The sequence below is a fragment of the Anopheles coluzzii genome, chromosome 3 (genome assembly GCF_943734685.1).
Source record: "Anopheles coluzzii chromosome 3, AcolN3, whole genome shotgun sequence".
Lineage (NCBI taxonomy): Eukaryota > Metazoa > Arthropoda > Insecta > Diptera > Culicidae > Anopheles > Anopheles coluzzii.
This window is the reverse complement of record NC_064671.1, coordinates 15,172,837-15,448,774: the sequence shown is the minus strand read 5'-3', so window position 1 is coordinate 15,448,774 and position 275,938 is coordinate 15,172,837. Positions and strand designations below refer to the sequence as shown.

Below are 275,938 nucleotides of genomic sequence, written 5' to 3'. Positions count from 1 at the left end.
AATAATGCCTACCTTGCCCGCCAAGCTTTGCTACGGTTACACTTGCGCACAAACACACACACGCGCGGGGACCAAAATGGACAAGCGTAAAAGGCATCGAACCGTGAAAACTTCTTGCCCGTGGTGGTGCTGCTACTGCCCCAAGCTCCACCGATCCGGTCCTGGGAGTGCGGTAAGCCGGTCTCACTAGATCGAGGGATTAAAATGCTGGGGACCCCGGGAGCTAGTCGAAAATCTACTGTATCGCAGGATTGAATTACGTGTCTGGCCAGCCCTGCCATTGTCGCTTGGTTAGTGGCGTTGCAACCCGGACGGGGGTGATACGATAGTCTGTCAAACTGTGGTACTATGGGATGCTTGAAGCTGCTTGATGTACTAAATTATGTGAAAATGATTGGATAGATCAGTAAATTAATAATATGTTAAAAATACTAGAAAATATTGCAAAAAACTAGTACAGACATTCAAACTTGAAAAGAAGGAAAAATGTAAATTGAAAATGATAAATATTAATTAAGTAAATATAATATTTAAAATACCATATAATATTTATTAATAGCTAAAAAATATCTAAAAAAAAGTAAACCACGTAACATACTAACAAGATGAAGATAAAACTAACAAGATGAATATGCTCGATAAAACAAGTAAGCATTAAAAAAATGAATTAAAATCTTATACGAATAAATAATGTAGTAGAAAGAATTTAAACTAAATTAAGAATGATTATAGAAACTAACTGTTAAAAAAGAGTAATAAATATAACAATAAAAAACACAATTCAACTAACACCGGCAAAGAAAACCCGATAAATCATCAATCAATCACACCAAACAAAGCAACCGAAAGAAACGTAACGCTGCTCACTTCCTAGTGTGGCAAAATCTTACCACACCACACCGTGTGCCGTGGCCACCACACTTTTGTCCACCCGAAACCGCGCCGTCCGTCCAACAGTTCCAACCTGTCACGCGTCATGCGATTTTATTTCTTTTGAGCTCTTTCGCCTCTGTGCCGTTCGTAGCGCGTCATGCGTAATCCAATTAGCGTTTTCGGAAGTGGCCTATTCCGGAATTCCAAAACCAAGCACCTGCGAGTTGAGCTGGGAGATGGGTTCGGTGGTAGACAACAGCAACCAACAAACTAACAAAAAAAACGCAACCTCTCGCCCAACAAATTTGTATTCAACAGCTAGGTCGTTTGATTTTGTAGCAATTTGTGTGCGTATTGTTGTGGATGGAGGAGAAACCATTCCAGCATGGAAATGTGTATGGGGCCACCCCACCATCACTTATGGATCTGTGGGGTTGAATGGAGCATTTTTAAATCGAGTTTTGAAGTTTCAGACACACCGAAAAGGCTTCGTTAGGTCTCTCACTTCCCAGAGCGGAGGGGTTTGAAATTGGATCCAAATTAATAAACGATCTTCAACAAACCGCATATGGATAATTTTTTCTCGAAGCCTCTCGATCAGAAAGGAGAAGGGAAGGCGAAGAAGGTTGAATGCGCTTTTTATTGTTTTTTTTTCCGATCGGTTTGAGATAATTAACTGCATTCGGTGAATCGAGATCTATTAAAACACACAAATCACCTCCCATTCGCAGCGCCAAATCGAAAGGGAAACGCTTATTTAACGCTTTGATGATCGTCGAAACAAAAAAAAACATAAACAAAGCTTAGGAATCTGCATCACCTTCTTCCTCATCCGCGTTTCTCTTTCCATTCCCTTTCAAACTGAGCTCCGTTTCTGTGATCTTCGTTGGCCCTTGAAATAAGTTCTTATGTTTTGTTTGATTGTTGATGTTTTTTTTTTTTGCATCAACAAGGTGATCTTATTACTTCCCCTCCCCAAGAGTACTTACTAAAGCACCCATCCTAGCAAAGCCGATTGAAATCGGATCCGAGCCCTAATGTCTCTCCCCGCTCGTAATCGTACCCTTAATCGAAGTTTGTAAAAAATACGTACCTCACCAACATTAACTTCGACGGGGCAGCCTGTACGATAAAGAAGAAATAAAACCGAAACATAAAACGTACTCCCAGCAAACAAACAAACTCAACCCAAACCTGAACTAAAGCCTCGAACCTCGTTCTGTTGACGATGACCTCCACAAATCATCCAGCCTACCAGCGAGCTAACCCTCCGCACACCGCCACCATCATCACCTTCCGATGATCTTCTCTAATCTTATTAAAGGTTTCAAACTTCATCGGGTCGATCGATCGGATGGTTTGGGATTTCGATTTTCGATTACGGATGCGATTTCGTTTGCGTCGATTCTACGAAACGCCGCTCGCGCTGTGGCGGCATGCAAACACACCACCCCGCAAGGTCGCAATGCAAATGCAAACGATATGCGATCGCCCCAGCCACCATCCATTCATTATGACATCATCCTTGGGTTAGGGAAGTATGGAGGGGGGGGGACGATAGTTAAGAGATTCCCAAAAAGCCCTCATCTAAGGGGGTTTGCGTATCATGAGAACTAAGGGGCGCGATGGCTTGGGATGTCTGTTTTTGTGCTTGTTTTTTTTTACTGTGGTTTCTTGGTTTCGCTTCATCAGACAGGAAAAACAAATCAAATTCTTTGAAATTTCGGCTCGAGCGCAATAAGATTGGGTAAGATATTGGGCTTTGTGTTTTTCGCAAACCATCGAGGGGATGCAAGAAGGTTGCTCAATCAAGAGTGGATGAGCTTGAAGGCATGGGATAGGGTTGTATTTCATCGGCAGAAATGCAAAAATGTTTACTGATTTTTAACCTTCAAATTGAGTTATTGGTGATCAGATCGATTTACTTATTTATCAAATTTTTAATTTTGTTTAAACGATTTTCTATATAGGGTTTCTTGTGATTTTCTGTTTGCTGCTCAAAGATAAAAAAAATGCCTTCCATTTTTTTATATTTTGGCTACCGTTTCATGTATTTTTAATATTTTTTCATCGACCAATAAATCATGGACCAAATAAAAAAATAATAACAATCACTAATTAGCACGATCTATTCCAAAATATTTTATTTTATACAGTATTTTTGTTACAAACATTTAAAATAGCTTGGAAGACCTTGTTACTTAAAGATGCAAAATACTGCTTTACATTTAAATATTTACTTAAGTTGGCAGAATGACTTAATTATGAGAAATGATTTATTTACGTAGATTTGAATAGTTGTTTAATTAGTTAGCTAGTTGTTTTGTTTCCATTTTTAAACTCCATTATTTATGTACAATAGTTTGAAGTCTTATGTAATGGGTACGAAACTATATTCTATTTTTATTAAAGTTTGTAGTTCTACTATATAGTTTATAATTTATATGTAAAAGCAATCTTGGCTGTTGGAACTAAATAGATATCTAAGGAGAGCAGAGTTTAAGAATAGTTAGGTTAGTGGAAAAAACTTACAGGGTTTACCAGTCCAATAAACTTGAATAAACTATAAACTGTTCACTTGTTCATAAAAAAATGTCGTTTTGAATAGACACCACTGTCAACAACTTGATCACACGTCAGATGGTGTAAGCTACTCTCTTCAATTTAATAACACAATTGTCGTCTTCGATTGCACAACGGTCAGATTCGGCACGGTTTCTTGTGGTTGTTGAGACGTAGAGAATAGACGTAAAAATGTACTTGTCTGTGCAAAAAGAGCTTGATAAACAAGTGCGAATTGTCACGCAAAAATCAGCACAAGACAACGTCTCTCTACATCTTTTTGCACGATCAAACTTAAATTGTCTTCAAAAAACAGACTTAGAAATATGTTTGCTTTATTAAACCTTATGACAATATATCACAAAAGATGGTCTCCCATAACCAATATAGGCTTCGTTTAACGATCAATGACTTAGTTGGTTTACTACATAGCACGACGGTCAATTCTGAATATGGGGGGGGGGGGGGGGGGGGGGGGATAATATGTTTCAAAGGGCTACATTACAACAAATTGCAATAAACTAACATCATTTCAATTCCTTTTTGGATGTCAGATTATCACTCTGAATGAGTCAAAAAATGATAAATCAACTAAATTTCATTGCTACTATCACTTCATTGCAACTTTGAAAACTATTAAACATCGTACAGATAGTTGTTTGGCTTAGCAAAGCCACTCACGTTTATTATTTGTCCATTTTACTCCTTTTTAAACCACACACCGAACAAAAACTAAATTATTATGTTATCAATTTGCAAGACAATTGGATGTTATTAACGAGACGCGAAAAACTAATTACCGCTTAAACTCTCGCACACATTGACTCATCCAGTCGGCAAATACGCATTAACACGTCATAGTGCTAGTCACCCTTCGCAAAACACACAAAAGGGCTTAAAAGCTCTGCCAGTCCATCATAATCGCCCTGCCGCTTATTAAAGTTTCCTGCACAACAAGCAACATCATTATGAACCGAATATTGAATTTAAACTTCAGCACGGTAATTAAATCATCAGCTAATAAATAGTCACATTTCGCAAAACTTTTCCACCCCAAAATGGAAGATAATTTTGTCACACGCAAATGGGAAAACTTTCCACACTGCCGAACGTTTCAGCGCGCGATCATTAAGGAATAATTTGAACCATTCCCAACCAACCCATCGTCAACCGTGGTCTATCCTGACGCGTTCCGAGAGCTTGATGGTAGTGCAGTTTCCTTTTGCGAAATTAACTACTTTTCGGGAAAAGCCTTCCGAGCGGCTAAATGGTGTGCAAAAATGGTGCAAAGCAATTAAAGCGAAAAAGGCTAGCCGTACCGGGCAGCCTTGCCCTTAATTTCTAACAAACAAACCACACTGCGGGCGGGCGGGCGAAAATAGACCACCACAAAACCGAAAGCTATTTTCTGTTTTCCTCTTATTCTTGTTTCCTACCTCTTCTGCTGAACTCCTTCAATTTTGCAGGAAACTGGAAACAAATTCCTTACACCATTCAACGCTACACATTCCCGCCACGGGAGAGGAATGGAAAGCTTTCGCTTTTAACGAGACGATCGTTCGCGGTGCACCTTTAAGCGCAGCGGAAAAAAACGTCACAAGATACTTCCCACCACCGGCCGGGAGCGCGTGCTGCGCGGATGCAGTAAATATAATTATGACGATGCAAATAATGGTCCAGTGCTTATAACCGCAGAATTGCACGCAAACTAACCATGAGCATTGACCGCGATTTCGCGTTTTGCACGCTGGCAAATGTGGTGGTGACGCGTGTGGTAAGCTTCTGTGGGCTTCCGTTCCTACACCATCGAGGCTGGCTGGCTGGCTGGCACCCCATAGATGGTTGCCGGCACAGTATCATCTTTCACGAGCACCAGTGTCTTTCGCCCGGCTTTGGGGGATTGGGGTCCTGGCTGGTATATTATTCCTCCCACATCGTCCGGTCGGTTTGCGGGATGGACGAGAATGCGCTTTTTGTTGCTTTCGCCACCATGCACCAACCTGTCTCGGGTGTTGCGTTACACGTCTGTCAAGTGCAGCTTATGGCAGTGAGCAGAAGTAATGTAGCGCGAACGATGTTTTGAAAATGCATCCAATTTTCTTTGCTTCTCGGGACGACGTTTTTGTTTCTACGAAGATTGTTGATTGAAAAGGTGTTTTTGTTACACGATATGTTATTGTTTTGTGTACAGTGATGGTGAAATGGAAGCACGGTATACCAAATTTAATCCCATTAGTATTCTGAAGCAAAAGGTAAACAATCCCATTTGATTGACGGTAGGTGAGACGAGCTAGAGAATCCTGGTAGTATTCTTTTGTCTCGAGTAATGACCTACGTATTCAAATTGGTATCATACAAGTTAAAGAATATTTTCTTTAATTTATATGAAAGCTGTGAATTTCTTTTTTAAAGATGTTGTTGGTGTTTTTTCTTATACAATACCTTTTTTGTATTTTTGTTTCTCGTCTTTATTTACATGACAAAGTCAGTTCTTCTAATTGCTTTCTTTTTCAAATTTCTTTATGTTTAGAAACATTTATGCTCATTTATGTTTATTATTTTATGTAATTGTTTATCAGTAAAAACAATTTAATTTAAAAATACTACATTTTTCCTTGGGATAAGAGAGTTTTAAATATTATTTCAAAATAAATTAGACAAAAAATGATAAATAAATTATTTTAGCGTGTATAATGATCCCCTTTTACGTCGAAAATGACCAAAATCAGTTTAAAGGGGTCGTTATACAAGGGTCCTTATCCTTTCGAATAAAACCTGAGTCATTACATTCGGTAACTAACAAAGATTTTCTAATGTATGGGTATCCACAAAGATAATAGTAGAAATAATGCAAGGAGTACTTCCAAACAAATGTGTAAGGAAAAATAAAGAGGTTTGGAAACTCAGGAAACAATTGATCTAACTGGTTCTTTATATTGATTATCCAAGTTCATAAAAAATAAACTCTTTAAGCATAAGGTCAAACACTTAAGCATAGCAAATATCTAAAGAAAACGAAGGTATCTGCTACACAGTCAGTCCTCTCTGGACAGTACATCTGAGGCTTGAACCCATGACGGGTATTTTACCATCATTAACCCAAAGTCTTTGAAGGCTAAAAAGGTCTATTAGGATATTTGTAAACGAGCTAGTGGAGCAATTAAGATTAAAACATACATAGGACAAGTTAAAATGTCGAGACAAAGATAACAAAGCTACATTACACTGTCTTTCGAGTCAGTTTCTAGTGGAAACAGCATTGTTCAACAATCGTTGGAGGTTTTTTTTAACAGCCCAGCTGTCACAAATAAGGAGAGCTGTTGAAAAACATCTTGCAAGTTTTGAATAATGCTGTTTACATTGAAAACTGAGTCGGAAAACAGTTAAAGCTATAGTGTTACCTCTTAAAGCCAATACCCAACAAAATGTTAATGTCCTGCTGTCCCACTACTACTTATTTCAGGCCTTAAGTTGTACATATCATTAAATATCAACAAAACAAAATCGGAAATATATTAGGTTAAAAAAATTACGAATATTTGCTGAAAATGATGCTAGTAGTTCTTCAACAAAACAGTAAGCGTCAATTTAAAGATATAATAAAATTTCTAATTTGGATACAGAGGTTTACTGTTTGGGATTAGTTTTCATTCTGTTATTTGGATCGTTTAGCAAAACTTAAATTATTTTATTTTTCTAAAATTAGTATTATTTGAAATTTTTTAACATTTTTAATTTAACATTTGTATCTACTAAAAGATTTAACAAAATAAACAAATGACTCACTACGAACGCACGCCTCCTGCTATGGCTGCCGCACGATAAAAATGGAATGCAATCAAGCTCGCACCATTTAAAAATAGCGCCTCCTGCACCAGCCAGCCAATAACATTAATAGATCTATAAAACAACCCCAAGCACCCTAGGATCCATTCGACACTTTGCTGCTGGTGGAAGTCATGTGCTTGTGTGTCCCGCTTCGCCCAACTCCCAACTACCAACTCGATACTCCAGATTGGCGTTGCACTCCTGGCTGCACTGTGCTGCACTGTCACTGGGATGTTTATTTTGCGGTGATAATAACGTCCGATTACGGTGCGGTTTTGCTTCGTGCGCGGTTGTACGCGGTCGTACGGAAACGGGAAGCTAATCGCCCGCCCGTGTTTACATGACCCAGTTTCAAGCTTGATCGAACAGTCCCCGCCCTATGCGCTTCTCGCACTGTGGAGGAGAGCTGCTAATGCTGCGATGCGTTTAGATTGTTCGAATGAGGATGAGCTCGTGCCGGCAGTCCTTGTCCATGATGAACAAAAGTGGTAGCTGTTGGTAGCATGTAGCATCAAACGAAAACTAGCATTTGCTGTTGTCTAATTCAAACGCTCGATACTCGATCCCAACGGGGCCCCATCGGTGGACCCGTCCAAAACACATTAGCTGTCGTGCAGCAGTGAGGCGTTAGGCCAACGACTGCTACACGTTGATATACGCCCGCCCAACCAGGTCCAGGGCACCACACTGGAGCAATTCATTCACCGCGGAAATGGATGTAAACTTTACACCCTCGTAAAACACACGTACACACTAAACGAGCATTGAACATGGCACACGGCTGACTCATCTGGACGAGCTGCATGTAGCGATTGCGGACGAGAGAAAACACGTGGCAAACATAAACATAAAAAAGCCGCAGCAACAACGGCAACCAACGAAAAAAAAACATATCGACTCTACAGCAATACCACCCAACCAACACACAGCGCGAATCGTTCCTTCCGCCTTCCACAAAGCGTTGCTTTCATCTGGTTTGCCCCGAGCATATCGAATGCCTTACAAGACCATAACGCAAAGACGAAAAAACGAAACAACTAGCCACACCGCGGATGCAAATGGCAATCTTACACATCCTCACAACAGTTAGCTTTTTTTTTTTTGTCCACCACCCTTGCACCACCCCTTTTCCATAAAATTTAAGTAAAATGATGAGTAAGCAAGTTATTTTTTTTTTTGTTTGTTGTGGTTTTGCTCTTTCACTGTTTGAAACATCACTTTTGTGTCAAACAATTTTACGCATTTGCCGAATGGTTGGTTCGGTGTTTTGTTACCCTCGGTGGCTTTTGTTTGGTTGGTTTGAATGATTTTTTCTTTCCTCTGTCGTTGGTGTTTTTCTATCACCAAACAAAGGGGAATTTTGAAGGGCAGTAAGGAAAATAGTCTCTTTTCTTTCGCTTTAAAGGTTCATTGCACTGGGTAGCTAGCTTGTATGCAGATTTTTCATCAGTAGCTGAAGTGATTGTCCCGTTTTTTTTTTTGTTTGTTCATGTTAATATCATTTATTGCTTGCTAAAATCTGTTTATTATTTATTATTTTTTCTGTTTCAATTGTTCGGTTACCTATTGTTTCTATGATAATTTCGTACGGTAATAGAAAATATGAGTATCATTTCAAATATAATTGGGCTATGTGCATTAATGTAACGCCTACAAAAAGGTCCATGGCTAACATGGTAGGCAATAGGTAGTTAAAGCTTTTTGCCAATTCATCAGGCATCCAGAGCTTAACGGTCATTACTATTTGGGCTAGTAAACTAATTATCTTTTTTGTAACCTACCTTGCTAGGATAAAATATTTGTCCAGTTACTATTCAAATTTTCAATCTTCATATTCAGCAAGGACCTTGAAGTAAACGTCAGAACACGGACATCGCGTTGAAGCCCTTTGCCAACAATGGAAACTATGTTTGAGTCATTGACAAATGCCTTCATAAAAGGAAGGAATTATATTAGCCTGTGCATCATGAAGACAGTATCACGATGTTTGTTTTTAGGACCAGCATCAGTATTAACATCAGAATCAACAACACAACTAAATCCATGCTAGAGATACTGCCTCAGACTAAACCAGTAATCATGGTAGGGATAGATAAAAGGTCAAGCGTGGATTGCAAAGCGAGCGTTGTGTTCGTTTGATTATGGATAAATTAACAGTAAAGTTTCAGGCATTGATTCCCAAGAACGAATGTTCCTAAAAGGTATAAAGGCCGGGCTACATTGACCGTACTCCGTAGTGTAATTTTGATTTTCACTAGCGCATCTGGCGGCGACTGGTGGAAGCTTTTTTTGGTCATCGTGGGAATGATCATGCCGGATCTCAAAAATAAGTTGTTTTTTCATCGTTTTTTGATGCGAAAACGGCTGAAATACTTGCACAACATATTTATCTATCAATTGCATAGCTTTTCCAGTCCAGTTTAAGTAAAAAACATGGAAAAATAACATATTTTCTGAAGCGGCTACAATTTGTTTGGCAAAATGTTTCAGTCAGCCGCCGCCAGATGCGCTAGTGAAAATCGAAATTACGCTATGGAGTACGATCAATGTAGCCCGGCCTTAACATGTTGAAAACAGACTCGTTTGTTCAACATCACATTATTTCAAGATATAAATGGACTCATCCAACAAGATGATCCGATGACGTTCTCAATTTTCAATGGGTTTTGCTTGTAGTTTGTCTTTTAAATGTTTGCACCATTTTTTAATGGAGTTTTTTCTTGCCTTTTTCAATAAAACCATATTATCCAAAATAGGAGACATCTTCAAAGTGTATTATTTACGTAAAATTCATGTAGGAGATATCTTCAAACAATATTTAGGCATGGTTGGACCACTTCAGAATGTTCCTTAGTCCTCTTATGCAAGATTATAATCTGGCAATGAAGAAAACCTAAAATTTTCCACAACATGCTTAAGTTAAACTGCTTAGGACAAATTATCTGCCAACTTATCATGCACATGATATCAAAATTAAATTTTATCGTTAAAGCTAAGATTTTGATCAATGTGTATCTTTAAGTCAGCTCTGCGGTGAATTCTGATTTTAAATTAACAATCCTTACACTTATCCTTCTAAGTTTTACCAAAAAATGCTAATTTCAAGACCACCCCTAACCAGATAACGAATGAATGGCTGTCAAAAAGCCCTTGTTCGCACTTCATACCAAATTAACAACGCCTATGCAAAATAGAATAAATATTCCAATGAGCTTAGCTAGGTACTGGTGTATGAAGAGTAATTAACATCGGGTCGTACTTTTTGGCCCGTACAGCGGTTGTCGTTTTTCGTCACGCTGGGTTTAGCGCTAATGTTTCGCTGATCCTTTAAGCTGCCGTGAAAAGCTTCGCACATCGTTACTCACATTTCACGTTCGGGAAGTGCGAAAGAAAAACAAAAACCTCCAAACAAACTGCAGCAAATCTCTTTTAAGCCTGCCTAATCACTTGATTGCATATAATACCGCACCAGCACCACGGGTTGCCTCGAGAATCTGCATATGAACCCACACACTCACACACAACTGCTCCTCCAAAACACCTGACCTCGTGCACGCGGGAAAAGTCACACGGCGGGACACCACGTGCAGCGTGTATCGCTGTGTTTGCCACAAATCTCCTTTCGCTTCATTTTCCATCACCCACAAACCTTTTGGGACACAAATCGGATTACGGTGCTTTGTTTCGCGTGTCGATGTGCAAAAGCGCGGGAACTGTCATTGAAGCGACAGCATCGAAGAGGAGGGCAAAAAAACAGCACAAAATTCCAATGCCTACTTCCAATGTTTCAATGCTTCGGGTTTGCCGCGGGACGGGACAAGCTACCCGTGCATCGGGTGCATTGGGTGCATCGAATGCAGTTAAGGTTTGCAAATCCCACCACAAAACGTTACATGCACCCGTGTCGATGCCGGACCGTTCCGGTTTGCTCTGTACAACACGTGGTTTGGTGGTATGCTAATTAAAATGCCTTTGGTTGTTGTTGTTTTTTTGCTGTGTGTTTGCTGCTGCTGTCGTGTGTGTTACAACCTTTTTTCCCCTGAAACTGAGCCCTTTATCCGCTTTGAGAGTTACATTCGTGTTGGTTTGGGTGAGCAAAAAAGCGACATGCAACATTGTATTTAAATATTCGTGGTCAAGTTGTGTTTTAGGTTTTGTTTATTATTTGACATTTTTTGCTGAAAATACCCAGTATTAGTGTTCCTGGCTTTTCATTAATTTAATTTAGTTTTTTGTATCGTGTTCTACTTATTACTTTATTCATTTATGTTGTTTGTTTTTGTTTGTTTTTGTTTGTTAATTTATCATCAAAAATTTTATTTATTTGGTATTCTTTTAATAATAATTCAATTTTTATTACTTTAACAAATGTTTAAGACATTTAAACCATACAATTATTTACTATAAAGTATTTTATTAACTGATTACAATATACATAAATGATGTGAAAGTGTTGTATTTCAAAAAACGTCTCAATTTGCTAAAAATCTCATTTAAAGCGTTCCATTCAACCTGGTCAAACGCCGCCGTCCGTGTCTCATTGTGTCACCTGCCATGCGGAAACACTTCCTGTTAAGTCCTTGTTCACGCCAAAGCCCGCCAAAGTTCATCGAAACCCACGTGCCCCCTCCTGTTCTTGCGCACAACACTCCTATCCCAACCGTGCACCGCGAAAAAGGCATAAAGTATCGTTTTACCGGTGACCGAACGGACCCGATCCCATCCCTTCAACCGGACCGGAAAAGAACAGCTGCCACCTGCCTGCACTGCACGGAGAGGGCGCGGAGAGGCATTAAAATGGAATTAGTGCGTAATTATTTGCATGAGCCACCGTTGTCGCCGTTGCCGCACGGAAAGTTGCACCGATTTACTGGCCAGCATTTCATTGTCTTCTCTCCTCTCTCTCTTGGTTTGGTTGTGCTTGTTCGCATACTTTACACTGCGTACGTACGTAAGGATTCCCCGTTGGATGATTGGTGGGGTCGGCGAATGGGGGGGGGGGGGGGGGCAGTTTGGAGGCCAACGGTCACAACAGATTTTAATTAATCCGCTGTCGTCGGGCTGCAGCAGTGTGGAGGCGCCAAGCAGCGTGTCCAGCGGGTGGGCACCGGCTTTTCCGGAACACTGCAGCGGCCCAGCTAGCTAGGGTTCGTTCCGGTCGGTGCGGTTGGGTAACTTTTCTTCGGCGCCCAAGCCGAAGTAGCTTCGGGCACTAATTACTTCTTATGCACTTGTTGCGAAAGCCGGGGTTCGGGTCGGGGTTTTGGGGGTTTTGGAGGTGGGTAAGATTATTTTTGATAGTTCTATCGGGTGGCTGAAATCTTGCGGCGACTTCGGCACGGTCTGCTCACGGTTCATTTGCACAGCGGGATGGTGGGGGAGGAGTTGTGCTAAGATACATTACGAAGATTGGGATAATGAGGTTTTAGAAGTTAGCGTACGCTCAAAACAAAAACAGAATATGAAAACATATTTTCCAAAGCTTTATCATACCTCCCGAAAGCTAAGTCAAGCCTAAACAGACCTTTATATCCAATCACAAAATGTCTCATATAAAATTTTACATATTATTTGATGCTTATAAAGTTTGAAGTATTAAAGCTATAAATTTTAATTCCACAGAATTCAATTTATAGCTTCATTTTCAGGGAATCAACAACCGTTGTCGGTCAAGATCTTCGCCTATACCAGTGACTTACAGATTACCCATAGCAGAATAGTCAGTCCTACGCATATGAGCAAGGTCTATTTGAGGCTTGAACCCATGACGGGCATGTTGTTAAGTCGTACGAGTTGACAACTGTACTACGGGACCGGCCCCAAACTGGTTTTGTGTGTATGAATATATATATATATATATATATATATATATATATATATATATATATATATATATATATATATATATATATATATATATATATACAAAGGGAGAAAACCGCGCAAAATAAGTCTATTGCGATAAAAAAAAACACCCATGAGCGAAGATTTATAGAGAATATAGAAAAACTAAGTTTTTGTTGCCCCCTGAGTGTTTAGCTTACAAATTCACTTTGTTCTATTATTTGTTGGCTAAAGCGCCAGTTTCTAACAGTGTTTTTAAACTAGATACATAGCTTCAGCTGCGCTTAGTTTATAAATAAAACCTTAATGTTTTATTTTACTTCTTTACAATAATATTTACAATAATACTGAATGTGATAAAAATTTAATTCTATGAAAAAGCTGCTATCAAACCACTATCATATCGCCGAAAACATAAAAATAAGACCAAATAAATACATGAATTTTATGATGACAACAATGTGCCAGTTTACTATGACATGAACTGAACAGTTTCGTAGAAAGCTCAACCACTGTCTATGCACATTTGGTCCCGCTGTGTGTTTAATTATGTTCGCCAACATTCACAGCATGCAATTCTTGAGATTGTCATTATTGTAACTCTAAATCATTACAAGATATGCACTTCTTCGTTCTAATAGCTGGTCTAATCAAGGTGGCAACGTTGCGTTTAAGATCAAAATAAAGTATGTGTTGTATGTTTGATGGGAATAAAACTTAGGTATAAGTGGAAGAGTGCTTTTAATATATCACTCTCCATCATGCAATCTCTTCAGCTCTATTTCCTGTATTAGATAATCGATTAGAAAACCATTAAGCTACTTTTCAACTAAAACTCACTGTTCAGAAAAGACTCCAAAACAGGAAAAGCTTTCCTGACACTTCTCCTTAGATTGGAGCTGAGTACTTGGAAGCGTGTTGGGGTAAGAACTATTTAATTCCCTCATAATCCATTCTTTCCCGACCACACAATGCTGGTAGTGAGGAAAAGCTCACTTTCGTTTTACCAACCTTAGTCGCGCTGCTGTAAAATACAAATGGCAAACTCTCGCCGGTTGCGATTATCTGCGAGCGCTAAAGCGCGCTATGCTGAACGATACAAATACCCTTCATTTGTATTATTGTCCACAGCTTCACTGACAGTACTAAAAGGCAGCAATAAAAACACGGTATACAATCCGCCCCGAGCAAATGCAAACGAAACGTACAAAGACACCCTTTGAGGATGGGAAAACACAGCGAAAAGACGAGTGGAGTAACGCATTGCGATAATGGTGACAACAATATCCTCCGGAATGTCCTCATTTTTTTCCATCATCTTAGTCCTCTTATTCGTCATCCCCACGTTCCTCCCCGCCGGCATGACTCGTAGCAACGCCACGGGAGGATAATTCTTCATCACCACAGCCAGGAATACACTGCAGCTCAATGAAACTATCCGCAACTTAATTAATCTCAGCTTAATCATCTCCCCGTTCAGGCAAGCTTAAGCGTCCGCACCGTTCAGTGTTTCGTGCTGGAAAAACGGGTGAAGAAGTGGAAGAATTCATGTCAACCTAGTGGAAAAGGCTCAGCAGACGGAATAGACAGGCGTACCCGGCTTTTTTGCAACAGTGATGATGGTTTCATCGCAACGGGTTTCGGGACAGCGAGTAGGGGCCACCCAGTGTCGTGGCCCAAAACCGTCGGTTGGGTTGCAGCTCAGGATCACGTTTTTGTTCGATGATTCATTATGCAACGGCCGGGCGGGTAAATAGCACCATTTCTCGGAAGGTCCCGGGATGAGTTGTTGTGTGTACCTTCGTGTTCGTTACTGTTGATGCGAACAATCGTTTGTGGCTTTTGTTTAAGATGAGAGGGAAGTCGGTTTAGCCTTGAAGGTGCACGAGCCACCGGAAGTGATGTGATCATTAAAGTTGATGAGTAAGAGTATAACATCGAAACAGGAGTTTAGTAGGAAACTCGATAACAGCTACTAGAGGCATTACAGTAGTCAATTAACCGATAGAATTGACGTACATGACAATTGAATACATAGATCGTTTCATTTCTCATATTTTTGTAATTACACATTGAATGTTACGTTACATACATTAGCACGTACCAATGCCATCAATTGCTGCTTAGTCATCCGACCAAGATGTTAGCAGTATTAGTAACATCGGTTAGTAAGGTGTAGACCACTGCATTCGTCACCGGACGGAGACTATAAACGCCTTGAGTTTGTTCCGATAAGTAGATATGCTGATTGCGGTAGTTCAATGACTATCAGTAATGTATCGCATCTCACATACATGGACTGTCATTGGCACAGCATCAACAACACTGTTGTTCTTCCGATAAATCTGATTCCTACCTATCTTCATAGGCTTGTCTAGTGAGTGATTGCGTGTAATATAACGCTTAGAAATCATACCTTGATAGAGAAGTATCAAGATACGAGTATGTAAAGGTAAATTTTTAAACACTGTCTGATGTACAGCTCAAACTAATGACTAATTTTTCAATCAAGTAATCAAGCGGGTCGATCAAGCGAATTTGTCATCTGCTTCATTTTGCTTAATACTGCTGAAGTATTATACTTAAAATATTAAAAATAAAATAAGTTGATCAAAAAGTCGATATTCAGTATTTTCATAAAATACGTAGAAAAAAAATGTGATAGAAGAATAATGATTGATGTTCATAGTAAGTAATACAATAAAAGAAATGTAGATGCATAATATGACAAATGTAGATGCACAAAGATATTATAATATAACATACATGAAGAATTGAAGAAAACAAGGACCAAACGTTTAACAAATAAAGCAATGTAAACGTACAAAGAAGTCTATCAACAACTTAACAGTTACAAAAGTAAAAGAATGAATATGTAATTAGCAAACACACAAAAACTAAACGAAAAGAATTGTAGAATCTGATAAAACATTAATTAAAAGAAAAAAATCAACAGTTACTATTGGGTTGGAAACAGAAAAAAAGAAAAAATTAAAAAAATGAAAGAAAGATGCTTTGATCATTGCAAAAAGTGAGAATGTTAATATAAAATGTCACATGCAAAACATGAAAATAAAAACCAAACCAAAACAAGCGATAAAACTCTCATCGGTATACTACGCCATATTTGTCACGTTCCCGTGGGAATGCTACAAAAAAATGGTTAAAATGAATTGCTAAGCGAACCCCTTTTGCATGTCACCAGAAATGCAATCAGCATGGTGAAATGCATCTGTGTCAACAATTTGGGTGCAGCTGGATGTGTGCAATAATTCACAATAATAACGTCCGCGCATTTCCGCGTCAGCGACGATACATCCACCCGTCTCGCACGCAAAATTCATCTAATTTGACACACAAACCGTACGGCTCGTTTCACTCTGAATTGTGATACATTGGGTGCCGCATAGTGCGGAGCATAATTAGAGAACGCCAAACGCTCCCAACCCACACAACGCAGCAACATTCATCTCCATTCAACCCCGGAATATCAACCGAAATCCGGGAAGACGGAGTGGTTTCAATTAACAATGCCGTTGTCGGTCTGGGTCCGAGGCCACAATCACGCAACATAAACAACATATCAGTGGTGTTTAATATACGGCCAAACCCCAATCCAATGCCCTTGGCCCGCCATGGCCCACCGCTTATCAGACTGCTACTGCCGCTGGTCGTGGTGTATCGCACGATAAGGATGCCAATTGCTGCGCCGAGCGTTGCTGTCATCGAACTACACACACCCACAGACCCACACAGGAAGATGGACCGCCGTGTGGGCCGCCGTGTGGCTTCGCCGTAATACATTGCGACAATATTTGCCTACGGTTAAAAGGTGCGTTCGGTGGGGTGTAGGACGACATCGGACACCGACCAGCGTACCGATGATGTTTGTCATGTTTGTGTTGCTCCCGATTGCTGATGATGATGATGATGGTGGTGGTGGGGATGTGGATGATGAAGTTGATAACGAAACCAGGCACCGATGTGTGCTTACACCGCCAAGCTAAGGCGGTAACACTGAAACCGAGAATCAATATTTGCCAAGGTGCACACACCCCTTCCCGGACGGGTTGCCTTTTGCAAAAGCGGATCTATTTGCACAGCTTACACCTTTCTTACGAGTTTTGGGCCACGGACCCGGTTAATAGCGGGTACGTCGGGTAGCGTACGCCGCACGATTGCAAAACTTACCGCACCATCCAAAAACGTGCTAAAGACCGTCTGTGTTCGTTTGACAAAGGTTAACATTCTTTTATGCTTTTTTTTCTTCTTAAAAGTGTCAGTCAGGGGTAACGTTGGTAGATTAAAGATCCTTTGAGAATTATCATGGACAATATTGTTCATAGCTGTCAAAAGGGGAAGGGTTTCTGTTATTAACTTACAAGTCATTAACGGGTAAACATACTGTTGATGGTTATTGTACCAACAGTGAGTATATTGTTCTAAAAAATTTACTTAGGGCAATAAATAGAATAAAATCATATATTTTATTTATTATTGATTGACGCTACTAATGTCCACCAAGCTACAAAGTTTGTGTTTTTTTTAAACTACCATGAACTAACGTGTGTTAATCACACAATCATCATGTTTAAGCACCATCTTCTCAATATTTGGGATTTTTTACAATAGTACCATAATAAGTAAAATAAACATACTTGGCCTTATAGTGAGGATATAGTCATAAAATTTGCTGAAACGTGTAAAATTTACTGTTGTCGTTGAACAATTAGTAGATTGAATCAGGATTTGTTTGTTCTTTGGTGTTGTTTTCAGTAATGTTAGTCATTTTAACAGAATTAATATTAATTCTTTATGATAAAATGACTGCACAGCCTAATTTAATAATTAAATCTACAAAAATGTACATTTTTGGCGATTGAGATATATAGTTTATACATTCTACATTTTATCAACAATCTTCGCTAATCATATCAAACAAGCTTCCAAAAACCAATTGCAATCATTTTGATATATATTTGTATATTTTTATATTTATAAATGAATTGAAGGACGTCATAAGCCGACTCGATAGATATAGAAGTTTCACAGATTTACATTTACAATTATTTAGTTTAACTTATTTGACTACCACCATTAAATAAACGCAATACGGCAACTGCATGTACGATATCATCAAAATAAAACATAATTATTTCATTCATTCTTTCCAATGCCTTCCACCAAGGCCTTAGATTAGTGACGGATAGTTTTTGAAACGTTTTTATTGAAAAAATATGTTAAATTTAAGTCAACGAATAAAAAAAACACTATCAAATTCCAAACTCCAAAGTTTTGATAACGAACAGAGTGACAGAATTAAGTCATGCCAACAACGATTAAAAAAGCGTTATGACACTGAACAAGGCAAGCCGTAAGCTACGACTAATAAAGATGTTTTAAATGATCGGTTTGTATTTTTGGAATTGTATAATTTTGAATGGTTTGGAAATGTTTGATTTCAGTTTAACTTTAGTCTTAAGTTTGCCTCCTGCGGTTAATTCAATTTTAAAATTGTACAAAAACTATAGGTTGCTCACCTTTTCCATTTCAATTAGCGCAATGAAGGTGAACACCATTTCCAAAGCTCGTGCTGTCATGTAAACAATCCAAAACGTTCAAACCATCTAAATCTAATCGCAATCAACTCAACAATCCAACATGAAGCACGATTTAAAGTGTCTCCCCCCCCCCCCCCCCCTGTCCAAATTCAATCCAATTGTTTCCAACCAGCTCAAGAGCTAGTGACGACGAGTGACCGACTGAACGGGCAGATTTATTCGTGGCGCCATCCCACTGCGAAGCGAGCATCGGATACCTTAGTAACACCTCGAGCACAAAATAACACGCAACGCGAGAAAACAAACAACATTAACTCCTGTCCAAAAAGTCACTGGACAAACGTTTACACTGGCTAAACAACCGTAAATTACATCGTGCATATTGAACGAAAAACGCCCAAAACGTGTATCTCTCACCCACTATCTTGGTCTCTGTCTGTCTCTCTTTCACTATGTGCCAACTTCAAATCGATAAAGATTCCAGCTCACTGGAGAGACACTGGCTCCAATGGTTTCGTGCAATTTCATCAAATTGGGAGGGTCAGAGCTTTGCAAAAGCTTTTGTCAGAGCTCCCGACAGGAGCAAACTCTTGACACGAAAGCTTAACGATTCTTCCATCCGCTTCCATACGACCATTCTTGATTCCTTAAGACTCTCCCTTTTCCTTCAGCACCAGAAATCCGATTCCCTCCAGCAGAATATAGCATTTTTCTGACAAATTCACGATAGATTATGATTTTGATGTACCATTCACTGGGCTGCTGTATTGCGGCTCTGCCCTTCCAACCTGGCTTGGGTCTACAATTCTCATTGGATTATGATTTGGAAGAAATATCCTGCCAAGTTCATTATTTTGTTGCCGGCTCCGTTTCCATCTCCGCTTATCTTCCTGATTGTCCTTTACTGCTTGTTTATTCATCCATACTTTTGAATGGGTTTTTTTTTCTTCTGAAATTGATACCGCTATAATTGGGGTGAACGGTGAGGAGTGGTGAAGGTAAAGTGCACTTGGGCACTCGGGGAAGAAGTGAAATAGATTTGGCAAACAGCTCTATTGAGCGGCGGCTGTTTTATTTTATGATTTTTATGTTTTCCATTCTTTTCCTCCAACGTTGTTCTACGCCGCGTGTGTGTGTCTGTGCGAAAGTACAAACGAAATTGAATTTCATTTATTTATCCACAAGCCACCGATTTCCCGGTCCACCTGACATTCCTCACCACCTTAGCGCCAATTTATTCCGATCAATTTAGCGGGAACACCGAGCAAAAACGAAGCGAATACGAAATGTGTTGGAAAAATGATTGTTTTTTTCTCCGAAATTTCAGCACACAATTTTTAACACAACACAAAGTTTCTCACTAACAATCCGTATTCGATAGCAAGGGAAAGCTTCAACAGTATTCTGTCCTTCATTTAGACTTTAGACTGCTCGATCCGATCCAATTGTCTACCTTCTTAAAGGGGCTTAGGAAGTTCTTTTGCGGTACTTCATTGATACTGGACTATAAGCGAGAGCTAAAGCTTCATCATCTTCCCGACGGATCGGGAGAACCTTCCTCTCATTGGTCCCTCCCATTGGCACCTTTATACGGTTGAAGTTTTCCTCGCGTTCGCCGACCGGTTCACCACGTTCGCCGTTCCCGTATCATCTTTCAAACTTTTGCCAAGGATTATGCCTCAGAAGCAGCAAGTGTTGTCCTTGGCCGCTTAGCACCAATGCGCTACGATCATCTTCTGCGGGTATAGCTGGAGAATTTCCCTCCCGCAGCTCACTGGCAAGAAGAAAAAAGGATTAACTGAAGGACATTGGCACAAGCAACTTCATTAAATAGGTAAGAGTAACCAGTGGCACACACACAAAAAAACCCTCAAACGGATTATACTTTCCACCCCAGTGAAAGCACAGGGATATTTGAATAATTTCAATCTGTATGTATCGTCAACGGTACGGCACTTCTCGGAAGCACCGGGTTTCAAGTTCAAAAGCGCACAGTTCGGTGGTCCCAATCGATACCGATTTGTTTATGATTACCTACGGCGAATGGCCGAAGGTTTTTCTTTCTTTAGTGGCGTGATTTATGTCGGGGGTTTTCTTTTGCCTACTTTCGGGCGCATAGCGACGAACGAACGACCGGTTTCACCGTGACAGTTTGTCTACTGTTGCTTACACTTTCCCTGCCTATCTTTCTACAAAGTATGCCGAGCAGGGAGGAGGAAACACGGAAACGAAGTTGAAAATATGTTTTCCATTCTTGGGCCCATGGGAAACTTCAAACTTTGACGAAAAAAGAAAATAAGGCTGACTTTGTAGAATCGTCGTTTGCTGACTATTAAAGCAGCAGCAAGTTGCACTTGTAAAAGTGCCAATAAATTCCGGTTCCCTTCGTTCTCTTCTTCGCCCACAGCCCTGGGCGGCGTTGCGCTGCCAAAGAGCGCAATGCAAAGCGATAGTTTATGAACGCCCAGCCAGCGCAAATTATGCGTTGTGAAATATGCAATCGAGACTTTTATCCTGTTCCGAAAATCGTTCGAAACTATGGCACGGCTATCTGATAAGGAGAATCGCAACACACACACACACACAAGCGTGATGTGCATTCGAGAAAATTCGAACGAATTGCAAACGAGCATACAGAGTAAAGCACATTCTCGCCCAAAACGAAAGGGAAAGGGTGCAAAACATAAACCACGCTGTGACGGAACGTTCGTACGAGAGTAGTACAAAAGAAAAAAAGAAATGGATTTTTGGTTCACTCAAACTCGGTTATTGGACGGAAAATAATGGTTTCTTTCTTTGCAGGTTGGGTGGAAAGGCTGATTGGAATTGCAATTGCACAGGATAGCATAATAACATAAATTTAAACGTTTCAAAGGAATACATGATATGGTTGCAAGACCCCAGTTCGGAAACGCATATATGGAGCAGAAGCTTTTGCTAGCTGTGTGCACACTTTTAGCAAAGGTGAAAAATAACACCAGCTTCCTGCCATTCTGCCGAACACGATTGGCATTTTTGGTGATGATGGAAAATGGACCCCTCAAAGGATGGTTGAACTGCTTTACTGCTTTCCAGAATGTGTAAAAAGGGAATGCAAATGAATATCACACTTCTGCTGCATATCGTTTCGAATCGTAAGAAAGGATTGGCTTTTGAAATTTCGATCATGTTTCATAGTAATTTTAGCTGTACATACATCATACTCGTGATGAATTTTGAAAGAATAAATGACAAAAGAGCTGTCCACTCTTGCTGTAATGTGAAAAGGACTCCAATAACAATTCATTTTTGTTGTGTCATATTGAAAGTGTAGCACATCGTTTAAAATGTATTTTCAACCTTCGTAAGCTTTTAGTGAGCTTTTAAAAAACGAATTTTGTACGAAAGCTTCCTTTTCGGAATAATTCTATTTTAAATGTAGGGGGCAGGTTGGTAAAGACGGACACATTGAGGCAAATGTTAAAAAATCTAGGAATATGTAAATATAACGAACATGAATATGTGGTGCAGTTTTGAGATGTAAGACGAACACCTGATATGGGAAAGGTGAACAAAAGAAAACGTTGGAAAATTAAGAGATTTAAGATATTTTAACGTATCCGATTGCTTCCCACGTCCTGGTACGCACATAAACCAGTTCTAGGCCAATTGCAACGACGGTTCACATTGAGCCGTGAATTTAGGAATTGTAAGCGCTACTTCTAACACATCCTATAATGTAGAATCTATAGCATTATTGAAATACCGGGCACTAACAGCTGACGTAGTTCAGCATATAGAAGCACAGTTTTCCTTTAAGGACTCCACAGGACTTTCCTATAAGAAATTACTCAAGTCCACGACACAAGCAAGTTAGGAGAACCATTAACCTTCTGGAAATTATTCACCTGGTCAAAATTCAAATTTGTTATCTGTGTAGTCTCATAGAATCTGTTATCTATTCCTTTATGATGTTTTGTTGATTAAAATAGTCCAAGTCGTGTCCAGTCCAAGATATTGGATTTCGTGAAGTGCATCATCAGCGTAGTGCGTGAAACAGCACAATGTACAGCTCCAGTTGCTGGATGGTTTATGTCTTCCAATTACCCTTACTTAAGATATTTGATGATTTAAAGTTCTCAAATGTGTTGTTTTACTTTTAGTTGGGATGCTACATTGTTGAGTTATTCAATAATTACTTTTATCATGTATTTATGAGAAGTGTCTATCTTACCCGCAGCGTCCGTCTTTATCTTCCTTCCCCTACCTGATTTACACCGTCAGGGCAACCATAAAAAGTTCATATTTGTCTGACTTAACCAAAAATAGTCAGTGGTGGATCGAGCAAAACGAGGCGCGCTTGAATACAACATATGCGACATATTTTTAGCCTTATCATTCTAGTCACTAACTTATTAATTCTTCAATTTGGTCTCTATTCTATGACCTCATGAGAGACTCATCTCGGCTTAATACCGTAACTGATCCTATTGCTTTTTAAAGCTATAGATTTAATTCACCATTGAACTGAAATATAGTTGCAGTACCCTGCAGTTAGACGTCCTCATATTTTCCCCAATCTTCTGGCTTTGAGGCTTTCTAGTTCATTATTAACCTTTATTTCATTTAATTTTAAGTTCATATCAGTGGCGGATCAAGGGTATCAGGGGCCCTAGGCGGAACGACGAGTTGAGGCCCTCTGTAAATGGTAAATGTTGTTGGGGGGGGGGGGGGGGGGGGGGGGGGGTGTAGCGGCACTAAAGTTGCTGTTGGGAGATTGAACAGTAAATTTGAAATGCCGTCGACCATCAGTCGCAAACTCTTCAATTTTTGCTGACGGGGGGGGGGGGGGGGTGCAAATGATTCAGCGGGGCCCCTTCGATCATCAGTCGCAAACTCTTAAATTTTTGCTGACGGGGGGCCATCCTTCCGGGGGCCCTTGTCGCTTGTACTCTGTCCATACGGCATACTATAGAATGGCGATCTACGGGGCCCCTAAATCGGCGGGGCCCCAGGCGACCGCCTAGTCCGCCTACCGTTAGATCCGCCGCTGGTTCATATATATCGTGGAGCTTCTTATTACCTATGCTATCCAGTGCCAAAGTTAACTGCAAATGGGACACGTTCCTTTACTCTACCGAACGGCCATTAAGCTTGCAAATAATGGAGAATATGGTCCTGAAATTGGGAAATTATAATTATTAGTGAAAAGTGTTAGTCAATGGGATGTATCGGTGCTTGTTGTGCGATGTATGTGTTGTTTAACGGACTGTTTACATATCTATTTTATCTGTTTTGCAAGACATTCATGACAAGAAAACAAATAGAAAAAAAAAGTTTATTAGGCTCTCTTCTGCAACAAAAATAAATATAAGAAGATCTAAACTTTGAAAACGAAGGTTGAATGCAATAAAATCCAACGTTCAATTACCATTGCTCTAAGTGCATTTGTTTATATTGTTCAATGTGTTGTATAGTCGAACTGCAGAAAGGATAAACAATGCATGTATCTTTTAATTACATCCATTTGTGCACAATTTGCACCAAAAAAACAACAACTACAACGCATCGTCCAATTGTTCAATTAAATATTAATCATTTCAGTGAATCAATTGATCAAAGCGCACCACAATTTGGCTACAATTTTGCAATAATACATACCGCAACAACACATTCAACCGAATGGTAACGGCAAAAGCATGGTCTATCATTTATTATGTTTTATTGAGGTAATTAAATGCTCGTTAGATTGTGTACGCTGTCCGACCGGCAAATTCTACCAGCTACGCAAGCTACATCCTAAGCTGTATCGTTTGTGGGAATCATAATTCGATTATCGCACGATAAACCATTTGTCTGCATTAATTGGTTCCAATCGCGTTCCCCGTATCGGAAAAACAACCTGGCACTAAAACGGGGACACCTTTTCACACTACCGAATACATCCTTTCAGGAATAGTTTAAAATGAAACTCATCTTTGGATTCTCAAACTTGTTTGTGTGGCTTATCGAAGTGTCCTTAAAATTTAAAACTGATCATAAAAAGTTAAGTTGCCCAACGATCATCGTTTGTGTTTTGAAGCAAAAGTTTGTCCAGCTACCGAACAACCGTCAGCTAAATCCGATTACCTTTTCGGGAGCGCGACGGATGGGAAGAGCTTTGCTTGCCTGTTTGCAAGCAAGCTGTCTCACTGCTAATTCTCTAACGATCGGTTCCCCAGGACGCAAGGGACGAGTTTTCTCTTTTCGTGAGTGTGTAAACATCGCATGAGGAACAAATAACAATCGACTGAACGGTCATCTCAACACAGTTGGCAGGAGATGGGTTGATGTTGCTAAAGCTATCGACATGTGAAATTTGAAAAAGTTTGCCCAACAAAGGGCAGTTGTTAGCTGGGAATAGTTTTAATTACAACAAACAGTCCCTTTTCCTAGCAAACTACTACTACTACAACTACTACTACCGCTGACGATGGCATTGTGTAGCCATTAGAACGGTTCTAGGATAAAGTTTTTGCAAACCATTGCAGACCATGCTAAAACCTGGTGTTCTCAGTCATTGCTGTTCCGGGTTTTGCAAGCGAGCGAGCGATTACGATGGATGTTGAGATTTTGAGCTTTTCTTTTGTTCTCTACTTTGGGGCTTTTGCTAGCTTCGCATATATCACGTACAGATATACGTTTAATTTACTTTCCATTTAGCAATAGATGACTTAGTGTTTGCTTCGTTTAAGCATACCAAATTTTTGTAAATTCCTATTGTATTGTTATGTTTGAAGAATCTGTACTAATTATATTACATATTTTGTATGATTCAACTGCTTCAACGAAGCAATTACAATACCAGTGTACCATGAAGGCTCCTTCACTTCCACAAGATACAATAATCTAGAGCTGTACCGGTCTTTCATAGGATTAGTGTACAGGATTTTTACAACGAATTTCAGAATATGAATTTCTACAAATGAATTATTTGATTCAGAGATGTTCATTAAACCAGAAAAATCCTTAAGTACCAGGCAGTCGAATAATCAGTCCATGCTGGGAGGGGACTGGATATCGCCGAAGTAGAGGCATGCAATTCAACCGTAGTGGCACAGCATCGCTGAACCGTAACAAACATCGACAGCAGTTGTCAAGCGGAACATCAAAATGGCAACCTGACATATGCTACGAAGACACCTCCCTAAATATTCCAACTTCGGTATCGTAAACAGGCTTATCCTGTCAATGATTTGACAGCTGCGATGTAGCAAAATCCTAGGTCACAAAATACATGGACGCAAGATTCCTGGTCGCATTGATTTACACGCAAAAATTCGAGCGTTTGGTGACTAAACCAAACGTCTATTATCTAAGTAGAATGAATTTAATCCAAGGTACTCACGCATTTTTCTGTTAAACTATTAAAGGCTTGTAATACCCTTCAAAGCCATCAATAATCAGTGCATTGGATTTTGTTGTAAAATAAAGCTATCTACTAGAAACGATTTTGTGAACCGTGTAGAAATTACAAAACTTGCATGGGCGTGATCATGAGGCTGATCATCCTTCATACAGGTCTATAGTTCTTAGTTGCCATTGATAATGAGCTTATTTAGCGGTCTAAGAGAATATCGATATTAAAATGAGTGGTGGGAAGCTAAAAATAACAGTTTATCCTCAGGGTTAGGGTTCCTTAACTATGTATTAGGTTCCTTTGGTTCCTTAACTATGTATGAAGCAATATCAAACAACGACAGGATTAAGGTCCTTAACTATGTATGTAGCAATACCAAACATTAAGGTTCTGATAAGCAAACGTTGTTGAGATTTTTATGTCACTTTTATTTAATCGAATCAGTTTTGAACCATTATTCACCAAATTGATAAGTCTCTAATGGAAATTTAAAATGATTTTTACTAGCCGTACTGTTAACACTTCTTGTGCTAACGATTTGTATCATTCTCAAGGTATTTCCCCCTTGTTGTTTGGCCTTATTCCGGGCATACTCGGTTGTATGATTATAATAATTATTCTATTACTTGCTTAGTGACGATGTTCTTGATGTTGTTGATACAGTGATCTTCGTGTATGGAAATCGTTTGATTTCTGGTGTGTTTTGTCTTTCGTAGCGATGGATGGTTGTTCAGGTCCATTGTTGCGACTTTGGTGTTGGCCTCCTTCGAGGGCTAAGGTGTTATGATTAAGCAGGTACAACAGTAACGCGTCGAATTTATTATAAGAATATTCAATATTATAATGATAGAAGTTAGCTCATTTTATTCCAGAGTACAGTACAAATCTTTTCTCGATCCTATCAATCAGCATCAATGTATTCTGAAATTATAACTTTTCGTCCACTCTTTCCATATTCAATGATAACATTGATAAAAATCATGTCTCCATCTACTGTTTTGTAACCATGCAATGAACAATATCGTTCATGTAATCCACCCGTACTGCCTTTTTTCCAATGTACCTACACCCCAGTACGCCTTTCACTGCGTACAAACCAGCATTAATTATTCTTAGAAAAACATACCCGATCACCTTTCATCGACGAAGAAGAAGAACAACAACAAAAACACAGGGTTAATCAAAACACGAGATAGAGGCATTCGCATTCGCTTGCAACCTGCGGCCAGAACGCCACAATCAGAATGATAATTAATTATCAACCCGCGCGGAAAAACGCGACCCGACCGCGAAGCACACAGAACCGCCTGGAACAACAGGAATAAACCCAACATAAGCAATAACAAAAAAAAAATCCGTGGCCCATCATTTTCCCGGTGGCGCGGAAAAACGTGACCGAAACGACCGATTTACGTAACGTATCCGGGCGAGCCGAGGATGATGTTCGATGGGGAAGTGTTGGTGTTGTTTCTTGTTTTGTGGTCCGTTTTTTAATGGTCTCAGTTAACCTTTCTGCCGCCGATTTGGTGCGGACTTTTTCGAGGAAGAATCGGATTTTCTCTCGAAGCAATGGGGTAGGGAGAGACAGGGAAACAGGGAGAGAGCAGGAAAGGGCAGGGAAAGAAGAGATCAGCACCTTTTGCGGTGTAATGTAGGCTAATGAATTCCATGAGTTATACGGCCAGGTACCAGGCCTCGTGTTGCCGTCGCAGCCCGTAGCGCAAGGTCAATCTCCGGCGGTACCTTTTGACCTTTTTTATGCATGTCTTTGGTGGTTGTTTTGCAGGTTTAAATATGTTTTTCAATGTGTGCTTCTTTCTTTTTTTTGTTTCTGTCAGTTCTTGAATCTCTTTCTTTGTCTCCCCTTTTCTTAGCATTTCTTTCTATTTTAATTTCAACTCAGGGTGAAAAGAAAACCAAAGCGTGTAGAAAACCAAAGCGTGTACGTTTTTTTAGGTGTCTTTCTTTTTTCTTCTTTTTGGTGTAAAAATACAACACAACCCAACAAAAAGCTTGTTGGCAAAAGCAATTTCATGGCGTTCGCGTACGTAAAGCATGGTTTTATGCTTATTAAGCTCACCGCTGCCCAACGGGCCGGCATTGTTGTTTGCGTGAGCTTATCATTCATTCATTCATTCAACAAGTGCGATTTGTAGGTTAGAAGAGAATAATAGTATCATCGAAAAACATGGAACGAGGAAAGAACACAAGCTCGTTCGTACCAATGTCGGGAGTAACTTTGGGGGCTAAAACGATTAATTTATTTACAAAAAAAGTGCTTCAGGCACAAGTAGTTACACACCGTTCCCAAAAGGCATGAGCTTTCTATGCTTATTCTATGGGTTTTATGCGCACCATTCGAAACACTTAGCATGTCGTGCGAGAAGGATTTTATTTGATGGATCGGGAAACATCGTTGAAAACATGGCCAGTGGCATAATTTTATGCAGTGGCGCCTTCATCTTGGGAAAATTAATACTTGACAGCTGTGTCACTCGGTGCGTAGATGGTTTGTTAGTCACATTATAAAAATGTGGAAAATATTACTCATTACCAAAACAATGAGCTAATTTGAAATGATTATCTAGCGTTTTAATACAAGCAACTTTTAACTTCCAATGTACGTACAACAATTAACTTCACTAAACTCAGCAAAACTGCAAAAGTTGATCAAGAAGCACACAATTCCTTCTAAAATAATTCTTAATGTTTAAGCCAATTTCTACACTTTTTGCCCAAATTCTCAATCAAAATCTTTTATTGAGAAAATTAACACGAAAAAGGTTCGGCATGACGTTGTTTCTAGGCAATATTCATAGAGGATGCTAAAAAAAACATTGAATTCAATGGAGCATAACCCGCCTTTCTTGTATGGAACTTGTGTATTTGACCTAGTGAGATCTTTAATCTATTGATCTATTTTATTTAATTATTTTTTAACTTAACTAGTTGATTTAGATCTTTTTTAAGGCTACATCATATAATTTCCGGCGTAAATAATATCTCCTTGAGTACGTGAGTATTTGAAGAAACGTAACTCCCAGCTTAAATCCAAGGAGCATATCACCAGTAACTAACCCTATACCAATAATTGTGATAAAACATATTCTGACCCCATACTCAAGCTGGAACTTCTTGAACTGGTATGAGCAGTCCTGGAACTTATCATCACTCCGTATTGAGCCTCGAACGTATCCCGAGCCCACACCGATACTGAAACTTATCTCGAACCGATATCGGTCGTGAAACTACTCTTGAACCCAGACAGGACAGCATACCGCTCCTGGAACTTAAAAAGAACCCATACTTATGCTGGAACTGATCCCCAATTCATATCGTTCCTGTAACTGATGCTGAACTTATTCCAATTCTGTGATCTTTCTGTGTGTATTCACAGCAGAATGGTCAGCAACGCCTGCAACGACTAAAAATAGTCATAATCGTCCATTTTCGCATTATTTCTGAGGAAACAAAACCTTCAGCTTTCATGCAGCCGGCACAAAATATGTCAAGTTGTATCGTGTTCTGAATGTGTTCCAAAATTCTGAAGAATTAAATTGCATGCTAGTTTTGTGGACTTAACCTTCCACGACTTCTACATATATCTTCAGAAAGTAGCGAAAAATGTGTTCCCCCATTGGACAGATTTATCTGAAAATCATATCAGCATTGTTTCATATTCTCAGAAAGTACCAATTGGAACGTTTCTAATGAGAAGCATTTCATTGTGTAATATGAATTACGAGTTAGCATGACATTTGATCTGAGCAAATGAGCTTAAGTTTATTTTTTAGAACAAAGAAACCGTTATCGACGTAAGCTGAAATGAAATTATCCCTTTTTCACGATTAAAGTAAATACGTGGAAAAGATTTCCTGGTAAGACTGATCATCAGATAATAACAAATATATTTGCCTTGTCCTCAAACTCGTTTAATATCACAATCTGAGCTCATGTTTTTAAGGAGAATTCAATGAAAATATAGTTAAGAATTGGATGAAATTTAATACTGGCATTCGTTTGTCGTAGTATTGATGGTTCGTTATTAATGTGTCTATGATATGTACGAACATTATTCGTTTGTGTATGCCCTTCAATGTTTTAAAGTTAATTTGCCATGAAGTTAAAGCCATGAATAAACCATTCTATTCATAAAACTGTTTGAAGCAGCAAACTTTTCACACAATCTAGCTGAGAGGATTACATAGAGATCCATTTCAACACCACTTTCCCGCTATAAATTCCCTTAAAAAATGTTGCCCTAATCCATTCACATTGTATATGTGTGTTATGAAGTGCACCTCTTTTACGTAGTAAACTCCCCCAAAAACGTTTCAAACCTTTGGTCACTTCATTTCGTTTGCCTCTCATTTGCAGCAACTGCCTTTTCCGCGGAAGCTCTCGTCGAGGGATTAAACTGCATCCCGAAACTCCCCAAAACCCCCTAAATCCCATTCCGCTTCTATGGCCTATGGGTCAGGTTTAAATGAATGATTGCATTTCGCGCCAAAACGCATCCATACATTGTGCTCCACAGTGCTTCACTGGTGTCGATGGGAAATGTTGCAGTGTACATTGCAATTGACTTGCCTTGCAGGTCCGTTTTCGGCACTAGAAAAATGAACGAAATCGTTACACACTCAGCACAATGCAACACACTGCACCAGTTTTCGCACATTCAAATCATCAACGCAGCACTCAGTGCTTTCACAGCATTCGGATAACTCGTTCCGGTGTAGCGTTTTTTCGAGTTTTGCATTTATCTATGCAATAAATTCAAACACTCACACAGCATCGTTACAACGCAGCACGCAGCCACCGCATAAAGGACGCGCATCCAAAACTGGTGCTGAAGTTGCTGCTCCTTGCCTCCTGGCTGTACAGTTTATTTTCCTCTTGGTTGTTTTTTCTGTGTGCACTGTTTACTTTTTCCCACTCATGGGTTATTTTGTGCTTCAACATAACGATTTAAATAAGCGTCACACGGCTGCTCGACCGTATGAATGGCTCTCAGCTGGATGCAACCACGTTTCCGTGCGCGTACCAAGTGCCTGTTGACCGTGAGCGATGACGAAAGCGATGAAAATGTTATTTTCGGGCTAAACTCATAAACTTTGCCGTGTTCAAGGGCAATCCTGTTTGTGTGTTTTATGTTATTGGTGTAACCTTTTCACACACCAAAAGGACACACACACATATTAAATGATGGTGGGAATGATTTTTGCACAATCAAAACACTCGTACAGGCCGGCACTAACGGAGGGTTTCAAATCGATTTTCATTTTATTATGAATGTTTATATTATACTATTTTTTTGGAGATGTTTAGTTATAATTAAACATGATTGGGCTAATGTCGTAGTAATTGTACATGAATTGTAATTGTTCTATAGAGAGAAAATATGTAACGCGAAAATCATATAAAAGCATTAATTCCAAGAAAAATGAGCATAACTGATTACGAAAATTAAAACATTAAATTGAATCAAATCACAAAATCTAAAAACATAAGATATCAAAATACGAAGAAAACTGGTGAAACGATATGAAAATAAAACTAAAATTAATCATAAGTAAACAGAAAAAGGAATAAACGAAACTGAAAGGAAAATGATATCATGCAAATGAAGTAAATTAATCAACAACAAAAAACTAAACTTAAACATTAATAAAAGGGCAAAAACTAAATAATAATATTGATAATAGTAAAAAAAGCTAAAAAGCAAAGAAAAAATATGGTGACCAAAAAGTCACAAAAACAAATTGTGATAAAGATAACCATAACATAACCTAAAATACACAGTCAGACCATTCAATACAGACTTTGTTATCGTTTGAGACAAAAGGCTATCACTTGCGATCCATTATAATGAACAATAAAATCTCAAACAAGAAAAGAAAGAATAAAAATGAAAATCTATCAAAAAGCAAAAAAATAAAATCAGTTCAAATTTATGCAAAGGAAAAAAAACAAGAAAACAATAGCAAAAAGTAGAAATACATACGAAGGTGAAGAAATAATGTTAAATTAAATACAAAGATCAAAAAACATTTCAAAAAGTGTAAAACAACAAGCAGCAGAAAACAATTGATAGGAATGTAAAATGTTTAATAAATGAAAGAGGAGTAGAACTCACACAATATTCTAATATGATAACATAACGAAATTAACCCAAAAAGGGGTAAAATGCACACTCACTCAAATCGAGTAAGCAACGTTATGAATTAAATTAAAAATGCACAACAACGAGCAAATTGCTCACGCAACTATAAATAAATCCATTTCCATTTAGCAGATTTATCTTCAGCCTCATTTCGTATGCCGCATCCGCAAGTCGTCGCGTGCCTTTCCGCCCCACCAAACTCACTTGGCACTGTGTGGCATGTGTCAAAAACACATGGTCTTGGCGCTGCTGCTGCTGCTGCGTCCTTCATTAAAATGTAAGGATGTCTGTAGTGCCGAAAGCCAACAAACACATATATATCCGTTGGTGCGCTGAGTATGCCCTCGGCAGTGAATTAGGGCTCCTGTGCGGTTAAGGATAGGAATAGGAACATAAAGACTCATACACACAGACACAAAAGCGGGTGTCCTCTCAGCCGCGACTTCTTACGGATGAACTTGAACGTTTTCCCTCCGCTTGCACACGCATCGTTTAAAGTATGGCACAGGGAAAACGATCACATTTCAAAAGTCGAAGAAGATATGCACATAGTTGGGGTGCTTTGTTGCTCTTCCGCTTTCCTTCGTTCGTTCGCTCATTCGTTCGAGTTGTTTGAGCTTTGTACAAGCTGCTCACGTACCACGTGCCACACGTGTGTTTTCATACTCCATAAGGCAACCATAAACGCCGTGAACGAGCAGGATTGAAGCAGAAACGGGGTCCTGTTGTGGATGTGGTTTATCACCTTCAGTTGGCCGGCGTCTGCTTCACTACTATCAGGCTCTGGCCAGCCGAATCCGTTTGTGGAGAAATTGTGGGCCGATAATTTTTATCCCAGCTGGTCCCGGACCCAACTCTCCTTGCTCACTCGCTCGTGTTAAGGTCCTTCGCTTTTCATTTCCTTTCTGTCGAGCCCTTTGCTTGCACCCTTCCCTTGTGCGTACGGTTTGGATCGACGGTGCGTTACCTTTCTAGGACCCCTATTTTACACCCGCCTTGCGCCGCACCATCTGACGGCCCGCAGAGCACAGAGTAGAACAGCAAGCACCGATACGCACCTTTGCTCGTATGTTTTACATTACCTTCCTGCCCACCCTGGAGTGTATAAATTGTGACGCGTGTCGTCTGGTGTTTGCCGCCGTCCCGCCGTCTGTCCTGCTCCAGGTGTGATCGGTCTTGCACGGGATTTCTTGGTACAACTGTCTCACTTTTTTGTTGTTGTTGTGCCAATTCCTTTGCTACGGTTCGTTTACGTTCGTTTGACGCGTGCCACGTGGGGCGGCGGGCTTGGCGTAAGTGAGGCCTGCCTCGCCTGAGTGAATACGCATCACGTTGGAGGGCAAAATAAAAGCAAAAGCTAGTAAAAAGCTCGTGACTTTTGGAGTGTGTGTGTGTGTGGGGGGTGGTGTGAAGCGATAAATCAAAAGCATTCGTGAAAAGTGAGGAAAATGAATAGGAAATTTGCCACATTTCGCCAGGTAACACGATAGCGCGATTGATATGACCGCTGCGTGACAGTGGAAGCGAATGAAACATTGCGTTCCATTATGCACGAGAGGCGATATTAATTCGAACCGGTTGACAAATGGAATCAAATCTCGGATGAATTCTGCACCGTTTTGGGAGGGAATGTGATTCCATTTTTTTCCGCGATGAGATCTGTTTTGGTTGGGTAGTATTTTATTTTATTCATGTTGTATTATTGTCCTATATCATAAAACACAGAATGTAATCAATTAATGTTTATACTATTTTTATCGTGTATTTTGAAACTTTATGATTTCTAATAAAATGAAGAACATTCACTTTAAAATTTAATTTAATTTCCTGTTTCGACAAAAAAACATTTGCACGGAATACCTAGTAGAAACACCCTTATTTTTTACAGTTCCGCTACTCTACAATAGATGGCGCCACTAAAAATCAGAGCTCGATCTTTGAAAGCAAAGTGTATTTATTATTTTTGTTTGATTTATTGCTTTCTTTCTCCAATACTTTTGTTCACTTTGGCAATATTTGTCGCTGAGTTGATTTCAATCCTTTTTAACGATAGTGTTTACAATTTTTCACAGAGTTTTGTACCTATTTATACATTTTTGGCTGTTATTATAAATATAGTTGATTTTTTCCTGATTTTTAAATTACTCAAAACATCTTTAAAAATTATTAATTTTACCTTTATGAGTCTTACAGAAACAATTTTGCTTTATCTCGCCTTATATTCTATTTCTAAGAAGAAAAGCGAAAAAGAACAAAGTAATTTTTTATTTTATATTCAGAACCTTAACAATCTACAAAACTTGTTTTGCTTGCAATTGCTTGTAATTGCTTGCAAAAAATATAATTTGTACATTTACTATAGTGTCACTTATGTTAATTCTAATTTATTTAAGAATCTTATAGTATAAAACAAAACTATTTCTTAAATTTGCCCTTCATTTTATAATAGATATTTTTGTTACTGCCCTGTTTTAGTAGCACTATTTTGTAATAAATTTTCAATATATTTTTCACTCCTTTTCTCATCTATTTGTATAACTCTTTTGTACCCCTTACTCTTATATTAAACTGATTGCCATTCAACAGCATTATTTATGCACAATTAGATTCAATGATTCAATTGATGCAGTAAAAAACACACACATACACATAAATAAAACAACCATAACATTGGATCATTTTCAAACCGATTGCCCCGTTGTAATAGTGCCGCACAAAGCATCACAAGCACACGGTCATCCAGCGTCACACACAAATCAAATACATTAATGTGTTTCTCTTTTTATGCCTCGTTTTTTATGCCCATTCGCCCGAGGCCCGTAATAATGCGTGTCATCAATTATATGGAAGCGGTGACCACCAGAAATGAAGCCACCGATCACGCCGCACCATTCTCACCCCGTTTCCGCCGCTCCAGCTACCGCGTGCGTGCGAAAACATTGAGTGATTAAGTTTCGATTCGATTATGCAAAGATTTATGGTGACCTCGACCGGCAGCGTGGACGTGTATCAGCGATATCGGGCTCAATATCGCATCATCGGAACGGATCAGATCGCCACGACGTGATGTATGTTTGTATAAAGGGAGGTGGTTAAGCAAATTTAAATCCCACCAACCCAGTCCCAATTGCTTGTTTGTATGGTGTGTGGGATCATTGCAACAACGAGGTGGCCTTACTGGTTGGGTTTTTTTATCATGGTTCCACCAACATTAGCAGCAGCGTGCTAAAAGCTTCTCTTTCAATGGTGTCCCAAAAAACAATCACCATCACCTCATAAACCACATCGCGGGTGTTTCATGTGTACATGTGTCGTCGTTTTTTTTTTAATTTACTTCCACCACTAGCAAAGCGATGACAACGATATACAGAAATATTAATAAAATCGGTACGCATCGGGAGGTCATCCAGTTTTAATTAACTTTTTGGACATCTCCAGGGAATTGTTGTTCAATGTCGCTGTTCCCTCATTTCACTTGGCACAGGTGGATCAGCACAATATGTAGATACATTGTTTTTTATTCTCATTTACCAGGTACCGATGGATGCCAGTCCATGTGCATTCTCAATCGTGTTTGTGCTTTCTTGATTTGATATGTAAATTTATTCGTAAAATTCCTTGTTATTACACGTTGCAGCAAACATGTTGCTTTTATGATAACACTTGAGTAACCAAAGATTTCAATTCCAACTCATAGCAAATAAGGTTGACAATTTTAAGAGTTCGGACTTATTTCAGTACGCTTATTTCTTTTCCATTTTACAGAAATTATTATTTTTATAATTTATTTTGTAATTTACGTTTATAATAGCGGGAAAGCTTGTATAAACCAATATAGAGCATGTATTTCATCACGTAAATGTGTCATGTATGCAAATTTTCGTATTAGATCACTTATTAGTTGGATCAATATTTTACAGAACAATGAGCTAAAAATGTTGTCTAATAGGGTTATCAGTATTGCTCAAATATTGACTTCAAACTATCATACATAGGCAAATCATCAACTCTTCAGTCGTGTATTGAATGTGAGCCAACGAAATGATGACAATTCCGATTTCAATGAAGAGAATTTTTGATAAATGGAGAAATCATAAATTGTGTAGGTTTCTTTTTAAAGTAGTGAAAACAATATTTCTATTGTTAAACAATAAATTCTATCTTATTTTGTTTTATGAGAAACGCCCCTGCCCCATAGATTGAAGGCCTTATTTACTATAGAAATTGATTTTTTTAATTCCAGAAAAAAATTCTAAGTGCTAAATAAAAATTATTCTAAACAACTGCAAACATAGGCCATATAAAAAAATCAATCAATTAAGAAAGCTCGCTAAACAAATTAAAAATATCCCGTTAAGCTTGGTTGAAATATTTCGTTTTAACGTCCAGTTTGAATTCGATTTCACGAAAATGCTTTTCATGTCGTTAATTTTTCAACGGGCGTACTCGGTGAACGTACTCTTGCTTGTACTTTGCAGATGAGACCGCATTTCTCTTGTTCTATTTTCTCACTCACACACACTCTCTCCTTCTATTTGCTTCAGTCCGACGCAAATTGCACATTTCGCGCACATGGTAGAGATGGTAGGTTTTAAAATTGTACATTTAACCCAACAGTTACTAAATTCTGCTTCACTCAATGTTTCCTGCTTAAAAATGTCTCTGTTGTCTTGCGAACGAATACCAATCAAGACAACAGACAGGACAATGCTTACAGCTCGCTTATTACCAACGTCACACGAAGCGTAAACTCAAAAAGTGTACGCTTGATTTTGTATGGGTGAGCGTAAAATTCCTGTCAAAAAACTATAGGATTTTATGGCTGAAATCCAGTTTAAACCAAAATTTACGCCTCGTGTGACGTATAAGGTCGGTTTAGAGATTGGCAAGGACAGGATCAGTTCCAGGTCCAAAAAAGGTCCAGGATCAGCTTCAGGGCCGGTATGGTTTCAGGACTAGCATCAGGACCAGTATGGGTTGAGAATTCAGTTCAAGCACCCAGAGGAATGTGGTATCGGTGTCAAGGTCAGTATGGGTGCAGGATCAGTCTCAGGACTGTTGAAATTCATTTTACTTCCGGTAATGATTCAGAATCTGTCATTCAGAATCAGTAGAGTGCAGATACACCCGGGAATTCAGTTTTTTTAAATACCTCCGAAGTTATATAAAATATAGAGAAGATCTCCCTAACTCTTCCGTGTAGATCATAGCATTTTTAATACTTCTGCATTACACAAGGAGACCATTAATAGAGCAACGAAATGGAATTAGTTTTGATTTGCAAAAGTACTCTGCGAACATGCTCCTTCTTTACATTCAGGTGTGTCAAACACGTGTCCATGGGAGTAGAAGCGCGTTGAATTGGAGATCATTTCGGAAATCATATATCCAGTTAGATTCTTGTTGCATAGCAAAGAACGTTATTTTACTGATTGCATTTTATTCAGGAAGGAAGGCCACACATATTTATTTATATTAAAATACTCTTCCAAGCGGCAAAACTGTGATAAATTCTTTCATATATGATAAAACAATTAACACACCTAAAATACTCTAGATACGAATATGAAACGTCGATATAAAGTCGGGCGCTCGCGTTATCACGTGCTCGAACTCCAGATAGGACAGCTTCCCGTCCCCATCCACGTCCGCCTCCTCGATAACCTTTTCCGCTATCTGCTGGTGCTCCTCCAGCGATAGCTCGTTGCGCGTGAGCGCAGTGATCACGTTCAGCAGATCCGACTGCCCTATAAACCCGTCACGATCGTAATCTGGTTTGGGAGCGAAACAATTAAACAACAGCGTTATAAACTTGCCATCCCGAACTGTCGCACAAAACTGTGCCACCGTCGTTACCGTAAATTTTGAACGCGTAGTACACCTTAATGTCACGCGGCGCCTGCTCACTAAACACGGACAGCAGGTCGAGAAAGTCCTCGAACGTCAGGTTACCGTCGCCGTCGCGCGAAAACGCTTCACACATGCGGCCCTTGAACGGGTTTTCCACCAGCTCGGGCAACCGTTCGATGCGTTCCCGCGGCACCTGTATGGTGGACGCTTGTCCCTCGGTCATTATGACCGGTACCAGGTCCGGGCTGGCCTCGTGGAACCGCTGATGCACGCGCAGTATCTCCTTGCGCGTGAAGAACGTACAGTCCTGATAGTCCTCCAGCTGCTGGTCGGTGAAGGTGACCACTTTGTTACCCATTGTTTGGCCGTAGTGTGTACACCGTCCGAAAGCGCAACAACGACTAAACGGACTCGGTTCATTACCGACACTCTTCGGCGGGGGTTACAGCCATCGATTCACTCCACTCCTTTTGGGGCGGTATATGGAGGAAGCAAGGGGAAACGGGTAAAGATTCTCCCTAATGACTTGTTGCTGGTGTCATCGTTCGCACACCAGGACTAACAATTTATCCTTGTACACAGACACAGACACACTCCGACAGCCTAGCCCACCACATTCCGGGTGGTGCTAGCACTAAAACCGTTGGGTGTGTCCCATTTCTTCCACCTCCCCCAAAGCAACGACTAGAAGAGGCGAAAGGAATTTATCGTCACGCAAAAGGATATCCTTCCCTCACAATGTCCACCCGGTTTCTTCTTCGTGTCAGTGTCTCCCGGGGGCGGTGGTGGCTAGAAGCTCCAAAAGGTTAAACTACCGAAAGGGCGCAGCAAGTAATCGATTGCCAGCCACATGGGTGGTTTGTTTGCCCCATCCTTTTTTGTGTGTGCGTCGCCGCCACATTCCACCACAATGCGCGCACATCGGAAGTCAGATAATTGCTTTGCCATCATTCGCGGTTGGTCATCGTGTTCTGGGTGTAACGATATTTCTTTTTTAAACTGAACTTCTAACTAAAGGCACACCATTTTCGGACAGACGCTCGAGTGCAATGCATCCTGGAAAAAGGATTTTAAGTAATTAATAAAGATTTTCAGCAAATTTATTCTTATTTTTTTCCATAACACATCCACCGTTTGGTGTAGTAGAGTAATGCAACGTGTGAAAAATAGCTCCTATGTATATAAAAACAGATAAGAAGAACAGTGTGTTCACCACACGCATATCCTTCCCTTTCTACAGCACTAACCAGTACGTACTGAATACAGTGTGTGTGTGTTTTTTTTGTGTGTATCGACAGATAAAAAGGTTGTCTTATAGTGGTGCGTCACACGACGTTAAAAAAAACTACACAGTCACAATCTTTCCTTAGAAGTCTTTCAAAAAGTCTCTACTTAAATATTTGGAGAACAATTTAGCTACACATCTCTTTCGTCGAAAACGGAGAAAACAAATGCCATTCTACTGCTACTGGTTCAAGAAATGAGAAAAAAGAATCTACCATCCTACCAGGTTATATAGTCTGGCTAACGCGAAACGCGAAAAGTGATTCGAAAAGTGGGTTTTAATATTAGTAATTTTAGCCCTTTGTAGAAAAAAAATACGAAAAATAACGAAAACCTAGCAATAAATACTGCATACACCAAGAGCGTTCTTGATTGTGTGGTGTGGGTTTATGTTTGTTCACTTCCTCTGCCAGTAAAGAGCTCTGCGCCATCATGAAATGGATTAAATTATTCTCAAAACATGCTTTTTGATGATGTTGCTATAACCTAGTACAATCTTCTTTTTAAAAATAAAGTATACACATAAATTATTTGGTGTCATCCTTTCACCCCTTTTGTGTGTCATTTCACCCTGTTTATGTTTCCCGGCTACAATGCTAAAATAAATAAAGTGTAATAAATAGAGCACGCTGAGTAAACCTATATGATGTTGCACATGTATGTGATGATGCCCGCTGACATATGATGTTCGATTACATTTGCATGCTTTGACACGTGCGTAATTTAAAGGCAAAACATCATTTAAGTAAACTTATTAAAAGCAGCTTAGTTTCCTTTGTTCAGTCGTCATCTTCTGTGTCCGCCTGTGTTTGCGTTCTTTGCTGTTAAATTGTCGGTCCACTGTCAGCAGCGCCTCTTGTTTTAGTGAACAAATTACATTATTATTAGAATTTAATTACACACTTACTTGCTAGCTTTTCAACCATCTTATTTTTTCCTGTACTTGGTTTTGTATTTCATTGTTTTCTACTATTCCTTTCTGCTTTACATTGGTGCATTTAGCTTTCTTTTCCCCTATTATGTGATGATCACTTGCGTTTTTTTTGCGTATTAGTTAGCTACTTTTAATATTTAAATATGCAATTATTTCCTTCAGACACACACACACACGCCCACACTGCTATAAAGAGCAAATTCTTCAGGAAAGTGGTTCCACTCCCGGGTTAGCTTAGTACGTAGGGTATTGGGCAAAAAAGTATTATTGCTTTTTGTCTTGAGGTTCACCATATTGTGTTCTTGTGTGCTTGTGCTGCTGTTAGTTTGGCTACCCATTCCTCTATAGGCATCATATTGTAAATCTTCTTAAAGTCACACACACACACAGACGCACAGATAACTCTGGAGGGACTTCATTAGGATACAAGAGACACAATACAACACACACATATAAATAGACGATTAGATTACTTATCTAACGCCGCAATTTGCTGATAAAGTCTCGGTACGCTACCGCAGACGATGCTAGCTGTTCCACATACTTGGCGTAGTGTTTGTGCGATTTGGGATCGAGATCGGTGATCGTCACGTTGACGATAAACTTCATACCATCGATCGAGACGATGTGATACCGTGCTGCGTCAGTTAGGCTGAAAAGAATGAATAAAATTCGTATTATTATAACGGGAAGATGTGGATTTGTAAACGTTAAACATAAATGAAGCTTAGAATGGTAATGTTTTAGCTGTATATTTGGCAAGTATTTCCTATTTCTTCAAGTCGATCCGTTGTATAAACAATATTAAATTTCAAAACAAATTTAACATAAATCAGGTTAAGGTTCAGTAGCGCAAAACGGAAATCAAACTTCCCATGAAACATAAAACCCCTGAGCCCGCTGAGCAAAAGGTCTCAAAATACCGTGCTGCGAGCTTTAAAAAATTCATACAGTGAGAAACCTAAGCAATCCTAATTTATCCAGCGAATCCATACAACGCAAAGACCACACCAACAACGTACTGAGAGCTCAGGTCAGTGGAAAATAAAAAGTTGATCACCTTTATCCGGTGGCACAGCTATAAAGGATGAAGGTTCTCGCTCTCTTTGCAAAGAGTTTATGATAGACACACACACGCACACACAAAAGACAAGTGGCGATAGAATAGGGCGAAGAAATATCTCAGGAATGTATTCAGGTTCAACACATCCCTAAAAATCCCATATTCCAACACAAAGCCAGACACAATAAAGAGCAAAGCGACGGGATAATTTTTCAAATCCCTAAATTGTCTACCAGGACCTTCAGACAGACCATGGAGCAAAGGTTGCCAGTGCGCAGTGGTGGACCAAAAAAGGGAAAAGAGAAACTTTTTTTATCCATCCGACCCGAACGGGATGGATTGCAACTGTGTGCTAATGTGGAGTCTCATTTTCTCCTTCACCCGCCTTGTGCCGTTTGGTGCATGGTACAAGTAATCTCATCCTTTTCTTCTGCCCCTGCTTCGATGTCACAGGTAGCTATAGTCCCTCCAGACAGACCCGCATGTGCAAACCTAGTCCTGGCAGCCGCAGCGCGCTTCCCATTCACCAAATTTCGACCGACGGTACGACGTAAGAAGAAAAGCTCCTTTTTAAAGGCCTCTACATCCTCGCCAGGGACGGACTCCCTTTGTTCGCGTGTTTCTGTTTGCTCACACAGCGCGTACTCGTATAAAGGCCTGTATTACCTGCTCTCCTCGGCACCGGACAGCCGCCGGAACGTGATCATTATCGAGCAGTCTAGGGCCGTCGCACCGAGCTGATACTGTTCCTCCTCGGACAGGTACTCGGCACAGAAGGAACCGTTCGGCCAGGTGGTGCGACTGCTGCCGCGCCCATCGTACAGTGCGTCCTCCTGGTAGGTGAGATACTTTTCGTACATTTCGTCTATATAGCGGTACGGATCGGATCGCGATTTGTTCAGCTTCGATGGATCGATCGTAGAAATGCTTGACTGCAAGAGAGAGAACCCAGGTGCAAAATAATGCGGAATTAGTAGGAGCAGTTGCAACAAGATATTGGGCATTATATTAGGCATTTGTGGTATACCTTCACTAACAACTGCACGTCTAGGATCTGTCGGAGGGCGCAACTTTGGGGAAGAAACTGCTGATTGACGGGGTTGCAGGCGCGTTCGTGAAGCTGGTTTTTATCCTTCTATAAAAATCAAATAAAACTAATATTATATCCACAAAGTCCAACCTTCCAAACGGGGTGTATCGTACCTTCTTCCGATCCTTCTTGATGCTCAACAGCTTCCGATCGCAATGCTCATCGTTTGTGGTAAAATCTTTCAGCAAAATCTCCTTTATCAGATTCATGAAAATTGTGCTTCTCCTGGTGGGGGAGAAAAAAATAAAACAATAATTACACACACACCCCTCTTGCGAATTGAATCCAATCGATTATAATTAACTCAGTCGGAAAACAAAACACTTACTCATCCTTTGTGCGACCGTCGCGCGGGAACATTTCACGCAGTATCCGATTGAACATGGACTTTTCCCGCTTGTCGTCGTACACGACCTTGCCATTTTTCAGTATTTTAAAGTTGTTCTGCGGCGCACCGATAAGGCCCTTTACGGCTTGCAGAACACGAACGGGTTTACTGTGGAATGTAAGGGATAAAGAGTCGAGTCAGTTACATATATACAGCTAGCTGATTTCTTCGCAGTGTATAAGCGTGTTTCATTGTAAGTTTATTAACTATTCAAGTTCATTTACTAGCAGAGTTCCCTCTGATGTATGACCTGATGACGTCTTTTTGTCAGAGTTTACCACATGTTACGCTTCAACTTCTCGTGTTCTGGTACTATTGTCCTGGTAACGCGTTCTGTCTACGTATTGTCTTTACGGAAATGCGTCAATCTTTAGTTGAGCAAACATTCTTCAAACAAAGTTTATTACTAAATGTCACCAGTGGACATGCCGTTGGAAATCTGACAAACGAGCATTATTTTGTATGCAGACCTTATCACGTCAAAAGACCAAAACCGAACGGACCAAGCTCCTAGACACAACCGGTGGACCGAAAATGGAAACCAACTGTGCAGCAACTTTCCTGCCAGTGCTCCTTGACCTTTATTGCATATCTCGCTGTTAAAGTTTCTCTTTTCTCTCGGTACGATTGCCTTGCCTATCAAAGGACACAAACAAACCAAACAGACCTGAGGAGGTAGCACTGTAAACCCGTAGTAAACCTTGAACAGTAGGGGGGATAAGGGGACTGCTGTTTGGGGCAAACGGTGCAGAAAGTGGCGCAAAAACAATGCACGTGTTGTTGCATCGTAATTGAATGTGCATACATTTTACACAACTCGTCCTTTAGCAGAACCAGAGTTAAGCGGCGGTTATGGCAGGCATTCGCAAGAGGATCCTGCTTCGTACCGTCGTCGTTGCCAAAGTAATAAAATTTCTTTGTTTTACTTCCCAATAAAATTGCGCTGTCATTGCGTACCTCACGGTGGCGGTTTTGCCATAGAAACTGTGCTGTGAGCACAAAAACCAAACAAAATCAAACGAAAGCGACCTGACGAAACGAAACATTTGCATCGCTTCGTTCGCAATCTTCAACTCATGTCCCCCTCTCGCCTCAACCGAGCAATCTCAGCACTCCAACACACCCAACAACCCAAGACACTTTCTTTCCCTCCCATCCTTTCCCCCACCTTATGTGACAAACAACCACGCACATAGCGTCGTGGTACGGTACTGCCGCCGCGCGCGTGTTACTAAAAATATCCCCCAAAAAAGATCATTCAAAATCTTCGAACCTGATCTCCGGGTATGGTTCGCTGAACGGTGGCGTGATTTCCTAGCAAAATCGCTACTTTTCGCCCATCGGCAGCGGTGTGTGCAAACTACACTACAGAAGTGCAATTGCACCGGCCCTGCAGTTAAATGTTGCCCCACGTCGTAACGGTAAAATATTGAATGTTTTGCGCACTAGAGCAGCAGCAGCAGCAGTAGCAGTAGTAGCAGCCGGCGCAGCAGCAAAAAATGAAATTCGAAAGTGCATGGATCACACGCAAAATGCAGTAGAGTGCAGCTGCTGTGTACCCCGGACCGGTTTTGGGGGTCGGCGTGGTGCTTACGGACCGGGATCGGGAGGAAATTAAATCCCTTGCCGCGTTAAAACTGTGCGCGCCACACGACGATCTCGTGGCGTGTGTGACACACACACATCGGATTGATATTCCGGGACTGTGACTGAAGGGAAGGGATATTTTTGGGGGCCAACCCGCCAACGGCAAAGTAATAATTGAAGTTTTATTTATAACGCAATGCGCACGATGCGTGAGGTGCATCGCTGTCGTCGTCGTCGTCGTCGTCTTGTTTGCGCCTCCCGATGCCACAGCCCAAAGGAGTTTGTGTGCCGGGGCCACAAGTCGGTCTCTCCGGTGTGCGCAAATGATGGTTGCGTCGTATGGGAGAGAAATCGGCAGCCCTACATGTGTGTCCCGTGCCCCGTTGCACTGACAATCACAAGGGGGAATGGGTAACCGATGCAAGAACGAACCACGAAACTCCGGAGGACACAGGATGCGGCGTACGAGCCAACCGAGTCATAATTAATGCCTAAAGGTCAGTTGTTTTGCTGCAGGAGGAGTTTCACCAACAACATGCATGGTTGTGTAGCTTGTACCCTCTTGTGGCAGAGATCTTCAATTACCAAAAGAGACACGTTTGAGGACATGAAATTGGCCGGATATCATAGGCGATCTTCTAATTGTAAGTGCTAACATATATGTAACTAATAGTGATGGGCAAAATGGGCCTGCAGCCGGATTTATTCGCATCCAGATGCTTTCCGATTCGTATCCGGATCAATTCCGGAGTTAGCGGGGTGAGGGTTGGGCTAGTTGGTTCTGGAAGAATGTTTAGCCTTTTTAAGGTCTTGGGTAAATTTGATTATCCTTAGTCAATTGTTCATAACAAATAACGTATTACTACACATACTAATTTACATTCATATCTGGATTATCTGCACTATACAGTGTCACTATACATTGTATATTAGTGATGTGCTGTTTGGAGCGCACCCACCACTCCGATCCGACTCCGGCTATTGTTAGTCCAACTTCGGTAAAACCACTGAACCACTAGCTCCGCCCGGTGTCGGAGTTGTTCGGAATCGTCCGGAGTCCTCTGGAGTTGTTCTGAGTCGTCCGGAGTTGTCCGGAGTTGTCCGGAGTCGTCCGGAGTTGACCGGAGTCGTCCGGAGTCGTTCGGAGTTATTCGGAGTCGTCCGGAGTTATCCGGAGTTGTTCTGTGTCGTCTTGAGTCGCCCGGAGTCAACTTTGGTGCTCACGATTTATTGTTAGCTTCCAGAAATTATTTGGATTCAATAATTTATTTGAACTATTCAACAATGTATTGACCATTGCTCGAAATTGCTTGAATTATTAATTGGAAAAATGTTAGCATTATGTCAACCAATTGTTAGAATTTGTAAAAATATGCGGAAATCTGTTAGTAAATCGTAGAACAAATTCAAACTTTTTAAAACAGGAAATAATATCACGAATTTGTCAAAACAATAATCTGGAAAGAACCAGAAAATCATGGAAAACCAATTATACGGTTTTTGCCGGCACGCACAAAAATAATTGAATTTTTGCTTATATATGTAGCTATGAAGAAAGCAATGTTAGCTAGGAGCTAGGGTTGCTTGCAAGCTTGCTTTTTTAGTGTAAGTATTTTGCTCTACGAATTAACTACTATAATAAAACAGATTCAGTAGGAGCCATTTGGATTCGATCAGAGTAGTCCGGATTACATCGAAGTCAAGGGGGTGTGTATTCGTTCGGAGCAGCCAGATTCGAAGCCATATTTATTTCGGAGTCGGAGTGGACCCACGAATTCAATCCGAAGCTCCCATCACTAGTAAAAACTACCACAAATATAACGATTAAAACTTATATTTGTGGTAGTAATCAATAAAATTAGTTTTTCATTTAAAATTAATTTTAAGCTATCTCAACGATGCTGCAAGGGCTTCGTGTCCTCGGCAGTGTTAATATTGTTTCAAATTGCGTTTGTTCAATAAATTAGCTCTTTCAGTGCTATCTTATCTATCTTGCCGTTTTATTTGCAAACAATCAGCAGCCATGTCGCAGCTAATTGGGTTCAAAATTGTATAACATGCACTCCAAAGAATCGTCAATCAACGAGCCGAGCGGTGTTGGTCTGTGCGGGCCATAGTAAAGCCGATAATATTCTACGCAAACGTGTTTGTTTTGCCAAAAAACAAAATAAAACACACCAAATGAAAAAGTGACAACTCGTTTCGGGGGATTTTTTCCCTCTCTTTTTGTACTCTTGCGCTATCATGTTTATGGTTTGTGGTTCGGAAATTACACACTCATCAATATAAATAACACACACCATCCGCGGGTGGGAGGAAGAGGCGCAGGAGACACACTATGACTAATGCCACCTGCCGATACTGTGCCCGTGTGACAGCCCCCCGCCCCTAAAGCGTGCGTTTCTTCTGGTGGCACGTCACAAGGAAAATTTCCGAACCTGCGTCACCACCAAACAACAAACACGCGAGAAACCCAGTGGCCATTAAGCGGTGGTGGGATTTTGTTGTTCAAATTCCGGTGGCAAAAGAGAAGCAAAAAAAGCAAAAAAAGATCTAGATAAACCCCGCCGGCCCCGTACCGAAAACCGGATCATACCGATAATACTGTCGTTCGCCTTGAGCGCGCGCGGCGGCAGTTCGATTCGTAAAATATAATTCTTTGTTTCAGCAGCGCGCTCCCGGCGGGGTTTGGGGTGAACGTTGGTCCTCTTGAACGCGAGAGGATGGGGAAGTTCACATCGCAAATCCCGGTCCCTAACGGTCACCTTTGCCGGAGCTCTGACTGACACTGAGTGACACCCAAGAGGAGCTCGCATTAATCGTGCGGGCACAGGGATTCGCGGCCGTCGATAACCTGTTGCTCGCCGTTCGAAGACTTGACGCGTGAACCTTTCTTGTGACACAAAATGTGTATTTGAAGAAAAGAAATAAAAAAAAAAACATACACACACAAAACAAAAGCAAATCCGCTTCTCGGTGCTGTGTACGCTATCGATCGCTATTTTTGGTCACCGCGATTCTTCGCGTCCGTGCGAAATACAATCCGTAAAGCGGCTCACACGGCGTACAGTGGTGGTTAAGTTCCGAGCAGCGTTTAACAGTTTCAAATAGTTGCAAAAATACCCAGTAAAAGCAGAGCAGAGTGAGGGCAAACGGGGCCGAAAGCCTTGGGATCGTACGACCAACCTTGCCGCAGATGGAAGATTCGTGAAAGAAATGAGATGAAGAGGTAACACGGCCGGGGACAGGGCCCTACTTACCCGGAGTAGAGATCCAGAGGACAGTATTTACTAATCTTGGCTATCGATTTCTTTTGGAGCTGCAAATAAAAGAAAAAAAACGGGAGTGTTAAGGGTGAAGGTGAACCCATAAGGTTACAACCGGCCAGCTGCGATATTACCTTTAAATATTGATGCAAACAGTAACGGCACTTCCGAAGGTCCCCACCACCGTTGGACAGCGGCTCCGGGGGAAGGGGTATGTTAGCACAGAATTCGTACGCCAGCCAGCCCTGCTTCGGTTTGATTTCGACGCAGTACGTCTGGTAGTGGGTGGTGGTTGGTGTGGAAGAGATTTTCGAGTCCTGTGCCGATCGATAGAATGGAAAATAATCAAGAAATATAGCGAAATGAGTTCCAACGTTGACTTAGAGTGCATAATGAATTGACGTCGGTTGTTGGATATTTGAGTAATATGCATTCCTTAAAATTGTGTTTGCTCTGAAGGCTGATACACAGAGTGATTTACACGATCATATTCGTCTGCTGATACTGAGAACTTTCTTTCAACAAACAATCAACTTCAGCTGATACTTCCGAAAAATCAAAATCCAACTCTAATAATATATAATTTTGCCTGAGCACACAAAAGCTATTCCAAGTAACCAAATTAACACAAGCGTACAATTGGCCGTACAGTGCTGACATAAAGTTGTTGTCCTGACTGTTCCCAGAACTCATTTCGAATGGCATCAGTACAATAAGAGGGCACGCTTACGCGTACTCAGATGCAGAGGCTAAAGTTATACCATATAAACGAACCCCAAACCAATGAGATATTTATACATGTACGCTGTCTCTCGGTACGGGAGTGCGCCTCCAAAGGACACTTGAGTTTATCCCAAAATCAATACCATGGCAGCAATACCGCCAGTAAACATAGGTGTAATTCTTGGCTTTCCGGGAAACTGAAGCTTTTCTTTTTGCCGTGTGCTAACCACCCAACATTGAACGCACCTGACTGAGGTCCCGCACACGCGCAGGATACAGCCACTTGGGCAGGAAGGCTACGTCCGGATACAGGATACCGTCTAGCTCCCGTATTTCCTTACCGAGCCTCATCACTGAAATGGAACGCAAAAAAGTTAATTAGATAATTTAAATTTACCGTTTCGAATTTGCTCCAAAACTTCTTACCGGGCCGAAAGCAACGCAACCGTTCGTTGAACGCCTGCAGATTGTACGTATTCAGATGGGCCAGCTTCGGTGCTGGTACGTAGCACGGGGAGAACTGGCTCGCAATGACCTGCGAGTACTTGACAAAGCGGCGCAGATCTACATTGGAGTCAGCTGTGATTTTAGAGAAAACGAAAACACAAACCTTACTCACTGTTTCTTTTCAAATGCATCCCCAAAAACACGGAGGAGAAGACGCTATGCAAGAATGTAGCTGCCTACCTTTACCCTCCCGACATTCGACGGTGGACTTGCGCATCCGCAGCACGTGCTTGTTGTCCGACAGAGAGAGCACAATGTTGGCGTTACCTTCCGCCCGATACATTAGCCGGTTCTCATCGATCCGTTCCAGTATTTCCGGCAGATCGTACCGGATGGTTCTCGTTTCCCGCTCATCATCCAACACACCGGACGCTCGGTGACCAAGCTCTTCGACCAGCTTTTCCTGCCGCCATACCGCCGGCCGTGTCCTTTGGTTTTGCTGCTCGTGCTCATCCTCACCATCATCATCATCATCGTCGTCATCGTAATTATCCTCGTTTGGATCGTCAATCGGTTCGATTCTGCTGCAGCTCCGCAGATACTTATCATCGGACCGCTTTAGCATACTGTCGTAACAGTAGCTACTGTGGCTAGCGTTTATTTTACCCATGGTTGATGTTGGAACAATCAAGCAGACAGAGAGCGAGAGCACAATTGCCGCACACAGGCTTATCCGGAACACTGGTAAATTATCCTTCCTCCAACACTATTGCTTACGCGGGGTTTATTCTGTCTTTTTGGCCGCTTGTAGTATGCTCACTTCTTGCAATACCCTGAGGGGTTTGTAGCTGTCGTTTCACACAACCTCCATCAGCTCAGAAAGTAATGATCGGGCGAGGACTGTTCGGTTCTGCCAGCCGTACCAATGGACGCCCCGATGCCACTGACGAGATTCATGTTTTATTCACTCCACAATCGATGGATATGCACGACGAACCTTCCCTGTTTAGGTTGGCCGTGTTTAACCACCAAACACCGAAAGGGCGGACTGGGCAACGCTGACTGGCCTCTGTCTGTAAAGGCAATGGAAAAAACGGAAACGTGTGGTAAGTGTTTGCGCGTATGAGTGACAGATAGGCGGGACGGTAATAACTTATGGCAAATAATATTCGGGCATCGATGACAAACGGTAGATAACGAACCCCTTTCCTTCTTCTTTAAACACACACTAACACAGGATTCCGTCGTGACCGCTTACCTCCGACGAGGGAAGCAAACATGGGGCGGATGTTCCACAGCTAACTCTGATGCTTGTATTATTACTGCCCTAGGCACTCACCTCATCAGCCTTGCAGGGGCGCCACTCAATGGAACGTGAACAACGTGAGTACGTAATTTCACACCTTATTCATAATGCCGTTTCAATGAAGACTAGATGAGTCAATGAGTGTACATAGTTGATTGGTACACACAAAACAAAACACATGGTCAGCCAGTAAAACAGACCGTGAGTGAAGTGTGATAAAAAGGCTAGGCATTCGAAGCTCCTTTAGAGCCCCCTCCCCAGAACCTGTCTCTGTGTTCTGTACCGGAGCTTTGGGTACGGTTGTTGTTGAAGCTGACTCATTTATCTGACAATCCCACACAGTAACAAAACCTTAAGAGTAGTGGTATTGATCAGAGGGGTGATTCGACGTATGTGTACGGTTTGTCTTATCGGCTGAGACGGTTATTCCAAGGGTAATAAAGATTGCCCCTTCTGGAGGGCGCAGTTCTTTGTAGCTCCATAAAATTCGCACAACGCCAACGACACGTACTCCCCTGTTGTGCTTAATGAATAAGATTACACGCTGGTGCAATTAAAACCTGGAATGGCACTCGAATCTTGGTTGATAGCAGTACGAAAGCTGTAAAGCAAAATGTTTACTAGACGAACCTGTTTCATTTGCTTAGGTAGTTTGCAGACGCTGACAAATATTATTGGGCTTTCCGGTACGGTTGTGTTTGGTTTTGCTGGCTTTTGTTGCAGAGTCATTTAATAAGAGTAACAAATAGAGCTATTGCCGTTGCATTTAACTTTTGATCGAAGAATGTGGCCTCCTATCTACAGCCATGGATTTGATTGGTGTTCTACGGGAATTCTAGGTAACAACATACAGGGAAGCATTTGATCACAGGTACATTAAATTGCCGACAAACCATGGTTATCAGCAATCTGCTGCTATGAAATCTGAGAAACGTTGTAGGTTCAAAAGACAATTTCCATCTCCTACATGTGGAACCAAAACTCATTGGAAATTTAGAGCAAATCATTAATTGTTGATGTAAAAACCACGAAATTAATTATGTTTGCAAGATTAAGATTAAGGTTAGATTAAGATTTCCTGAAATAAAGTATCAGAGCAAACTCAAGATGTTTTATGAAGACAGAATAACCGACTATAGCAGTACAACAGTACAACAAAATGGATATTGTTATTGAGGTTTCTCGCAATGGTTAAAAAATTCTTCATCCTTCTTCTATTGTAACGACAAGCTTTCGAGAGTTATGAAGTATAACGTAGTGAAATAATCAATCCATTAATGAAATACTATAAATTAATACCTAAACAATCGCCCAATTTTCTACTGCTTACTACAGTGGATTGATGTGTACAGTTGATTGATGTGTTCTAATTTTTGCGACGAAAAAGAAGGTATGAGTCCTAAACCGGCACCCTGCACGAATAACAAATAACTGCAAAACAAACATGCCTATCGATCCTCTTGCAATACCTCCCCCCGGATGTTTATAGGTTCTTTTATTGCCATTTATCACGATGATCCACCAAAACAACACTTATCATTCCAGTGTACATTGCACATTGTTTCCTGCAAACTCGTCCCAAAACAGAACCAATGTTTAGAGCACAAACTAAGCACGTATCGCGACCAACATAGAACACCACCCACCCTGTTGTACAACATATGTTCCGATGGCTATCGAAAACTAGTGTCCAGCACGCAACACGCACGCAACTCCCTACCGACTGGATGCTAGTAGTTGCCAGTGCAGCCGTCCTTCGCGGCAGATGATTCTGTTCCGTGCAAACAACATGTGCTACTACCACCTCATCATACTGTGGCTTACCGTGCTGATCTACACTGCAAACGTAGGGAGAGCTTTCTTCAGTAAGAACCTTTTCTTTAACAACTGTCCAATTCTGTTATTAATATACACACACAGAGCATTTGGGTGGTGGAGATCAACAAGTTGCATAAATCGTGTGAAAACCCTAGCAAACGTGCGCCCTTTCCGCTCGATATGTCCAAGGTGCAGATCTACCTGTCCGAGGAGGACAAGCTGGTGTTGAACGGTGAGGTGACGTTCACGCAGGACATCTTTCCACCGTGGGGGGTAGGTAGAAGGTTCTGCTTCTTCCAGCACAGAATAGAGCGCTATCGCAACTCATTTCACGTCAAAACAGATTTCGATCTACACCCACAAATTGGACCACGGCGAATGGACCCCGACGGCGTACACCAAGAGCGCCTTCAATCTGTGTTTGGAGATGCACGCGAGTCACGAAATTTGGTACATCATTACGAAGCAATTGAACAAAACCAACTGTCCTTATCGGAAGGGTGTAAGAACCATTACAAATACCCGAGCTCTTTGTGTGTCATTTGGAACAATCATTTTGCTTTTTTCCTATTTCAGTATGTCGAAAAGTTCGACATGGTTGACATCGGAAGTTTCGGTTTCGATGATGTGCTGCAGGACCTTGTCGGGGATTGGAGAATTTTTGTCGACTTTAGATTGGGTTCGGTACCGCACAAGCTGCAAATTTCCTGTATGATGTATGAAATTTCCATACTAGAACACTGACAAACACACATGAAAAGAAAGAATCTCACCAAAAAGGTGCTTAATTTATCTGTAAAAGTTGGCAGCAATAAGAGTGCTGGTTTGAAATTCCCAAAAGAAAGGCAAAATAAATATTCTAAATTTGTTTGAGAGGTTGTTAGCGGGTTAGCGATGAAGACACCGAGACAGGATCCATTTCTGAGAGCACAAACGAACTGTACCTTGGTCATATCTTCCACACTAATACAATAGTGTTGAAAGGAACGTTCCATCTTGCCCTGAACCACATTTAAACCAAAGGAAAAGTAGAACATCTCATTTTCCTCAAAGACGCACTTTAAACCAATGCCAAATCAAACCCAGCCATGGTCCCTCCATCGAAACGTATTCTAATGACGCGACCACTACTACTGCTGGGTGCGAGAATGCATTGGAACCGATTCCATCTCTTCTCTCGCACTACCTTCATCTGCGACCGCTTTTGTCTGTATCCAGGTCGGGTGGCACAATTAACGGCGTTTAACCACTAATCGTCCGTCTTGCATCCATCGCACCAGCAGCCAGTCCGATTGGACGCTCAAAATGAGTGCGAAAAAACGACCATCACCACCACCACCACCACCACCGTCCAGCATAATGACTAGCCAGTAGCCTCCAAAAAATAGATCTACACCATACGGCACCACCAGACAGCGAACCCGTTGGTTGTTGGGGGGTAAATTTTGCATTCAATATAACATATTTTGTGTTTCTCTTTTTTCTTGTGTTGTCTACATGTGTTCAATATCGCGATGATCATCTGTGGTGGTGGTTAGCGTTGGTTAATTGTTGCGGCAAAAGCTGGCTGAATTTCGCTCGCTTAATAATTGAATTACAATCCTCACGTGGCCCTCAAACCGTTGATCGGTGGTTTTGCGATCGAGAGCTACTGCCGAGCAATCAAGCATTGACGATCGAGTACAACGGGTAAGCGAGTTACAGCAACTACATAGTGTTGGAATACTGGAATACTTTAAAAATATATAAAATTTAAAACATATTTCGTACATTAAACCATTCGATTCATTGAAGAACTGAAATATTTTAAAATTTAACTCACACTACTTCTGAACTGCTCCAACTTCAATTGGTTGTAAACCTTCGAAACAAAAAAAAAACAAAAGCAACGGTCGAACACAAGCAATCACCGCACAAAGGGAGAGCATACTCGCGGTCTATTCACCCAAAACTTTTGTTCCACACACACACAGACATAAACAGCGAGCTGAAGGTGCCGCTTCTAATTGCAAATTGAGATCAATAACGATCATTAAAGCTGTAGCTTGGTCCGCGGCAGTAGTAGTACCGGTGCAGCACCACACTCTACGCCGCGATCTCCAATGTTCCACACAAGTTAGAAACTCATAGCAAATCGAAATACGAGGTGTTTCCCCCCTCTCATTCAAGTAGAGCAGCGTATGAGGCGAAAAAAAAGCTTCCTATGCTTCGAGAGCTTCGAGTGCCGTTCTAGGATGAATTGAGAAGTGAAGCAAAAAACGGCACAGTCGAGTGGGAAAATTTAGGAAAATTGCCCAGTAACCTAACTGCTAAATGAAAATGGCCCTCAAAACCGCGCGGCACGGATCTGATAGGTGGTAGTGGGAAGAAGGAGGAAGCGAGGTGGTAGTAACGTTAGCCTAGCTACGAGTAGAATGGAATGGAAAACTGTTAATGCAATATGACTTTTAATTGGGGCAAAATTAGACACAGTTATATTGCATGGCAATTTGGATTACCTTGGGTTTGTTTGCTCGCGCCTGCGGATGGGGCTGGCGAAAGCTCTTTGTGGTGTATTAAAGCTGTACAAATTTGACTAGAATTAGAATATTACTAGCACTAGACGACTCTAAAATTTGATGAGATAGATAGCATTAGGGCCTCGAAAGCCTCATTATACGTCTACGACGTATAATGCTGAAGAGTCATTGTAATCTACACTTGATTTTAACACGATTTATAATGAAACTCTTCATAAATCTATTCTTCTTCTTCTTTGGCTCAACAACCGATGTCGGTCAAGGCCTGCCTGTACCCATTTGTGGGCTTGGCTTTCAGTGACTAATTGATTTCACCCCCATAGCAGGATAGTCAGTCCTACGTATGGCGGCGCGGTCTATTTGGGGATTGAACCCATGACGGACATGTTGTTAAGTCGTACGAGTTGACGACTGTACTACGAGACCGGCTTCATAAATCTATACTTTTTGATAAACTTAAATCAGAAAATGATCGAGACTTTTTATTGGAGAGTTTCTGATGGTGCAGTTCTTAAATCCCTAAACGCCAGTTAATGCTTGTTTGATTCATAGTAGAACAAAACATCTAAGAGATCATCACGAGTAACTATGAGCATGCATAACTATAACATGCATATTGACTTTAACTATTCATATTGATAAACATAAATCAAATTTATTTAACAAATATTCTCTTCATTCGATTAAGCAAACAAACCAGTGAGAACATTTGTTAAGCGGTGGAGAGAACTTCATGTTGTTCGCTCCAATTCAATATTTTATAAAAGCAAAGAAAGAAATTCTCGTCAAAAAATGTAACTAAATCCAAAATATTAGTGAATTGCTTGGGTCACATTTTCTTCTTTTACTTCCTCTTTGAGTAAACAACCGTCACGGCCATGTCTGCCTTGTAAAGAGCTTATTGGACTAGATTTAAACCAAGTAATCGGATGTAGGCAGTGCTTGTTATGAGGAGAAGTTCCCCATACTAGAGTCCCCGGAGTGGCCACTATGGCTCTTGTTTTAATACAAACCACCCTTATTTTACGGTGATTGTCTTACGATAACTGCTAACATTTCAGCCATAGTTTTGGCCAATCACTTTGTTAGAAATACTCTGTTACGAAAAGAGAGTTGCCTTATCAATGTTTTGTAGTGATCAATAGATCGAAATAAATGGTTATCGTTAACCAATCACACACAAATACGTTGGACGGATAATTCACAGGATCTTCTGCAATAACGCCTACGAAACGGTATCACAGTATCCCGCATTAGGCACGCACCTTAGGTCCCTGCCGTCGTGGATTGACGTCATCGAGCATAAGACAATTAGAACCGGCTTCTGTGTGCAGTACATCCGACTTGCACCACACACCTGTACGTACGCAATCGGTAACAACAATAAGGGCAATGCGGCGACGCGTGCAGCACATATCCACAAACACATCAACGCAGAAGAAGCCTTGAAAGAACTCAATACCACTCGATACCACCCCCTCCCCCATCCCACGCAACACTGGCCGCACGTACGTACACTGACCGTGTAGACTTCATGGCACACGGTGCTTCAATGTCATCAACCGGAGGCACTTCTTCCCGACCCGCGGCGGTTAAACACGATGAGGAAGTTCATGCGTACGCTTCCTGGATTCCCTCTTTCAGCACTCACCTCACACGTTAAGCGTGCAACACACAACGGGTAATAAGAAGTAAACAAAAACACACCGGAAGTGAATCGGAATTGGAAAAGGATTGCCGTGCAATGGGTTAACAACAGCTCACACGCTCGTTAAGTTACTACCAGTTCTCGCACGCACTTTTTGCAACAACATATTAAACTAACCTGCTGCTGCCGTTGCTGCTACTGTTCGTGTTGCTGATGTAAAGAATCGGCACACAACACTTCAAAACTTTGCTTGCTGATTCTTGCTGATTCCGTTGCACCGTGTGACACGTTACATCACTCGGAAACACACTCACCGTAAGGCCAAAGCACGGCCAAGTAGTTAGAACAGCAGCGGCAACTGGATCAACTTTAAAATTGCCTAACGCGCAGGCAGGCAGCAGGTCGAGCGCTAGCCTCCCCTCCACTAGACTAGCTCTAGCCGCATAGTGCAACTGCCAACTGCGATGTATCGAGCTAAACCAAACTGTAAGAACTAACTGCCGCCAACTGCTGCTCTCTCGGGGGTCTCTACGTCAGAGCCGAGTTGCATGTATGAGCCATTTGTTTAACCTTATACAAAGCGGATGATGATCGAACCGGCAGTCCCAAAAAAGGGGACGGTGCAACGTAGGGAGTAGTGCCAACGTGAGATAAAATACAAACACTGGAAAAGTTACAGCTTGCGGAGAAATGCCCCTGAGGCATGGTGCAGAGGTGCTGGTGGTTGGTGGAACAAGGTTGAGAAAACTTGCTCGCTTCTCCATTATCTCTGGATAGCCGCCCTCTGCCAACGGATCGTTTCTACGTCATCGTGCCGCCCCCGCTAGTGGAAAAGCGTCATTCCCAAAACCAACAACTACGTTTACCTGGGCGATTGGCGCCAAGATTTGTCAACGGATGGAAGACCTTGCGGGCCTTACACCATGCCAGAACTCGTCACGGATATCCGTTTCGTCAACCGTTTTACGAACAAAGACTTTCTTTCAGCCGGGTTTTCGTCACCTTCCCCACTGCTCATCTTGTTAAGACGGCATCATTTGGTTTTGTTTTACACGTTTTACTTTTCTCCCCGAATGCGTTAACAGGCGGAGCGCGATTGCTGTACGGGAAGTGTACGTCACTAGCCGGACCGTGATGATCGTTCTACGTCAGCAAGTAGAGGGTGAAGAGAGGGTTCATTGAGATGGGGGGGGGGGGGGGGGGTGCACTTAGCACGGTGCATTAATCGCGTTAGTTTGTGCCAGGATCGAATCGATTTCCTTATCAGACGGAACGTCAATCGTGAAAGCAGACAGGCAGGAATTTCAAATGAGTTTGTCGGCTTATTTTTGCAATGATTAAAGGGGAACACCGGATTAAGAATGTAAATAAATGGATGGTGTATAAGGTAGGTAGTACTAATTCAATTTATTACATACGTTATATGGATTACGTTATACTTCTTGAATGATGCTTTGGCCTACATAGAACTGTTGCTTATTTATTATGAAGTTGCTAACAGCCTTCTAACGATGTATTGCTTCATGACATTTTGATTTATGAATTTAGATAAACTGTTGCTGCTCAAAGAGCCTTAACAAACTAGAAAAGAATTATTATTTTGCTTCAAAAATCGTAATAAAATCCTCTGAATGATAATATCACTTATATGAATTCATCTGTTAGTTACATGATCCTTTGAAATAGTATCAAATTGACTGTTCGGTTCGTTTATGTAATAAAATATACGCTAGGAAATATCAAATAAAACGAAAATGACATAGACTGCCTAAAGAGAGGATTTGGCAATAAAAACCTTTAAGTTACGGGATTTGTTGGCTTGGCTTGGTTGGCCTTCTTGTTACCAGCTTTTGCAGGCTCAATAAGATTTGCCACGGAGGGACGAATCATACGAAGCTTGAACCCACGACGGGCATGTTGTTGACTTGTGTGAGTTGTGTGACCATGGGACCAATGATTTTTGGAGGTTTAGGGACTACAAATTCTGACATCTAAAAGTAAATTCAAAACATGGGGTGTATAGGACATTTAAAGACTATTTATATATTTGTTTTCTTAGCTATGTGTTGTGCCTGCCTTCGATGGAATGCCTCTCCTAGTATCGTAAAAATAGCGAAAATCAAGAGAATATTGCACTTGCAGTTATCATACTACGACCACAGATTAACGACTAGCTTGGAATCTGCCGAAGGGGATCACAGTAGAGATGCAGGGTGCATAATATATGGTAAAAAGCATTTTCCATTGCTTTTATTTCATTTCTTACTCCAACCAGCCGCCAACTGTGAAACAGGGTAATAAAACTAGACATATAATAAAGCAAAAAGCACATTAAAATAAAACCAATTTGAGCCATCTTTATGCGTGAAGAGCCATCAACCTCTGAACGAGCGCAATCAAACTGCTCCAGATGCACCACCGAGATGCGCCAAATGCTATGTGCGTGTGTGTCTGCATCACCTGTGCGACTGCAACACCCCGGAGATTGGGTGCGGTTGTTATGTGCAGAAATTTGAATAGCAAAATATGCATGACACGCTTCACGGCCGCCAAGCATATGTGCCGCCTAATGAGCTAAACATGTACCCAGCATACACAGGTTTTTGTGTGATGGAGTGATGATGATGGTGGCAGCACCAGCAGCATCAGCAGTATGATGCCTATCTTTCGCTGATGCGTTCAATGCTCGTTTCGTGGGGAAAGTTTAGTGGCTCGTTAGAGATGAGTTTCTACCCACCGTGCTGCAGCAAACGGCACGCAGACAATAATACCCAAATCACATTAGCTGCGTTACACACAAACCCACACACACCGTGCCGTAGAAGAGGAACGGTTAAGAATATCCGCAAGTTTGCCCCCCGAAAACCCTGTCCATTTGTGCGCGGGATAACATCAAACGGAGAGTGAGAAGGTGTGGAACAATAACACACCACAACCAAAGAGGGTGGGCAAAGGGGACACGACACGGGCGAAGTAAATCAAACACAAACACACAGTACAGAGCAAAGCTAACATCCCGTGAAGATCGGGCAATAAAATGGTAAAGCTCTTGCCTACCAAACAAAGCCAACCCGAAAGGCGTACGGTGACCACCCTTCTCCCGCTTTGGGGGTGGCTGGGTAGGTGGTGAGCATCCAACAAACGTGGATTAGTGATGCGCCAATTCGCACCAAACAAAGGCCCCAACAAAACTGTAGTGTGGCGCAGTCGCAAGTGCTAGTAGTGGGTCCGGGAGGAACGATCGCACTCTTTGTGGAAATTAACAACCAAAGGGCCGTTGGACCTTTTTATTGAAACGCAAAAGTAACGTATTGATGTAAAACGAATAAAGAACCGAATGAAATGGACCTTCTTGGCGCACGGATTTGTGTAATGAACCGTTTCTCCTGACAGATGGTGAATAATCGTGGAATATTTTAACCGTAGCACACACCAACTAAAGAATACACCCAATAATTATTGAAACAATAGTTGAGGATCACGTTTCATTTGATTGTAGGAGCTCAACTCAGCGTTTCCAATTCTTTAGACTAGAAATGATCATTTAATGCAATTGTGTAATCATTACCATAATATTTTAAAACAAACTGATTTAGTATAATTTTGTTTTACAATTGTCTCAGTTTAAGCAAATCTCAATTGGGAACCGTTTAGCATTATATCACGTTTATTTTGTTAGTCAGGGTAGGACAGGAATCAATTCCTGACTTGAAATAGTTCCGAGCAAAGCTCCAACACCTTAAATTCAGAATCAAATCCAGGACCGATATAGACCCGGTTAACTTGTACCAGCTTTGTGGTAAGTTTCACTACAGTAATGCGTTCTAACAACACAGTTGTTTCGAATACCAAGGTAACTACAGCACCAGTTCAAAGACTGCAAAAAGTTAGCTAACAGTTCCAGTATCGAAATAGATCCGAGACCTGTGTTGTGCTGTGGCAATTTCCTTTCAATCTACTTGGTCTAACATTAACTTCCTCGTCTGTATATATTTGTTTTTTTTTTTTAAAGAAATATCTCTTTTTAAACATTATTATCTTAACGATAGCTTCGTCATCTCAACCTATGCAGGGGTATGAGGTGGGTATCATCATCATCATCAGTTCCAGTACCGTCGTAGGTATTAGTATCCGGAAAGGTTCGGGATCACTTCCAAATCTAGAAAAGGTTTGATATCAGTTATAAAATTGAGATAGTTCCAGGATCAGTTTCAGTACCGGGGACGATTCCAGCGTCAGAGTTGGTACTACTATCAGGATATAGGTTCAAGATCAGTAGTAGTATATCTGGATAGGTTCAGGATTTGTGCCATAATCGTTACAACTTTGGAATCAGCTCTTGCACCGGTTTATGCGCTGGCTGTAGTTAATGGATCATCACAATTCAGGAATACATTCAATGAGTTGGACCGATATGCGTTAAGAATCAGCTCCAACAATAAACCGTAAAAAATCAACAATAATAGGGCTAAGGAACAAAGGGGACCTATGTATGAATATCAAGCTGGTTTTTTAAAGTAAAATTATGAACAATTGGAAAATATGTCCCTTAATTTCATTGCCACAACGAGCGCTAGAAACACTTGGTTGGCGTTAGAAATTACATTAAAATACTTGAAAACAATAACAACAAGACAGTATTGAAATAATATTTTCAAGCAACACATAACAAGAAACATTTTCGATTTCGAAAGACAGAGTTGCACAAAACTAGCTCGATCAGCTAATATGTACATGTGCTTCAATTAAACGGCCAATACACCCTCTCATGTTGCAATCGTAATGTGCAGTGGAATAACAAATTTAAGCCCAGCAAATTACAAAATATGCCATCTACACACCTTTCATAACATTGACCGGTGTCGATCGACATGCGGCCCCGTGATGACAACATGCAACATGTGCTTTCCTAATACAACCGTGTGTGTTTGTGTCCCATACTTTTACGTCAAACGAGCTGCACTAGCTACGTACGTCATCGATTGTCAAGACACATTCGATTGAAAGTCGGTTGTACTATTTTCCGCTTCACCCCTCCCGTCACTCCATGTAACGTTTTTACACACTTCCCCTTTTCCTCCCTTTACAGCAAGATGATAGCACAGCACGCACACACACACGAGGTTGCGTGCAAATGGCACGTGAGTGTAGCAGCCCCAAAGCAGCAGTAGCAGTAGCTGAGGCCATAAATGTCAGTCCGCTTTGGCGAACTAATCGTCGTCGTCATTGCCTTAGGCAGCCATAATAGAGCCAGGCGCATTAGCGATCGCCAAAACGTTAAGCCACCACGCCACACACCATCGAGCGCGTACATCGGCCAGCCAAACGTACTGCCGAGAAACACACAGTACAGTGTGGTGTCCACACATTTATCTCACGTGTTGGACCGGCTTAACCATTCCTCAGTTTGCGAGGCGGGCGCGCGCGGTCAGGACCTGGAGCATGAAGTGAATCAATACTGTCTGGTACCATCATCACACCGTCCCACAGGCAACTGCGCACGAAATGTGACACTAATGCCTGCGGTGTGGCCTTTAAACGACCCTTAGCACACACGCTTCTGGTGGAGGGTTGTTCCCTAATGCTCTCCCGTCACTTACATGCTCACCTACCATGGCTTCCCCACGACGGAACAATGTTCTGAGCGTTCGATGGGTTCAATACACCAACTAATTGTGAACCGGTACCTGTGTGTGCAGGCGTTTGTAACGGAAGCACCAACGAGGGAGGGAGGTTGAAAGTATAAATCTTTCCCGATTGCCTTGCTTCACATTTCAACATCTCGTTTGCTGGCCAGGGCGCATACTGGAAGGCATATTAATTCATTCGTTACATTTCGGTAACTGAACGAACAGAAGCGGAATCAAAGGTTGCGCGAAAGGCTTCCAAAAATAAAGGAAAGCCCCATCCCCATCCACTAGAATGAACCCACCCAGTAGAGTACTGTAACGTACGGTGCAACCAGGAGGCCTTAGAACGTTGTTTGCCAACAGTGCCAACAATAACACCGCTAGGTGCGTTAACCTGTTTGCAACGATTGGTGCGGTTGCGCACGCCGCTGCCTGTGTGGTTCTTATTTTTTCTCGCTATTTTTGGCATGCATGGATTGCATTGCATTGGTTGCGTATTTTTATAAATGTTTATTTTTTTGGTATAAAATAGTTTGCTACTAGCCACTTGGGGTTGTTTTCATTTGCAATGAATTTAAAGGCAATTTAGATAAAATATCAGTACATCAGATCGGGCGCAAGACATTTTCCAACTGTACTATAGATGTAATTAATTGTAATTAAATGATACTACAACGAAAAACTCCACAAGTTGTAATATCTTAAAAAGTACATGTTCAGGTTTATCTTAATATTATGAAAAAGGCACAGCTTCATTGTGTATTAACGATTAACTTTTAAAATTTCTGTTAGTGATCAAATGAAGGTTCATATGATTGGTGAAAATGGACACATAATATCGAACGTAACATGGCATACTAAAAGAAATAATTTGGCAATTAGGTGAGTAACATAATATGACATCTTGGGCTATACATTTTGATGTATATTTTGTGAGGCGATATTTTTCACTCGATCACTGAATAGACCTTAAGCTGTGTTACGCAGTATTCAATAAGATGTATCAAATGAACAATACAAGGAGTTGAATAGCAATGATGTTGAAGTCCTTCTATCCGTAGGGTTAAAACATAAATACACAATTTACGGTACTGAGTTACAGGATCAACGTGTGCCGAGGTGCTTCAGTGCATTACTGTAATTCAAGCATCACTTTTCCTTTACCAACATATCGTTTAGGCATGAATGGAAAGGTTATGTATTACCGTTTCCTTCCTGACATAACGGTCTAAGCTTACAAGGCTTAGATGGTGATACTACAAAGACGTAACCGGATACTCGGTTCTGGGACAACGATGGACAGAATGGAAATATGTTCGGTAATTACAGGAGCCGGCGCATGTACCATTACACCACTCAGCCAAATGTTCCAGGCGCACCAAACGTTATGTGTTATGCCTAAAAAAGTAAGGAACAGGACAAAGTGAGTAGCAATATGGTTCATAATTTTGCAGCTGTAGCATAGCGTTTCATAAATTCATTCAAAATTAGACATTGACGATCATGCCATTAAGTGGACATTAGATATTGTCGGTATTAGGTAAAATAAATAAGATCTAACATTTTTAACATCACGAGTATTTAAAAGTGATATTTTAGAGATATCTTAATATACGAATAAACAACTTTGGTCACGGATTTTGCCATAACACAACCAAAGCAATAGCTGATTTGTCTAAAGGAAGCATGACAATTTTACCCCAAGTTGGATTGGCTATCGTTCAGTTTAGTTATTCCCATGGTCCCTCCTCTCTCCCCTACAGACCGGTGCTTTTATTTTTCAGCAGATTTTTGGACAAACACTCGCCCTCGTTGCATTTCATTACAACGAGCCCATTACACATGGAAAGAACGCTTATTTTTGCATCCGAAAAGGTGGCCCAAAACAGATAAGTTAGACCATATAGCCACCGAACCGAACAAACAGGATATACGCCCATAGCTATTGAGCCATCATCGTCAGCACCATCCACACAAACTGCAACAACCCCTATTCAGGTGATGTATTGTATATGAATGGGTGCTGGAGGGCTGGCTGGCTGGCTGGCTGGCTGGCTGGCTGGCTTGGTTTTACCTTTTTTGCATATTATTGTAAGTGTGCTGAATAGCCGCAGCGCATGCAGATGAGTGATTTTCGATAGCATTCATCAAGAATTAGCATGAAAATTGAAATTCTCTTTAGCACGAATGCAAATCACAACCGGCCCCGCCCGTCTCTCGCAATCCAAAAGGAGAAAAAAGATGTAGGATGTTTCGCAATTCAGATGAGGAGGGCTGGGCTGGTGGGGCTGGCTTGATGAATGCGTTTGGTGCACCGATTATCGATGTTTTCAGCATTGCTTTGGAGAAAGAAAACATCAACATCAAGCACAGCAGTACACGCCATTGTTCTCCGTGAGGTGGAGTTAAAAAAGTATGGAAGAATGTCTAGCGACGATTCAAAGGAATGGGCAGAAATATGAAAAAAGAAGCATTACATGGGAAACTAACAACAAAAATCATTGACACATGAAGGACAATATCAAAATAAATAACTAATAAAACAATGCAAAAGTATTGTAGAAATAAAAGAAATATAACAGAAACAAAACCAACCACAAAACAAGAACAAAAGACACTAAAACATTTAAAAACAAAATAAACAAACAAAAAATTTGCCAAAAGTAAGCCAACACACCGATTATTACCTAACAATTGCACCTAATTTCTCCTGGAGTTAGTAATTGCCATTTCAATGTATTTAATGATGCATCACCAAGTCACCTTTCTCCTAGCCATCTTCCACACAACAAAGTGCTAATGAAAAGAAAGACAATGCACAAACCACAAACCGTAGAAGTTGTTAGCAATGCGACGAGACGCCGTGCTGTTTAAGCGCTGCGCCCAACTTTGGATGATAATTTGAATGTGAACTAATTTCGCAGCCGGTGTGCATTTTCACCATTCTTCACTGCGTGACAGATGTGCCCGCCGCGAGAGTTTAGGTGCATCACCACTGCCAGATGTGGAGGCAGGGGGTTGGGTGGGTGGGAGAATTTGCGACGCTATTGTCAACATATTTGAATTGTGCAAAATTTTGTGCGCTTCACAACTCACCAGATGGCTGGCAGGCATCGGGGCTGCGGCGTTGATGACGATGGGCCGCTCTCCGTTGGCCCGTTGGTTAGCACTAAACCGTGTGTGTAGTCGCTCCCCGGCGGGAGTTCATCGGTACCGGTACGTTGTATGAATAAAATATTGTTTCACAACACAAATGCCAGCAAACCCATCCGCACAGTTCATTAATTCATGTACGCGCTGCTGCTAACTCATTCACCCGCGTAAGCTTTGGTTTGGATGCTTACGCCAATGCCGGGGGGTACAATACCGTCCCGCCATCTTTATTGTGCTGCCCGATGCGCGCGGTACACACGGTTGGAATTGGATTTTTATTCATTTCATTTTCATCTCCCAACGCTGCCAGATGCATTACGCAGCGAACCCCGCCGGAGGAGATGTTCCCCTTCCCCGCCCTTCTTATACTTGCAAATTCTGCATCGCGATGTAGAAATCGGCACCATTTTTTTTTTTTCTCTCCAGAGGCAGAAGGGTCTAAATGGGAGGAGTGTGTGCGCACACAAAACACATTCAAAATATTCTAAAACAACAAAAACGAAGTCACGTTGCTACGCAATAGAATTAGTACACACGTAGTGCTGGTAGAAAACGGAGAAGGGTGTAGGGGGTAGTTGCAGGCCGCCACGCATTTGGCGATCGAACCCCTCGTTCGGCATAGGCCATGGGATAACCTTATACAGATCCCGACAGCCCGTGATGGCATGGGTCGGTATGGACGGACTTCGGAGGCCCTAAGGTTGCAACGACCTTTGTTGCTTTTAATGGAATCGAACGGATTGCACGATACAAACAAATCGCTTCATCGATTTCCATAATACATACAACAATGGTTAAAGTATATTGATATACTGTCAATGGTGATTTTTAATTAGAGGACACATTTATTATTTTTTTATTTAATCTCGTATTTTTTCTAGTTTTTTGTTCGTTTTTATTTGTTTATGCTTATTTATGTTTTACTTAGTTGATTTTTTCTTGTTATTTAAGACATTTGCGTTACTTTCATAAAATAAAATCTAACAACAAAGCATTTTATACTTTTTATAATTCTCGAGTTATCAAATATTGTTCATCTTAAATAACAAAACACTTAATAATCTTTTTACAAAATTATTACTGGACGATAAATTTAATCATTTCAAGAATAAAGATATAAACAAAATCCCATCTATAAATTAAAAAAAGGAAAATTTAATTAACGCAAAGGTAAAATCTTAGAACAAAAAAGGAAAGATAAACATAATTTAAAAAGACCGCAAAACTTACATACCTAACTAACAAAATTAAAAAAATTGTGTACATAAAGAATACTTATAACGAACTAACTGGAATTAAAGAAAGTGTGCTAAAATGAGAACGGATACAGTGAAAAAAAAAAACACATAACAAAAACAACAACACAACAAAGCAATGGAAAGAAAAACAAAACACAAGCAGAAATAGAAAAAAAACGAATGCATAAATAGCAAAGAGACACAAATAGGGGATGACATCCCCGGTTAGGCAATTGTAGTGAAATAAATCAGAAGAAAGAAGACTAGTAAAACAACAAACGGGAACGCAAAGAACAAGGGCTATGAAATAATGCTTCGGGCAGGCAATCGGATTCAAAACACAAATACACACACACACACGCGCGCCTCTCTATAATAGATCGACCATTGTTCAATCGGCTTTTTTTGCCGGTTAATCCCCACGTGTGTGCATGTGTTTCTCTGTGTCTCTCTGTGTGTGTGTTGCAGCCCCAATCGGGGTGTTGTTTTTGAATGCGAAAGCAGAGCGCGACAGGAATACATTAACCTCGCTAAAAGCTGACACACGAATCGCGCGGAATGGTTGAGGTGCGATTGAGCCATCGCAGTGTTTCTATCAACTAGCTGCGAATGTGTGTGTGTCTGTGTTGGTGCACCGATGGAAGGGAAAACCAATAGATGGGCCAGAAGGAAAGAGGAGGGGAGAAGTTTAGAGAGGTAAGGGCAGAAATAAGCCGCCATCAAGCTCCACAGCGCCGCGGGGTGTGCTTTTGGTCTACAGTGCTAGGATCGCGTTTAGCTTTCCGGCCCACTCCAGTTTGCATACACACTGGCACAATCTATCACAACCCCTCCGTTTCTGCTTCAACCCCTATTCCGTCTCTTCTTTTTTGAACGATTTTCTATGGAAAAATAAAGCGACGAATCGTAGGCAAAGCGTTAGAAAGTTCCAACTGGGGCGAAGCGAACTCTTTCACTTTGTCAGCGTCATCAGCGCGGGATCCCAGGCCGCGAGAGTTCACTAAACTGTGCCCTGATCGGCAAGAGCGTTCTGAACACTGGGGGTCCAAGTCATGCCCGTCGAAGTTGCTCTTGGCTAGCTGTAAAAATTAGCTAATGTAAGGCTGACACGTCACGTTCGAAATAAGAACCGTCTCTAACCGCTTCGGAAATTGTTGTAGGGGCTGATGCAACCAAATAACAGTCATGAAATATTACACGTATACTAATGGGGATCCATTAATCAAATAAAGTATAGTTTAGGTTGATATTAGTAACAGTTTAACACTGTCAAACTGTAATGATTTGTTATGTGGACTTCTGAATTGCCATTTACGTACTACAATCCATCGAGAATGCTAATGGTTGGCCGTAATGTCTTATTGGTTTTACAATAAATTTTTCGTGTTTGAAATCATTTAGTTATGATGCTGTTTCTAAAATATACATAATTTGCTCCATCAATTAATTAAAAATACGCCATTTATGCCTAAAATGTGTTGCACGCGAGAGAATACGGCTATACCATACGCGTCATCGACGTGCACCATCTTAGAACAGTTAGTCACGCCTGCTCGACACGCGTTAGAATACCCACATAAGCAGCCAACTCAAGAACAAGTTCAAACTCGTATGGTCAGCTTCCAATTTTAGCTCGAAAGATGATGACGATTTACTGTGATGATGATAGCGACTTTCCGAAAACAGAGAGAGAAAGCGAAAGAGCGCTCTACTGGTCCGAAACTGTTTTTGCAACATTGTAGGCACAACGTCTTGAACAATCTGGCACAACGTCTATCAGAAGGACACCGAAGGAAACGCGCACCAATCAAGTACCATCAGCAGCTAACTACCCCAATCCACCCTCTGGGCGGGCGGCGGAGCTCATCGCAGTTGTTGCATCGGCGTTCTTATCAGTCCGCTCGCGTACATGACCTTTGCTGGAGCAAGCGTCGAGCCACCAGCTCCGGCTTTCTCTTCCACAACAACAGTGGCCAGGACACAGTGAAGCGGATGATGCTGATAAATGCAGCTCACCAGATTTACGACGAGGTCATCATTGGGTGTGTTAGCCTCTGATGTGATTGGCGATGCATCTACGGGTGTGCTCTGCTCCGGGAGTCTGAGAGTTTGATATGCGAGTAAAGTACTGTTCCATGTCCGTTGACTGATGGATAGACATACGGGAATTGATTAAATGTTACTGCATGGTTCTGTAATGAACCGGGAAGATGGAACGTTTTAGTGGAAGTAGTTAAAAGAGATTTATTATTAGCCGGTCAAGACAACGGCCGCAGACATCAGAAGTAATTCATCATTCTTTAAAACATTCCAACACAAGTCGTTGAAAGATTATTATTGCTTCCTGACTCTCAGCCAAGAGATCGCTGCTTTTAAAAATATGTCTCTTCTATCATCGAAACGCACCGCAAATCTTCCGCCAATCTAACCTTCGCACATCTGTTCCGCTCACGATGTTCTATATTGTTAGTGGGCACAAAAAATCAACCAAGAAGTATAGCGCCACGGAAGTAAATCGCTATTCTTCCCAGTTCGCGACCGTTCGGCATTGCCAAGGTGCGCAAAACGGCACACACTGAACCGGTAAAGGCTGCTACGCGAACAGCATACGGTCGCTAGTCACCCTATGCCGCCGAAGGTGTTTTGAGGGGAGTACGATTTTTTTTTCTTGCACAGTCTCCAATACAAACACACGGAACTGAATCAATGGATGACCCGCGCGTTGCTGGTACCGTTAAGTCAAATAATGCCGGCATGTTTGTCTACATCACCACCAGGCTCCCCCTTCTCTCTGCTGCGTGAGTTCGGAACTTCGGAACGCACGAACACACGCGGCCCACTCCGATCGGTACAACAAGCGCACACTCCAAGGTGAAGTGTCAAGCGACCAGGTTCGAGTGTGTCCTCGGGCTGCCTGCCAGTGATACCCTCCCTCCCGCATTATGTTGTCTGTGAACCATGCCACACATACCAACACACTTTGCCGTTCACCTGGGAAAATTAAGCACAAGTTTCATATTTCGCCAATCGTGCAAGCAAAAAAAAAACACCGGTCGCTTCCTCCCTGTGTGTCCTGATGTCCAACATACACACACACACTGCCAGAAAATGTTAGACAGACACACACACATAGACAGAGGAAGAATCAAAACCGGGGATTTATATATTTTTGCAACTTTCAACACCAACCAACCCGCCCCAAACCCGTCGACAGACAAATAGACAAACCGGGACCGGGGCCAGACAGTCAGACAGGCAGACAAACAGCCACAGGAACATCGCGATGCAGGCGAATCAAGAATGAACCCACCAGAGGGAGGAAGGGAAGAAGACACGCGCGATGTAGCGGCAGCGGGAAGGAAGGGGCAGCGCGGTAACTGCATCATGTACTCACGAAATTGCATTCGCAATCCAATTGTGCGCGATTGCCAGGTCCCTCTCTCGATTGGATTTTGCTGCTTTAGGCATAGCAGTGTGCGATTACCCCCCCCCCCCCCCCCCCCCCCCCCCGACCGGGTAGGATGATGAAGGTGGAAAGACACAGGCAGAGAGGCCCTACGTGGCACGATAGAAGGGTAATGGATCGTGCAAAGTTCAGAATTAAAATCAATAAGCTCTATTGAGTTAAGGCCCCCTCCCTCCCGCCAACGACCTACCAGCCCAGCACGCTGGTGCGATGTATTTCTGGCGCTGTTAATCAAGCACAAGCACCGGCCGCTAGATAACTAGCACGGGAGAGTTAGCGTGCCGTAGTAGTAGACCTACGCGGGAGATCTAGAACGATAAAGCACAATAGGCAGATGTGTGTTTTTTTTACGGTAACAGATTAATAGGTTAAATGGGTAGCGGTGCTTGAGGTTTTAAACAGCACTTGTTGGGAACTGGTTCATGGCAGGTTCGGTGTTAAACAGGGTTGTTTAATTAATCTTACATTACGGCAAGAAAGTAATGTTTTTGTATTGTTTTCTAACATCTTTAAAATTGTATGTAAACGTATGTTGAAATTTGCTTCCAAATACAAAGATTAATGTACAAGCTATGACCAAGTTGCCAACCAGTATACTTGGTTTTTGGTTACTCCTCATGGTTCTATTCCACACTTGATGCTACTATCCAACTCTCTTTTATGTTTCCTACTGAATGGTGGGATACTGACACAACATCTTACCAAGCGTAGACGACACTATAGGATTTATCGATTTGCTATATATTGCACCTGTTATCGTCTAGGGATCAGGATATTCTGGAATTCGTATAACGAACTATTACTTTTACAGTCACGTTGTTCCAAGCAAAAGCCTTCCTTTACTAGCTGAATTATTTTGTATCACCTAGAATATGTCGTCTTTAACTAATTAGATGATGATATGTTTTTAGTACAGTATCGAAGTACCGAGGATTACCTTCCTACACCAGTACCAGTCGATCATGTTTGGTTACCGAGCTTTGGTCATATATCACATCCACTGTTGTTATAATATAAAGCGCTTAGTCAGCATTCTTTAGTAGTAACGTATTTTGATTAGTAAAAGAAACAAAAGTGACTAATATATTAGTAATCTTTATTAACCTTACATATGATAGTTTTGTGATAGTAGATTGTAATTTGGGACAACTTTTAACAACTTATTGCAATTTTTATAAAACAAAGTCTTTTCCATGCACAATGCGATATCTACGAGTATTGGACACGTTTTAAGTTGTTGTTCATAAAGTAAAAGAAAATTCCCTCATCTTAATGAATTATCATCAGGTAAAATGCTTCGACAGAATACGCAGTGTTTGAGATAATTAAAGTAATATAAGATAACCGATCATGCTTTCATTTACTTTTGCCTGTATAAAAAAATGGATTGAGTTGTCTATTACTATTTTAGTTCTTTAGTTCTAATATGTTTAAAACGAAGCAGTTGCTGTTAGCCATAAAAAGTTCATCAAACAAGGTTAAACCTTTTACCAATCAGGATGTTTGATTTCAAATGCAATGGTTCGAATTCAGATTTTAACGCACAGTCCTGTCGCCCAGTCCCACACACGATACTATTAGATGACTCTTTTATTCGAAAATGAATGAAAATTGTTATTGCAAAACGGGCAGTTTATATAAACCAAGATGGAGAGATAATCTCGGGCTTTATCATCATCATTTCCTGTGTACTTAAGCCCTACTTAGAGGCTGTGTACCTAAATCAGCGCGTTTCATCTAGCCCGGGCAGAATAGAATTAATGCCGTAACCTCGTTCCGTAAATGTGCAGCAATAGCAGCAGGAACGGATTTTACTGACCAGCGCATGTATGCGCACGGGCTACAACGTAAGGAGGGCGCAAACTATTGCATATGCAATCCTTCCCCGTGGGTGATCACCGCCAGTAAGACACGTATGGGCCTTGCTTTCCTTTCCTGCTGCCACAAACCAGCAAACCACACACACAAATTGTCAGTATCGCAAACGCAAATCTATTTAGCTGGAAAGAGGTTCAGGGAGAAAATAAATCCACCACAAACCATGCAACGGGAACACGGAGGCTTGTGTGGGGTTAAAGCTAGATTTCTGATTAGCTGCCTACGGTCCAGCTCTCGGATGCAAATGTTAAAACAGTACGGCACAGGGTGCATATGCACTCATACGATTTCACTTCTTGTTTTCTTGTACCTCTTGTGCAGTGGCACAATTTGTGTTGGGCTTGGGTATTTTTATTTCACCAGGAAACATTCATTAAAAATGGTCGTAATGTAATTTAATTGAATTTTTGATACTTTAATTGCATCTTTATGATTTTAAGCAATCCAATTTGCAGTATTTAATATCACGAAACCAAAACTTCATTTATACATTTAATGGAAAACTACAAACAAATATTTGTCATGAACCTTTTGTGTAATCCTGCCCCACGAACACAGGATCCGTTGTTCCCCCATTTCAACGATCATTGAACCCCCAAAGAAACGGTTATCCAACTTCCCAAAAAAAGCCCAACTTTTAATTTTTGCGGCCCAAAAAATATCGCTCATTGTAAAGCGCAAGCGATTTGAATAAATTTCATGCAAGAAAGTTTAACGTCCCCTGCCAAACCTTTAGTCCCCCACCAGGCACACCACTCTTGGGAGAAAGTTTTCGATACCTGCACAAGAAGGAGACAGAGGTCCCGGGCAGCAAACTCACTGCAACAGGCTCTTACACAATCGCGAACCTGCTTGAGGTGACAGGAAAGCCACAACAGAGGACACCCTTATCTTGTGGCAACCCTTGTAGAGGACTTCGTTGTCCGAGATGTAGCCCGGCACGGAAACTGTCACTTTATGGTTGACGTGGGGAAGCTCAAAAGGTAAATTTCTTCCAATAAGCGCGATACTCCTGGTACGGTCATCGTACCAATACCCCACACGGTGGCCTTTTCCTATTCTGTTTTATTTACTCCTCTGTATACTCATGCATAAAGGAATTGGTGACATTGTGAGGAGTGGTGGCAGATTGACACATTGGTAAATTGTTGCAAATTATCAGCGTAATTCACACATTCGATCGAGCAGTTGTTGGGACATTACGTCCCCGTAGCTTATTTGTTCACCTTCGTGTGATCGTTGAAATCTGTCACTGCTTGCCACTTCCCCCTTTCTTAAGTGATTCGCATCCGCAGCGCTGTTGTGTCCGCTTGATTACGGTCATCTCCCCACGTTCAGGCGAAAAGGACTACCGATTTGATTCTGCAACTCATCATCCACAGCAACAGCAGAGCTTCATTCGAGCTAAACGAAAGAACACACATCAAAATGTCGGCGGAAGGGTCATACGAACGCGATGGCGAACCGATATGACAACTCATGCAAACGCTTTACCGGCGCTTTACATTGTAAGCGAGGTGGTTTGTGGCGATAAAATTATGAGTTCGCTTTTTTGTTCCGACATGAAAAGCATTTTGTCGGTGGATTTCAATGGTTCTTTTTTAAGGTCTTTTTTTTGCAAGAAAGTACAATGCGTTGAATCGATCAAACTGAACAAGGTCTACGAGGTAGCTGAACTGTGCTAATGGACGGTTCAACATTGCACAACACTCTCAAAGGCAAATTAATTAACAAAACGATGTATAAGCCTCATATGCAAACTTACATACTGGCTGATCATTCACGATAGCCATCATCAAAGCTGTAGAGGAAAACATATGTATACGAAAAAAATATAGAAAATACAAAACCATTGCAATTACAACACCATAAGTATAATAAGAGATGTTTTGCAAAGCATTTTATAGTTGAAAACGTATTAAATACATCAAACTACATCAAGAAATAAATCAAATCAAGTAAATTTCACTGGGAATAGCATAAAATAGTTCAAAATCCTGATACAAGAAATCAGATTCCTGTCGTGATTGAGGACCGATCTGATAGTTTAATGGAAGACAAGGCGTGGGTCAGGTCACTCTTTCGATAATTGGAGGATAAGGGCTTGTTACTGTCCAAATGCATGATGAGTTTAAGTTTCACAGGATCGTAACTCTCTTCAATAACAACCATAAGCGGTCCAGTCCCTGAAGCAAAGTGCATGACTTCCTTTGATTTAGATCAGATTTGTTCCTAAGGGCCTATGAAAGGATCCTTCCATTCGAGATTTCACCTCAATATAGCTATCTTATTCAGACGAGTAGAATATGTTTGGAGTTCATTTGGAGTTCATTTTCTCTAACTAAATCGAGTCGAAATCATAATGGAATACGCATGATCATCATTCTTCAATGCCCAAAACTAAACAAACAAGCGGAACTCACTTGAAAGAAACCGATAATATCAACAGTTTTTAAAGAATCTCCTTCCATAATAAGATTATGCTCTATACCTTGTTTAATACAACTTTCGAGTGAGTGTCGAACAATTCTTAATGACCCTTCACTAAATCTTGTTTGAAACCTCCAGACGTTATATAAATTACAGAAAATCCCCTTTTTGAACAATCTTTTATTGATTGATAGTCCCTAGCGCTGCAAAAATGCAATCGTTTATAGCTTTATGGAGAGGTTAGCAATGCACTATGTAAGGACCGAGACTAGTGATTGTCCCACAACACGACACTACCTCACAAGGGCCTTCAAACACAGCTCCAAAGCGGATGTTAGTGCCTCTGATTGATAAGTAAGCGAGAACGCCAGCAGGTAACGTGTCTACAATACCCTTTGCCACGCATAGTTCCCATAGAAGTGTGAGCGATTGCAATAAAAAACGATATAAAGATCCCATTCAAGATGCATGCTGTTCTTTGCTTCCCCAGTTCAAACAGTCTACCGTTGATGGACGTTCACTGTTCTACAATTATTTGTCTGCGACACAACAAACACACAAACCCAGCATTCTTAACCACGAAAGTTCTCGAAGACGACTGTTTTTCTGGTACATTCACCACAGTCACAGATTTGTCATCCAAACGACCCGGCCGACCGTCTCAATCAACCCACACCAACGAGCCCACCATGCTCTCCGTTACGGTGCTGCACAATTGTTGATGAACGCTAATCAGTTTGTTTATTGATTTGTGTACTCCGTCAACCCGGTGGCCGGCCCCAAGGGGGGAGGTTAATCTTTGTCCAGCCCCGTACTTGCTGCAGCTCTGAAACCGCGAGAAGCGCGAAGGGGACGACGACGACGAACGATCGTACGATGCTTTCTATTTTGTTTGAGCTTGACCCACAAAAAAGAGGTGTTTTGCGCTGGCCCTTATCGTGATCATGCGGAGAGGTATGTACCGTGCCACCGCGAACACCTTCTGGCAGACCTGAAGCGGGTTGGAGGTGGGGGAATAAAGGTGACGAAAGGTGATTTACTTACAGTGCTCTTTGCTCTTTGCAGCGTACTCACGATCACCACCACCACCACCACCTCCATCATCCGCTTAAGTGCTCTTCTTCGTGTCGAAGCGAAATGGATGGAATTGATTTATTGGCTGCAAAACAGGATCCAACGGATTGGCCTCTTAAAACCGGCTCTTGGCGGGTAAGAACAGCGGGATGTTTATGATTTGGCTCGTTGGAGAAATTATTCACCGATACGGAACACCCCGCTTTTCCAAGGTGCTTGAAGCCCCTGTTCAAGCCCTTGCAGCATACACAACACGGAAGCGTCCTTTTCGAGAAAGAAAACCCGCAATAATAACGCGTACCGACACCGCCTCTATGGCGACAAGATTGATGATATCGGTCGGGCGGGTGGGTTTCGCACAGAGCTCTTATTCATCCCACAGGGGGGGAGAGAAAGAGTAAGGGACCTAAACGGGTAAGAGTTCAGCAATCGATCGGCGAATGGCGATCAAAAAGCTTGTGGCGGCAAGAGAAGCTAGGATGGCAACGACCAGCGAAGATCCGGCAGTATTCATCATTGCAATCTAGTTTTCTTTTCCCGACAGCACACACGTCGTCGTCTTGCGGTGGGTAACGTGAGGAGTTAGGGAAATGGGCGTACAACAACAAAAGTACCGATGCAGCTGGCGCAACCCCGTGGGCTAATGGATTCGTTGCATTCGATTGCCATAGAAAGTATGCTGCTGCTGCTGGTGCCGCTGCGGTGGTCGCAACCGAGGCCGCAACATTGAAACATTGAAAGACGGTGCCACAACAGATCGATGGGCGGTGGCCAAAGAGATCGTGAGCAACCATCATCTTAGGGTGTGGGTGGATGTTGCTAGATCTTGTGGCCATGGTCTGGTGCAAGTTTGTATGTTCGGGGTTGTGGGTGTGTGTGTGCGTTTATAGCCGGTGTTTATGCTGACCATGTTCTCAGGTTTCCCGTACGCTAAGCAGAATTTGTTGCGCATCGTAAAACGAGCCAGAGTGAATGCGACGTGAAGCTATTCCACATCGCAAGGGAGCTATAAATCAGTTAACAAACGATGCTCATACAAATGACGATACATTTTAAAGCATAAGAAAACTTATTCTGCATTGTTCGCATGCTAATGGTGATTAGTTTCGTTTGCAGTAATATGCTAATTATTACGGTTGTTATTAGTTAGCAAACGACCTATGGATATTTGTTCGGGATTAAATAGAGGATGTAACTTGGGTTTGTATTCTTCACTATTTCTTGTGTTAGACTTCTTCTATTTGGCGTAACAACGTTCTACGCGGACATGCCGGTCTATGCAGGCTTTCGAGACTTCATTCATTACCACGCTGTCGGATAGTCAATCCTTGCTACGGGGGGACGGTCCATGCTAGGCTTGAACCCATGACGGGCATGTTATTGAGTCGTTCTCGTTGACGACTGTACCACGGGACCGCCCCGTCTTGTGTTAGTATGATGATTAAATCACATTAGATGGTGCGTGGCAGTTCTGGCAATAGATTAGGCACCTGTTTTTTTTTTTTGAATTATTGCAAATAACAAGCACTTAATACAATGATATTCATTCTAGAAGCATTAACGCTTACCCAAAAATGTGATAAAAAACAATCCGAGCAGTTATTATATTTTCAGAGCTCGTCGAACGTGTTTTTTATGGATGGATTAACAGCCATTAGCTGAAATGAGCTACATTCTTAGAACTTCACGCATTTCATCGACACTACGCTTTGATTGAAGTGCCAACTCGCCAAACAATTTCGTTTCACAGCCAAGATCAAAGAAAGGGCAATCAGCAATCAATTAATTAATATTCAGAATCATTGACATGGTTCAACTTTGGATTGTAACTCAAAATGTGTAACACAATCTGTTATTTTGAAGTTTTATGGATTGCAACTATTGTCAGGAATACTAAAATTACTTGCAACTGTCATTTATTTAATTGCTCACTTACATTTTAATTATTTTTCATTTTGACATAACGACCAAACCACGGTCATGGTGAGGACTTGATCATGGTGGTTAATTAAACTTTGTTGTACCACGTAACCGGATATTCGGTCCTTACTACGTAGACGGGAGCCGGATGTGAACCAAACCACATCCGACCTTTACAAGAGCCAATTGAGTGCCCAAAAAATCGTTTCTTATATGTACAATTTATTACTTTCTTTTCTCCTTAGGTTCATGGTGACATTTGAGCACAGAGACATTGAAAGAACATAGTAATAATTTTTAATAATCACCCTTTTGTATTATTTATAGTCTAGCTCTAGTCTAGAATTCTAATTTTAGTACTTATATAAGGCTTTGTGTAAATGATACAATTGTTGGCTGTGTTGGCATTCCGAAATCTCTGTGTAGTATGTGCCCAAAACATTACAGAAATCATTTCCGTACATTTGCCAAGCGCAAAATTAGACTGCCCAAAACGTTGGTGAACAGTTTCGATTATGCGCACATAATTTACCTCCCAATTAAAACTTAATTAATGTAAACGCCCGGGTGTACGCTTACTAGAACCAGTCAAGAAAAAATAACTACCTTTAATGCTCCAAAATGCTTCAACTTTTTACGGCAAGACAAATTGAAACAAAAGTAAACGCACGCACACACCCCGGGGAGAGGAGTAGGAACAGCCAAGAAAAAAAACCAACATACACCGGAGAGCGTTCCCTGTTTACTTCAGTACCGTATGCCGTATACTTACCACACTGCGTAATAACTTTGAAGTTCACTTTAGCCTCCTAACGACGCAATTTATGCCGGTTTTCGCTTCTCGCTGAAAATTTCGCTTCGCTCCCCGGAGGACGCCACACTCCTGTGCCCCCCAGCTTCTGACCGGATCGTTTCCAAGGGAGGGAGTGGGGTGGTGCAGGGTGAATTTTATTTATTCTTCCACCGACCGTGTACACACACACTCACACAGCTCTCCCGGAGACGATGTGGTTCTTATTTTTTACTCCACCGAAACTGATGTGAAATTATAGAACGACTTTTCTTTCGTACCCCGCTTGTTCCATCCGCATGGGCCAGAATCGGAGGTCTCTGGGTTTCTTTTTTCGGGTTTGCGTGTCAGTCACGGCCGGCAGACAACCTGCCAAGCAAGAGAGCATCAGCAGCACCAACACAGAGAGAGAGAGCGAGAGAGCTGAAAGTATACACAAGAAATACCTTCGTCAGTAAAGAATCGGATAGAATGGACAGAATGGATGGATGGATGGATGGATGGATGGATCTGCAGCTGGAATACCAAATTATTGGGACGAGAGAGAGAGAAATTGATGAAAGCTACCAGAACCGACCAGCAAGTCGTGATCAGACCTGTGGTAGGATGTGATGGGCAACAGCTAAGCGCTGGCTAGACGGTACAAAACCAACCATCTTTTAACTTACAGACACACACTAATGGTCCACCATCCCATCAATAACAAAAAAACCTTCAACATACAAACGATACGAATACTACTACAACCATTCGTCTTGTCCCTGTGTGTCCCGGGAAGATGGAATTCACACATCGTCGTCTTCCACCACGACCACGACCACTGCCAGCCCGCGGTGGAAGATTATCTTTCAAAACTTCTGCTTCTTCTGCCAGCGAACCGTAGCCTTTTTGCTGCGAGATGAAAGGAAGCCTTTGTGCAATAAGGGCAAATCTTCGACCTCAGAAACGCTGCCAGCACGAATGCTGGTGGTACGACGGTGGTACACAAGATCACAATCATGCCAGCAGCAGCGACCCGATCTTCGATCTTGAGAAGACAATCTTTCCCGGATCGACGTCACTTGGAAACCTGCCCAGGGTCCAGATTTTCCGAGGCCCTACAAGTGCTCAAAAACATATACAAAGTGATTTATTTGGATGAGGCAAAAAATATGTGGCAGAACGTTCCAGCCGAAACACAGGAGTAATACCTTCTGGGAGTGGAGGAGTAAAAAACAACCTTCTTGAAAGGAAGTGGACCGTACAGACCTACACACATACACACAGCCACCGACAGAGGACAGCAGAGAGTCACGTTTCACCCGTACCAGGTCAGCCTCGGTTCTCAGGCAAGCGGGTACCGAAAGGTACCGATTTAAGCGACAAAAACCAAACCCAAATCCACCACACCACCAAGAACCAGCCACACCAGCGGAAACCGTAAACCGGTGAAATTTGGGCTTCATCATTTGGGTGACGGATATGGTGACGCAAGGCAACCTCGGACGGTTGGTGGCCCGGGTGCGGCTAAATTAAAAAGACACTGAGCAATTGAAACCTCCGGGAGGGCAGGCAAGACGGAAGTCGTTGCAGCAGTGTAAGGGCGAAACAAAACAAGTCGGCGTCGTAAATACATCACACCGACACACACACACACAGACGTACATAATCACATACTTTCCTGGGTCCAAAAATGAAACACAGGATCGTAAAAACGGAACGAACCCAAGAAAAAACTGCAGCAGCAAGTGCAACCGGCAGCAGAAACGCGAACCGTCGAAGCGTGAAACGATGCGCCAGGCCAGATGCACGTCTCGTTGGTCAATAATTAATAACATATGACTTTTGGTAGGATGCAAAACGGGGGCGAAAGCGGGACAAGTTTAAGTTTTAACAAGACCAACAATTGTGAATAAATTACACCAAACAGTTCGTAAAAATGTTAATGGTAAATGGGCATAAATGAGAGCTTCATTTGCACTTGCTGTAGCTGTCGAAGGATATCCACAGAATTCCACAAAGAATGGGAAGAATTTAAAACAGGTTGGACACATATATCTTATAAGCTTATTTGCATAAGTCCGTTAAAGAACTGGCACTGGCAATTATTGTCGGGGAAATTTTTAAACAAGGAACTAGGAACACGGAACTGGGAATTATGAATTAGGATTTCAGAACGCGGAATCAGAAACTCCTAATTCGGAACTCGGAACTCAGAATTCCGAACTTGGAATTCGTATCTCGGAACTAGGAACTCGGATCTCAGAATTCCGAAAGCGGAATTCGGAATTTTCGAAGCTAGGAACTTGAAACTCGAAATTTGGAACCCAGAACTCGGAACTCGGAACTCAGAACTCGGAATTAGGAACTTGGAACTAGACTAGGAACTAGGAACTAGACTAGGAACTAGGAACTTGGTAATCAGAACTCAGAACTCAGAACTAAGAACTCGGAACTCGGAACTCGGAACTCGGAACTCGGAACTCGGAACTCGGAACTCGGAACTACGAATAAGGAATTAGGAATTATGAATTATTAATTATGAATTATGAATGAAATGATATGAAATTATGCGAAACTCATTTTGCGGGAACATTTTTAAACGCGTATGCATACTAAAACGGATACAAAATAATTTACACTTAATTTTAAAGAGGAAATTTTACCATTAAATGAATAATTAAATATTTTTTAAGCATGTCAAAATGTCATTAAACGCGTTTCGACGTAACGATATCTACTTGTAAACTTCTGTCAAAATCACCACTTCTCAAAGCAACGGAATATCGAGCAGAGTTCGGCGAATCTTTTTCGTGCAATTTTTGCCATCCACCGCAGGCTGGATGGCACAAATCTTTGCTTGAAATCTTTTGACAGGCGCAAAGAAAACTGTTTATTTTGATATTCTAACTTATTTTTAGGATCCCTGAGCATGGGAGAACATTCACTTAAAGGTTTTTAGTGATTTCCATACGGTATAAACAAGTGTTAATGGGTATACGTTCATAAAATCGCTGGAAGGATAAAGATTCGCCATCGAACAACCGTTTCGCGGAGAGTTACCTATTAACCTATCAACGAACAGTTCTTCATTTGATACTTGGTTGAGAATTTTATTTCCAGAATAATTCTGGTCTTTTCTCGATATTCGACAAATTACAGCAACGATTGATAAAGAGCAAGGATTTGGAAAGTGCCGTTAAAAATGTGCCCAACGAGTGTAGATTATGTAATATCCTGTAAAGATCACAGCGCCAGCTATATTTTACCCTCACAAAACCATCGAAATGCCCTTTAAGTATGTGCGAACGTTGACCAAACGAGGATAATAATAGTAAATCATTTCTTTCTTTCAATGTGCCATAACGTTAAGCGAACGCTATAATAAAACAGTTCGATCGCGACTATGTAGCACGCTGAAATGCCAAAAAAAAACCCCCAACACACACACACATACAAACTTGGGAAGAATACGTCTCTGGCGAAAGCATTAATGTCCATTTATCAAACCACAAACCCCTGAATTGTTGGACTCTCTCCCGCACACGATTTGCCCATTTCCCATGGCAACTTTTGCAAATGATATACACCACACCATCCGGACCCCATTACAGGGTTCGATTGGAGAGTTTACTTGTACCGTCTCTGCCCAAAAACAAAACTTCACATAAGAAGGGGTTACATTGGAGCGAAGGTTAAGCATTCTTTTCGATTGCACCAGTAATAACGATTCCTTTTATTTTACCGTTCACGGAGCGCTTTTTTTCTTATGACTGTTCCTTCCCGCGCGCGCACACATACACACATAATAAAAACGCTTCTTTTATCTCCGGCTTCCTTCCATTCGGTCCTGCCGTACTACTGCGCATTCTTGCCTCTCCGATTCTTATCCCAAACATGAACAAACCGAACCGAAGAACCTTCTACCCTTCCCTTTTTTGCATACGTTTCGGGAGTGGTTCAATTATGCTGCTGGGAGGGGGGGGGGGCGATGATTGCGAAAACAAAACGGGGCAGCACACTGATAATAACAAACCGCCACGAACCGGAAAATGAAGCGTTTCGTGTGAGGAATGAAGCGGTCTTCTTCTTCTTCTTCGGCGGTTGGGGACTGGCGGTTTGAAGATATCGACAAACTGCACCAAAAACAAAAACAAAAGCAACGATACCGACAAACAAAAGTGTATGTGTTTGTGTGCGTGCGAGAGAAATGGAGCTAACGAAAGGGTTGCAGAAAAGAAATGTTGGGAAAGCAGGAGGAAACGCGTTATGCCATCCGGTTTTTTTTAACATAATCCAAAGGCCGAAGTAAGTAGAACAAGAATGCGGTTTTGCATAAGCAACACATATATTTAACAGTTTTATGTTGGTAGACCGAGACAGCTGACTTCCATATCATTTCAAAGGTTGGTAAAGTTATTTCCTTTTCACATACGTTTAAGTTGTTCGATGTAGAACGAACGCTTCAAAAGAATTAATTATAAAACGGTTTTTAAGTAACAGTTAAATTTCAATAAATAATTAAGTAAAAAAGACGTGCACTGAAAAAGACAATCATGTTCAAGAAAAATCATTAACTTTTTATGAGTTTCTTGTAATGATACTGCTATTACATTAGTTCTGCTAAAATTACATTTGTTTCTTCATAATTTTTAATTATTTTGTTTATTTTTGTCATATTTCCAACTCTTTCGCCATCTTTTGTTTATTTCATATCATTTTTATGAATAGCTAGGTAGTTTATATATTATTATTATTATTACCACTTTTTTTATTTTTCATGTTTAACTTTTTTATTCTTTTATTCAGGAGGAATGGTCCGAGAAGGCCGTATTGCTAAATGAATTTAATGTATAACTAGTTTCATTTTTTTCTTTTTCACTGTTACGATTTATTTTCGATATTATATCATTGATTCGTTTATTTGCATGAGCATTTATATACTTTTTACTATCACCATATTGTTACTAAGTTTTCATTACCTTTTATTAATTGTAGTACAACTTTTCTGAGTGCGATTGCAGCTAGCTGATTTTTCTATCTTTTTTTTTAAATTAATTCACATTGATATTTATAAATTTTTGGTGCGTGCCTTCTAGAATATGGGTTTTTTGTTGTTTTTATCATAATGTTTTCTATATTTATTATCGCTTTGTATCCTGAGATGAGTTCCGCTTGCAACTAATTTCATGTATTCCACCTACGTTAAAAATAGCGCAGTTTCGAATAATTCATATGCAGCAGAAGAAGGTTGACTTGCTTTCTGCTTTGAAACGACCATGCATTATCGCGCTGCTTATAATTGCCCAGGCACTAAGTTTTACGATGTGCCAATATATTACCAACGCATTCTTTACCACCGAGTCCGCAGCTAAACTGCTTAACTTTATGGCTACACTCTCACCCTTGACCAAGTTAGCTGTTGTTGTTGTTGGTGAAACATTTGTCGACCATTTCGCTATTGATCTTTGGTCCCGGGGAACCTTCTCCACCACTCGCACAGCCCCCCTCTTCTCCATCAATGCACCCCGCTACACTGCTATACGCCCATTACCAGAGCAAAACAAATGCAATTTGCGTGCCACCGTCTGGCAGATGCAGCACCGGGCCCCGGTTCCGAAATGAAATGCATACTGCGCAAAAACCAAAACACGCACGCACATCTCAGAGAGCTCGCCCTCGGGCAGTAAACTTTCAACAGCGCGACGCATGACGAAAGCGCAGTCATGTCCTGAGCAATTTGAATGTTTTCTTCGTCACACACCTTTTTTTTTTGGGAACGAGACTTCACACAGTCTTCCATCAGAGCCACCATCCGGGCCGAGGGAAATTGGTCTCATCCGCCGTCCTCCCGTGTGGACATTCGGCACATCAGCGGGAAAGAGTACGAGGGACGACCGAGAGATAACGTACAAACATGTCGCCTTCCCGGCTTATTAGTGCCCGTTTTTTCTTCTTTATTTGCCCGTTTATCTGTTTGCGGTGCAGTTCTGCAGTTCTGCTGCACACGCACTTGCAACCTCACATTTGTATGCGTGCTGCGGACACACTTCGGTATCTTCACAAAAAACGACAAACAAACCAGCAGTGCGCAGCGTACTGGTTAAGTGTGGTGGTGCCAATTTTCTGCCATCCACCAGCGGGAGGGTGCCGATTATTTATTTATGTTTATGCTTTTCGGTTCGCAATTTCTCCACCGCCATTGCACTTTACTGCTGCCATTTTGCTGATAGTTTAAGTGTCGGTCTGGCGCGATGACACAACGGCGTGAGAGTCCGCAGGCGACGAAGAAAAGGCCGATGACCAGACGCCGTCGCCGCGACCACACATCCAAGGGCCTCCTCTCCGAAACCGGGTAGGTTCGACTAAGCAAAACCTTCCTTCTGTATTTCTGTGTATGTGAGTGTGTGTGCTTGCCGTTAGTAGCTCATGATCACGTACTCGTCGCTGCCAGCAGCGCATAATGACCAGTTCTTGCGGTATGCGGTGGTGACTTCGTTTTTTTTTTTGTTGTGCCCCTAAATTAATAAACTTTTGCGTACACGCGCGGCAATCAACCTTCGGGCTGGCTTTTTTTTTGTTTTCGTCGGTTTCACTACTAAAATCCGTTATCCAACGATAAAAAATGAACTTTTTGCGCATGTGATCTTTTTGTTTTCCTCCCCCCTTTTTGCGACGGTAGTTTATCATTAACCACTTCCTTAGCAATGACTTCAGTCACTGCTGGCTGTCCACATACGCGCGCGTGTGAACCCTCTTTGTGTGGACATTATTTTTAGGCCGGAAAGAGAAGATGATGGTCGCGACCTACCACCACCGCTCCAAGCCACGCAGATCGGTCTCCGAGCGGCGATGAGCTAATGATGGTCACGAACAAAGCACAACATCATCACCCTGGCAACGAAAAGTTATCATTCGAGTGCAACGAAGGCGAATACTTCATGGGTCGAGCGAAAACGATCATATTAATTTTCATTTAGTGGATGGATTCGCGAAAGGTAGCTGACCACCTCCATTCCCAAAAAAGGGCGTGCTCCACAATTGCCAATCAGCTGCACCCACTACTACTACTATTACTATTACTGCTGCTGGTAGGTGCAGTTTATGATTAATTTCGTCGTCGTTACAAAATCGTGACGAGTGATTGCTGTGTATGTTTGACATTTTCTACGTTTGCTGCAAACCAGTGGACTGGAGACTGTTCGCCAACTCTTTACGACGTCCATCGCAAAACCTGGGATGGGCGAGGTAAATTTTCAGTGGTTTCAAACAAATGATGTGATTTCGAGCGTAAGTACGTCGTTGAGTCTTCACTAAGGCATAGAAAGATCATTTTAAACATGCTGTAACTAATTTGAAGCAATCAACTGGAAGTTTTTATTCAATATTTCAGAAAGATCGTAGATATAAGTGATCAGCTGTAATAAGGTTTAAAAAAAGTGAAAAATAGTCCAATACAACATTTTTTTCCACAATGTGTCTATATCAGTGTCTTCAGTAAACAAGTAACCAAACAGGCGCTTGGTTAACAATTAACCACACACAGGCGTAAAATAATTATTGATATCTTCAGTAGTGGAGCCAGGAGCCAGTCCTCAGCCAGTAAGCATTGATTATCAAGGATTTATGTAGATTACTATTCCATAATTTCAGTACTAATGTACAAACATGGCGAGGCAAACAGAATGTAAAATACTCTCATTTATAGAACATATTCTTTGCCAGCAATCTTGAAGAAATCATACCCCAATAAATTTCAAGGCAACAACTACACATTGTCTTTACATAACATAAAACCCCCTTCCGAATTGGAAACAAACCAATTATGTAAACTACAGAAAAAAGCCTTTGCAATAACAACAAACCATGCTTCTAAGAACCATTCGAGCCTAAACACTTGCACGCAGTTGTTGATATTGAACCTGCATAACGTAACCTAAGCTGTGTCTACTTAAGCAGCTGAATGTTCCAAGGCAAGGCAGAACATTTCAAACCCCACCCCGTGCGTTTGTTTTCTACTTCTAGTTGCCGAGCGCTGCGTTTTCCAAAACCTTCATTTGAATTTCCAACCGTATAGATAAAAGTTCGACAACAGAACGTGCAGCAGCGCAGCGTCAACGACCGGGCACACCATCATCATCATGCTGGCGAAAACCGACCAAACCAACCCCAGCTAGCCTTCACCGCGGCTTTATGGCCTTCGTGGCCAATAGGCAAGTGTGTTGGTGCGCGTGTGCTTACAGATCTTGGAGTTCGTTTTTGGAGTGATGGAGTTTAGCTGAAATCGACGTAAATGTGACGCTACCACTTGGGAACCTTAACAGCCCCATCATAAGTTCTCCCCACAAGGTGGATAGGAGGACGCAAGGGACATTAAAAGCAGTCGAGATTTGGCGATTTGGCTTTAATGACATTAGGCAAACTGCCTCTGCTGCTGCTGTTGCTGCTTGATGATGATGCTTGTGAGTGTGATTCGTTGACAGAGAGCCGGTTTAAGACGTCCGCCAGCCGTCCCAGCCAGAAGGTTCATCACTATGAGCTTCATTATAGAATCGTTTGCTTTGAAAGTTTTCTCACTCAAAGCCCAACATTCTCTTACCAATAAAAATCGGAAGAAAACTTGTCTCCATTTCGTTTGCTGTCGTGTTGGCTTAAGATCGGTTTCTTCTTTTTATGGATTGTTCGAGAGATGCGACGCTCATATGGTCAGATGCTCTTCAGGAATGTCTGCTGAAGAAGTTGTTTACTCTCTGCGCCCTGCCTGCTTCTCTTGTAAAGTGGTTATTGCTGCAGCCGTTTGTTTGATCGTTCTAGACTAAGGGTGCTCTGTTCTGTTCGGTGAAGACTCGAGAAGACACGACACGCGGCATGATAAGACGTCATAAAACCAACATTCCCGGATTCACCCGTCAGCAGGCTTGTCTGATCGCATCGCGTCACTGCCGGTGCTGTTGTTTTCTTCGCAACAAACTTCACTGAAAGACGAACAAGTAACATTACCCCCCTCAGCACAATAACATAGCAATGTAAAAAGCCACAACAACGAGCAGAAAAAAAACCTACCTTCAAACCCGTGGGATCGTATTTTCTCATCCCCTTGGCAAGCGGCGACAAACGAAACGAGATGCCCCCGTGTCGGGCCCCGCGATGCACGGTCGCTTCATACGAGCTTAATTTATTTAGTTACTCCGTTTTTTTTTGTCTCCCCGCTCTGGCCTCCTTTTTTGCACTACAAGCGCTGTCACTTTATCATTATTTGTGTCACTTCTTTTTATGTTACCACGGGCAGAATGCGAGTATCAGTGTGTGTGTGTGTGTGTGCGATTGATGCAGGCGAAACATAGCAGGCAACTTGAAAATGGCGAACTACACATACCACCGACGACACTACACGCTTCGTAGGCAGATGAACGCCACAACAACCGCAGCGATCGCACAACATTTTGTCCTACAGCATAGGATTGGAGTGAAACGGGTGGCCAGTGGAAGCGAACCCATCATCATGAGACAAAGCACATTCGATCCATGCTGTTGCCAGCTGCCACCACCAACCAACCAACCAACTAACCAGCCAGTATCAAGAGAAAAGAGGATCCGATCATGGTAAACGGCAGAAAAGCAACAAAAACACACACACACACATTGTAGAAGAAGCCTCCCCGCAAACCCGCAGCAAAAAGCAGATCGTAGCGACTTGATTGTAACCAGGCCACAAACCGGAGCAACATATGATGGCAATGTATCCCACACGTGTATGCCCATGCATTTCTCTCCCCCTTTGTTTGGTGCACTTACAACTTGCCCAGTAGTATGGTGGTTTTGTTTTGGTTGAAATGTCTTTCCATTTTTCCTGCTGGCGAACCACGGAGAAGGAGGACACTGCACAAACATGTAAATAGGCCTAGGCCCAATAAAATCTAAACCGATCTCGAACAGCCGAACAACGCAGCTGAATGCCACTTGTAGAACGAGTGTCACCACGAATGAAGGGCATATATGATGGAGTTGCGTGTGGCACTCTACTTGAGCGATCCGCGCCGTTCACAGAAGAGAAATGAGTCCCATTATTGTATTGATGTTCAGCTCCATGTGGTAAGAGTTAACACTGCTTAACCTTGGGTGCGTAAGTCGTAAACGAGTGGCATGGATTAATCGTAGAAACGGTTAGTCTTACATAGCGACATGTCGGGAGATGCAATCAAATTTCAAACATCTTGTAGTAGCGATCATTTCTCAGAAAGTTTTTTGTAATAGATCAACAGAAAGAGAACTTCAAAAACGACAAAGCAAGTGCAATGATATATAACTTTAACTTATGTGGAATGCGCGTTCAGTTTATTTTCAAAACATTGGATCAGGATTTCAAAACATTGATATTGACAAGTACTGGGGACAAGTATTGACCAGAACATATGTTGGAACCAAGAACACAGATAAAGAAAGAAAGTAAATACACAGAAATAGAAAATACAGAAATAGATATTACTCCAGGAACAGCGGCAGTAATTATGACTGAGCCTAGGATATATACAGTAACTAGCACAGAGAGTGAAAATAGGAACAGAAATCAAGTCAGTGATTCAGTCGGATGAAAGCCATATTTTTGCATACACCCCAATGATTCTATGCACTTCTGAGTTCCAATGTCTGGCCCTCTTTCCAGACCTGTTTGTTGCTTTAAATAACTCATTCTCAATCAACAATGAAACAGTGATATAAGAGCATCGTGATTCCAGTGTCACCTCTAAGCCAAGCCAAGCAATAACAAAGTAGCTAGTGATTAGTTATCACTTCTACGTGCATTAACAATGCATTAGCATCGACATTAGCACTGGGATTTTTTATTTTACGATACATTCCCTACTAGAACCAGAGAGCATACTCATGTGCATTGGTTATTTATAAAATCCACTTATATTGTTAAAATCATTCCATAAATATTTATAACAATTGCACAACCAGGCATACAACACTTTAACGCCGTATCTATCAGCTACCGTGTCATTACAGCCCGGGTACACTGGCCGGTAATTAACATTGCAACCACACACTGCACAGCAAATCATAGCCCTTGGTGTACGATGCACCTACATAGTCACACCGAGGTGCAGAGTCTATTGACCAGACATCGATTGTTTCCGAGCTGATTGCTCTATTCGAGTGGCTCAACAATTAAATGAAATTATTCCATCGCCACTCATCATCAGCCCAATCAGATCAACGTCAAACCATCTCCATCCGCACACTCCTGACTGCTCCTCCTGAGGGGACCAGAATACGATCACCATGATTGCTGATTGCGGTCGTCCCGAAGATGACCGGGTGGAGTGTCTACAAGTTGTATAATATTGTCATTTTCTAACCGAAGAAAGATGGATGTAGATTGACCCTTGCGAGGGCACCTTCACTCTCGCCCATTTAGGATCGGACGGTGGTAAGTGAAACACAAATCAGCTTACGTAGCTGACTACGTGTACATACACCCCGCCTTTGTGTGAGAAAGGATGCTTTGTGTAAACATTCACGCTCACACGAATGGTTATTATCAAGCACATCCTCAGGCTCAAAACGTCAGCGAAACGGTCGGACCCCAATAACACGGACCTCGTTGTTTGCGTAAACTTTACCCCAGCCGTGTGACGTGATTAACGAGGATCTTATGCAACGCGAAGCGCCAGATCGGGCCAGTGTAAAAAAAAAACAACTCTCCTTTAAAAGGGCATTTTGTTAATCTCTTCATCAGTGTCACGCAAGCAAAGGGGCCACACCTCCTCCTCCGCCACACACGTACACCATCCGAGCGAAAGCGAAATATATTGCTTATTATTTGATTAAGTGGTCTTTTTTTTCTTTACCCATTTCAGCTGGCGGCCCTGGGAGCGGCGTTTGTACTGAGGCTGGTGTCGTTTTTGCTGTGTGGCAAGGCGACCCAAGATTCATCTCGGGTTCATCTTAACTGCGCATTAAACCTGCGGTACACTCTCGGCGTGGGCGGCTGTCAATGCAAAATTGTTTTAAATTACCGGTGTCATTCGCTCGGCCGCACGGAACACACGGCTCAAATTCTGCGCCACAAAACGTGGCTCCGTTGCTAGAGCGACGCGACCGACCGGAAACTCGCGCGTCACACAACGCTCGTCATATCGTCCGGCCGACGTCAGCGGAGCGGTGTGGCAGGCTTAGATTGCAATCTAATTACACCAAAGTGTCTGGGAGGCATGTGTGGCGCGTGTGTATTGCTGTGTCTGGTGGGAAATGAACCCAACAGTATCGCCGTATCGTATCACACGCTGGGTGGGTGTGTAACAGTAGTCGCAAGTGGAGGAGCGCGTAAAAATCCCCAGGAAGGGGTGAAAAATCCCAGAATCGTAGAATTTACCTGGGGTATACCTTTCCTGGCATCTTCTAAGCTATACAGTTCAAGTGTTGGTTTGTCTGAATTTATGCAACAGAGTGATAAAACTATTCTTTTTTGAGGACGGTCCATTTAAAAGTACTTAATTAAGGTATACGACCATTCAATTTAATTCAATTTGTTTCTTTTGATTTTTGATAGTATCTGCGCACTTCGCATTGAAAGTCACATGTGTTGGACGTAAAACCGTGAATGAAATGTGCTCTCTGCTCGGCGTCCCATATGGAACAAAGCAAAAAACAATGCCTGATAACAGTTTGCCAATCAATAACAGATTTCTTATCACCAGCCAAACCTGCTGACACAGTGAGTAAAATTAGATTACGGCTCGCAAAATGATCACACCACCATCTGGCACCATCACAAAGTAAAGTAAATAAACCTTTGTTATCTTAATACTACGCAAACAGTTTTAAACCAATCATGAATCGACAAATCCATAAGCTAAACGTGTAAAAGACGTAAAACGAACAAAAACAAAATAAAATAAAAATGAAACGTATCAACAAAGAAATGTAAATAATAAACAATAAAAAATAACAGCAAATGCTAAAGATATCGAACAAAGAAAAGGGTGGCACTACAAAAAATAACAAAACATCACAAATCATATCTAATCAACTTATCGCACGAACGAGCCCTAAAAAGGAAGGAAAAGATTACAATCTGGTGAACGGAGGGATGACATATCTCGAACAGGTGACGTAGAAAGGTATCGAACATTCTATCAAGTTCCAGAGCGATCTGATAAAACGTTTCAGATAGTGCAAACAGCACGAAGATTATCAACCAGTCCTGCTACCATTCGCACATTGCGCTTAGCAACAATAGTTGCGCTATCTTTGGACAGCTTTCGAGATTACAGATCATTCCTACTGAGCAACTTGAGCAACTACTGGAACGGTTTGCACTGGATTGCATAAAATAATAGGCAAAAGAGAAGGTATCCCCTCGGTGCCATGCAGTTAGACCGTCGTAGTCGTCCCTATTCCCCCGTAAGTGTCAATCCTGGGTGACATTTTTGCTGCTCCATTCGGTGTGACAGTGAATCAGAGTCCCACCAGCCGATGTCGTGTCCACAGAGCGGGGCGGGAACACAGGAAAACAACGGCCGAGAGTACCGTCAGCCAACCTAATTACACTCCCGTAAGTACGGTAAAAATCGGTACTAACGAACCGTTGAGGGTTTGCCACCCAGACGCACCCTCGGATAGTAGTAATAGTACATGAAGGCTCCTCTCCCCGTTTCTCTCGCTCACACACTCTAGACACCTCGCTCCAGCTGACTCGATTATGTCTCTGCTGTGCTGTGCTTGGCAGACGTGCAGCGAAACCGATTGCCAAACCCGGGCCTCTTCCCCGGGTGAAAGAGCCATTCGAACGGGTTCGCAAGCAAAAAAAATCACAAGCAAGAGCAGAACACACAGACCGGCAGACCCTCCAGGAGAGCAAGTTCCGTTCACCAGCGATGAAGAACAGTTAAAACAGGCCTCTCGCCCGTCCTAACAGTTCTTGGTGTTCCGTGTTCCGCGCCAGGCCTAGACGACACCAGGAGAGGACGACTAGGCGCAATTACCCGCAAACTCCGACACAACCTCTCCCCCGTTCTGAACTGCCACAGACAGTCCCGGGGTACTCTACGGGCAAAACGAAATGTCAAACAATGGATACCGAAAGCCGGCCGGAGAGCGTGTGCTTAGTTGCTGCTGCTGCTGCTCCCATTATGGGTGTTCGCGATGCAGTTGAAGAAAATGGTTGACTGTCTTTCTGTACACATCCAGTGCCCTCTGATTCCCTCCCTCCCGCTCACTCTTCACTGTGACGGGCGCGCATTTTGTTCGCTGACTGGTTTTGTTTCACCAGTCGCCACGGCAATCAACGCGTCAAAGTGAGGTCTGTTGCGAAAATAGGAGGAAAAAGTGCTACGTCTGTGCGAAGCGGAGCGGAAAGGGGAGCTGATGGAGTCAGCGGTTTGCTGCCCTGGATCGCCTTGGACCATTTCGCGGCTAAAGGTTCAACCGGATGGCTCGCCCTCAACTTCAAGCGTCGCCAGTGTGGTGTGTGGTTGGCGTATCAGAACGAGGGGGAGTCATGATTATTAAAGCCTGAACATTGGACTCGTTTTGAATGTATACTATCAACTTTGGAAGTCGCTTGATTTCTGTACAAAGAACTTTTAAATACTTTGACGTGCCTTTAATCAACACAGTCTAAAGTCTGGAAATAAAACATTTAAACACAACATTCAATCAATTGTTTGTGATTGTACCTTGAACTTATTTCTTACTACACGAAAATTTTGACATGATATGGCAAACAAAGCAATATTGTTATGACCTACACAGCAGTTGCCATTTGATGTATGAATTCCAGTAATCTCTGCAGTAACACAACATTTATTAATTATAAGAAGATGATGGGCTAGGCCCGTGGTACAGTCGTTAGACTCAATAACATGCCCGTCATGGGTTCAAGCCTAGAGATAACCGTCTTCCCGTAGCAAGGACTGACTATCCGACTGCGTGATACTAAATAAGTCTCCAATTCGGACGCTCTTCCTAACATGAAAAATTTCATTATTTTCTCCCCGTTATTGTTGTCGTAACTGTTGATTCTTACTTCACATTCTCGTATAGAAAGGTAATAAAAGAAGCCCAGTTTTCATGGCGATTTATAATTCTAGGAAATTGATACATGGTTCACAAAGTAGGAACAGCGGCCGGACTTCGATATGATATTGGTAATAGTGTCTGATTTTGAATACTCGCCACTGTATATAGGCCGGCATGTCCGCGTAGGACATTACGCCAAATAGAAGAAGGTGTTGAGTGCTTTTTGATATCTAGAGCAATAGGCTACAACACCATTGTGATATTATCTGACACAATTATTAAGTGAAGAAGGTTTACAATCAACCAATCTAGTCTTCAAAGAATTCCTTTTCTAACCTAACCTAAGATTAATTAATAAATAATAATAATAATTACTTTTGATGAAAAATGGAGCATAATCTAGAATCATTAGTTGCATTGGCGCCAGCGAAAATGTTATACTTCACGTTAGAAAACTGAAATTATAGCTTGTGTAATTGAACAGATATAAGTAATTTGAATTTGATATTCAATACCAAAAAGACAGATGCTTTCCTCCATATTAGATTTAGAAAAATGTGTGCAAACAAATTTGAAAGTCGCGCAAGTCCCTTCAAACATAGAATATTCTATGTTGCATTCCGTTAAGTGAAGAACTGCATGGTATCATTCATTATACAGGAAAATATCACTACACAACAACGTAAACATCCCTCCATCTGCCCAATTCGAAAGGAATTACACTCCCTTTGGTCCCATCGCCTTGGCCTACGATGCGACGGAATCGGATTAAGCAAACGACCAAGCAATCACCGTACAAGAAAAAGGCACCCCGCGTAGGAATCGGTTTCGTGACCGATAAATTGTGCTTTTTGCCCAGCTCCAACATCCTACCCCCACGGGGCCGCGTCCCCCGTAGATTCTCGTGCACAGTAAAACGAACCACATCTGTTCTGCAAATGGATAGGAGATTGAATGCCCTTACCCTACCCGATGTGCAGTCGAAAGTCCTGCCATGAAAGTAGAGCTGCACAAGCGCGGCACTGCGCATGCAACCACCAAACCAAACCAACCAGCCAGTCTGCAGCGGCACCAAATCAAACCCTTGACTCGGGCCGATCACGGTGTTGCGGCACCATGGCGAAGGCGACAAGAGAAAGGAAAGCCTTAATTTCACCTATTTCAGATTTCGATCGAAATATGTAACTGGGTCCCGTGTCTTTCCCGTGTAGCGTGTCCATCGTGTAGCTTCGCTTCGAAACGCTCTTAAACCCGGTCGGAGTCTCACGGGACGATCAAATAGCGATTGGAGGCATGAATCAATGAGTGGGGGAAGTAAAGGGGACATTATTCCTGCTGCGCTGCTCTGTGTCATTGCTGACTAGCTGTTCCTCCCACAACGATCGTGTGCCTGTGATCGCCAGAACCGAGAAAGAGGAAACCGAACGATCGTCTTCGCAATGGGAATAAAAAAAAGGTTACCAAGGTAAGCATTTATGGGGTCCAAGGGAGCGAAGAAACCTCAGCGTGCAGCAGAAACAGTTTCGTACAAAACGGCCCTACAACGAGCCGTCGCTCGACAACCAAAAGGGGTTTTTGTTTTTGATTTTGTTGCTCATTTTCTTTTCTAGGACAGCATAAAACAGCCTGCGCTCGGTGGAACGTTCGTGTTCCCGTGCTTGCTTGCTGATCCGATCCGGCTCCGATCGGTCACAGAGAATCGTCTGCTCAGGCCTGCTCGATCGTGCGCTGGCGAAACAAAGAAAGGCATCACACCATTATCGCTGGCAGAGAGGTGGGCGACGTGCCTCGGTAGAGGTGGTGCCTTAAACGTTCCAGCGCTGGGAAAAGGGGTAAAAAAAGAGTGACAGATGGTCGAGAGTTGGCTCGTCCGCAGAAGGGCCATCAAGGAGTGGGAGCCCTTGAATCATAAATGCACTGCGTCCTAACGTGTGTGAGTGTTGTCGAGAAGATGCTAGAGAGATGTGTGTGGGTTTGGCCCTTCTTATGCTGGTTTTATGCGCTGCGCTTATGCTACCACAACAACAAGAGAAACCTCTTATTATGCTCAAGAACCATGGCCGAGATGTTGCCGGATGTGTGTATGTGCATGTGCATGTAAACCACGTTCCCTGTCTTTCCCGAAAATCTTTTACGTTTCACATGCATGACGAATCGGATAGGAGAAGGCGTCCTCAAACACAAAGAGTGAGAGAGGGCGAGAGTCCTGTGTGTGAGAGTGTGTCTACGAAACCAATTTCGAAGAACCATTCCGAAACTCTACACCGTCGAGGCTTGATCGTTAGCGTGTCCTCGATTGTACGCATCGCTTTCGTTGCCCTTTTTGCTGACCCTAAATCACTGCCGCCACGCCACAGCGGCATCAAATTCGTGGCGACTAGGAAACACGCCGCCGACAAAGCAAGAGGGCCACAAACCTTAAAAGAAACACAAAGTAGAACTTCAACCTGAACAACAGTCAGAAAATGCACCAGCACCGTTCGGCTCAGGGCCTCCGTGTTGTGCGTCGAGCATTAAATTATATGCACCATGCCCACACACACACACCCATCCAACCTCCAGATCGTAAGAATTACAGTGGAAAGGCATAACCACATCACTCGATTTTAGTTTAGTTTACCTTTTTTTTCGGAGTTTAATTTTATACCAATATCTTCTATTCCACTTGCACCAGAGCACCTTAGTTTTGTGCCCTTCGAGAGGGCTCCACCACACAGTCGTGAGGTATGTGCCTAAAATTAAAACATACACGCTTAGCTGGAAGTCTCTAGTGATCACACACTTGAACTCTCGGGGGGGTTACGAGGGTGGAAGATCTGCTTTTACCGTGATCATGTGCAGTAGGCGGCAGGCACACAGTAGTAGAAGGTGCACACTCGCTTGAGCCCATCAGTCATGACCTAGAGCAAATGTGTTTTTCAAGTAAATATTGGTAGAAACGAGCCGCCAAGCCGGGGAAAAAGGAGGACACAACTCCGGGACCGGGATACACGGTAGCATACACAGGAACAAACATCCCGGAGGAGTCTGCAGCTCATCATTAGTTGGGAAGCCAAATTTAGATACTTCAGTGTTTTGGTGTAGTGTCGGCCATTGAAGGTGCATTAAAAGCCATGGTGCAATTGTTAGAGAGCGCTGTGGCAGGTAGTCTACGGGAGGTTCTTAGAAGTCCTAACAAGAAGGTTAGCACCAAGGTAGAAGATGTATGTAAGGCGAGAAAGAAGCTATGAAGAAATTGGAGTTAAGTAAATGCAACTGTAGACCAATATTCCTGATAAGAGTATAAGGTATACTGTACAGTAAAAGAGGATAAAATTTCAGTTTATTCAGTAAAAGAATATCTTATCTTTACATGGTCTTGCCAGCATGGGCTTTTCTATGCCAAAAATCAAAATGTAATAAAAAATGTAAAGCTTCCAAAACGTGTATCAAAACATGACTCGAATATTTTATCTTTAATGAAAAGTCACATGGTCCTTGCACTACACCAGGAATAAACAAGATTCGGAGTTCAAATGACTACAACAGATTTTATTTTGGAGTTGAATACCAATGCCTTTATGGAATATTTAAGCCTAATAAACCTGGTGGTAAAGAATACGATTGTTTGTTTATATTTTAGGGCTTCATACTTCATATTTCTATTCTTCAAATTATCTTCAATGTAATTCTTAATTACTAATACACTAGTCTGTTTGACGTTATGGTATGGTTTTTTATTCAACATAGTAACCGTCTTTGGTTTAGACCTTAGGATCTATTGGATCATATTTGACAAATTGATAGCTGCTACGTATGATGAAACCGGGGTATAAACCTATTTCGAACAGTAAACCATACCATTAAGTATTAGGTCGCAGCCAGCTCAATGGAAACTAGTTAAAATTATTCCATACCAGCTCTATGTAAGACCGTTGCCCTTCAAAAGCCCTTTTTGTACACATTCTTGAATATATTTCTGGTTTTGCAATCTACATCAACTTCCATTAAACAGGAAATGCATTCATCTCGATGTAAGACCACAAAAAACCGGTAACTAACTAAATCAATTGATAGTCTTCGACTGCCTCACCTTACAGCAGCTTAACCATATGCCCACTGGAAATGCAACTGCACCCGTCTGCTTTCCTCTGTGTAATGTATGTTCTCTTATGTTCCTGCATCGGGCGTGTATATGTGCATCGAGTTGGATACAGTCGATTAAAATCATCCAGAGTGCAATACAAAAAAAAACCAAAACAAAAAAAGAGCCAACTCATTACACCAACACACATACACAAAGGCAACCCGCAACACAGCTGTAAAAAAAGTAGCAGCAGCTGCAAAGGAAACGATTATATTTTCCGGTTCTGGTGTATTTATGTTTTCTTCCACTTTTTGAATTTTCTTCACCCCTGCCCTGTGTGTTCGAGTGGACTGGTGGCTCCAGTTGCACTGGCAACATGGCGACTGAGCCGGTATCCCGGCCTATGTTTTATGTATATGTGTATGCTGTGGTCTCGCATTTCAACGCATTAATGTGTGAGGCTTTTTTTGGTTTATTCGTCTCTCCAACATTTCTTTGATCCTTCTGCCCCCCTCAGCGGACGCTGCACGGTGTATTCTATTTCGTTCCGCCAGTACGGTTTGTTTTGTTTTTCTAATGTTGTGCCCTTTATTCTTTCACCTCCATTTTGATCATATGTTCCTGTTGTGTCAGTGTGTTTGTGTCCGTGCTACTTTTGTGTTTATCGTTACCATCAGCCGCATAGCAAGCTGCTCAGACTATTCGTTTTAGCTATTCAGAATACTCAGCTTGGATGCACTTTCACCTGCATCTTACTTAAAAATTTGGTATAATTGAACGTTAAATAATCCAGATGCTAAATGCAGTTAATTGATATCATAAATAGCCACGTTTTCCCTACAACTCACAGCAACAACAACAGCATCCATTTGCGCAGCAAATACCTTTCGCATGTCGAATGTGCAATTGTGTTGTAACTACGCTGTGCGCAATTGTCCGTTACAAACCCCCGCCGCCGCCCCCCATTACCTAAAATAGTTGCTACATTTTTCCTCAGCTCTCCCTCCCCAACCCACCTTGCTTATGTCCAGGTTGTAACCAGACTACGTGCATGCATCCCGCATCATCCGCCCCGTGTACGCGATCCGCGATTATCACCCGGATCGTGCGACAGCACAATGTATAGAAAGATGGCGATACATTCGATAAGCACATGCGGCCAACCATGCGCCCAGCAAATCGACAACAATGCTATTCCCGGTTGTGCGACCGCCTCATCATCATGGGGGTAGCAGGCGGCACGGCACCGCGGGTCACGTTCACGACCCGTACGTTTGCCGGGCACAGATTATTTGCTTGTACTTGCATTTTTGCATTCTGTGGTGGCGTTGTTACTGCTGCTCTGAGGACACGCCACAAGCGCGCCCATTATCTCGCTGCAATCGGTTGTTAATAAGAGCTTGAGGCTGACGTGAATTTCCACAGGAAGGAGTTTTTTTTATTATAGTTTCTCCCTGATGCCAAATCAGTTTTTGGTTGTTTTATTTTTGCCCTAAGCAGGATAGTGGTGGGTGAACAATTTTCAGAAGTAAAGTCGGAAAATACTCGATAAAGCCACAGTAAAGTTAAGGCACGTAACTTGTTCTCTAATCTCAATGTAGTCCATGAAAAAAAAACATTCTTTGCGTGCTTCTTGGTGTGGGTTATTTTGTCTATTGCTACAAATTCTTGTTTACTTTTCGTCAGTCATTTCCTTTTTCCCAGGTTCTGTTGAGGACTGCTTATGCAAGTTTCTACCATGTAACATTTGAAATTAATGCAAAAAACATTTGAATCCACACAAAAGCAGACGAGAAACGATAACTTTAAAGCGCTTTCATGGGCTCAATATCTTCTAAATCGCCTTTGAAGGAGTCATTCGAAGCGCGGGCGAGACAAAGACATCCGTGACACGATCCTATACCGGTATCTCGAAATATCTTGGCTTCGCGGATGATATCGACATCATCGGCAGGACAACAGCAAAGCTGTGTGAGGCATACACCCGACTCCATCGCCAAGCAGCAAGAATTGGATTGAGTATCAATGCGACGAAGACAAGTTCTGCTATCTTGGGACGGTCGTTACTTCGGACAATGACATCAGCTGCGAGCATTCGGAGAGCATTGTGCAGGGGAATCGTGCTTACTATGGGCTTCACCGACTGCTGAGATCCAGAAGACTTCGAGGCCGCACAAAATATGAGATATATAACGCACATTGATTCGCCGGTGGTCCTCTATTCAAATCGAGCGGAGGATGCAAACGATCTGGGCATGTTTGAGCGACGCATTCTCCGGACTATCTTTTGCGGTGTGTTCGAGCATGAAGGTTGAAGGAGAAGGATGAACCGAAGGTTCGGTGTCGTAGGCTGGTAGGATATGATTGCTGGGGCATGTCATGAGGATGTCGGACTCATGCCCCGCACCAAGAAGGTGCACGACAGCGATCCTCAGTTCGACATAAGGCACAGGGGAGCACAGCGAACTCGATGGCTGGATCAGGTGAAGCGAGACATGTAGGAGATTGGGTGTCTACATAGATGGGAGGCTGCAGCCAGGCACCGAGCATCCTGGAGAATAGTTGATGACCGGGCCATGCCACGACGACGTGTTCCAGCGTGAGCAGACCGTGAGCAGGAGAGAGATTGATGCTTGGCGGCTATAATTATGTCAACACTCCCTACAAACAAGCAACAAGGGTTTTAAAATAGTTGAGAACTACGGTTTAAATGTTATTAAAGTTTTAAGTCTATTTTCATACCGAAAAACGTCGACCAACACAATTTTCGATTTTCAGCATAACTGACGGACATAAATTTCAGTTTTCTAACTTAGAACATCAAGAGACTAGTGATTGTTCTCTCCGAAAGTATCAGGAACTCACAGGGCTTCTCTAGTCAGGTCAACTACTTAAACAAATACCGTAAAATACATTTCAACAACACCAATGGTACCTAACATGTCGTGTGATTGGTTACTTACCTCATCCCTATATTTTAAAGATTGGCTATGAAACATACAAGTTGAGTTCGTTCCCATAGCCACCCTATATTTCTAGCATTCATACATAGCTGCATTCCTACACGAAATGTTACTGATTCATAGTCTAACCAACTACGCGGTAATGGTTACCTATCCAGCAGCAATGTGTGCAGCAGTTTTCCGCCACGAATGCACTCTGACATACTGCTACAGTGCATTAAATGTTATGCAATCTGTTGTGCTTTCTCCACCACCAACACTCCGCTGCCTAGGTAAGTGTCCTTTCCCGCACGATCGTAAATAACCCCCCCTGTGGGGTTCCCATCGGACGCTTTCCATGTCAACGTCCCTTTTGGAAAGTTGACCGCACAACCCAACGTGGAAAGGTCTCAGGCGGCGGCGAAATCAGACGCCCACAACTACACCTCCTAATCGGACATCCCTTACGCTCGCTGTTCGCGATTTCAACGTTTTCAACGATCCGTCCGTTGCGCGATCGTCGAGACCAGACCGATTGGCGATTTTTTGAGTGGCGGAATAATTTCACTTTCCATGCGCAGCCAGCAGAGTAAGTGAAGCATCGTTAGCCAGGCAGCAGCCTTTTTATCGACCATCTGGCACCGGAGTCGAAGCCGGAGCAGCCGCAGAGGTGAGCGCATTCGTGCACCCACCGCAATCAAGTTAATTTATCGAAAACGGTCTGTCTAAACCACACCGAGATCGACTCCACATGCTCCCCTTTTATGCTGCGCGATTATTTATCCTCCCAACTCCTTCCCGCACGGGGGATGGGGGTTCAACGATCAATTGATCACCGCAAATGTTGCGCGGTTTGGGGAGTTGTAGCCTTTTCTTTTCTTTTTGCTTTTTTCGCGGAAACCACGAAAAGCCAGACACTCTTGTTCGGTGCTCAATAGACACACACACACACACACACAAACACGAGGTAAATTAGGAGTGGCGTTTGTTGCAATTGGTGGTGCAAAATTGGACGCTCATTACTACTCGGTAGAAAATCCGATCGCCCGGAGATGGAAGGCAGATGCGGCAAACCGGGTCAGCAGACATACAAAAACATGTGTGGATCTGCTGTTTGTGTGTGTCTGTGTGTGTGTGTGTGTTTGCGTATGTACGTTTTCCGCCGTCCCGAAGGTACAAGCCGCTTTCCGGGAGGCGATAATACTACCACGCACCAGTTTCTCGGGCTCGGACTCAATTCGGGGGTCTGCTCTGGTTCCCTAATCTCGGCTTGGCCCGGTGCGCCGTAATTGTACGTTACGAAACCGTACACCGTGCTGAAAATTTGCACCGCTAGCGCCTAAGTGAACGCATACGAGATGCTGCTGCTGCTGCTGCTGCTGTTTTCGCTAACGGAGCGCAGCATAAGCCGTTTGGAGCGGGTTTGAGATGCGCCCATTGCCGGCCGTAAAGTTACGTTTAGAGAGTACTTTAGCTAAGTTGCGCTTTGTGTTTTACGAAATATAGGTCTGATTATGATGTTAAAGTTCAACTGAAAAGTAACTTTAGTATAACGTTTGTATCATAGAAGCACGTAGAAGCAAAACAACATCAACATTTTCATTGAATCAAAATTATCTAGCTTAATTCATACTTTTTAACACTACTGCACTAGTTGCACAAAAAACTGGTTGCAATTTAATTCCTGTTCCGTTCATTCCTTTAGAAACAAAGATCTAACCGGTTACGAAGCAGCCACAAATCCTTTTTAACATCTTCCGCATGAGAAGAACGCACGAGAACCTAAGGAAACTTAGGACGAATTAGAGAAGGTCCATGGACCAAAGGATTATGTTAAATACCGCCTGAGAGATTTTGCCAATTATTTATTTTAGAACTTCAACATGTCCGTGTTAAGCAACGATGTCTAATTCTTTGAGGGGATGTTCTCCACCACCAATACTCCCGTGCCCTAGGCAGTGTCCTTCCTCGCAGATAGGAGGTTTTTGGGGAATATCCGTACGCCTCAAAAAGTTTGTTTGATTGGTCACGACATTCATAAAATCGTGTCTGCATGGTTTTTGGAACTTCTTGTATATATTATATGTCATATCTTCTTGGATGATCTTACTTTACTGACGCGATCTTTCGAATTCTGCAAACATATTTGAACCTTTCTACATATTGTTCTACCAATTCCTTTATTCTATCTTGAGGATACATGATGAATGTATAGATGCATTATAGATATCCAACTGAAACCAGTATCTATGTAACTAGTAGTGATTTGAACGGATTGTCTGTTGTTATTATCATGACATTATTTACCCCGAGATTCTGAATATGTGCAGTAGTCATATGAATATACAGGTTTCACAGATTAATAAAAGATCAATTCAAGAGATGATTGAATAAGCAACATGATTGAATTTGACTAAATGTAATGTCATAATTGTAAGATTAAGAAACTACAAACGTAATATCATAAAATCCTTGTAAAATAATATATGATGAAAACTTCAAGCGATTGGATGAAACCTTTAAAATTGCATTTCATACCTACGTTGTTTATTAACTAATGACGTAAATGAACATCTGGTTACTCTGTGCACGATGCCACTCACTGCAACGGTTATGTACGGTGACAGAAAAAAATGGAATTGCTTTTCGCTATCACTGCATCACTTCAGTCCTATCTATTACTGTACAATTCATAATCAAATCAAACAAAATGGTCGCAACAAAATATTGACGTACCAGTTTTCTCTATCACTGCTTACTATCAATCACTGACAGCATTTGATTGAGAAGCAAATAATAAACAGTCCAGCTGCCGTTGCATCAAAGCCCTTCAAACGGAATGGTATTACTACTACTACTACGGCGTACAGCGGAGGAGCCCCCAAAAAGTGAAATGAAGAAAAAAAACGGTTTACTCAAACTATCTACCATCGGTCAGTAACCTCTTCTTCTACCCCACTCCATCCGATGCCTCTGCTCTCTATCTAATCTAACTGCACCGTACACAGTTCTCGTACTTTCAAAACTCGAATCGATCGCTGCAACAAATCAACACTGCACTGCAGCACACCCACCGTAGATCTATTTGCCCTTCGAAAGATCACTCACTTCGAGGGAGGGGAGGAGGTGGGGCACAAAGGGTTGCAGCGCTAGGCCGCATTTCTCATTGCTTGTCGCGCGAGATGGGCCGTCGCCGCTCTGTGTGTGTGTGTGTGCGAGCGCGTCTCTAATCTCGAAAGTATCACCCCAATGTCCTCAATACACAATCCGTGAGATGGGCGATCGTGTAAAGCAGCAGAAGCAGCACCCATCCATCCTGCTTACCATTCGCGGTTGCGCTTTGGCTCGAGCAAAATCTTGAGAAAAAGCCAAATCAAACCGCACGCTCCCCCGCCATGAGGCGAATACGGCGGGAGGGGCGGGGTGGTGTGAGAGGTATAAAACGAAGCAAACCCCATGTCTCGCTCGTGCCTTTCGAATCGACGGGGCCACAGACAGGCCAGCGCTGCGTTTGGGTTTCGATACGATCCGAAAACCAACCAAACCGGATTCATTACGATGGCCAACCCATTCACGGTTGGGGAACATGATGGGGGGGGGCTGGGGACCCCCTCCTCCACTGCAATCCTTTCGCCGATCCGAACTGATCCGAAATAGATTGGTTCGAGTGGAGGTAGTCTCAGCCCTATGCCTTCCAACCCCCACCACTCCGCTTCATCTGCTGCCCTGCCTGTTGCAATCTGAGCGCCGGTCACGACGCACTGGAAAAAGGTGAAACGGTGGTGCGATGTCGTCTCACCCAGGTCCCCGGCGCGGTCAAAGCCCGCGCATAGAGAGAAAAAAGGTGTGAACCGTGTTTTCAAACGTTTATTGGCAACGTGCCACCGTACGTGTGTGTGTCTGTTGCAATCTCCCCGTCTAGGGTTTGCCTAATGCCCCGGAGCAATGTATAAGGAAATTTGGGTACCGTTTCGAGTTGAGTTCAACGTTTTGGCGGTCCCCTTCTTTCCTGTTTTTATTACAATCATTTAGTAAAGCAGTGTTTGAAAAGGCGATTTTAAGTTATCACCGTTCCGCTTCTCACTTCACCGCAAAAGGTCAAATACACTTAACAATGGGTCCATGAAAGTATCGATTAGAAGCGAAAAAAGCTCGTCCAATGGCGGGCACTTTTGTCATCCAAAACCGTGCGCTGGTGACCGTGATTTGGTGCCGTGGTCCTCTTTCTCTCGGCCTGTGAAGTGTGACCTCCACTGCCCGCGGCTGGATAGCAAATAATTTGACCACGGGAACGTGATGGACACCGACCTCACCACCGCACAACCAGACCATTCAGCTCTAAATGACGGTGAAGCAATTCGTTTGGCTCGATATGCTTTTAATATACCATATTCAACAATAACGTGACTGGTGCCCCAGAAGTGTCCCTCTTCCCGTATCGAAACAATCGACCATAAAAAATACACACATACACACACAACCAACACAAGGGCAAACTTTGAGTGCTATTGTACCGGGCGGGCGATGAAAGTGATGCAAGTTAGGGGAGGGGTATAATGACGGAATACTAATGACGATAGATTAATCTGCATCATTCTCGATGGAAAGCAAGATATCTGGTAATAGCATGAAATTAATCATAAATAATACAGCAGCGAAATGTGAAGCGACATACATGAAACATCATCGTAGAACAAAACGCGATTGAAACAAGAAGATAATGAGAAGTTTATTAAGGGAGAAGAAAAATAAACAAGGAAACAAAACATAACAGGACCTAACAGGGCCTAATTAGAATTGGGAAGAGGCTATGATTCAATCAAATAAATAAATAAAATCAACTCAATGAAGTTTGAATTTGAATAAAAAAAAGTTTGAATTTAAATTAAAAAAAGAAAGAAGAAAAAATAATTAAGAATGAATCGATTGATTAAACACTACAGCAGAAACAGCAAAGAGAAATAAACGCTATACGTTTGAAGAATAAAAAATCTAACAATAGAACATGAATAAATCATAAATAAAATGAAACTGAAACTTGACTTAATACAAATACAAAATAAAGTGTTAAGACGGCAAAAAAACAGAAAAATATAAAAAAATAAAAGAAACAACAAGGGAGACATATTTTGAGAAGGATATAAATCGTTGCTACTACAAGTGTTAACAATACGGATAGCAAAAAGTCATAATCAACATTAAATAAGTAAAATAAATAAACAAAAAAGAGATAAACAGATCTAGAGTTTTGGATTCACAAATAGAAATGAAACAAAACAAACAAACATCTGCCTAAAAAAGAGAAAAGTATTGAAATATGAAACATCGTTTACACAATGCAATCAAAGAAATCAGAGAATAAAAATGCGGAACAATTGAAGTTCATGTTCATAAAAAAAACTCTTTTAAACAAAAGCTATCATATAAATAAATAAAACAGATGGGATAAAATAATATACTAGTACAAATAACTATGATACGCATTGATTTTCTTATTACAGCAAAACTAACAGAATAAAATACTAAACAATTGCAAGTTTAACAGAAACAAAATTAAAAAAAAAACACTACATTAAACAAAATATAAAACATAGCATTTACCTATCCCGAACCTTGTACACGCATTAATCTTGATAGATGATAATCGCCTTTCTAACAAATGACCTTCTAACTAACAATGCAGAAAGAAAGTTGTACACAATCGGAAAGTTTGGACTGACTTTAGTATGTATTTTTGTTGTTGTTGTTGTTGTTGTTGTTGTACATGCCACTCCACCATCAACATCAACCGGTAGTGTCTAGGGTGTGTCTGGGTGGGTGTTGTAGTAACACGCCCCGGAGCCCCCTTTTCAAATGAGATCAACCCGTTGGCCGCGACACGCCAGACCCTTTCCCAATTGTTTGTGGAAAATCTACAGCATAGAGCCCATGGGGGGGAGGGTTAGAGTACCACACCGAACACACTTTCAACCCACCATCACACGCCGGCCCGGATAATGGCATGCCGTAAGAGAGAGAGAGAGGTGAAAGGCAAAGGAGGCAAAAATCAAACAAAAACAATCAAACCGCCCACAACTAAACGCTCTACCCCTTCCGTCCGTCCGACCAACCCCCTTCTCGGTGGGTCTTGAGAAATGGCAGACGCCAGTCAGAGTCAAGACACAGTCCCCACTCCTCGACTATTTCGATACAATAACAATGGCGCAGCCAACAAACCCCGTTGATCCACAATGAAGAGAAGACACGGGCGGCAGATGATGCTTTCGCCCTTTCCCCGTTCCTGCGCTGTGGACCCAAAAACAATGGGGCAGCCGCGATTCGGAAAGCCGATAGCGCATGACACGGTTCAGCGGCATCGGCACGGAGATGCATAAAGGATGCAAACGAGATGCCGGTGAAACTCGATTTAAATACTGCTCTGCCGTCACACGATCCGCGGTGGTAGGGGGACGCGAGATTAGATCGTTTCGCTTTGCTGTGCTAATAATGGTGCTGCCCAGCAGTCTGTGCAATAGAACACGATGCTCTATTGTGAAGTCATACACACTAGTGGTGGGAGCTCGGAATCTTACCTACTCGATTCCGATTCTCCGAAGCCTATTCCGGAGCCGATTCCGAAGCCTATTCCGGAACCAGTTCCGGAGTCAACTGATTCTGTTTCGAAACCGATTCTGATTTCCGAACCAATTGCGAATCTGGAGTCGATTTTGATTCCAGAACCGATTTTGATTCCAGAACCGATTTCGATTCCGGAGCCGATTCCGGAGCCGATTCCGGAGCCGATTCCGGAGCCGATTCCGGATCCGATTCCAATTATGAAGCCAAATACGATTCTGGAATCGATTCCAGAAATTGATTTCAGACCTACTATCTGGAATCGATTCCAGACAACTTTGAAGCTAGCCGGAATCGATTCTGACAAAATCTTCATTTTTCCCATCACTGATACACACACACCGACTATACACACGTGCCAAACAAACGCGGACGCGGTTGTGATGAAAATGTCAAAGAATTAAACAACGTTACGTTTTTGTGACATTTTTCACTAAGTAAAAAACCCTCAGAACATGAGAGAAAGAGGGGAAGACCGACACGAGCTAAAGAACACAACGACCACAACAGCAAAAAACAACTTTACCCCTACGTATTTCCGCAACTCTTATCATTCTGTGTCATTGATAAGACAACGCACGATGCAATACACTACAGCAACTTGTTTTTGAAGTTTAACATCGACCAAACACACACACACAGCGGAACAAGCGGGCGGGTTTACTAAGAGGGTTCGCTTTTGCCGCTGTCTCCGGCAGCAAACAGACCTACGATAGTACAATGGCGTCTTCAGCACGAAGAAATGGGGAGCTCTCGCTCGGAACATCACGATAGTTGCGGTTTACTTTTCGAATCGGTTTTTTTGTTGTTGCTGCTGCTGTTGCCTGTGTGCTACATACATACTTTTTTTTCGATAAGAGAAAAGAGGTTCGAACGCTTGGCAGACCAAGGAGGCCGCAAACAAAGCAAAACGATCAACTTTTATGCACCATCGTTCCGCGGTTTGCTAGCCCGACCATTTTATGTTGACATTCTAGGCGGAGGTTAAACCCAAAAAGTAAGCATTTTACGCTGTACGAACAATTGGTACAACACTGTTGGGCTCAGACAGTTTTAAAAGAGAAGTGATCTTTTTATTCAATAAAAAAAATCATCATCAGAAAAACAACCGTGGGATGTGGGGACCCTGCGGGATGTGAAAAGATAGAACATCCATTTAAAATGATGCCAGCAGAGCGAAAGCATTAAAAAGTCTTTCTCCAAAAAAGGCACACATATGGGAGAGCATAAAATGGCTACAGCGACTGAGACACACATACACACACACACACACCCATACAGTGATGATGAAGGTTTGTGAGGCGATCGTCGTTTGCCAGAGCATCGTCGTCGCCGGCCGGAGGAAATTGCTCGCTTGATTGAGGAAGTTGATTGATTCCGATGGCAGACAGGGCCCCAGAGCAAGCTGCCTCTTTCGACTCTCGATGACCCTCTGTCTCGCCCCGGTCTCTGTATCGCACATATGCATGGGGCATTTTACGCTGGCAGACACACATATCAGGTCAGCGTGATAAAGTTTGACAGAGCACAAAAAAGAAATACAAACCAAAAAGGTCGTCCCGTTATGTGTGTGTGTGTTGTTCTCAGTCGCCTAATGTGGTTGTGTCTCTCGTTTTAAGGGTGTTCGTGGATGGCAACATCAGCCAGCGTTCCGACATTTTGTGCACTGGAGTATTATTGACTGGCCCTTGCTTTTATTAGCATCACACTTTGGAGATGATGTATTTCTTACCTTGGTGCTGTTGCGTGACTGCGACCGTCTGTTCTTCAACCCTTGTTAGAAAAGAGATTCAATTTCTGGAAAGAAAATTTGGGAATAAATTGAAAAAAAAAATTGATTACTTATCGGCTCGCTAGCACACTTTGGATTGACAAAACATTGAAAAACAGTTAGCTGCGACAGTGTTCAAACAGAAAGCCCCTTAAGTAAAGTCTACGACGTACGCGCGTCACACAGCCCCCCAAACACCTTTTCCAGCCTAAATAAACAGTCCACCACTTAGCGCTGCTGCTAATAAAGCTAAAAATATGGCTTCCATGGCGATGCGGTCGCCCGAAACTGTTAATTCTTCAACCGGTCACTAAGCAATTAACATTCGGCATGACCTCGCGCGCACACCAGTTGCCAGAGCGAAACGTACGAATTGATTAAGGCTGACGAATCTGTTTACATCATTTGGTAGACGTTGACATTCGTTAGCAGAGACACGGAGACACGGTGCCAGAGCATTGAAACAAGCCACGGGTACGTACTAGTGGTGGGCGGGTCGACCCGAACCTACCAGTTTGGAGCCATCCGAACGCGATCCGGAGCGCTCCGGGTCTTAATTTTGGTTGCAGTAGGTTCAGTGGGTTCGCCAAATCATATGTGACTCCGACCCGTGGATGCAACGACTTCAATAGGTTCGTACAAGTTTGGTAGGTTCATACGAGTTCAATAGGTTCATACGAGTTGGATAGGTGCATACGGGTTCAAAAGGATCAGTAGATACAGTAGTGTCAAATGAGTTCAGTAGGTTTGATGGGTGCATAGGAGTTCGGTAGGTGCATTTGCATAGGAGTTCAGTAGGTGCATTTGCATAGGAGTTCAGGAGGTTGGGTTGTTGAACAGGCGGTAAAAGTGATGAATAGAAATGTAAAAAACAATCTATTTTTAATTCGCCGTCTGTCAAACAACTCAACTATAGAGTGCAAACTCCCTAGTTAGCACGCGATCGTACCAGGGAGGTTATACTGTATTACTACTAAACTCGTAGACACTCAACAAATCTATTAAGGCTACTAGACTCGTATGAACCCACTGAACCCATTGAACCTATTGAACCTATTGAACTCGTATGTACCAACCAAACCTACTGAACCTACCGAACTCGTTGCTCCCATGGGTCGGAATCGATTCCAGCCTAGCTGCACCAGACTCACGGTCGATCCGTTATTAGAGTCCTATGACCCATCACTAGTACGTACGAATAGAATTAAATATCCATGACGCTTTTTTGATTTTATTGTTTGTATTGATGATATTTATGAGTTACGAATGTCTGGTAGCTAAATAAAGAAAAAAGAAAACCATAAAAAAGTAAAAATGATAGTTATTATTCTATCTAACTATGTGTATAATATTTAAGAATAGATACGAGTAGAGTATAACAAATACACAAATGACGTAGTGAGTGTTCAAGAAAACAAGATGTAAAAATAATAACAATAATATAATTAAACAGAAAACAGGAACATTACACCGAACAAACCGCAAAAAGAGATATAAACCAAAAGATAGTTCATATTCTTGCATCACTTTCTCTAAAAATGATTTAACTTCTTTATGACCCGTTTAACTTCTTTATAATGACCCGTTTAACTTCTTTAAACTTTGATTAGATCAGTTTGTTCTATAAAGGCCACCACTATTGCGCTATTATACTAGATACACATTAATTAATTACTATGGTCAATATATTTATCACCAAAACTAGAATATATACATAAAATATTACCCTTAACAAAGAAAATGAAAATACATCATTTTAACTAAAACAATAATGTTGATTAATAACAACCAAACAAGTATTGAAAATACAAAGAACTGCCCACTTTCAATTATATTGCACATTTAAAATCAAAACAAAAAATACGACAATATTGACAAAAAAATCATCAAAAATATCAGCAGCCGGATGATGTCATACTTGGGGCGAGAGCGTTTAAAAACCCATCGCCGGATGGTGCGCTGCAAAACCCAAATCCTCCTTTCACGCGGATATGAAATCAATCACTCCTTTCAGTTCACAGCACCACTTTTGTCTCGCTCACTCTCTCACTCTCTCACACACACACTTATCCTTTCACAAAAGTGCCCCTTATATGGTCTAATTGGAGAAACTACGCTAACCACACAGCTTGTGTAGTAAAAAAAGAAGGCTTTTCTATCAGTTTTTGGGAGGTTTGCATTATATTTTCTATAGTTTCGATGCTCTAAAAAGTGTTATGGCAACTTTTCGGGGCTATCTGTAGCATTAGCATAAGTGACCGGTGTGACTGTTCGTTAAATAAATCTCTTACGAACAAAACAACCTAATTTCTCATGAAAAACACGACGAGTACATATCCGAGAGGAGCTAAGCGATTCTTTCCAAGACAACAAACAAAACGCTCAATGATGCAGCGTTCGAAGAATCTCGTCTCCAAACTAATTTGCACGCCCATGCAAATAAGGGAGGTTGGGTGTGTGCCTGCTGTGTTTCATAAACAAAACCCTGACTCTTTCCCTTGGGCAAAAAATAACATCACCAGCAAGCAAAACACAACAATCTTGTAGCTCTTCCTCCATAGTCAGACCATTTTACCCCTTTTCTCCCTGAAGCATGTATTAATCCCTTCCGCCCCAAGGCTTTGCTTTTGTATCCAGCGGTTGTACATGTTTGATTTTCTTGCAATTTTTCTTAACCACCCGGCACTGCAGCGGCAAGTCAAGAGTTCAAGCGACCATGACGGGGAGGGGGCAAGCTGTAGCGCCACCAAAACGTGAAATGTGGTCACACAGTCACTCAGTTCGCTTATTCCAAACCCAAGAGCTGAGGAAGAGTGTAAGAGTGTATTGGTGTGCGCTCGATAGAGGGAAAAGAAAGTAGTAGTCGACGACGACGACCTGAACTCAACCACCCGCAACGACTTCAACTTCAGCTACAGCATCACTTTGATCATCGACGAAGTGCACAACACACCATTGTGCGCCGTTTGTACCGCGTCTTAAGCTTTTTACCAACGTCCTAACCCCTTCTTCCCGATGCTCCCCACGCACTTCGCCGACCAATCCAAACCAAAGTGCACCGCAACCATGGAGAACATACACACAACACGGAACGGAAAACGGACACAAAAACGGACAGGGAAAAAAAACAAACGGTTCGAAGCTTCGTTTCGTTCCGGGAGAAATGGTTCTCCATATGGTAAGAGAGTGCACGTACGTACGTGTGTATGTTTCTGTGTGTGTGTGTGTGTGTGTGTGTGTGTGTGTGTGTGTGTGTGTGTGTGTGTGTGTGTGTGTGTGTGTATTTGCTTAACATATTTACTTTAATGACCATTACGAGTTTCCTGTCATTTGGGCCATCTCTCTCACTCAGGGACAGGCAGCCCTGAGCCGCCGTAAGCCCTTCTTCCTGGTTCGCGCTCGTTGGAAGTGGTGGAAGTGGGAAATAAAGCGACAGCGTCTAGGGTTCACTACTTCCTCCTTCATGATGTCTTACCCCATTTTCTGGGTGGGGGATGGGTGGTGGTTGAATGGAAGAGACGAATGCATTGTTTTCATTTTCCTCCCGTCTCTCTATGTACACACAATTTGCGAGGCTGCTGCTGCGCGAGCGAAAACACATAAGCAAAAGGTTATGCGTCACAGACAGTCTTTTTCTCATATCCCCAGAGTGGTCTGACACGATGAGCGAGTTGCGGATGTGTCCGGGTGGTGGAGCTGCGTCCATGGATCGTGTATGCAAATCGATGCAGTTTCGATCGAGACACACAAGAGAGAGGTTGGAAGTGGTTGTTTTTTAAGAAAGCGAACAATTTAAGGTTTATTGTGGACATTCAATTTAAGGCTGATTGTAGCTGTATTCGTTACATCACTATGAAATTAAATCCTACTGCTATTGTTTTCTTTTAACCACCACAAAAAAACCAAACAAATAGTCCTTACTTTGCTACAATAAACGGAACTCAAGCTTATATGGATATATAATCCCTTATCCATCGGTTACAACCGCAGTCTTTTACAAACCGGTTATGTTATTGCCACCTGAAGATCATATAACCCTCTCAGCCACCCCATCAAGCCATGGCGCTTGGCTAGTCCTCCACCACCGGCCCACGTCATTCACACGGATCATTTCCTATCTATTAGACTGGCAGCAGCCTGGTAGGATCACCTTTCGGGCGAAAACAGAGATGAAAACGGAGATGAAAACAACAAACTGATTGCGAAACCAATCTAAAGGCAACGCGATGACTCATTTTGCGGATTTTTAATAAACACGCACCGCACACACTTCCTGTGTGCAAAGATCGAACGAAAGTGCAGTAGCTTCTCAAAACACCGCACCAACAGACAGCGCCGGTAGATTGAAGCGACTGCTATAACTGCTACTGCTATGGCTTTCAATTACAAACGGACTTACGGAGCTTACGAAGCATGGCGGGGACTCGCCACCCGAGAGCACGCCGCTGCATTAAAAGGCCGCACGGCCTTTTTTTTGGATGAATCATCATCGTGCACACTCCGTGGGCGGATAATGGTTGACTGCCCACGGAGGTGGACTGCGACGAAGGCCATCAAAGACGCAGCTAAAGCGCGGGTGATGGGATAGGTCTACGAGAGCCCAAAAGGTGAACCTGCATAGACCCCAACGTCCATGGGTTTTCAGGTATTCGGCCATGTCCGAATGGAATACATCATTGAGTGTGGTGCCTATTGAAGCGTACCTTTTAGGAGCCGTCGAGGTTTACGACCAAGGCACCATCGTCGGAAACAATTGGAGGGCATTTGCGTACGCGCTTCAAGCTTGAGTTGAAAAGAACTTGCCCTTCTCCAAAAAAAAAAAAAAACAAAAATCCAATGCTCGGTTCTTCACTCAGCAAAGCCTCATCGTTTCTATATATTCAACCTTTTTCACATTTTCACACCTTAGTGTCAAAGCTAACAGTCACATTCCCTGCCACGAGTCAAAGTCCTGAGTAGCCCTAAAAGGAAACAAATGCAAACGGAACACTCCCTTCGTCAGTAGAGAAGAGCTGGCTCGTTCTTCAAACACACACACACACACCAACACTAGAGAACCTTGGTACACAAAACGCTTTCCAGCGTCTGCTCGTAAATTGTTGTGTTCTAAGCACACCTCGAACTTCTCGTAGATAGCACACCACCTCATAGCTTTCGTGAAGTCGCGCCCAAGGAACTCCACTCGTCATACCACTCTCTCCACACCACCGGCTCAGGAAAGCGCTGTGAAAATGGAATGCTACAAGCTCTTCAAGCATAAAGCAAAGCTCCCCTTGCGCCAGTCTTGATGGTTGTTCTATGTCCACCGGTTACGAAGAACCTATCCAGGGTTCTTGCCGTGCAGCCCGAAATGTGCCCATTGGAAAGGGTACGAGCCTCATGCGCGTTGATTTGATCGCTGCACACACTGTTCGCTGTCTAATTTATGGTTTGCACACACACACACACACACACAGGGCACACACACACAGGCACAGTCACAGGAAACGTAGAATACGCGCTAGGCGATTTCTAACTGCTACACCGTTTTTCACTGTGTTTATTGGGGGGAGGAAGCGATTTGTGCTTTGTGCGTCAAACTTCTTCTCTTAGGGAGACGATGAGCAGAGGAAGAACGTAAAATGACTTAGGTTTCGTTCTGGCCACCAAGGTCACTCTGACGTTAGAAGAATGTTGTTAATTTCTACATTAAATCATAGAGCTAGACATAAAGATATGGTGCAATTTGTGAAGTTTTATGTGACAAATGAGTCTTACTGTAAGATGTACTTAAACAAGGCATGGTATGGTTTACATTTATGTCTACGTTGATGAGAAGTTTAGAATCATTCTGATGTCTCTACACAATGTGGCTACAATATATAACAGTTGAAATGAATTCCTTGAGACCTAAGATCGAAAGTTACTGTCTGTGATTACTGTTGTTGTGGATGTATTTCGCCTCTATCTCATCCATTTTGTTTCGGAATCGTACATTTTTGAAAGCCTTTCACAATGTCCGCCTCTAAGGCATGTTTACATCGGTGTCATTAGTTTCTCTTAATCACTTGGTTTGCATAGTTTTATTTAGTTTCTGAATCTAAGATATCCTAAATTCTTAAATTCAAGTCACACATTTGTTACGTTCGATAGCACTGAATTATAAGAATTAGGATTTAAATTTTACGATTGTTATGTCCATTTTCAGCAAAATAAACCCCTAAAATTTGTCAGGAAATCCAAAACCAGGTACGATAGAAGCAACGTTTTACAAACACTATCAAGAAAATCGGGACCTTAGAGGCGAAAATGTATCAACACTGGCAACATGTGGTACCTTAGGTACATGTGGTACATCAACTAATGCACACTCCCAAAAAATGGATGACTTAGAAGTAATATTTAGCTAGTGTAATGCTTCAAACGTCTGTGAGCACTTATACAGAGTTATTATATCTCCGTGTTCTCCTTAATACCTCAAATGTTACCTTATTTGGTGCCTCATTGAAAACTTTAATATTCTGTCGGAATAAAAACTACCATAATGTAATACAAAGCCAACTCAATCCAGCAAGCACAAGAGTGAAGAACAATATGTACAGTTTTACGCAGCGGTGTGTTTGAAAAAGGGAAGACGCATAAAGTACACACACGCACACACCATTATTGATGCACAGTTGGTAACCATTACGTTCGTTTCTTTTGTGTCACACTTGGTTTGTGCCAAACCCCGAAATTCCTACCGCGTGTGAACAATCTAACCCCTTGACCGAACCGGCCGGCTGGCTGATGAGTTAGAGAAGCGGAGAAACAAAAACGGAAACTAACGCTGTTTAGGGGACAACACACAAATGCTGCTGCCATTGAACCAAGTTGTTTCCTGCTGATTTTCTTCCATATGCAAGTACGCACACACATATTCAATATCGTTCCCTATGCGCGAATAATTTGCCAAAAACAGGCACCACAACGGCTTATCACTGTCATTGGGTGCAGGCAGCTGGTCTCTCCTTCGTGCTGCACGCTCTGCGTGGAGGAGGTGCGCGTTTCGTCTACATGGAAAAGAGACCGATCAATCAAGGGAACCTGGTTGCATGTACCAAGCGAACAGGGACGGTGCATTTATGAGGGTGTAATGCAAGACTCACCCGACCCAATCCCTTAACCGACAACAACCGAAGCGCACCCAGACAGGACATCCGGCGGACATTCGACAGGGTGCTTCAATGCACACACACACAGTGGCACAGCTTAAACGTCGCGCCTGATATAACACTCCACCAAGGAGCGTGGTGGAAATCTATTTCTAGGCACCCTTCGAATGCCGAACGCATCGACACCCCTGCTGGAACCATCGAAAAAAAGGTCCTTCCATCCATCCAACGGTTTTCCGAGACCGTGAAGGATCTGGTGAAGGGCCCGCATTACGATCGTATGAATTCGAACGCACACAACTGACGGAGGGTTGTTTAAATTAGCGTTCCCTACTTGCCGGAGGGTTGTTCTGGCGGGTTCTGTACCTTCTTATCGGGCATACGCAACACAAAAACTGGGCATGATGCCCGCATAGCATTCACTATTGGTTGTGTAAGAGAAGTACACGCTTCACAGGTTTCATTTTGATAAATTGAACAAAATGGTAGGTAAAATGGATACAGCACAGGGGATCTGTAACTGGTTTTAGAAATGATCGCCTAAGGATTACAACAATATATATTGAACGGTTACTGTAGTGTAAATGAAATGGTTTACAATAGGATCTTTTGATATAAGCAAACTGAAATTCCTCTCGTCGGATCGTTTTCGACAATCGAATAGACAGACTAAGAAGTCTGAATTTTCCACAGCCTAGGATATCCCAAAGATAATGGTAGATTTTAGCTACTCAACAAAGAAAGAAACACATTCAAGGATTATGAATTTATCTCGCCTAAGAATTGCAAGATTCTGCCATTTTTTCCGGCCCACTTCAACCCACTTGAGAACAGTTTACAATGTTGCCTTTGGCAAACATACGTTAATGCACACGACATCATCTCATCAGGTATTGATGCCAATTACGGCTTCGGGACAAAACAAACCGTTGAAAAACCATGCCACCGCGCCAATTGCTTACAATCGCCATTAATCATCTTTTAATGTACAGCACACACATGGAGCAGTGTACCTCATCAGTACACTTCACTACCTGTGGTTGCTCGTTACTTCAAACACACACCTGCGGTCCCTCTACTTCAACGCAGCATACAGTCTGCTGAGGCTGTACCGAAAACCAAAACTGTCCATTGCCTTATTCTACCGGCGACAAAGCCCAATGATAGTCTCGCACGCCAAACAATTAATCTCAAACACAGTCACACAGAGACCTTCAAAATCTTTGGTGTTGCCATTCCACCGCCTTCATCTACCTCACCAGCCTCACACATTAATGGTGACGATGATGATGATGCAATGACCATCAATAAGCTTCGCGCGACCGCAATTCCATTCTCAATCACTTACTTGAGCGGCGCGCGCGCTGTGTCGCAGCGCGATAAAAGGCGCATACGAGACCGTTCCTCAAGAAGCCATTGTATGCTAGGCACAAGCTTAAAAGCGCAGCAAAACGTACAGTAAACGTACAAGGGCGTGAAGAAATGCATCGTCGTCGTAAGCAAAGAACGTTCCATAAATCATTGCTCGTAGAATGGAGCACAATTTCTTTCTCTTTTCTTCGGTTGATGCACAATTTAAGCAGTCTCAAGCAAAGGGAGTTTAAGGCATATTTGGTGTAGAATGGTGATTGTTTAGATTTTTAAGAATATTTTTCCACCAATAAAGAACATTTTCAGTGTTAAACTTGATTTTTCTGCTCTGGGAATTGAGAAACGGACACAAAAACCCCCAAAACTGATGATGTATCTTCAAACTTCCAACAAATCCTCGACTACACTTCTCGCCAGCGCATTATTCTTCCATCAAATCTGTAACACCGCCATGACGAAATACGCCGCTTTCCCCTTGCGATCGCGCCGCTGATGATGGGAAGGATTTCTACCGTGGTTCCCATGGCCCTGAAGCCCCTTTTTCCACACACACCCTTGCCATCGTATCTCGATGGCGAAAGTGATTCTATATCCCGCGGGAATAAAACGAACCGAAAGGAAGGGGGAAAAAAGTGAAGAACCCATTGAAGGTCTACATGCAGCAGCAGCAGCACCAGCAATGAACGAGTCCTCGCGCTCAGATCCAGCTTTATGTGGCCGTTTGTTGGGCAGTTGTGTCGTATCGTGGAAGGTTCACACGCCCACAACGATGGAATCGTGAGTAAAAGGAACGGGCCCTTGGATGGGAAACGGGAATAAAGAGCTGCGAGTGTACCCAACAGCAGCAAAATGGCTTCTCTTGGTGATGCGTTTTTTTTATTTATTCTGGAGCAAAGTTAACAAAAAATGGGTATTCCTCTTCACACCGAGCAGAGTATTTACATACTACCACGCGCTTGTGACATCGAACCACGCACAACAGAAATATGTGTAAAACATTTTTAATTAATAAAACTGTTCCTTGAACGATGACGACGACGGCCGTAAATTGAAACATGAAGTGAAGCATGAACCCGGCGGGGCCCAAGCACAATGTTCCTAACTCGCGGGCGCTCCCGCTCAGCCACTCGCAGGAAATTGACCATTTCCATTGGCTTCAGAGTCTCTTTTTCCCAGCGGCTGCAATTCAATTGGACACATGCATGACGCATGCATGAACGGTTGATGCAGGGCGTAGCTGCATACGCTGTGTGCCACCAACACGCCAGTGTAATTAACAGACGCGTTCGTTGAAAACGGCTGGAAAATACGCAAACCCAGGAAACGAGAAGCACCGAAATGGCGGCGGGCACAAACGGACGCAGCGGGCAAAGAATTCAATTTCCCCCTCGTTCTGGGCGTAGAGTTTGTGGATTCAATGTGTGCGTGTTTTGTGTGTGTATGTGTATTATTATAGTCCGTTACATTGCAACTTTTGAGCAACTGAAGCCTGACATGCCCGTTTTGGAATTATTAACCATTTTCCTTCTATGATGAAAAACGTTAAATTGGGCACGAAAGAGATCCTCCGTATGTTAATGTTCATGGTACAATGATCATCATTTTGAGTTATCAACTCCATCGTGTCACTACTGAACGACAATTCGAAGCGCAATGCAAAGTAAAATATGCTAAAATTTTGTTGTTTCATCCCAAAAATTAATGTATTCAGGATTACTCGCGAACCAACAATTGAGGGACTTTTATTTCACCAATAAGAAGTAACAAACAAGCCCTTACATTTAGAAAGTACAAGCTGCACCAGGATACGCTCGAAAGGCAAACGGTCCAGCTGCAACATGCTGGAGAAGGTAAAAACAAACTAACGAAAACGAAACCCGCACTTTAATTGTTAACCGTTTTACAATTTCCTTCCCCTGGCGCGCGAGGACCCTTGGGACCCTTGTGTCCTGCAGTGTCCGATCACTTATCCCCTGTCGAAAGCGAACAAAACTCCGTCCTGTAGTAATTGCGCAGTAGTGCCTGACACGGGTGGAAAGTCAAACGAAACCTTTACTTTACCTCGTCAACCAAACAAACGGACCGCGTTAGTCAAGATGCCTACCCCCTGTCCAAACGCGCGACTGCTGCTCCAGGTACTACCACCAACGGGCAGGCAACATAACCAACAATAACATCAGTTATGTCTTTATACAAAATGGGAAAAACATTTTTGATGATGCATATGTGCCCGCCAATCATGGAAAAAGGTCAGTGTGTTTGGTGTGCCTGGGATGGAATTGATATGTGCATTATGTAAATTAGAAATCCCTTTAAGGTCAGGTAGACGGGCTCATCCTTTCTGCCATCCTTGCTGCCCCTCATTACGCGCTTTTCCGTTGCCGTTTGACGAAATTCCGTCCTCCCATTTCTGGCCGGTGGTCTGGTCTTGAAGTCAACATTTCCTTTTTCGTATGCAGCCCTTCCTTACCAGTAGGTCACACGGTTAGGAATTTCAGTGAAATGTCAACGATTTCCGTTAACGGATAGCTTTTGGGTTTAGAGGTTTCACAGGATATGTGAGGGAAAAATATAACTACAAGAAACTGAAAATGGGCTTTTTTTAACTTAAAATTCATTGGAGCATATGCGATCAACCCAGAAAGAAAAATAGCTTTAAATTGATTTTAAATTAATTATCTATTTTTTTACAGTATTCTATATACAGCATCTTATCTTTCGATCTACAAACCTTTGAGGCATCAAATAGTCACAAGTTCTTTACTTATTTGGAAAAATCCACAGCATAACATCAAGCGCTTAATCCTAAGATTTGGGGAAATCAACCATTTTTAAGAACAAACTACAGGACAATTTTAAAGGAACCAGCAAAGCAAGACAGTTCCTACGTTCTTTAGCAAAGGTTTTGAGCCGATCAACTATAATTGTTATGCTTGTAGTCTCACATTTTCGTTTATAAAAAATTGGCAATTTCCGAAAACGAGCATAAGCATTTTGTCATTTATTCATTCATCCAAACGTTCGTCCCTCCAACCAGTTCGTTCGTTCCTTCGTGAATGAGTAGTTTGGAGATATCTGCCTAAGCAATTCAGGATTCAATCGTTTTTTCGTCCTTTCGTTCGTCATTCGTATTTCAATAATTATTTAGTCATTGGTAATCACTAACAAACTGCACTAAAACTGAACGAAATGAAATAAATTTTCGTTATTTTATCCCTAAATCCCACAGGCTATGGGATTTAATGAAGTATGACAACTTATTTTTAAACTGATTTTTCTAAATTTGACTCTAGTTTTCTAGAGATCACAGAAGATCAAAATACCTGATCGGTCAAACCCAGTCCTAGAACGAAACATAATAATCCCTGATCAAGACAAATAATGATCAATTTATAAACGTGTACCAACTCCGAAAATATACCTTAAAACAAAATGTCACACAATGTCACTTTCAGCTGCCGTACGCTTGCACACATTGAGCTAGTTCAAATCCACAATAACCATATTGATATGTCGTCTGCACACACTTACACCGCACACTTAGTGGGCTGTATGTGTCCACTCTATTTCTTGCTGCGCATATGCAATGTTTTTTTGTTTATTTCCTCCGTCTGATTCAAGAGTATTGATAACACACACTCGAACTCGAATTTACTTAAACTCGCGCAAACTGGCGCTGTTGTAACGGTTCGCTTTCTGCGCATTAACGCGATAGAGAGCGAGACAGAGAGTGAGAGCGACATAGATAAGCAAGGGCCACAGACACATCCCTCTGCCCTGTAGCGTACGCATAAGCGACCATCAACAACACCAAGGTGAGGATGATGTTTGCCGTTGAGGTGGTGGATAAGCACATACACGGGTACGAGACCGGGTGAGGCAGCGAGGAAGAAGTGTCAACTTCGCGGCTGTCTCTCGGCACAAACAACAGACGCTCAAGGGTTTTTCGTCAGACCCTGTCGCGCCTGCACGCTTGCCCATGCACGATACCGCAGGGGAGATACGCACAAGGTTGAAGTGCAAACGCATGGGTAAAAGTGGGTCTCTCACTCAGATCGGGATGGTAAATTAATTTTCGCATCGCCTGAGTGTCGGCGTATGTACTTTACAACGGTTTGTTTGATTTTGCTGTGCATTTTTTCCATCGTTCGTTGATATTGTTTTTAGGTCGATACGCTTTACACCCAGCTACTGGAGTTGCGAGGAGCGAATTTATCGGCGTGTGTACAATTAACAATGTGTATTTGTTTTAGATACTAACTGTAATGGGTTGGTGTTGCAAATAAAAAATGACATTAGTTATATAATACTTAAAATTGCTTTTTTAATAGCTTCCAATTACCCTTAGTCACTCATCGTGGAACAGAAAACCTCCAAAATGCGACACAGAAATGAATCATCGGATGAAATTGGAGACACACACACTTCAGTTTTTATTATTTCTTTAAATTTGACGATCATTCCATTTTTGCTCCACATCAGCAATAACCGTTACTGTCACCTGATTCAATTCCCAAACTGTAGCGATCGCCTTGCGCCCCTGCAATACGCAACGCGCATCGTACAACACCGCAGCAAATTGCATTATCAACAGGCTTTTGGGGGGATGGAGCTGCTGACTGGTGGAAACGCCCTTCGTTGTTGTGTATTTGCAAAATGGCGAGGAAACGGGCGGGACAAGACGGAAACTAAGCCAAACTGTCCCTTGAGCGATAAGCGCTGCATCATCATCATCACCCGGTTTGTTGTTTTGTCGCTCACTCGGCTGATCCTTCGGTGACGCAAATTAGAATCTAAAGTGGATTTATTTTCCACTCTTTTTATCAACGCAATGAGCAAAACCAAACAAACCCACCACCACCAGAGAGAACGAGTCCAACGACACTTTTACAATAGTCGACCGCCGGACCGATGCGTGTTATCAGCCCGGGCGTTACGTGTATGTGCGTATTTGCACACCGAAGCTGAAAGACGCAATTAATTTGCGGAAGTACATACTCCAGAACAGCTTAAACTTTAAAGTAAGCTCGATTGTATAGCGGAGCGATCGTGTCATGTTTTTTTTATTAATTTGCGAATGTACGGAAGTACAGTTTATATTTCTATTGCAAGTGGCGTTATACATAGGGGAAACTACCAATATTAACTAATAAATACTAACACAGTAAAAAGACGATCAGCTAACAGATGGAAGAGTAAAATGGAAACGGTAACATGAAAATATTAAAAAATCAACAAAAAGGTGATATCCAGTATAAAATTCTATTCAAAACGATTGGTAAAGATATAATAAAGCATAAATTATCAACGAGTATAAAGTAAATTTGAACAATAGCGTTTTCATTAAGAAAAGAAAAGAAAAATCATTAAGATTAAAATGTCGATTTTTCATGAGTTGATACGGGTGATGACTAACGAAGCGTTAATTTCCCTTTCAATAATAGTATGATGGCAAAACAAATTGAAGCAACTTCATTCAGGAGCGTGCGCGATCAAAGAACGGTACTTCGTAGCGCCCAAAACCGACTCCGTGCGGTAAATTGTGTACGTCGACTAAGCCTATTCCAGCATTTGAATGAAATTGAACATCTTGTTACTATTAGATAATAATCAGTATATTGAAAAAAAATCCGAATTGCCAAATTCCGAATTCCGAAGCTCCAAATGATGCTGAAAATGAAGACCGTGGGAATAGTCGGTACATCGCTGCTTTGGCTTGGCTGGGAGAAGCTGTGTCCCATCGAAATTTTCTAGATCAACATGATGCAAAAGCTCTACTCCAACAATTTTACGAAAATTGAGGAGGAATTGATGAAAATCGAAGGTAGATCTTAAAAACATGCCTACACGCATGTCTTCGTCCACCGTGGCAAAAATTCCGGATAACTGACGGAAGGTAGCTCACAAGGATTATTTAGATTCATTTCTACAACTAAACCTGAATACCTTTCAAAGGATATTGATGGAATGAAATTATCTCACTTCATTTTCAACCAGCTAAAAAAGGTGTCAAACAAGATTTTGAAAAAGTATGACAAATACTGCATCAAAAGCTGAGAATAAACAAAGCCATGTATACATATTATAAAACAGATGTTGTTATTCTTTAAAAATTATAATAAATGTACAAATATCAACACATACATATATGTATGATTTTACCTATTGTAAATTCGTTACAAAGAATTGATCCTCGAAAGTGTGAATGAAACCAGAACTCTCTATTCGCTCAAACGACTCCAACTAAAACTTGATACGCAATACCCACCAGTCAGCCAACTAGCCAGGTGTTTCACTCGATCAATTCCCATTGTAAACATTTACTTATCGCTCCAGCAAACTGACTCAACTGCTATAGGGGGTATGGTATAAAGGGGGTTTAAAAATAGAATTCCAACACTACTATCCCCTTGGTTTTCCAAATCGAAAAAAAAACCCTCTCCCTCAAAGAACAATTCCAATCGATCTAATTGTCGAGTTCCTCCACCAATAACAACAACATCAAAAAGGGAACTTAACACAAAAGTTTCGTTTTCGCTGAAGGTTACTGCAGGCAGCGGACCATGTCCAGCCATTATTGTAACCCTTCCAGGCAAAGAGAAAGAACCAAACAAAAATACAACCCTTACTCGGACCCCATCTCCAACCCCACCCCAAACGGTTGGTTGCAACGATGGCAACCGCTCCCAGGGACTCCCTGCCAAACAAAAACGCCAACCCCCGCGCTCAATGATAAGGAGAGTGAAATTATTTATGCATGTTTCGTTTCGTTAACGAAACACGTAAGTACGACGCGTACAAGCACCACTACCGCGGGAACTCCCTCACCGGTCCGTGCGCGAATACGGTCGTGTTTGGTTGAGCACATTCATGCTAGCATGAGTTTAATTTTGCAATTTTATCTCGTCATGACGTTGTAGTTAGTGTGTCTGTGTGTGAGTTTTGTCTATGTGGTAGAGTTCCTTGCAGCGCCCGGCAGTAGCGCCGCACACAAGCTGAAGAGGAATTCGCGTTTGAAAACAATTCCCTTCCTGCGGTCTCCGCTCATCGTCACTGGCCGCAAGATCGTAGCTTTATTTTTTCGCTCCCCAGCCGGCTTATATACGCCAAAAAGGAAGTCGATAATTTCCTTCTTCGGTAAGTTTTTGCCCATTCCCGATCATCTCCGCACACCGAGACGTGTAGCCGCAAGGTTCTGGGACATTGCACAAGTAGTTTTGTGGAGCAGGTGGTGTTGTTGTGCTGGTGTGTGGTTAGAGTTTTTCGTTTGTTTTTTGCTTTGCATTCTTTTTGCGCTGTTTTACGATTCCCTCTCCGTTTCGGCAGCGATTCCCGCTGCTTCCTATACTCTTTCTGTGCAGAATTTTTCGGTGTTTCGGTCATCATCATCATCATCAAAAAAAAAAAAACAAACCCATTGCCCCGAGAACAGGTTTGGTGGGAAGTCCGTCATCGTTTACAAAATATTTACGGCGCAATAGTTTTGCGATCGAATCTTGCATAAGAAGAAAACAAAACCCTACCCTCACTGCAGAAGACAAGCGGTCCCGGATGGAGCAGCAACGAAACGTTCTGTTGTCGTGCTGGCACCGGCCGGCAGCTGTGATTAAAGTGTGGACCCCAGCAGAGTGGTTTGGAGCTTTTTTGTATATATAAACCCTGTTTGAAATCGTGTCAAAAACAAGATTATATGGAAAATAACTAAAAAAAAAAGTTGTTCCCATTGAGGTGGTCGTCGTTCGTGCGTTTTGCAATCAATTTAACCTATATTTTAACTACCCCGATATTCGGCACATCTAGAACTGTTTGACCAGTTGCACACGATAAGCCTTGTTGATACGAACACGTACGTGCAAACACGCAACGGGGACAAAGTGTTAACAGCTTTTTGTAAATGTTTTTTTTTTACCAAACAAACTTTTTTGAATAAAAAAATATTTAACTATAAAAATAAAAATAATAAAAATATTGGTTATTCAATGATTCAATATTGCACAAACAGTTTGTTTTTAATGTGGTCTTTTTCTGTATTTGAATAAAAACAGAAAAAACACTAAATTCATATTCATTCGTATTCGTAACTGCAACTCAGTCGGCTTAAATGTTGAAATATCTACTTTTTTATTCAAATAACTCACATTCTCGAGCATCTGGATCTTGTAAGTCTTCTTATTTCAAATAATATGATTGTAAATGATAATTTACACCGACTTATTCTTATTTAGTGGGGATCGATTCATCAAGAATAGCTACAAGAGTAGTTCTGATTCCAATCCTAAAACAATTTGTAAAAAAAAATCAACAAAGGGATTAAACAATATGAAGCTTTTCGCAAAACATGGAAATTAAATATTAATAAGGAGAACTCTGAAGCCGGATTTTTTACACGTTGCACTAGCGCCCACAAATTACCGCATCAAAAGCATACAAAATACCGGATCGAAAAAAGGCACGTTTGTAAATAGCTAGATAATAATGAAGACGTAAGAATAGGAGTAAGGTTTAGTTTATAGGATTACCTTAAGGTACAAACAGTCAGAGGGTTTTTTTTCCAATTTTTCCCCAAATTATTACATGTATGTAAAATTATCAACTTAAATGGTAATAAAACAATTCCATAAATTACTCAATTGCTTACTTACTTACTTACTTACTTACGCAACTAAGTTTTAGTGAGACTAACACACCAAGAGAAACGATATCCAAATTACACCGAATAAAAATACGACCGTACAAAGCATTCCTCCCAACAACAACAAAAAAACTGCGCTGCTCCCAATTCAAGGACAAATAGGACAGGTCTGGCCAATAACCTTCCATCTCTATGGAAACCTCTAGATTCGCAATCGAAACGCAGCTGAATAAACCATCTATTGACTCAACGATTCTTCCAAACCAAACACCTTTAAGCCAAACCAAACAACACACACGTCTCATCCTCAGCTCAAACAGTTCCTTCAAAACAACAACCATTTCTCAACAACACACCGTAATACCCAATAATCTGCCAACGGATCGGGGCTCGATGAACGGCAAAAATAAAGATGACACAAAAGGGTAGTTTAATTTTTTCATCAAATGTATGCTGAGTTTTATTATTTCTATGTATAATATACGGTTTTAATTACTTTCAATTGTATTTTTCCAGCATGCTGTGTATTTTCATTAGCATCATCATTATCATTATCATCATCGTCATATTCTTCTTCTTCGTCAGTTTATCATTATCATCATCAGTTATCGCCGTAATCTCTGTACAATTAGTTGCTGTTATTTTTTTATTTCGTTTTCTTTTCCTCTTCTTGCAAATATTATCATCATGCTCATAATCATTTTTATATATATATATTTATATTTATTTATATGCTTATGTTCAATATTTAGGAAATGGGAAGGGGATGGATGATGATGTGGGAGAATAGGATTGTGGGTGTTTTAGTTATGTTTTTTTGTATTTTTTTTCTTCTGTTTTTTCTCCCTTTTATTTTCCATCGCGTATTTATCATGTAATATATATATTTGTATATTTTCATCATTTAGTTTTGCATTTGTTTCTTTTTTTCTTGTTTTTCTTTTGCTTTCCGTTTTCTGGTTTGCATATAGTCGTGTTGTTTTTTTCTTCTTCTTCTCCTTCGTTTATTAATTAAAAAATAAGAAAACTTGTAAATCTAGTAAAATAAGAGCAAATTAATTCCAACGTATAATGATGTTTACCAATCCCATTTGCAGGAGGGGTCGTGTTTTTGTGTTGTTTCTTTTTGTTCTTTTTTTTCATTGTGTATGTGTTTCTTAAAGAAATAAAGTCTTTGCTTAAACTTTCATTGACACAAAAAATCAATTTCTTCCTCGCTGTTCTACCAACGAGCGCGCAACGAGGCTATAGCGTCGATCTTAAACACCATTAGCACGTGTTACAGTATAACTTTTGCAGTAGTAGCAGATGCGCTTTCTTTCCGTAGCTATGAATGATGTTGGTTGCTTTTCAACTTCTGCTTGTTGCCGCAGTACGGTGCGTGGCTTGTACTTTAGGAACGTTTTTATTTTATTCTTAGCAAGCGCGATCAAGAAAGTCGTTCTTTCGTTCGGTTATGAACGGTCGCTCAAACAAAGCGCATTATAAGCACAGTGACTGGCGCATTTATGACACATTTATGCAGATCTTATTGCCAAATAAAAAAGAAAAAATTACGACTTTTACCATTGGTCATATTAAATTAAATTTTAGCATTACCAACAAACGTTATAGCGTCCTTTGTTTCCAAATTATCTTTTCTTCCATTTTAATCGTCATGTTTTTCTATGTTGTGATTCTTTTTCGTAGTTTTTTTTAAATATTTTGTCAGTATGTTTTTTTTCTGTTTTTCTTTTCAATCTTGTCACAATAATTAACGACTTCGATTTATGTATTATGCTGTCCCTAGCCCAGCTATCTCTCCCACCCTTAAAGGGAGACACACACCACATTGTTATTTACAAACATTTTGAAGAATATATCGCCTTTCGCTCTCTCACTATCTCTCTCTCTCTCTTTCTTGCACTTCTCCCTTCTTTCCTCTTTCCACTATCACTGGTACTAGGAATGGGTGGTAATAGTAGATGGTGTATGAAATGTTTGTCTGGGTTGCAGTGTGCTATGGGATTATCATCGTATGTTGGTGCATCATCGTTAACATCATCATCTTCATTATCATCATACCGCAAACATTGTTTGGCGTACTACGACACTTTCAAGTAAGGAGATTTTCTTTTTCAATCGATTCACTGTCTCGTGTATGGATAATAAGCGATGGAGTTTGTTTTCCATCCTTTTGATTTTTGGGGTATTTCGTACAAATTCTTATCAATGCTTTTCAAATCGATTACAGTTATGTTTTATACATCGGATAAAACTCTACAATTTTTGTTTGTATGGGTGTGTTTAATTGTTGAGTGAGTTAAGATTGCAATGGAAAGAAACGGACAAATTTACATGCACTATTCGCTGTTCTTGCAAACATTTTACACATCAAATTCGATTCGTTTTCATGTTCGGTTGCCTTGTTTTTGTTTTGTTTTGGATAGGTTAGGTTTTACATTATTTAACATCGATATAAGAATAGGGTTTGTTACTTTTTTGTTTTCTTTTGCTTCCACGCTCTATCTTGGTACATATCTTTCATTTCATTTGTTTGATTCCATTTTCATTTGTCAATGTTTGTGTTTTCATGTTTTTCAACTTTAGGACAATGTGGTATGTGTGCGTGTGGTATTTTTACCTCTCCCCGCCGTTCAAAATTGTTCCTTTTGTTTACGCTAAATGCAATGTTTTTTTTGTCTTCTTGCTTGCCAATGATAAGGTACAACACGGCGGGGTAGATAGAAAGGTTGAATTTCACATTTAAAAAGACTTTGTCGCGTACAAGGATGCTCTATGTATAAAAAATGTTTGACTTTAAAGTATCTTGTTATCATCAATCTGGGTTTCTGCGTTCTGCTCCTCGTACTCATAACACCTTTGTACTACACCAACAACCGATGATGATCGCTCGGCGACCGGTTGACAAAGTTGATGCATAATTGTGGCAATAGATTTCGAAAACGAATGATTGATTGATTGTAACACCATGAACAATCGAACGAAAAAAGAAAACTTTTTTTGAAAATGGATTACGGGATATACATTAAGTGTGTGTGTGTGTGTGCTGTACAACAATACGCTTTGTTTGTTATGTGGTTTTTGTGAAAGTTTATTCGCCAAAAAGGCAAATAGCAGACTGATCAAGTGTCTTTAACAAACATTCCAAAATTTATGTTTTTTTTTGGTATATTTTATATCAGTTTTACTTGTTTCATTGTTCTCTGCATGATTTTCCAATTTTAGCAGCAAATTCTAACTCACCAAACACAAAGATAAACATGGTTATTAACATTTCCAAAGTATCTTCAGAACAGAACGCTACACACATTACATTTCCGTATATATATAAATGCTCGATCAATTACACACACATACATGAGACTTTTGCTTGTGTGGCGTGGTGGTGATGAACTGAAAGTGAATAGTAGAGTGGACAAAGAGTCTGTAATCTTCTCTTGGTGTAGGTTTTAAACGTAGTACTGTGTTTGTCCATTGTATTCGTTATTAGTTTCGTGTTGATTTGTACAAATTCTCGCCTTACTTGCTTACTCAGTTCTTCCTTGTTTTTTTTGTTTTGTTTTGTTTTTGTTTAACAGCCGTTCGTTTTTGTTTTATAGTTTACATTTGTATGTGTTTGTTTTTTTATTCTTCTCTTTTTTTTTGTTTATTTTGTAGCCGACGATAGTTTTTTTTTTCTAACCACGCGTTCTGGGGTTTTCTTTTTCTACAAAATTCAAAACAATACTGAATGTTTCTGGTCTTAGTTCATTCTACGAGATCAATTTCAAATTGGGCAAACGCTAACACGCGTTCGCGCGCACACACTTCCACACAACAAAAACGTGGCTTGTTCTAACACGTTTCTGGCACGCATATTCGCAAAATATAAATGAAGGTTAGGATAAGTGTCATTTCTTTTAGTTGATTTAAGTTAATCTTTCCAATATAACATTACTTCAACGAAACAAAAAACAAGGTTTTGTAAAAAACAAACAAATAGAAATACATCTATATCGATAGCAAAAGACATCGTAGAGATACATGGTGGTGGGGTACTTTGGGGGACGCATTTATCATCCCCGGATAACTATATGAGTCCTTCCAGTTTGTTGCTTCTTTTGTTATTATTTGGTCATTTTTACAAACATAAATCATCCCAACGAAAACGTGAGAGAATTTTGCCGGTTGTCTCCTGCTCCTTGTTGCAAACATATTACATACTCATGTACACAAACCATTTGTCTCATCTGTGATAATGACAATGAGATGACCTGTTTCTGCTGATCTGTGTGCTGATGGTGATTATCGATTGTGATGTCACATATATACGCGCGCACGTAAGCGGGCCTGTGGCTCTAGATTGGCTCCAAAGTTTGCCCAGTTCAAAATTCAACTAATATACTTGCATTACAACATTCACAGTTTTTTTTTTTCATTCGATCGCCGTTCTAGCGATTTCGTGTATCTTTTTCACCACCTCCTATCGGACACTTCCTCACTTTGTGAATGTATATTTATGCTAATGTTGTTGTTTGTTGTTTTTTTTTACATTTCTATACACATAACTGTACACATAGATAACTTGGGGGAAGGAGGTGACGGGGATTTTAAGTCTTCTGATAATCGAAGAATTATACTTGCAATTCGTCTGCTACATACACAATAAATTTTGCCATTTTTTGTAGTGTTAGTAAACAGTTTAGATCAATTTATCGTTTGTTCGTGTTTTTTTTTACATAAAATTCTGCACCATTCAAATGTTGCTCTCGCTCTCTGCTTAAGCCCCTCAATCGTACAATTGTTGCTTCATTAATAATTTAAATAACAAACTTGCAAAAATATAACACATGCCATCTCTCCTTCTCGTATCGTGTTGTTGTGTCTCCTTGCAAACCAGCGTAAACTGCTACGAATGATTGTGTTTTTCGTTAACCGGTTAAAAGTTTAACAACAATGCGTGCGTGCAGGGAACCTCAGAGCTCGTTAATCTCAACAGTTTTTAGGTTCTCCCTCTTTCTCTCTCTCTCTCTCGCTTTTACTGATTTAATTTGTCAGCAAGAGTCTCAAAACTTGGTGGTTTTAACGTTCTCTTACGTTATCAGCGATGTTGTTTTGTAAAGTGCATTTGTTGCAATGCTGTTCTCCTCCCGTTACACTCTTTCGTATTACAATCACAGTTCTTGTTGCATCGATTTTGTTAGAGTTTTGTGTTTTTCACACCTTCCTTTTCAGCTGTCTCTTTTTCTCTATCTTTTTGTTAACACATTTGGGATTGGCTTTTGCTGCTCTGTTTTTTTCACTTCTTCGTTTGTTTTGTGAATATGTGGCGGCTTGCTCTTGTTGTTCCGATCGTTTATCACTTTCCTTATCTAACTGGTATAAAAAAATATACATCTTTCTATATGAATGTTTGCACCGTTTTGTTGTTTTGTTTCTGTTTAACTCGTTTGTTTAGCTTCTTATATCTTTCTTTGTTTTTAAGGTTAGTCGTTTAGTTGTTTGTAAGGGTTCGCCGCGCCATTTGCTTTGTATCGGTGTGTTGGGTATGTGTGGGTGTTTGCGGTTGTGGTTTTCGTTTCGTTAAAAATTTGTACATTATTCGACTCGACTTTTAACGGCGGCATCATTTGGTGAGTAGCGGCTGTGGACGTGTTGAAGGTTTTCGTTATCGTTTGTGCTGCAATTCATGCATGATGTGTGCAATCGAAAGTTGTCCTTTAACTTGCAATATATAAACGCACTGAAACGTCCAGACATGGGTATTGAAAAACGGATGACCGTAGCCCGGGACCATGAATGAACGGCAATCGTAGTATAGTGCCGTCCATCACTAAACGGCAAGGATAGGGCGTAAAATTTATGTCTCTGGCTGTTTATGAGGCAATGATTTCCAAGTCCATCGCCAACCGCGAGAAGGCGACAGTAGCCCTCTGTTATCCTTACAGCCGCACACGACAGAGCAACAAGACACGCTCGCAAGACGGACGCACGCTGCTGGACGACTTCAAAACCTGTTTCTGTGTCGTGCGCAACCACATATGCTCTCTGCTCTCTCCCCTCCGGGTGGGAATTGTCGGTAAAAGAAAACGCAAACACGACCACGACCAGAGGGGCCAAAAACCGGTTGCTCGAACGCATTCGCAAGCTCGCAACACCCGCGCACTACCCGTGTCCACCGACCGCCTAGTCTTGATGCGGTGTGTGGTGGGCCGACACAAATGATCTCAACATCTTGCCCAAGACTGTCGGCGCAGCGCGCCTTAACCCCCAACGGCTTACTGCGCTCGCAAAACAAAGATGCGTGCCCGATTTGAGGGAGAGTCGAGAAAGAAAACAGGCTTTCCAAGATGCGAATGCGTACAGAAACGGAACGCTCTCCGCACACCATCAACAAAGCAGGGAAGCGGTGAAGATAGAGAGCGGGGACGACGAGTTTGACGAAGCACACTCATCGCCTTACACAAAAACCACAACAACAACACATCGCGATCGCGAACCGGTTGCTGCGGTGTGGTGCAAAAACCACTACGTTGTTTTTCTCCGCCTTCTTCTCCGTTTATTTTTTATTTTTTCTTCAAACCAAATCCACAACCTCCAGAGCCCCGCGCAAAGTGGTTTGGACGGAGAGGGCGATAAAAAAAATTGCCTATCATAAAGTTCGATCGCGTGAGATCGCCCGAGCCCGAACAACAGCCAGCTTAGGCGCAAACAAGCAATGAAAAAAAAAACAGGCTGCTACTGCTGGTCATTCTGGTCCAACGCCGGATGGTGTTGGGCACAAGGTGGAAGCAAAAAATCAAGATATTCTCCAATCTCTTGTGGCTGCCGCTGGTCAGACACAGGAAACTTTCAAAACGGCGCCTAGACGCGCCAATCTCTACGCTACATAAAACAAAACGTGGGATACCACAAACAAGATCTAAATGCATATCGTACCACCTAGGTGTATGACAGAAGGGGCTTACCCATTAGCTCTTGCAGTACAGTAGCAGTTGACAATTGGACACACACACGATTTGCTCGAAAGCATCATAAAATGTTCACTGTGTGTTGTGAAGATATCCAAACTGCCTGGTGGATATTTGGGAAATAAGGCTTCCAGGCGGCTCTTAGACATCAAAACACAGACACAGATGTCTACCAAAGTAGGTCTGAGTCCGCAGTCTACAATGAGAAACATCAGATCTTACATTCAGGTCGTACATTACACAAGAACCTCAAAAAGATATCCAATTAGCCCTTTTGCCACGTTGAATGTATCTCTCTGAGGCCTTAAAAGCTCCCAGGAGCCTCAGAGATTTCATGTAACAACTTCGTGAGAGTTCCAATAAAGGTCCTGGACCTGCGAATAGTTTCAACTACAGATATCAGATTGTAGAGAACTCAGAATGGCAATCTGAGGCCTGTATTTTCCAGGATCTTCTAAAAATTCAATAACATCTTAACTTGAGTCAAAGTCTAAAGCCTGTGTCGAGTCCAAAATTGATAAGATAGATGGTAACACTGGTAGATCTCAATCTCCCATGAGTCTCAAACTCGCCACTAAAATGTTGGACCCAATATTCGATCAGTATCTGCAAAAAATTTACTAAAAACATCCTCTACAAATCCAACTCTCACGCCATATATCTTGCACACTACACACACTTCATGTATTGCAGCCACGTATCGCCACAGTCGCCACACTTTACCACTGTAAATTCTCACCACACACAATATGGCATATTATATCGCGATAGAGTAATGTAAAACATGACCCATTCAGCGCATAGTGTTCTTCTTCACAGCCCCCGCAACACTACACACTACCTATAATTTGTACGTTGGTTTTGTAGTCTTATTGATTTCTGTATTGTTCTGTTTGTTGCTTTTTCTTACATAAAGTATTCTCGACAGGTTAGTGTTTAAAAACGCACGCAAGAACCACTCACACGCGGCAAAAGCAAAGCGCAGCAAAGATTAACGAAACCAAGAGAACGCAATCGGCACAAACTCACTCGAGATAGAGCTGAGTATTGAAGAAGCACGGCGTTAGTGTATACCTTTCTACTTCGTCTTCGGTCTATTTTTGTGCAATAAGCGTATTGAAAACAGAAACCTACTTCACACTTCTATATTCAGTTTTAGAAACAATTGTTTGCAAAAAGTACTATCGATTGAGGCAAGTGATTTTTAACGATTCGTTTGGTTCGCCAATCATATGGAGATCAGTGATGGATCTGAGATGGAGCCAATTCAGTTTCTCTGCACCCGTTGCAGCCTTTCTGTTGCTGCTGTGTGGTCGTCAATTTGCTCTAAAGCGATTTTGTTCGCCGAACAAACAAGGAACTATTTGCTTATTTTCGAAATTGCCGATCTTATTTACCTAGCTCAAAAAGGAATGAGAACAAGGCTGCAATCACAGAGAAACGTCTTAAACTACTCCTCCAAAACCTCCGGCGGACGTGTTTTGCTCCACATGCAACAGCCTTTGTTTTGTAAAGTTTTTTTTTTTTTGCTTAAAAACTTTTATTTGAACGTGTTTCGTTTATCGTTCGATTTTCTCATTGGCACCAAGGGATGTTAAGGGATGATTGGTAATGATTTTTGTGTATTTCTGTGGCCTTTTACATACTATCAATTGTGTTACCACATCATCATGATCATCCACACCAAACTGATGGTGAAGCTTTGCGAGTTCGTACGATACTGGCACTCCTCCTCTTCCTGGCACAGCAAATGCAACACACAGATTATTGCACAGTGCTCTCAAACTTGAGGTTGTCTTCACCCACTGTTGCTACCCTCTATACCCGCGCGCAACGCATATGATTTCTAGAGTGAGAGATTTTCTGCTGTCGTAATTAATATCTATGAATGTGATAGTACCTCTTTTTATACACACCTTACACTAAAAGAGCCATATCCATAATCGTTTGCCTAATGTTGTCTTCTCTCTTCGCTCTTTTCTTTGTTTATGCAGCCGAAAAACTTCCGTGCTATAGACTGTTAATTGAATCGTTTAAAAGGACATAACCGTCAGTTAAAATCGTTTCAACATCTTGTTGGTTTTGTTTCTGTCATTAGATCACAATTGAGATTGGAGAGACGACGACACCCGCGCGCGTTCGATCGTTCCCGTTTTCGTTTCGTAACAAAATCATAAGCACATTTCACGCTATCACCCTGTAGCAATCTGCAGCTTTCCGCAGTCCAGCCTGCAAACAGAATGAGGACTCTTGTTTTTTGAAGTTGTTTTGTTGTTTGCTTTCCCTTGACTTGTTCTGTGGCTTATTACTTTCTTTATCGTGTTTGTTTATATTTAGTTTGTGGTTTTGCCTGGTGGAGAAGAATTGTTGTGGTTTTCTTTGTTTTTGACTTTTTGTTTGTGTTTTCTCGAGTTTTGTGTCTTTTTCGCTCGTCTGCATGTGTATGGATTACTTCAAACGAATTTGAAACTTTGTTTTGTGGTTGCGTGATTTTGGTGATTTGATTTTCCTGTTGTTATCTGTTCCGCTTTGTTTGTATCTCTTTTGTATTTGTTTTCTTACAAAAAAAGCAAATAACTTATGGGTTTAGTTGTGTGCGTGCTTAAAAGCGACTCTCGGGGGTTTGTCTCGTTTTGTTAATATTTTCCCTTTTTTCCATCTATAATCCATAGTGTGTTCCAGCCATTTGTTAAAAAGCCTCTCTCTCTCTATCTCTTGTTCTCTCGCCTTCTCATTTGTACCTGGTTGGTTTTATATAAAAATATTTAGTATCACATTCAAATATATTTCATTAAGCGCTCCATTGATCATATCCCTTGCGTGTGTGTATGTGTGTTTTGTGAAGGAAGCGACAGTATCACACTTAGTCGCACCTTAGACCAACAACAACCAAAAAAGAATAAACAATATATCCCTGTGTTTGTTTTCGATTGTATTACCATTCTTATTTTTCTTTTAGATTGTTTTCTTTTCCTTCTTTTTTCCTACAAAGAGTTACGTTTACTCTAACTTGCCCAGCTTGGTTCCTAGTTTGTTTGATTTGCATTATTAAATCACAACAACTGTTCGATCAGGTGCCTAAATTACTACTCCTCGCTAACTTGTTTCCCCTTTTTGTAAGTCCATAATAATTTAATAATCGACTTTTGGGGAAGAGAGGAAATGTCTTTTTCTTTTATTATTCAACAACCCAATCTTTCCCTATCTTTCTAACCGTTGCTTATTCTTCATGCACATAGTTAAGAAGTTGAGAACATTGTAGGAAGCAATTATCTTGAAAAATTCAAATTCGGCGGTCTTAGAACATAAAATTCATAGCGTTACATGAACGTGTACGTTTATTGCATTCGTTGAAATGGCTTTTCACCACAGATGTAGCATTCGTACCTCCCCACCACCCACCAGAGCACATACGCAATTCCAGTTATAACAAGACTAGAAACAATCCAAGAAATTGGCTAAATAGCAATAGCGAACAGACACGAGGAAGAAGTACAGAGCTTCTTCATTCTGTCTCGAAATCACAGATCGTTAAAAAGTTATTGAATCTTGCTTCATTCTGTGCCCCCCCCCCCCCCTGCCGCACTAACTAGGACTACGGGTGTAGTGGGAGGGTTTTTTTTACTCGACTCCGGTGGCGACTGCACACACGAGCCCCAAAACTGGTCGCATATACATATTGCAAATGAGTAAAGCATACATTTAGAGGTTACTATCCGTGTGCAGAGTCGCGGCAGTAAGATCACAGGAAGATACATTCAAGGCAATCCCTTGGACGTCGATCATGGAGGTGGAATTTTCTATCGAAGTGCCGGCGGTGTGGTGGTAGTTTGATGTAAAAAGCACACACAGAAGACGAAGTATAATAGATGCTTCAGCAAACTGATGAAACAATTATCAGTTTTTGAGGCTTTAGATAAACACTTATTGCAACTTTAACACTTGCTTTCCCCCTTTCAAAAAGGGAATCGAATCATTGACATAGACCGCCTCATTCCCCGATCACCCCCTTTCCCAACAAGCTGGGAAAACAACAGACTTCTGTTTTGCATCAGTAGTGTAGTGTTATATGTACAAAAATGTAAAAAAAAAATCTGCTACAAATATACACACCCACAATAGCAAACCCACACACGCATGGTGCAGGCAAGCGTAGGGCGAGAGCTTACCAAAACGTTCACCATACTAACGGCAGAATTTGTAAATCCTTGGAGGACACCATTGAACAGTCCCTCTCTCTGCTTGTCATCTTTGTTCGTGTCTTTAGGATTATCTATTTCTTCTTTTTTTACACGATGATGGCAGTCACTAAATTAGAGAAACGTTTCTTGTACTACGTTGTTGTTGTTGTTGTTGTTTGTTGTATTCCTCCTTTGAGGAGAGAAGAGTTACACCCCCTCTCATCCGTACTACCACTGTCCAAAGCAAATTGCAACAAGATGCCTCTTTCGAACGCTTTGCGCGAGGATGTTCAGCATTTACTACTTACAGCATTCACGGCAGTTCTTCGTTGGTAATTTTGCAAAAAAAAAAAAACAAATTGCATACAAAATATGTGAAGATTTTTGAAATAAAAAAGGCTGTGTTAAGACAAAAAAAACGTTTGTGAACACACTGGATTCCAAATCTTAATACATGGGATCCAAAGTAAGGAGTGTGATGCACAAAGAATGTCCAATTTGTTGAAAACCACATACATGTGTGGTTGGAAAATTTGATGTCCCTTAATTCCCCCCCAACTCCAACGAATCAAAAGCTCCGAATAGCTTTGAATAAAAAAATAAAATAAACAAAAACCCCTTCACCGCCTTTCCCCGCGAGGGCCTGGGGGCAGCACATAGCGACCAGCCATTTTGAAGAACATCATGATGCGTTCATGTTGTTTGTTGCCATGCATACGGGGAGCAAACCCAGCCAGCATAGATGTGGTGCGAGTGTGTGTGCGTGTGCTAGCTACGCGGCTGTGCGTTCAGTCACGTAGCACACTCTCACATAGCTACTAGCGCACACACATACACACGAGCATAGACGCGAAACCAAACAAAAAAAGGGCTTTCCATGCATGCGATGCCGAGGAAGAGTCGGCAGCAGCATCTAATCTTCATCATTATCATCATCTAGCAGCAGCAGCACACGCTTCTCGCACCCCTAACGACAGTACAGTGGGTGTGTGTGTGTGGCTCTGTGTGTGCTCTATTTAATCAGCAACAACGGTATCATGGCAAGCGATGACAGCAAAGCGAAACCAAAAAAAAAAAAGAATCATAGGGCCTAGATCAATCTAGACACCCTTGTTGTTGCCTGTCTACGTAGTCTACACACAACAGACACACAGACAGTCGCAAAAAGAGGGGTGCCTGTTTTTTGGCAAATTTTCAACCCTCTCTTAAAAACCACAAGCGATTGCAGTGCCTGTGTGTGTGTACGCGCTTTTATTGCGTCGTTGGGCGCACACACCCGCGCGGGGAGGACTCTGTATGCTCACAGTCGCCCTTCGTTTTTCTGTTCGGGAGGGGGAGAGAGTGGAAAACCTTGTTCGCCACTGGAAACAGCACACAGGCCGCCCCCTGCGCCACCAATGCCACCACCCAACCAACACATGGTCTCGCGAGCAAGGGGGGAGGCCACCACGATTTCCAAGCCCTTTGTCTTTTGCTGGGCTATTTTTAAAACGGCCCTCTGTGTCTGTGTGTTGTGTGTGTTGTGCTTTGGAGAAGCCTACGTGACTCACTCAATGCAATGGGTGTATGTGTATGTGTGTGTGTGCAGGTGCGTGTTTGTTGGTGGCGCAGGAGGAATTGGTGTGGGAAATGTGCTCGGGGTGTTGTGCTGATGGCACACGTTGCACACACAAACGCATCATCTGCCTATTGTTGGAAAATGGGAAAAATGCAACTCTACACACACACACATGCAGATGCACAGCAAAATGCGAGAAAATGCGCTGTGTGAAAATTCCATACAAAGGAGGCACACACCGATGCTACACCACTTTCGACTTTGCTTGTGGCTCAGCTGGAGGAATAAAAAGCTGCGGCGTTACACATTTGTTTCTCGCCTCGAAAAGCCTTCATCAAAACTGAACCAGTTTTCCCTTCATTCCTTCTGGGTCCAATTTCTCAATTAGACTAAAATTGCCTCGTGATGTGTATCTCGCTCACTCTCTTCTGAAGTAACTTCAGTTTAACATCATCCCAGAGTTATCGCTTTTGAATTCAATCAAAATATATTTGAATCCCAAGATATTCTCTTCTCAAAAAGGCCCCAAATCGTGAGCATGATAGGCAAGAAATGATCAACGAACGATGCTCGATGATCGCATTACTACCACCAACCGAAGTTGCTGACTAGCTAAGATGACTGGAAAGATGGGATTTGATTGCAACCTTCGGGGCGGTTTCAAGGATCATTAACACTAGGCTCTTTCGTCCTAAAGCGATTTCATATTTGTCCAACAATTTATTTTTCAATTCATTCCTAGGTTCTTCGTGATTAAAAGTATTTCTTAACAATTTTGAACCATTACTGGTAGTGACATTGAAGCAAAAGTAAATGATAGTACAACATAACCAATTCAGTGTACTAAATACGTCAAAATGATCCTCATATGCAAGTTAACTTATTTAAAAAGGTCTAATCAAGTATTTGAAACTGAATGTTCTGACAAATGAATCTTCTGAAGGACGACCTCTAAAGCCAATCAAATTTAGAATTATGCTCCATGACAATTGACAAGCCTTGAACATTATTGAACTTTTGGAAGAATCTCAAAATACTATGGAAGATTCCTATACGAAGATAGGACACGTTAAGCAAAAGAAAACGAACACAAAAACACAACTCCCATTTTTACCATTAGTTCCACGTGTAGCAAATTTGCCTTTTCCCGTCGCATGCATATTTCCTCCAATAAATCCCGCTCCCAAAATTAAGATTAATATGGTTTCGTTTTAACTTTGTTTTTTTTTTTTTCTTTAATAAACAAGCCCCATTTCTTCCTGCTTCTTCCCTGTTCCTTGCACCACACCAAGAGGACAGCACGTGCGGACAACGCTGAGGCGGATAAAGATGGCCACTGAAGCCAGCAGTATTGTGTGGGCCCTGCTGGAAGAGTCGATCGAAGCGGAGGAGAAGAAAAACGAACACGGAACGAAAAAAAAGAGGCGAAAAATCAAGAAAGCGAATGGGGGTGCGCGTACGGCCCCGCAGCTTGAAGTGACGATGATCGAACCTGACACGATGGAGAGGAAAAAAACATAAAACGGATAAGTGGAAAGAAAACAAACAAAAAAGAAGCCTGATTTTTTTAAAGTTTTTTTAATGCAAGTGTAGATGTTATTTTCTTTTCTTCTTTGATTCGAAAATTGTTACAGCAAAATAATTATAAGCAAATATATATATATATATAAAGTAGTGTTCCTTTTTTTCATAGTATGTATACATATATAGTTTTTTTTATAAACAATCGATTCCTTCTCCTCCTTAGCTCCCTTCTGCTTCTTCTTCGCTGCCCTTCGCTTCTTACACCCTAATATGTAGTTCGTCGCCATTTTTCCCTCAATGCCATACCAGCGCTGCTACTGCTGCTGGTGGCTGTTGAATGCGCGCCTTATCACCCCCCTTCTCTACCCTGCTCTTTCTCCTTCCCGACCCCATAGAAACTCCCACCCTCCCTACCTCCTTTCACACACCCCCCACACACAAACACACACTCTTATACTCAAATCGGTTCCCACGAAAATGGGGAAACTCTTTCACAGATAAGGGGACAACAGTAGCAGGCGGTCGGGTCGGGTCGGGTGGGTCTTTCGTGTCGTGTGGGTGGACAATTAGAAGAGGGTGGAAGAAATGGGACCTTACACTTTAAAAAAAAGGAAAAAAAAAACTAAGGAAAACACAAACGTTTAATCTAAACTAATCGTCCCTCTCCTCCTCACTTTCCCGCCCTGGATTCACTCGCTTCTCGCACAGCTTACTCGCTATCAAGGGGGAAAAATCATCATTCGTCTCTCTTCATCATCTCTCTCTCTCTCTATCACATCTATCACTCTTCGATCTCCGCCGCCCACTTGGCTTCTCCTTTTGGCCGTTCGTTGAAAGCGTTTTTCTCCTTTTTTGTTGTTGTTGTATAAAATCGGGAATGCCGCCCATAATGCGATTCCTTCCGAGGCGTTTTTGTACTACAATTTATCATTCTTTTCCGCGGCAGTGGAATTAAAGGACTCCCTCTCTCTCTCTCTCTCTCTCGTACCGCCCAAAAATAGTGACACGCAAATCAGCAAATCGTCAGTTAGTGCGCGACTCACAAAATGATTTTTGTTTCCCATTTTCAAGATGCTGCGAAAGAAGAAACAAGACGTCCTCGTCCTCCTCGCAAGCCAACACAAACAAAAAAGACTCGACAAACAGTGTCTCGCATCGACCGAAAATCACACTAACACCCGGAAAAAAAACATCTTCCACGTACCGACAAAAGGAGAGGGGTTTAGCGGGCGGTTCGGGAAATGCAAAACCCGGATAGGATATATTAAAAGTGTAATACACAAAAGAACAGAAATCTGGCATCAGTTGTTTTGTTTTTGTTTCGTTTGTTTGTTTTTTATACACAAAAATTGCAAATCACTATTACACACACGCTCTCTTACTAAAGTAATTATTTTGGACTGGTTGGTGAGTTTAGGTGTTTGTTTGTTTTGTTCCCCGGGAAAATGGAGGGCCTCCTTCTATGGGCTCCCCTCCTTCCTCCCTCTATCTCTCTATCTCTACTGCTTCACTACGGCACGACACAACTCCGTGTAGCATGTGTCGCCCCACGCGCATGCGAAGTTACTTTAGCTTCTTTTCTTTAATTTAAACAATCTTTTAAAAACTCATACAAACACATATCGCGCGCGAAGAAAAAGGAGTAAAGTACATCAAAAAAAAAAAAGTAGTATCGTTAAACGGGGTGGTTTTGTTGTTGTTTCTGTCTGCTGTGTTTGCTCTTCTTTACAAACTATATTTTATACTTTTGCCGGGTTAGGGCGAGAGTTGGTCTTCACATTCCTCTTCCTTTCTCTCCTTCTCTCTCTCTCTCTCTCTCGTACACATACACATACACCATATGACTTTTGCCTTATACTTTTCAAACGCTCTTACAAATGTAGCTTTCATGCAGTCACGAGCGAATCACACACGCATCATCATCCTCATCATCATAATATTGGGAGGGGGATTTTACATTTTTACGTTTCGTTTCTTGTTGTTTTGTTGCAGTTTTTTTTTGTTTGTAGTTGTTGTTTTCTTTTTCTTCTTTTTTTTCTTTCGTTTTCGCTCACTTGTGTTTTCTTTTGCTTGTACTCTTCTCCTGTTCCTGCTCTTACTCAAAAACTTTTTTCCTCTTTACCAATTCATATTTTCAATTTTTCATTTTTTGTCGCACACTTTTACAAATACACACACCACACCAAGAGTGATGTTTCTTCTTTGTGTGTGTGTGTATATGTTTCTTCATCTTCTTCTTGTTCTGTTATATTGATGACTCGATTTTCTGCACATCTTTCTCTTCCGCTGCCTACTGGTATATTATTCAAGACGGTTTATCTTTCGCACACGCGTATGTGTGTGTGTGTGTGAGTGAGTGTGTGTGTGCATATTTGTTTTGAAATTAATATTGATCACAATTGAAATGCGTCGCACAACACACCACGTCCTTCTTCCTCGCTTTCTCACACACACACACACACGCTCTCTCGCTTCTTCTTCTTCCTCTTCTTATATCCTATTGCTCTCCACACCACTTCAATGCTCTCTCCTTCGACCCCCGCGCAGCAGCAGATGATTGTGATGGATGCGGCGGGGTGGTGTGTAGGGAGGGTGGTAGTGTGACGGGGTCATGTAGTACAGGGGGGGGGGGGGGTAGGAGGGGGGGTGTTTTCTTTTTTGGAGAATAACAACATTAAAAAAAAAAAACAAGGAGGTTAATCACACGCGGCGGGCATCAAAGTAAACGATGTCGAGCGCGCGGCGCTAGTTGCTGAAGATCATCCGTTTCGCTCCCTCTCCCTCTCTCTCTCGCTCTTGCTCCTTCTTCACTCGTCGTCATTTGCACACACACACACAGCTTCCTTCTCTCACAGTGTGTGTGAGTGTGCGTGCGTGCTCGTGCGCCTTCCTCTTCTGGATCACTTGAAGATCGATTGTTCCCAAAACAATGGGTGTATTTTGCACTGTTCGGTTGTACGTCGTCTGTGCGTGTACGTGGTGTGGTGGTGCGGGTTGCTTTGTGTGTCGCTTTCTCTCTTTCTCTTTCTACCACTACTACTACTACAACTATTCGATAAGGTACCCGCGCGTTCACTCATCACACAAAACATGTCGCCTTATTTAAAAAACAATTATATATCATGTAGGAACTCTCTCTCTCTCTCTCTCTCTCTCCCTCTCTCTTCGCTGCTTCCGCTCGTTCATTCCGGATCTTTTCCCTTCTAGCTCTTATCACACGCACGTTACACAGCAGCCCCATTCCAGGATTTTTTACAAACACACACACCCACACACACACACACGGACGCATACGCAACATGCGCTCACACACTACAATACAGACACGCGCATTTTCTTGTTTGATGATGGCAATTTGGGGGAAAAACAGACTTCAACGCCTGCTTCAACGTGGGGTGGTGTTGTCGTCGACTGCTGGAGGTTTGGCGCGTGTGTGTGTGTGCGTTTGGGGCGCTCGTGTGTGTGTGTGTGCATCAATGTGGCTGCATTCACAATTTTCTTCAGTGTACACACACAAACAGAAAGCAACGCACAATGGACTTTTTCTTTGTAAACACACAGGACACACAGACGCACTTTCTTCTTCTTCCTCTTCTTTTGTTTGCTTGCATTTGTACACACAGGTGGGGGTGGTATTATGTAGAGATTGGTGGTAGTTACACTACTTTTGGATCCTGTTGTTCTTCTGCTGCCGCCCCCCTTGTTTGACTCTTCTTGCCTCTCTCTCTCACTCACACAACACGATCGACGCGCACGCAACGCAACAGAAGAGGACACACACGTACGCACAACAAAATACGCACCACCAAAGGGACATACGTACGCGAGAAGAAGAACGGGCAGGATCACACACATATTCATACACACATACAACCACACGTCTTCTAAGGACAGCTTCGGGGTGGTGCTCTCCGATGTTCTTCTTCTTCTTCAGCTTTGCCAGCATTATTAAGCTTCCATATTTTCTTTTTTCCCTCTCTCACCCTCTCTCTCTATCGCAAAATCAATTTACAACTTGAACCACTTTCGGCCCCCGCCATATTACAACAGGGCATACACACACACACACTGTTGATCGATCACATTCCGCCGCGCCCTTCTCCACTGCTGCTGCGTCGGGTCCGAGGGAGAGAGCGCCACTCTTCGGTGTGAGAAAGCGCGAAAGATACGCGCGCCCCGCAGCTCTCCTCCTCCTCCTTCTTTCTGCTCCACACCCGTCGACTGGCTTAACATTGGGTGCGCACCTTGTTGTTGACGAACTGGTTGTCCCAGGGGAAGTACTGCTGGGGCTGGGATGGGTAAAAGTTGTTGCCACCGTGCTGCTGCTGCTGCTGCTGGTGCGGTCCATGGGGATGCTGCTGCTGCTGGTATCTGGCGAGATTTTGCTGGTGGTTGAGGAAACCGCCGGCGGCAGCACCGTACGGTGGGCTCAGCGGTGGGCTGGTCTGTCCGCTGGACGACGAGCTCATGCTGTTGCTGTGGCGCTGCTTCGCATAATGATGCTGCTGATGGTGGTTGTTGTTCGATTGGTTGTTGTTGTGATTGTACTTGTTGTGGTGCTGGTGCTGGTGCTGCTGCTGGTGCGACTTGGTGCTGACGCTGTGCTGCTCCAGGTGGTAGTCGACCATCATGGCACCGCCGCCGCCGCCGCTACCGTTGCCGCTGTCCACCGACGACACGGACAGGTCGAGCCGGCCGACCCGCTCCATGATGAACTCGTCGCACGCCATCCCGCTACTGCTGCCGGTCGAGTCCAGGTCGGACGAGGGGCTGGCCCGGCTCTGGGCCGTATCGTACAGCACGCAGATCGTCCCGTTCTCCCCGATCCGGTACGACACCTCGTCCGGATCGATCCAGATCGTCAGCTCCAGCGGGAGCAGCTTCCGCAGCACGACCGTGTTCAGCCCGACCGCGTGGCCCGCCTTCTCGATGATCGGATCCATCTTGCCGTTGATCCGCAGACAGCGGAAGCCGGAACCCTTGGTCGGCACGTCCGGGTACCAGTGGCACTGGAAATGGCGCGTCAGTATCTGTTCCAGCGAGCCCTTGAAGTGCTGCAGCTGGCTCTCCGACAGCTGGTTCGCCTTCCGAACCCGCAGCAGGTTCATCAGAAAGTCGGCGGCCGAATTCACCTCTATCCTCATGTTCGCACGGTGGTGGTGGTTGGTGGGTGGTGGTGGTGGGATGTCACTGTGTGGATGTTGCTAACGGTACGGCGGTTCGCTCCACAATGTCCTTCAACTGCTGGCGAGTGGTTGCTGCGTTCGTTAACACCTTGTGCGCGTACGGACACGGTGCTGATGCGTACATTCAGAGCTGTGAGCCCGGGCAGAAACGAAACGGGTAGGGGGGTGGTGGCGTTGATTGGGGTGCGCTATTGTGTACGCACACCAACGTCGGACGCGATAGAGCACAATCGACCCTGGTGGTCTGGGGGGGTCTCTCTAACGTGGCACACAACTCGGGCACAACTGTACTAATCCTTGAAGCATACACACACACTTGACGGACACGGGATGTTTTCGTGTGCACGCACACGTCTCGTCTGGTCTTCTGCTGCTTCCAAAAAGCTGCGTTTGTGTAGCTCAAGCCCAGGGCTGAACAAGGGCAACGTGTAGCTGTGTTGGTTACGCCTTTCAGGTATTAGCTGTGTGTGTGGATGTGTGTTTGGGGGATTACAGCGCTTCCTGCTTCGTCAAACACACGTACGCAGCACACACACACGCACACACAAACGCACAACGGGGGTAAATGCTTTCGTCACTAGCTATAACGCACACTCCGGTTCTGTCCGTGTTGGTTACGCACCCAGGGCAGGCGCGCACGCACACAGCTGCAGGCCCGTATCGAAAAGCGCTTGGCAAAGATGGTCGCCGTCGCTCGACGTACAACGCACACACACGCACGCACGCAACTTTTGCACTTTTACGGCGAAAAAGCAATCGAAATGGATTATAACACAAACGCACACAGACTCATTTACGCGCACGTACGTACGCACTTCGATTGTGTACACACGTTTACACAGGGAAATATAAAAGCTGCTGCTGCGGCTGAAGCGGCTCGTTTCTCTGCTTTACTGATGATGATGTTGCAAAAACGAAACGCGCACACACACACACACACGCACGACCGATACACACACAGGTACGGCGAAAAAATAGAAGGGCAAATTTCGCTGTTGCGTACTGTTGTACGTGAGATCCAGGTAGTATTGGTGCGCTTCGCCACTCTCTCTATTGGTTGATTTGCTAACCACACATACACACACACAACATACACGGCGGCAGCTGCGCCTGCTTTGTAACACGTTTTTGCCTGCTTTGATGACGCGCGCGCGGGCTGGAAGGTGGGGGGGCGAGCGAGTGTTGGCAACACGCAGGAACAAGAAAAAAAATCACAAGGTTTCTTTTTTGCTTCGCTTCCTGCTGCAACTTTTCGTCGGTTGCTTTGTTAGACACGATTGAACGGGATTTGCTGGCAAGCTGCTGCTCGGTTTATCGATTACATACAGTCAAGAGTGACAACGTCACGGCGTAGAAAAATAACGTCGTAACAAACACACACAGATAAACGCACGCACGCACGATTTCCGCTTTTTCTTTTCCGCTCGCGCTGGCTCGCTCTCTCTTTGGCGAAGAAAAACCCCTCACCTCGTTTTGGCACACACCGTCCTCGTGTGGTAACCTCGATTGTACAGAGGCCAAAACGGCAGAAGAAGAAGACTGTGGAATGGGCACAATTTCTTCTTCCGTTCACTCCGAGGGGGGGCAGCTGATGATGACGATGTTGGTTTGGGCCTGGGTAGTGGTTGGGAGCAAGTTATGTGTGCGTGTGTTTAGTTGGATAAGAGCACGTTCAACTTTCGAATCACGGGGTTTTCTTCTTCCTCCTCCTTTTCTCTTCACACTCGCTTGCTTGCAGATGGTAGTAACGCTTCTCTATTCCTCTTCTCGCTCTCTCTCTCTAGCACTCCTGCCTTTCACCACTCTTGGCTCTTCTTGCACGACACGTTACCCAAACTGCTCACTCCGTCCTGGCCGATCTCGATTCCACGGAGGTTCAACTTCGAATGCGACGGTCGATGGCAAACGCGCAGCAAGATGGCCCCCAGCCGCATTTGACAGCTGTCGCTTAGGCTGAGGCGGCGCTCTGGCAAACGTCGAGCATGACACACACACACGGAGGAGCGTGTTTGATGTGCCCGTGGACGTTTGTTGTAGCAAAACAGGCGCTTCTACACATGGCGTAATTTAAGCTGAGAAAATAACTGAAAGCCTTTTTTTGACCGCGGTTGATAGCATTTTCAAACGTGAATTCGTAGATAATTTCTAAACGCGGTTAGAATCATATGCCAAAATTGATAAAGTTGCTACATCCGAACACTTACGCAAAAATACAAGAAAAAAAGCCGTATTGGCTCTAAACATAAAATAAAACATTAATCCATCTCCGGACAATAGACATGCAACTGTATTTAAAAAAGGGTTTGAAATTCACTGTGACAAATTACAGTTCCATCGGATGTATGATTTCGTAAAACGACGGAATCAAAATTGTTTAATTCCATCGGATTGTCGCATCCGATTTTATCTTTCAAAATAATTGTGTTGGTTTTAACGTTAAACTATATAATCCCAATAATCCCATTATCAATCGAAATATTGACTTGACAGCCCGCCCGATATACAGTGAACCCTCTCTTATTTGAGAGGCGATGGGACTGTCGAATAAGAGGGGTTTTCAAATTACAGAGGTGGAAAGTGAATGAAAGGTCCATCCAAACAAGAAAGAGACAGAACATTTAGTATGCAGCCTTAACTGTTGCTATAGGAAACTGCGAACAGGATTGCCAATTTGAGCATACATCATTCAATAACCATGGCAACACAATACACAAATAAGAGGGACACAGATTTCAGAGGTTTTCCAAATTAGAGGAACAAAAATGTACTGGAAATCAAGGGACTGTGCAAAATGTTCAAATAAGAGAGGTTTTTCAAATTGGAGAGGTGTCAAATAAGAGAGGGTTCACTGTATTCGCATCGGATGAGGCACTGCCACGGGCCCTAACTTAAAGGTAGAGCAATCAATTGTTCTTTAGCAGATACCATTTAGAAAATCTTCATATAGGAGAGTTTTACCGTTAGACATTATGATAAAAAAACAAAACAGAAATTATAAAAAAAAACATTATGTAATTCAAATTGTAAGGTTATTATAGATGCATACATGACAGCAGCAAAATAGGAGTTTTAGGAAAATGGAAAATTATGGAAAATGAGCTTTATATTACGAGAAGTGGATAGGAACTTCCAATGTTCTTGTTCAAAAAGGGTATCGTAGAGCCCATTTTCTGTCATATGAAGTTTACTTCCAGTAGGAAAGAGTCACAACATTATGAGCATGCAAGAAAAAAAACCTGTATAAAATACGATGCACACACTCAGTTCATTTCAAAATCACATTTCACAAATACCAAGTTCTTAGTGGGTGCTGCAACTTTCGTTGCTTTGCGTAGAAACTAAGTAGTCTTCGGGCAATTTTGTTTCAAGCTGCTCAAGCTATACACTAGCGTTACTTTGACAGGCAGAGAAAATATTTATGTTCAGTCATGTTTAAACATGTTTTAACAGCTGTATGTTCATAACGTTGAAATGTTCAACGATATTAAAGAGTATCATACGGGACCAAGCACATTAACGTTGAAATTAAGTTTTTTTTTTAATTGAAAAACATGTATCTTTTGCCCAAAATCCATGAAACGTGCTTTTTGAACATTAATGAAATTCAAAAAGGCCATACAATATTTCAACATATCAAAATATTTTTAGAAAACACATGGAGCTGTTTAATTTAAATGAATCACGTACTGCAAATTCGCGTATATCGAGTATCGCGTACTGCGGATAAATTCTGTATTTCAATCCGATAAAAAATCGTGCTACGTTAATGCAAAAAGACTCGATACTCTTCTTATCACATTTGGCTTCAGATGAATGGAAAATTTTCACCAAAAATGATTCGTGCTATGTTTTGACAATGCTTATATCATTTTAAAACTCGCTAAAATTTACATATTTTTTCTTATGGAAAAATAGCTGTGGTGAATATATAAAGGTACAAACGCTCAACTTGAGGACATAAACCGGGCTCTGAGCCGACCACACAATCTCCCCACGATTATACGAATAAACGCTCTCTTCTATTTCACCAACCTAAGAGAACAGACGTGAGTAAAACCGCTACAAACTCATCATCCGAAACCCTACTTGGAAAACCCCCCAAATAGCTATGAATAGTACCAATTTCTATTGAAATTTAGCACAATACAAGCAGCATATTCTGCTAATATTTTTTAATGTTTACATGCGGCTTAATTTAAAATAATATGAACAATGCTGTATGAATACTGTGATAAGAGTTTGACATCATTAAATTATCCAAACTTCTCAAAGCGCGGATGACATCGGTTCTCTAGTCACACTATTGAGGACTATTTTGATTTAAAACAAAAATACGTATCAAATTTGTGCATGTGATTTTTTCATAATGAGTGATAAGCTCGGCCATTGGTCGTTAGCTAAGGAAACAAACTAAGCAAACAACTGTTCTCTACCCACATGTATAGCAGCGGTGGCAGGTTAAAGGATCGTGTTCCAGGATCTATTGCGGTTGACAAAAATCTCATCGCTCATCGCAACAGTATTGATTAATAGAGGAAAATTGAAACTATAGCAAACAACTAAATTTTGCAACATGCGTATTTGGTTCAAAATCAGCTGCATGCGTTGGTGATGCTGGCCGTTCCGGAAAATAGATAAAAATCAGCACCGTTTTTAGGTTGTTATTTAACCAGTCACCCAATGAATGAATGATACCAAACATCATTCGGTCTTTGTTTTTTGCAATCTTCAACGGCTATAATGCCGAATATTCATACATAATTTTACAAATCAATCGATAGTAACTTTAGGTAGGTAAATAAATAAAAAAATTAAAAAAAGCTTTTTATTTCGTATGTCCGCACACCATACCCATAGTGCATCGGGCCGTTGTTGAAATGAGTCAGGGGGGTAGGAATGTCAAATAAACAAACAACCATCAATGGTGCATTTTCTCTTTCTAAATGCAAATTACAGGGCAAATATAAAACAAACCGCATTGTTGTAACTGTTTCGCGATAACAATTTAAAGCAATGTTTGTTTTAACTATACCATTAAGTGTTATTTGGCACTCGATAATTTCACTTACAAACAATAAAGCATTTGGTTCGCTAGAAGAACAATTTCGTCAGAAATTTCGTCGTACATTCGGCAGAAACACAAACTTAAAAGTAACAAAAATGTGAAAACCCTTCCAACACCACAACGATGTGGACGTACCAACAGGTTATTTTCCAGAGGGTTCTTTCGCGCTGAACTTTGACAGCTCGGGAAAGAAAATTGGACTGTTTTGGTTGTTTTTTTTTTGGTCACTCGCTCTCTTCACTCCGTTTCATGAAAAGTGGAGGAAAAATGCATCTAGAATGCATTTAAACGGCACACAAACACAATCACCTTTCTCACCATTCGCGTGAACAATATGTACAACACACCCCATGGAGTGTGGTGTATCCAATTAATTTACCATTAGCTACCACATACCACCCATTTGCCTATGGATTTTTTTTGGCCACGAATGGAGCAGCAACAACCGAGCAAGAATTAGGTCGACATTATTTTTCTAGAACGGGCCCACCAAAAAAAAAAACGCTCCCTTCCGCGCCGATTTTCAGGGACACAGTGCTCGTTATTGTCGCCCACAGCAGCACGCGATCGCTTCACGTTGATCACAACACCGCGCAGAAAGGGAAATTTGTTTACCCCTAAAAAGCTAAAGAAAACAAAACACTTACCCGCTGGTAGAAAGCGCATGGAAATGGAAGTTAATTTCCCCACCAGAGAAGAACACGATGGCGGAACGCTACTGCAGCTGGATTGCGCTGCTGTGTACTGTGCAAAACTTCCGTGGCAAATGCATTCACATGACATTGTCAACCGCGCACCATCGCAGCATGCACAGGAGGCAGAAAGGACCCGCGCTGCAGCTCAGATGTTTAGGGAAACCACTTAATCACTCGCGTGCCACAACGCACCAAAAACCGCACCAGAACGAATCTCGCCCCCAAAAGCACCCCCGCCGCGCGACCACTATATTTCCACTCAACAACACTTTGCAAACGCCACCGAAATACACTGCCTCATTACACAATAATCACTCCCGAATTTGGCTGATAAGAAAGAACTGCTGCTGCACCGTCGTCGTAGCCTCCCACATCTTTTCACCCACAGACTCGTCGTATTGCTTCGCCGCCTACTGCGCGCTGCTGCACAACACAGCCCTACCTACGAGACCGTCGTCGCCATTCGGCAGAAGATGGGAAGACGGCACGGAAGAAAATGCAGCTACTACACAGAACTACACAATTTCCACGTTTTTCCCTTTCCTTTCTTTTCGGGACTCCCGTATACTGTGGACTTTCGCCACACCAAACACAAAAAAAACGGCAAAACGGCGACCGCGAACCGCGAAAACTTGTGCGCCCACTCCGGGAGGGTTTGAGTTTTTCCTCTTGTTTTTACCGAAAGCTTCCAAAAAGGCGCTAACACCAGCGATGCACAGCGGGACGCCCAGGCGGGTCATGCGGGTGTGACGGAATCGTGGTTGGCTGCAGTGGACAAATTGCATTACGTTTTTTTTAACTCGAAAATTCAATTCAAAATGACCGTTATGCGCAAACATTAGAAAAAAGTAATTTGTTAACAAAATTATGCTAGCTTTATGTAAATTGGTTATTCAAGTTTGTTTGAAAGCGAATCACACCCGTTCGGTCAATAAATTCAAAATGACAGTTACAAACCATATAAACCATCCGTGGCTGTACGAAGCACCGAAAATTCACTCTTTGCACCCAGAATGCGACTTCCACAAAACCGAAAAGCAGACAAATTTCACGTTGCAGAATAATTCAAGAATAATTTTCCCTTCGTTTATTTGTGTATAGAATCAAATGTAACTGCATTTGTTGTTCAAATTTTCGTTATTAGCACAAGGGTTTTGTTGTGTTATTCCGTTATCTCTCTACGCGTTGTTCTCCTTCCTTACCTTGCTAAAGCCTTTTTTTCCTGGTTCATCATCTTCCACTTTTCCACGTCTCCACAGGTTTCCTATACGTATATGTTATGTATCTTTATGTATATATATAGAGCTTTTTTGTTGTTGTAACTGTACATACCCTAGATGTTCTATTGCTATGCTGTTGCTATCTTCTCTCTCTCTTGTTCCTGAATAATGCCCCCTGAAGAAGCTGGCCGATGCTAGTGGTAGTAGCACCGGTTGCTTTCTAAATACGTATAACTTGGCTGTCTCTGGATGTGCTTGCCCGTTCCTGCTTCCTGCTTCCTGCGCGCCATATGGATTTGTGGAAGAGTTTTGTGTCTATCGTATATCGCCCGGACCCGGAGTTGATCGTACTCACTTTTGCAGGGGCAGAATGGCTGATTGATTTTGCGCTTCGCCCGGTACACTTTGTGGTCCATTGATTGAGCTTTCCTCCTCCTACTCCTCCTCCTCCTCCTTGGCTTGCCTGTCGTGTCTTTCGTACGCACTATAAAACTTAGAGCATAACATCACAATCATTTCGTGCCGTACACAGAAGCCGTTAGTGTTTCTTCATGCACTTTTGTCCGTGCCGTGGATGGATGTAATTAAAAAAAGAAAAGATCTTCTAATCGAAGGAAAACCAGCTTTTTAAAAAGCCAAAAGAAAATCAAAATAAAAAAAACGGATAGCAAAACGGCATAGGAAAAATGAGATTGATCAATTACAACCCAAAAAAACGGACACGTGCGTTCATCTCGATGCGCGCGCGCCCCACGTTTGCTTGCGCAAGCCCGCCCCGATATGTGTCTCTTGCGTATGAGGTGCGTAAACGCACGGGGTAAAGCAAAAATAGGGAGGCGGGGAAACGATGGTAAAAGCGTATCTTCGTAAATCCACGCTAAAACAAAATCGTTTTCGGTTCGGCTTCACATTACTCTCATCATTGGCTGTTCTTCTTCTTCTTCGGCTGCTGTTTTGTTTGCATGGCTACTATATTCTCTAGGGCGGTATAAAAAGGAGGTACCTAATAGATTCTATTGCTTATTAAACCGGGCTTGTTTTTTCGCATAAAATAAATTAAACCTTACTTATTATTATAACATCGCACAACACACATCGCACCTTCGATGCTGCGGGATGTGTTTTGTGTGTGTGAGTGTGTGGGGTGGGGGGTGAGCATTTCGCAACTAAATCCACAATCAAATGGGTTTCCACTTTTTGATTTGCATGAGATGAGTGTGTGTTTTCGATCTCTTTTTTTCGTGGGGTTTTTTTTGTTTTAAAGTGAATAATTTCATTCTAGCCTTTTTTGTTTGCACTTAATACAAATTAAAAATGATTTTCACATGCATTCGCAATTAAACACTATGTTTGTTTTGCTGCTTACATTATCATCATCACACACAAGCGCGCGCATTCCTATTTCATACTCTCTCTCTCTCTCACTCTCTCTCATTCTCTCGCTCGCGCCTTTCACACATTCTTCTAAGTGGTCTTCACGGCTTAGCACCCTAAAATCGAGGCAGATATAGATACACACAATGAGAGTAAACCTAGACCAATTCGGCTACACTAATCCTATAGTAGCTCCTTTTAGGGATTCGCTTGCTCTCTTTCTCTCTCGATCTCTTTCTCTTTTCTCGCTTTCTTATGCGTAATCTTCTAAACATTATCTTAAATTTAAGTGATTTTCACTCCTGTTCACTATACACACATACAGTTGTCTACGACGTGACGACGTGACGACGATGACTTTTTCCACCGATTCCATCTTCGCCTCCTCTTTCGAACTTCCGAGAACTGTACACACCACACTTTACCACGCTTTCGAGCGCGACTGTTCCGATCCGTACAATATATGTATATGCAAAATGGTACACACGTTTTACAGTAACAGTTGCCAAACGTTCCGCTCGATTCGCACTATTTACAATTCTCTCTTTCCCCCACCTTGCGGATGGATGGGTGACCGAAGGGACGAAGGAAACGATGGATCTCGTTCCTATCTCACCAATTCGATGAGTACTGGGGTTTTTTGTTTTGAGGAGCACAAACAAACAACAACGGGGCGCGCTGGTGCAAGGTGTTTAAGTTAATTATTTGCCGCTGGCGGTGGCCTTCGATCGTACTCCGAACGTCGATAGTCGAGATAGTCCGCGGGTGGTACCACTACACCGGGGGCGGCCACCACACCACCACCGGCCCCGGTGGGCATTACCACCGCGACCGGTGGTGCCGTGCCGGACGGGCGCGAAGAGGGAGGATAGCCACCGCCGCCGCCGCCACTGCCCATCGGATAGCGGTAGGAGCTGTCGCTGCCGGGCGGATAGTAGCCCCCGGACGGGGACATACCGTAACCGTGGCCACCGGAATAACCGCCGGAACCGGGTGGAGGGTATCTAGTAAAACAGTGAAAACAATTTTATTATTAAAATGAGTTAAACACAATTAGAATTCAAAATTCAGGGATAGAACGACCCTTTAAGGCTTAAATTAAAATGAGCGATTCGAGTGAAAGTTCATGTGGAATGTGATTTTATAATTTTAGTGTGAATAGTTAAGAAAAGCGTTATCTTATCTATTGATTTGTTCTTTAGAGCGCACCCACGACTCCGATCCCCCTCCGACTATTATTAGTCCGACTCCGACCTTGGCAAAATCTGAGGCACTAGTTCCGCCCAGAGTCGGAGACATCCAGAATCGTCTGGAGTCGTCCAGAGTCGTTCATAGTAGTCCGGAGTCACCCGGAGTCGTTTGGAGACGGAGTCATCCGGAGACTTCCTGAGTCGCCCGGAGTCGTTCGGAGTAGTCCAGAGTCCTCCGAAGTTATTCGGAGTCGGCAGAAGTCGACTGGAGTCGTTTGGAGTCGTTTGGAGTTGTTCTGAGTCGTCTGGGGTCACCCGGAATCGTTTGGAGTCGAAGTCGTCCGGAGTTATCCGGAGTCGTCCGGAGGCGTTCGGAGTCGTCCGGAGTCGTTTGGAGTCGTCCGGAGTCGTCCGAAGTCGTCCGGAGTGGTTCGGAGTCGTTAGAAGTGGCCCAGACTCGTTTGGAGTCGTTTGGAGTTGTTCTGAGTCATCTGGAGTCGCCCGGAATCGTTTCGAATCGTTTGGTGTCGTTTGGAGTCGACCGGAATTTGTGTCGGTCGGAGTCAACAGAAACCGTCCGGTGCAATGTGCTTGTGATCAGGCATTTCATTTCGTTGTGTTTTGTCGACTTCAGACTTCAGACTTCAGACTTCAGATGACTCCGACTCTGAACGATTCCGGGTGATTCCGAACGACTCTGGACGACTTCGAACGACTCTGGACGACTTCGAACGACTCCGAACGACTCCGGATGACTCGTACTCCGAACGACTCCGAACGACTGCGAACGACTCCGAATGATTCCGGATGACTCCGGATGACTCCGGGAGATTCTGGACGATTCCGAACGACTCCGGATATTGCTGCCGGACCTAACTTCCGGAGTCGGTTCCGAAATTATCAGAGTCGTATCGAAGTCGACTCCGGATCTTCGCCAACTTAACGCAACGAATGCAGTCGCGAGACTCAAAGTCTCTATATATTATTAATGACAATTATGATCAATACAATAAAAAAATGAATTAAAAAAATTAAGAAATGTCACCTTCACTCTCACTCAATCACTAAAATTTGACATTTGGAATTGTTTTTGGAAATTTCATACTAATTACAGCGGAACGCCTCATCGGGACTCGACCTCGCCCGGAGGATACTCGAATATCACGAATAATGGTCCCGAGTATGTTGTTTATTACAAATTATTAAAGTATTTTCGAAATTTGTATTCTGTTTTGATAAAACCTGATCAGTTTTTCATCAACTTTGTGTTTGAAAATATTTGAAATGTGGCATGAATTTTAGTCTTTTTTGTTATGACATATTCGTCTGATAACGATTTTTTGAAACATCCTCCTCAGCACGCAACGTTCACACCTTGGTATTGAACTGTCATTTCTCAACAAAACGGATAGGACAGCCGGATAAAAGCTACCCGGATAAACGGAGTCCCACTGTGAGTACTAAAAAACTAAAAAAGAAAAAAAAGGTTTCTTACCTTCGCTTGTCCTTGTAAGCCCGGTCACCCCGGTCACGGTCGCGATCCCTGTCACGGTCCCGATCACGGTCCCGCTCCCGATCCCGATCCCGATCCCGGTCCCGATCGCGCTCACGATCCCGATCGCGATGGTAGCCGCCGGAGGAGGAGGAGTGTCTGCTGCTGCCGTAACCGTCGTACCGGTCCCGTTTATGATCCGGCCCGAAACTACACCGTAAAGCGGGTGACAAAACAAAATAAGTATTTCGAATCTTGCTTTCTTCCTCCCCTCTCGTTGCTGCTACATACCGATGATCACGCCAGGCACCACCATCGGAAGGGTACGGGGCTGGGCTCCGTTCGTCCGGATAGGCGCCGCGCATGCTTTGCGGCGTAGCCGGTGCACTGCCCCTGGACGACGGTGGTACGTTTCGCATGCGGTCCCGCTCCGACCCGTACTCGTCCCACTTCTTGTCCCGATCCCGATGACTGCTGCTGCGCAAACCGAATAGAAAGAGAGTACATTAACACACAGTACATTGTACATTGCTTCCGGGTTTTAAATGGATTTCCTTCGTCCACCACCTACCGACTATCGCCGTGCAGCCGTTTGTACTCTTTGCTATTTTCGTCGTACTCTCCCTCCTCGAGCCGCCGCTTGGAATGCATCGTGGATGAGCTATCGTCCTTCGGGCCACCGGCACTAACAGCATCCGACCCATGATGGCTATTGTCACCACCGACCGCCGACTGCTGCTGCTGCTGGTAGCGTTCCCGCTGCTGCAGCGCCGAATCACTCATAATCGGCCCGCCAATACCGCCACCCGGATGGTGCGAATGGTGATGATGGTGCCGCTTCTTCTCCTTTCGATCGCGCCGCGACCCACCACCCTTGCCCTCGTCCGCACTGTCGCCCGGCGGCGCACCAGCCTCACCGTGCCCGTTGTCCTTCTTCGTGCCAGCTTTCCTGCCCTTCCCACCACTGCTGCCGTCTCCCTTAACGGGCGTTGAGTTTGTGGTGCCACCACCACCACCGCCCGCTTCCCCACCGGACGCGGCCGACCCCTCGGAGCGCTTGAGCGCGTGCTTGTACAGCTTGAACAGCTTGCGCGCATCGAACTCGGTAAACTTCGACACAAAGTACCACAGGTTGCTGCGCCACTCCTTCGCCTTCTCCGGATCGCGGTACTCGGCCAGGCACAGGTTGATCTGGTCGCCGATGCTCAGCAGGCAGGCGCGCGTCTGCCGCAGCTGCTCCTCCTGCGACAGCGACTCGTCCGGGTTGTCCAGCGTCTTCAGCGCCTTCTTCACCGGGCGCATCTTTTCCTTGCACTCGTTGAACACGGTCGGATCGAGATCGCCCAGTATGTTCAGGGCGCACGGTTCATTGTTCGCGGTGAAATGCATCGGCCCGGTGTTTTTGTTCTTCTTGTCCTTCTTTGCATCCTTCTGCCGGTCCTTTTTGGATTTCTTTTTGTCCTTCTTGTCCGGGGCGGGCGCGGTATGATTGGAGGACCCCACCGTCGCATGCTCATCCGCCGCCCGCGACCCGTTCGAATGCTCGTCGTGATGGTTGTGATGATGGTGATGATGGTGATGATGATGATGGTCCGATTCTGACAGTTTTTTAATTTTGCTACCAGTCTTTTTCTCTTCAGTCGAACCGACCACCGCGCCGCCAGCCGCTCCTCCACCCGGAGCAACCGCTCCACCACCACCGAGCGCGGCCGCTCCAGCGCCACTCGCCCCATTGCCACCGGCCACCACACTGCCGCCCATCGTGACATCCTCCCCGGCGGCGACGGCCGCTATCGTGGCCGAAATGGAGCAGCTGAACGACGCATCACCGCCATCGCGCAACGGGCTGCTCACCACGGGGACCGGCGCCATGCCCGCCCCGCCCAGCGCCGACTTCATCTCCTTCGGCTTGCGCTGCTTGCGCGGCTTCGACGGACCGCGCTTCAGCTCGAGCGTCTTGCGCAGCACCTTCAGCAGATACTCGGCGCGCGACTGCAGATGCTTGCCCTGCGGTTTCCGGCTCGCGTCGTTCGACAGTATCTTGTCCGCCAGCCCGAGCGACGGGTCCATCTTCATCGCTTCCCACGACCCAATGCCGAACTGGTAGATGCCGCGCAGCAGCCGCGAATCGTCCTCCCCGCCCCAGTCCACGTCGAAGTTGGGCGGCCGGGTCTTGATGTTCAGCGTCCAGCGGGCCCGCTCGGCCGCATCGCTCGGTATCACCTCGTCCAGCGGCTGCAGCTCCTCCACGCACTGCATCATCGTCTTCACGTTGAACGAGGCGCCCCCGATCTTGCTCGAGTACGCCGCCCGGGCACACTTCTTCTTCGCGTCGGCCCCAGCGGCAGCAGCCGCGCTGCCGCCGCCACCGTGATGCTTCCCGCCCGCTTCCGCCTCCGCGTCTTTCGCTATCTCGCGCATCGTCTGCAGGCAGCGGTCGTGCAGCAGCTGCGCCACGCGCCGCAGATCGGACAGCGGCTTCTCCTGCAGCTCCGCGTCGCACGCGATCGCCTCCAGCCGCTTCAGCGGGGCGGGGAACTTTTTGTAGCTCTTGATCAGCCGCCGCAGCTCGGCGTCAGAGAAGCCGTTAATTTTCTCCTTGTTCGAGGGCCGGCCGCGCGATCGCTTCGCCTTGCCATCCTCGGCCCCGCTCGCACCGTCCGAATCCAGCGCCTCATCGCTGTCCTCGTCGGCCGCTCCCTTTCGCTTCTTGCCACCCCCCTTCCCACCGCCCTTCCGACCATCCGGCTCGCCGCCGTGCTGGCTGTTGCCGCCCGGCTTCACCGCGGGCCGGCGCGGCGGCAGATACAGATCCTTTATCTCCCGGTCGCGCTCCTCCGCCTCCACCAGCTCGCGGTACGACTTTGGAATGATTTCGTCCCAGTCCTTGGTGTCCTGGTCCTGGTCGGCGGCGCCCCCGCCAGGCGCTCCGCCGATCGGTTTCGCCCCCGACACGACCTTGTCCTCGTCAAAATCGAACGTCGTGACGTTGAACGCCGACAGCAGCTCGTCGCCCGGCATGCCGGGCGCCTCGTCGCGCGTCTCCGCCCGCCGCAGTATCTCGTCGATGTCGCACACCAGCTCCTCGTCCCCGTCCTCCTCCTCCTTGAACAGCTCCTCCGCGCCGAACTTGAGGATCGCCGACAGCTCGTCCTTGTTGAACGGGTTGGACGTGTTGCTGCCCCCGTTCTTGTCCAGCACGGTGCGCCCGGTCGTGTCCATCCGCTGGATGACGAGGTGATCGAGCACCATCTTCTGCTTCGCACGCTCCACGATGTTCTCCTCCACCGAGTGGGCCGTCACGAGCCGGTAAATGTTCACCTGGTTCTTCTGCCCGATCCGGTGGGCGCGGGCCTGCGCCTGCAGATCGTTCTGCGGGTTCCAGTCCGAGTCGAAGATGATGACCGTGTCGGCCGTCGCCAGGTTGATGCCCAGCCCGCCCGCACGCGTCGACAGCAGGAAGCAAAAGTCGGTCGAGCCTTCCGCGTTGAAGTGGTCGAGCGCCTGCTTGCGCAGCTCCCCCTTGATGCTGCCGTCCAGCCGCTGGAAGGAGAAGTGGCGCTTCTGCAGGTACTCCGCCAGTATGTCCAGCATGCGCACCATCTGCGAGAAGATCAGCACCCGGTGGCCCGTTTCCTTCAGCCGGCAGAGCAGCTTGTCCAGCAGCACCAGCTTGCCCGAACCCTTCAGCAGCTGCTGCACCACGTCCTGCTGGCTGTTGCGCTGCGTCTCGAACTCGATCGGGCGCGTCAGCGCCGCATGGTTGCAGCACTTCTTCAGCTCGATCACGATGTTCAGAAACGTGCCGACCGAACCCTTCATGCCCTTGCGCAGCGCGTCAAAGTTTTTCGACAGGATCCACTTGTAGTACTGCCGCTGGATCGACGTCATCTCCACGCGCAGTATCTGCTCGACCTTCGCCGGCAGGCTCTTCTCCACGTCCTTCTTCACCCGGCGCAGTATGTACGGTTCCAGCTCCTTGTGCAGCTTGGTGTAGCTCTTGTCGTTCGTCGTGTTGCCGTAGTTGCGCTCGAAGTCGTCCCACGACTCGAACCGTTCCGGCATGATGAAGTGCAGCAGCGCCCACAGCTCCTTGAGCGAGTTTTGCAGCGGCGTGCCGGTGATCAGCAGCCGGTGATTCGTGTCGAACTCCTTCAGCGCCTTGTACAGCAGCGAATCGTCGTTCTTCAGCCGGTGCGCCTCGTCCACCAGCAGCGAGGCCCACCCGATCGAGCCGAGGAACGTTTTGTCCTTCAGCAGTATCTCGTACGTGGTGAGAATCGCGTTGAACTTGAGCTTCTTCGTGCTTTCGTAGCACCACTCGTACTGGCGGATGATCTCGCGCGATTGCACATCGCCCAGGTACGTGACCACGTTCAGCTCCGGCGCCCAGATGCCGAACTCGCGCTGCCAGGCCGGCATCGTGCTGAGCGGCACCACGCACAGGAACGGCCCGTACAGCTGCTGCGACTTGAACAGGTAGTAGAGGAAGCAGATCGTCTGGATCGTCTTGCCGAGCCCCATCTCGTCCGCCAGGATGACCGAGTTGTCCTTGCACCACGTCAGGATGAGCCAGTTCAGCCCGTCCATCTGGTAGTCGCGCAGCTTCAGACCGCGCTCCTCGCCGAGATACTCGGGCTGCTGCTTCAGGTGCTTAAAGTTCGGCCGGTACCGTATCGCCTTGCAGTGCTTCGAGGGCGTCCGGCGCGACTCCTCCCGCTCGTGAAACTCCACGATCTTCTGCTGCCACTTGCGCCGGATCAACCCTGCGTCCTCCCAGGTCGAGTCCGAGTACGGCAGCGACTCCCACTTGCACAGATACTCCAGCCCGCTGTCGCCCTCCTCCGCCTTGTTCGCCTGCGCGATGATGCGCTCCACGTGGTAGTAGCTTTTCAGCAGATCCTGCTGCAGCTCCTGCTGGCACTCGTAGTAGTCGATGTCCTCCGGGCCGGCCTGATACTTGCGCCAGTACTCCAGCTGCTGCTCGCGCTTGATGTAGTTCTCCAGCTTCTTCATGCCCTTCACCTTCTGCTCGCGCAGCGTCTCCTCCGACTCCCAGGTGCAGTGCAGGTACGACCAGCCCGTCCACTTGATCAGAAACTGTTCCTCCTCCTCCTCCTGCTCGCGGCCTACCCCCTCGCCACCGAGCACGTTCGGGTCGCCGTTCTCCTCGATCGCGTACACCGTCGTCACGGCACCGGTCGCACCCCGTCGGCCCTTCCGCCGCCCAATAATGCGCTCGATCGTTTCCGCCTTCTCCTCCTCGGCGGCCAGGGCCGCCGCAGCCTCCTCCGCTTCCTGGTCCACCTCGAGCAGGTCGTCGCTGTCCGTCGGCTCGTCGCCGCTCTCCTCCTTGTAGCTGACGGTGTTGTTCTTCCGGCGCGTCGCGGCTGAGGATCGCTTCCGATCGTCGTCACTGTTGCTGCCGTCGTCCGAGCTGTACGCATTCGATTTCTTCTTCTTCGAGGCCGCTGCCGCGGCTGCCTTCGATTTGGCATTGGATGTGGTGGAACGTTTTTTCGCTGCCGCTGCTGCTGCCGCCGCTGCGCCGGAAGGTTTCCGCCGGTGGCGCTGCTCCCGCGAATCGTCCGAATCTCCATCGCTGCCATCACTTTCGGACGTTTCCGACTTCCATCGATTGTTGGAGCTGCGTGGGGTGAGTGGGGTGTGATGAAGGGAAAGAAAGAGACAAAAAAACAACAACAACATTTTAACCAATTAGCAAACCGAAGGCGAGGCGAAAGTTCGAGGTTACGGATCAAACGCTGCGGCAGACGATGCTGGGGCGTAAGATAAATTTAGATTTACGCATAACAGAGCGCATTGGCGATTCTGCGCATCAAACTGCCCGCGCGTTACGCACCGAAAAATGCAAGAAACTATATGCTTTTTTTCTATTTCACTCGACCTTACATTAATGCGTCTTAGAATTTGCGTCGAGATGAAACATTAAATTTACATTATGATAAATTGCCTTACCTTTTCTTCTTCTTCGCTTTCGATGTGGGCTGGGCGGCGGGTCGTTTCCGGGCTGCGGCCACCGCTTTCTTTCGCGCACTTTTACGCCTCAGCTTGTTGGCCGCGTAATCCTCGTCCTGCGTATTCGGTCCGCGTGGAGGAAAAAAAACAAATTAACCCTAACAAAACACACACAGTAGGCGACATTTGCTACTCACATCGTAGCTGCTTTTCGACGACTGTTGCGCTTCCTCCTCATCCTCATCCTCGTCTTCCTCCTCCTCGTCGTCATCGTCCTCATCCGGGGGCGGCGGAACGGACGGCACCGTTACCCCCGCAGCAAGGCGTTGTTCGGCCTTTGGTGTTGCTGTTCTCGTCCCATTCTCTTCCTCCTCCTCATCCTCGTCCTCATCGTCCTCCTCCTCATCATCATCATCCTCCTCCTCGTCATCGTCGTCATCGCTTTGCTGTCGGCTGGTATTGCTCGGTTTACTTGCACTGTTATCCGAATCGCTGTGGTGATTGACGCCGGATGCATTGTGCCCATCCGGTCCGTTTGTGTGTGCGGGGTCCTCTCCCCCACTCTCCTCCGAATCGCTGCCCGAGTGTGACGAGCTTCGACCCGCAGGCCTACTGTGACTGTTTTGCGCCGATGGGTGCGTATGCGTATGATGGTTAGCGCCAGCGCCTACCCGCTCATTGCCGCCGCCCATCGATGCGTCCTCATCGGAGTCGTTCCGATCGTCGTCGTCCTCCTCCTCCTCTTCCTCATCCTCCCCCTGCTCATCGTGTCGGTTGAGGCTGGATTTGCTGTCGGAAAGTCCATTCTCTGTCCGCGAGTTGCGCAAATCGCTTCCGCTCGAACCGGTGGACGTGTTGTGGGTAGTGGTGGAGGTCGTGCCGCTGGTGTTCCGGCTCAACCCATTGTTGTTGTTGGACGCGTCGTGCTCGTTGTCGCTCGAGCTCGAGCTGGACGAGCCGGAGCCGGATTCGCTCTCGGAGTCGGAGGATGAGCCGCTTTTACTGCCACCGCTGCTGGATTCATTTTCCGAATCACTTTTATCCTCTTTTGTCTGCAAAACATGGGAAAGCAGAGCCGTATAGTATCGCGTTAAATGTTTGTTAGGGATAAAACTGTCTTTTTAGAGGTAAAATCACACAATTAATCCTAAAAAAAGTGTGTACAAACGTGTTCTTAAGTCAATCCGTGTTGCGAAATTGCTGAGCTGATGGCTTTAATAACAATAACATTGAAAAAAAAACATTATCTTTACTCCCAATGTATATTTCGTTTCGTTTTCAGTTTCACTATTGAACCGGCAGCGCTACAAAGCTTTTAAAAATGAGAAATTCTGTTACATTTGAAGGGACCATGGCAGGATGTAACATTGCAACCGTGTTAGTACTTTCCACCGCACATTTAATTAGCAAGCATTTATCACACTACATTCATACAGCATTGCACCACCTCACGATCACTTGAAAAAGCCCAAAAAATGATCAATTTGGCTAGAAAAATCACTTCCAAATCGAGAAATTCAACGCTTGAAGCAAAAATCCTCTTTAAAATCCAGTAAATGCAGTGCTTCTCTTTGAAAATGACCCGATTGAACCGAACAGCGTTAGTTGCACTGCAAAAATCGCCCAAAATCGCCAAAAAAGCTTGTTTTTCGCCAATTTCTTCCACTTTAAAAGCACCAATCCGTCTCACTGCACACATTTTACGACGCAATAACGTGAAAACTAGCATTAAAACACCGAAAAATGGTTAAAACATGGCAGCATTGCAGCAAAAAACTCCACAATCACAGACAAACCCGGTGCGGACGTCCGGGATGGTTCCCGGCAGGCCCGATTCGCGAATCTTCCACACCGCCCTGAAGTGCCGCTTTGTTCACTACACGCCCGGGGGGAGGACAAAGAACACCGATTACGTAATCACGAAAGGTACTGAAAACGGCATTTTACGGGCCACAGCCACCGGGATGTCGCCATACGACCGGGAACCACCGCCGGGCGATGCTTTTCCGCCGGCAAAAATCACCAAAATCGGCCCCAAAAACCGTCTCCCGTCGCTAGGGTCGCGTGATCTAGAACGTTCCACGTGGCGTGTGCCACGGTGACGGGCACACGGAAGGGCACAAATCGCACCCGGGACAGAAAACCTGCCCAGGGACCGGTTCCGGACGCTTGGAAACGGCTTTCGCGTGCAGTTTTACCCTACACGCTTGGGATTTGGGCTTAAATTGCGAAAAAGGGTCCCCTTTCGATTTGGACAAAACGGGGCTCCGCGGACGCGCCGAAACTGGGGCAACCGAATGGACAACGTTCCGGGGTGGAACAGTGGCCAGTTTCGGCGGACGAGCTGCCGGAATGTTCCACCATCTAGGCCAGTGTGAGCCCCAATCCACAGGCTGGAAGCACAAACGCTGCGCCGCTGTCTGCCGGGTGCTGCCGCTGCCACGGCCCGTACGCCACACTCAGCACACCACCGGCCCCCGCACGGGCAGGCAGACACGAGACGCTCGAAACAAAACGGAAAGGACAAAGTATTGCATTAAAACCATCGCACCACAAAACGCCCCACAAAACCGTGCTACACCTTACCTGGCTCATTACGCTTTTTAGCAGTGTTTTCTTCGGCGGTGTAGGGGAAAAATGCTTCTACCATATGGAAATGTTGCTGAGAATGTGCGCGACACCGTGACGAATCGAATGCGACCGTTTCCGGGCCGGAAAGGGTACGTTTGGCCCCTCAAATTGGCGCCACACGCTCGGGCACTGTAGCGAAAATTTTCCACTCAACACTTGGCTGTCGACGCCATTTTCTTTCGCCGTGTGCCCCGGGGTGAAGAAGGTGCTCCAAGGCTGTGTGTGACACTCGCAACGCACGCACACACATACACACACTCTCTGCACACACAAAAAACGGCACGGTTTCCGCAGGAGATACACAGGATAGCGCGAACGTGAGACGAAATCACCGAAAACTAACGCACTGCTGGCACATCGGTGGTTCGCTGCTATTGTTGTTTACCAACGGGAACAAGAGGGGAAGCGCTTGCAAGCCAGTCCAGTCGATCGAATTTTGCACCAGCACCAGTTTTGCTGCAGCTTACTTCGGCGCCATCTTAGAAATTGGTGTTGGTTCCATTCTTTTTTGCTCTCTCCCTCTCACTCTCTCTTTCTCTCTCTTTTTTTCGTGCGGCGCTGACAGTTTGGCTTTCGTTAAATACGCCGAAGCGCGCCACTGAACGATCGTTGGTGAGGGCAGTTGTTTGGCAACACTGGACGGTGGGTGGAAAATTGAAAATTTAAATGAAATGTTGGAAAAACAAATTAATTTTAATATCTCAAAATTTTCAAATAAAACTCCAAGCATTAAAAGTGATTAAAAAGCGAAAAATACAGTCTTTTTCAAAAAATCTAAATCAAAACATCAATTCACCTCGCATACTGGCAGCACTGCTGTCAGAAAACGGTCCAAAATTACCACAGTTGATACGACAGTTGCTTTGTTTAGAACAGTTCGGTTCGGTTGAATTTGGCGGCATTGCGTATGTGTGTGGTGTACCGGCAGCAAACAAAAATCGTTTTTGAGAGCGGTTGAGGGAAAAAAAACAGTGAAAAACACATCAAAACATGGAGAAAATGAAGGCAACCGCCGATAAGAAGCTGGTGGTGATGATATCCAAACTGGACCTGGACCTGGAGATGGTGAAAATGGCTCTGGAGGAGAGCAATCTGTGCAAAAGTGCGATCCAGCTGAGCCGTACACGAAAGTACACGTTCATTCCCTGCAATGGCGTCTGCGGGCGTGAAGCCGGTTGTTTCTTTAATTTACCTTCCTTTTGTTTTTACCACTATTTTAGCTCCAAAGCACCTAAAAAAACCTTCGGAAACATCACCGTGATGAGTGTAGCGGTTGACGAAAATGTGTCTGGAAGTAACAAATTGACGGAACACACAGTCACGGCGGAAATAGTGGAGCTGTTGAAGTCGGTACGGCGCCAGAAGCGACAGGAACAGCAGCACACAATTGTGATGAAATTTAAGGGCAATCGGCAGTTTTTTAGCTCCGTCAGCTGTAGCAAATGCACAGTTGAGAGTGTGTATTAACATTTTCTTTTTGTGTTAATGGAAACAAATATTAACTGCTCGTTTTTATTGCCCTTTCCAGAGGAGTGTAGCGCCATTCCGACCTTCCTGTCCCTGGTACAGCACCATCAGCAGCTGCAGAATGTACCACCGCCGGCGGAAAACGATCCAAACAACAGCGTAACCATAGGCCACACGTCCAAGAAGCGCCTGGTCAACCGGGAGTTGCGCGTGCTGTTGCAACGGCTCGACCTAAACAAACAATTCCTGGCGGTACCGGGAGCTACTGCTGACCCACCTTCACCACCCGTACTGAAAAAGGTCCAGAAGCAGCCCGGTCTCATCACACCGGAACAGGTGGAAAGGGCACGCCAGCTGTCCATGGTACAGCTGATCCGCGACTTCCAAGGCGACAGTGTGGACGAGTTTCTGCGCTTCTGCACCGAACGTATGGCCGGCGCCGATGGCGATGTGTGCGACTCCATCCCGCTGCTCACGATCGAGCAAGCCGACACGGATCTGTGGCACGAGCTGCGCATCGGTCGCATTACCGCGTCCCGCATGCACGAAGCATCCCGCTGCACCATGCTGAATGGTTCGCTGAAGAACAAAGTTATGGGCGTTTCGTCCGGCTTTTCCATGGCCATGAAGCGGGGCACCGATCTCGAGGGGCACGTGCTGGCCGAACTGCGCAAACAGTATCCGGGGTTGCGCGATACGGGCCTGATACTGGACCCGGCCTGCCCGTGGATGGGCGCCTCACCCGACGGTATCTGCGATGAGTTTGTGCTCGAGATCAAGTGCCCGTACACCGAGCGAACGCACGAGTGCTACGTGGATGTGGCGAAGCTGTCACCGAAGTACTTCGCGCAGATACAGCTGCAGATGCACGTTACGCATCGGCCGAAGGCGCTGCTGGCGGTGGCAGCGCTGGATTTTGAAACGACGAGGCGTATTACGCAGATTTGGATCGATTACGACCGGGCGTACGTGGAGGAGGTGATGGAGCAGGCGTACGAGTTTTGGTGCAAGGCTATCTTTAAGGCGCTGCTTAAAAAGCGAAGCAGCAAAAAGTGAGCACTCCGAACGAAGCATAGAATTTGTTGAATGGGGGGTTTGTTTCTAATTTAAATTTAATATGTATTATTATGTGCTTTAAAGGCACGTTGGTAGGCTTTATGTTACGATGAACTATCGCTGTGTTAAGCAGCTGAATTGAATTAGCGAATATTTAATGAATTAATAAACACAGACTCAAGCGTAATTGAAATTATTTTCGATGAAATTAAGTTATAAATATTTAGCATCAGTTCTACAGGACAAGGTCGCCAACATAAAGGACCATTTAGTGAAAGTGTCGGTGATTTGTTTTAAAAAGTTTTTTCAATACTATCCCGTGGTTCAGTCGTCAACTCGAACGACTCAATAACGTGAGCTTCATGGGTTAAAGCCCAGAATGGATCGTCCCCCTCGTAGCAAGAACTGATAACTATCCGGTTGTGTGTGGCATTGAATAAAGTCTCGAGGTCTTTTATAGGCCGTCATGTTCGCATAGGTCGTTTACGCCAAATAAAAGAAGAATAGTGACACAGCGACATTACTCTCAACTCCGAAAAGCACGCTGAACCAAAAGACCACCAAAGCCAATCCAAATGAGGCAAACATTGACGAACCTTTGACCTTTAACCGAACCCGACCAGCCCTGTAACTGATCATTATAACCCACACCGATCCTAGAACCGATCACAAACCCATATCTGTCATGGATACCGGTCCAGGAATTAGCCATAATCACATACCGGACCTGGAACTGGTTCTAAACCCATACCGGGACTGGAATTGATGCTGAATCCATATTCCTGACTCATGCCTGTCCTGGAACTGACCTTGAGCTCATTATCATTATTATTATTATTATTATTATTATTATTATTATTATTATTATTATTATTATTATTATTATTACTACTTATTTACTCCAACGGGCACAGAGGCTTAGTTGAGGATTAGGACAGGAGATTACCGTCCTTGACTTGACTCATACCGAACTTGGAACTGATATTGAACCCCTAGCGGTATTGGAAATGATACTGAACCCATAACGGTCATGGAATAGATCACGAGCTTATACCAGACCTGGAACCGATCTGATCTCATAACTGTCTTGGAACTGATGAGGAACCTATACCGGACCTGGCATAGATCACGAACCTAAAACGATCCTGAAAGTGTGCTTGAACCCATAATGGTCTTGGAACTGATCTGAGCCCATTCCGGCTCTGGAGCAGACCTGTCGGACTTGGGACCGATTGCGTACTTATAACGGATCTGGAACGGATGCTCACCTATACCAGTTGTTTAACCGATCATGAACCGATATTGGTCCTGGAAGTGGTCTGAACCAATACTGGCAATTCAACGAGCCTAGAACCAATCCTGGAACCGATCACAAACTAATATTTGTTAATTCTTAATCCATACCATGGAAGAGATGCTTAATCCATATTGGTCCTGGAGCTGATAGCGAGCCTATCTCGATAACGAGCCTATTCTCGAATCGACCTAAAACTCATACCGAACCCATGACTATCCTTGACCTGATCACAAATTCATAACGGCCCTGGAACTGATCGAGAACTCATATCGATTCTGGAACTGGTCTTGAACCCATGCGGGTAATGAAACTAATACTGAATTCATATCGGACCTGTAATTGATAACAAACTCATACCCGTCCTGGTACTGACGCTGAACCCATAACTGTCCTGGAACTGTTCAGGAGCCTGTTCCGGACATGGAATTGGTCACGAAACCTAAAACGATCCTGGAACTGTACTTGAACTCATATTGGTCTTGGAAATGATTTGAGCTCATTCCGGTTCTGTCGGACCTGGAACCGATTACGTGCTTATACCGGACCTGGAACGAATCATGAGTCCATACCAGTTTTAGCATCGAAATTGACCCTGGAACTGGTTTGAACACATACTGGCCTTTAAAATGACCCAGAACCTACACTGATCCTGGTACTGATAGTGAACTAATACCGGTACTGGAACCGTTCACGTACCCATACCGAACCTGCGATTGATAACGAACCCATACTGATCCTGTAAGTGATCCTTAACCCATACCGTCCCTCAAACAGCTCCCGGTAGTATTCCGGTCTAGGAATTGCAGCAGGACCTGTTTAGGTTTCGGTAGCTTGAAAGAGGTTCGAAAAATAACATTATTATTGAAGAATTTTATTACAACTAAAAATCTTTAGGTTTTTCATATATTTTCTCAAATTTTCCCCTCAACGAAAGGAACCATAATTTAACACGAACATTTCTACTCCTATTAAAGTTAGTTAAGTTTTATTTTACCGAACTAGTATGTCACTCTTACAATCAAACAAATATCATCAATTCACCCACTGACCGCCCGCTCGAGCAGCGCCGCCAACGATATCGGCGTCCAGCTAACGCCCCCATCCGGACTAACGATGCACACGGACCGATCGATGTAGCAGAACAGCTTGCCCACGCGGTACACCTGCTTGCCCAGCTCTCTCCTGCCCGGCATCGGCGCGAAGATGATCCCCCTTTCGGCACACTTCTGCGACACCAGCTCCTTAAACTCGAGCGTTGGCTGCGTGTCTAGCTGCTGCATGTCCATCATCGTCACGGTCGGTGGTTTCGGGGGCGGCGGTATCGATTCCATCACCGGCGGCGAAGAGCTCGGTCCACCCGCACCCGATCCACCCAGCCCGATGGAGCGTTGCATCAGCTCGAGCGCTTTGCGGAAACATTCCTTTATGTTCGGATGGCGCACCACGTCGTCCGTGAACTGAGCCTTCCAGCCCTGGTACCAGCGGGACACCTGGTCGAAGTTGGGCGACTGGTTCAGCCAAATCACGAGCGTTTGGAGCCACTTCGGGAAGAAGTACTTATCGAGCACGGTGGCCATCTGGAGGGGTGAAACAAGCTCGTGCCACTCCCACACCTGGTTGAAGATTTCCAGATCCTGCTGCAGCGGATTGACGATCAGCTCGGTTAGCCGCAGCTCCAGCTTGGGGATAATGTTTTTCGCCAGGAACACCTGCAGATCTTCCTCCGCGAAGACACCCTTCCAGGGGGTAAGCATTGCGCGGGCGGAACGATCCTCCGGATGCCAGCCCTTCAGGGCGCGGGCCAGCTTCTCCCGGATGGCCGGATAGATGTTGCCTTCCATTTTCGGCCCGAGCAGTTCGGTCCACGGGTGTATCCAGCAGTGTATCGGGACGGTGTCGGTGAGCGGGTCCCACTCGATCACCGCCGCCGTAAGCTTTACCAGCACGATCTGCTCGAGCACGTTGTCCAGTATCCAGGCGGGCAGCAGCGGTGCCCACGCATCGAGCAGCGCTATCATTGGCTGGTGTGCGCGCGGGTTCCATTCACTGGCAGCGGACCGGATGCTGGGCACGACGCCGCTCCACACGACGGCCGAGTAGGGATCGAGCAGACTGTTGACGGTGTCGGTGCGCGAGGAGCCGAGGATCGATTTCCAGCGCTTGAAAATGTCCAGATGACGCGTCGGTTCGCTGAACGGTTTCCATTCCCGCAAGCGGCTCGCTAGCAGGGGGGCCACGACACCCGCGGCCAGGTCGGACAGACCAAACTCCTTACACTCCGCCGGATAGTCCGCGTACAGGCGCACAAAGATGCGCTCACACTCTTCCAGCTCGATCGAGCCGCCGGCCGGTTCGACCAGCGCGCGGACCAGCTCGAGCGCTCCGTCCAGCGTGTGCAGGTAGTCCTTCTCCAGCTCGCTGATGCGGATGAGGTTTTGCTTTTCGTGCAGCAACTGTTCCTCGCGATCTTTCGCCTCACACTTTTGCTTGTCGATCGTGATTATGTCCTGTTCGCAGTACTCCACCATCAAGTTAAGGTTGTGCAGCAGCTCGGGCAGAGCGAAGTGGATCGTTTCCTTGGCCGGCGGTGGTTTACCGCCCGCCTGCCCGCCCAACTCGTACAGCTCCTCGTCGGCCACCTTCGCCTGCCCCAGGGCATGGTATCCGCTGAGCACACGCTTTTCCGGCCCCGTCATATCGATTACCGTCACCTGCGCCAGCTTGGACGAGCTCTTGTCGAACGGTGCGTACGTGGCTGTCTTTTTGCCCTTCTCGATCACATCCTCGACGGATTTGAAGAAGTAGCGCGATTTGCTCTGCTTACCACCCTCCTTACGCCACTGGCGCGTTTCCTCCTCCTTGCCACCGGCAGCCGGCAGCGCCTTTGTGTCGTCCTGCTTTTGCTTCTGTTTCGCGTCCGCCACCACGGTCTTTTTCTCCGGCCCGTACGCCCCGATCGCACCGCGGCCCTTGCGCAGGTGCGCCTCGATCGGTGCGGAAATGCCCTGCAGATCCTTGCCCAACCCCTTGCCCGGCTGGTAGCCCATCTGTAGCAGCAGCTTCGCCCCGATGCCACGCGTATGCTGCTCCCAGTTGCCCACGTGCTTGCCTCCCTGTGCTTTCGGTGGTGCGCCACTGCCAAGCGTACGAAAGCCGGCCATCGAGCGCATATCCTGCGGCGGGGGGCGTCTTTCGTCTTCCGATTCCGAGGACGTTGCACTGCTGTTCGCTGCGACCGCTTTCGAACCAAAGCGGGGCCGTGCATCATTCGCCTCGTCGCCTTCGTCGTCATCATCTTCGTCGGACGGTTTCCGGTCCTTTTCCGGTTTTTTGCCCGACTGCTGGATGCCGCCCGCAATGAACCCGATCGGGGCGGAGTAGTCTTTCGGTTGCTTGCCCCCCATCCGTCCACGGCGCCGGCCACCGCTGCCCTCGTCGCCCTCGTTTTCCGAATCATCGTCCGCCCAGACGCCGTAGATCTGCTGGTTCTTGGTCGGCCGGCGGCGTCCCCGGTTCGGGTTGAACTCGTTCGCCAGATCGTAGTCGGTGATTTCGAACCGCTCGTACTCTTCGTCGTCCATGGTGAGGTTTTGCAGGCGAAGTATCGAACGAATAATGAAGCGGTTGTGTAAAGCGAGTGGAGGTGAAAATTTGGCAAATTCACTGTTTTCGCGGATGCTCTGGTTTGCGTTTGTTTACGTTTGTTTTTCGGAGAGTAGGGAGAGTTTGACTGAAAACGTCAAGGTTTGTACAGCAAGGCAGAGAAGCGGTGCGTCGACTGTCATAAGGGAGTCTTCTACTCGGGGTTTAAAAATGAAGAAAAGATAAATAAAAAGGTTATACAATTGGAATATATAACTTTTTGCTCATTTTTTTAAAGTTAAAGACATTGTTTATGCATAAGTTTTTGTTCAATGCAAATTTTCATCAAATAAAAGCAGCGTACATACGATTCCCTTTCTTCTATGCGCGTTGTGTGCCGGCTATCTCTAGCAGAGTGACCAGAAATGACGTTTTATTTGAATTCCCAACGATTTTTGAAGCGCCTACTGATTCATAGATGAGCAAAACCTAAAACTACCGATTTTTCATTTTTCGTACCGAAAATTACAGATTTCTTTCAAAATAAGGAAGCTGCTTAAGCGCTATTTGAAAGACCAGCCTGGAACTTTGATGCTGTTAATCTACTGCAAAAGGCGAATTCAAGCAGCGATCTTTAGCGTGCCAACATTAGCTGCTTAAGCAAATTTGGCTATTTGGGAAAGGGCATATAAAAAAACTTCGTTTAAGTAATGGTCGATGGTGTTGATGCCTGCCCAAATAACCAAATCGTCCTTAACCCACTGTAAAACCACATCAAACCCACCCCAAGTGCCACAAATCCACTAAACGACCACTAAACGGCTTCTAAACGACTCAAGTTCTCTACCTAAACGGAATATAGAAATACTTCGTTTAGCAGACGGCAAACGACTCATGCATTCTAAAAATAGCGAAAAAGCTGGTGGCGCTCTCTGTTGGTGGGATAGCCCAACCAGTTGAGCTTCATCGCTTGGAGGAGAGCTTTCTCATTTCCTCTGTACTGTTGTATGGTTTCGCATTGAAGTTATGCATCGCTAGAACTAGAACGGCGATACGATTGTTTAAATACTAAACTCCAATGGAAACCACCAGCACTGAAGCAAGTGAGATTTGAGTAATGGTCGTTGGTGTTGATACCCACGTATCTGACCACACGACTATCCACATAGATTTTTGCTCAGAAAGTTAGAAGGCTATATAGGTCATGATAAGATGAAACTTGCCGAAACACATTGCAAGAAAAGGATAGCAATATAATAATCAGTTTTAATACGCCATCTATTGATCAAACCAATGAAGCTGTGGAGCTTTCATTTTTTTCAATGGATATTCAATTTTCCAGTCGTTTAAGCTTAATCTGTGGCGCTTGGGAACTCATCCAAATAATTGCAATTTCTATCAAAATAGCTAAATAGCACAATTTCAATCGAATTGAAAATCAATTGACAGCGCGTCCGATAAAATCGCATCTGATAGAGTACTGCCACGACCCTCAGCGGCAGTGTGGATCCCCGAGAAAAGTAACTCGCCACCGCTCAGAACAAAATGTCCATCTCAATCTTTCGTTGGCTTAGAATCCTCAGTACAATTATAAGATCGGCATTTTAGAAAGGCCTACATTCGTGTGACCGTTATGATTAGGTAGCAAATTAGAACCCCTCCTCCCCCTTCCAACTTAACACTTCATTTTAACTGAGTTTCAAATTTCACAACCAACCGAAAACTACCGATAAAATTTTTGGTACTCCTACTTGAAAACCGTCAAAATTATCTGGCCACACTGACCTCTAGTAACCTTGACCGGCCCGGTGCCACCATCGGCTGTCACAATCGGTACAGCACGTGTGTTTGTTTGTTTTCCACTCCGCTCGTGCTTTTCCGGGCTCTTTTCTTTGGTTTCACTGCATCCTAAAGGTATAACTGCAATTGATCTAAATAGTTTGAATGTTACAAAAAGTGTTAAAAGTGTAATTAGTGTAATTTCTTATCGGAAGCATCTCCGCTGCGTGCGATTTGTTTACATCGTTGCCATGCCTCGTGCGGTTCATCGTGTGTGTGTGGTTGTTTCAGAAACGGTCCAATGTGCATCGGCCAGTTTGGCCCCCGCTCGTAATCCTTAGCAACGTATTAATCAAGTAAAAAAACCGCAAAAATCTCAACCCCATCGTCCCCACCAGTTTGGCTGCACTTCGTGCTGCTACCACATGTGTGTATGAAGCGTACCTTGCGCCACACGCACCGCTTTCTGTCTCTGTATGCGTAATGTACATACACACTCACACAACCGGAAAAAAGGATTCCCCCTGCTGCCGAAACACGCAATTTCGAAGCTAAAAAAAAACAACAATCACAGTGTGTTTGCGATCCCTCTCAACGAGGACGAGCGACCCTTGTGTATATACACATACACCTCCGTGAGTGTGCGTGTGTAGTGGTGCGCGCAGAGTGTCCTGGACCTTTTTTTGGTTTGTTCCTCTGTTTGTGTTTCGCGTTGCGTTCGTCGTTCGAACGCGCGCGCTGGCGAACGGAATCCGCTTTCATCGGTCGCGACCACCGTCGGCCGGAATCAATCGCAGCGCAGTCGAAGTTGAAGGTTGACGTGCTTTGTGCCAAAGTCCCTCGGGTTGTTGCTGACTGCTGCCGCTGCTGCTTTTGGTACTGTGCGCGGTTCAGCTCCTTGCAGTGTTTCTTCGGTGCGGTTTGTTGTGGATCACTCAGCAACACGAATAAGACAGGATTTTTGGGGATTTTTAATCCGCCCGCCGGTATGCCAGTGGAAGTACGGCATTAAGTGTGCGACTTTCGAGAAAGGGGTCGCCGGTTTGTTGTGACTCTGTGCTGGAAAGGAAACAGGAAATATTAAGCCCTCCCCTGCGGCCGACCAGCAGACCTCGGGCGCGCTAATTAGTGTTTTATTTGTTTTAATTTCTAATTTCTCTTTATTTGCCTTTTGAAAAATAGTGTGAACTAATGCTGTCTGGTGCAAAGTGTTTCAATCAGTTTTATTTCTTCTACACACAACATAACATAAAAAGTAATTAAAAGTGTGGTGAAAAGTCCTGCCTGGAACAAACAACAGCCCGGGTGTAGTGTTCGTGACGGAAGTGTTGGTGCATCAAACATCAAACAAAACAGTTCCAGTTGCAGTAGGCCGATTCCTTTTGGGTGCTTGGTTACGAGTTTGGTGAAAGTCAACAAGGAAAGGACGACAACACGGCACCAAAAACGCAAAGCAAGCCTTGCCTGGCACAGCGACACATCAGCGCGTTTGTCACCATCGGCCTGCAAGGAGGATTGTGTGTGATTCCTGTTAGTCTACCGAAAAAAAGCTGAGCTTGTGTGTTCCTTGCCCCGGAGTAAGGAAAGAAGCCGCGCGGAAGGAACCCCATCTCAGCCAACTCAACCACACAACGGATCAGACGCTGCGGCGACCACGCGGAACAGAAGAAACGCATACAGAGATACATTTTTAAAAATGGTGCAGGTAAATGAAGAGTGTGCAGAGAAGAAAAAAATCAATCGGGTCTTGGGCTAGGTTCAGGATGCGTGGTCTTCTACTGTGCTTATTTAGCCCTCCCTTTTGCTTCAGCGTTGTGCGTCATCAGATTTTATGCTCGTGCGTGCGTGCATCCCGTTCCCCTCCTCCGGTAAAAGCGTATTTCCGGAGGGTGAATATAGGTAGGCAGAGGCAGGCCGAGAGAACACGCAGAACATTGCTCTACGCGTGGTACGAAGTGGTTCACTTGGAGAGCTATGATTCTCGAGGGTCGATGAACGAGTATAGGAGGTAATGGAAGCATCCGTACAAAACTTTTTTTTTCTCCACCCCGTGCCGTCCCATTCTACGCAGTCAAAATAATAGAAAAATGCACACATACACAGTCACAACTCTGTTGTTGGTGTTGTTGTTGTTGTTGGTGTCCTTTCCCTTCGCAATCGTTCTATCGCGGGACGGTCGCCAACGGTTGCCGAATCCTGTATTCGATGGGGGATTTTTTTGTTCTTCATTTTACTCTTAATGGTTGTATCTGAATGTGTGTTTGCTCATGTATTTCTCTGTCGCTGTGTGTGTGCGTGGACGAGAGTTAATATTGAAAGGATAAAATCGTCACAAAAACAGCGGCGTATAATGGGCTAGGATTTGTGGTGCATCATCCCTCTTTTTTTTACTTCCAACTCTACGGCTTTTTGGTCCGTTTTTCTGTTTTGGTTTGGCGAACGATATATTTTTGAAATTATTCTCCTGCAAGTCTCGGCGGCTGGAACGGCTGGTTTGCATTTTGGATAATTGCTCTCAAGTGCTGATGGATGGAGCAAAACAATGGAGGAACAAATAGAGGAAGGATGATGATGATATGCGGGGAGAAAAATCGAACCTCCCCTTTTGGGGATATTGTCCGGTTGCTGGGGAATTGGTTGATTTGTGGTGTTGAGCGTTAAGATTTACTCATTTGTACACCATTTCAGCCGGTTCCCCTGGGGGGGTCTTGAACAGGGACTCGGTAGTAGGCGGTAGATGTTGCTTCTGATGTTGAATCTGAGCTCATTAATGAATCACTAATCATCACTTCGGTTCTTTTTTTAAACTGCACGACAGGATGAATGATTGATAGCGATTAAAATATGCTTAGAATGAAAGAATCGTTTAATTGTGTTTATAATTATTTAATTAGAAATTTAATATCAACAAAATGCAACAGTTTTGTGTTTGATTTCTGCTTGTGCTGTTTAATGTTTGATTGAAATTGTAGGTTATGAGTTGCCATTTTATTTATGAATATAGGAATAAATGTTGCCTTTCGTGCAGAATACGATTTCAAACGATTGAACTGTTTTAAACAGTATACTGGTCGCATAAAATCCAATAGGGGTTAAAAAAAAGACCGATTACAAGCATTTGTCAGTGTTAGTAGCTTTATCGAACCACCAAAAAGAAGATATTTTGAATGTCACGCAGTTTTTTGTTAATAGGGGAACCTGGGGCAAAATAGTGACCTGCATTAATAGCAAATTCACACGTTTGTAATGACTTCTAATGATTGAAAAGCATAAAATACAACGTTTAAAGCCCACCATGAACGTTTCATAACCAAAAATTCCAAAATAATTGAATAAAGAAGCAAATAAAATGATTGCTCAAAACGATATAATGTTCACCGTCTCGAAAATAAGCTTTCGTAAGAATTTAACAATAAAAGAATGTGTATGATGCATATGATATTTATCTGTAGTTTACGTGAAAAAAAGTAACAATTTTAATTTAATGTAAAATTTTTAAAATTAAAGTTTGTAAAATGTTTCACTTGGGGCAAAATGGTCGTTCCACCTTGGGGCAAAATGGTCGGGTATGTTTTGAGAGGAGCGACATGATGAGGCTGTGGTATAAGGTCGTTACAATACCACCACCACTTAAATTTCTACTCTCACAATTATACCGCGATGCAAGAGCTTAAACCAAAGCCTGAAGTTCAATGTTCTGGTCCATTTTGCCCCTTTGTTTTGATGTGTTTTGACAATTTCGTGTAAGGCCATTTTGTCCCATAGCACATTTTCACGACTTTTGACGTTGATTTTTAAAAATTCATTTTAAACATATAAATGTATTATTAATGCCTAAACTTATGATTGTTTTTCATGAGTATGATGTTGAAGTATCGATTTCCGTCAAAATAACAATGTAAAGTGGTTTAGCCATTGTCCACATGTCCATTTTGCTCCGCTTTCCCCTACTATTCTGCTTCATTATACATTTCATCCTGTCTTAGAAAGCCCATGATGCCAATGATGTGCATTTCAGAGCAATCTTCGATAACCGATAATAAACCAATGCGAACGAAGGGCTCTGTATTTGATGTTTTTTTAAGTGACGCTCTCCGAGAGTCCCCGTGTCCCAAATTCATGCCCAAACCCAAAGCAGTAGTGTCGATTTTAATATTTAAAAAAAATTGAAAATATGTGTTTAATGAATCTTTGTGAGAGAATTTGCTCATCAAAAGATATACATATCTTCAGAGGATTTCGATTTGCTACTAATGTGGATCAAAAATGTTCTAAGGGTTTTTCCCGTTTTTTTTCTAAATACCTACTAAATACTTTTTTAATCCACCTTAGCACTGTTATAGTTAAAGTGCGACATACATTGTATTGCCACAGTGACGCTTTCTTGTCCTAATTGAGATGGTTTAACTACTTTCGTAACGATCTCTTTGATTTAAACTTGTTTGTTACTTTTATAAGATTCGCCTGTTTTTTCTCATTAAGATTGCGTTTTTGTTGGCCATTTTTTTTCTACTTACTCCTTATTATTGTAATTCAATTTTTAGATTATTAGTGAAGCCTTAACGACAGCCTTTTGAGCTTATAAATGTACTTAAATCATCTGTGAGGTTACCTAATAAAAGTATGTTTTAAATCATGTGTAATCAATCACATCAATGCATCAACTGCAATGCAATTAATTCTTCTCCAAAATATGTGAAAAACAATGGAGAAATCGCACGAATGCAGATCTGTACACCATTCAAAACTGTGTAGTAGAAAATGGAGTAGACAATTAGCACCAAAGCGTTAAAACTTCCCATTGCTTGTCGTTCACTAACAGCGTTGGCAATTAGCAGTTCTGTCCTGTGACTAAATCCGTTCTCCTCGAGCCCATTATGCATCACAAATGCATTTGTTGGTTGTTTTTTTTTATTAAGTTTGATTTTAAATTCGGCATGCACGAAAGTGTGTGCGGTTCGTGAGCAAACTCGGGTAAGAATTTCATATAAAAAGGAGAACCAATCAGGTCAAAGGCTAACCAGCGCCCTTACATAGCGACGCAGGTTTAGTAATTATATTATTACATTTGATTAATTGATTGAAATATTGATTAAAACTTTACGATTGCAGGAGACATTTTCATCAACCGATTGCAGAAATGTCCGCTCCACCGTAACGCACAAACGCATGTGGTAACTCTGTAGCGTCGCCTCGCGCTATGCAATTTGCTTTGCGAATTTACGCAAAACACACCTACCCAGTGAGGAGGAGACGTCAAACGCACCAGAAACCGTTTGAAATGAGCCGCCCAGTGTGGCTCGCTTTGTGATTGATCAATTCGCTGTAACGACGCTGTGCCGGGAGATGGCCATCCCGGGTTAAGCTTTGATGAATACCGGGCACAAATGCTGCCATTTTCACCTGGCGCGCACACACTGCTTCGGGCCAAACGCAACGAAGCGCACACCGTTTTGCGTGTTTGCCACTCTCCCGAAGGGTCTCATGGCAGCGGTGAGGGACAGGCGACATACACACAGGATATGCTGCTGCTGATGCTGCTTTTCGCGGATGGAAGGTGGACGCAATGTGTATGTGCATCCATGTATGGCCCTTTTCGCCCCGAATACGGGTCCACATGGTTGTGGAGAATGTGCTGCAGCAGCACAACGACACACCGACACACACACGCACGGGACCGAACTGTCGCCGTATTTTCTGCCTTACGCAACCCGCAGCTCGTTGTGATTTTCATGACGAACTAGGCAAGGCAATGCAAAAAAAAAAACGGACTGGAAAGAGCAGTAAGCAAAAAAAAGGTTCGTTGAGCGAGAAAAAATAACATCTCCCGGTGATGCTGCTGCTGCTGCTGCGTTTGGTTATGGTGCGTTTGCTGCTAGCTAGATGCTGGCCCAATCCTTTCCCTGTTTTTAGGGCCCTGGCGCGCACGGGCTAGAAAAATATCGGACCGAGTTAACCGAAACAAAACAAAAAAAAATACAACATCCACCCTTTCCATCTGCTTCTGTCCCTCTTCTGGGTGACTAAGCGAGAGAGAGAGAGAAAGAGAGATCGCGCACACACAGATATACTGTGTGATAGAATTTTTATTAAACTTTGTCCATTGTACAGGGAAAAGGGACAGGACCACGACGAGAAGTGGTGTCGCGCTGATGCCTAGATTCAGGCGTTTTTTTTTTTGTTATTGCCTCGCTCGTCCTATGTATGATGTGTGCGACAAAGGCGTCCCGGTCGGCCTAGCCCAGACCCGGGCTGTAGGTGAGGTTACGCACACCACGCAATTTCCCGATTTGCGAGCGACAGGGCTATGTGCGTCGAGTTAGGGCTTCTCTCTTCACATTTTCCCCCTTGTTTGCCTCTTACCGTCTTTTCCTGCATTGTTGCGAGCACCACTTCCCGTTTTGTCGGGGCGGGGGTTGTTGGGGGACTTGTGTGCGGGTGGCGTTTGTTTTTTTCCCCCTATCAGCGGACGACCGGCGAATGCTGCTGGTCAGGCAATAATATTTTTAAAATGTTTATTAAAAACACACAGACACTCGCACAAGGGGGGGGCACACGTACGTCTTTCACACGTCGCGGTTCTGTTCACCTGTGGCGGGAGGGGAAATGGGAAAATTTGAAACTCTGCTCTGAAGCTTCGCGGTGTGTACTGTCTTCTCGTTTGCTTTGCTTTTGGCTGCTCTGATGGCGAACATAGTTCTTTAGTCTATTATTTTTAATGTTTGTTTTTGTTATTTATATTTCATTGTTGTTTCATTTTTTTACTTGTTTAGTTTGTACATTTATTTGAATCCTCATCTTCATTTCTTTGTTTTCAGCTGGATTATTTATACATCATAGTTGTTTCATTTCCACTGACGTTTGTTTTATTTTATTATTCATTTATAATATACCTTTCTTCATTTGATTGTTTTCATTTTGATTTTTCATATATTGTTGTTTCATTTTTTATTCATATTAGTTTAATTTATACATTTTCGTACATCCACATATATGTGTGGGTTCATTTACCTATTATATTTTACTTACTTACGATATTTTACTCACTGTTTAACCCATTATCTTTATCATTTTTTTTCTTTTTTGTCTCTTTATGCTTGGATTTGATTATTTACTAATTTCAAAGCTTGCTGAACTATTCCATTGTTCTTCTTTTTTCGATTGGTTTTGCTGTTATGATGTTATCATTGATATTATGTCCTGCTCTATTTTTATTGTATTTTTTTTGTTATTGTTTAATATCATTCTTAGTAAAGGAATTTGTTTCGCTTTATTTACAGTTATTTAAAATAATTTATGATTTGGTCTTATACATTGACTTATTTTTTGTCGATGTCATGTCATTTCAACTTATAAATTATGTTTTCTTCATTCTTGTCTATATTCTATATCACTTTGTCTGTCTATTAATTGTTTTATCATTTGTTTTTTATCTAGTTTTCTCTCTTTTTTGAGTATTGTTTTATTGCATATGTTGATGTGTGGCTAGTACTACTTGCTCTGGTATTTGTTATTGCAGTTTAGTCATCGATTCTTATTGGTTTTGATGCGTTTTGGTGTTTTGACACCGACCTGTCATAAACGGGATAGGTTCCGGTTGTTGTTCGTTTTCTAACAAATGAACATTTAAGCAAAGTTTCATTTTATGCAATGTTTTATGTAACAAAAAAAAATCAAACGCATGCCAGCACCACTCAAATATGTATTTCGTATAGATTTTATTCAAAGACATCTGTGTTTACCCATACAAAAAAATTTAAGAAAATAAACAACATCCGTTAAATGTTAAATGAAACTCTCAAACAGTCTTTCAAAACGTTTGCATTGCTAACTACAATACTCAGCAGCGCATACTGGCCTGTGTGCATTTTAAAGGCCTATTGATTTACCCATCGTCAACCTGTCGATTCGGGAACGGCCTCTTTCCCCCCCCCTATTTCTGCGCCGGAAAACCACCGTGGTGTGGCCGTCGAGTTGCGCCCTTCCGCCCGGGAGAGAGAGAGAGAGGGAGTGCAGTGTGTGCGATTGCTTTCGCGTTAGGCATCATACGCACATCGGTCCGTTGGTCGGTCCACTTCATCCCGGTGTCCCGGTGGAAGCACCTGATTCATTCGAGTTTGCCAAATGAAAAGGGCCCTTTTTCTCATCCTGCTGCCGCTGCTGTATGTGTGTGTGTGAGAGAGAGATAGAGAAAGAGAAAGAGATGGGGTGGATTATTTCGATTTTCCAACCAACGCTACATCCGCATCGGGCACGAAATGAAAACCGCTGCACTGACACACGCATAAAAGGGACCACGGTGGCTACAGCTAGTGGCAGAGAGGTGTGGTGTGGCGTTTCCGCGGACCGTCCCAAAATGGAATCGATGTGCCGATGTCCATGTGTGTGCGTAAACCGTCGCCCGCGTGATGCGGCGCAGGAGTAGTCCCGCAACCGAAAAAGGACAACGACCGCTATAGGGGCGCAAAAACCTTCATTTCGCCTGCCTGCCTGCATCATGCCATGCTTTGCCGCTACCCCGAGTTCCCGGGGTTGATTTCGGGCTTTTCGGGGATTTGGATTTGCTAACGATCGCTCCGATAGTTGCGCCGTCCCGCGCGTCGTCCCGGGATAAAAGGGGTGCGTGTGCGTGTGTGTGTGCGTGCGGCTGCATACGAGATGAGCCTTTGCTCCGGTGCACATCTGGTGACGATTTGCTTGCCAGTGCTGCTGGCTACCCTTGGTCTCTCGTGCCCATCTCGAACTCGGGGACATTTGTGAATGTTTGATATTTTGAAGAATCAGCGATGGAACTCTGAACATCCCGTTCACGACGCGAGAGAGAGAGAGAATGCGAAACATTGAGCTAGAAATAATAAATAAAACGGCCGGAGGATGGTAGTGGGGAGGTGCTTTACCTCTTTTCCTATAGTTTTTTCGGTTTGCCTGGCCGCTGACGACGTGTCGAAACTGTAGAATGTGTTGTGTTTCAATTAAATTTTTAATATAATGGCGAATGATTTATTTACCATTGTTAGAATGTTCCCGTTGTGTTTTGGAAATGAGAAGTGTTGCCAAAATCAAGTACAAATTTGATTAAAACAAACCCCCACCCTCCAATGGGCGCAACGGGGGCGGCGGGCATGTAAGCAAACCGAGCACCGTGTACAAAATGATATTAGTTTTTCGCGCCCGTCTAATGTGTCACCACGGGAAACTGCTCCGTGTGCTCCGGCGACCCTTGGTTCCGTCTTTCGGTTCCGATTTTATTTGTGTGCAATGTTTTTTTTGGGTTTGATTTATGGCATATAAAGATGGCGTTTTAAGCTACACACATCGAGCGTGTATCCGGCTTTTCCGTTCCTAGGGTCGGCAGCAATGCTCACTTGGGACGTTTTTCCTAATTTGGAAGCAACTGCAAGCATGTGCATCTGCTGGCTGTGTGTGCGTACGACCAATCGCCCCGTTTAGGGAAAAACACTTCGCTCCCTCTCTCTCTATCTCTCTCTCGCTATGCGTGTGTTTTGAGCTTTCCCGGAGGGGTTTGGGTATTATCAGCCCACTCTCGGGCGTGCTTAGTTTATAGTAGTAGACCCCGTTGCGCACCGTCGTCGATAGGTCGTTCACTTTTCCACCGCTAATGATTGGCCCGGCGGAACTCTTCTCACCCTCGCTGGGTGTGTATTGGTGTACAGGATGGCACAGGATGATATGCACCGCTGTGTTCCTTAGGACTGGAATGGAACTGGGCTCTGTGTCTCTAATACAAGGAAACCGCGTGATGTGGAAAATGTTTGCTGCAAATATGACGCTAATGACGTCTAGGTTGGCGTATATAGTACGTATTGAGGTTTATGGAATTTCACAAATTATCCAACACTTTACTAAAGTTCATTTAGATGGATAATGTGGTGTTGGAAGTAATTGGATTTCCGGTTAATTGGATGTTCGATTAATGAAATTGGATGTTTGATTAATGTGATATGATTTTTAAGCTATAAAATTATATTCGAGAATACAAACTATGTACCTATATTATTACTTATCAGATTAGTTGCGTCTTTAGGCTTCTTTGAGCGAACTATTATTGTCATGTATACGTAGAATAAACATTTTTATTATGATTTGTTTGGTAATTAGTCATTTTGATATTCGTTTCGTTAATAGTCATTTAAATATTGTTTGTGCCTTTGCAGCCTGGAGGCTCCAATGTAGAAAAAGTTTGTTTTTGACTATACAACACATATGCCGTGACTGCTTAGATATATAATGGTCTGGTGGACCATTAAGTACTAGTGTTCTGATCTGTTCTGAGAATCTGATTCAGATTCATGAATATGCAAGAATCTTTGGAATTATTCAATGAATCTGAATCTCAGTTGAAAAAATTCATGAAACTCAAAAGCTTCTTGAATCTCAAAAGATTCTGATATCTGGAAAGATTAACGAATATCTAAGTATTCATGAATCTCAATCGATTCATAAATCTCAGAAAAATTTAAATTGTGCTTTTTATTTATCTAAATTGAGATTTGTATTCTTCTTCTTGGCGTAACAACCTTCGTGGTCATGCCACCATATACAGGCTTCCAAGACTTCTTGGAAAGTACCACGCATCTGGATAGTTTGTTTTGCTACAGGGAGACGGTCCATGGGAGGCTTGAACCCACATTGGCCAAGTTTTAAGTGGGATTGGGCAAATTAAATATTTTGGAAATCATACATCTCTAAAGATTCTGAATCTCCGGAGATATATGATTTTTAATAGATAAATGATTCTTATGAGATTAATGAATCATTGGAGATTAATGAATCTTTGAAGATTCGTGCATTTTTTAAGATTCGTTAATTTTTGAAGATTCGTTAATTTTTGAAGATTCGAGAATTTTTGAATATTCGTGAATTTTTAGAGATTCATGTATCTTTGAAGATTCGTGAATTTTTAGAGATTCATGTATCTTTGAAGATTCGACTCGAGATTCAAATCACTTATCACTGAAGATTCACATGAATCTCAACGAAAGAGTCATGAAACCCAACACCATAAAGTACAGTGGTCTTCGTACGAAGATGCTGCTGCCATAACCGGGCGCCTGTCGAAAGGCTGTCACACTGTTTCCGTGTAAATCGTACAGAAAAGGACATCCTACCGCATAGTATACGAAATATTGGAATGGATTGGAGCGTGTTGACGGAGCTACTACTCGCTTGAGTGGTGTTACAATGAGAGAGTGTTTTTGCTGTTTCATTTTATACCTATGAACTATTCTTTTCTGAAATTTTATTGCATACACCTTCACTTGCTATTATAATTTTTAAATGCCTGACTTTCTCGTTATTCTTCAAAAACAATACTAAGACTTGAGACGCCAATGTTTTAATTTAGATTTAATATGTATTCCAAATACAGCGGAATCACCCCTTGGTTAAAGTTCTCCGAGTCATAATAGTTTATATAGGAACAAACTCGTTATGCAGGGTTCCGCTGTATATCAAACCAAAATTCAGCTCATTGAAATGTGTTTTCAATTGTTACAATTATTAACAATTTTGCCATAAACGCTTAAAACGCTTGGTTTCTAAATAGTGGCTCAAGTTTGACTTTCAAAAGGAAGGATTAGAAAGGTATGGTATTGTAGATGGATGACCAGTAATGGATTTTTTGAAACTTTTTCTAAACCAACCAAAAAGCCAAGTTTATTTTTTTACTTGAAATATACTAAATTATTATAAACTTCAAGGACTCCATGGTTATATAGACATATTTTTTATTTACCCTTTATCATTTTTCCAACATAATCATTTTAAAGAATCACCAAAAAAAGCTTATTCCTCAAGTAGAAAATAGACAATCAGAGGAAATTGAAACAAACAAAACTTAACGATACACGTATTGTTTGACACATGCCCTCGAAGGTTGCCATTTTTTGTTGCCACCAACAAATACTGCACTGCATCCAAAACTACCCGAATGTTGTCCGAATGGTGCTGCAGCTGTTGCAGTTTTCTTTCCTTCGCCTCTGCATCGCGACTCGCACAACACGAAGCTCGTGCAAAATGCGCGCGCGAAAGTTCCGCGGTTCGCGTAAGATACAGCCCGCCCAGAGGGCAAGAAGCCTTTACGAGGGGTAGTAGTAGAGGTAGAGGCCATGTGCATTTGATCGTGTGCAAGCAACTATTTTTCCCTCCCATACACTTCACTAACTTCGACAGCATGCCATTGACTGCCTAACACCACCGTCCATGATGACTCCGGCGGTGGTGTGTACGATGTGCCATTGGCATGTGTATGTGTGTGTGTGTGTCTTGGCGCAAATAAAATGGAAAACTCGACGACGGCTGTGTTCTGTGGACCCGCCTCCCTTGCATCCCTTCCCGGCCACAGGCACCGGTCGTCGTTGTCGTGGTGGCCAATGTGCGGTGCCTTCTGTACTACGAAAATACTCTACACTAACGCCAGTACGAGACGATTTGGCACCATTACTACGATGATTTCGCGCTTTGCAGAGTGGAGTGGTGGTGCGCTCGTGTTATGAATGAAAACGCTTCTTGAAGGAACGCTGTTTTCTTGCCGCTATTCCCGTGCTTTCTTGCCGTCATTTCCTACTCTGAGTAGACGGGCAAGTTACGATTTTCTGGTGTTTTTTTTTTGGTTCGTTTTTAGTTTGTGACCAGAGTTTCCCTTGGTTTGGTGGGAGCTTGCCAGCGCGGTTCATGATGTTTGGTGTTCGCGATGCAAGAGAAGTTTTCGTTTCTCATTCTATTTTTTTCTTCTTACTACGCTTATCGATTTGCCCTACCTTTGTGGGTCAAGTTTGTATGATCAACTTTTTGTAGCGTGGAACTTGTTTGTTTTCTCATTTTTTCCTAGAGGCTTCAGTGTTTCTATTTTGCTTAAAGTTTTCCTTTTGTTTATATTGTGTTGTTTACGCTTATGTTTATGAAATTTTAGTTTATATCAAACACTCTAGGGTATCTTTAATCTTTATGAATTATTTTCAAAAGTTTCGGGGAAGTAGTTTGGCGGTGTAGATAAAGTTTTAGCTTAATCCAAAGGGAACGGAAAGTTTTTTTTTAACTTTTGTTTAAATGGAATGGATTACGATAGTTGCAAAGTGGAGCAGAGAGTAAGGGGGTTTGAATAAAATGTGTTGAATTACAGTAGTTATTTGTAATTTATTTTGAAATTTTATCAAAAAGTGTACTTAATAGTTTTTTTTATTGTATTCATTATTCATTATATCACTTTTATCAGTTGTAGTTGTGTTTTTGTTTCATCTTTTTATATAATTTTATTTCCTTTTTAACTTGAATTGTTTATTACATCTTCTCTATGTTATTTAGAAAATAATCTATTGTTGTTTCATCAATTTTGTACTTTATTTTTTTTGTTCGTATTGAAGTATGATTTTCATATCTTTGTTTTGATTGTTAAAAGCATTTATACTATATACTATATACTATGTACTATGTTTTTTTATTGTTTTTTTTCCTCTATTTTCATATTCTCATCAGTATAAATTCCTCTTTCTTTTCACACTATTTGTCTTTTTGGACAATTGTTATTATTATTGTATTAAATTATCGTTCTTAAATTGTTTTTTTATATCTTTTTCCACTATTTTACTTTTACTATTTCCTCTTTGAACATAATCAGCGTTTCATTCGGAATATTGATATACAAAATGCACTTTTTAAGTAATTCGTTAAACTGAAATTCACACTCTAATGCTACCCCAACCTTCCCCACCAAACACCACACGCCAATCTTAATGCATTTTATCGAAACAATGGGTGCAACAAAAAAAAAAAAGTAACAGATGTGTCAAACATGGCAAACTTTTGCCAACAAAGCGAGTAAAATATTGCAAACCAAACACGACCGCCGGGGAACATGTCATGTTTCATCACGGCAACAATGCCACTGTTTGCATCCTGGTGTGCATGCCACAAAATGGGAGAGTGAGAGAGGGAGAGAGAGAGAAAGAGCGAGGGAGCTAAAAAGAGAGCTGAAGAGTTGCAAACAAATCAATATCACTCTTCATCGATTCGCGTTGTTACGCGTACACGTATGAGCGAAGCGCTGGCTGGCTGGCTGGTTGTGTGTATTCTCGGCCCAAAAGTTTCCCGATTCGTGGCCGGCCTGGTCGTCGTCCCCGGTCGATGGTCTAGAGATGGTCAAATTTGCTTCGCTTTGCATGCATGGTGGTGGATGCTGCTGTTGCTGTTGCTGGATTGCAATGGATCGAAACTGTGTGGCGTCTGTTCCGTCCAATGCAATCGAGCACGCACGCAGGCATGACCCGTCCTGGCCGTGCGCATAACATTCGCGTTTGCTGCCCGTGTGTGTGTGTGTGTGTTGACCCAGCGCACCCAGGGAGAAATGGTTCAGCCAGGATCAGGCGCGGAGTTTTTTTTTTGTTAACGGGTTCGCGAGCAAAACCGTCCAGTTATCGTTTTCTCACTATTCATTTGTATTCCCCCGGCAACTGTTGGGCCCTTCCCGCACCATTAGCTGACCTGCACATCCATGTGCGTACGCGTACATGTGTCTGTGTGTTTCATTATGCAATCAATATTTATGCAGTTTTTTTTGTTGCCACTGTTCCAGCGGGGCAGCGCGGGAACATTCGCGAACCTTTTTTGGGCCTAACAAAACCTTCCAATCTCTCTCCTTCTCTCTTTCTCTCATTGCCAAACAAACCCATTGTCCACTGTTACTGGTCAATCCGTTTTGGGGCCCGGGCCGATGGAGACCGTACTCCATCCAAATCCGCAACCCAATGTCTGCCCACCCACTGCAGGTCCGGTCGCTGATTACATTTCGCATTCTGCATATTCGTGCAATTCCCCGTCAACTCTCTCTTTCTCTCAGCTATCCACCTTCCCGCGGGTATAGGGTCAGCACCAGAGTGTGTTTGTTTTGCTCCCTTGTTGCCTTGTGTATGCGTATGTCCGTTCATTTCCATTGGCAATACACACACACGGACGTTGTGTGCACTCTTCAGCCGTCCTCTGCTGGGGAGTTGGACGAAAAATATATAAATAAATTGATATATTTTTATTCAGTTTTTATTTTTGATACCAGTGCGCCCTGAAACAAAACCAAAAAAAAGTGCAATGTTCGTTTGCGAGGCTTTATGTGCGTCCAGCGGAAAAGGCACACATGACGCAACAAAACCAAAAAAAAAAAAAAACAGGATAAATATCTGAACTGTGCATACCGATTCGACGAACAATACCAATGGGAGGAGGAGAGTAGCAGCTCATCCTCATCCCGCTGTTAACTATCCGCCTCGCACACTCAATCCCTTTTACCGGGCGGAATTGTTCCCTGCTTACCGGGTCGCTCTTCCCACACACAAACACACACCCGGTGCTGCATTATTTCATGCATCGAAAATGCATTTCGATAGGCAAACGATGTTGGCTTCCTTTATTTTTGTTTTTTTTTTTTTTCGGTTTTTGCCAGTGGGCTGCTGGTGGATATGTTATGGTGCTTTCGTCAAGTTTTGTTCGGCGGCGGAGCTATGCATGCGATTTTAATTCGTTTGCCAAAATTAAATGCGATCCCGCTGAAGCATGAATTGCATGCGTTTGAATGCACTTGCACCCGTGGGGGTGGGGTCTGCGGGGGGGGGGGGATTGTGGGAAGGAGGGGGACACTCGGCCTTTCTCTCCCCCTGTGTATGCGTTACGCGCGTTACCCATCATCGCCGGCGATTGGCAATATGCGTTTCGCAAAAGTATATGTACACGTGCATATCTGTGCATATTTATATGCACATGCCGACGGACGACATGCCACATAGCTGAAATATTATCCTTTTTGCGAGATACAAGCATAGAGATAGGCCCTGATGGGGAGAGGGAGGATGGGATGAGTCGAAAGCCGGCGCAGTGCAAAAGTAAACAAAATCCGCTGAAATTTGCGCTCGAGTTTTTCCCGTTCGATCACGCTGTGTGTGTGTGTGTGTGTGTGTGTGTACGTATGTATGGTTCTGTCCGATTATAATATCGATTGCAAGTGCACCACACACCGGTTTATGTCTGCATTGGCTTCCTTTTAATGTTCATGTTGGAAAACCCACCGTCCAGCCCATCATCGACTGTGTGTTTTCCCTTTTCCGAGAGCCGGCGGGGGATATGGATTTTTGCGAAAAAGAAATACTGCGCACCACCACAACATCGGGATGTATTGGATTTTGTAGGGAAATAATTGTTCAAACCCACCCACCTGACTGTTTTGCCGCAGCTGGGAGTGGGGGAGTGTTGCAGAGGAGCAATTGTGTATTGCATCCGATGCATTATTCGATGGTGTGGGAGAATGTTAATGCCACAGGAATGGGGATTTTATCACTGCAAGAACAAAGGAAATGCATGTTGTTTTTTTGTTGTTGTATTTTCCATAAATTATTAATTGTACTCGTACGTGTTGTATTAATTCCGCCATCCGCGCAGGGGGAGGGAGGAGGATGCTGCAGTCGTTTGTGTATGTTTCGTATAATTTGTGCAGTTTTCCCCTCACCCCATGCGTGAGATGAATTTACGCAACCCCTCTCAGTAGAAGGTGGAAATGGGCGTAAGGAGAGGATGTAACCGTATTTCCCCACCATTATTGGAGTTTTAATGAAAATGTGTCGTTATCACTTTGCAGGCAGCGGCAGAAATGCAATTGCGCGCGTGTGTGTGTTCTGTAAATAATGTATGATTATTGGTGGAGATGTGTGCAAAAATGAGTGTGTGTGCGTGTGTCACAAAAAGAACAAGTGTGGCGGAAATTGGAAACGCGAAAATTCCTCGTATGACGCCCATTTTAATGGGCACAAAATCATTCCGGAGGGATGGACGATCAGCAGAAAAGAGGGGGGGTTGCAACTGCAGTTTTATGCAATTGCAGTGGGTGCGTTTGTTTTGGTTTTATTTTTGGAGATTATACGACTGTTTTTTTGGGGAGGTGTGTGCTATACGACCCTGCACATAATGCATCATTGCTGACGGCATTACCATTAATATCACTTTGCTTTTGCTTTTGTTTTGTTTCTCCTTCCTGTCGTTGCTATTTTCGAACGAAATGCCAATTTATTTTGCATCAACAATAATAATGCCTGTGGGATGTTGTTTTTTTTTTTGTGTGTGTCTGCTGCAGAGAAACGTGTTTCAATGCAATTTATTATTCCACCTTTTTTGGCAATGTGAATTATGCTTTTGTGTATTTTTGGGTTTTTTTTTGGCTACATGTCATATAAGTAATGAGCATTATGGAAGCATGTTTTTTGTTTGCAAAAAAAAGAAAGAAATATAAAAACGAATAAGCCTCTTTTGATGTTTTTACTTTTGCGGATTTAATTAAAATGGAAATTCGGCTTTATGCGTCTGGGTGGTGTTGTGTGCAAAAATGCAGATCAGGTGAACATTAATTATTTGCATTTCACTGTTGGAGCAGATCGCATTTCTGAGCTAATGAAATTTGGCAGCCCGAAACTCACTCGAAAAAAAATACTTATAAAATTTACTCATATTATTTCTGCAAGCTGAATGTAAGCCTACGATCTAAAAAGGGAAAAGGACCCACTGTTTGAAACCATATTTTGCAGAAACATTGATCCAGATTACACATATAATTTCCCGTTGCAAGGTATAATGCTGCATTAAATACCACTAAGGCGGACCACCGTCATATTTTTGTTAGTTTGAGGTATTTTATACGGTTTCAACATGTGATATTTGCATCATTTGTAAAAAACAATACGTTTGTTCAACATTTCAAAAAAATTGCACGTAAAGAGAGCGTTACCAAAAATTTTGATTGAAGACCAGGGGAAATTCATAAATTATCATCAGCAATTACAGCTTGTATACAAAGTCGCAGAAAACTGGAAATTGGAACGTCCATAGAACAGTAAGCATCAGATTTTGTCTAATGAACATTAACATCTAATTTACACTAAACTAAACTAATAATTCAACCGATTTAAGTAAGGACGTTCACAGCGATGATGTACTAAATATGTTTAAGTATCTCTAGGTTATAGCAGTCCTAAAATAACATGAAATTGATGTGTATTGGAAAAGCATCGTAAGTTTTGCAAAAATAGTTCTGAACGCGTTCAGAACTATTTTTGCAAAACTTACGATGCTTTTCCAATACACATCAATTTCATGTTATTTTAGGACTGCTATAACCTAGAGATACTTAAACATATTTAGTACATCATCGCTGTGAACGTCCTTACTTAAATCGGTTGAATTATTAGTTTAGTTTAGTGTAAATTAGATGTTAATGTTCATTAGACAAAATCTGATGCTTACTGTTCTATGGACGTTCCAATTTCCAGTTTTCTGCGACTTTGTATACAAGCTGTAATTGCTGATGATAATTTATGAATTTCCCCTGGTCTTCAATCAAAATTTTTGGTAACGCTCTCTTTACGTGCAATTTTTTTGAAATGTTGAACAAACGTATTGTTTTTTACAAATGATGCAAATATCACATGTTGAAACCGTATAAAATACCTCAAACTAACAAAAATATGACGGTGGTCCGCCTTAGTGGTATTTAATGCAGCATTATACCTTGCAACGGGAAATTATATGTGTAATCTGGATCAATGTTTCTGCAAAATATGGTTTTAAACAGTGGGTCCTTTTCCCTTTTTAGATCGTAGGCTTACATTTCAGCCTGTCATTGCATTGCATTGTATAGCAGTTTCGAGCAGCTTTCAAAGTGGATATAATATACAGGTGGGCTTATCCCAAGGTGTATTTATTTGAAAGGTTGATTTGTATCGCTTCTGCTGGGCGATATTGTGGGATAACACATCTTTCAATCCCTGCATAAAATTTTCCAAAGTGTATGTAGACCAGGTGGTCTCATAGCCTGTTTTTTATAACCAATTTTGAACGTCGCTGTTTGAAAGGATGGGTGAAAACTTTTGCTCGAACAGGCTTTCTGGTAACTTGACAAATACACAAAACACTCTTTAAATCTTCATTCTATTCACCAAAAGTCCTTCAAACACGTGAAATACTGCTTATTGTAAGCTAAATCGAACCTGAACGACTTAGCATCCATCTTTGTTTCGATACAACATCTTCGATGAGGAGACTAAAGGCCGGGCTACATTGATCGTACTCTCTGGTGTAATTTCAATTTTCACTAGCGCATCTGGCGGCGGCTGGAGGAAGCATTTTGCCAAACAATTTGTAGCCGCTTCAGAAAATATGTTATTTTTCCATGTTTTTTACTTAAACTGGACTGAAAAAGCTATGAAATTCATAGATAAATATGTTGTGCAAGTATTTCAGCCATTCGCATCAAAAAACGACGAAAAAACAACTTAAATTTGAGATCCGGCTCGACCATTCCCTCGACGACCAAAAAAAGCTTCCACCAGCTTCCGCCAGATGTGCTAGTGAAAATCAAAATTACACTACGGAGTACGGTCAATGTAGCCCGGCCTTAATGACTGCTACGTATGTGCTGCTATGAAAAACGATTTCTCATATGATCATTTCACCCGTTCTGCAGTGAAAGAATGGAGCATTTGTTTATTCAGAAATTAGTTGTCGAACTATAATGGGACGAGACTACCTGGCCTACATACATTTTGATTCTAGATTCCACCACCTGATCTCTTTAATGCACCTTGGGTTGAATGAAAAAAACGAGCTTGTTTTGACCTTTTTTTCGAGCAGTTACTCGAATCAAATTCTAGCTTTGAGGCTGATTAAAATCTGTCTGAAAATCGCAGGATAATTTTTTGTGTGGTTTTGTATTGGGTATTGACATGATGTCAGTCGCTAACTGTCAAAGTCCGTATAAAAAGCTGGCTAGTATCGTGAAAGGCCCCAGTATCAGAATTGTGCGCTACAGGCCTAGAACGTCCCCTAGACGAAGTTAAATAGCTCAAAACGAAACCAACAAATTTCGTGAAAGAAGATTACTAAAATGTACTAAGTTTGCTCATGATGATTGCAGTTCGAATTGCACGTACAATTCCTAAATATTGTTGCTGCACTATCTACACTATCGATAGATCAAACCAGCTGTAGAATAATTCAGAGCCCCACTCGTTTCGCTGGGCAATTACATTGCGCTCTAATTGGTAGCTCATGCCACTATACAGTCTCGTCATAATTGGTTGTATTTGAGTAATTTCCCCCGCACGGTTATGTTTGCCCCAAGTGATGCGTTGCCCTCCATGCGTTGGCCGCCTCCGTTAACGAAATTTTATTCCAAATGCCGATCGATCAATCGCTCTACCGCTATTAAATCCATAACGGCCTAACGCACAGCATAACTACCGCCACACACACACACACACATGGTAATGGTTCTGGTTGTTTAGAAGAAGCAGCGGGAGTCTAACGGATGGAAATCCAGCAAACTATTTGACGCATTGTGCTGCTGCGAAAAGGTGGAGCGGCTGTGCAAACCTTCCGGCAGAAGGGGCTAGTTTGCGCTAAAAACATTCCTAACGAGAGGAGGCAACATTGCGTGAATACAAAATTTCCATACTGCCATCTCGCCATCGCAACAAATAAAGAGCGGATGGGGGGGGGGGGGGGGGGGGGGTGTTTGGCCGCTGCGGGAATACATTTTTTCAACCCTGCAGTCTGGAAATGCGCGAATTGTAACGCGCCGCTCTGCTGTGCTGGGCAGGTCAGGAGTACAGGCTCGGCTTTGTTTGTACTTTGGGGTGGAGGGAGAAGAACCGGAACGCGGAAAAAACCCCCCTGCTAACCCCCACCACTACTACCCGCGCTACCCAGTCGTAATATAACGCACGCAATCGAACGCATACAACGGTGGTTGGTGGTAGTGGTGGTGGTGAGTGACTGGGTATGTTTTCTTTCCACACATTACCCGAAAGCGTCCTTCCATCCCGGCCCCGGGGTAAAGCGCGCACCAGGACTCACGGTACGTCTGTTCGATTATTGATTGTGGGTGGGCTGAAGGGGTGGGGCCATCAAGAGGGTGGTTTTCGCGTTTCGAGTGCGCGGTTTCAGTGAAAATGGCCAATGCGTCGCATGGTCAGCTCCACTGTAGCCGGTGGCGGAGGTAAAAGTATGTCTGGGTTGATGATGGTGGTAGCGATATAACCCACCCATCCCTAGCTTCTTCTCTCCCTCTGTTAGGTGATGGACACCTTCGATCGAATCCATCAACCACTCACTCACACACACACACAAACTCACGTGTTTTACCCTTTTTGCCTGGAAAGATCCCTCAGGCAGCTAAATTAAATGTTATTCGACTGATGGATTTCGTCCAGCGAAATGAAACGGTCGGTTGGATTCTGGGTTTTGGGCCGGGCGATTCTCTCTCTTTCTATTGCCTCTGTGTTGCTCGCAGCCTGGTTTGTGGGTAAGGTGTACGTAAAAGTGTCGATGGGTTTTTTATGTATACTAGTGTGCCAAAGTAGTCATTTTTTGCATTACAGTTCGTTCTTTAGTATGCTTCTTTTAGTACACAGATGAATCCTTTCGACTTACTTTAAATTCTTATCATTTCATTGGGAAATATTTGTTTACTATTAAAATATTCTTAAAATCATCGTCTATATTGTTGAAAATTTTCGTATACAAGACAGGATATTTACCTATTGATATGGGACCTAAACGCATTGCTGCCGGGTCTATTTTTGTTCCCAAGTACAGTCATATGTCGAGAGTCTCCTATATGTGCAATTGGTTGACCATCGTGTACATATAGTTGCTTATAATAATTCTATTATTTGTATTTTTCTTTTTCGAAATTGTCCATCTCCAAGTGAGTCATAGCTTCATTATTGAGGTTACGTTTCCCATCGGTCTTTCGGTCGCCCTCTCCGTAGTGACTGTTAATAGCAATAGACAACGCTACTAAACAATCAATAATCAGCCGTACCAGTAAACTCGTCCGTCGAAAAACATTCCGCGAACTTTGCCGGGAACGAACGAGTTCACCGGCACGGCTGAATATCATTAGTTAAAATTTATCTATTCCTGAGGCTTCAAAAAGTATTCTGAGTTTTTCAAATGCCAAATTAAAGGATATCATCATTATCAAACTTGATGTAGGGGATAGTAGGTAAAGACGGACACTGCGAATAAGATGGACATTTCTCCCCTACTCGCAAATTTCCGTTAAATGACTTCTAATCGCCTTGTAATCGCCGGCGAATTGAAGGCGATCAGCAGTGCATTTAGCAGTAATTAAATGCCTTTGAAATATGTCAATGAAAAATTTCGCTTTTAATTTGAAATTGCAATTGAACTGTCAAAAGAAAACCGTACAAGCGTCTTCAGCACTGCACTGTTGTAGTGTTCCCAGATATGAGCGTGAGATTCGATAGCACGATTTACGTGTTATGTTCTCTTGCGTTAAGCTCTGAGCTATTTCACTTTATTAAAGATGGTCTACATTATTCGGTTGTGAAAGACCAACTCATTGAAAGGTGTTAATATATCAAACTCATTTCGATAACTCTAATAAAAAGAAAAATGGGATACATATTTCTCCCATCCTGATAATGAACGGTGAACATAGTGTAATTATTATGTTTTTTTAAAAGGTATTATTTTATTTTCGCTTCACATAAATTTTGTTTAAAGTAATTATAGTAAGAAAAAAATAATTTAAAAAGAAATAAACGCAGAAAAAAGATCATAAAAATCAAGATTTGAACACACGCTTTCTCGGTTCGGAACCAAAAGCGCTGTCACTGCTCTATTTGGCAGTTACATTAGCACAGGTGCAAATTCAGTATATAAACAAGCTAAGATGGCGGCAAGCTATCTGTTCTCCTTGAATCAAAAAGTTGAAAGATTTCGAAGAGAACCCGTTACAGCCGTGAAAGTTTCGGTTGAAATGTTTATTCGCCTTCTAAGGCGACTAAGGCCTTAAATGCCTTCTGAATGCCTTCAAAGCCGTTTAATGCTGGTAGGGTCATCAATACATGATAAAAGTAACTATCGAACAATTCAACAATGCAGCATCCAAACTGAAAGTAAAACAACACATTTGGGAAAATTCTTGGCATAATATTTGCAAAATTGGTTAAATCCACGAACAAAACAAATTTTCAAGCGTGCGGTCCTTTGTGGATTTAATTGGACTACTGCGGATCTAAAGCTCTACAACTGGTGTTGGTTATATTTTCGGAAGTGTTATCTCATAAGTGAGTTGTAGTGATTATTCAGCAAAAGTTAGTGCCCAATATTTAAATAATACTTTAGATTCTCCATTCTACGGGGTGTTAGAAGTAGCGCTTACAATTCCTAAATTCACGGCTTAATGAACCGTCGTTGCAATAGGCCTAGAATTGGTTTATGTACGCACCAGGACGAGGAAAGCAATAAGATATCTTAAAATACTATGAACCTCTTCAATATCCCACGTTTGCTACAGGTGTCCATTCTTACCCTCCGTAGTGTATTTTCATTTTTTTCATTCTTTAATGTAATTATTTAAGGATATAAAACCCCCCAGGATTGCTGATTAATCAATTAATTAATTTAATTATTCAACTAAACAGCTACCTCATTAAGTAAAAACCGCTTGTTTAACAGCCTTATTAAATGTTCTTTTATTTCACACCTCGGCAAGGTAACGTTTTATACCTTCTATCGCTTACGCCAACTTTCTGTTACACCTAACACAATACCAATTCGATACTGGTGATAGTGTACGGTTTTGGGACGATTCCATCACTGTCCATCGTCCACCGTTTCGCTAATGCTGCTCACAACAACATCGTGGTAGTGAAATTTGCCCTACCTTTCCAGAATGTCCCTATCTCCCTCGTACGTTGGTGTATATGTTGAGCGCGAAATGTGCCCGTCAGTTGTGTTGCGTTGGTTGATGTCCTAGCCCCGAAACGGTTCACTGAAATGCGCGGGACTCGAAAACGGGAAAGTAGCTCACCCAACCATCAGTTCTTTTGAAAAGAGCTAAAGAGAGCAATAGCAACCGTGTGTCGTCCCCTCGTTAGATGCGGCCACTCTCGAACCCTTTCTACATTCCCAACCCCCCTTCACAGCTCGACAATGCTCGCGAGTTTGATCGTGGGACGTGATAAAGTAAACACCGCGGACACTGAGTATTGCTACAGCGCGCGCGCTTGTGTGTGTTAGCATCTACACATTCCAGGATGGTACCGGGATGGGTCAATTGGCTCTTCACCCCATCCCACAGTCATCGTCCCGAAGTTCTCTCTTTATGCATCATGGACGTCGTCCTCAGCGAAGCCATCAGTCATCTCACGTGGAGTACACACTCGCATGACTTCACATCGCGCCATCCGAATGGTCCGAATCGAACGGGCAAAGTTCTGCTACGGATAAAATTTTGTCATTTTCCCAACCTCTCCTACCTACCTCCCTGCGAAAAGCAGCGATACATGAGATGGAAACATTTTGGCCCGAGCACCTGCCAATCGATTCATCCAGATGCAATGTTCGATTACGGACCGCGTCGTCCACCGGACTACCGGCTGGCGGAACGCGGCACGGCTGGCTTAAGTATGTATGCTGCACTAATAAACGATGGACAGGACTAAAATTGAATTGTGATTGACATTTGAAATTCATATTTGCCACTGCAGAAACTGTTGGCCGGTCGGTGCCGCCGCTTATGTTGCAGCCAAAATGAAAATCATGTCAATTGCTCGTGTGTTGTGCATCAACGGGTAGGGGCAGCAGGGTTAAATGTTAGAGGTTGGGTGATGTTGAGGTATATACACCGTTCACGTGGAGGTGACCGGTGTATATTGTAAAAACTGTAGCAATTATTTCGATCTAGATCATTGTACGAAATTCTTGGTTATTATTGTGTTGAAATATTTGGTACTAATACTAATATTAATACTTTTTTTTATTATGGAGGAAGACCGGCCTTCAAAAAAAGGCCGTATTGCTTAAAATAATACTAATACATATACTCTTTACAAAATGTTAGAATAATATAACTCACTTTGAAAATGTTTTGTACCTAATAAAATTAAAACATAATAAAACAAATACAACCAATAAACAAACTAATCAATATCTGATAAATCAATAAATAAATTAAAAAAACATGATTAATGAATAGAACAAAATAAATTGTTGAATAGAAAAAATAAATAAATAAATTTAACCCAGAAAAAAGGGGAATTTTCACTTTTTTGGAGGGGTATTTTAGATAAAAAATTCGCAAAATGAAATGGGTCAAAACTAGGTTAGTCGTATCTTAAAAAGTAAGATTCGAAAAATGATCACTTACTTACTTATCCGACGCTAGCACCGCTTTGCGGTTGAGTGTCCCAAACCGCTCACTGCCTCGCGCTTTCAACGATTATTCATCCAATAATCTCCTGAAGCTGAACATTTTCAAGTTTGTTGAAACTAATAATTGTATTGCCAAAACTCACTATTCAATTCAGAATAAGCATATTATGTAGTAATAAGCTTGATATCAATTATACTGCAAAAGCAGCGTCAAAAGAACATATGCCTAGAGTTGTGGAATACGATCAGCAAATAGTTGCATAATGTTGCAGAAACGTCATTGGTGAAACAATAATTAGTTTTAAATCAAATCTTTTGCAAAACATCATCACGCTTATCTTCTTTTGCACTCCCGGAGCCACTCTTATGTGTGTTGTTGCCACCCATATTGCTTAAATGGAAATGAATTAATTTCGTCGACCGGCTGCAGCTGCAACCATGCCATGGTGAGATCCGGCTGTTTCATTTCGGAAGCTTTTGATTTTTGCATCCCGATGCAATCGATTCTTCTCTCTGCTGCTGCTGCTGAATTGTGCATACATGTGTGTGTGTGTGTATGTGTGTATGTAGCGAACTGCGTATCCTGCGAACCAACAAACGCTGCACATACATATCGAGGTTTGTCCGAACCAAAGCGCCAAAGGATGATTTGTGTGTGGGCGCAAAAGCGCGCATATAAGCGCGTGTGTGTGTGTATGCGCATACCACCCACTGGCAGCTGGCAGTAAAGCACCACTCCCCTTCGACCCCCTCTATATTGGACGGTATCGTCATGTTTGAACCAAACCGACAGTCCTATATCCATCATCAATACATGACGCGCGCGCTTGACCGTGTCCCCGTCCGCTTCGGCCGTGTGTGTGTGTGTGTGTGTTATCGCTCCAAAAAGGGGGGTCCGTGGGATGTGCAAATGGGAAAGTGCTGCATCTCGTGCATATCCTGTTCCCGGCGGTATCAGACAGAGAGAGAGAGAGAGAAAGAGGGACAGACCAAGAGAACGACGCTCGGGCTCGGACGTGTTTTGTTGTGTCTCTCGACCTGGATCGCGGACGCGCACGCCAGTCCAGTGTGTGTCTGTGTGTGAGATACACCCACACCAATGACTCCCACTTGCCCAGGATGCTATCCCTCCTTCCCACCTCGTTGTTGTCCTTATTTTTGATCTCGTCTCTGCGATGTGCACGCTTTTTCACCGTTTTTCATCGATATGCTTTCTCGTTGGTAGTGAAGGGGTACTATTAATGCTCGGCGTAGGTTTTGTTCGCACAGAAGATGCAGCACATATGCACACACTTTTCCCGGCGAATGTTGCACTTTCTTCGTGTTGCGACTTTCTTTGTTTCCCTTTTTTTCTTTTGCCGCTTCAAAAACAAACGCAAACGTCCTTCACGATATGAAGAGACATCAAGGAAGGTTATTCTTTTGCAGCTCCCATTGCCATTCCGGTTGCATTTTTCCGGTCGCGCTAGTCTGGTGACTATCATCGTCACTAGAGCGAGCCAGCACATCACTGTGAGGTAGCGAATTGTATGATTTTGTCTCTCCCCGGATGCTTCTGACAGCTCGAAAGGAGCACACACAAAAAACAAAAATCTTCCCGAAGGACAAACGAGAAGCAGAGACACAGAAAGAATTGCAAAAATGGATCAAACCCCGGTACATCAGCCCCTGCCAGAATACATCTCCTGCATGTTCTCTGACACAATGAGAAAAACAAGATTCCGTTTTTATTAGGTGTATGTAAAAGTTTGCAGCTCTTGAAGGGGATATTTCATGAACTCTGAATGTAATCAACACTACAAATTGTGTTCAACTCCCAACTTGTCTGAAATTTGTCAGCTACTAACTAATCAACATGTATTTCTCACATTGCGGTCAGTGTTCCTATAGTTTAAGTGATGATTCTTAAGTAAGGCCAAGGTCCTGTGTAGCTTAAAATATCCTTGAAGAGTCATTAGAGGTACTACAACAGTTTGGTATCTGTCTGCCAGGATCAATCAATAGCCGGCATCGCGAATAAATGAACACATTTTAACAGTCGTTATAAGTTCATTTTGGTTTAACCGAGTTCATTTGTTGGATTGACTACAAATTCATTTTAAATCAATCGTTTAATCATTAGTAGAATATTTTCTTAATAAATAACTATAGGTTTTATAATTGTTCTTGAACAAAAATCGAACAAGGTCGAAAATAGCATGAGACACTAAATAGCTGTATAAAAAAAGTTTAATATCTTGTCTTTTGATTTTTGAGCAAATATTCGTTGAAAAAAGATTGAACAACTGTCAAATTCATGCGCACGCTTAAGCCCTCCGCCGGATAATCCGCCATTGAATAATCGACGTGCTACTGTAATTGAATGTCAACCTCCATGGCGAAATATGGACTCATTTAAAAAGTCACTAGTCTGGACTAAAATTTTAAAAAAATATTTAAAGAACACTTTCTCAGATTTGCGATTATAAAAATCATAAAAATAATACAATGTGAATTCTGTGAATTTAATCAAGGAAACAAACTTTCCATCCCACCTAAATGGGACGGTTTGCATGGCGCGAGTGCTTTGATGCGGCTCACTGTTCCATCGAATGGAACGCATTGCCTTTTTCACTCGTGTTTCGCTTCCCATTCCGCACCGGATGAGTAGCCGAGAGGGAAGGGTTTGACGGAACACACCGTCCGGCCACCACCTGTACTTTCATCGTCAGGATGGGTCGCAACATACACGCGCGAAGTGTGGGGTTCTTGCACAACCCCAAAAGCAGGACACCACCTGTATGTGCGTCCTGTGGCAGGACACATTTCTCCCCATCGCTTCCCTGGTCGGTTCGGAGCGTCGTGTGTGAGTGCAGCGCGCCGTGTCCCGGGACCACTTTGGAAGTACGTTGTTTATGTGTGTATTTTTAACCGTATTTCTATCTCACCCAGGCAGCCGGGGCTTGCCAATCGTCATCGAACGTATTTCACGCTGTGCGACCGTGAACACACCGAGAGGTGTGTGTGTGTGTCCGTGTATGGGACGTTAGGTTTGTGTGTATCGTAAATTCGCTCGTGCTGGGCTTTTGGGCAGTTTGGGACCGGGATGAGGTAGCCTCCTCTCCCCAGCCAAACTCTCCAGCTACGCGAAAAGGATCAATGTGTGTGGTGGACTCGATCTAATGTTTTTTTGTTCGATTTTAGGATTCCTCCCTACCGTGTCCTTGGTTTCCAGCTGCATGGATCGCGTATTGCATTGGCTTAACAGAAAAAAATACACACAGAGAGAGAGATACGAAACCGGGAAACCAGGAAAATGCTGATATTTTTCCTCCAAACAGTTCCATTCTTTTCGCGCACACACACAGACACATACGGCTCCTGCTGAATGGACTCATGCCACTAGTGGTAATCATTCCTGCAGTACGCGAGAGAGCATTGTTGAAGGATTGACATATAGAGGAAGCAGCTTGAAAAAGGAAAGCAGAAAAAAAAATATCAGCCGAAGCGAAAGGACGCATATGGGTTTTTGTTTCTAAAAATTTTGAAACACGATTGGCGCCTGCGAGCTGCACAGGAGCGCGGGAGGCGTTGAGCGAGTAGACAAAAAAACCGTGCGCTTATTCTATCCTAAAAGCATTTTTGTTTGGAATTTCCCCTTTTATATACCGTACCGCGGTAAGGAGAGGTTTTCCTCCACTCCACTGCAGCGTGTGTTTGTTGTGTGTGTGTTTTTTTTCTATTCAGGAAAATCTATCCAATTTTTTGTTTTGTGTCCTTCGTTTGCGCTCTCTGCTTACTGCTGGTTTGACCCGCTCGAAATCAAACGGCTGAGCGAGAGTCGGAGTGTTGCGGGGAGGGGAAAAATTGGAACGGAAGCTGAACGTTATTGCAGATGCACACACGCGGAGGAGCGTTCGATTCGGTTGGGTGTGATGAGCTGATCCTGTTTTACTTTTTCGCTGTTGCTGCTGCTGCAATGCTTAAGCAAAATCCGTCAGCATCAGTATGGCAGAGCGAGCGAGCAGATGGATTTGTATGCTGCAACACACCACCCCAAAAAGCTCACACTGGCTCGTGGTGTTGTGTACTGTACGGAATGCAGAGCATATAGTCCACGGCCAACGCCACCAAGGGGAGGTGATCATTTCATATCGGTTTCGGGTGTACGTTTCGTTTCCCATGCAAAGTTTCGGTCGGCACTATACACCACCACCATCCGCCGGCTTGGGATTGGTCTGCGTTGTTCATTTGCTTGAGCCCGTAGATTTTCATCATGCTCATCTTTTGCTCACGATTGATACCGTCGAACCTTCAATCGTATGTTTGGCATAATTATTCTGCTTCTTCGGTGTTGGAATGGATTGCATCGTGCCCAAGCACATGGTGAAATAATTGATTTAACCGATCTGCAAATTAAAAGTTTAGGCGAACGAAGCAATAAAGGTTGGGAAACTGTGTCAAATGTAGCAACGTCTTTAAGATGTTGGGAAGATGCTTTAAACTGAGATAACGTACCTGAACTTAAAGTCATCCAAAAATGTATTCGGAATGTCTAGCGAGATCGCTTTGGATGGACCTCAGGATGACTTGGACTGGACGGATCATGTATTGGGCTCAATGGTTCATTGAGTAAAGAATATAATAGCAAAAATAGAAGTTTATTAATGAAGCAAACATTAAATCTATTAAGTCCTAGCAATAATAGCAATGAAGCAAATCATTTCCATACTTAAAGTTATTTCCTAATTTGAACGCCATGAAGGTTTGACAATTATTACAGGTAATGCTTAGAAACTAACACTGCCTAGCTGTAATTAATGAAAAATAATTCCTAATAAAAATTGCACTATTTAGGAAATGGTTAAAGTGGAAGAAGCGGATGCTCGGAGGCAGGAACGGAAGGAATGTAAAGAACAGGTAATGTCGAAATGATCCAAATAAGTATTAAACTGCCTGAAACATTTTAGCAAGGATTCATTATGAAAGTTTCGACGAGTGAGGATGGCTAACTGAGGACGAGGGCGGAGGGATCCAGAAGCAACGTAGAAATGAATGGTACAGGGAGGAGGTCAGGAACATCGCTAGTGCTAAGGATCAAACCAGCAGTGAAGCAAGACTGAGCAATATGCCGTCTCTTTTCTAAACAGTCAATTCCCAAAAGTTGACTAAGGACTGCATATGGGGGTAAAGGAGAAAAGGGCATTATGCGCCGAATAGCGACTCTAGTGAAGAGTTTCTGTACTCTTTTAAGCCGAGTAATGCCTCTAATACTGGTAGGCATCCATAGTATGCTGACATATTCTAATAGAGGCTGAACCAGAGCCACAAACTGAGTTTAAAAACAGTGAGGATCATTGAAGTGTCAACTGTTGAGCGTATGGCCGCGGGGCCATGGGGATTCTCAACACTCATTTTCTCAAGCACTCATGAGTGCTTTTGAGAAATCCTCGTTCTCAGCGTTTGTTGAATCGGAACAAAATCGGTTGTGAGAATCTTTGAGAATCTTTGAGAAAGTTGACGATGCAGCTTTCGGCTAACTGAAATATGAGCAATTGTGCTATTTGTTTTTCGGTAATCACTTTGGAAAATGTATTCAATGTTTATAATTGAAAAAAAAAAATAAAAAAAATGCGATCAAAACTATATTTTCTATTTAAAGCTCCAAATAAAGCATGAGTGACTTTATCAGTTTCTCAAAGTGAGAAAAACTGACGATGGCCACGGGCTCCCGTCTGAGAACAAGATTTGAGTGCTTGAGAATGTTTTCTCAGCTTGAGAAAGCCCCGTGGCCCCGCGGCCTATTATTAGGCCGAGAACGTTATCAATATGAAATGTTAGTCTGTCGTCAAGCAGTACTTCAAGGTCACGAATTACATTAACACGATTTATCTGTGTACCCATAGCAAAATAATAATGCATCAATGTACTACGAGTACGAGAAAAGGTCATCACAGAGCATTTTTCTGGATACACATTCAAAAAGTTGGATGAACACCAGCGGCAAAAAGAGTTACTTAGAAGTACATAGTATAAACCCGACGATGGTAGAACAATGTGTGGTTCCCATTTGTGATATCAACTGTTTTCGTTCCCATTTGTGATATGCACTGATAACGATGAACTTCAAATTCATCGTTAGTATGTGCTTTAGTTAGTAAAGTTATTATGCTACACCGTACTTGTTGGTTTGAAATGAAATGGCTGTAGCGAAATTTGGGGTGCGGAAGTGCACAACCTTAAGCATTTCATGTTCAATTCTTGATAAATTGAAATATCTGGCCCCTAGTAGGATGTTAAGACCCAGGACACTATCCGATACAGAATTCAGATCGACTGATGTTGGATCTTATTAAAAATTATCAGTGCTTATAACTCGCCAGGAAACAGTATTGACTTGAACTTTAGGGCAAAGGGAATTTATATTTCTAACCCAAACCTTAACCAACCAATTCTTCGTTCATACTGCTGAAAATTTCGCTTGGAGCTACTGTCTAGAACATTTTTAACTAAAGACTGGACAGGTTTATTGTACTTTTTTGTAACAGAAAAACTGTTGAATTGTTATTTAGACTAACATTTTTACTTTTTTTTGGCCAAAAGATGCTTTTTAGGCTCTTTTCACCTACTACTTACGTTTGCAAATTGTATTGTTGCAACCAGTTTAGTACATTGCAACGTTCCCCGTGCTCGCCGCAAACAACTGCTTCAATTTAATTAATCAAGTACATGCGGTCGCGATGAGAGGCTGCACGTTGTTAAAGGTGCGTAGCCCAGCCCAGCCGTCTATAGGAATTCTATTGCAATCGGGCCCGGTAACGGTAACAATCTCACCTTCCTGGAATGGCGCCCAGAGTGAAACCTATTCGCATTGTGTGTGTCTATGTGTGGTGAAGCCCACACCCAGACGCAAACATGCCCATGCACACGGTGTGTTGTACTTCGCCAGCATATATATCAGAGAAAACGACCGGGACGTCCGGGATGTCCCGGGTTGTGTACGGTGCGCGTTCGCGAGGATCGCGCGTTCCAGCAGGGGCAACACAAAAACCCTCGTTCGTCGCTAGGCTGCTAGGAGTGAATGGGTGTGATAGGGAAGGGAGAAAAAGGGACTGTGGGATGTGGATGTAGATTCATCCCCCGTACGCGCCCGTACGCCACAGAATCTGACCGACTGTGTTGTTCCATTTCGTGTCGAAGTTCCAATATTTGGACCAGCAGTCCGCGCTCTTGCCGGGAATTGCTCTGGAACGGCGCGTTTCACTTTGCGGTCTTCCCGGCACGAGCTGCTGTTGTGTATGCTGAGCTGTGCTTCTCACCAGCTCTCTCTCGCACTCGCTCTCTCTCTTTTCCTATGATTGCTCCTCTGCTGACGGCGTATATATTTGAGGATAATTGGAAAAGCGGCTCAACCCGTACACAAGTGCACACACCAACACTCTACACCCATTAGCTGACAGAAAAAACGGGGCAGAGTCAATGGGAACGGGCAGAGAGAGAAAAAATCAGATCAGCATCAGCTCCCTCCAACGCTTTTTGGGGGATGGGAATGGCCAAAAAGGGGGGGTGAAAGCAAAGTAGTCCCGAAATGAATGGAAATAAATCAATAATAGCACCTTTTTGTGTCGACCCGGTCCTGCTTTTGATGGTGGTGGTGGTGTGGTAGTGATGGTGGGGCACACATTTTCGATGCTTTTCGATGCTACTCTACCCGATCGAATCACACAACATCGCGCCGCGATCCTTGTGTGTGATGCTGCGGCAGCGAGCCACTAGAGGAAGGCCAAAAGGGAGGCAAATTGGTGAAGTTCATGGCTGTATGTAGCCGAAAACGAGGGCGAGAGCGCAATGTGACGATGTGTGCGCTGATTTCAGTGCTGGGACCCGGTTTCCCTGTCTCCCGATATGACTGAGCTCGCGAATGTCCATTCCCCTTGCTTGTGTGTTTTTTTTACATTTTATTGCTGCCCTTCCTAGCGATCCTGCTCAAACCCCGGGACATGTGTGTGAGAGAAGGAGGGAGCCCCTGCTTTACGGCTGTTTGATTTTTTGCGCGAATTTTTGCATGCAGTATGTGTGTCCCAAAAGGAAGGGATGAAATAAAACGAGGCTTAGCAATGGAGGGGAATTTATATTTTAAAATTGGAACCACCGTTACCATATCTTTTACTTTTATTTGCGAAATAACGGATTTACGGACGTACTTTTTGTTGTTTTGTTCTTGTGCAGGTTGTGCACGCGAGAAACACGGAAGGGCAGAAAATAATATATTGGCAAAGCATCGAGAGCAGCGAGATGTGATGTATGGTTCGTTTTATTTTACTCTTCTGTTCCCTGTTCGTACATACACGCGAAGCTGCCGTATGTGCAAATGAGGTATGGGAAGGATATAATTGGAGATCCTGTGTGTGTGTGGCAGGGGTTGCTTTCGAACTCCTCAATCTCTTTGTTTTGTGCTACCGTGTGTATGTGCGCGCTCCGTTATGTTCCCGCGAGTTAAAACCTTTCATCCATTCCCGTGTCGAGTACATACGGCGTGAGGCACATATATTTTTAATTTAAAATCCCATTCTACCAAAAACATTGAAAAAAATGTATAAATATCATCCCGCCATGCTCCTCCGCAGGCAAATAAGTCTCGCTTAAGAGTTAGAGCCGCATCACGGTAACGTATTGATGCGCGTTCGACAATTGCGTTTTTTTTTGCTCTCTTGGTCTGTTTTGTCTGCAAGCATACAACCCGCAACGCTTCGGCAACAACCCCCCCCTAGTTAGCAACTACTTAGCGCGATGGGAAAGGATTTATATTATTGCGGTCGCTAGCCGTCGCTGGCATTCGCTGGCAAAGGATGGTTAAATTTTTCCACTTCAGCACGGCGCAGAGGCCCAGCAAAGCATCACAAAGTGCAAAAAGGTTTAACACGACCTCCTCACAGCTCTGTGTTCCTTGTCGAATGAACGCTAAAACGCTCCTTTTCTACTTTTGCGCAATTAGAGGATATTTCTTTTCTTTCTTTTTTTATTTAACGCCACCACGTGTGTGTTTTCGTGCTTTGCCATGCGACCCGCGTGTGTAAATTAATAGTGCGCAAACCTTTGCAAATCAGCTCTAGCTCTCTCTCTTTGAACTGCTCGATCGTCTATGGAAGTATAAAGCGCATAGGGAGCGCATATTGGGAGTGTTGCGTCCATATACTTTACATTACAGTGCTGGTAAATTTAATAAGGTTACACAAAAATAAAGACTGTACATACACGTCTTTGTGTATGAGAAACAATACATTCAGGCTTATTCTATTCTGAACTCGATTCGGTTCGAGTCGAGAAAATGAACTCCAAAGTAAACTTTTCCATACAAATGAACACACAAAATTCATCAACTCGACGACGAGACGACTTCATTATAAGAATAGAATACGACTGATTATTTGGAATTTGATCCTGTGAACCATCGCATGCTGTTGGCTAAGCTGGCCCGGAACGGTCTCTCTACTCCGCTGGTGAATTGGTTCAGATCCCACATCTCTGAACGTAGGTACTAAGTACAAATCGATGGTGTTTCTTCTAACGTTTTCGAGAGTTCATCTGGCGTTCCTCAGGGGAGCAACTTGGGAGCATTGCTGTCCTCGTTTTTTTTCACAACGTCACACTGCCCATTACGGAAGCAGATTGTCTGCCTTATGCGGATGGTTTTAGACTGTTTCGTGTCGTACGGAACACTTCCGACTCTCTTTCTCTGTAATGTACGATTGATGTTTTTTCGGACTGGTGTATCAATAACGACCTGCTAATTTCTGTTGAAAAGTGTACGTCAATGTTGTTCTTTAGAATAGCTAGCCCGATAAGATATAACTATATCATATCAGGGACACAACTATCGCGGTGCAATACAGTCAGAGATTTAGGAGTTACCCTGGATCGCAAACTAGATTTCCGTAATATTTGTAATATTATATTAACACAGTAATATTTGTAATATTTTAGACAAAGCTAACAAAACGCTAGGATTTATTCGTCGAAAATCGAGAGAGCTCAATGACCCGCACTGATTGTTAACACTGTATAAGTCCTATGTTCGTTCCATCCTCGAGTTTAGTTCTACAGTTTGATGTCCGTTTTCCAGTGTATGGTCCAATAGGATTGAAGCTGTCCAAAAGAGAGTTACAAGTATTGTCCTACACTTCACTCCGTGGCGTAATGTAATCCTTCCTCCATCGTATCATACTCGTTGTTTGTTGTTTGGTCTTGACACACTTAATCTCAAGCCTGTAAATTTAATCTGCGTTACACTTTATTTGTCTGGCACCAACTTAAAGATTCTGTTGATCCGTCTTGACATTGTAGACTGCGTTTAACCTGCTCTTTGTGATAGTTACTTAAGCTCTAGCGTTAATTCAGTAGTAAGGCCGCTTGTTTGGCCATTCACTTAAATACAATAAACAATTAAACAATTAAACAATTTGTCAAGATTTACATACGCTTAAGATGAATTAAGATAAAGATGATTTATATTTCACGTTAGAAGCTTTACTGGGCCCGTACAGAGGAATCGTTAGTCAAAATCGGGAAAATTCCAGATGTCAGATGGTGCAAGCTACTCTGTCCAATTTAAAAACACAATCGATTGCACAAACTATCGATTGCACAACTTCGATTGCACAACTGATTTATCTGAGGAATGGTATTTCGCGTTTGACGGCTACAACTATGCAAAGCGTTACACACAAATCAACCTTAAAAAATGAAATAAACTGGTTTGCCTTTATATGATTGATCTTTTCTGCTGAAGCAAAAGCATTTTAACTAGAAATATTAAAAACAGTTCGAAACCATGTGGCTAGATGCATTAGAAGTATTATATCTTATTTTAAACAAACAAAAAAGGAATTTTCCAAGATTCCATTCAAGATTGCTTGAACAAAATTGTCAAAATACAATATGGCGGAACGCAGCTGTCAATTTGAGTATGGAAAATAAAATCCGGCTGATAAATATTTCCACTGACGGGCTTATTTTGTGTGGCCTTCGTCATTTTGAAAAAAATTGGAGTTTTAGGAAAACAATCTGTTTTCTCTCATAACAAACTCAAACACTTAATAGATAAAACAGCATTAATTTTACTTCAAAAAAGAAACTTATGGTGACCTTACTTCATTGACCATCACTGTATGTGAACCCTTTCGCTAACGGATGCATTTAAAGTTTCCTCACGAGTTTCCAACTCGAGCGTCACAAATAGGAAAACGAAAAAGAAATTCAACCTTTTTTTCGTTTCCCCATTTGGTTTCAAACGCAGTCTCAGTCTCTACCCCGCGTCCGGAGATGTATGAGCGCGTTTGCAAATTTTTCATAATTTAAACGAGACGAAAATAAACGATCGAATCGAATTTACTTGCAACGCAGTTTTCAAAAAAGGCGCGTACCGTTTTCGTGCTTTTAATAAAACCCTTGGCAAACACGACGAACCACACACGCACATCGCGAAAAGCTCGCCCGAACGTTGGTGCTGGGAAAAAAGAGGGAGGTGGTGGGAAAGAGGGGTAAACGTAAAATATGCAAGCATCGTCGTTCTGCCAGTACAGGTGCGGTGTGTACCCCATTGTACAGATGAATTCGCAAGAGCGCAGCAGTAGAAGAAAAAAAAAAAACACAAAAACAAGCTGGATTTTATGCTACCAATCCCAATCCGGACAGAATGCACTGAACCATACAAAATGGATTGCATGATGGAAAGATGAAAGAATGAAACGGGAGGTGAAAAAGGAAGGAGCTCTACCTTATGCTGTGCCGGAAAGCTTGCCAGGGCACTCGTGAGATCGTCCCGTTTGATTGATATTGATATTAATATCGAAAAACGCGGACCACTATGGCAGCGGAGTCTGGCTGTCATACAGCGGCGAGCTATATTTTTCACTTCTTTTTTTGGACATTTTTGGCCTTTTCTAGCCTTCTAGGTAGCCGTCTAGTTATTGACGTGTTCGTACGAGGTTAGCTGCTGTGACTTGGCTGCTTTTTGCTTCCACTGCGACAGTCAAGCCCCTAGTTTAATGGCATCCTGGAGGATATATGCCAAGAGAGAGAGAGGAAGAGATCGTCAGTGTGTTGGAGTACAAAATTTGCCTCCGCAAAAGTGCCCGTCAAGCACAAAACCACTCCCGGGAGCGATATGACGATGGTGTATTTTATGATTTTAAGTTAAATAAAACACAAAGCAATAAAAACACACACGCGAGCATATTCTGATTGAACGCTTATACTTCTCTTTCCCCTTTTTTGTTTTGGTTCGTTGCTGTACAGGCACTAGACGAGTACGACATTCAGCCGGATCTGCCCCAGGCGCTGCGATTGCTGGACGAGATGAACAACAACTTCCAGCAGGTGTCGGATCTGGTGGGCAACATGCTGCAGCGGGTGAAAACGGGCGAACTGTCGACCGAGTACGGGCTAAACTTTCTCGAAATCAAGTACCACATGCTGCTGAACTATCTCATCAATCTGACGTACGTGGTGCTGCGGAAATGTTCCGGTAAGTGGAAGTTGAATGGAAGCCTCTTTTGAGCGTGCTATAGCAGGGCGAGTGGCAATGTTTGCTTTTGAAAATGGTAGTACAGTTTTCATTTTACTTGAGCACTATTTATGTGTGGATAATGCGCCGTAAATGGGTATAATGTGCTATCAATTAGGCTCTACGAATGATGTTGGGTTGTGCGATAAGTTCATTCGTTTTAGTGCCTCTCTTTGCGATGTAAGAATTACTGATTTTACTAATAAATTATACAAATACAATGTGAAGGCCATTTTCAATCAGTTGTTTGATACTCAAAGTGTCATTGAGCGTCAAATCAATTAATAAGAATTTATTAACGGTCCGCGTATTAGTCCGAATGCAAGCTAAAGTAATGGAATAAAGCAAATCTCAAGCGATAATTCAGGCTCTTAAGGTTATTCAGGATCTGGATTATGTAGAGATTTTTGTTTATCATAGCATTCATGTAAGGCATATCTTTATGAAACAAAACTATCTATTGGGTTTTTTATTTAATTTTCTTGATTTTTTATTTTAAGAGGTTACGCGCAAAATGTTTTAATTCAAGTTAGCGCTACGAACTTATGTATCAACCCAATAAGCATGTGAATATGTTTTGGCAAAAAAGTGCATAAAATACTTTATGGTCAACTAAAATTTTGTAAAATCTCTTCCAAGAGATGGCTATAAGCAATCTTTACTGTTCCGAATGAACACATTGTACAACACTGTTTCATTCATTCACACAACAACAACAACATTAAAATCCAATTTTCACCCTTCTCCGCAGGACATCGAATCGAGAAGGATCCATCGATCGACCGGCTGATTGAAATACGAACCGTGCTGGAAAAGATCCGCCCCATCGACTACAAGCTGCGCTACCAGATCGACAAGCTTGTGAAAACGGCCGTGACGGGCAGCAGCGGCGGTAGCGGGGCGGGCACCTCCGATCCTACCGCGTTCCGTGCCAATCCCGCCAACCTTATGTCCCAGATGCCGGCACCGGCCGAAGAGGCTGGCGTGGGCAGCTCGGCAGCACCGGTCGGTGGTCCCGATTCGGACGATGGTGCCGACTCGGACAGCTCGGCCATGGTGATGTTGAAGCTGAAGCGTGCGAAGGAAGCGGCCAAAAAGGGCAGAGGCGGTGAGCGTGGTGGTGGTGACGGGGCACAGCGCAGCAAGTCGGACGTGTACGTGCCACCGAAGCTGACATCGATGCCTTACGAGGAAGATACAAAGGCGGACCGGGCCCGAAGGCAGCTGGAGCGAGCAAAAAAGCATGCCCTCGGTTCGTCACTGATACAGGACCTGAAGGACGAGTATCTGGACACGCCGGTCGAGCTGTCGAGCAGCTCCCGGGCCCAGCAGATACTGTCCCGGCGCGAGCGCGATCGTGAGGAGTACGAGGAAACGTACTTGACGCGTCTACCGCTGACGAAGGCAGAAAAACATCGCAACAAAAAGCTAACGACGCTCGGTAAGTGTGCTGCCGGGGGGTGGACACGGCGGCAGATATTCTTATTTTTAAATTTATACGTTAATGGCACGGTACTAGGAAACACAAAAGCTTTAGTTATTAAAAGGTATTCTTTGATACATTGAAAGTATTTTAAATAATAGTTTCAAAATAACTTCTAGAGCTGAATATGGGCATAAAAAGTTGGATTGGTTTCATTTGAATTTAAAAGCGTCTTTTTCATCATTTTCGTTACAATTATGTTGCTTACTTCAGTACATGTCAGTCAGTTCCGCGAGACCCTGCAATTAAAAATAAACTTTTTCCTATTTTTGGTTTTCTGTAGTAAAATGGTTAAAACATTAATTTTAATTCGTTTTGATTGATTTTGACACATTTCCAATTAATATTTTTGGTGGGAAAAATAATATATTGCACAATTTTTAGAAACAGCTAGATAACAGCGTGCGTTTTGATTTTTTAGAGACACTTTTTTTTTGTTGAGATTTTTGGTTTAGAAAACCACAAATAAAATTGTATGTGTCAGGAATTGACTAACCCGTACTGTACCTGTTGTATTAAACATACGGAATAAAAAGAAAAAAGTATGATTTTGCATGTTGCATGCCTGTTGTGTTGCGCAACACTCCGAGTTGTATCAAAGCTTCGCAAGGACGAATTGAAAGCTCTGCAAGGATGAGCCTAAAGCTCTAGTATGAAAGCTTAACAGGACACAAGCTTTTAGAAAATGATTTTAAAATTTAAAATAAAGCAGATGAAAAATGTTGCATCCAATTTAATAATGTAAATATTATTTTAAATCTTTTCCAGCTACCCTGGGCGATGAACTAACCAGCTTCACCGATATAAGCGTGCTCAACGAAGACTATGCATCAACTTCAGCGAGTGGTGCCGGCGGCAAAAAGCGCAAAGCAGGTGGAAAAGGTGCAAAAGCGAACAAGAAACACGGTAAGAAACGTCGCTTCCGTTAAACATCGTTCGTGTGGCGAAGAAAGGAAGAAGATAAGCATATTAATGCACAATAAAATAACGATAGTCAGATTTCGTTTCGAAAGCAGAAAAAAGCTCATCAGTTGGGAAGGATGAGCTTTGACGCACTGATACAAACAGCGGAAATCAGTTGTTCATTAAACAATCGCAATTTTTGTAACGATGCTGCATTTCATTAGCATTGTTTTGATTTGTGTTTAATTATATTTTTTTTGTTGAAACCGTTAACATTTAAAGATGATTTATGTTTTGGAAGTGTACTACTCTCTCATCAACATATAATTTGCGTTAGTTTAAGAAAATTACAGATTGAGCGCATTTATTCGGTATGATTTATTTAGGAAAGGTGAGCTGCGATGTGACGCAAAATAGTATAAAACTGTAACAGACAGAAAATGCCGACAGGTAAAACATTAAATGTGTAAGGAGATGGAAAGATACAAAACATACGAAAGAAGCAAAACGTTACTAGAAAAGCCTTTTATAATATATTTATAAGAGCTTATTTTTTTCTGTTTTCAACAACTTTATAACCGGTAACATAGCAAACTAACAAACAGAAACAAAAAGCACAACCTGATTACATAGGGCAAAGTGCAAATCAAACAGCCAAATCAATAATAACTACTCTCAAAACGGGCCATAAGTAATATCCGTCGTTGTTCATTTGTTTTTTGTTCAGTACATGTCAGTCAGTTCGTTATTATTTCCTTCGTTGGGCGTTCGTTTTCGAAAAGCAAAATATACAAAACCCCACTAGTTATAATGAAATAGAACTAAAGTGTAAAATAAAACTGTGCAAAAACAAAACAGCAGCAAAACTGAGAATAGTTAAAGATATGAAATGAAACCTTTATGTTGTTTTTTCTAGTACGAATACAAATGAAGAATCGGTATCAACTAGCGATGAGAAGTGAGAAAGGAGGGGCAGATATGTTAGAAAGGAACGTAACGACAAGTAGATTATCGAGCACACGATAAAAGGGGTTGAGGGAAAACGAAGGGATGTTAAGATAGGATTTACCATATTGTTGCCTTTTTCTATAACAGTACGTAAGGAAAGAGATTTCTTATAAGAGTTTAGCGAACGAGCGCTGCCGAAAACAAAACAAAACAGTAACCGAACACAAGAAAGTAAATTAAAGAACAGGAGATAAAAAACAGGATAACTAAATAGTAAAGAGAGTCATTGAGAGTTATTGTAAAAAAGAATGCAGATTACATAAATATTAAAAAAAAAACAAAGGACGTAGCAATGGGAGAATGAACATAAAAGCATGTGTAAGCAAATAAAAGAAAATAAACCAACTAGAAAGAAGGTATAAACAACAGACAGAACATAAACGAGAAGCCCTATAGAACGTATAGAAGAATGTGGCGTATCAATTAGACTGGGTTGCTGCTGCAGAAGCGCGCGTTTATACAACTTTTTACTAAACAAAAGATATGAAGCAAAATGTATGCTAAAGTGTTTACAAACATTCATTTTCTGTTCGATGTTTTAGATTGATTTAACTTTAAAACAAGCAAATCAATAAATCGATGCTCCTAGCAGGAGTGTATGTAAGAACTGTTTTCATGATAGAAGAACATACTGACATAGCCAAAACCTCAACAAACGACGAACTCGAACGCCCGGTTGAAGGAAACAATGAACAAACCAAAAGAGTAAACAATAGAAAAGGAAGAAAAGAAAATGTAACGTAATTAAAGAGGTTCAACAATCGGACACCCGATGGAAAGATGTGTAGAAACGTGGCAACACAACTAACAGAAAACACTATGCACAATTGCACAATTGAAACACGAAAACACGAGAAGATCACAAGTAAACCTACAAATTGCACTAGAAAAAGGAAAGCAGAATAAAAGGGGGAAGAAAGAATTAAGAAGCACAGAAGAATACAGAACATAGTAAGAGAATGTAAAGCATAAAAAACATATGAAAAGAAAAGAAGTTAGGAGTATAAAGGTGTTATTTTTAGTTATTTCCTATTTCAAAAGTGTTTTAAGGAACATCTTATTAGCAAGTTATGTTGGATTATATTTACTTCTTTTTTATACTTTAATAATTTCTTTCTTGTTTTGCAATGGCTTATTGTTTCCATTCAAAAGTTATGTTTCATGTTACACTTATTTCCTTTAAACTAAAATTTTTTTATTAAAACTTCCCTACCGCAAAGATTGATATAATACATCTTCGGTTGTTAAAATTACGTTTACCTTTAGTTTAATAATCGATTGCATTAAGCGCTAAATTCTAAATGTTTCATGTTACATATTATTATGTATGTTCTTTTCTGTACGTTTCATTATGTTTAAAATATAATTTCTTTATATCTTCACTTAATAAAATTTTAAATAAGATTATGGTTTGAGTTGTTTTTTTTTCATTATTATAATAATATTTCATTAATTATTGCTGTTGTGTTTAATTTATGTTGTAGATTTAATTCCGTTATGGTACCATTTTTATTTAAAACCATGGATCAGTTTAGTACGGTAGAGGAAACAACCAGCATTGCTATAATTGCAATTAAAATGCATGCCACATTGGAATGAGAGAACGAGGAGCAGTGCCATTTGTGGCGTACAACTGATCGTTTTGTTTTAATTCTATTTAAACTTATTACCCATGTGGGCGCACCACTCTTGCATGAATAGCAAGCAATACAATAAAGGCTCGGTTAATGGAAGAAGCGGTTGTATTCGGACTATAGCATCAATCATCTCATCGGGGGATGGGTGATTGGCAGCGCGTGTCCATAGATTGATCAATTAAATTAATTAATGAATAATTGCGTGCGACCAAACATATCATTCCACCTGGATAGCTTTCCCAGAACGATGAAAAATACCGGACCGCAGGGGAAAACATAAAGCTTCCCGATGCTAAACCGGGGATGGGGTGAAAATCATTTTGGGATCGTTTTTGGTGCGCTTTGTGCGTCGGAGGTTTTTGCGAATCCCTTTTGCTAGTGTTGCCATTGCAAGTGCCATTGCTACTGCTACTTGCCCGCCGACGTGTCCAATCAATTAATCATCATTATGCGCGTGCAACATCTCATTCCTCGCGAGCTGTTTACTCATTAATTGGAACCTCGTTCACGGTCACTTGACTGCAAATGAAACGGGGATGTTGCAGTTGCAGGCATAAGTTGCTATTTTAACCAGGTGCAGAACGGCAACATTTTAAACGGCACGTTACAAGATAAATGTTATAACGAGCATGACGAGGAACGAGTAAAAGGCGGTGTAGTGTATGCAATATGCAATCAGGTGGCAGATAAATCTCTACACGAAGATCGGACCAAAGCGCACCTGAAACGGAAGGTGCGTCATCTGGTGAAAGGATGAATAAATTTTCCATTCAACTAGCAATGCAACCGATGCAACACCGATCAGATTAATGATGATGCAACAACGGGTGGTGCGAAGCAATTAATAATTATAATTTAAAGTAAAGCATGCAGTTTCGGTTGTTTGGTCGTGTGTTGTTTGCCCCACCATGCCGTTCGAACGGAATTATCAGAAATCAAACCTCGTCGGAGGTGGGGGAGGATGTAATGTTGTTGTGACGTGACTGACAACATAATGATAACCTTAAATAGGGAAGCGTGTTGAGCAGCAAGTAGTCGACAACCCCATTTGGCAATTGTTTCGAAATGTGCTCATTTGAATTGGATACTTTGGCATGGACGGATAGGAATTTATAGTCGTAGTCGGTTATATTCACACCCTTTGGTACGTGTTTAGATTTTAAGTGGACCAATGAATGCCTCAAAATTGTTTGAGATCCAAAATTTTATTCCAAAATTTGAAATAATTCCACCAAAAAAAGACGGGTTCTTCTTCCTCCGTGTGCAAGAATTGCGCTGTGGCAATGTGCAAGAGAAGAAGGACCCCAATCCGTGTGTTACTCGAAAAAATTCAAAATTTGGACAAAATCGGTACAGCTTGCAGTGTAAAATTGTGTAGGAGAATTGCGAATGCTAACCAATATCAACATCACACAACAACACCACAAAACACACACCCTCTTTCGATTTGTTGAGTATATCTCAAACAAATGTTTTAGCTTTTAGCGATATTATTGTGTTGGTTTTTCGTCCGGTTTTTGCTCCGGTAGCTTTTTACTTAAATGTTTGTGTTTTGTGAGTATTTTTAAGTCTTCTCGTCCTGTTTGTTAGCCCCCGTTCAAGGTAACGTTTAAGTCGCATTTAAGGATGGATAATTACACGTTTGTATTACTTACTAGCAGCAATTTGGCAACAATAAAGGGTACTATTTTAGCTTATTTTTATGTGTAGATTTAACAAGAAGTTTTGTGCGATAAAATTTTAATAGTTTTTGTGTAAAAAGTAATCAATCTTACTGCAATCAAAAAGCAGTGTCAGTTTCGTTCCGATGGTTTATTTTACGGTTACAAAATTTAACAAGAAAAACAACACGGCGTCACAAACCAACGGAAGTGGATGCATTGAGCTGTGGTGGTGATAGTGAAGGTGTATTGAAGGTCAGGAGATTACGATTTATTCAGCGAATTTATGTGTTCCAATGAGTCCAATGAATATTTATTCCATTTCACCTCATCATTCGCTCGATCATATTTTGAGAGTTTTTTTATATATGGAATGATGGTGATTCTATTTGTTCAGGTTCACTAGCGCGGCAGGATCCGGTGAACGTTTTCATTTTCCTTTGCCATCACCTCATATTTATTCTTTTTTTTGTTTTCGATTGCTAGCCGGTTGCAGTCTCGAGGTGGTTGGATAATCAGCCGTGGGGATGGTTTTTTGGTTTATTTAAACGAAGCGTAACGTAGCGTAAATACCGGATATCCTGATACGGTCGATTGGAATTGACTCGGTGTCCATCGTTTTTTTTGTTTCTGATTTTAAAACTCAAACGTACAGCTCTTTATGAATGGAGAGTTTTTTTTTCATTAACACGCAGTAAAACATACCCTGGAATGATTTTTAATTTTTTTTCCATTTATCAAATTGCACGCTTCATACTTTGATGCTGGTTTCGTGGAACAAAATTCACCCCACTAAGACAGAGAAATGGAAACTCATTTTCTACCTACCTTTTTTAGCTTTCCTGGGAGCGTGTAAATTGCCTCAAAAATGATTGTTTCCCTACGAATAAAAAAAGCGAAAGCGAAAGGTTAAATTTCGCTCGAAAAGAGCCCCAAAAGATGAGGAATATAAGGGGTGGACAATTTTGCTCCGCTCTTGGCTGGGTGTGTCCGGTTGGCTTGATTGAGTCGCAAAACTTGATTAGTTGGGTGAATTATGTGCGTATTTTTTGGTTCTTGTTGTTGGCACTCTTGCTTTGGATAAAGCGGAAATCACGATCTCAAAGCCTTAGCGTAAAAAATAGCCATTCTACATTCCCTTTCTCCTATAATGCGATGTGTACAATGTTGTACTGTAACCTTTTTTTGTTGTTGTTGATTCTAGTTGAACTTTTTGTAATGTTGTATTTTTTTCTGATTATTTCCCTCTCCCGTCTCGCTTAAAACTCGACTCGAAGGGCATAATCTTCGTGAAACTGCCCGCTAATGGGTTTGACTGCTTAGAATTAATGAGATTTTTTATTATGCTCACTCACTTTCGAATCATGAACCAGGCTTTGGGATAATATTAAGAAGGCAAACAAAAATTATGATAAGAGTTGATTTTTTTTTCATTTTGTAATACAAGAATACACTGATAACAAAAACTTTGGCTTTTCTAAGCTACGTACATAATTGTTACTGAAATTATACACACAATACCATTACTGTCAATGCAAAACGAGCTAAAGAGCACTCAATCGTTTAACGCTGGTTTTGTGTAATTCCAATTCCTGGTTTCCTCTCGTCTTGCCTGAAACTGCTGCATGAAACCGCATCGTTTCCATAATTATCTCTCATTGCTCAATTTAATTTAATTGCTGAATAATAATATGAACCATCATTACACCACTGTCACCATCACAGCTGAGTAAGGTTCGCGCTTCGACAGATAACGATAAAAAATTACCAAACAGTAATGCATTTTCGATGCATTCGAAGTGGTAGGGTTCTTTTTTTGCATTTTTTTGTACACATTCGTTGAAAGTGTAGCGTCAGTTGGACGCAATTGTGGTGCGGAGATAACGTGTGGAAAACGTACAGACACAATTTATTTTAATGCGTTTTTGATCATTTCACCATGATTGTCTAATTAAATAATGCGTTGTATGTGTGTGTGTGTGTGTGTATGTGTTTTGTTATGTGTTTGAATGGTTTAATTTTATGTTTACTTTATTGCATCCAGCAAACACCAGTGCAACATACACACACATATTATCAAGTTACCATAACTTGCAATTGTATTCAGTGCAAGTTAATAAGCTTAATCGATAACTCGTATGAGATCAACACACACACATGTACACACACACATACAAAAATACAAAAATGAAAAAGGGGAAGAGGATACACGGATACTTCCAATTGTGTACCATTGTACCATACCATTTGTGGTTTTATTGCGTCCTCATTGTCTAATATTTGGATCAAAGGCTTAGACATTAACCCGTAAAAAAACAATCTTTAGGCATTTCTTTTTATAATAAAATAAATAAAACACTCATCACAACACTTAATATTAAGCCCAATACAAGCATGATGTGGCCAGAAACTCATTTATTCATCTAATGGTGTAAAAAGAATAAAAAAAAAACAATACAAAGAAATGGAATGTTTGACATAACATTTTGGCTTGCAAAGAAAATACAAATAAAATGTTTCGAAAGTAGAAAACATCTAAATTTAACATAAATTTAAATATGCATTTCTGCAAAACTATGTCCAGAATATGAAAAAGAGAAAAAAACACGAGTAGAAGAAACAACAAGTACGAGATACAAAGAAAGAAGGGAAACCCCCGAAACCGTTACATGAAGCCAATCAATGTGAAATCAAAATTCAAAATTGAACAAAGATAGATTTAGCGGAAACATTATCACCACAAACAAACGAGCGATCGGGGAGTGATGAGAATGTTGTATCAAACAGTTAAAACAGCCTAATTATGGTGACGTTGTATAGTACCGAGGGAAAGGTAAAGAAAGAAAGATAGAAGAAAACTAAAAGTAAAACTAAAGAAGAGGAAGGTGAAAAAATGTAAGAGAGCTTAACATAGTAACCAGTAAAACCCAAAACGGAAGTCGAACGAATGGTGATTGAGGTGTGAAAGAGACTAAGCAAGACAGAGAAAGAGAAAGAGAGAAAGACAGAGAACGATAGAGAAAGATGGAGTATAGAGAAGAAGAAAAAACAAGATTAAAGGTGATGCAATTAGTTTCTTTTCAATAAGATAATGCAAAGGTAATGCGAAACGTTCACGTAGGAGGCAGATAGTGTTAAAATAAACACAAAAATGGTAAAACCGTCGCAGAGAACATAAAAATGAAGAGAGGCCACAAAGGCTAATGAGTTTCCCGGTGCGATGATAAGTGTAAACTGGATTCCGGATAATATGATCACTGATGAGTGCTGCTTCTTGCGAATCAAGTACGTTTAATTCAATTGCAATGTTACCACCTATCGAGTAAAACTGACCATTTTACATGATTGGACTGCTGTCGAACGGATCACGGGAGTTTGGTTTCAAAATTGAATTACGGTATCGTTCTATTGAGGGTGAGGTTTTTTTCCGCAAAGTGGCTAGTCTTCCACGGAATGAAATGGAACTACAACACGTTTTTGCACTCATATGTGATTGTAATATTTGAACACCAGCAAAAGGAAAACATGCCATCATCAACTTAAATTAAATTAAAAAAAAAACAAATATTTGTAAAAAGTGGAATACAAGTTCGACTAAACACACTCACTACTTACCCTGGTAAGAGAGCAAAACAGAGAGGAATAAAGGGAAGATAACTGGAAGGAATAAAAAGCAAAAATAAAACAAAACCAATGTGAACGAGACTAGACGAAGATGTAAAGTTAAGTTGGAAGTGATGCGTGATGGGTATGTTAGATGGTAAAATGAGATGATTAATACCTTGATATTGCCTTCGATTATACAAAGTAATAAAGTAAAGCACAAGTGAATACTTAAATTAATTTTTTAATAATCAAATAAACAAGAGAAGTGCACAGTAAACGAAAAATACATTAGAAAAAAAGAAAACAGCAAACAAACTGAAAAGTGCGCCGTAAGGGAAAGAGGACTAAAACAGTGAAACACGAAAACCAAACCCAAATCAGCAAAAGGGAAAACGAAATAAAAGAAAAAAACCAACCAAACAAAACTAATACAAATAGAAAACAGAAAGAATTTAAAAGAAAAAAAAAATCACATCTTATATTTATACACAGATATAGAAGAAAATCAAGAGTTTAGTGGTGAAGGTGAAGGACGCAGATGCAGAATCAATCTTACTTTAAGCGTGCGAGTGCGGCAACGCAACCACTTGTTATCGATTGTTTGTTTACTCAACTTAACTGAACTTGCGTTAAAGATTTCTATACACTCAAGGTAAACTGGTTCCGTTTCTATTTTTTTTAAACATTTAGAACCAATATTGCCCGACAACTACATCAGTCACACAAGCGTGATACAAACTGAAACCAATACCAATAGACTGGCCACAATTGTTTTACCAAACGAACTCCAACCAAAACACAAATAACAAAACCAACCAAAAGTAAAACAACAGCAAGATCAACAACAACTAGCAACAAAACTTATAAACAACTTCAAACAAAACATTGCCCAATTATAAACACTGAACAGTGCGCGCGCCTCGTGGAAAAGCGTATGCTTCAAGCAGAATAGAGTGTGTTTTGAACAAAAACGAAAAGGAAACAAAGAAAAAAGGAAGGCGTTTAAACGAGCTTGAATGAGAATGCAGATATTAATGCAAAACGAAAAGATAAATGAATGACATCGTATAAAGTAAAACAAAAGTAAAATCATTTTAATTTAACGTTGAAACAAAATCAAAGGTAGTAATCCAGGCGAAACACACTATTAAACCAAGCGGGAATTTAAAAGTGAATGTGAAGAAAAGGTGAAAATTAAAGAAAAATAAAGTTAAAAGCGTAAGGAAGAGTAAAAATTTGGTGAAACGAATCAAAAATCTAAAGCGATATAAAATCGTAGACGTTTTGACACTAGAGATATACAACTACTAATGAAATGGGGCGCTAATGGAACGTATTCAGAAAAAAAACATATTTGGCTAAATTAAGGAAAAAATACTATACTTTAACAAGCATTTCCAAAACAAACATACAAACAAATGAAAACTAAACAAAACAAAAAAAAAGTCTAAAAAAACACGTAGTGCGTTTTAGTCATACTCGGCGAAGCAACACTATAAAAGCAAAGCGAAACAAAAAACTAAACAAAACGGAGAAAAGACAATGTAAGCAAAAACAGTACCACTATAACACGCACAAGCAAATGAGTGTTGGATTTGGTGAATGTTTGAAACTGTGCCACACGGCGCTGCGGCGATCAGTGGCAACGAGGCATAAATGTAATGTTATCAAAGACTTTCGCCATCATACCCTTCGATATTCAATCGAATCTTCATCCTCTCTTGGTCACATTCGATCAAAATCCTGACCACTTTCCAGCAACTTCTTCCTCTCCACCAACACAAAGGGCGTCAAAGCCAGTAAAATATTGTAAGGCCAGTTAAAAAGTGTCGCAATACAAAAAGAAACATTAAACAAACAAAAAAGAAACACACTCACACAAAGTATAAATCTAAAATTAAACTAACAAAACCAGCACGCACACACATCTTCTAATGGTTTTATTGGTAAATGGAAGAAAACAGTTCTTGATTCGAGAATATTTTAGGCGTACCAATTGGATGTAAACGGTAAAAAGGATACAGTGTAGGATGCTGTGTAAAGTGAGAAGAAGACATCATATTTATTGCAAAAATGTTTCAAAAAAGACTAAAAATATACAAAAATGCCAAAAGCTATAAACAAGTGAACCGTTCTTCCATTGCGTGAAATACATTGGAAGATGTGTGGTTGTGTGGTGTGGTGTGTGTGTGTGTGTTTGTGTGTGTTTGTGTAAGTATTTTACGGACACACGCACACTTTTTACGTCTCAGTTTTGTCTCATCATTTGTGTATTTTCTTTGTATGAAAAATAAAAATTAGTAAAAAAATAAGCAAAATATGTTGTTTCATAACGAAAGAAAACGATTCAGGTTGAACAGGTAAGTAAAACGACAGACTTTCAGAAACAGAAGTAAACAGTTAAACACGAACGATCCTCCAACCTGATCAAGTTGTTGGATCGAGAAAGAAGTACATATTGAACAAATGAACAAGAATATATCTGTATTACCTTAACCTGGCATTTAGTTAATTGCCATTAATTTTGATTTTTCGTACACTAACGTTTTACAAATCCAAACATCCAAAGGAGAATGGGCTGTACGGCAGCACCGAGCTTTGTGAGAGTCTAGCACGAACATTTTTTTTTATATGTTTTAACAATTTTGTTTGTGTAAAAGTGCTCTTAACAAAACTACACTTAAAGTTCATTGTAGGACTTTAGTGTTTATGCTCATTAAGATTGGCATTCCTTCCTTCTAGCGAATAATCAGTGCGAAGCTAAAACGAGCTGAACGTGAAAAAACGCCCAATAATTACAAGTGGCAAACCGAGAACAAAAAAAAAAAAAAAGAAAACGAGAACAGCAAGACAGCCTACAGGAAGGGTTGTGAAATTTATTTTAACTTAATTACACTCATAACTTTGCTAGCGTGTTACAGGGTTCTGAATTTATGTACGGAAACTTTATCCTCCTGCCTCATCTCCCGCATTTCATGCTTCAAGCGCTAGTTTGACCGGTTGAAATGTCTAGTTTGCCTTTCATTTCTGTTTGCATTTAGCGTTGAGGAAGAAGGAGAGAGAGAGAGAGGGCAATGTCAGACGCATTTAAACACAGGCGTGTCTAAATTTGAACTTTTGAGATTGTTTTTTTTTCTTGCTTCCTTTACAACCCCGAAGGAAATCCTTAAACAAATCGTTACTTGCCAGTCATACACGGCAGGCATCGGGCGCATACGCATTGTACCGATGCAGCGCTGTAGTTGGTTGAGTGCGTGGAATCATTGGTATTGGAGAGGATTTTTGTCTTACAGGGTTTCTGTAGCCAACTCAAACACGTTTGATGCTATTTAAATACTAGCATATGTATGTTTAATGGAGTCTGATGATATTATGATAATATGATATTATGATATTATGATATTATGATATGATATTAAGAAACTGATGATATTATGATATTGGCGACACCTTTGTGGTTATTAAATTGTATCAGACGGATGTGAAATATTCATTATACTCATTGATGGCCAAAATATATGAATAGGGGTTACGAATTGCATTCCCATCTACCGTGTGCCCAAAACCTGGATCCCAGCAACTATTTCCTGTTTTCAGATATCAAAAGTATTCTTGCTGGGAAGAAATTTTCTTCAAATGAAGAGGTGATCACCGATTCTGAGGACTATTTTGAGGCAAATAACAAAATGCACTTAAAAAAAGGTATAAAAAAGTTGGAAAATCGCTATAATTGGTGTATCACTCTTGAACGGATACATGTTGAAAGAGAAAACATAATTTTACAAAAAAAAGTGTTTTAGTATCATTGGCTAAACAATTTTCAGCCCACCAGTTACAGGGGTTTCGAGGATAATATAGACATGTTCAGCGAGTTGTGGATTCGTTCAGGCATATAATAGACTCTTTCAGCGAGATATAGAATTGTTCGGAAGTAGGCGTAGACATGTTCAGCGATTCTGTAGTGTTGTCATTTGTTTTGTTTACACCCTGTGACGCAGCATTCAATTTTTCATTCTTAAATACCATAAAAGTAGCAAATAATCATTCTCCAAGCTGTTGAGTACATAAATTAATTTAAAAAAGCATATTTTTTCGAAAACCGTTTGTTTACCTCCTGATGAGAATGATGCGTGTTGCAGTCCAAGGGGTACGAAAGTGACAGCTCTACAGTATAACCGAACATGTCTACGCTTACTTCCGAACAATTCTATATCTCGCTGAAAGAGTCTATTATATGCCTGAACGAATCTACAACTCGCTGAACATGTCTATATAATCCTCGAAAACCCTGTAATAATCAAAGAGTATGCGCAATTTACCAACGAAATTCGCAGGAGTTCACAAAATACACGCGTAACATCAAGAGAAACTGAATCAGAACCCAAACCCTAGAGCTGGAACTGATCAAGAACCTTAAAAAGCTCTTAGAATTGTTCCTGAAACTGTTCCCGAACTCCTAACGGCCATAGTGCATTCCTTAAACCTATAGTGGGATTGGATTTGATCCTAAACCCATATTGTTGCTGCTATAGCTCCTGAAGCCGATATCCCGATCCTGAATCATATCCCGAACCCACATCGATCCTGGAACTTATACAGAAATCATATACGTCCTGGAAATGATCCCTAATCTTAAGAGGTCCTGGAACTTAAAGCGAACAACCGCAGATTCTGAAACTGATCCTCAACTCATGCCGTTCCTGGAATTGATACTTGTTGTGTGCATGTGCCGCACCTGAGAGATATTCAGTGATCGGTCTCCTGTACGATGCTAGAGATCGATCAAACAAAAGGGAGCTCTTTCCTACGGACCGCGAGAAGGGTCAGACGTGTGTGTGCAACGCTTTTTATTAATTGTTAAATGTTCATTTTATCTGTTACATAAAAGAGAATAAGTTCTTAAGTGTTACATCAATCCTAAACACTTACCCAGGAAGTAACAAATGCTATGTGCGTTACTTGAATGTATATAGTAGGATGATGTTGAGATGGCTAGCGTAACCCTGCAAGTTGTGGCAATGATTCTTCCCAAATGTTGTGCCAGCTACTGGACACCAACTGAAAAGATGGACCTTCAACTATTCTTGGTGCGACGTTGGGATTTTTTTTAAGCACCTTGTCCTTACAGCTTCACAGGCGTCCCGTAGCAGCACGAATGGAGTTAATTGCAGGAGAGGGTGGGGGCCTTTGACTCGTGGGAGAAAATTATGTACTTTCGCCTGTACAGTTTCCTCCCGCAACAAGCAATCTAAAGCGACACAGGATCCTTCCCGTCCTGTCCATGTCTCCGTTCTTTCCCGTTTGTAAGGAAGGATTTAGTTAGGTCTTCTACCCCGAGGACGGGGCACCCAGGGTGAGAGCTGGGGCTCGATTTGTCCGTTTCGAGCGCTATGGAATGACTTTCATTTTTCACTTCATTTCCGACAACCAAGACTAACTTTGTCTTTTGTAAGTTTAATTACACTTTTTTTCTGTTTGTGTGAGTGTTTGTTGCTGTTGGTGTACACGGTTAATTGTTTTTAGTTTGGATTTTTGGCTACTTTTTGGTACGGAACGAGTGAGAGAGCGAGATTAAGAAGAAAACACAAGTAAAAGATAGCAGAAAATTTTGCAGAAAAAAAAGATAACAGAATAAAACAAGTGATTTGGATTGTATTGAAACTAACGAGAACTTGTCTTACTCTCGTCACAAGTTTTGTTTTAAGTAAACAATTAGCATAAGTTGATCGTGTCTGACCAGACTTGCTAGCTGTGATTTGTTCGTGTTATTGTAAGTTTTAGTTTTATGAGGCAAGCTCGGAGAAAGTTAAGCTTATTGTGTTGTTTCTCCACAGTTTTATTCTTTACTTGAATGGTTTTAACAATACCATGATTGATTCTTTTCTTATATTTTACGGCAAGTTTAATCGCTTGGTCTTAAATTGCTGAAATAAATGAATGCAAACAATTTTTCAGGAAATCGAACTAGATAAAACAAACTATTAATATAGTGTGGATCTATTTATATCCAAGGATCTAAGGATTATAAGGATCAATTTATACCCAATTTTATGTTGTTAAGTTTAAACATTCATAGCTTTGATTGTGACTGTTTCGGTTAAACTTTTGCTCTATTACTGTTTGGTATAATCCTTATATTATATTTTGAACACTTTATTGATATTTCAATATAATTGTTGTGCTGACATTCGTATTTGTTGCTTCAGGAAAAATTACCTAATATAAACTGAGCCACTTCGCAGTGATTGCTAAGTTGTACTGTTAAAATTGTAAAATAAGATGTCGAAAAATAAAGCAGATAGAAAATGTTTAACGTTACTGTTTTCATTCCTCTTTTCGATAAAATTGTTGTGCATTGTTATGTTATTTCAAAACTACTTCAATTTTACTTTAAATAAACTTCACCCCACTGCTGATTCAAAGTGTGTCGCAAAACAAAATTGGTCGCTACCACCTTAAATCAGCCCTTTGTTTCGCTCTAATAATCGTCATTCTGCACAAAACGGCGTCACACACTCCAGAGGCCGACCATCGGCACTCGGACAACGGTTATGGTACCTTTTAAATTGGAATTTATCTACCGTAACGCCCGTAGCTTTGAATGAAAGTGAATGCAACAACGACGGAGGGGACACAAAAAAAAGAAGAGACGACGAACCGGAAATAACATTAGGTCCGCTTTAGAGGGCCCGGTGCTAGTGCTTTGTTCCAGTTGCTGATTCTTTCGCAAGCATAAACCGTTCCCTACCAATCCTACTGAAACCGGCCCGGAGGTACGCTAATGTTGGTTTAATGTTTTAAATGTAGGGTAATGTTGTAGGTTTAATTAAAAAAAAGAAACGAAAAAAAAACGAAACAGTACCGTTGAAAGTGGACATTTTGGGACACTTTGGATAGCAACAATGTCAATTACGCAGCGCGCTCTCTCTCTCCCCCAGCGCAGCAGATCGTAGAGTGCGTGCGTGCCTCTGCCTTATCCGGGACCTAAATGCAAGTGAAATTGTTTCACGACACGCCTCGATGCGCCCAGTAGCATCTTCTCAATTTGGCGGCGTTCAACGGGGAAAACCATCACCCAAACCAAACTGATTACGTTAATCAGTAGTAGTAGTAGTAGTAGCACGTTGGTCAGAGCTAATTACAGACGCATGCCAGAGCGAATGGAGGGGGAGTGGTATCCTCTCAATCAAACGCATGATAAACGAAATTCCAACCGACAGATGCTTCACTTCATTAGTGCAGTGGTGCGGAAATGTGGCAGTGTGTGTGTGCCATACAGTTGATCAAGCGCTACCGCTAACTAAGGCCCAATGTTGGCTGTGTAACTCAGTTGTCCTAACTTCGATCATCGAACAATTCGCAACCAATCAACCCGACCCGACCCGAAGGACGGTTGAAGTATGTTGCACGGTTGAACGGGTACTGCCGGAAACGCAAACTGTTTACGAAAAATCTGCCTACCGGAAGCTGAAAGCAAACTTCCTCGGCGAAGTTGTGCAAGAGTTTGCCAAACGGGTGGGTACGGAATTGGCCGGATCCACATCAGGTACCGGCATTGGGGGCTTGCTTTATTGGGGCTTGTTAAACCGAAACCCGTCCCTTCTTTTCTGTGGCGTCGGAGCAAACTGCAGCCGAAGAAACCGCCGTCCCTCAGGAGAGTGTATCAGGCAGTTCAGCTGCTCGCGCTTTCGTAACGAACCATTCCCCGAGCAGAGCGTGAAAGTGCGGGCAAGAATGGGAAGACGGGCAACGGCACAACAATCCGCGCCCAACAACTGAGCCGGTAACTTTTCTTTTCCTTCTCTCGTAAACATAATTCAATTTTCCATACTGTTGCAATTAAGATAATTTGAAAGATAGAAAGCAGGTACGGCTGGTGGCCGGCTGGATGGGCGGTTCGGGTCTGTGAGCAAACTAAGCAGAACCCAGCAAACAAAAAAGAAAGTAACAGAAACCAAGTGAAAAGAAAATCCCTTGAAGGATTATCAGTGGATTGAAAGTTTCTGCTTTCGTTACGTCTATGGCCGGCTCTTCGGCTGTTGGTTTGTTTCATTTCTGTTTGTTTCTTTAGTTTTCTTGTTGCCGTTTCATTTGAGATTTGAAGTTCTTTTTTCTTTTGGGGTTGCGCTGTTACTACACAATACTTTCGTGGCATGGCGGCATGGTGCGGTGGAGCGTACGATTACCACACAGCCTTTGCCTGCACGGACTGCATCGCGCGCGTGATTGTGTATGACAATCAGGGACATATTCTGAATGGTGCTACTGGACGAGAGTTGATAGCGAGAGGGTTGGTCTGCAAGTGACCTTAACATAAATATGAGATTCGGAATGCTCTCCAAGTCATTTTCCAACGCGCATATCGATGAATCTATAGTTATCACGTATTTTATGTGCAATACAATGCCGTTCCGTTTCTTCCATTTGGCTTTCAACATGGTACAGATTAAAGTGCCATCGTGTTTACATAAAGATCCGAAGCGTTACGAAGCGACATGATTTTCAACAACTATAGCTTGCTTTACTTCCCTCACAACTTGTTTAAGTTTTCTTAGGATTTTCAACACATCACAAACTGGATTAAATTTAACAGTTCTTTATGACGTTGACAGTTGTTGAAAAACATCTCTCATTGCCAACCGTCATTTTGTTCAGCACCAAGGCGTTCAGTTGTTCAGCTCCAAGGTGTATGTATTCTATCTACAGTCCACAACGGTTCCATTGGTTGGAGAATCTACGCCAGCTTTGATAATCAGAACGTGATCTTCACTGACAATGCAAGTGTCCTTTAGGCAGTTGAATTTGGAACCCAAACGTGACCCAAAAACTGCAATGTTGATTACTGACATCACTGACATAAATTAAACCTTCTCTAAAGTAACATGGGCAGAGTTCAACACATTTTGTATTTTGGATAGTTTCCTGCTAAAAATAAAGCCAAGCATCACACATCCTGAGGCTATTGCTACTGCACAGATGTGAACACACTTGTAGATGCAATTTGTGTAGATACACACTGTATGTAGATTCAAAATCATCACAGACACTTTGGTTACCCAGAAATTCGAGGCATCAAGTCTACGTACTTCGAGGGTCCAGATGGCATCCTAGCGGTAAATCTCAAGTGTTACGCTGAATTGATAGCTCCGGTTTCGGCTAAGATTTTGTGACGAATCCCTGTGCACACGATCCTTTGGTTAACAACCATCCAAAAAGGGCACTATCTTGCTATTACAGGGTTTTCCAAGTCAGTTTCGAATGTGCACATTTTTATTCACCGCATCTAAGATGTTTTTTTTTTTTTAACAGCTGTCAAAGCAAACACACTTCAAAATGAAATTTTAGTTTCAACACATGATTTTCAACACATCACCACAATCCATCTTGAGTCGTGTTGAAAATCGTGCTGTAGAAATTAAAAATGCTGATGCAATTCGTTGGCGGCTGCTATAAATCCATTGATCATGGCATGCAAATTGATGCCATTTACATGGGCAATAAGGCGACTTTTGATAGCGTGTCCTACAACAACAACTTTTGGAAAAGTATTCTTCTGACTTGATAGATTCGGATTACGACCGCCTATGGTAAAATGAATGGGTATTTATGTGGTGGATCATATGCAGTTAGATTGATATTTCTTCTGGCGTACTTCAGGGCAGCAACCTGGGCCCTGTACTGTTCCTGCTCTAGATAAATGACTTGTGCACGGTACTCCCGGATAATAGTTACCTACTCTACGCAGATAACGCCGAAATCTATCGTCATATCAGTGAGCCGGAGGACCATCTTCCACTACAAACTTCCCTGGTTGAGTTTGTTTCCTGATGCTAGCGTAACACTTCTAAGCGTTTGCATTATTAAATGCGTCACAACCGACCATGAACTCCAGTTGATCATAAATTAAAGCAACTAAACGCTCAGAAGGATCTAGGATCATTTTACCCAATGCTAAACTGTTATCCGAGGAACAGATTGACCAAGTAGTTACTAGATGCAGACGACTACTTGGTATGGTTTTAAACAAGACGCGTGAGCTTCGTGATCATGTGTGTTTTAGATGCAGCACTGCGCACCTATTAGACTTCTACTGGCATCTACTCGGGCCCTTGCGCGACTAGAGTCCAATTATCGGAATCCTAAATGGAAGTATCAACTATCTTGTGCTGCTTACGTAGATTCACCGTTCCGGCCAAAACACTCTGTCGTCGGCCTTTGCCAATATTCTGTCCATTAACTATTGTACATTGTACCGACAAAATGACTCGAGAGGGCTTTGTAGTTGAACATGAATGCTATGCTTCAATTATGCTAACACTGATACTCCTTAAAAAAACTAAATATCAACGCCAAACCTTAGCACTTTTCACCTTACCCTCGTAAAATTTTCGCACCACCGTCCGCTCATCCGTGTGGCGTGCGTGTGCCAGTTGCGGTTGCGGGCAAACTTTAGCTTTGGTCGGGGAAAAGCTGAGAAAACAGCACCATCGAGGTGATAAACAAAGTCGTCATCGACACGGGAGTTGCCAAAGTTGCCCACCAAACCCGGGCACGAGCTCGCGGGACCAATTTGCCATTATGGCTGTACGGGACGACTCGGGCATGTAAGATTTTGGCTTTGGTTTGCTTTTTTTCGCCGTTTTTGTGTCTGTTTTTTGTGTAGTATCTTCTTCCTCACTAGCGATCTTGCGTCTTTTATTAGTTGGGTTCCATGTTTTTTTGGATTTGCGTGTGCAGCATCCCCGGACAGGAAGCAGGTCGCGTTTCCACTGCGGTTGTAAATGAACAAAACGCAAGTTGTGAAATATGAAAAATGGCATTCACTTTATCGTAGACTCAACGATGGGAAGAGAGGGGGGAAAAAGATCCCGTAAAGAATTGGTATGTAGGGAGATTTTTCAATAGTTTTCTGTCCGCATCCGTAATGCCAACGGACCGAAGGATCGGTGTCCCTGCAAATCTGAACAAACAAAACAAATCGGCAAATATCGTAACCGTCGTCAGCGTGTTTTGCTTGCCCCTGTGCGTCACAGGATGGCGTGTGTTTGGGGAAGCAGTTACCCGAACGGGGACATCCTAGGAGTCAAAAATGGATCGCGCAATTCGACTTGGTTTGTGTGCGTTTCTTTTCTTTTTTCTTACTGCTTTGCCATCCGTTGCAGTTGGTCCAGGATGGTAAAGTTTATCGTATGGCCAGCGAAAGAAGCTCTGTTCGGCAAAGGGACTGTGGGAAATATCTGGTCGATCTGCCATTTGAATGCTCCCTCTATTCTGCACCAAGATTGTATGTGTGTGTGTAATAAAAAGGAAAGCTGAGGGGTAAAGCAACCTTCGGTCGATGATAAATTGAACGCAAAAAAATATGAAATGGATACGGATCCAAACTTTTCGACGGGGTCTTTGAATTTTGCGGAATGAAAAATGGCTGAGGTGCGCAACTTTCGACAAAAACCGAAACGGCAAAGTGGAAAATTGAAAACCGCTCCTACGCGTCTCTCACAACCACCTTCCTGGAAAAATGTTGAAAATCAGCAGAGTGAGGAAGGTGTAAAACTAATGCTTTTGTAGCATAGAAAATGGATGCGGTTTGCAAGTCGTTTTCTTCGAACCGAGTTAGATGGTTGTGGGAAGGACCGGTGGCTTGTGGACTGTGTTTTGACCTTTTACTCATAATAATGAATGGATCCTGCTTATTTGTATGCATGTTTGATTGTGGTGTAAAAATAGCGTTTCGAGAATCGGTGAACCCACAGGCACCAGCTGGGAAGTGAGGAATGGCTTTTGTGCGTTTGATCGTTTCAAAATGGTTTTAACTATGCGTAGTGGAAAGATGTAGAGTTTGTTCCCTATACTAGGTTTAATTAGTTTATTTAGAATTATACACTTTAGGAGGAAGCAGATACAAAGGATAGCAAAATGCTATCATTTGTACAGTGTTTGATTGCAATTTAAAATACAATCACTCAATACAATATTTACCAACATCTGTTCAATTTTAAGCAAGAAAGCTAAAATTTCATGTTGCCAGTGGAACAAATTTTATCACTGGGTTGTATTTTTCATGTTCATCTGACAGTTCAATGAAACAAACAAAATCAATCAAACATGAGCTAACGTGATCGATCCTACGACAAATCGGTTTTTGGTACATCGGTACATTTTTTAAACGGTAAGATAATCCAGGCTGAAAACCTTAGCCGTTGGGCGAGTGGTTTTGTATGGAATGTTGACATGATGATGTACTGATATAAAAATCGTTTTTAAAAAAGCTGGCGTCGTGACTATTATTGATTAATATACCAATTCTACTAAAATTCCTACGCTATTTCGCTACACTATTCCTCAGGTGCAAGTTTCGTTCTGCATTCGGAATTCCAACGCTATTTCCTACGCTGAATTCCTACACTAATTCCTACGCCATTCCTACACTGTACATTACATTACCACAGGTATTACACACAGGATTACAGGTACAGTTCCAGGAAAGGGTTTAAATTGGAAGTTATGTCAGGACCAATATGGGCTCAGTTTCACGTCTAGAATTAGTATGATTTCAAGCTCGGATCCAGGACTGGTTCATGCTCGGTTCCAAGGTTGGTACGCGTTCATAATCGATTCCAGGACCGGTATGGGATCATGATCAGTGCCAAGACCGGTTTGGGTCCATGATAGGTTCCGTACTGGGTTCAGCATCCCCGTTTAGAGGTTTCGAGGTCTATAACTTTAGCGTACTTTTCAGATATGAAAGGATCTTTGAACATTCGTTGTGCAGCCCTAAAATCTGACCTAGTTAATTTGGTAAATTTTATTTGTAAAGTGTTCGTTTGGAATTTCAGTAAAACCTTCCAATTAGGGTTTCTTAATCCAATTGATTAATTATTATTTATCTAATTTTTTCCTGAACCCCATACTTATCTAGTCACACCTTTAATTTTAGTGTAATTTTAATTTTGTAATTAAATGATTACTAATAAACTTTTAATTGATTCTAATACAGGGTTTTCCAGGGGTTCTCATAGTCGTGGGACACTTCTTCAACTCTTTCTTATGGGAAGTAAACATCATATGATGGAAATTTGAGTCTATGGCACCCTTTTGGGCAGGTTACTTGGAAATTCCTATTGGATTTGTCCAACGAGGATGCTATAGAGTCCAATTCCCCTTACATTAAGTTCATTTCACTTAAGAAAGAGTCAATAAAGCGTCCCACAGCTATGATTACTCCTGGAAAACCCTGTAATAAGCTTTAAATTTTTATAAGCTTTTAAAATTATATTGGCAAGCCTATAACATAAACCGTGCTGTTTCTAGATATCATAATTATCATATAAAAGAACAAAGTCAATAATAAAAAAAACATTTAAAGTAAATTGGTTGTTACAAAGAATAAAACACGAAAAAAGGATCAAAAATATAATGCAACGAACTTTTATAATAGAAAATCATAAAAAAAATTATTAAAATGTCAACACGTAAAAGTTTACATCAAATGTGATTATTTTTCGATTCCTTGTGTTACAAACTTACATCACACACAAACCTCAAATCTATACACCGCCGTTTTCCATGTACCAAAGCCATTGAAAGGAACCATATGGTGCGCTTGTCGACCCGAGAGCGAATAAATAATCATCATCTTTCAATTTAGAGACGCCGCTTCCCTCACGCCGCTATTGTGGGTTGCGTCTTTCAACACTTTCTACTTTGGAGCGCATTTATCATCATCAACTGAAAATTAGAGAAACCATTTTACATGCAACATTCAAGCGGTAAAAGAGACAGCAAAAAGCAGCTTGCAACTGCATTCGAGCGAACGGTGGCACCGTGTAGGAATCGAAATCATTGGATTGCTGTTGGTGGACGCACCTTCCGGAAGGCAGGAAATCGATCGAAATAGTCACGCTGATAGCTGGTAATGTATGGACACCGTTTGACCTCGGGCGGGATCGTTTTCTTCGCACGTATGCATGCCAGCTGATGCTGCTGCTGCTGCTCCTGGAAGTGACCCCAGACGGTATCGCTCATTGCCTGCGCAGTGGTTCGCGGGATGAAGTGTTTGGTGGTGTAGCCGAAGGTACGATAAGCCGCTCCTCCCTGTAGTGGAAACAGTGCATGCATGCAGTGCAAACCTTTCGAAACGTTAAGCGCTTCAGCATCATACTTACGCCCACCCTGTTCCACAGGCAGCAGTCGTACGGGTACTGCTGGATGCGTTCGGACCATCCGGAAATTTTGACTCGATCGTCGGAATACTTGCGTACAATGTCATGCTCCATGTCTGTTTTTTGGGGTTCGATTCACCGGTTGGGGCTTAAAATAATGAGAACAAAATAAAATGTGTTTCGTTAGTGGGTGTGAACAGAAAAAACAACAAAAAAAACGCTGCAATTATCTTAATTTCCCAGCCGAAAAATGGAAATGGAAATTGAATTTAAATTTAGTGCTCCCGGCAAACCCACAAACTACAACTCGTGACAAATCATGCAAAGTGTAATGGGGGAAAAAGAAGTCATTAAACAAAAAAAAAATCATGTGCACGGTAACAACACAATCCACCAGAACATCAGAATGCTGTAAAACGGGCGCGACAATCACCTTCGGCACATTGCTTCCTACGCGCTGTTGCGCGTTTTGTGTGTATGTGTGAGTGTGTGGGGTTTGGCGCGATCGTGGTTTGCGTGGGAAAACAAAAAACCATTTTATCGAAATAAGAGTCACAAGCTTTGCGTTCGAAGCAGAGTGAAAACAACTGTTAAGCCGTAAAAACAGGGGAATATTGTGAGCGAGTTTTCGCGGAAACGGACACCGGAAAAGCGAACGGACCAAGGAGTGTATCGAATTTTGTCGCTTCATTCCAAAAATCGACCCATTAAATTATTTTCGGCTTTGCTGCTTACACGGACACCGTGGCAAGTGCAATTAAAATGGTGCGACAGAATTTATTTCAATTCGTACGGCTTGTTTTAATTTTAATGGTTAAAAATGCTGGTTGGAGATGGAAAGGGGATTGAAATTAAAAAAGAAAAAAAACACACAGACATACGTATTCACAAATGCATATAATTAATAGACTTCGATTTCAAGAGTGTTGTGTAGAGAGTATGTGAAATAATACTTTTTAAAAGGCTGTTAATTTTAGGTCAATATTTCAGGGATATTTTTTGTTATTTAATTGATGGTCATTTTAAACACATTCCAATGAAGTGATAATGAAACCCTTTTTTTCACAGAACAGAACTGAACTATTAATTGTAAATAAACAATTTTGTATTAAACACAGCTGATAAAAGCCCGGCTAATGGACTTGCACACAAGCAGTATATTTGTTTAATTTTTTTTGTGTGATAAGCAAAAGTGTGTATCCATTTATAACCAAACAAGTACCAGGCGTCTCCACCACCAGCATGTGGTGGAGGATAATGGGAATTGTAAACTACTAGGTTTTTTTTTCACCATTTTGATATCAATACGCTCATCCTGGAATGTAATTGAAGTCGAATGAATTTATAAAATGTATGAGACCATAAAAAATCGGTAACGGTTTAATTTACCGTTTTACCACTACTGCGGAAAGAGAACAACGTTTTTGGTTCGGGGGATGAAAATTGTGTAGTTATTTATGACCATTGTTTAACGAAGTGGAAATAGATAGTAAAAATAAAATATTAAATAGCAAGAAAACGAAACAAAAAACTTTACTTTCAGCTGTACAAATATCGGCTTTCACAGCACACAGCTCACAAGCGCAAACAAACTGACAACAAAAATGAAATTGTTCACGTACCTTTTTATGTCTGAATAGCCTTTTTGGGAGTTGTAATTAATATTAATTTACCGCCTTGAATAAGCCGTTTTGTGCTACACTTAGTTTTAATTAAACAGATTTTGTGACTAATTGGAGTAAAAGTCTAAATCGAATCGGAACTGTTGTGTGAGAGTGGTTTCACTTTCATGATTTGTTTGTTTGGCGTTGCAACAGCCTACTGTGAAGAGTGTTTTAATCATTTAAAATCAAACGAACTGAGTGCTTTGATCAAGATGCACATAGAAAGGTGAGACATTTAAATATTCATCTTGATTATCAACATTCTCACCGCGCGGCTACATGAGGTGAAATATACAGCGAAATCAAGGTGTTATAAATGACAAGGTGAAGTTGTTCAGAGCAAAATGACAATTCTCGACTTGACACATCTCTTCTGGGGGCTCCGGTATAAAAATCGGGGAGGGCTGGTGCGGGGTAATGAAATTTGTATGCAGAGAGTGACAGATGTCCCCCACAATGTCGCCCAGCAAAAGCGGTAAAAATCAACCTTCTAAATACATTATCCTTGAGCGAAATGAACTATTTGACAGGCGAAATATCTGACGGATAAAGCATCACAGCAACCAGCTGATGTGCAATGTAAACAAATAACGTGCAGAAAATCGTAATTAAATCCATTAAATAACTTCAATATCGAGTATTTCGTCAATTTTTAGTCAACAGTTCACAATTTCTTCCAATTAGGGAATGTTCTGCTTAAGAAGCTATTATTTTTAATAGAATTTTGAAAGCGGATGTTGTGTCTCCCCCATCCCTTTAGCTGTATCTGTCAGATATTTCACCTGTCAAATAGTTCATTTCGCTATATATTTCACCTCATGTAGCCGCGCGGTCAAATTTTTTTAACAGATGATCAGGCAAAATAATTTATTTATTTTCTGAACAAGAGGTAAAACTGTATTAATGCTTCAATAAATAGCCTCAATACATACTGTATGCACCAGTATGTATTCAATAGGTTTAATTGAAATTTAGCAGTACAATTGAAGCTTGAACTTAAAAAAGACTTAAATCGGTTAAATTCATTTAATTCAATAAATTGCGGCTTTTTAACAGCAGTTTAGCTATGACTTAAATGATATGAAAAATTTCTCTTGTTAAGCATATTAAGCATGCAAACAAAATGTTCTAATACATATATTATTTCTATTAATAAGCTAACATAAGTCCATAGTCCTATCCTTCATTTGGTTTACTAAATGAAAAAAAAAATCTTTAAAGATTAATGATGAAATAGCAACTTTACGATATACAAGGTTTATATTTTTAGATCCTGCAAAACAATTCTTGAATGTTACTATGTTCTTTGCGTTTCTCCTTCTCAGTGATATAAGCCAGTAAACCACAAGCATCGTATATAATTGCTCAAATGCCTTATCTTCCCTTGCTGGTTCAAAGATTACAAATCTTCTGTGCTTCTTCGTCAAAAAAAAAAAAAAAAAGTTTGAATGCAGGCATCGTCTTCAAAAGCGCGTAACGAGCGACGCATTCGTTTGGAAAATTCGTCAAATTGCGCTGCCAGCCGGCTATCGTTCGCTTGCCATTTCGGCTTGCCGTAGCCGTGGTCGTAATGTAATTTTCTACCCCACTTCCCTTCTCTCTCTCTCTCTCCCACGTTGGGCGTTTCGAGTGTCCCTAGTTTGGAGGTTCTTTTTTGGTAGCAACATTCCCGCACCTTCGTTAATACTCCCCGGGGGCAATAAATAAGATAATACAAGCAGGCTGACCAACAACTGGCGTCACCGAGCGAATGAATGGAAACGCAATAGAACAAACAAAACCACAGGGACATGGGACTGGAGGCTAAAAAGAATACAGCTCGTTCACCAGCAGGGGTTCCAGATAAGGCACCGAAGCAAAACTGTTGAGATTGAGCTTTCATTAGTGTCCCTTCCCGGAGGGGAGGGTTTCCTCGTTCAAGGCGACTAAATCGCCCCTTCCCAAGAACGGGAAGGATTAGTTTCATTTCACAAATCGATTACTGACCTCCAGTGTGAGCGTGGTAAGCTTAGTGGGTAATCCGGATGGAAAAATGAAGCGTCTCGTTTTCGGTTTTGCTGCCGTAACATCCTTCCTCCTTGTTTGCTTCCATTCCTTTGCAACGAAGAAAACAAGCGTAAAACGAAAGCAACCGCATCTCGCGCACTTCTTAAATCCTGCGCTTCACTTCCCAGTGATATATTGCCCCAGACGGATGGACAGTAACCGGAAGCTTACATCTCTACGGATGGGAGCATTCATGCGTACCAGTCACCAGAAATACGGTCACCAATAACTTTGCCAACCAGTGGCAGCAGCAGCATCAGCAGAAGTCAGCGTTGTGCAATTCTTACCGTTCCCCCTAGGCGAGCAAACGGAAGACGACGATGTTCAGTGCGTGATGGATTTGATAATTATGTGAGTGTGGTGGAACCGCGGCACTAGCGGTCGGTCATTCAATTCACGCGAGCCCGCAACGATCGCACGATGTGGCATTTTCCCGGCGGTTGCTGACTTCTGACAGGCGAAAGCTCCCTTTTTTGGCAAGAAAAACGACGCAAGCTCAGAATTGACTCGGAAGGGATTTTCTCACTTCACGCTGCGGAAACTTTCGCGCGTTCTCCTTCGGGCAGTTTTCTTTCGCCTGCAACGCGCAACGAAGAAATGGAAAAGGGAGTGAGAGAAAAACTATGATAATTATTTTCCACCGCCAAACCAAAACCACGCTATCCGGTGAGCGTGCCAACTGTAACGGCGAAAAAAACCCCGCCACTTGGAAAGCAAATAAAGAGCAAAAAAACTGTTCAATCAAAGTAGATGCAGGCACGGTGCATATGTCTCGCAAAGCCGCACGGTTGCTACAGTAACGATGGGGATACTTTTCTTGCAATATGTTGACGGTTTGGACGGACATTTGGGAAGTTTGCCGAGTTTGTGGCGTGAAGTATTTTACCAAACCAAAAGTTGAAAAAAAAAAAGTATTTAAAGAATGTTTCCCAACTGCATCCAGCACGAAGTTTCGCGCACAAGATCTGCAATAAATTTGGCGCAAAACGTAACCTACCTTCCTCTCGGCCCTGTTTGCGCCGTCTCGTCTTGCGCTGCAGTTTGGCTCGGGGCGTATACTTCACACGGAACGTGCCGTTTGTTTTTGGTACCATGTTTTTTTCCGTACCATTTGCAAGCAAGAAGAAAAAGAGATTCCTTTCCATTCTCTTTTTTGAGGGGGGTTTTAGTTGCTAGTGAACCCCTCCCCCTCCCTCTCGTCCTGTGTCCCTGTGTGGAGAATAAAAAGTACAGCTTAATTAGTTCAGCGCTATGCAGTCGAAACTGGCCGGCTTATTTGTTTACGCTACGCGAGTGGTACGTCACGTAAGGCGAGGTGATGGTGGCAGAGTGGCAAAGGACTGCTACTCGGGCGGGGGCGAGGTGAAACGATAAAGGGTGAATAGGGCGTACTTCCGTTTCGTCGATCACGGACTACGACCCCCTCGGCTCTGCTTGATGCAGCATTTTTCGGCTTCCGGTTTCGAGAAGGTGGGTGAAACACTAAGCTAAGAATAGCGTACCGTGCCTGGTGGGTTTTGCACTGTTGCCCGGCTTCAAGTTTTCGGTTCACTGTTTATTGTTGTTTAATTTAATTATTGTCTTGAAGCTGCTGCTACTGCTGCTACTGGAACTGCTCTTATTTGCTTGTCTGTCGAGTATTTTCCGGTACTTGTGATGTCGAAAAGGAAACGGATGGTGAGGCAAAGGTGAGGCGAGAAATTAGGGAAGAAATTGTGAATAATTTACGTGCTGTTTGGGGGTTGGATTTCTTTATTTTGGTGCAAACGTACACCTCAAACAAATGGAAATGAGCCACAAATATTCTGTAGTTTTTCATGTTGAGCTTTCCGTTTTGTTGAGTGGTTAATTCAATGAAACATTTTCAGAGCAGTGTCAATAATATTCTGGCTTCGAAATAATTGATCAAAATAATGTTCCGCTGGTTTCGTCTATATAATATAAAATGCATGAAATTGATTATAATTCCAAAAAGGTTCTCCAAAAGGCAACAGCATTTGTTTTCCTACATTATTTCCCCGAGGTACGCGAATCATGCGTTCCGGAGATATTCACTTAACTCGAATATCACGCTTTTTAGCCAAAATATTGTCGATAAATCGTCTTTTTGTATTAAATATCTTCTTTTATGAACTTCATTACATATTTAATTTAAACTGCACAGAGAATTCGATTATTTCTGTCTTTTCAGCAATAATGCAATTTATTTTGCATTTGACATTTGTTACAGAAAATTGAACTAATTTGACAAATAAACTGTCAAAATTAATAACTCGCCTATCTCAAATTCGCTTAACTCAAGTGTCGCATAACTTGGAAACAGACTGCAATGCAATAGAAATAAAATTAACAAGATATCTGTTGTTACCATGGCGTAAGAAACATACTTCTGCAATTATTGCAATTAATTGCTTAGCTATCAATTATATTGTATTATTTTATATCATAATGATAAACCTTTTCATTACATATACTTCTTCCTTTATCATAATTTCAACAAAAAAAGGAAAAAGGAAACAGAAATTTCTTTCTGCAATACAAGGCAGCTTTAGCTTAAGAATCGAATTTAACCGATAAAAGTATAACCAATGTTTTTTTCATGATAGAGTAAGTTAGTTAGTTTTTTTATTACCATTTTTAAATTTCATTATTATATACAATAGTCTGAAATCTTACCCGATAATGGGTATGAAACTATGTTTTCTCCTCATTGTATTCTATGTTTAATGGCAATCTTGGCCGGAAGCACATAGTAGATTTATAATAATTGCAAAATTAAGGAAGAATTTAATCAAGGGGAAAATACAATTGGAATTGAAAACCCCTTGGCTGAATACAAGAATTAAATTAATTTTCATTGCTTTTTCATCATACAAAATTACTAGCAAGATATTGAAATTACTAAAACCATACGTACAAATGGTTCAAATGGCAAAATGGCCGGGAATTCAAATTTATAAGCATAAATGTTTGTAAATGTGTTTTTTTTTAAATTAAAATATCGTAAAAAGTAGTACAATAATCGATCCCCATGATGATGATTTTTTAAAATATCGTTATTAGAAAAAACGACTTTGGCCATATTGCTATATGATTCGAGCTGTATAATAATTCTTCTCAAAAGCTCACGTAGCAAGTGGCAACGTTTTTGAATATTGTATCCGCCCAGGCCACAAAAAAGAGTGGCAAAAGCACTCGTTTTAACACACACTTGTCTAGTTTTTGTATTAACCATGCCCATTGACCTTTGATAAAACTCTGAAAAGAAAAAGACCTGAAACCCAACTGCTACCCTCACACATGACCAGCAAACCATCAAATATGCTGTAATGATGTACCGGAGCAGCATTGAGCAAACAGGACGTGGTTGCTGCCACGGTTCTTCTTTTCCAAAAACCCAGCTCAAGTGCGTCCACTTTGCCCATCACGTCGGGGGCCCACGATTCCCGGAAGGATGTAGAAACAGAATTTGGCGTGCGAGGTGTGCTAGCAGCTAACCACCATATAATTATAAGCATTACGAGCTTTTCGCTCCGGTAGAGGCCGGTAATGCTGGCCGGGCGAGCGGTGGCGCGAGAGTGTAGAGCTACAAGTCGACTGTTTGACCTTGTCTGAGGCGTTTCCCATTAACAGGTGCTGTTGAAGGTGTCTTTACAGGAACGTGAATCAACGCGGGCGGACACATTTCGTACGGACGCCATTAAATAATGAGATTGTGGATTAGTTACGCGCTTACGGCAGTGGCATGTGTGGATGGTTCTAGGTGCTGGCATTATGGATGTATAATTGCAGTGGCCACTCGACTCGTTTGCATAGAAGCAGCAAGTTATTAATTAAATTGAAAACCACTAATGTTTGCTACCACATCAAAGCTGCTGCTTCTCATATTTCTGTGAGCTAGAGTTGTGATTTTGGATTATAACTAGAGGCTGGTAATTTTGTGTTCTAAAGTACATTATTATGTTTGTAACAAAAATGCCTTATACACCGCAGATACTCGGTACAAATGAAGATAACTTTAAACTGTATGTGCATGTGGCTGTGAGCAAAATCTAATCAGCACACAAAGGAAGCTCTTGCCCACGACAATAGCACAAAGACAAATCATCGGTACTGTCGACCGTTCTTCCCAGATAAAGACGCTGTGTAATGCCACTCGTAATCAGGCGTGATAAGATTTAGAGCCAAAATTCGCACCACTCGTGCCAAACGGTGTGGGGATGAGATTACTTACGCGAAATGATTAAGTTTTGTCTGAGCTCCACCTGCACACCCTACACATTCACACGGAGGGTTAAAGCAAGGGTTAAGTATTTTCCTTTCTAAAGCCACAATACCACGTGGTTGGGGCCAGACCACGTTTGCAGGTCCTTCTCCTCCGTTTGAATGCACGCAATAAACAATGCCGAGGTACGATTAAAGCAGATGAGCTAATGGGTTTTCCATTGATGTAGGGCGTTCGGGTTTCGGGGCTTGGATTGGGGCGAGCATTTGTTTGTGGGCCGCACATGTTGTGGTACAACATTTTGGTGCACCGTTCTGTGCTGAGGCACTTCATGTAGGAACACGTATCACGCGGCTGTTTGAAACCCGTTTTAGTCAAGGTTCGGCGTAAGGATCTGTTCGTTTGGCGCTCGTCGGGGTGTTGAAAATGGTTCATTATCCCGGGACTTTGCAAAGGGATTAAAATTATTAAGCTGGTTGAATAAGTCTTGGGACAAGTATTTGAACGCTAAAAATTTAGTATTTAAAAAAAATCATATTTAAGTATCACAAAACATGTTTTATAGTTAAAAATTGGTTGCAAAGGCATGACTCAAGTGGTACTTAGTACTTAGTTTATAATCTTTTAGCTGTAGCATGTAGGACACGGAGGCTCGATGTCTTTATTGTAACAATAAATAAATAAATAAATAAATAAATAAAAAATAAATAATAACCTATTTTGCAGTTGATTTTATTGCAAAAATATATATTTAATACCGTAATATTTGCATCGTCTTCTTTTCATGTTTCGTGCTACAAACGCTATTAACTGTACCCATGACTATGGGACGACTACCAACAGCGGTTCTTAGTTGACATAGCAGTTGTAGCGAAGTGAGAGAGTTGTAGCGAAATGAGAGAGAGAGAGAGCGAGAGAGAGAGAGAGAGAGAGAGAGAGACAGAGAGAGAGAGAGAGAGAGAGAGAGAGGTAGCGATGGCCAAACAAAAAGAGATTTAGTGCGAAGAAGCTTCGCGTGCAATGGATGAATCTGCGCATTTTAAGTGGAATGATCGCAATGGGGTTTGCACGAGACTTAAAATAGGGCACGAAGACAAAATTCGGCCTCTTTCTACAAATGCGCAAATAAGCTTAAAGTATAGCAAATATTTTAATAAAGAAAAGTTTGAATTCTTATTGAGAAAACTGTAGTTTCATCGATTTCTCACGCGAAAGAAAGGGCCTTGTTTGTTCAACGCAACACTTTTCTTACTTTTAAAGGATAGGTTACTCATGGACATAGGTACCTGATATTGACTTCTGTCCACCCGTCATCTAATTAGTAAAGATAACGAACAATGCAAAGGTAGTTGTATTAAAAAGTGTATTTTATTAATTTTTATTCTGACAATCATGTGGGACAGTGAACAAAAAATGGACAAAAAAAGAGTTGTATGAAAAAAATCTGAAAAAGGGTAAAAAATGTTCAAAATTATATGCATTTTGAAAGGGATCGTTGAAATAATACTGTGCATTATGCAAGCAAGTGGTAAAAGCACTAGATTAACTCAATGTACTCATACTTACAGGCTGCTTCAAAAACTATTCAACCAATCAGTATGAACTTTTCATTCCAACCATTAAATGTAATCATGCGGGATGTGCAACGGTGCCAAAGTGTCTGATAATTTCGCCCTTCTCCATCTTCCCGCTCCCGCTGCTCTCCGCTACTTACACCAACTTGAGATTAAGACTTTGTGTGTGTGTGTGTGCCCATCGGGACGATTGCTAGCGATTGCGCACCATCATTCTTTAGCATAGCGGAAAGCCTGCATCTTATCCAAAGCGTCCCGGGCAGCACACTGAATTCACACCGAAGGCACACATGCCGCACCGAACAACCAACCACGTTACACACGTTTTTCGTTGACTTCATACCGCCGTGCCGATGTGCATGTGCATGTGGTGCGGCCCAAGAGTGAGCCATTTTTCTTAATTATCTTTAACGCGCGCGCCCCCCGGGACGACATGTACCCGGGCTCGAACAATGCACAGTGAGCGGACCCGGTTCCATTGTCCCCATACACAGCGGTAGCTACAGGCTTGTGCTGGCACTGCAAACTGCAGTGTCTTCTCCGTCTCTCTCGAGACGGATGCGTACATACATGTGCAGCTGAAAAAACGGACGAACAATTATTGGAAGGAAGATACAATTTAGATTTAGATTAAGATTACTTTTCCATTACTGTGCGCTGGAAAATCGTGACAGGTTTGCTCTTGGTCCTTTTTTTCTGCAAGCACGCTGAGTACTTACATTGCACGGTTTTCATTACATTTACGCTGCAACAAAGTGGTGTGCCGGGAGTGCCCTCCCCCCAAAAGAGAAGGCAAAACTAACCTCACAGAGTCAAAGTTCAGCGTGACATGATAGCAAAGTGTCTGCTTAAGTGTACCAGCTTGCCAATTTTACCCGTTACGAAGACATCGATAAGCTTTGGACGTACACATTCCCTTCCCATCGGGACTGGCGCTGGTAAACAGTTCCTTACCAATGGAGCAACCGAGTTTTGCCCAAAACGGCTAGAAGGTTCACCACACACCAGCAGGAAGGTGCAGGAAGAAATTACAGACACAAGTGTAATAATATTGATAAATGAAGTGATATTATCGCGTTAATGGGATACAATTAAAACGTACGTACAGCGATCAGTTGCAGGCAGGTGGCGGAGACACACAAACGCACATGCGAGGCAGGATGCGATGATAAAAGTTATCGAAATAAATTCCCACCAATTCGTCGCTTCCCGGAGACCTCGGCTGGTGATAGCGATGACTTTTCCCACCTAACGTGTGGATGAAAGTATCTCCCTAAGGCTTCGGCACTACTCCGGGCAAAGACGGCAAGGCACTTGCATAAATTCTTACTTCATTCCGCACACTGGTGAAACTGAGAACCCCCTGCGGAAGAGTTGATTTAAGTTATTCGATTGTTCTTTGGCAAGTGTCGGCGACGGTACCGACACCTGTACCGAATTACACTTCGACACTTGGCAGGCGGTTTGATCTTGGTGTTGTAATTTGGTAAACACTCTTGAACCAGTTTTCTGCAAATAATGGGTGCGGTATATTTCATGAGCAGACGGAAAAAGGTGTTTTTCTCTGTTTTTTTGGAGTAATATTTTACAGCCAAAGCGTGTAAAACTGCTATAGGTGAAGAGGAAAGAAGCTTATTTAAAAGTTAATAGGAGAGTCTTGTCTTGAGTAGAAGTGAATTTTAAAATAAATTATGTTATGGGCAACAACAATCCACAAGTATGGTAGCTTTTGTTTTAAATTATATGTATGTGAGCTTTTCTTATCACCAATTTATTCAATACATTGCTTTCTGTTTTACACTTTTTCAAAGCTTGAAAAATAAATAAATTCGAGAAATTCAAATAAAGCATGAAATATATCAACAAATCAAAATTAACCTTTAACCTTTTTGTGTGTAACGTCCGTGCAAATTGTCTTCTGAATTATTGTTTACTCTTCTTAGTTGATGTTTTTGAATTTGATGTCTGTCTGATGTTCCTTTGAAACCCTATTGAAACTTTCAATAGCTCATATTAAAAATCAAATGTAAAGATTTTAGATTTCGTCATTATGATTTTCATCACTTCAACGGTCAACGGTTGATGAGATCTGACTTCGAACCCCGGTAAACCCGTTGGTTTGTTGAAAACCGTTCTGAAAAAAATTAATATTATTACATTATATTAAAACTAATATTATTAGTTTTCGGAGTCTAATCTCAATGTCTACAACATTTTTCATTGCTTTAGACATGTTTTTTAACAGCTGTCAAATGTTGTATTTACATCACAATAAAATGTCTTTTCTTCCACATGTTTTCGCCAGGTGTGTGTGTTGAAAATCATATATAAAAACTGATTTGTATTGAAGAACGTATTGGTATCGAAAAACTGACTGGAAAACTGATTTCATTTTGAAGCAAATACATCACTTGACAACGGTTGAAAAACATCTTGAAAGCGGTGAATAATGAGGTGCACATTCGGAAAAGACTTGGAAAACCCTCTAATGATGTGCTCATTGGAGATTAGATGGCAAAACCCTTTATGATGAAAATGAAATATCAAATTGATGTGGATTAACATCTTGCGCGTGTTGAATAACAACGTTTATTCGTGACATGGAAACCCCTGCAAAGTTCTCATGTGCTAGGGTCTCTTCAACGATCAATTTTCGATCAAAGCCTCGAGAGGATTCCATTTTTTTTTTAAATTTTATCTTAACTGAAAAAAGTCTGACACCACCGAAAGATGTTGGAAGTTCAAGTCCATCGATATCTAATAAAAATGGTTGCAAACAAGAGTATGGGAACTTAGTATAGTATAGAATAGTACAGGTATAATTGAAATCTATCATAAAGATAACCAAAGATTAAAAATTCCATCTTCTGTTATTAACTAACTGTATGAGCTAATCCCGTACTGGATTATTTGTTATCTTACTTACTGTAAGAGTAGTACACACAACTTATCGCATGATAAAAGAAATCAATATTCGTCAAATAACACATGCGAATGATTTTTCCGCTCTGAAGCTATTTAAGAAATGTTTTGCCATTTCCTAGCATACAGCTAACCATAACAAGTACCCGACAGAATTTTGATCACCTCCACCCGTCAGCTGTTATTCCCCACTCAGCTTAGCTACTCATCGAATCTCTTTGATCCAATTCAGCACAACTAGCTAGCATGTGCCACTAAACACGTTCGCTCTAAAAGACGGACCCATCGGTAGAACAAGTTCCATCGAAAACACTCCATCTATGTGCTTGAAGGCTAGAAAACTACCTCCGCCATGCTTGCGAGTACGGGGCGGCAGCTGAAAAACATCGTTCCCTGGATAGGGCAAGAAATCCCAGCACGGACGGAAAGCGGTCTGAGCGACGCACACACTGTGGACATCTGATACAAAGTACACATCAAGCACGCAAGTGTCAGCAGTTTCAACCTATTTTATTTATTTTGCCAGCTAGAAGTATTTTTTTTTTGTTTCTCTGTCTTCCTGCTCGCTCTTCCGGTTTGTCCTGTCCTGCCCTGTTGCTTCGATTCAGCTAGCTAGCTAGCTCGGACCGGACTCGGCGACGGCACGACCCGATGGATGATCCGGGCTGGGTTGGGTTTGGGGTCCATATCTCCACCCCGGTGGGACATAAAGTATGAGCTAGCTGTTTTCCTAATGCCGCCGGGAGACTGCCCAAGGAGTAGAATATTAAATCCATACATCATCTTGAAGCAGTTTAAGTTTTTTGTTGTTGTGTGAGCCCGTTGCTGTATGCTTTTCCTTCCTCCCATGCCGTGCGATTTCGCTCCCCACTCGTCCCATGCCTCTATCTGATCGTTACGCTTACGAATCTGTCCGATAGAGTGTGTGTGTGTGTGTTTTTCTTCACTCCCATCTCATCGCTTACGGGTGTGACGGGCCAAAACCCATCCCCACCAGTCCGCCGCCGAGCACTATCCATCCAGAGCCAGCGACCGAGATCGGATCGGGTTGGCAAATCTACAGCGATGCTGTTTCCGGGCACTTCCGTTTCCGGGGCTGATCACCGCGTTTCAAAGCGGAGTCCATGTGTCCGTCTGTGTGTGTGTGTGTGTGTGTGTGTGTGTGTGTGTGTGTGTGTGCTTTTCCCTCAACTGCTTTTGTTTCTAAACGATTTGGTACGGCAATGGGAGGAAATACACACGATTCGCTTTCGCAACCGGGTGGACGTGGGCGAGCACGAATGTCTTGGATCGTCCCCATCCCGGCGGTATTGGAAGATAAAAATTATCCACCATCCATTCATCTTGTGGTCAAACGGGTTGTCATACTCATCCTCCAAGGGGAGAGTGGGGAGCTTTTTCTTTCACACACACTCTCTCTCTCTCCAGTGGACAGCATATCGTACGTTGGGTCAGTTCTTCATTTCAAAGGATTTCAAGAAGATAATGATTGATTTCATGGGTTCGGGATGGGTTTTCTTTTTCCCTTCCCTAGAGCTGTTTTTTTAGATTCCTGTACATTCTGCCCAGTTGGTTGAGTTAGCTTGGAGTCGGTGGAAAATGAACATGTTTAAGAAAACTGACCGGAATCTGAGACACGGTGGTTATAAAAGAACAGCATGTCCACAAATCAATAACAGCAGCTTGGGCAAGGATTTAAAAGGACAAGCTGGTCAATTGAATGGAACTGAATGAAATGGAGAGACTTAAACGAGGAAATGGGTTGAATGTTAGAATATTGGTGAAGAGTTTGTCATCAGCAAAAAATAAGCGGATCTTGGTGATTGTCCAATTTTGTAACATAGGAAATAATTGATTCCACCAATTCATACAAATCTTTTTTTCCCATTACAACTCTCTTATTATGTACCATTTTAAATACCATTCGCTAAAGTTACAACACTAACCACAATTTAAATGCGTTCCTTGTAACTACGTAAATAACTCCGAACCCTAACCTAACCAAATACACCGAGTGTGTCTGTGTCGAACGCTCGCAAGTGACACTTTTCGGTGGAACGAGTTGGTTTGAATTTGAATAAAATTCCCATATCGCATAAAAGCCGGGCACTCCACTACAGCAACATTCACGTGTCCAACCTACCAGCGGGCCTGGGCAGAGAGATGTTTTTGGTTGGTTTTGCATAGTCGCTGGGGTGAAAAACAATATGCAGCAGCCTCGGTCTTTCATCTAGCTTACGGAGCGCTGGGAGTGCTATTATCGTGAGCTATCCGAAACCATCGCACTGACGGTGAGGCCGTTGTGTGTTTACTGGTGGATAGAAGACTTGACGCTGTGAGAGAAGAAAATGGGAAGGAATAGCAAAAGGTTGGTCCGCGGTGTAACATCAATCATGGTAGAATCATGCAGCAGAGGCGACCAGTGACAGTGTACGGTTAGTTTGGGGGGATGGGAGGGGCAAGAGGATGTACTGCGCTGTGTCACGAGAAAAGTCACAGATCAAACTGTCGGTACAATTCTTTACCATCCAAGCTCGGGTTTGCAGTACAGACTTTTAAGTGTAAATAGGTCGGCTACAATATGTTTTAGTTGGAATTTTCAAAGACTTCGTATGAATTAAAACATAATTATGTTGTCTTTTGATCTTCATGCTCGCAAATTGAATATTTAATAATAATGAAACTGATATGTAAAACAATGTTCTCATTTACATGGCGATACAGAATGTTTATTTGAGGATTCTTTCAGAAGAACCTAATAAAAAAAAATTACATTTGAAGTGGTTTGTCTATCATACATGCTTAGTCCGAATTTTACTTGTAAATAAATCGCTTGACGTTATTTTACTTGTAACTAACGTGCTGACGATGCAGGAAACTGCGCGAGCGGCGATCGCTCACGCTATATACTATATACTATATGTATTTCCACATCGGGGTAGTTAGCTTTCTGTCGCGGTAAGACAACGGCAGCGATCACACAGCAATTAATTGAGCATTGCGAAAGTGGTGATATTTTTAGTGATTCCTTTCGTCGGATAGTATAAGTACAGTGAAATTTGCGGTAAGAAGTAATGTAGAATCACTGTGAATTTTTAAAATATTAAATTATAAGTCTTGAGAAAACTCTTACGTCCTTCTAGCCATTTTAAGCTTAATCTTCTTCTTGTTTTGGCTCAACAACCGTTGTTGGTCAAGGCCTGCCTGTACCAACTGATGAAGTGAGCTTGGCTTTCTTTGACTTATAGTTACCATAGCAGGATAGTCAGTCTTACGTATGGGGCACGGTCTATTCGGGATTTTAACCCATGACGGACATGTTGTTAAATCGTACGAGTTGACGACTGTACCATGAGACCGGCTAAATAACAAACAATAAATATTAATATAAAATCGAAACAAACAATGATCAAAGCAAACTGAACTTAAATGACTATGTTTCAAACAAAGAAAATAATTAAATAGTTCCTCTCCGACAGATGTCCTTGGCATGACATTAGGAATTAGGCATGACATTAGGAATGCACAACTTATTAGGACTGTTTAATCAAATATATCGTAGCACATATGTGCCTGTATGCAAATGTTCTTTCTCGAATCTCTGGCACCAAGGACAAGAAAGTCGCTTCTTTTGCCCCCAAAAAGCATTTAAGGCTTCTGTATGTTTTTCCTAAAAGTGGCAAAACATTCGGCTCAACCTGGCAAAATCAGTGACTCTCATATGTAGCATTAATAATACGACCAAACGAGAGGGCCTTTTACTGTCATCCGGACCGTATGCTGTTTATGTATGGAGCGCTGCTAACGAAAGGTAGCACCCGTCACCGATACCACAAGACCGGGTCGTACTGATATGCCGGTCTAGACGGTAGGCCTCCGTTTGTTGGGCATATATTTTATTTAATTTAAAATATGTATAGCCTCGTTTCAAGCGATGAAGACGACATGAAACGAGGGTAACGAAAGAGTATCCACCGTCCTACGCAACCGGTTGCGATCCTTTGGGGACAGAATGGGTGTGTGTGTGTGTGAGCCCAACGGGTTCAACGCAAAGGGAATTGCTCTAGCGGTACAGCTCCATCATCATCGTAGTCATCTCTGTCGTGTAGCGGGGTCGTCCGGTGGTTTGTTTTGCCAAGGAACACGCTCGGCAGGACCACCGCACTGCTTCGCTGCCCTTGATAAGTCGCATCGTGCTCTCTGGGGGAAATGTTGCGGTTCAAGCAGCATACGCCACATCCTCCAGGGTCGTCGGGTTTCTTTGTATGGTAATGTGCCGAGAGATCCCGGTGGATCAGTGGCCTCCGAGGCGTAGGTCTGCACAAACACGCATACGCATTCTTGTTGTTTTAAAGGATAGCGTAAGGAGTGTTGTTCACCGACAAAAGGAGGTTAACTAGAGGTTCTCTTGAACAAGACTGGCCTACTCCATGGACAGTGCTGTTGTACGTGTGCATGTGTTTGCGTTTGTAAAATGGGCATTAGTAAACAGCATAAATATTCCACCGTAGAAAATTTATGTTTTTATCCATTTAAAATGTATGCTTTCTTCGTAATTCATTCTCGCCCCTGTAGGCATGATGAATTGCTTACCCCGAAAGGGGTTTGTCTTGAGCTCAGGGTACGATGCGAAATTTGCTTCTCGTTGCACGTGAACGTGAAAGGACACAATGGACCAAGATGTCCCTTTGGGTAGGATCAGTTTCGACTGTCCTATTACCGCACAAATGCAACACAATGCTATCGGTAATGGTATCATGATGATGGGAATCATCGGATTCACGGCTAGTGCTGGTGCAAAGTTTCAATGAAAGCATTCAATCTTCAGTGTGTTGATAGATTGTTTCAAGTGTCTTGCGCTCGGACTATCTTCCGATTTGTGGTTTACACCCCAATGTGTAAAGTGCACGGAGATTACAAACCACAGGATTTGTTGAATCGGTTAAACTCACACCATTTCGTCGCATTTAGTAGAGGGGTGTAGCTGATGCAAAGTATATCGGTTGTAGCAGGATAAAGAATGTATTTTTTTTCCAAATACTATTCCCGTATAAAGAGAGAGCGAAAGAGAGAGAGAGAGAGAGAGAGAGAGAGAGAGAGAGAGAGAGAGAGAGAGAGAAAGATTTTTAGATTGCTTTGCAGAATGTATGATTCAATCTTTTAACCCATTCAGTGATTTGTTCATGTAAGTCTAGGGCAGTGTTTTTATTCTTTGTTTCGTTTCATCCGTCGCGCGAGAAACAGGAAGGAAGATAACACAATAATGATGATATATTTGGAACTTCAAATATTTGTGTAAAGTACTACTTTGCAAAGAGGCGTGAATTATTTTCTTTTTCTAACTTTTTACCATCATTTCATTATGGGTTTCTGCATTTTGTGTAAAACTGTGCAACTGTCAAAAGGTTAAAATTATAGAATTTCATTAAATGTACTTCTTCAATTATTCATACAAATGTCCGCCTCAACGGCATAATGATGTTATTTTATTACAGGTATTCCCCGATATACGCCATATATATGCGATATACTCGATATACGCGATTTCGCTATACGCTATGTTTTTTAAATGATAGTTCTTTGAGCAAATTGTACTAATTTGACACATTGAATGTCAAATGCAAAATAAATTCCCTTTTTATCGAATTTTAAAAACCATTGCAAAAGGTATAAAGTTGTAATCTTCAGTTAAAATCATATCGGATAACTAATTTAGTGGCTAAAACCTACCACATCAAGCAAAATTATACGAAAAAAAGCTATAAGTTGACTGAAAACCTCGAAATCTGACATACGCTAATATTCGAGATACGTCATTGCTTCCGGTCCAGATTAATAGCGTATACCGGGGAATACCTGTACTAAGTAAAAGATGTGGATTAGGAAGAGCAATGGCAAGAACGGCAATCTAATCTAAAAAAATAGAAGTACATTATTTTATGAATACAATATTGCATACATTATTTAGTAAATAAATATTTGACACGAGTTGATAAGTAAAAATTACAAGCTTTGATATTATAAAACTTTTATGTACAGAAATGCAAAAAAGTGAACAAATTCGGTAAGATAAAACACCAAGTTGAAGCATAAACTTCAAGAAATGTCTTGTAATAATTATTATTAAAAAATACGTTTAAATCTCAAAAATTAGGAATTATTAAAGTAACATACGAGATTACAGATTTTCTCCATGAAAAATGTTGAAAAAAGCCAAAACTGAATGCTACTTATAAAACTAAAATAAATGATGATAGTATCATCTTAATAAAGAAAGATAAAAAACACTTCTCTTATCACTACCGCAATTTATTTAACAATTGCATGTACATACCAATGCTACTATCTCTCTTTTTTATAATTTTTTTCCGACCTACAGTGCACACCTGCGCGTACCATGTATTGAAATTGGTAATAAAAATACTACTCACACAGCGAAAGAGTGCGGGAAAGGAGAACGCCTCCACTGGCCACAGCAAAAAAAAGGGCAACAATAAAAAGCCTATCCCGGGCAAATCACGACCCCCACGGGAGCGGTGTTTTATTTTTATGGCCTGTGCAATTTATCTCAGCCAATGATGTTTAAATCAAAATTATTGTTAATCAAACCAAAACCCGGCGGCGGTGGTGCAGGTGAATGAAAGCGCAAATAGAAAGTAAAGAGAAAGGGAGATACAAAAAAAAAACACGTCAGCATACAACCAAACAAGCACCACACCAACCAAGCTCACCACCGCAAATGCCGCCTAATGGTTTGTGGTTTCGGTTTGCCCGGTTTTTGATGGGTTTTGATATGGGAGTGGAACGGTCGAAAGAGGGGGCCCTACCGAACCCTACCCACCAGGACTACGGAGAAGCAGATGATATGAAGTCGGCAAGGGAGGAAAGGAGATGAAACGGCAAGCTCTCAAGGAACGGCAAGCTCGGTCGGTAGATATGTAGGCGGTCGTTCCTTCGACGGATGTAAATGTTTGATGGGTTTTTGGCGCGATTTGACCACCTACCATCGAATGGGTGGGATTGTTTTTTATGCAAATGGGCACCTCAACGCAATCGTATTCTTTGGCAAATAGAACAGCAGAAGAAACAAAAAATAACGGTGAAGCGCAAAAAACACACCGTTTACGAGGGGTTTTTCATCGAATCTCAAGGTGGTCATCAGAATACCAAATTTTGCCGGGCCGAGATTTATCCTAGCTGAAAAGTGAATATGCATGTTTGCTGCTCGGGCGTTGAATGCGTATTGCGTGTTTGTTTTGTATGCGTGTTATGTGTGGGTTGTGACAGGAAATATTTAATTCATTAGCTGTGTTTTTGTTATAAAGTGATCTTTGAATGGTTTGCTTATTTGTTGTTCTTATCAGCCATTCTTTTTTATGTTATTTGGCAGAAAGTTTGTTTTTCTTAATAGTTCTGCTAACACTTTACACAGGAGTTTATGTGGTTGATGCATTAACGAATTTTGGTAATAAATGTTACGTAGAATATTGTTTAAAATGTACTAAAAATACGTTATTATAGGAAACCACTTTATCATTTCACTACGGTTGGAATTGAGAAGTGATAACAAATTGGATGATCACATTTAAGTCGGAAGTTGCAAGCTTTTCAGTCAGATATTGTAAAGCTGAAACTTTCAGATGAAAGTTCATATTGGGTAGATAAAAAAGCGCTTGAAAGATGTTCAAAACAATACTAAAATTATTTTAAAAAAAGAAACATTGCCATGCTATTCTTACTTCACTCAGCGTATTTGAAATCCCGGTGTAAGGTACAAGTTGCTTTTTATTCTAATTCGATTTCAACTTTATTGATTTGGTTAGATTAACACATGTCTATCAATTGCTTTGTTCTTGGCAATTTTACGCTTGGATGGAATACAAAAGCACTCCTAACAATTGTAATCTGAATGTTTACATAGGTTTACATACATACACAACCCCGACAGTAGCCCAACAAATCCTTACCGAAAACCTGATCCCCCACAAGCATATACACTCTCTGTTTATCTAGCACACAGAGCAGAGGATTGAAAATCCGGATGAGACCTGGCCTGTCCCGATCGCGCCCCAGAGACGTTTACAGAGACAAGCGGCAGCTTACACCGTACTACAATATCCATCTTATTGGCCTCATCGATGGTGATTACGATGATTTGCCGATCGCCCCCTGCTCACCAGGGAGTCATCCCTTCTGTCTCACAGCCCGGTCGCCAAAACCGAACCGCAATGCTACAAATGATACACAAATAATCCCGTTTGCTCGGAAAAAGGGGTTTTATCCTCGATTGATCCTATTTGTTCTGTGGCGCTCCGTCCGGCGCTCGTCCTTCGAGGATTGAGGGGCCGGAGAATGAGGTTGAATAATTTATCAAACAAAAACCTTTGTCCGTGGTCGGCAGGAGAAGCGGAAGAGCGCACACAGGGGACACTACGGGACAAACTAACGGAACTGTCTGACCAAACCGTTCAGTGGCTCTTAAGCTTCTCTTTTAACTCCTTTTTCGATGTACACACTGTACCAAAGTTTCGGCCAGCTTGCTCTCGACCGAGTACCGGACGGAGAGTATCCTGGGGCTGGGGAAAGTTGTGAATAGTTTTCTTTCTATTATTTACAGCTGATTAAGCTCCGGTGGGATTTAACGTGTGTGAGACGATGAGACCAAATTGATCCAAAGTCCGCGCGCTGTGGAAGAGAAGATGAAGATGATTAGATTGTCTCTAGAGTGGCAGATGAAAAAAAGGTGAGTAACAATGGGCTTATGTCGTTTTGTTTCTTTTCCTTACCTTGGGTGAGTAAATTGAGAACCGACATCTCAATTGGAAAACAATTCCAAAGCTCAGTCCTTGCCCTTTAAGGCGGCATGGGGGACTAAAAAGGATCCTTTCACTTTGTGAGCGTTCGCAATACCGGCCGATAGGGCTAGTGAAATCCTTACGTTATCTTCCCAGAATAAACCGGGGGCTCGTAGCAGCTTAAAGCCGGCAGCGAAGCCAACGCGACAGTGCTTATCGCTAAGCGGTGGAAGGTTTGGTGGTGGATTTGTGTTTCTATTTACTTTAATGCCACTGACGCATCTCACCCAAAATGGGATATTAAAAAAAAAAGTCTCCGCATTGTAGTGTAGTTCGGCTCCTTGGGCTAGATCTGTCCGTTTGAATGGAGCTTCTTGTGCTTATCCGTGCTAGGCAATGCTACGTAGAAGGTGTGTTTGCAGGTAGCGAAGATCTGGTACTAACTAAGCTTAGTGTGTAGGAAACCGAATGTTGGCAGTAGCTTAAATTCCGGACGAATCTAAAGGGGATTTCTAGGAAAAATCTTTTTCCTACCACAATTTACGGTTGAGTTGGAATATCTCGGAGGAGTAAATCCTTGCGGAGGTCGGTTGCTGATCGATGAAGCGAGCTAAATGTTTGTGATTTAAAGGTAAGTAGAGCTGCGGCATAAGTGGTAAATGATGATCCACGGTAACATTTGTAGGCTTTAGCATAGGGGTAGCGTGGTGAAATTATGATGATTTAGATTAGGTTCGATGAAAATAGTGGCGATCAGAAAAAGCTCCAGGAAAAATAGAGTATTTTGTTAGGTATTTTTGTAGAATGTCTATGTGATTTTAAGGTCTCTTGCAGTTTTAAAGTAGCTTCATTGCCGAAAGACTTGAGAATCATTAGAATATTTTTAATTTCAGCTCTGTTTTCCTTTTTAATTTATTCACTATTTCACTGCCTTTCGGGCGAGTTGGCGGCTGTACAATGAGACCGCCAGTTTTCACAGAAGTTGAGTATTCAAAAATCAGTTGCAACGGATATCAGCTTTGAGAATCTGCACTGTTCAAAAGTATTTAATATTTTTTTCCAAAACCAAAGATTCTTCCTTGTCATATTATCCATAGAGAAAAACAACGAGCAAATAGCTATGATTAATTTAAAAATATGGGGTTTTCCAGATGTTTAAGATGTTCGTTTATTTAAGATATTTTAAGAACCTTTTTGATGAATATTTATCTTAACGACGTCTCTTTATTTTTTGGATGTTTTTAAACATGTTTTGTGTCTTTATATTTACGTCATACGTTCGCTGAAACCCAACCTGAAACACAGATGCATTTCATATCATTTGCTCAGTTGAATGCACTCGTCCCACACCAGCACATTACTTGATGATTGTGTAAAACCTTACCATACCTCCATAAAAGCACACCAAACACAACAAGCACATTCGCCAGCGGTAGATGCACAATTGCACAGATTACCAGAAGAATGTCTATAAAATGCACTCACTGCACACCCTAATTGACAATCGGTACTTTCCGCACTCGGATTAACGAGAGCAGTCAGTAGTGGAACAGGGAATTGGATCGCGCATTGCGTGGTCCCTCTCTTTGGTGTGATTGCACATTCCAGTACAACCACGCCTGGACCCGGACCAACCACCACCCGGTGGGATGCGGCTGTAGACGGACAGCTGCTGCATCCTTAAGGGAATTATCTTTGCAAATTTGGTTTGTTTTGGAATTTCCACCGCCCCAATCACGAAGGCATCCGGGTACATCTTCAAGTGTTTCGCATTACCGCACCGACCCTGCGGCTAATGATGATTGTAATAAAAGGGGCAAGCCAATTGGGAAATGCAGCCAGTCCAGTGTACGGGTGTTTTTGAGGTTTGTGATATCGTTTCCCTGTGCGGAATGAAGATCTCGTGCCAGGGTTGAAACGGTGCCGGTGTTTCGAGTTTTATGTTTTACGACGATGGCGATCATAATGGAGTCGATAGCGCAGACCTTGCTCATCTGTCGGCTCAAAATCTGATTACCGGAAGGGATGGTTTTAAGGGGAGGGGGGGGGGGGGGGGTGGTGGTGTTGGTGTTTACCATAGCGCTCAACATTAAGCACGATAGCAGCTTTGTGTCTGCTCCCGTGGGTTAAATTTTCATAATCGAAAAAGGATTGCCAACATGGGCAAGGGTAAAGAAGATTTTAACGAGCCGTGATTATTGCTAGCTGAGATGATCGGTTTTGAAGTATGCCGGTATGAGGTAAAGGTACATGTTTACAAACCACATGGGGATGATATTTGAATTGGCACAAAGGTCCTGGATTTTATAATGTTCGGAAATTTTACAAACGTTTCAAACAGGAACTCCCATTTAGTTAAACCATGCTTGATAATACAAGATTCTAAATCACTACCTTGAGGTACAGTTGAAATGCGTCTAGGTTTTTTTTTATTTTTAATATTTAACTAGTGTTCTTCAGGGAAATCAATAATTCGTCTATTTGCCTTTCATTAAAGGCACTGTTTCGTTCATCCATGGTTGGTCAAGGGCTGCCTGTACCACTAATGGGCTGGCTTACCCATCAATAACTCATTGAAGGATAGTCTGTCCTACGTATGGGGTTCATAGAGGACTTGACTGCTACTGCTCACGTTACATTTTATTACAATAGGTTGAGAAAGTTAAAGTTACGAGGAATTACGTAATTTATGGATGAAGCTTTGGAGAAAATATTTCCGGAAGATAGTATTTCCATGACACAATTTCAATGTGTAGAATAGACTGCCGGACAACCGTCAACCATTCTGGAAGCAAAAAATCTACACAATGTTCTACAAAAGAGGTGAAAAAAATGAAACCCAAAAGAGAGTGCTTACATTTGTGCGAGAAAATATCAATTTGCATAAGAGCATCCTAATGATCATAATTAGATCTTGCAGCATATCGTTAGTTCCAAGGGCAGACTGCATACCATTCCGGCACTGAAGCGGCCACCATTCGCGACCATAACGAACACGGTAACATAACTGGATACGTGATGATCCATCAACAATCCTATCCTTGGCCTGTGTTGGGGAAGGGTCGTTCGCCCCAGCCAAATGCGCAATGGTTCCAAACTCACAAACCCCCAAATCCGACAACGTACCCTTGATCACGTTTAGTTTATTAACCCGACCCGCGTGGCCACTATGCTGATAACATGTTACATTTGGTTCGTTTTGGGGAGAAAAAACGGCCGAATGTGAAGTGAAGAAATGCACTTTCATATGTTTTTTTTTTCATTCCCTCCCACATTCACCCAATCGTTGAGAGCAACTGGCAGCAAAACTTCAAAGCACCACTTTTATTGAAGTTTGAGGATTATGTAGACGAGCAGTCTAATACATATGTCCGATTTGTTTTTTTCTTCCACACACTCTATCGTTACTTTTGCGCTTTGCGCGTTGTATTGCACTTGCACCATCTTAACCTGACAGTCGAGCAACTTGCCGGCAAAGGACGTACAAAGTTATCCAGTTCCTGTTGCACCGCTGAAAAAGGATCTCAACGCTGAAGAAAGGAGCGTTGAGTGGAGCAAAAAAAAAAGAAAGGAGAAACAAACCGAAAACACAAATTCCGGAGGCTGTGTAGCTCACTCGCTCTCGAATTGTGCATGCCCCGAAATTTTTGCCAATTTGCCTGCCTTTTTATGGCGAAAGGTTGATAGGAGAAAAAAAGGAGGATTCCACCTAAGAATTCACCCTCATGCAACGGCTCAAAGCTGGTGCATTGCAATTTGTGGCGTATGTGTTCCTGGGTTTGTTTTTTTATTCTTCTTCTTCTGTTCACCCCTTTGCTCTCTGTGTTGGCCCGATTCTTCACGCTTCTCCGCTCACTTTCATGTGTTACGGTGGCCGGATGTATGCCGGAGTGGGCGAATGCGATTTGTTCTGCTAGCAAACGACGAGCACGACACGGACGAAGCCCTCTGATGATGATGATGATGATGATGATGGTGCTGTTGATGCATCTTTATTACATTTCCAGCTTTATTGGTTTTGTGAATTCAATTTTTCCCAATGCGCAGGTTGTTTTATTTTATGTTTTTGTTACGTGTACATCCATTTCGCTGTTGCTGCTGCTGCTGCAATGTAATAGCTTTCAGTGCAGATGATTCGTTTCGGGTGGTAGGCTCAATTTTTCCCAGGTCCCGGGTCCGGTGCACTCTAGTTCCCATTTCTATCGCTTTGTAGCACATTATTATCTTCATAGAGCCTGTTTCCACTGGATGAGCATGTGTGCTTTTTTTTGGCTTGCCTTGTGCAGTGTCTCATTTCCCAAATGGTTCACCATTTGCTTTGCTTGATGAAATTGGATTCAGTCGGCCTATCGGTTTGGTTAGGTTTTGGGCATATTTTTATCCCCGTTTTGCAAACGCTTTTTCTCGTTATTTGCTATCTCTATCGAGTATGCGTTTGTGTGTGTTTGTTTGTTGCAGGAGGAAATTAAATTGAAATTTGGATGATTTGTTATTTGCAAAGCTCGAGTATCGTGTTCGGTGATGATGGATAGGATGCGGGCAATTTTTTAGGTGCTTTTAAAGCTGCGCTTTAAAAGTAATAGATACAAGTTTAAAACTAGCTAGTGGTAAAAGGGGACAAAAGGAATAATTTTTACTTTTTATTACATTATACAGAAATTTCACTACAATCTAAATAAAGTGCACTTCAATACCCACTATGTTCGTGAGCTTTTTGCTTATGCAACCTTAAATAGTAACCATATCCTGGCAAACGATCAGTTTTACATCAATCCTCATGTAAATGGAGGTACTGCTAACGTTTTCCAGTACAATATGTACGATGGAAACGTTCCAGCAAAGATATTTCTTTTTATTTCTTTAATCGGAAGTACGATCACCGCCAAGAGCAATACCGTGAACAGTTTTGGATACTTCTGCAGCAGCTCAGGATCGCAAATTGGTTGCAGCGCTGGATAAGTAAGTAGTAATCTAAAATGTCTTCTTCTTCTTTTTTGGCACAGCAACCGTTTTCGGTCATGGCCTGCCTTCCTCACACTAGTGGCTTTGAATTTCAGTGACTTATTTCTTAACCATAGTAGGATAGTCAGTCCTATTAGTATCGTAGCACGGTCCATACGAGGCTTGAGCACATGACGGGCGCGTTGTAAAGTCACGCGAGTTAACGAGACTGTATCACGAAACCGGCCTAACACACCTTAAGAAATTCTCTATAAACTTTCAACAACACATTTTGGTCCATGCGAGTGTACGTGGAGAGTTGACCAGGTATGTGTATCGAATATGAGAATGAACTCAAAGTTTTGTTTTGTTTTTCTGTCAATGATTGGGATTATTGACTTTACTTTGGGCCGGTCTGGTGGTACAGTCGTCAACTCGTACGACTTAACAACATGCCCGACATGGGTTCAAGTCCCGAATAGACCGTGCCCTCATACGTAGGACTTACTATCCTGCTATGATAACAAAAATTCACTGAAAGCCAAGCTCACTTCATTAGTGGGTACAGGCAACGGTTGTTGTGCCAAATCAGAAGATGAATAATGTTTCAAAACTTTGGTAATGGTAGTTGAACTAATTGTTTATTGTTTTAGTGATTTGTTGAACTTGTTTAATGATCAACATATTTATTTATAATTCAGTAGTGTCGACTGTACCTAGTGTCTAATGATCTTTGTAGTGATGTGCGTTCCGTAGCGAGCCAAGTACTTTCATTTCGTTCCTGGATCGGATATAGGTTCGAATATTTGAACCTGGCAGGTTCATTCCGAACCAGCGGTTTTCAATCCATGTGGAGTTCTCCACAAGGGGAAAATTTCAATTTTTTTGGGGAATTTTTGAACAAAATTTCGTGAAATACCATATGTTGCCACGCTCTCCCCGCGCTCATGAGCTTGTGAGAGGGGAATGAAATCTTACATGCACCCTACATCGGGAAAAAAGCTGTAAAAAGGATAAACACCACTTTTCTAAACAATTAAATTATCGGAATGGTGGGAACGATCGTAGCTTCCGGAAAGGTAGGAAGCGTTTGGAATGGCCAGAAGGCAGCACGATAATTAAAGTTGAAATGGTTGGAATGATTGAACCGGTAGGAATAATCGGAAAACTTTAAGAATGGAAATGTTGTTGTTTGGACAGATGGACTATTGCAACTATTTGATTAAGCGGTGGGAATGGTCGTATCATGATGGACGGATCAAACTGTTCGGAACGCTATGATTCTAATTCTCGATCCACTTGGTATGAAATCCTTCCAGTCTTGTACGAACTGACGCATTCATCGAATAGACTACTGGACCATCCTGATTTCCGGGATTATCAGTCATAACCTCGCTCAAAATTTATTACTGTACCTTTGAAATGGAATATTCAGTACTACCATTTGGGTAAGTGAGCGGTGAAAATTTTGTCCTAATGCCCTTTCATCTGTACGATACCTGATAAGTCTCGATAAGTTCCCTTCACTTGAAAAAGACCCCCCACCTCTTTGTGTGGAGTGTCTAACGAGAGATAATCGTAAAGAATTCATGCTAGAAAGTAATTCCAAAGACTCCCGTCTGCTGCTATCATTCATCCTTTTAGCGGCGCTCCCGTTTTCGCTTCTGCCAAAACGGAGGGGAGCAAGCAGCACCCCGAACACGACGCGCGTGCATTCCTTAAAAGTAAAGTTGCACCTTGACTTCAAACGACGGCGCGACGATGACGATTTTTGTGACGGTGGGTACGTGTTGTTGCGCACTCCACCAGCCGGGGCACAAACTGGCGGTGGATTTATTGGTCGTGATTTGTTGGAAAAGTTCGGCGGTTCCTTTCTGGCCGTGATTCTCCGTTCACCGTTGATGCTGAGCGAGGCTGATGGGTGAGCATTAGCGTAGGTCACGCTGCACGTGATAAAGCGACTGGGTGCGAAATTTATGCACCGCCACCCGGTGTGCAGCAACGGTGACAGAGCGCATAAAGAGAGAGAAAGAGCTAAAGATACACAAACACACAAACGCAGAGAGACAAAAGTCATACAAGTGTAGTGAATGTGATGATAAAATGTAACTTCCCAGTCGTAATTCTATATTAAACTGACTTGTGAAACTTGCTTGCGTGATTGATGCTATTTAGGTACAAGTTTGTATTTTTTTCTCTTGCAGCAATTGTAATTCCTTAAAAGTAGCAGGAAATAGTATTTGGAGAGCACTTTTTAATTCTTATGTTATATTATATTTTAATATATTATATTATATTATATTATACTATATAATGTTATATTACATTATATTATATTGTATTATATTATATTATATTATATTATATTATATTATATTATATTATGTTATATGATATTATATTATATTAAATTATGTTTTTCTTACCTCAATAATCACGATTTTTAACGAGAACTTTTATTTTAAAGAAGCACCCTCTTGAAGCTCAGTCCGTTAATTTTGATTGTGAATTTATTTTATAAAAAAACACATCAGAAGTATCATTTATAATAGCGTGATAGGGTTTTTTTTCACTACGAAGCAATCATCCCAGCAGATAAGTATGCTAGCCACCCTCGTGAGCAGCAAATTGATTGATATTTTACATTTTTTGGCATCGGTTTAGGAATCGATTGAAAGTCAAAAAATAAATCGATGCTCGAGCGTGACGGTAGCCGCGATGGCAAACTTATGACAGAGGATTAAAATTTATGAAATAGCATCATGGATACTTTTAAGCACAACGAAGAAATCTCACACATACACACTCACAGACACAGGTCAATCCATCGAAGAAATCGAATCGACAGATTTATTACATTCGCTGTTGCAAAAGTTGGATGCTTTACCGAGGGAGAAGGTTTTCTTTTCTCTCGCACTGTCTGGCACTTACTCATCCAGCACGGCAAGCAGGAAAGAACATTCTACTGCTACGATTGCTTTCTTATGTTTTTCGTACGAGACTGATGGGGGAAATCTTACGTCAAAGTCGAGACGTTTTTTGCTGTCGTGCTTTTCCCAAGCACACAGACACAGAAACACACACACACACACACACACACACACACATACACACACACACACACACACATGATAACGGACGTTTACAGCAGATGGCAAGAAAGTTTGCAAACCGGAAGTTGAAAAATTATGCAACGCGCGTATCGATAGTTTCGCTGGTTGGCAGGTTTTTACGATCCGGTTGTGGTAATTTGAATTTTATTGGTTTGGATGATGGGATGAGCGTGAGGTAAATGGAGGTTTAAAATTTGCATGCACCATGATCGTCGTTATCAAGCGTGGAATGCAAAATGATTTCAATTGCTTATTTTTTTATTTTAAAATATTTATCGTTTTGGCAAATTTTAGATCCTAGATCCTAGATCCTAGATTTAGTTTGAAAACATTCATTTTTATAGGCGTTGTGTCACGGTGGACACTGTGTTAGTTTTGTTTGAAAGGCTTGAATTACTTTAGATCGTTTAAAAAACACTACATAACAAAATACTAATTTTCTCTGGGTTTTCTACTGTTCTAAAAACTAAAATTTGTTTCATGATTCATTGATTGTACCCAAGACAAGTATATTATACCATACATAATCGATTGAGAAATGTAAAAAAGTCTCTGGATCTTGTATGGGAATATTTGGCATATTTAAATTGGCGTAATGACAAAAGGCATTCGAGACGTTTTCAGTACAACGCACTTTGGAATTAGTTGGAAAAGCTGATAAAGCGATTAACGACTAAAAACTATGAATTTTGTAGAACTTGATGAGTATTAATGATAAAATTATAAATGATACGTGAAAACGTGTGAAAAGTAGAATGAGTAATGGAATATTGTTACAAACCTTGAAATAGTGGCTAAAACAAATAAAATAAAATAAATATAATTTTTACGTTTTAACGCATATTTTGATTTTTATTTTGGTGCATTAAAAACGCGTTTTTAAATTGTTTTTATTTTATGTTCTTAGTAAAGCTTATCTAGTTTCGTTTGATACTCCGCAATTTGATTTATCCTGCCGCACGTTTTTTAAACATGGTTACTTGGATCATTTAAAGTACATTAAACATAAACAGCAATCGACGGCAAAAATCCTAGCAACGAATAGAAAAAGGGGAGAGCGCAATCTAGTGCGTGCATTTGAGAGAAATGCTGTGAATAATGCTCACAAAACACGGCGATGTGACGATCATTAAGGCCGGAGTGCATTGTCCGTACTCGTTAGAGTAATTTCAATTTTCAATAGCGCATCAAGCGCAATCGAAGAACTTCTTGCAACAATCGCAGAAGTTTTTGCGACAATCGCAAAAGTCGCAGAAGTTTTTGCGACAATCGCCAAAGTCGCATAAGTTTTTGCGACAATCGCAAAAGTCGCATAAGTTTTTGCGACAATCGCAAAAGTCGTAAAAGTTTTTGCGACAATCGCAAAAGTCGCAAAAGTTTTTGCGACAATCGCAAAAGTCGTAAAAGTTTTTACGACAATCGCAAAAGTCGCAAAAGTTTTTGCGACAATCGCAAAAGTCTCAAAAGTTTTTGCGACAATCGCAAAAGTCGCAAAAGTTTTTGCGACAATCGCAAAAGTCGCAGAAGTTTTTGCGACAATCGCAAAAGTCGCAAAAGTTTTTGCGACAATCGCAAAAGTCGCAAAAGTCGCAGAAGTTTTTGCGACAATCGCATAAGTCGCAAAAGTTTTTGCGACAATCGCAAAAGTCGCAGAAGTTTTTGCGACAATCGCAAAAGTCGCAAAAGTCGCAAAAGTTTTTGCGACAATCGCAAAAGTCGCAAAAGTTTTTGTGACAATCGCAAAAGTCGCAAAAGTTTTTGCGACAATCACAAAAGTCGCAAAAGTCGCAGAAGTTTTTGCGACAATCGCAAAAGTCGCAAAAGTTTTTGCGACAATCGCAAAAGTCGCAAAAGTTTTTGCGACAATTCAAAAGTCGCAGAAGTTTTTGCGACAATCGCAAAAGTCGCAAAAGTCGCAAAAGTTTTTGCGACAATCGCAAAAGTCGCAAAAGTTTTTGCGACAATCGCAAAAGTCGCAAAAGTCGCAGAAGTTTTTGCGACAATCGCAAAAGTCGCAAAAGTTTTTGCGACAATCGCAAAAGTCGCAGAAGTTTTTGTGACAATCGCAAAAATCGCAAAAGTTTTTGCGACAATCGCAAAAGTCGCAAAAGTTTTTGCGACGATCGCAAAAGTCGCAAAAGTTTTTGCGACAATCGCAAAAGTCACAAAAGTTTTAGCGACAATCGCAAAAGTCGCAGAAGTTTTTGCGACAATCGCAAAAGTCACAGAAGTTTTTGCGACAATCGCAAGAGTCGCAAAAGTTTTTGCGACAATCGCAAAAGTCGCAAAAGTTTTTGCGACAATTGCAAAAGTCGCAAAAGTTTTTGCGACAATCGCAAAAGTCGCAGAAGTCGCAGAAGTTTTTGCGACAATCGCAAAAGTCGCAAAAGTCGCAAAAGTCGCAAAAGTTTTTGCGACAATCGCAAAAGTCGCAAAAGTCGCAAAAGTTTTTGCGACAATCGCAAAAGTCGCAAAAGTTTTTGCGACAATCGCAAAAGTCGCAAAAGTTTTTGCGACAATCGCAAAAGTCGCAAAAGTTTTTGCGACAATCGCAAAAGTCGCAAAAGTTTTTGCGACAATTGCAAAAGTCGCAAAAGTCGCAAAAGTCACAAAAGTTTTTGCGACAATCGCAAAAGTCGCAAAAGTTTTTGCGACAATCGCAAAAGTCGCAAAAGTTTTTGCGACAATCGCAAAAGTCGCAAAAGTCGCAAAAGTCGCAAAAGTTTTTGCGACAATCGCAAAAGTCGCAAAAATTTTTGCGACAATCGCAAAAGTCGCAAAAGTTTTTGCGACAATCGCAAAAGTCGCAAAAGTTTTTGCGACAATCGCAAAAGTCGCAAAAGTCGCAAAAGTCGCAAAAGTTTTTGCGACAATCGCAAAAGTCGCAAAAGTTTTTGCGACAATCGCAAAAGTCGCAAAAGTCGCAAAAGTTTTTGCGACAATCGCAAAAGTCGCAAAAGTCGCAAAAGTTTTTGCGACAATCGCAAAAGTCGCAAAAGTTTTTGCGACAATCGCAAAAGTCGCAAAAGTCGCAAAAGTCGCAAAAGTTTTTGCGACAATCGCAAAAGTCGCAAAAGTTTTTGCGACAATCGCAAAAGTCGCAAAAGTCGCAAAAGTTTTTGCGACAATCGCAAAAGTCGCAAAAGTTTTTGCGACAATCGCAAAAGTCGCAAAAGTTTTTGCGACAATTGCAAAAGTCGCAAAAGTTTTTGCGACAATCGCAAAAGTCGCAAAAGTTTTTGCGACAATCGCAAAAGTCGCATAAGTTTTTGCGACAATCGCAAAAGTCGCAAAAGTCGCAAAAGTTTTTGCGACAATCGCAAAAGTCGCAAAAGTTTTTGCGACAATCGCAAAAGTCGCAAAAGTTTTTGCGACAATCGCAAAAGTCGCAAAAGTTTTTGCGACAATCGCAAAAGTCGCAAAAGTTTTTGCGACAATCGCAAAAGTCGCAAAAGTTTTTGCGACAATTGCAAAAGTCGCAAAAGTCGCAAAAGTCGCAAAAGTTTTTGCGACAATTGCAAAAGTCGCAAAAGTTTTTGCGACAATCGCAAAAGTCGCAAAAGTTTTTGCGACAATCGCAAAAGTCGCAAAAGTTTTTGCGACAATCGCAAAAGTCGCATAAGTTTTTGCGACAATCGCAAAAGTCGCAAAAGTCGCAAAAGTTTTTGCGACAATCGCAAAAGTCGCAAAAGTTTTTGCGACAATCGCAAAAGTCGCAAAAGTTTTTGCGACAATCGCAAAAGTCGCAAAAGTTTTTGCGACAATCGCAAAAGTCGCAAAAGTTTTTGCGACAATTGCAAAAGTCGCAAAAGTCGCAAAAGTCGCAAAAGTTTTTGCGACAATCGCAAAAGTCGCAAAAGTTTTTGCGACAATCGCAAAAGTCGCAAAAGTCGCAAAAGTCGCAAAAGTTTTTGCGACAATCGCAAAAGTCGCAAAAGTTTTTGCGACAATCGCAAAAGTCGTAAAAGTTTTTGCGACAATCGCAAAAGTCGCAAAAGTTTTTGCGACAATCGCAAAAGTCGCAAAAGTCGCAAAAGTCGCAAAAGTTTTTGCGACAATCGCAAAAGTCGCAAAAGTTTTTGCGACAATCGCAAAAGTCGCAAAAGTTTTTGCGACAATCGCAAAAGTCGCAAAAGTTTTTGCGACAATCGCAAAAGTCGCAAAAGTTTTTGCGACAATCGCAGAAGTTGCAAGTGTCGCAAAAGTCGCAAAAGTTTTTGCGACAATCGCAAAAGTCGCAAAAGTTTTTGCGACAATCGCAAAAGTCGCAAAAGTCGCAAAAGTCGCAAAAGTTTTTGCGACAATCGCAAAAGTCGCAAAAGTTTTTGCGACAATCGCAAAAGTCGCAAAAGTCGCAAAAGTTTTTGCGACAATCGCAAAAGTCGCAAAAGTTTTTGCGACAATCGCAAAAGTCGCAAAAGTTTTTGCGACAATCGCAAAAGTCGCAAAAGTTTTTGCGACAATCGCAAAAGTGGCAAAAGTCGCAAAAGTCGCAAAAGTTTTTGCGACAATCGCAAAAGTCGCAAAAGTTTTTGCGACAATCGCAAAAGTCGCAAAAGTTTTTGCGACAATCGCAAAAGTCGCAAAAGTTTTTGCGACAATCGCAAAAGTCGCAAAAGTCGCAAAAGTCGCAAAAGTTTTTGCGACAATCGCAAAAGTCGCAAAAGTTTTTGCGACAATCGCAAAAGTCGCAAAAGTCGCAAAAGTTTTTGCGACAATCGCAAAAGTCGCAAAAGTTTTTGCGACAATCGCAAAAGTCGCAAAAGTCGCAAAAGTCGCAAAAGTTTTTGCGACAATCGCAAAAGTCGCAAAAGTTTTTGCGACAATCGCAAAAGTCGCAAAAGTCGCAAAAGTTTTTGCGACAATCGCAAAAGTCGCAAAAGTTTTTGCGACAATCGCAAAAGTCGCAAAAGTTTTTGCGACAATCGCAAAAGTCGCAAAAGTCGCAAAAGTCGCAAAAGTCGCAAAAGTCGCAAAAGTCGCAAAAGTTTTTGCGACAATCGCAAAAGTCGCAAAAGTTTTTGCGACAATCGCAAAAGTCGCAAAAGTTTTTGCGACAATCGCAAAAGTCGCATAAGTTTTTGCGACAATCGCAAAAGTCGCAAAAGTCGCAAAAGTTTTTGCGACAATTGCAAAAGTCGCAAAAGTTTTTGCGACAATCGCAAAAGTCGCAAAAGTTTTTGCGACAATTGCAAAAGTCGCAAAAGTCGCAAAAGTCGCAAAAGTTTTTGCGACAATCGCAAAAGTCGCAAAAGTTTTTGCGACAATCGCAAAAGTCGCAAAAGTCGCAAAAGTCGCAAAAGTTTTTGCGACAATCGCAAAAGTCGCAAAAGTTTTTGCGACAATTGCAAAAGTCGCAAAAGTCGCAAAAGTCACAAAAGTTTTTGCGACAATCGCAAAAGTCGCAAAAGTTTTTGCGACAATCGCAAAAGTCGCAAAAGTTTTTGCGACATTCGCAAAAGTCGCAAAAGTTTTTGCGACAATCGCAAAAGTCGCAAAAGTTTTTGCGACAATTGCAAAAGTCGCAAAAGTCGCAAAAGTCACAAAAGTTTTTGCGACAATCGCAAAAGTCGCAAAAGTTTTTGCGACAATCGCAAAAGTCGCAAAAGTTTTTGCGACAATCGCAAAAGTCGCAAAAGTCGCAAAAGTTTTTGCGACAATCGCAAAAGTCGCAAAAGTTTTTGCGACAATCGCAAAAGTCGCAAAAGTTTTTGCGACAATTGCAAAAGTCGCAAAAGTCGCAAAAGTTTTTGCGACAATCGCAAAAGTCGCAAAAGTTTTTCGACAATCGCAAAAGTCGCAAAAGTTTTTGCGACAATTGCAAAAGTCGCAAAAGTCGCAAAAGTCGCAAAAGTTTTTGCGACAATCGCAAAAGTCGCAAAAGTTTTTGCGACAATCGCAAAAGTCGCAAAAGTCGCAAAAGTCGCAAAAGTTTTTGCGACAATCGCAAAAGTCGCAAAAGTTTTTGCGACAATCGCAAAAGTCGCAAAAGTTTTTGCGACATTCGCAAAAGTCGCAAAAGTCGCAAAAGTCACAAAAGTTTTTGCGACAATCGCAAAAGTCGCAAAAGTTTTTGCGACAATCGCAAAAGTCGCAAAAGTTTTTGCGACATTCGCAAAAGTCGCAAAAGTTTTTGCGACATTCGCAAAAGTCGCAAAAGTTTTTGCGACAATCGCAAAAGTCGCAAAAGTTTTTGCGACAATTGCAAAAGTCGCAAAAGTCGCAAAAGTCACAAAAGTTTTTGCGACAATCGCAAAAGTCGCAAAAGTTTTTGCGACAATCGCAAAAGTCGCAAAAGTCGCAAAAGTTTTTGCGACAATCGCAAAAGTCGCAAAAGTTTTTGCGACAATCGCAAAAGTCGCAAAAGTTTTTGCGACAATTGCAAAAGTCGCAAAAGTCGCAAAAGTCGCAAAAGTTTTTGCGACAATCGCAAAAGTCGCAAAAGTTTTTGCGACAATCGCAGAAGTCGCAAATGTCGCAAAAGTCGCAAAAGTTTTTGCGACAATCGCAAAAGTCGCAAAAGTTTTTGCGACAATCGCAAAAGTCGCAAAAGTCGCAAAAGTCGCAAAAGTTTTTGCGACAATCGCAAAAGTCGCAAAAGTTTTTGCGACAATCGCAAAAGTCGCAAAAGTCGCAAAGGTTTTGCGACAATCGCAAAAGTCGCAAAAGTCGCAAAAGTCGCAAAAGTTTTTGCGACAATCGCAAAAGTCGCAAAAGTTTTTGCGACAATCGCAAAAGTCGCAAAAGTCGCAAAAGTCGCAAAAGTCGCAAAAGTCGCAAAAGTTTTTGCGACAATCGCAAAAGTCGCAAAAGTTTTTGCGACAATCGCAAAAGTCGCATAAGTTTTTGCGACAATCGCAAAAGTCGCAAAAGTCGCAAAAGTTTTGGCGACAATCGCAAAAGTCGCAAAAGTTTTTGCGACAATCGCAAAAGTCGCAAAAGTCGCAAAAGTTTTTGCGACAATCGCAAAAGTCGCAAAAGTTTTTGCGACAATTGCAAAAGTCGCAAAAGTCGCAAAAGTTTTTGCGACAATCGCAAAAGTCGCAAAAATTTTTGCGACAATTGCAAAAGTCGCAAAAGTCGCAAAAGTCGCAAAAGTTTTTGCGACAATTGCAAAAGTCGCAAAAGTTTTTGCGACAATCGCAAAAGTCGCAGAAGTTTTTGCGACAATCGCAAAAGTCGCAAAAGTCGCAAAAGTCGCAAAAGTTTTTGCGACAATCGCAAAAGTCGCAAAAGTCGCAAAAGTCGCAAAAGTTTTTGCGACAATCGCAAAAGTCGCAAAAGTTTTTGCGACAATCGCAAAAGTCGCAAAAGTCGCAAAAGTCGCAAAAGTTTTTGCGACAATCGCAAAAGTCGCAAAAGTTTTTGCGACAATCGCAAAAGTCGCAAAAGTCGCAAAAGTTTTTGCGACAATCGCAAAAGTCGCAAAAGTTTTTGCGACAATTGCAAAAGTCGCAAAAGTCGCAAAAGTCGCAAAAGTTTTTGCGACAATTGCAAAAGTCGCAAAAGTTTTTGCGACAATCGCAAAAGTCGCAAAAGTTTTTGCGACAATCGCAAAAGTCGCAAAAGTTTTTTCGACAATCGCAAAAGTCGCAAAAGTTTTTGCGACAATCGCAAAAGTCGCAAAAGTTTTTGCGACAATCGCAAAAGTCGCAAAAGTTTATGCGACAATCGCAGAAGTCGCAAAAGTCGCAAAAGTTTTTGCGACAATCGCAAAAGTCGCAAAGGTTTTGCGACAATCGCAAAAGTCGCAAAAGTCGCAAAAGTCGCAAAAGTTTTTGCGACAATCGCAAAAGTCGCAAAAGTTTTTGCGACAATCGCAAAAGTCGCAAAAGTCGCAAAAGTCGCAAAAGTCGCAAAAGTCGCAAAAGTTTTTGCGACAATCGCAAAAGTCGCAAAAGTTTTTGCGACAATCGCAAAAGTCGCATAAGTTTTTGCGACAATCGCAAAAGTCGCAAAAGTCGCAAAAGTTTTGGCGACAATCGCAAAAGTCGCAAAAGTTTTTGCGACAATCGCAAAAGTCGCAAAAGTCGCAAAAGTTTTTGCGACAATCGCAAAAGTCGCAAAAGTTTTTGCGACAATTGCAAAAGTCGCAAAAGTCGCAAAAGTTTTTGCGACAATCGCAAAAGTCGCAAAAATTTTTGCGACAATTGCAAAAGTCGCAAAAGTCGCAAAAGTCGCAAAAGTTTTTGCGACAATTGCAAAAGTCGCAAAAGTTTTTGCGACAATCGCAAAAGTCGCAGAAGTTTTTGCGACAATCGCAAAAGTCGCAAAAGTCGCAAAAGTTTTGGCGACAATCGCAAAAGTCGCAAAAGTTTTTGCGACAATCGCAGAAGTCGCAAATGTCGCAAAAGTCGCAAAAGTCGCAAAAGTCGCAAAAGTTTTTGCGACAATTGCAAAAGTCGCAAAAGTTTTTGCGACAATCGCAAAAGTCGCAGAAGTTTTTGCGACAATCGCAAAAGTCGCAAAAGTCGCAAAAGTTTTTGCGACAATCGCAAAAGTCGCAAAAGTTTTTGCGACAATCGCAGAAGTCGCAAATGTCGCAAAAGTCGCAAAAGTTTTTGCGACAATCGCAAAAGTCGCAAAAGTTTTTGCGACAATCGCAAAAGTCGCAAAAGTCGCAAAAGTCGCAAAAGTTTTTGCGACAATCGCAAAAGTCGCAAAAGTTTTTGCGACAATCGCAAAAGTCGCAAAAGTCGCAAAAGTCGCAAAAGTTTTTGCGACAATCGCAAAAGTCGCAAAAGTTTTTGCGACAATCGCAAAAGTCGCAAAAATCGCAAAAGTTTTTGCGACAATCGCAAAAGTCGCAAAAGTCGCAAAAGTCGCAAAAGTTTTTGCGACAATCGCAAAAGTCGCAAAAGTTTTTGCGACAATCGCAAAAGTCGCAAAAGTCGCAAAAGTTTTTGCGACAATCGCAAAAGTCGCAAAAGTTTTTGCGACAATCGCAAAAGTCGCAAAAGTTTTTGCGACAATCGCAAAAGTCGCAAAAGACGCAAAAGTCGCAAAAGTCGCAAAAGTCGCAAAAGTTTTTGCGACAATTGCAAAAGTCGCAAAAGTTTTTGCGACAATTGCAAAAGTCGCAAAAGTCGCAAAAGTCGCAAAAGTTTTTGCGACAATCGCAAAAGTCGCAAAAGTTTTTGCGACAATCGCAAAAGTCGCAAAAGTCGCAAAAGTCGCAAAAGTTTTTGCGACAATCGCAAAAGTCGCAAAAGTTTTTGAGACAATCGCAAAAGTCGCAAAAGTTTTTGCGACAATTGCAAAAGTCGCAAAAGTCGCAAAAGTTTTTGCGACAATCGCAAAAGTCGCAAAAGTTTTTGCGACAATCGCAAAAGTCGCAAAAGTCGCAAAAGTCGCAAAAGTTTTTGCGACAATCGCAAAAGTCGCAAAAGTTTTTGCGACAATCGCAAAAGTCGCAAAAGTCGCAAAAGTTTTTGCGACAATCGCAAAAGTCGCAAAAGTTTTTGCGACAATCGCAAAAGTCGCAAAAGTTTTTGCGACAATCGCAAAAGTCGCAAAAGTTTTTGCGACAATCGCAAAAGTCGCAAAAGTCGCAAAAGTCGCAAAAGTTTTTGCGACAATCGCAAAAGTCGCAAAAGTTTTTGCGACAATCGCAAAAGTCGCAAAAGTTTTTGCGACAATCGCAAAAGTCGCAAAAGTTTTTGCGACAATCGCAAAAGTCGCAAAAGTCGCAAAAGTCGCAAAAGTTGCAAAAATCGCAAAAGTTTTTGCGACAATTGCAAAAGTCGCAAAAGTTTTTGCGACAATCGCAAAAGTCGCAAAAGTTTTTGCGACAATCGCAAAAGTCGCAAAAGTCGCAAAAGTTTTTGCGACAATCGCAAAAGTCGCAAAAGTTTTTGCGACAATCGCAAAAGTCGCAAAAGTTTTTGCGACAATGGCAAAAGTCGCAAAAGTCGCAAAAGTCGCAAAAGTTTTTGCGACAATTGCAAAAGTCGCAAAAGTCGCAAAAGTTTTTGCGACAATCGCAAAAGTCGCAAAAGTTTTTGCGACAATCGCAAAAGTCGCAAAAGTCGCAAAAGTTTTTGCGACAATCGCAAAAGTCGCAAAAGTTTTTGCGACAATCGCAAAAGTCGCAAAAGTCGCAAAAGTTTTTGCGACAATCGCAAAAGTCGCAAAAGTTTTTGCGACAATCGCAAAAGTCGCAAAAGTTTTTGCGACAATCGCAAAAGTCGCAAAAGTTTTTGCGACAATCGCAAAAGTCGCAAAAGTCGCAAAAGTCGCAAAAGTTTTTGCGACAATCGCAAAAGTCGCAAAAGTTTTTGCGACAATCGCAAAAGTCGCAAAAGTCGCAAAAGTCGCAAAAGTCGCAAAAGTCGCAAAAGTTTTTGCGACAATTGCAAAAGTCGCAAAAGTTTTTGCGACAATCGCAAAAGTCGCAAAAGTTTTTGCGACAATCGCAAAAGTCGCAAAAGTCGCAAAAGTTTTTGCGACAATCGCAAAAGTCGCAAAAGTTTTTGCGACAATCGCAAAAGTCGCAAAAGTCGCAAAAGTTTTTGCGACAATCGCAAAAGTCGCAAAAGTTTTTGCGACAATCGCAAAAGTCGCAAAAGTCGCAAAAGTTTTTGCGACAATCGCAAAAGTCGCAAAAGTTTTTGCGACAATCGCAAAAGTCGCAAAAGTTTTTGCGACAATCGCAAAAGTCGCAAAAGTCGCAAAAGTCGCAAAAGTTTTTGCGACAATCGCAAAAGTCGCAAAAGTTTTTGCGACAATCGCAAAAGTCGCAAAAGTCGCAAAAGTTTTTGCGACAATCGCAAAAGTCGCAAAAGTTTTTGCGACAATCGCAAAAGTCGCAAAAGTTTTTGCGACAATCGCAAAAGTCGCAAAAGTTTTTGCGACAATCGCAAAAGTCGCAAAAGTCGCAAAAGTCGCAAAAGTTTTTGCGACAATCGCAAAAGTTTTTGCGACAATCGCAAAAGTCGCAAAAGTT

At 42.2% G+C, this 275,938-nt stretch overlaps 9 protein-coding genes and 1 long non-coding RNA gene across 20 annotated transcripts; 4 read left to right on the top strand and 6 right to left on the bottom strand.

The window, feature by feature from the left end:
- Positions 1-37,664: 37,664 nt before the first annotated feature.
- On the bottom strand, positions 37,665-39,022 carry LOC120960222 (calcium and integrin-binding family member 2). Its single transcript, XM_040384277.2, has 2 exons — positions 38,066-39,022; positions 37,665-37,980 (listed from the first exon to the last, which is right to left on the bottom strand). Exons 1-2 carry the CDS (start codon positions 38,415-38,417, stop codon positions 37,763-37,765), a joined length of 570 nt encoding a protein of 189 aa, XP_040240211.1. The 5' UTR covers positions 38,418-39,022; the 3' UTR covers positions 37,665-37,762.
- Positions 39,023-39,127: 105 nt separating this feature from the next.
- On the bottom strand, positions 39,128-151,098 carry LOC120960219 (inositol-pentakisphosphate 2-kinase). 5 transcript variants are annotated; one of them, XM_040384269.2, is made up of 13 exons: positions 150,362-151,098; positions 108,073-108,137; positions 77,694-78,134; positions 49,082-49,914; positions 48,821-48,973; positions 48,641-48,747; positions 47,806-47,988; positions 47,666-47,724; positions 42,759-42,926; positions 42,544-42,655; positions 42,368-42,475; positions 42,007-42,272; positions 39,128-40,929 (listed from the first exon to the last, which is right to left on the bottom strand). In XM_040384269.2, the coding sequence occupies exons 4-13, from the start codon at positions 49,509-49,511 to the stop codon at positions 40,755-40,757; spliced, it is 1,761 nt and encodes a 586-aa protein (XP_040240203.2). In that variant the 5' UTR covers positions 49,512-49,914; positions 77,694-78,134; positions 108,073-108,137; positions 150,362-151,098; the 3' UTR covers positions 39,128-40,754. The 5 variants fall into 5 exon arrangements, with proteins under 5 accessions (XP_040240203.2, XP_040240205.2, XP_040240207.2 ...); XM_040384271.2 differs by lacking the exon at positions 77,694-78,134; XM_040384273.2 differs by lacking the exons at positions 77,694-78,134; positions 108,073-108,137; positions 150,362-151,098 and adding an exon at positions 56,310-56,558.
- Positions 50,413-52,813, top strand: LOC120960207 (uncharacterized). 2 transcript variants are annotated; one of them, XM_040384240.2, is made up of 4 exons: positions 50,413-51,993; positions 52,068-52,238; positions 52,309-52,467; positions 52,542-52,813. In XM_040384240.2, exons 1-4 carry the CDS (start codon positions 51,913-51,915, stop codon positions 52,707-52,709), a joined length of 579 nt encoding a protein of 192 aa, XP_040240174.2. In that variant the 5' UTR covers positions 50,413-51,912; the 3' UTR covers positions 52,710-52,813. The 2 variants fall into 2 exon arrangements, with proteins under 2 accessions (XP_040240174.2, XP_049465843.1); XM_049609886.1 differs by having other exon boundaries at positions 52,068-52,813.
- On the top strand, positions 88,582-92,349 carry LOC125907459 (uncharacterized). 2 transcript variants are annotated; one of them, XR_007452675.1, is made up of 3 exons: positions 88,582-89,124; positions 89,555-91,251; positions 91,374-92,349. It is a non-coding gene; the product is annotated as an uncharacterized LOC125907459 (long non-coding RNA). The 2 variants fall into 2 exon arrangements; XR_007452674.1 differs by having other exon boundaries at positions 89,555-92,349.
- Positions 140,808-146,561, bottom strand: LOC120960221 (maternal B9.10 protein). Its single transcript, XM_040384276.2, has one exon. The coding sequence runs from the start codon at positions 144,605-144,607 to the stop codon at positions 143,690-143,692; it is 918 nt and encodes a 305-aa protein (XP_040240210.2). The 5' UTR covers positions 144,608-146,561; the 3' UTR covers positions 140,808-143,689.
- A 375-nt stretch (positions 151,099-151,473) lies between the features above and the next one.
- Positions 151,474-164,804, bottom strand: LOC120954831 (chromodomain-helicase-DNA-binding protein 1). 2 transcript variants are annotated; one of them, XM_040375068.2, is made up of 7 exons: positions 164,251-164,804; positions 161,862-162,716; positions 161,665-161,780; positions 156,257-161,332; positions 155,977-156,162; positions 155,689-155,895; positions 151,474-154,007 (listed from the first exon to the last, which is right to left on the bottom strand). In XM_040375068.2, exons 1-7 carry the CDS (start codon positions 164,257-164,259, stop codon positions 153,701-153,703), a joined length of 6,756 nt encoding a protein of 2,251 aa, XP_040231002.2. In that variant the 5' UTR covers positions 164,260-164,804; the 3' UTR covers positions 151,474-153,700. The 2 variants fall into 2 exon arrangements, with proteins under 2 accessions (XP_040231002.2, XP_040231003.2); XM_040375069.2 differs by having other exon boundaries at positions 155,977-156,159.
- A 320-nt stretch (positions 164,805-165,124) lies between these two features.
- On the top strand, positions 165,125-167,277 carry LOC120959382 (uncharacterized). The gene is made up of 3 exons (XM_040382694.2): positions 165,125-165,425; positions 165,516-165,751; positions 165,824-167,277. Exons 1-3 carry the CDS (start codon positions 165,286-165,288, stop codon positions 166,816-166,818), a joined length of 1,371 nt encoding a protein of 456 aa, XP_040238628.2. The 5' UTR covers positions 165,125-165,285; the 3' UTR covers positions 166,819-167,277.
- A 1,794-nt stretch (positions 167,278-169,071) lies between these two features.
- On the bottom strand, positions 169,072-171,856 carry LOC120958546 (septin-interacting protein 1). The gene has a single exon (XM_040381425.2). It carries the CDS (start codon positions 171,694-171,696, stop codon positions 169,153-169,155), a length of 2,544 nt encoding a protein of 847 aa, XP_040237359.2. The 5' UTR covers positions 171,697-171,856; the 3' UTR covers positions 169,072-169,152.
- A 1,525-nt stretch (positions 171,857-173,381) lies between these two features.
- LOC120957104 (neuroguidin) lies at positions 173,382-214,873 on the top strand. 4 transcript variants are annotated; one of them, XM_040379110.2, is made up of 5 exons: positions 173,398-173,611; positions 174,659-175,181; positions 210,986-211,214; positions 212,005-212,694; positions 213,505-214,873. In XM_040379110.2, the coding sequence occupies exons 2-5, from the start codon at positions 175,173-175,175 to the stop codon at positions 213,663-213,665; spliced, it is 1,089 nt and encodes a 362-aa protein (XP_040235044.2). In that variant the 5' UTR covers positions 173,398-173,611; positions 174,659-175,172; the 3' UTR covers positions 213,666-214,873. The 4 variants fall into 4 exon arrangements, with proteins under 4 accessions (XP_049465842.1, XP_040235044.2, XP_040235047.2 ...); XM_040379113.2 differs by lacking the exon at positions 173,398-173,611 and adding an exon at positions 174,168-174,352; XM_040379111.2 differs by lacking the exon at positions 173,398-173,611 and adding an exon at positions 174,168-174,390.
- Positions 214,874-235,026: 20,153 nt separating this feature from the next.
- Positions 235,027-237,515, bottom strand: LOC120958158 (uncharacterized). The gene is made up of 4 exons (XM_040380752.2): positions 237,336-237,515; positions 235,717-235,861; positions 235,418-235,645; positions 235,027-235,279 (listed from the first exon to the last, which is right to left on the bottom strand). Exons 2-4 carry the CDS (start codon positions 235,825-235,827, stop codon positions 235,241-235,243), a joined length of 378 nt encoding a protein of 125 aa, XP_040236686.2. The 5' UTR covers positions 235,828-235,861; positions 237,336-237,515; the 3' UTR covers positions 235,027-235,240.
- Between the last annotated feature and the right edge of the window lie 38,423 nt (positions 237,516-275,938).

Bases quoted from the DNA above. Each gene is read 5' to 3' on its own strand.
- LOC120958158 (XM_040380752.2), bottom strand. From the start codon at position 235,827: ATGGAGCATGACATTGTACGCAAGTATTCCGACGATCGAGTCAAAATT. The intron at 235,646-235,716 runs GTAAGTATGATG...TTTCCACTACAG, and splicing joins GCCTGTGGAACAGGGTGGGC to GGAGGAGCGGCTTATCGTAC. The intron at 235,280-235,417 runs GTGCGTCCACCA...TCTAATTTTCAG, and splicing joins GATTTCCTGCCTTCCGGAAG to TTGATGATGATAAATGCGCT.
- LOC120960207 (XM_049609886.1), top strand. From the start codon at position 51,913: ATGATTCTGTTCCGTGCAAACAACATGTGCTACTACCACCTCATCATA. The intron at 51,994-52,067 runs GTAGGGAGAGCT...ATACACACACAG, and splicing joins TGCTGATCTACACTGCAAAC to AGCATTTGGGTGGTGGAGAT.
- LOC120960221 (XM_040384276.2), bottom strand. From the start codon at position 144,607: ATGAGGATAGAGGTGAATTCGGCCGCCGACTTTCTGATGAACCTGCTG.
- LOC120960219 (XM_040384269.2), bottom strand. From the start codon at position 49,511: ATGGGTAAAATAAACGCTAGCCACAGTAGCTACTGTTACGACAGTATG. The intron at 47,725-47,805 runs GTAATATCGCAG...TTTTATTTGCAG, and splicing joins GTTTGCATCAATATTTAAAG to CTCCAAAAGAAATCGATAGC. The intron at 42,476-42,543 runs GTACGATACACC...TGATTTTTATAG, and splicing joins TCAAGAAGGATCGGAAGAAG to AAGGATAAAAACCAGCTTCA.
- LOC120957104 (XM_040379110.2), top strand. The intron at 211,215-212,004 runs GTAAGTGGAAGT...CCTTCTCCGCAG, and splicing joins GGTGCTGCGGAAATGTTCCG to GACATCGAATCGAGAAGGAT. The intron at 212,695-213,504 runs GTAAGTGTGCTG...AATCTTTTCCAG, and splicing joins CAAAAAGCTAACGACGCTCG to CTACCCTGGGCGATGAACTA.
- LOC120954831 (XM_040375068.2), bottom strand. The intron at 155,896-155,976 runs GTATGTAGCAGC...TTTACGGTGTAG, and splicing joins GGTGCCTGGCGTGATCATCG to TTTCGGGCCGGATCATAAAC. The intron at 154,008-155,688 runs GTAAGAAACCTT...CTGTTTTACTAG, and splicing joins GCTTACAAGGACAAGCGAAG to ATACCCTCCACCCGGTTCCG.
- LOC120960222 (XM_040384277.2), bottom strand. From the start codon at position 38,417: ATGGGTAACAAAGTGGTCACCTTCACCGACCAGCAGCTGGAGGACTAT. The intron at 37,981-38,065 runs GTAACGACGGTG...CTCCCAAACCAG, and splicing joins CTACGCGTTCAAAATTTACG to ATTACGATCGTGACGGGTTT.
- LOC120959382 (XM_040382694.2), top strand. From the start codon at position 165,286: ATGGAGAAAATGAAGGCAACCGCCGATAAGAAGCTGGTGGTGATGATA. The intron at 165,426-165,515 runs GTACACGTTCAT...CCACTATTTTAG, and splicing joins CAGCTGAGCCGTACACGAAA to CTCCAAAGCACCTAAAAAAA. The intron at 165,752-165,823 runs GTGTGTATTAAC...TGCCCTTTCCAG, and splicing joins TAGCAAATGCACAGTTGAGA to AGGAGTGTAGCGCCATTCCG.
- LOC120958546 (XM_040381425.2), bottom strand. From the start codon at position 171,696: ATGGACGACGAAGAGTACGAGCGGTTCGAAATCACCGACTACGATCTG.